The sequence below is a fragment of the Coptis chinensis genome, chromosome 6, assembly GCF_015680905.1.
Source record: "Coptis chinensis isolate HL-2020 chromosome 6, ASM1568090v1, whole genome shotgun sequence".
Classification (NCBI taxonomy): domain Eukaryota; kingdom Viridiplantae; phylum Streptophyta; class Magnoliopsida; order Ranunculales; family Ranunculaceae; genus Coptis; species Coptis chinensis.
The window spans coordinates 98,081,953-98,365,481 of record NC_141461.1 but is presented as its reverse complement, the minus strand read 5'-3'; the positions used below and the strand labels follow the sequence as shown (position 1 = coordinate 98,365,481).

At 37.1% G+C, this 283,529-nt stretch overlaps 16 protein-coding genes, 7 long non-coding RNA genes and 3 pseudogenes across 62 annotated transcripts; 14 read left to right on the top strand and 12 right to left on the bottom strand.

Moving 5' to 3' along the window:
• The first annotated feature begins 18,282 nt into the window (after positions 1–18,282).
• On the top strand, positions 18,283–19,047 carry LOC147495986 (uncharacterized). Its single transcript, XR_015199645.1, has 2 exons — positions 18,283–18,596; positions 18,708–19,047. It is a non-coding gene; the product is annotated as an uncharacterized LOC147495986 (long non-coding RNA).
• A 15,136-nt stretch (positions 19,048–34,183) lies between these two features.
• On the top strand, positions 34,184–35,892 carry NST1 (NAC (No Apical Meristem) domain transcriptional regulator superfamily protein). Its single transcript, XM_086564761.1, has 3 exons — positions 34,184–34,590; positions 34,699–34,970; positions 35,067–35,892. Exons 1-3 carry the CDS (start codon positions 34,419–34,421, stop codon positions 35,781–35,783), a joined length of 1,161 nt encoding a protein of 386 aa, XP_086420887.1. The 5' UTR covers positions 34,184–34,418; the 3' UTR covers positions 35,784–35,892.
• A 5,628-nt stretch (positions 35,893–41,520) lies between these two features.
• GIF2 (GRF1-interacting factor 2) lies at positions 41,521–48,955 on the bottom strand. The gene is made up of 4 exons (XM_086564762.1): positions 48,756–48,955; positions 47,110–47,186; positions 42,357–42,441; positions 41,521–42,273 (listed from the first exon to the last, which is right to left on the bottom strand). Exons 1-4 carry the CDS (start codon positions 48,822–48,824, stop codon positions 41,998–42,000), a joined length of 507 nt encoding a protein of 168 aa, XP_086420888.1. The 5' UTR covers positions 48,825–48,955; the 3' UTR covers positions 41,521–41,997.
• A 1,838-nt stretch (positions 48,956–50,793) lies between these two features.
• LOC147495983 (serine/arginine-rich splicing factor SR34A-like) lies at positions 50,794–57,718 on the top strand. Of its 3 annotated transcripts, none has more exons than XM_086564759.1 (14): positions 50,820–50,931; positions 51,544–52,062; positions 52,188–52,298; positions 53,037–53,102; positions 53,199–53,273; positions 53,384–53,531; positions 53,888–53,934; positions 54,019–54,076; positions 56,126–56,175; positions 56,268–56,324; positions 56,727–56,830; positions 56,922–56,975; positions 57,059–57,101; positions 57,350–57,718. In XM_086564759.1, exons 3-14 carry the CDS (start codon positions 52,212–52,214, stop codon positions 57,368–57,370), a joined length of 810 nt encoding a protein of 269 aa, XP_086420885.1. In that variant the 5' UTR covers positions 50,820–50,931; positions 51,544–52,062; positions 52,188–52,211; the 3' UTR covers positions 57,371–57,718. The 3 variants fall into 3 exon arrangements, with proteins under 3 accessions (XP_086420884.1, XP_086420885.1, XP_086420886.1); XM_086564760.1 differs by having other exon boundaries at positions 50,909–50,931; positions 51,992–52,062; XM_086564758.1 differs by lacking the exon at positions 51,544–52,062 and having other exon boundaries at positions 50,794–50,931.
• A 21,477-nt stretch (positions 57,719–79,195) lies between these two features.
• On the bottom strand, positions 79,196–110,132 carry LOC147495979 (protein phosphatase 2C 57-like). Of its 4 annotated transcripts, none has more exons than XM_086564756.1 (6): positions 106,559–106,609; positions 105,953–106,139; positions 105,245–105,373; positions 80,168–80,270; positions 79,953–80,051; positions 79,196–79,864 (listed from the first exon to the last, which is right to left on the bottom strand). In XM_086564756.1, exons 2-5 carry the CDS (start codon positions 106,003–106,005, stop codon positions 80,010–80,012), a joined length of 327 nt encoding a protein of 108 aa, XP_086420882.1. In that variant the 5' UTR covers positions 106,006–106,139; positions 106,559–106,609; the 3' UTR covers positions 79,196–79,864; positions 79,953–80,009. The 4 variants fall into 4 exon arrangements, with proteins under 4 accessions (XP_086420882.1, XP_086420883.1, XP_086420881.1 ...); XM_086564757.1 differs by having other exon boundaries at positions 79,196–79,738; XM_086564754.1 differs by lacking the exon at positions 79,196–79,864 and adding an exon at positions 106,968–110,132 and having other exon boundaries at positions 80,020–80,051; positions 106,559–106,717.
• On the top strand, positions 86,580–88,376 carry LOC147495982 (replication protein A 70 kDa DNA-binding subunit D-like). Its single transcript, XM_086565302.1, has 7 exons — positions 86,580–86,854; positions 86,950–87,115; positions 87,199–87,472; positions 87,556–87,640; positions 87,726–87,847; positions 87,928–87,989; positions 88,311–88,376. Exons 2-7 carry the CDS (start codon positions 86,963–86,965, stop codon positions 88,374–88,376), a joined length of 762 nt encoding a protein of 253 aa, XP_086421428.1. The 5' UTR covers positions 86,580–86,854; positions 86,950–86,962.
• On the top strand, positions 89,346–90,225 carry LOC147495981 (uncharacterized). Its single transcript, XR_015200241.1, has 3 exons — positions 89,346–89,428; positions 89,511–89,600; positions 89,703–90,225. It is a non-coding gene; the product is annotated as an uncharacterized LOC147495981 (long non-coding RNA).
• On the top strand, positions 90,503–91,072 carry LOC147495980 (uncharacterized). The gene is made up of 3 exons (XR_015200329.1): positions 90,503–90,562; positions 90,772–90,883; positions 90,956–91,072. It is a non-coding gene; the product is annotated as an uncharacterized LOC147495980 (long non-coding RNA).
• Positions 110,133–113,354: 3,222 nt separating the features above from the next.
• Positions 113,355–117,024, bottom strand: LOC147495978 (uncharacterized). The gene is made up of 5 exons (XM_086564752.1): positions 116,992–117,024; positions 116,142–116,202; positions 115,940–116,075; positions 115,394–115,725; positions 113,355–114,612 (listed from the first exon to the last, which is right to left on the bottom strand). The coding sequence occupies exons 1-5, from the start codon at positions 117,007–117,009 to the stop codon at positions 114,362–114,364; spliced, it is 798 nt and encodes a 265-aa protein (XP_086420878.1). The 5' UTR covers positions 117,010–117,024; the 3' UTR covers positions 113,355–114,361.
• Positions 117,025–117,456: 432 nt separating this feature from the next.
• Positions 117,457–120,017, top strand: LOC147495977 (uncharacterized). The gene is given in 4 exon segments (XM_086568503.1): positions 117,457–118,188; positions 118,190–118,241; positions 118,273–118,515; positions 119,374–120,017. Coding segments are annotated over 4 exon segments (1,671 nt in total).
• Positions 120,018–132,856: 12,839 nt separating this feature from the next.
• LOC147495976 (uncharacterized) lies at positions 132,857–143,894 on the top strand. The gene is made up of 9 exons (XM_086564753.1): positions 132,857–132,867; positions 132,980–133,051; positions 133,175–133,249; positions 133,545–133,642; positions 134,432–134,567; positions 134,888–135,004; positions 135,124–135,237; positions 135,328–136,138; positions 142,776–143,894. Exons 6-8 carry the CDS (start codon positions 134,959–134,961, stop codon positions 135,762–135,764), a joined length of 597 nt encoding a protein of 198 aa, XP_086420879.1. The 5' UTR covers positions 132,857–132,867; positions 132,980–133,051; positions 133,175–133,249; positions 133,545–133,642; positions 134,432–134,567; positions 134,888–134,958; the 3' UTR covers positions 135,765–136,138; positions 142,776–143,894.
• Positions 143,781–149,632, bottom strand: LOC147495975 (disease resistance protein At4g27190-like). The gene is made up of 6 exons (XM_086564750.1): positions 147,333–149,632; positions 146,920–147,079; positions 146,299–146,488; positions 145,317–145,425; positions 144,482–144,562; positions 143,781–144,389 (listed from the first exon to the last, which is right to left on the bottom strand). The coding sequence occupies exon 1, from the start codon at positions 149,566–149,568 to the stop codon at positions 147,523–147,525; it is 2,046 nt and encodes a 681-aa protein (XP_086420876.1). The 5' UTR covers positions 149,569–149,632; the 3' UTR covers positions 143,781–144,389; positions 144,482–144,562; positions 145,317–145,425; positions 146,299–146,488; positions 146,920–147,079; positions 147,333–147,522.
• LOC147495970 (disease resistance protein At4g27190-like) lies at positions 145,376–202,019 on the bottom strand. 9 transcript variants are annotated; one of them, XM_086564746.1, is made up of 6 exons: positions 172,329–172,569; positions 169,084–172,212; positions 168,785–168,854; positions 167,088–167,175; positions 166,947–167,006; positions 145,376–145,438 (listed from the first exon to the last, which is right to left on the bottom strand). In XM_086564746.1, exon 2 carries the CDS (start codon positions 172,208–172,210, stop codon positions 169,181–169,183), a length of 3,030 nt encoding a protein of 1,009 aa, XP_086420872.1. In that variant the 5' UTR covers positions 172,211–172,212; positions 172,329–172,569; the 3' UTR covers positions 145,376–145,438; positions 166,947–167,006; positions 167,088–167,175; positions 168,785–168,854; positions 169,084–169,180. The 9 variants fall into 9 exon arrangements, 8 of the variants coding, with proteins under 8 accessions (XP_086420872.1, XP_086420873.1, XP_086420875.1 ...); XM_086564747.1 differs by lacking the exon at positions 145,376–145,438 and adding an exon at positions 164,778–164,857; XM_086564749.1 differs by lacking the exon at positions 145,376–145,438 and adding an exon at positions 166,184–166,231.
• Positions 159,533–163,572, top strand: LOC147495974 (pyridoxine/pyridoxamine 5'-phosphate oxidase 2-like). Its single transcript, XM_086568502.1, has 5 exons — positions 159,533–161,105; positions 161,199–161,248; positions 161,326–161,416; positions 163,025–163,096; positions 163,537–163,572. The coding sequence occupies exons 1-5, from the start codon at positions 161,016–161,018 to the stop codon at positions 163,570–163,572; spliced, it is 339 nt and encodes a 112-aa protein (XP_086424628.1). The 5' UTR covers positions 159,533–161,015.
• Positions 177,896–182,562, bottom strand: LOC147495973 (ubiquitin C-terminal hydrolase 12-like; annotated as a pseudogene). The gene is made up of 13 exons (XR_015199578.1): positions 182,431–182,562; positions 182,144–182,267; positions 181,881–182,050; positions 181,075–181,330; positions 180,747–180,965; positions 180,553–180,662; positions 180,328–180,443; positions 179,798–179,896; positions 179,327–179,436; positions 178,682–178,756; positions 178,275–178,353; positions 178,018–178,161; positions 177,896–177,925 (listed from the first exon to the last, which is right to left on the bottom strand). The product of XR_015199578.1 is annotated as a ubiquitin C-terminal hydrolase 12-like (transcript).
• On the top strand, positions 182,814–188,958 carry LOC147495972 (uncharacterized). Of its 10 annotated transcripts, XR_015197898.1 has the most exons (8): positions 182,814–183,101; positions 183,743–183,838; positions 183,935–184,011; positions 184,095–184,214; positions 184,340–184,541; positions 185,016–185,257; positions 185,527–186,147; positions 186,238–186,611. It is a non-coding gene; the product is annotated as an uncharacterized LOC147495972 (long non-coding RNA). The 10 variants fall into 10 exon arrangements; XR_015197897.1 differs by having other exon boundaries at positions 183,935–184,214; positions 186,238–186,612; XR_015197899.1 differs by having other exon boundaries at positions 183,935–184,541; positions 185,527–185,617; positions 186,064–186,147; positions 186,238–186,612.
• On the bottom strand, positions 192,707–194,813 carry LOC147495971 (uncharacterized). The gene is made up of 2 exons (XM_086564751.1): positions 194,456–194,813; positions 192,707–194,284 (listed from the first exon to the last, which is right to left on the bottom strand). Exons 1-2 carry the CDS (start codon positions 194,628–194,630, stop codon positions 192,894–192,896), a joined length of 1,566 nt encoding a protein of 521 aa, XP_086420877.1. The 5' UTR covers positions 194,631–194,813; the 3' UTR covers positions 192,707–192,893.
• Positions 202,020–202,946: 927 nt separating the features above from the next.
• On the bottom strand, positions 202,947–204,107 carry LOC147495969 (uncharacterized). Its single transcript, XR_015197890.1, has 2 exons — positions 203,817–204,107; positions 202,947–203,198 (listed from the first exon to the last, which is right to left on the bottom strand). It is a non-coding gene; the product is annotated as an uncharacterized LOC147495969 (long non-coding RNA).
• A 4,316-nt stretch (positions 204,108–208,423) lies between these two features.
• LOC147495968 (granule-bound starch synthase 1, chloroplastic/amyloplastic-like) lies at positions 208,424–210,441 on the top strand. Its single transcript, XM_086564740.1, has 3 exons — positions 208,424–209,504; positions 209,596–209,724; positions 209,848–210,441. Exons 1-3 carry the CDS (start codon positions 209,484–209,486, stop codon positions 209,962–209,964), a joined length of 267 nt encoding a protein of 88 aa, XP_086420866.1. The 5' UTR covers positions 208,424–209,483; the 3' UTR covers positions 209,965–210,441.
• A 5,254-nt stretch (positions 210,442–215,695) lies between these two features.
• Positions 215,696–221,551, top strand: LOC147495967 (uncharacterized). Of its 14 annotated transcripts, none has more exons than XR_015197884.1 (10): positions 215,696–215,888; positions 215,987–216,102; positions 216,189–216,269; positions 216,351–216,437; positions 216,534–216,673; positions 217,983–218,200; positions 219,483–219,541; positions 220,144–220,203; positions 220,871–220,930; positions 221,110–221,551. It is a non-coding gene; the product is annotated as an uncharacterized LOC147495967 (long non-coding RNA). The 14 variants fall into 14 exon arrangements; XR_015197880.1 differs by lacking the exon at positions 219,483–219,541 and adding an exon at positions 217,799–217,848 and having other exon boundaries at positions 215,763–215,888; XR_015197877.1 differs by lacking the exon at positions 219,483–219,541 and adding an exon at positions 217,799–217,848 and having other exon boundaries at positions 215,763–215,888; positions 216,530–216,673.
• Positions 221,552–223,749: 2,198 nt separating this feature from the next.
• On the bottom strand, positions 223,750–233,934 carry LOC147495966 (WPP domain-interacting tail-anchored protein 1-like; annotated as a pseudogene).
• A 4,602-nt stretch (positions 233,935–238,536) lies between these two features.
• On the bottom strand, positions 238,537–240,491 carry LOC147495965 (FT-interacting protein 3-like; annotated as a pseudogene). Its single transcript, XR_015197874.1, has 2 exons — positions 240,178–240,491; positions 238,537–239,839 (listed from the first exon to the last, which is right to left on the bottom strand). The product of XR_015197874.1 is annotated as an FT-interacting protein 3-like (transcript).
• Positions 240,492–242,744: 2,253 nt separating this feature from the next.
• Positions 242,745–246,197, top strand: AR401 (S-adenosyl-L-methionine-dependent methyltransferases superfamily protein). The gene is made up of 7 exons (XM_086564739.1): positions 242,745–243,020; positions 243,112–243,237; positions 243,329–243,535; positions 244,035–244,131; positions 245,357–245,460; positions 245,609–245,660; positions 245,780–246,197. The coding sequence occupies exons 1-7, from the start codon at positions 242,809–242,811 to the stop codon at positions 246,002–246,004; spliced, it is 1,023 nt and encodes a 340-aa protein (XP_086420865.1). The 5' UTR covers positions 242,745–242,808; the 3' UTR covers positions 246,005–246,197.
• An 88-nt stretch (positions 246,198–246,285) lies between these two features.
• Positions 246,286–248,488, bottom strand: GLIP6 (GDSL-motif lipase/hydrolase 6). Of its 2 annotated transcripts, XR_015197873.1 has the most exons (5): positions 248,008–248,488; positions 247,718–247,863; positions 247,115–247,577; positions 246,596–246,908; positions 246,286–246,505 (listed from the first exon to the last, which is right to left on the bottom strand). XR_015197873.1 is itself a non-coding variant. In XM_086564738.1 (4 exons), exons 1-4 carry the CDS (start codon positions 248,231–248,233, stop codon positions 246,673–246,675), a joined length of 1,071 nt encoding a protein of 356 aa, XP_086420864.1. In that variant the 5' UTR covers positions 248,234–248,488; the 3' UTR covers positions 246,286–246,672. The 2 variants fall into 2 exon arrangements, 1 of the variants encoding a protein (XP_086420864.1); XM_086564738.1 differs by having other exon boundaries at positions 246,286–246,908.
• Positions 248,489–249,293: 805 nt separating this feature from the next.
• On the top strand, positions 249,294–252,308 carry LOC147495962 (uncharacterized). The gene is made up of 3 exons (XM_086564737.1): positions 249,294–250,075; positions 251,212–251,424; positions 251,976–252,308. Exons 1-3 carry the CDS (start codon positions 249,368–249,370, stop codon positions 251,997–251,999), a joined length of 945 nt encoding a protein of 314 aa, XP_086420863.1. The 5' UTR covers positions 249,294–249,367; the 3' UTR covers positions 252,000–252,308.
• On the bottom strand, positions 252,062–256,046 carry LOC147495961 (uncharacterized). 2 transcript variants are annotated; one of them, XR_015197872.1, is made up of 4 exons: positions 254,868–256,046; positions 254,587–254,782; positions 252,782–254,270; positions 252,062–252,721 (listed from the first exon to the last, which is right to left on the bottom strand). It is a non-coding gene; the product is annotated as an uncharacterized LOC147495961 (long non-coding RNA). The 2 variants fall into 2 exon arrangements; XR_015197871.1 differs by having other exon boundaries at positions 252,062–254,270; positions 254,868–255,628.
• Positions 256,047–283,529: the final 27,483 nt, after the last annotated feature.

Sequence of the window (283,529 nt, the reverse complement as noted above, 5' to 3'; positions counted from 1 at the left end):
TCCTATGATGATACGTTGTTTTTAGGTAAGTGACATTTCAATACATGATTATTTTTTGATATATACTTTGAGATTTGTATCATATGATATATACTATCAAATGGCATGGATTGAGTCTAGTGACTCCATTGAAAAAAAAAACTCACTTGTGTTTAGAGATTGATCATCTGAGTTTTAGCAAGTTGGATTTTAAAGATTAGTTGTTGTTGTTGTTGTTATTGTTGTTTTTTTTAACAATTCCTAAACAAAAGTACCAAGGGCATCATCATATCTGAGGGCTCTCACTTTGCATAATCTTCCTTATCAACATTTTCTTCACCTTCTAAACACCTCTTAACCTTTCTTCATCCTAACATTTTTTTTTCTACTTTATGGCTCTTTCAATTAAAACTTATTTGGTTTTCAACCCTCTCATTCAACTTATATTACGGTTTGTCTCACTTTTTATCTATTTATCCTAGGTTTTATCACTTTGAAAATTTTACTTTGGGGCAAAATTGCAAGTCTCAGTGTTCGTGGCGTATTTGCCCTGACAATATATTGTTAGTCTATACCTTTCTTCATAATTTATTATAAAAAATGTTTGAAGATGCGAGAAACATTTATGATAGAAATGCAAAAGAAAAATCCGCCATTGTTAGTTTATGAATAGACCAACAATCATGTGTGACCATTTATTTCAAGAAGTTTTTTTAAAGGGTATTGTGGGCATTAAATTCAATTGTTGTTTTATCTACACTCATGCGATTAATGCATATCTCCCTAATTGGTAATTGGGTGCTTTAAACTTCTTTGTGCAACTGTGCATTCACATGAAAGGTGACAATTGAAGTATCACCATCATTTTTTTTTTATCAATTGACCATCACTATTAAATACAGCCACAAATTTCACATTTTCACTACCAAGAGTACTCCATTACCAATACTAACGAGATACTACAAGTTAATACAGTTGCATTGTACATGTTCTCGTCTAATACTCTAATTATCCATTTTTAGTCTTTGACATGACCATAAATATGTTTAGTACGAGTTTCACCATTTTTTTATTTTTTATTTTGCTTTTCTTCTTCCTCTTTAGTTTAACCATCTCTGGTGCCTGTTTGCCGAGCACATTAGCTGGAATTGCTGACACTGTACAAAGATGGACTACTTCATTTCATTAAATCCTCTTCGACTCTTTTTTCTCCTTCCCAAACACCTCTCATTCTTCCTCAACCATTTCTTCTTCATTTCTACAACAATATGGCTCTATCAATTAAAACATTTTTTACTTTCAACCCTCTTTTCCAGATTCTGTTATGATTCATCTCCCTCATCATTCACCTTTCGATCTATCACTTGGAAAATATAGCTTTGTGGGGCAAAGTCATGAGTTTAACTGTGAGTGGTCTATTTGCACTCACCTCTCATATATTTTGGGTTCTATTGGGAACAATGGTACCAATGGATCGAAAATGTAGGCATTCTTGTTTTGATAGGGTTTGAAGCACGGGTTTTTGCTTTTGATGAATAGAAGCATAAGAGACTTTTAAAAGTTTTAGGCTTGGTTAGGATAGATATAGATTTGTTTATAGTCTTAATGACTTTATGCAAAGCTATTTGGGTCATTGTGAAACTCATGCTAAGGTTTCAAGAACTGGATAGGTGACTCCTCAAACATACACTCTTGAGCAAATTTTAGGAGACCAACCTCTTCCAAAGTTTGTTTTAGAGAATTCACCACCACCAGCACAAGGTAACAACTTCATTTTTTACTTATTTATATTTGATCTCTGTTGAATACTTGGATACTACAAATTTGATAGTAGGGATTTCCAAATTCGTTTCATGATTCCAATTCTAGTTACTTTATTCTTATTGTAGTTATGGCTCTTGAAGTCGTAGCACTTGAAAATCGTTTTGAAAAGTACGTGAGGAAATCGAAACGACTATTCTCATCTTAGTCATTGTTTCAATGGCCTTCCAAGCCTCCCACTCCCTTCTCTTAAAAAACCAAGGTCTTGGTTTATCTGTACAACCCTCAGAATTTTGCTTGAGAAGAGCACAAACTTTAATCTTATATGGCATTTAGACCTTCCAATAAGCACTTTAACAATCTATTTTTGATCGAATAATTTGGAAACTTGAACACTATAGATATGATAAGAGGGATTGTAGGGATTTCCAAATTTGTTTCATGATTCCAATTCTATTTACTTTATGCTTATTGTAGTTATAGTTCAAAAACCTACAAAGGCGTTGGCATTATTGCATTTGTACTTCATGTCATGTGTATCAAGGTAGAAATAATTCCTATGATGGTTGTTTTTAGGTAAGTGACATTTCAATACATGATTATTTTTTGATAATACTTTGAGATTTGTATCATATGATATATACTATCAAATGGTATGGATTGAGTCTAGTGACTCCATTGAAAAAAAAAATCTCACTTTTGTTTAGGGATTGATCATTTGGTTCTAGCAAGTTGGATTTTAAAGATTTGTTTGTTTGTTTGTTTATTTGTTTTTTTTTAGTTAACAATCCCTAAACAAAAGTGCCAAGGGCATCGTTTTTTTTTTGCTAGGTAAGTTTAATTGTATTAAAGAAAACAAAGTACAAAAGGTGTGTGTTTAGAAAGGCAACATGCTGCACTCTCTAAGGTCAATCTCAATCTAGCAGCTATTACTTCCATTTATTATCGTGGAGTAAAGTACATTTCACTAAACTCTGTAGAATGTTTGGAAATGTCCTTCCCATTTGTGAATCCAGTCTGGTTTGCCTTCAAAAATAGTTTTTTCATTGAGTATGCATGTTTAAGTTGTTGGATGATGATTGTTGCTGATGAGAATCTTACATGTATGAATGTATGATGCTTGCATGTTCAAGTTTGAGGTTGAAAGTTGTTAGAGGGTTTGATTTTTCCTGTTTGGTTAGTTTTGATTAATGATTTCCATTTTCTGGTTATCAGTTTTTATAAAGAATGTATATCCGAAGGTTATCGGTTTAATAAGAGAGCTAACTTGATCCACCACCACAACAGGTTAAGAAGCTAGTTGCTGAGATCGACTCTTTTGTATGGGGCACTTAGAGCATTGTGTGGTTCATCTTCTAGAGAATGGTGTTGATCCAACTGGTGGAGATCAGTCATCTTAAGTCATCTTTTTTCAAGTTTTTTTTTTTTTTTTTTTTTTTTTCTATAGTACATAATTATAGAACTTCGATGCCTAGTTTTGTTGATTGCAAAATTTGTTATGGCTGAAACTAGTTAATGTCATTTTGGATTGTAAAACTTTAATGTCTTGTTTTTATGATTTAAAAACTTATTTTGGCTGCTGACTATTTAGCCAAGATGGCTAGTGTTAATATCTGATAATTAAGCATTTAAAAGTGTAGTTTAAACCTCTTAATAGTACTCTACTTAAGTCAATTATGTTTATAATAAATAAGAGCTAGTACTGTTTACGTGTTTTTGTACATTTCAGGACTTGAAGTTGATTAGGTGACTAAAAGCATCACTTTTGCATGGAAAATGAGTCAAGATGATTGCCAAGTAAGTTATACATTTAAAGCCCAAGAATCATTGAGAAAAGCCTTTTTCAAGCCTAGTCAAAGTCAATCCGAGTAGAAAATGACAAAAAAGTCAACAGAACTTCAACAGACCGTATCTTTGAACTTGAGCTTCAGAATTGGGTCTACTTTATGTCAAAACGACCGGCTCGGAATTAGCTTTCCAATGGACCCAGTCTTGCCCCAATCAGAGCTGTAAAAATAGACGAAAAAGGCACAAAAGTAATTTCCAATAGCTGTGGCCTCTTTAGATTTAACCTAATAGACTTTGGACTCACATTAGAGGCCCAAAGTCCTCCTTTTTGGCCCATGCACGAAAATGTAATCGTAACTCTCTCCTATATAAAGAGGGTTAAGGCTAAATATCGGTTTAATAAAAGAGCTAACTTGATCCACCACCACGACAGGTTAAGAAGATAGTTGCTGAGATTGACTCTTTTGTATCGGGCACTTAGAGCATTGTGTGGTTCATCTTCTAGAAAATGGTGTTGATCCTACTGGTGGAGAACGTGCTTAAGTCATCTCAAGTCAAGTTTTAGGATCGTTTAGTTTTTTTGTTTTTTCTAAAGTACGGAATTATAGAATTTCAATGTCTGTTTTTGTTGATTGCAAAATTTGTAAGGGCTGAAACTAGTTAATATCATTTTGGATTGTAAAACGTTAATTTATTGTTTTTATGATTTAAAAACTTATTTTGGCTGCTGACTCCTCAGCCAAGATGGCTAGTGTTAATATCAATCTTAACAGAATTATCAAACTTGTGGTGATCTATTAGGAATCTACAATGTATGTTGCTATAACCCAAGATAAAACACTAGTCCACATCAAACAAGTTGAAAACTGATTGGAATGGGCTGAAGTCCTCTTCTTCAGAAAGAGCGAAAATGCTAATGGGCATAATTCTAAAGTCTTTAGGATATTAGGCCTTATTAATTTGATCAGTAAAGTTTTCAACAGCTAATATATAGTAGTAACTAGTGAGAGTGAAAAGTGTAAGTTACATACTTGCATCTATTCTAATCGCTAGATACCACATATTCTGTTACACTATAGTACATTACTCGATCATTTATACATGTAGCTATCTCAAATGTATGTCATTATTTCTACATGTATCTATCTCAAATGTATATGTCATTATTTCTACATGTATCTAAATATATAGTACATTTATTGCAGGCGAGCGCCTGCCTGCACTTTAGGATTGCCTGAACTCATTGTGGACCGGACTCTATAACAATAACAGAGAAGTGAGTTGGAATTTGTTTGCTCACATTTCTGGCTGGACAAGAGTGATCATCCATAATCTCTCCGGCCATATCACCAACCAACATTATCCGATACCCAAGACATCCAATTTTCTTCACAATATAGTGAAGTTTTTGGAAGATTGAGTATGCATGTTTAAGTTGTTGGATGATGATTGTTGCTGATGAGAATCTTACATGTATGAATGTATGCTTACATGTTCAAGTTTGAGGTTGAAAGCAGTTAGAGGGTTTGATTTTTCTTGTTTGGTTAGTTTTGATTATTGATTTTCATTTTCTGGTTATCAGTTTTTATAAATAATGTATATCTGAAGGTTATCAGTTTAATATGAGAGCTAACTTGATCCACCACCACGACAGGTTAAGAAGCTGGTTGCTGAGATCGACTCCTAACCTGTTTCTGCCTTAAGACCACATCATTCCTATAAGTTAGCTATGCTATTATACCAGTATCGCCTTGTAGACATTGCAATAGAATAAAATTTCATCCATAAAATATTTCAGGGTTTCTAAGAAACCATCATTAAATATGTCAAAATTTTCAATACTTCTTATAAAACAAAGAATTGGATGAAGAGATATGTGTTGGAATCTTCATGTGTATTTCAAATACTTGTGTGTTGTTTAGTTCCACATTGATGAACCACCACTAGCAAGTGAGGTATTTGAGGTGAACCTCTAGCATAAGGGCGTGCCCTTAGGGTACAAAGGCTTTTGTGTTAGGAGGGAGGACTCACCCAAAGCCACACACGCGCGCGCCCGCCCGCCCCGCACCGAACCGAGCCGAGTCGAGTCGTCGTGGGCTTGGGCTTGGGCTGTTAGTCTAGTGGGTAGTGGATTATCAATAGCCTAAACTTTTTCTTTTTGAACAAGTTTCGGCTGGAGTTCCACTTACAGTTGGATTCTGTATCAGCTTGAGAGTTCTACTTTAACTTGGTTTTGTGAAACCGAATTAGAGAGGTGTCCTTCTCCATCTATGATTCGATCATACCTCTATATAAACACAGCTGTGTTCATTAGAGGGGATTAATCACAGAACAGAGAGAGAGAGAGGACGCAGAGAGATAGAACTCGTGTTGCTGCTGCTGCTTCTATATCGACTAAGACAGAAGTCGTGCAAGCTGCTGCTACTACAGAAACAGAACTTGTGCATACTATCCCTTCATCTCACCATACACCTAATCGAGAAACGGATAAGTCTTTCATTGCTTTTATTTATTCTTTCTTCCCGTCCGCCCGCAGAGAGTTATATTCTTTGTTCTAGAGGGTAGTCCGCTTCTAGTGCAAAGTCGATCTGCTGTTAACCATTGAATCCTGTGAGGAAGACGCCATCGTTGCCTTTCTACACCATTGGAAGGGCGAAATCTTTCCTTAAGGACAGCTAAATCCGCGCTTGGTTATTAATTGCTATTACGTCCTTGTCTTCTATTGTTTTCTTTTATCTGCATACATCAATATGCAATATTGGTGCATTTTTTACTACAATTCCACGAACGATCACGTTAAACTTACATAGTTACATATCATGTCCTCGATCTTGTGTTAGTTTCTTTGTAATGAACTGTTCCGTTGACAAGGCTATATTTGAGTCAGTTCATTTGATAATCTGTGCGGCTAGTTGTTGTTCCTGTTAATGCTTTAATCTAAAGCGCTTGCACAGTTGCACCACATAATTTAACGATAAGAAATTAGAAGTAAAAATTAAATTAAAGCGCTTAGTCACCTTCCAATCTAAATTCGCATCCTCACAGTTCATAATTTGTTACTAGTTACGCCAAATTAACAAAATTATAAATAATAAATTAATTAAAGTAGGCGTTGGCTTTAATCTATAAACAAACACTTCCAACATGATCAATAAGATCCGTAGTTTTTGCAGGAAAAACCAACCCTTTCATTTTCTTCTTCCTATTCTATGCAATTGTATAGGGTTGCACGTTATAATTCGAAAATTTAGACTTCCTTGGAAAGCAAGAGTTTGAATTTTTACAAACCGTGGTTTAACTAAATGGATAAGAGTTTTGAATGTACTGGCAAGTTGGAGTTTGTTTTCATTAGGAATTCTAGTTTAATAATGAATAGAAAGTTTGTTTTCAGGTTTAAGTTGAATTGGTATATAATTTTCTAGTATTGTACCATCGGTTGATCTGTACACCTTATAAACAGAGTTGGGGTTGAATTGGTATATAGTCTTGTATGTAGAGTTGTAGACTTATTACGTGGGATAGATGACTGCTACACCTTATAAATTTATATGTTAATTCAAGTTAAGTTCTCTCTACAGATAGATACTATGGATATAACAAACTCATGCCTTCAGGGGATTCCCATGCTCTGGACTCAGGTATCTAAAATTTTTTCTCAAAACAAAATAAGTGGAAAACCCCTTCCTTGTGACATAATTGCTGACATTTTTGCAAGACTGCCCGCGGAGCTTGTATACCATTGTGTTCATGCCTGTAAACCACTTCGTCCCTTCATGACAAATCCATATTTCATTGACATGCAAATCCATCAGGCTAGGCCGAGTTTTGTTTTCCAATATTTTCCTCCTCCTAGAGCTCCTAAATCTAAAGTCATTGTCACTTTTACTGAAAGCATTAGTAAGAAGATTGTAACTAGAAGCGTTAAGGTTGATTTTTGCTCTGTGTGGCCCCAGAGATATTGCTTTCCTATCCTATATGGTTCCTGCAATGGCATAATTCTCATAAAAAACTATAGTTTTCATTCACCTTGTGATTCTCTTTTGTTTATGTGGAATCCCATTACTCAAGATCAAGTTACTGTGGCTACTCCATTAACAGGTCATATCTGTGCGTTTTTCTTTCACCCAAAGTCTAGGGAATATACAATACTTTTTTACTGCAAGAGTAGTGTGGAGTTCAAATTTTTTCTACTTAGCTTAACTACCAAATCGTCAAGACAAATCACTAGCTACTCTCATCCTCCGCTTTGTTCTGCGAATCCTATAATCCTATATGGAGCATTACACTGGATAGTTGACGAATACCCTTACGAGTATAGGCATGGGCGCTTTCCGGGTTGTTCAAATGTCGTTCTGGTGTTCAATATGGAGAGGGAGTTGTTTTTTACTATGTCACACCCTGGAGGTCGATGTCGGGGACAAGGAGAACACTATCGTACTACCTATCTTATGGAAATGGGAGGGGACTTGTGTTGTTATCAAGCTTCGTCCCTTGAGGAATTGGTAATATGGATCATAAAAGACTATGAAAAGAAGGTTTGGGTAAAAATGCATGTGTTCGTCAAGGGTCCATCAAAGAATCCTTGCGATAAACGCAGAGGTTTGGTGACAGTCATACACAGGTACGGTGATGAATTATTAATATGTCTTCGTAAGGAAAAACTGTTCCTTTACAATCTAAGGGAGGGTACTTTTAAAAGAGTTGGAAAGAAGTATATGGCTTTTCGAGTCTGCGCAGTCCCTCACGTCAGTACCCTAGCATCCTTGAATGCAGATGGTTTAATAACTCTGCAAAATCAATCATTGTAAAAGCTGACGGGAAGTTATCTCAGTTGGTTCAATTGTTGATTTGTAATAAGTAGTAACAAATCAACAATCCGAAAAAATTACAATTCTCACAATATATAAGCTTTTAAATTCGAGTGTTGTTTTGCAAACTCCCCTTTCTTAAATTGGGTTTTGGTTTGCTAGATTAAGAAGTAGTATTTCAACATTAGAACTACTTCAACATTAGATTTTTACCAAATAAAAAGTTAATAGAAAGAAAGATGAAGCTTTCCATGGGCATTCTAGAAGAGATGTAGTCATGTAGGCATTCAGTTATTTTGGTTTTTTTATTTAATTTGTTATGATATTGTCAATTATGGGCCCACGAAACAATTTTAACTTCTAGTGAAGCTCTTTTAGAGATATGATATTTTCCTAGCTAACGGCTATTAGACTAGATCTCTCCTTGGCACGGAGCGATCAATCTCTCCTCATCACAACTCAATATCAAATGGTATGGATTGAGTCTAGTGACTCCATTGAAAAAAAAAAAAAAAAAAAAAAAAAAAAAAAATCTCACTTGTGTTTAGAGATTTATCATTTGAGTTCTAGCGAGTTGGATTTTAAAGATTAGTTGTTGTTGTTGTTGTTTTTTATTTTTTAACAATCCCTAAACAAAAGTGCCAAGGGCATCATCACATTTGAGGGCTCTCACTTCGCATAATCTTCCTTACCAATATTTTCTTCACCTTCTAAACACCTCTTAACCTGTTTTCACAATAACATCCCCCTACTTTATGGCTTTTCCAATTAAAATTTATTTGGTTTTCAACCCTCTCATTCAACTTATGTTACAGTTTGTCTCACTTTTTATTTATTTATCTTGGGTTTTATCACTTTGAAAAATTTACACCTTGGGGCAAAATTGCAAGTCTCAATATTTGTGGCGTATTTGCCCTGACAATATATTGTTAGTCTCTACCTTTCTTCATAATTTATCATAAAAAATGTTTGAAGATGCGAGAAACATTTATGATAGAAATGACAATATATTGTTAGTCTCTACCTTTCTTTATAATTTATTATAAAAAATGTTTGAAGATGCGAGAAACATTTATGATAGAAATGTAGAATAAAAATCCACCATTGTTAGTTTATGAATAGACCAACAATCATGTGTGACCATTTATTTCAAAAAGTTTTTTAAAGGGTATTGTGGGCATTAAATTTAATTGTTGTTTTATCTACACTCATGTGATTAGTTGTTAGTTGGACATTTATGAGAAAATAAATAGAAAAGTCGTGGATGGACTCCTTAAACTCTTAGTCTTTGGGCCATCAAAGAAGCGTTGTTTTCTTATTCTCAACCAACCGCTTCGAAGCTTTTAAGAATTTCCAATTATTCGATCAAAAAGAGATCGTTAAAGTACTTTTTGAAATGTCTAAATGCCATGAGATAAAACTGTATGCTCTTCTTAAGCAAATTTCTGGGGGTTGTTGTACAAATAAACCAAGACCTTGGTTTTTTAAGAGAAGGGAGTGGGAGGCTTAGAAGTCCATTGGAACAATGAGTAAGGAAGAAGCAGAATTAGAGCTGAAGGATTCAATGAAGTGGCTTATTATGGTTAAAGAAAAACTAGAGCTTTATGGTTTGTTTCGATAAGCAATGGAGGGTGTTAATCCTAATGAACATCCATTTTATAAGACAAAAAAATGGAAAGCTTGGGAAAAATTCAGGAATTCAACTCAACCTCAGGGAAAAAATCAGTTTATAGCAACTGTAAAAGATTGTTGGGTGAAGGAGAGGGAGATGAAGATGAAGTTGTAGTTGGAGACGGACAAGGAGAAGGAGGAGACCATGGAGAAGGGGAAGTAGAAGGAGAAGAAGGACGACATGTGGGCGATGATAATGTTTAGACCATGTGGTAAGTTTTGTTGATGCTCTTACATCTTTGTCTGTTTTTTTTTTTTTTTTTTGTTCTTTCTTTTTGTATGTGTTCATTGCAGTGTTCAATTTTCATTACATTAACAATTCATCACTGTAAATATGTATGACTCTCACCATATATTAGGTTCATTGGTAAATTTTGAGTTCATTGCAGTGTTCAAAGAAGCACTTTAACAATATCTTTTTGATCGAATAATTTGGAAACTTGAATACTATAGATATGATAAGAGGGATTGTAGGAATTTCCAAATTTGTTACATGATTCCAATTCTATTTACTTTATGCTTATTGTAGTTATAGTTCAAAAATCTACAAAGGCGTTGGCATCATTGCATTTGTCGTACTTCATGTCATGTGTGTCAAGGTAGAAATAATTCCTATGATGATACGTTGTTTTTAGGTAAGTGACATTTCAATACATGATTATTTTTGATATATACTTTGAGATTTGTATCATATGATATATACTATCAAATGGCATGGATTGAGTCTAGTGACTCCATTGAAAAAAAAAAAAAAAAACTTGTGTTTAGAGATTGATCATTTGAGTTTTAGCAAGTTGGATTTTAAAGATTAGTTGTTGTTGTTGTTGTTATTGTTGTTTTTTTAACAATTCCTAAACAAAAGTACCAAGGGCATCATCATATCTGAGGGCTCTCACTTTGCATAATCTTCCTTATCAACATTTTCTTCACCTTCTAAACACCTCTTAACCTTTCTTCATCCTAACATTTTTTTTTCTACTTTATGGCTTTTTCAATTAAAACTTATTTGGTTTTCAACCCTCTCATTCAACTTATATTACGGTTTGTCTCACTTTTTATCTATTTATCCTAGGTTTTATCACTTTGAAAAAATTTTTACTTTGGGGCAAAATTGCAAGTCTCGGTGTTAAGTAAGCGTATTTGCCCCGACAATATATTGTTAGTCTATACCTTTCTTCATAATTTATTATAAAAATGTTTGAAGATCGAGAAACATTTATGATAGAAATGCAAAAGAAAAATCCGCCATTGTTAGTTTATGAATAGACCAACAATCATGTGTGACCATTTATTTCAAGAAGTTTTTTTAAAGGGTATTGTGGGCATTAAATTCAATTGTTGTTTTTATCTACACTCATGCGATTAATGCATATCTCCCCTAATTGGTAATTGGGTGCTTTAAACTTCTTTGTGCAACTGTGCATTCACATGAAAGGTGACAATTGAAGTATCACCATCATTTTTTTTTTATCAATTGACCATCACTATTAAATACAGCCACAAATTTCACATTTTCACTACCAAGAGTACTCCATTACCAATACTAACGAGATACTACAAGTTAATACAGTTGCATTGTACATGTTCTCGTCTAATACTCTAATTATCCACTTTTTAGTCTTTGACATGACCATAAATATGTTTAGTACGAGTTTCACCATTTTTTTATTTTTTATTTTGCTTTTCTTCTTCCTCTTTAGTTTAACCATCTCTGTGCCTTTTGCCGAAAGCACATTAGGCTGGAATTGCGACATTCGTACAAAGATAGACTACTTCATTTCATTAAATCCTCTTCACTCTTTTTTTCTCCTTCCCAAACACCTCTCATTCTTCCTCAACCATTTCTTCTTCATTTCTACAACAATATGGCTCTATCAATTAAAACATTTTTTTTACTTTCAACCCTCTTTTCCAGATTCTTTATGATTCATCTCCCCATCATTCACCTTTCGATCTATCACTTGGAAAATATAGCTTTGTGGGGCAAAATCATGAGTTTAACTGTGAGTGGTCTATTTGCACTCACCTCTCATATATTTTGGGTTCTATTGGGAACAATGGTACCAATGGATCGAAAATGTAGGCATTCTTGTTTTGATAGGGTTTGAAGCACGGGTTTTTGCTTTTGATGAATAGAAGCATAAGAGACTTTTAAAAGTTTTAGGCTTGGTTAGGATATATATAGATTTGTTTATAGTCTTAATGACTTTATGCAAAGCTATTTGGGTCATTAATGAAACTCATGCTAAGGTTTCAAGAACTGGATAGGTGACTCCTCAAACATACACTCTTGAGCAAATTTTAGGAGACCAACCTCTTCCAAAGTTTGTTTTAGAGAATTCACCACCACCAAAGACAAGGTAACAACTTCATTTTTTTACTTATTTATATTTGATCTCTGTTGAATACTTGGATACTACAAATTTGATAGTAGGGATTTCCAAATTAGTTTCATGATTCCAATTCTAGTTACTTTATTCTTATTGTAGTTATGGCTCTTGAAGTCGTAGCACTTGAAAATCGTTTTGAAAAGTAATTGAGGAAATCGAACGACTATTCTCATCTTAGTCATTGTTTCAATGGCCTTCCAAGCCTCCCACTCCCTTCTCTTAAAAAACCAAGGTCTTGGTTTATCCTATAACCCTCAATTTTGCTTGAGAAGAGCACAAACTTTAATCTTATATGGCATTTAGACCTTCCAATAAGCACTTTAACAATCTATTTTTGATCGAATAATTTGGAAACTTGAACACTATAGATATGATAAGAGGGATTGTAGGGATTTCCAAATTTGTTTCATGATTCCAATTCTATTTACTTTATGCTTATTGTAGTTATAGTTCAAAACCTACAAAGCGTTGGCATTATTGCATTTTGTACTTCATGTCATGTGTATCAAGGTAGAAATAATTCCTATGATGATATCGTTGTTTTAGGTAAGTGACATTTCAATACATGATTATTTTTGATAATACTTTGAGATTTGTATCATATGATATATACTATCAAATGGTATGGATTGAGTCTAGTGACTCCATTGAAAAAAAAAATCTCACTTTTGTTTAGGGATTGATCATTTGGTTCTAGCAAGTTGGATTTTAAAGATTTGTTTGTTTGTTTGTTTATTTGTTTTTTTTTTAGTTAACAATCCCTAAACAAAAGTGCCAAGGGCATCGTTTTTTTTTTGCTAGGTAAGTTTAATTGTATTAAAGAAAACAAAGTACAAAAGGTGTGTGTTTAGAAAGGCAACATGCTGCACTCTCTAAGGTCAATCTCAATCTAGCATCTATTACTTCCATTTATTATCATGGAGTAAAGTACATTTCACTAAACTCTGTAGAATGTTTGGAAATGTCCTTCCCATTTGTGAATCCAGTCTGGTTTGCCTTCCAAAATAGTTTTTTCATTGAGTATGCATGTTTAAGTTGTTGGATGATGATTGTTGCTGATGAGAATCTTACATGTATGAATGTATGATGCTTGCATGTTCAAGTTTGAGGTTGAAAGTTGTTAGAGGGTTTGATTTTTCCTGTTTGGTTAGTTTTGATTAATGATTTCCATTTTCTGGTTATCAGTTTTTATAAAGAATGTATATCCGAAGGTTATCGGCTTAATAAGAGAGCTAACTTGATCCACCACCACAACAGGTTAAGAAGCTAGTTGCTGAGATCGACTCTTTTGTATGGGGCACTTAGAGCATTGTGTGGTTCATCTTCTAGAGAATGGTGTTGATCCAACTGGTGGAGAATGTGCTTAAGTCATCTCAAGTCAAGTTTTAGGCTTTTTTTTTTTTTTTTGCCCGGTTTTGTTGATTGCAAAATTTGTTATGGCTGAAACTAGTTAATGTCATTTTGGATTGTAAAACTTTAATGTCTTGTTTTTATGATTTAAAAACTTATTTTGGCTGCTGACTATTTAGCCAAGATGGCTAGTGTTAATATCTGATAATTAAGCATTTAAAAGTGTAATTTAAACCTCTTAATAGTACTCTACTTAAGTCAATTATGTTTATAATAAATAAGAGCTAGTACTGTTTACGTGTTTTTGTACATTTCAGGACTTGAAGTTGATTAGGTGACTAAAAGCATCACTTTTGCATGGAAAATGAGTCAAGATGATTGCCAAGTAAGTTATACATTTAAAGCCCAAGAATCATGGAGAAAAGCCTTTTTCAAGCCCAGTCAAAGTCAATCCGAGTAGAAAATGACAAAAAAGTCAACAGAACTTCAACCGACCGTATCTTTGGACTTGAGCTTGACCGGGTCTACTTTATGTCAAAACGACCGCTCGGAATTAGCTTTCCAATGGACCCAGTCTTGCCCCAATCAGAGTTGTAAAAATAGACGAAAAAGGCACAGAAGTAATTTCCAATAGCTGTGGCCTCTTTAGATTTAACCTAATAGACTTTGGACTCACATTAGAGGCCTAAAGTCCTCCTTTTTGGCCCATGCACGAAAATGTAATCGTAACTCTCTCCTATATAAAAGAGGGTTAAGGCTAAATATCGGTTTAATAAAAGAGCTAACTTGATCCACCACCACGACAGGTTAAGAAGATAGTTGCTGAGATTGACTCTTTTGTATCGGGCACTTAGAGCATTGTGTGGTTCATCTTCTAGAAAATGGTGTTGATCCTACTGGTGGAGAACGTGCTTAAGTCATCTCAAGTCAAGTTTTAGGATCGTTTAGTTTTTTTGTTTTTTCTAAAGTACGGAATTATAGAATTTCAATGTCTGTTTTTGTTGATTGCAAAATTTGTAAGGGCTGAAACTAGTTAATATCATTTTGGATTGTAAAACGTTAATTTCTTGTTTTTATGATTTAAAAACTTATTTTGGCTGCTGACTCCTCAGCCAAGATGGCTAGTGTTAATATCAATCTTAACAGAATTATCAAACTTGTGGTGATCTATTAGGAATCTACAATGTATGTTGCTATAACCCAAGATAAAACACTAGTCCACATCAAACAAGTTGAAAACTGATTGGAATGGGCTGAAGTCCTCTTCTTCAGAAAGAGCGAAAATGCTAATGGGCATAATTCTAAAGTCTTTAGGATATTAGGCCTTATTAATTTGATCAGTAAAGTTTTCAACAGCTAATATATAGTAGTAACTAGTGAGAGTGAAAAGTGTAAGTTACATACTTGCATCTATTCTAATCGCTAGATACCACATATTCTGTTACACTATAGTACATTACTCGATCATTTATACATGTAGCTATCTCAAATGTATGTCATTATTTCTACATGTATCTAAATATATAGTACATTTATTGCAGGCGAGCGCCTGCCTGCACTTTAGGATTGCCTGAACTCATTGTGGACCGGACTCTATAACAATAACAGAGAAGTGAGTTGGAATTTGTTTGCTCACATTTCTGGCTGGACAAGAGTGATCATCCATAATCTCTCCGGCCATATCACCAACCAACATTATCCGGATACGCCGCACATCCAATTTTCTTCACAATATAGTGAAGTTTTTGGAAGATTGAGTATGCATTGTAAAGGTGTGTTGTGATATTCCCTTACAAACAATCTCTGGGGGACTGATATGGATGGATGGGTGAGACCGAGTTCGGCTTTGAGAGCGAACTGCCTACGTATCTTACTCTGGATTCTTGGGGTCAGAGTAGAATCAGGTCTGGCGTAGTTCATAGGAGTGGTATTTATAGAGATTGAAAGTGTATCCTCACCCTCCACGTGTAAAGGATGTCACCAACGTGGGGTGTGGATCATGGGAGCACGTGAGAAATATCTACATAGGTCTGCTGTGATGATGAGGAGTGGCAGTCTGGGCAAGTAGCTTGCGGCCGTGACTGGTGACTGATCAGGATTAGTGCAAGTACACCTTCACTCATGATTGCTTATGGATAGGGGTCCGTGTCACTTTGCACGGTGTAGTTCGCGTGATGTTGCGATCTGTCTTGTGGCGCGATGTTGGCTCATGGATGCGACCTGATACTATAGGTCGGTGCATTAGTTCCACCATGTTAAGCGTCTTTGGATAAAGAATATCACTCCCCTACGACCCCTCCGGTGGGGTTGTGATAACGACCTGGCCGAGAAAAACGCCACGCAGCGTACTATGTGATAGTTGGGAATCGCCACGATCGCCAGTAGAAACGACTAGTGTTAACCGCGTGAGCTAGTTGGTGCGATCGTGTGACGTGTCGCGGCGACGTGGATGAGGATCCGATCGATTCTGAGAAGAAAACGTCTTTGCCCGTTTTTCGGGATGTGAAAAAGACGGGGCGGTTGGTTGGAAGAGCTGTTTTCGGGCTTGCCCGAAAGCGCTTCGTTTTGTTGATCTGAGAACCGTGTCCGCGAAAGTGGCAGTTCGTTAATTTTTCTCCCTTCGTTCACCGGTCCGATCTGGATTTTCTGGGTAAACCCAGCAGATTGGTAGGTTAGAACTGATTATCTGAAACTAGTCGTGTAGCTTCATGGTAAACGTATGCTTAATGGTATCTTTTGCTTGACTGCTTGTAGCTATCACTCTGTTTACTGGACTTGTTTCTGAGATGTGCTCTCGTAAAGCGTTATGTTTGTGTAGTATTGCTCGGGAGAGCGATCTGGGAGATGTAAGTGTCCAATTAGTTTAGACTTAGGGGGTTCATGACCCTACAAACTTCTGAGGGCGTGTTGCTCGTTGAGAGCGTTCTCGCGGAGTTGATCCTAGGGGTATAGGTCCTCAACTTAGCGAGACTTGGAGAGGCTATGAGCCTGTAAGCTCCTGAGAGCGTTCTACTCGCTTGAAAGCGTGTGTAGCCCCTGAGGGCGCGTCGCCACTTTCGCCGGGGCGCTTTTGCTCGAGAACGTATGTAGCCCCCGAGGTCTTTGCCGCCACTGGAGCGCTTTGCTCGCTTGAGAGCGTATGTAGCCCCTGAGGGCTTTGCTTTCGCCAGGGGGAGCTTTGCTTCTCGCTGGAGAGCGTATGTAGCCCCCGAGGCGTCCGCCGGCCGGGAGGGCGCTTTGCTTTCCTGGAGAGCGTATGTAGCCCCCGAGGCGTCTTTGCTCGCTGGGAGCGCTTTGCTCGCGGAGAGCGTATGTAGCCCCCGGGGCTTTGCCGCCGGGAGCTTTGCTTCGGAGAGCGTATGTAGCCCCCGAGGTCTTTGCGCCAGCCGGAGAGCGTTCTCGAGTTGATCCTAGGAGTATAGGTCCTCAACTAGCGAGACTCGGAGAGGCTATGAGCCTGTAAGCTCCCCGAGCGTTACGTGCTTGAGCACGCTTTGAACTCCCCGAGTGTTTTGTTCGTAGAGAAACGAAATGCGGTGGTTTCCTCATCTTTCAACTCATGTAAAAGGTGAAGCGACCTCCGGGTGGTCTCGTGTGATTGTTTCTCGAATCGAGGGATGGAGATCTTGGCAACAGAGTTGGTGCGACCTCTGGGGTCTTGACAACAGGAGAGAAGTGATGACGCTACGTAGCGTTTGAGCTTGAATGAGCGTTATAGTCAGCTGGGTGTTGTGACCCAAGTGAGTCCGTGGGCATCCTGCTTTGGAGATCGTCGTCAATAGCTAGCCTTGAATTCGCGTGACTATAGTTAGCCCCAATTTTGGAGCTTCATTAACCTGTAAAAATAAAAATAAAAATGCGGGCTAGCACCAAAGAGTTAGTACGAACTAACAGTAGTAATTTTGGAGATGCCTGGATCATAATAACTGAATTGAGCCTATTGAGATGATAATGACTAGCCCCAGTTCGAAATGGTCGGCTAGCCCCCTCGCGGTGCATTGGAGCTTGATTGACCTGCACTAGATCGAATTTTCTTGTTGGAGCAGGGTAATGTGCCCGTTCATTATGCCTAGGTGACCGACTAAACTCTGGACTTGAGCTTCGAGGCTTTCCATGCTTCGTGGGCTTGAGAACCGTTGGTTTTTGAGTTTTTGAGTTGTGTGAAAGTGGTTTCTCAAATAATCGGTGACCACGGACGGGCCAATGTAAAGGTGTGTTGTGATATTCCTTACAAACGGTCTGGGGGGGATATGGATGGATGGGTGAGACCGAAGTTCGCTTTGAGAGCTTAATCGCCTACGATCTTACTCGGATTCTTGGGGTCGAGTAGAATCCCGAGGTCCAATGTAGTTCATAGGAGTGGTATTTATAGAGATTGAAAGTGTATCCTCACCCTCCACGTGTAAAGGATGTCACCAACGTGGGGTGTGGATCATGGGAGCACGGAGAAATATCTACATAGGTCCGGCGCGATGATGAGGAGTGGCGCCGGGCAAGTAGCTTGCAGCCCGTGACCCGATGGTCGACAATCGGGATTAGTGCAAGTACACCTTCAGTCATGATTGCTTATGGATAGGGGGTCTGTGTCACTGCCTGGTGTAGTTCGCGTGATGTTGCGATCTGTCTTGTGGCGCGATGTTGGCTCATGGATGCGACCTGATACCATAGGTCGGTGCATTAGTTCCACCATGCTAAGCGCGTGCTGGATAGAGAATATCACTCCCCTACATGCATGTTTAAGTTGTTGGATGATGATTGTTGCTGATGAGAATCTTACATGTATGAATGTATGCTTGCATGTTCAAGTTTGAGGTTGAAAGCAGTTAGAGGGTTTGATTTTTCTTGTTTGGTTAGTTTTGATTATTGATTTTCATTTTCTGGTTATCAGTTTTTATAAATAATGTATATCTGAAGGTTATCAGTTTAATATGAGAGCTAACTTGATCCACCACCACGACAGGTTAAGAAGCTGGTTGCTGAGATCGACTCCTAACCTGTTTCTGCCTTAAGACCACATCATTCCTATAAGTTAGCTATGCTATTATACCAGTATCGCCTTGTAGACATTGCAATAGAATAAAATTTCATCCATAAAATATTTCAGGGTTTCTAAGAAACCATCATTAAATATGTCAAAATTTTCAATACTTCTTATAAAACAAAGAATTGGATGAAGAGATATGCAATATTGGTGCATATTTTACTACAATTCCACGAACGATCACGTTAAACTTACATAGTTACATATCATGTCCTCGATCTTGTGTTAGTTTCTTTGTAATGAACTGTTCCGTTGACAAGGCTATATTTGAGTCAGTTCATTTGATAATCTGTGTGGCTAGTTGTTGTTCCTGTTAATGCTTTAATCTAAAGCGCTTGCACCACATAATTTAACGATAAGAAATTAGAAGTAAAAATTAAATTAAAGCGCTTAGTCACCTTCCAATCTAAATTCGCATCCTCACAGTTCATAATTTGTTACTAGTTACGCCAAATTAACAAAATAATAAATAATAAATTAATTAAAGTAGGCGTTGGCTTTAATCTATAAACAAACACTTCCAACATGATCAATAAGATCCGTAGTTTTTGCAGGAAAAACCAACCCTTTCATTTTCTTCTTCCTATTCTATGCAATTGTATAGGGTTGCACGCTATAATTCGAAAATTTAGACTTCCTTGGAAAGCAAGAGTTTGAATTTTTACAAACTGTGGTTTAACTAAATGGATAAGAGTTTTGAATGTACTGGCAACTTGGAGTTTGTTTTCATTAGGAATTCTAGTTTAATAATGAATAGAAATTTTAGCAACTTAAAGTTTGTTTTCAGGTTTAAGTTGAATTGGTATATAATTTTCTAGTATTGTACCGTCGGTTGATCTGTACACCTTATAAACAGAGTTGTGGTTGAATTGGTATATAGTCTTGTATGTAGAGTTGTAGACTTATTACGTGGGATAGATGACTGCTACACCTTATAAATTTATATGTTAATTCAAGTTAAGTTCTCTCTACAGATAGATACTATGGATATAACAAACTCATGCCTTCCGGGGATTCCCATGCTCTGGACTCAGGTATCTAAATTTTTTTTTCTCAAAAGAAAATAAGTGGAAAACCCTTCCGTGTGACATAATTGCTGACATTTTTGCAAGACTGCCCGCGGAGCTCGTATACCATTGTGTTCATGCCTGTAAACCACTTCGTCCCTTCGTGACAAATCCATATTTCATTGACATGCAAATCCATGCTAGGCCGAGTTTTGTTTTCCAATATTTTCCTCATCCTATAGCTCCTAAATCTGAAGTCATTGTCACTTTTACTGAATGCATTAGTAAGAAGATTGTAACTAGAAGCGTTAAGGTTGATTTTTTGCACTGCGTGGCCCCAGAGATATTGCTTTCCTATCCTATATGGTTCCTGCAATGGGATAATTCTCATAAAAAACTATAGTTATCATTCACCTTGTGATTCACTTTTGTTTATGTGGAATCCTATTACTCAAGATCAAGTTACTGTGGCTACTCCATTAACAAGTCATATCTGTGCGTTTTTCTTTCACCCAAAGTCTAGGGAATATACAATACTTTTTTACTGCAAGGGTAGTGTGGGGTTCAAATTTTTTCTACTTAGCTTGGCTACCAAATCGTCAAGACAAATCACTAGCTACTCTCATCCTCCGCTTTGTTCTGCGAATCCTATAATCCTATATGGAGCATTACACTGGATAGTTGACGAATACCCTTACGAGTGTATGCATGGGCGCTTTCCGAGTTGTTCAAACATCGTTCTGGTGTTCAATATGGAGAGGGAGTTGTTTTTTACTATGTCACACCCTGGAGGTCGTTGTGGTTCGGGACAAGGAGGACACTATCGTACTACCCATCTTATGGAAATGGGAGGGGACTTGTGTTGTTATCAAGCTTCGTCCCTTGAGGAATTGGTAATATGGATCATAAAAGACTATGAAAGGAAGGTTTGGGTAAAAATGAATGTCTTCGTCAACGGTCCATCAAATAATCCTTGCGATGAAGGCAGAGGTTTGGTGACAGTCATACACAGGTACGGTGATGAAATATTAATATGTCATCATTTGGGAAAATTGTTCCTTTACAATCTAAGGGAGGGTACTTTTAAAAGAGTTGGAAAGAAGTATATGCCTTTTCTAGTCTGCGCAGTCCCTCACGTCAGTACCCTGGCATCCTTGAATGCAGATGGTTTAATAACTCTGCGAAATCAATTATTGTAAAAGCTTACGGGAACTTATCTCAGTTGGTTCAATTTTTTATGGCCTCTGTCTTATGCATTATTAGTGTATTGACAATTATTTGATTATTGTTTTATTCTGTTCTTTCATTGAAAATGAACTGGTCATAGGAATGATTAATTGTATGCCATTGTTTCCTACTCCCTCCTTGTTAGAAGAATTTAAAATGCAACTAACTCAGATGTATGCAGATGTATCAGGGTTTCTAAGAAGCCATCATTAAATATCTCAAAATTTTTGACACTTCTTACAAAACAAAGAACTATTTTAAATGAAGAGCTGTACAATATTGGTTCATTTTTTCTAAAATTCCACTAACGATTATGTTAAACTTATAAATCATGTGCTCATCTTCGTTAGTTTCCTTGTAATGAACTGTTCCGTTGACAAGGTTATATTTGTTCGTCAGTTCATGTGATAATCTGTGTGGCTAATTGTGGTTGTTCCTGTTAGTGCTTCAACCTATAGGAATAGTCTAGCTATATTTTCCTTCTTTTTGTTACTAGCTAGTTATGTCGAAGAGTCTTGCGCGTTATAACTCAAACGTTTAGACTTCCTGTGAAGGCAGGATCGAGTTCGAATATCTAATTGGATGGATAAAAGTTTCAAATATAGCAACTTAGAGTTTGTTTTCATCAGGAATTCCTAGCTAATTTAATGAATATTAGGTAATCAGAGTACGGGTTGAATTGGTATGTAGTTTTCTAGTATTGTACCATCGGTTGATCTCTGCACCTTACAGATTCAAATTAATTTCTCTTTACAGAAAGATACCATGCATTCAGATTCATGCTTTCAGGGGATTCCCTCGCTCTGGGCTCTGGTATCTAAAATTTTTGCTAGAAACAAGACGACTGGTAAACCTCTTCCATGTGACATAATTGCCGAAATGTTTACAAGACTCCCCGCTGAGCTTGTATAGCATTGTGTTCATGCGTGTAAGCCACTTCGTGCTTTCGTGATAAATCCATATTTCATTGACATGCACATCCAACGAGCTATGCAGAGTATTGCTTTCCAATATTTTCCTACTCCTAGAACTATTCTCAATTTTACTGATAGCATGACTAAAAAGATTGTGACAACAAGCGTTAAGTTTGATTTTTGCTCTGCGTGGCCCAAGAGTTATTGCTTTCCTATCCTATATGGTTCCTACAATGGGATACTTCTGATGAAGAAAAATAATTATGATTCACTTTTGTTTATGTGGAATCCTATTACTCAAGATCAAGTTACTGTGGCTACAGATAATCCAAATTACCGTATCTGTGCTTTTTTTCTTTCACCCAATGTCTAGGGAGTATACAGTTTTTTTTTAGTGTAAGGGAAATTTGTGCTTCGAATTTGTACTCCTTAGCTTGGCTACCAGATCGGTGAGACGAATTAGGAGCTCTTATGCTCGGCTTTGTTCTGCAGCTCCTATAATCTTATATGGAGCACTGCACTGGGTACTTGATGACGACGCTTACAGGAGTCTGAATGGCCTAGACATTTAGCGTAGTTCAAATAATATCCTTTTGGTGCTCAATATGGAGACGGAGATATTTTCCACTATGTCACCCCCTTTGGCCCCACCCTGTATCAGACGAATATACCATATAGCTCTCATGGAAATGGAAGGGAAGTTGTGTTGTGTATATGCTTTGTCACTTGAGGAACTAAGAATATGGATCCTAAAAGACAACGACAACCAGGTTTGGGTCGAAAGGCATGTGGTCGTGAAAGCTCCAACAAAGAATCTCTTACGCGGATATGTGCTGAGAGGAATTGTTAATGTGTCCGAATTTTACAAAACTATTCCTGTATACAATATAAGGAAGGGTACTTTTAAAAGAGTTGGGAAGAAGTCTCCCGTTTGTCTTGTCTTTGCAGTCCCTCACGTCAACAGCGTGGCCTCCTTGAATGTGGAAGGTTTATTAACTTAAAGTCTCTGACCAAACGATCATTGTAAAAGGTTATGGCAGCTTACTTATTTAACTTGGTTCAATTTTTAGATGGCATGTGTCTTTATAATGCACTTCAGATGTCTTTAGATGGCCTCTGTCTTCATAAACAACCTATTTAGAATGCAAAAGAATGCTCAGGAGATCAATGACATCCTTCAAAATTTTAAGCATTTCAGCTCCTTAATTCTTGACATGTGGGAAGCATGGCAGCTAGCATTACTTGTTTGGTCAGTCTATGGAAGAGTAGGAACAAAATTTTGTATGATGGCAAAGCCTCGGATTTTGAAGGCATATACTACCATATCAGAAGTGCAGCAGCTCGAGCTCATGAAAAAGCAAAGGGTCACATGAATGCAGGATTTAAACACTCTGCACTCTCTGAGATTAGTTCATAAGATTAGGCGCCCCACAAATACTTGAGTGCTTTTGGCTGGCTCCTCCAGTGGGCATGCTGAAGGTCCATACTGATGGATGTTCGCTTGGTAATCTTGGTTGGTCTGTATGGGGAAATAAATTTAGAAACTCTGACGGGGTGGTGATGGGAGCTGCTGCAGGTGGACTGGGCATTACTACAAACTTCATGGCAGAATCTCACGCAATCATTGAAGAAGTTAAGAAGGCGCTGGAACTGGGGTGGACAAGTATCTGGGTGGAAACCGACTCCTCTTCAGTTGTACTTGCATTCCAATCTGACAGAGTACACTGGAAGCTCAACGCAGCATGACAAGACTTCAAGGATCAAGCTGAGTGGATCAACATCACATCCACTTGGAGAGAGACCTGTTGGAGTTATCCCTCACATGAGGAGAGAAAACAGAGCCGAGAGAAACGGGTGAATTCGGCGTTGAAATGTCGAGCGCCAGCCGAGGATGAAGCGACTTCAGCTGGGGTTCCAGAATAGAATAGAGGCGACCAGCTTCTCGGTAGATACTTCAGCGCCAAAGAGGGCGGCGCTTCGGCGCCAGTCTAATTTTCGTGGGCTTTGCTACAAGATTCCCTAAATTTGGTTTTGGAGATAAAACCAAAATCAAGGTTTTGGAAAAACATAACCTAACAAGTCGGAAGGATTGGAATCCGGACTAAAACAAAGAGAGAACCTTTACTGAGATACAACCCCTCCAGAAAGAGATAAGAGTGATCTAGTAAGGTGAGAGACCGAAAGAGAGATTGTAATCTTCCTTCCCACTTTATTAAGAACCGGCTCTTGTGGAAGTAGGCATCATTGGCCTAACCACGGTAAAATCTTTGTGTTGTGGTTTGCTTTTACCGCTTTACATTATTATCATTGTTAATAGTTGTTTAGCGAAGTTGGGCATGTTAGTATAGGTTGTAGTTGATATTTAGATTTTGTCCCGAGTTGAATTGTGTTCAAATACAAGTTATCCGTAGTGGGGAATCGATTGGTATTGATATAATCCCCAACAAGTGGTATCAGAGCCTTGGTTAGAATAGCCTAGGGTGTTATCCGAATCTTGGTCAGAAGGTGTTTGACGAAATTCCTGAGAGAAGATTTGAGGTTAAATAACTTGTAGAGATGGACCATTCCGTGAACACTCGTATGATGAGTCTGAATAGGAAGAACTACACCATCTGGAAAGCCAAGATGGAAGACTTGCTATACTGCAAGGACTTGGCACTTCCCATTGAGAATGAGGGAGTAAAACCAGAAAAGACTGATGAGGCTGAGTGGAAAAAGCTTGACAGAAAAGCGATTGGATACATTCGACAGTGGATTGACGATAGTGTCTTTCACCATGTGGCCCAAGACTACAACCGATCCTATGGAAGAAACTTCGAAGACCTTTATGAGAGGAAGTCGGGTGGAAACAAAGTGCTAGTCGTTAAAAGTTTGCGATTACGAAGTACCAAGAAGGTTCTTCAATGTCTGAGCATCTTAATGAAGTACAGAATATCATCAATCAAATGCATTTGATGAAGATCAATTTGGGAGACGAAGTTGAGGCTTTGTTTCTATTAGGCTCTCTACCCGAAAAGTTGGGAGACATTAGCGCTTTCTACATGGAGCAGCCAAAGGATGGAATTGTTACCATGGAGATGGCTACCACGCCTTTGTTGAATGAGGAGACTAGAAGGAGTGCAAGAAGCAGCTCTTCTCACTTCGAGATCCTTTTCACGAGAAACGGGGAGAGGTCAAAACAGAAAACCATCTCGCTCTAGAGGTGATGATGTATAAATCTAGGGGTGAAGCTAGAACTCCTAAAGGCGGATAGGCAATGTTACTATTGTGCCAAAAAGGCCACTTCAGATATGAGTCGCGAATTAATCAAGAGGGATGAGAAGAATAACCGTGTACATGAAGACATGGTGCAGGAGGAACGGAAACACAAAGCAGAGATACTACCGCACTAGTCGACGACCTAGTGGGAATTGTGTCGATTGTGGTGTGTCTTTGCCGCCTTAGTACCTCATGTCGATACGAGTGGGTGATAGATCTACAGAGCATCCTATCACGCCACACCGCCTGAGGGATTCTTCACTACCTACAAACGTGGTGAATATGGTGAAGTAAGGATGGGTAACAAATGGAGTCTCAAGATTATAGGCATTGGAGATGTTCATGTAGAAACCAATGTTGGCTACACCTTGACACTCGAGGATGTAAAGACATGTCCCCTCGACATACGGTTAAGCCTTAATTTCCGGAAAATTAGATGACGATTGCTTTGTAAACTTCGTTTGGTAACGGGGTATGGAACCGAAAGCGAGAGGTTCCATTGTAGCGGCCGAGGAAAGAAAACTTGCTCTCTTTACAAAACACGAGGCTAGTTTGTGTAAAGCGTTTAATCTTCTGCGCGTAAAGAAGAAGCTTCATCCGAATCGTGGCACAAGAGGATCGTGGTCACATGGGCATAAAAGGGATGGAAGTTCTTGCTAAGCAAAAGGCCATGCCAGACATTAAAGGTACACATTTAAATACATGTACTCATTGTTTGGTAGGAAAGCAACACAGGGTGTCTTTCCAAAGATTCCCGTCTCACAGAAAGGACACTGTCCTTGAGCTAGTGCACACAGACTTATGTGGTCCTATGAGAGTGAAGTCCCACCAGGGAGCTTCGTACTTCTTGACATTCATTGATGATGCGTCAAGAAAGATATGGGCCTATAGTCTGAAGACCAAGGATGAAGTACTTGGCGTGTTTGAGAAATTCCACAGCATGGTGGAAAGAGAGACTGGGAAGTTGTTGAAATGTATTCGCTCAGATAATGGGGGTGAGTACATTGGGCCATTTGAAGAGTATTGTCAGAGTCATGGGATTCGTCATGAGCAGACCGTTCCCAAGACACCGCAACAGAATGGAATAGCAGAGAGAATGAACCGTACCATTGTAGAGAGGATGAGATGCATGCTATCTCACTCTAAGCTACCTAGAAGCTACTGGGTAGAAGCAATGCGTACATCCGTGCATGTGATCAACATGTCGCCGCAAAGCCTCTTAATAGTGATTATCCGCAGAGAGTATGGTCGGCGAGATGTTGATTATGGATACTGAGGTATTTGGGTGCGGGGCATTTGTGCATATTCCGAAGGATGAGAGATCCAAGCTTGATGACAAAGCCAAGCGGTGCATTTTTCCAGGGTTATGGAGATGAAAAGTTTGGTTACAAACTCTATGATCCGATTAACAAGAAGGTAATCCAAGTCGAGATGTTGTTTTCTTAGAAGACCAAACCATAGCAGACTTTGAGGAGGGTGAGAAGCCAGAGCTTTCACCAATGATCTTGTTGATTCGAACCGTAAGTTCCCTCTCGTGGAACGTCGCGTAAGGCATTGAGAATGCGAGAACTATGAGTTTGAAGCTCATGATGAGAATCCTATTGCTCATGATGGGATAGAACCTATTGGTATAGAAGATGCAGATGAGATGCATGAACCACCACCGAGCAAGCGAAGTGCATACTCCCGAGGCACCCGGTAGATGGGGCAAGGAGGTCCGACAGAGGGAGACTAGCTTCAACCAGGTATCCACCACATAATGCACGCGCTGCTACTATCGGATGGTGGAGAACATATGTACTATCAAGAGGCACTTGAAGGTACGCATAAAGAAAAGTGGTTGAAGGCCATGCATGACGAGATGGATTCTTTGCATAAGAATCACACTTATGAAGTTAGTTGAGAAACCCACAGGAGAAAAGTTCTCAAGAATAAGTGGATATACAAAGTCAAGTATGAGGAGAACAATCCTCACCCAAGGCACAAAGCTCGCCTTTGTTGTGAAGGGATTCGGTCAAAGGAAAGGGATTGATTTTGATGAGATCTTCTCTCTCTGAGTGAAAATGACTTCTATCCGGGTGGTATTGGGTATGACCGCAAAGTATGAACCTAGAGGTTGAAAGCACTAGATGTTAAGACGACTTTTCTTCATGGAGACCTTGAAGAAGATGTCTACATGGACCAACGGAGGGTTTTGAGGTCAAAGGCAAAGGAGCACACCTAGTATGCAAGCCGATAAAAAGAGCTTGTATGGGTTGAAGCAAGCACCGAGACAAAGATGGTACATAAAGTTTGATTCCTTTATGGCTGAAAGCAAGGATACAAGAAGTCCGCTTCCGATCATTGTGTGTTTGTTCGAGATTTCGGATGGGGATTTCATTGTGCTATTGCCAGTATGTGGATGATATGTTGATAGTTGGCCCAAACATCAACAAGATATCCAAGCTGAAGAAAGACTTGAGTAAGTCCTTTGAGATGAAGGATTTGGGTCAAGCAAAGCAGATACTTGGGATCGCGGATCACTCGTGACGAAAAGAGTGGGAAGTTGTGGCTTTCAAGAAAGCTACATTGAAAGGTGTTGAAGAGATTCAACATGGATCAAAAGCCGGGCCACCGGTTGTCCGCTTGGTGGCGGTTCCCGCATGACCAAAGAGATGTGTCCCTAAGGGGTGAGCATGAGCGGAGTCGGATGGAAAAGATTCCTTATGCATCCGCATGGGGCGGTTGATGTATGTCATGGTGTGTACTAGACCGGATATTGCTTTTCGCCCGTTGGGGTTGTAAAAGCAGATTTACACAAATCCGGGTAAGAACATTGGGAAGGTGTTAAGTAGATATTGAGATATCTCAAAGGCACTTCCAAATCATGTTTGTGCTTTGGTGGAAGTAAGCCCTTACTTGAAGGCTACATCGATCACGGACATGGCGGTGATGTTGACTCGATGAAGTCTACCTCCGGTTATCCGTTACTTTTGCGGGGAGCGGTTTCTTGGCAATCTAAGTTGCAAAAGTGTGTTGCCCTCTCCACTTCTGAAGCCAGGTATATTGCAGCCACCGAGTGTTGCAAAGAGTTGCTATGGATGAAGAGGTTCTTCGACGAACTAGAGCTAAAAAGAGAAACAGTTTGTAGTTCTATGTGATGCGGTCGGGCGCCATCCACTTGAGCAAGAATCCGAAGTTTTCATTCTAGATCCAAACGCACATACACGTCGCGTTATCATTGGATTAGAGAAGTACTTTCGAGGACAAGCATTTGTGTATCGAGAAGATCCATACCGACAAGAACGGGTCGGATATGATGACCAAAGTCTTACCGAAGGTAAGTTTGATGTTTGTTCTTTATTGCCGAATGGCGACACTCCTCCTGTTGATTTGGCAATTGCATGGAGGTATCCCCCCTCACTGTTCGGGAGGGGGAGATTGTTGGAGTTATCCCTCACATGAGGAGAGAAAACAGAGCTGGAGAGAAACGGGCGAATTCGGCGTTGGAAATGTCGAAGGCGCCGCCGGATGAAGGGCGACTCGCCGGGGTTCCATAGAGGGGCGACCCGCCAGATCTCGATACATTGAAGCCTTCAGCGCTGGAAGCGCCTTCAGCGCTCGGAGTCTAATTTTCGTGGGCTTTGCTACAGTACCCGCGAAATTTGGTTTTTGGAGATAAAAACCAAAATCAAGGTTTTGGAAAACCTAACCTAACAAGTCAGAAGGATTGGAATCCGACTAAAACAAAAGAGAGAACCTTTTACAGATACAACCCTCAGAAAGAGATAAGAGTGATCTAGTAAAGGAGAGACCGAAAGGAGAGATTGTAATCTTCCTTCCCACTTTATTAAGAACCGGCTCTTGTGGAAGTAGGCATCATTGGCGAACCACGGTAAATCTTTGTGTTGTGGTTTGCTTTTACCTTTTTTACATTATTATCCATTTTGTTAATAGTTGTTTTAGCGAGTTGGGCATGTTAGTATAGGTTGTAGTTGATATTTAGATTTTGTCCGGAGTTGAATTGTGTTCAAATACAAATTATCTGTGTAGTGGGGGAATCGATTGGTATTGATATAATCCCCAACAAGACCAACTTTGGAGCGGATTGTCTCTCCAAGTTTGGTGCGACACTCTCAAAGGACACTAAAATATGGTGGAACGTGAAACCCGATTTCTTGAATCCAAACGCCACATACTTTAGATTTGTGACATAGAGGAGGATTGCTGGTACTGGCTGGAATAGCATTGTTGCTATTAACCGGCTAGTTTTTTTCTTCCAAGACATTGTAATCAAATCTTTGTAACCTTTTCATTCTATTTATTAATCAATTTTAGCGAAAAAAAAAACAAGATAGCCTATATATGTCTTTGCACTAGTGTATTGGAAATGAACTGATTATTTTTTTATTCTGTTCATTCATTGAAAATGAACTATTTATAGGAATGATTAATTAATTGTATGTCATTGTTTCCTATGTCCCTCCTTGTTAGATGAATTTAAAAATGCAACTAACTCAGATGTATGCAGCTCGATTTTTATCAATACTTTTTCTGCGTTTTGGATGAAACCAGATGTAACATTTTATCTTTTTGTTTATTGCTTGCAATTACCCTTTAGCAAAAGAAAAAAAGGTCGATTCAAGGCCGGGAAGGAAGGCCTGACCGCCTGGGTAATAAGTATGATAGAAGATACTGACATGTGACATGTTACTAGTGTTACGAACTTAGAATGCAAATGTGTTTTAGTTTGAGTGACCACAGACCACAAACAAGGTTTTTGTCATTCATGAATGGTGTACTAGATCGTAGATAACAGATGGGGAACCTCATGGACTTACATGGAAATTAAAAGGGATTCAACTTTCAACTTGTATTGTTATCGTGAGGACCAATTAGCGTTAATTCCGGTTACCTATGCTGCCATAGTGCCATAAGACCTATAAGTTAGCAATGGTTTTTTGTTTTTTTGATAAGTTAAACTTTATTGATGATGCCACAAGAGGCATATTACAAATTGAGTGAGGTGGGGGATGGGGGGTGTATTTGGAATTGGATTTGGCAGCCCCCAAAAAAAAGAAATATTACAAGTTTATCATATTACAAGTTTGCCATCAAAGTCCAGGCCAACAACTAATCCAACCGGTCTCGCCATAATGAAACCCTCAGGTCATTTGAGTGTACACTCAACCGGTTCGCCATGTCGTTTGAGTATATACTCAAACAATTTATCCATGTCGTTTGAGTGTATGCTCAAACGATCTCGCCTTGTAGTTTGAAATGTACACTCAAACGACCTCACAATGTAGTTTGACAATGTAGTTTGAGCGTACACTCAAACGATCTCGCTATGTAGTTTGAAATGTATACTCAAACGATCTCACCATGTAGTTTGAGCGTACACTCAAACGACCTCACCATGTAGTTTGAGTGTACACTCAAGTGGTATGCGTATGTCGTTTGAGACAAAACTCTTGGTTTTTAGCTAAACGATATGGCGGGGTCGTTTGGGCAGTCTCCAGTACAACATGGCGGGGTTGTTTGGGGACTCTCTTCGGCGACATGGTTGAGTCGTTTGGACTTAAAAAAATTCGGTTTGTTTATCACGATGTTCATTTTAAAAATCAACTTTTAGTTAATCAACCCAAACTCGAACTCAAACTCAAAAACGACTTTATCAAGCTTGGCCAAACTCGAACTCAAGTTTAATCGACCCAATTTTCCACCCAAACTCTAAAAAAACATCAAGTTTGAAATCATCAAGTTTAATCAACCCAATCTTCCTGCCCAATCAAGTTTAATCAACTCAATCTTCCACCCAATCAAATTTAATCAACTTAATCAAGTTTAATCAACCCAACCAAGTTTGAGTATACTCAAACAGAACACGACACGAATTGGGTGAAGTCGCTAACTTCAATTCCCATTGTTAATTCACAACTCAACACTCAAAATATGAACTCGACAGAAAACTCGAAGTTTTTTTTTTTTTTTTTTTTTTTTAAGTCTCACGAGAGAGATAATACCGGCTGAAAGGGTTTGAAAAAAATGGTGGTAGCCGCTATGCGTTGAGAGGGGGGGGGGTATTGGGCTATTGTTCTTAGACTTAGTTGTCGGGTTTGGACCGGAGGCTGCCCAATGTAATTTGATGAGTGCCCAATTAAATCACCATTGGGTGACATAATATGACAACAACATACAAGTCATTAGGTAGCTCTATAAAGTGAATCCCAGTGCACCATTAAGTCTTCAAACTATACTCCCGGTTTGTGATCGCTCCGCCAACCCAATACCATGCCAAAACCTTTACATTAGTGCACATGCAATTCCTCCTAAACTTTTCTGCCTTAAGACCACATCATCCCTATAAGTTAGCAATGTTATTATATCAGTATCGCCTTGTAGAGATTGCAATAGAATAAAATTTCATCCATAATCTCAGATTGGTGCATTTTTTTTATAGAATTCATCCATAAAATGTTTCAGGGTTTCTAAGAAACCATCATTAAATATGTCAAAATTTTCGATACTTCTTATCAAACAAAGAATAGGATGAAGAGATATACAATATTGGTGCGTTTTTTTTCTAGAATTCCACAAACGATAATGTTAAACTCAAGGCCCAAAATTTCGATATTGGTTAATATATCGGTGTACCCAAAAACCGGGATATATCGGATATCTCGGTTTTTTTGGTGACCAGTCCAAAGTTTCTAAAATATCAGATATCTCACCGATATATCTCGGATATCTCTGGATATCGATATATCTCGATATTTCGGAAATTTCAATATTAAGTTATTAACAATTGGTCAAAAAGTCAACCGATATATATCGATTATCTCGAATATCGATTATATCGGCGATATAAACTTTCATATCGGAAATTCGATATATCTCGGAAAAAAGGGGTTCAATATTCGTGGATATATGTCGGAAATATCGATATCGGTGTACCAATTTACCGAGATATATCGGCGAGATATCGGATATCTCGGCGATATTTTGGGCCATGGTTAAACTTATATATCATGTCCTTGATCTTGTGTTAGTTTCTTTGTAATGAACTGTTCCGTTGACAAGGTTATATTTGTTCGTCAGTTCATGTGATAATCTGTGTGGCTAATTGTTGTTGTTCCTGTTAATGCTTCAATCTACAGGAACAGTCTTATGTTTTTCAAATTAATAGCGCTTGCACGTTGCACCACATAATTTAACGAAAAAAAATTAAAATAAAGCGCTTTGTCACCTTCCAATCTAAATTGGCATCCTCAGTTCTACATTTAACAAAAGTATATATATATCATTATAAAACAAGCATCGTCCATAATTTGTTATGTTTATGAATGGATTTTACAGGACAAAGAAAATTGCAGTCATTGCCTGAGTGGTAACTGGGTCATTAGTCATAAACAAAAGAAACAAAGGGGCATCTGAGAAATGAAACTATGCAATGTACATATTACTACTCATGATATTTCTGTTATTATGAAAATCAACATTGAGTGAGAAGTTGTAAGTGGAGCCTACACATGAAAATATTTTCACACCCATTATGTTTTTCTTGTCCATTGTCCAACAGAAGCTTGAAAGCGCAATGTCTCCGACCCCATCATATTTCTCACTCTCTCTCCTCATATATGGGCATCTTTGTCGTTGCGGTGGTTGCACAAGTTAAACGAGATGATGGATGGATTTGAATAGAAAGAAAAAGAAAGTGAGCAGAGAGATTCTTGAGGGATAGCGGTGGTTTGAGATGTGCTTTTCCACGAGATTTTAAGGTCCAAGGTCGTAGTTGAGATGGGGGCGTGTCCCCTGCAATACTACTTGGACCTCATGTGAGTCCCACTGTCTTTTTATTATTTTCAATCTATCAGCCAATGTGTGATATTTTTAGTTAAGATATTAATCCGTCTATGTCGAGCCGTATGGTTCTCAAACCACATTCCTCGTGTATCTTCAATAATCACTTGATTAGTTTGTGTGAACGTGAAATTTTCATTCACAAGGTATTGGGTTCCATCCATACCTTGATACGTCCAAGGCGTAGACAAGATTGTACAATATACATTTTAGGTCGGTAAAACCAGGTGCTGGGTTCCACGCCCCATCCTAAAATTAGAGTATATGATCTAGCTACTAAGCATGATATGAATTATCATTTTGGTAATAATTTTGGTGGTTGAAAAAGTAATATTTGTCCAAATATTGAAACTAATTATAGTTGGGAAATCTGCATTTTATTTTATTTTTTGTTAAATATTCAAAACATATCAAGTAGATTCTCAAATCTCAACACAATGGGCAATATATTGCAGCATTTTGTTAAGGGTTAACTAGTATTACCCCCCACTAGATGAGCCAATTAGGATTTCCTTCCTGGAAAATTAGGGTCTCCTCTCTAAATATATGGTAAATTTGGTTTGACTGTTAACTTTCAAGTCAAACAATTGAAAATTACACAAATGTCCTCATTGTTTTCAAAAAGAAAATATTCAATTTTAATTAGGTAGGGCATTTATGTCATTTTCAGTTGTTTGACTTGAAAGTTAACGGTCAAACCAAATTGACCGTATATTCATCTAGTAGGGGGTAACACTAGTTCACCCTTTTGTTAATTACTAGGCTCAAATAGTCAAGTGGCCTTTAAAATTTCATTTCAAGTAGACAAGAGCTAGTACAGTATATGATCTACTAAGCATGATACAAGATGTGGTTGAAACAACAATATTTGTCTAAATATTAACACTAATCTTGGCTGGAAAATCTGTGTATTAAGCTTGTTGTGTAGAATTGCGTCAATTGACAGAACATATCATGCAGATTCTCATGGCGATATATCGCAGCATTTTGTACTATGCTACTAGTTGTATTAATGGTTGGTGGCCATTCTCAAACAACCCCACTCAAAAGTACATCAAACCCTTTTCATGTATTTTTGGACCCGTTTTATGACTCTCTCCTTCCTAACGCACACATCTCTCAACACTTCATGACCTCTCTCATATGTGTGTATATATATATATAAACCCAACATACCACATTCTGTAAGTCATATAAATCTTCACACATCTTCCTTTACTACCGTCTCTTTTTATTTTAAAACTTCTTATCCTGTTCAACATTACATCTGAACCATTATAGCAGTTGATTTTTAAGTACTATAGTTTTATTTAGCACCTTCTGTGGTTTCATTTAGCAAAAAAAAAAAAATACTGATCACGGGCTAGCTGTTGGTGCTCGCCATGAGTATGTCAGTGAACGGTCAGTCCCAAGTTCCACCAGGGTTTCGATTTCATCCCACTGAAGAGGAGCTACTGCATTATTACTTAAAGAAGAAGGTTGGTTATGAAAAGATAGACTTGGATGTTATTCGCGACGTTGATCTTAATAAGCTTGAACCATGGGATATCCAAGGTAGCTAGTGATGATACATGCCTATTGTTACTGTCTAGCTCCCTTTCCGTATATAACAAACTGGTTTAAATATGTAAATAATGCTAATGTTGAATTGGGATTTTGCAGAGAGGTGTAAAATTGGATCTACCCCTCAAAACGATTGGTACTTCTTTAGTCACAAAGACAAGAAATATCCAACTGGAACTCGGACTAATCGCGCAACTGCAGCTGGATTTTGGAAGGCCACAGGCCGTGATAAGATCATTTATAGCAACTTCAAAAGAATTGGGATGAGGAAGACATTAGTATTTTACAAGGGTAGAGCTCCACACGGTCAGAAATCCGACTGGATCATGCATGAATATAGACTCGACGAAACTAGTGCCACTGATACCATTGTAAGACATCTCATAATATGTTTGTCATTGTTATTGTCTAATTATCTCTTCTTTTTTGTCATTCCATTGTCTTACCAATGCTGTTGTATAATTTAGGCCACGAATTCGATGGGAGAGATTGTACAAGAAGACGGGTGGGTGGTGTGTCGCGTGTTCAAGAAGAAGAACCATCACAAGTCTTTAGATAGTCCGAGCAACTCATCTATCACAACCATTACGAAGAGTCAAATGCTTGATTCCCGTAATGATGGAGCCCTAGACCAGATCATTCAGTACATGGGAAGGACTTGCAAGAAGGAATCGGATAGCATCAGCAACGACATGAGGGGTTTAAGGCATTTCGACTCGGTGACTAGTGGAGACAGATTCATGCAACTTCCTGCTTTAGAGAGTCCACCACTCCTTGATCATGCATGTAGTAGCCAAGCATGCTACCACCCCATTGAAGCTCAAATGATGAGAAATTCCGAAACCTCACTTACCAACCAAGGCGGCTCTATTAGCAATCTGAACCCTGTTTATCACACTGGGCAAGGACTTAGTGATTGGGCCACACTAGACCAGCTTGTGGCTTCTCACCTCAATGGCCAAACAGATACATCTAAGCAACTTTCCTGCTTCAGTGACCCCAGTCTCATGTTCAGCACCAGCACCCATGACAATGATTTGCAGTTACCACAAATAAGATCAGCTAACAGACTGTATCAGCATAGCACTCAAAACTTCAACAGTGAAATTGATCTATGGAACTTCAACCAATCATCGTCTTCGTCGTCAGACCCACTGTGCCACATGTCGAATTCCTCTGTATAACAGAACAACTTTACAGATGATATCATAGTAGTTCCCCAAGTCAGATTATTGTTACAACTAATGTGCCAAGTAAATATGTATTTTAGAATAAAAGGGGGGATTTCTAAGATGGGATGGAATTGTCAAACATCATCTTTATTTAATCACTATGTCTTCCATTTAACAATCACTGTCAACAGTGTCAAGGGAATATAGCAAGTCACAGTGCTGGCATGATGTCATAGTACCATTGGTAACATACTATTAAATGTAATCACAAATCAGTAGTTCTACTAACTTCAATGGCTTAATTAGCAAGATAATGAGATGAAGCTCTGTAATAATGGACTTATGGCCTTAATTAAATGATTTAACCAAGATTGACAAATATTAACTCTTAAATAATGTTTGTTTACATCAGTTCTAGTGCAAAATGATGGTTCCTTAATTAGAACAATTATTTTTGTCCTAGTTGGGATATGGAGCAACAATATGGTTCCAAGGTTGACAATAGAAGTACAGGACATAAAATATTAGATGACTGCACTGGATTGAGTGAGCCATGTCTAGCTCTTTTCTACGTGTCTCTACCATGCCAGCTACCGCAATATCACACTCACACATACTAAAAGTACGTATAAAACCAAAAGGGACAAGAAGACATTCATGTTGATTATGTGCAGAATTAAAGAAGTCAATAAAAGGTGTCTGTGTGACTATCATTCCATGCGAGTATGCGACTATGGGAGTATGGGTGGATCGAGATATAGACATATAAACTAACTTGTATACGTAAAATTAATATCTTATAGCTTCGTAAATTGATTAGTAAATATTTTGACTTTGTCAGTTTTTTTTTTTCTAATTTCCAGGCTATATCAGTAGTCTGTGATATATATGTGTGCGCTAGTGTAACTGTGTAATTGTATTGCAGACTCAACTTAAATGAACAGGTTGTCGTCTGATTGTTTAAAGGACATGGGCTCATGACTCCTCTGAACTCTTTGTGACCCAATTTTGAGCTTCGACTCTCAGATTTCTGGTTCTTTCTTAGGTTTACAGATATTATTCTAATAATTAGCTAGGTTCATTTTGAGTTAATCTCAATTCAACTAATATTCTACATGATCAGCCATTTGGTCTAGGTTGTATACATACCCTTTCATTATGACTTATCTTTCCCTCAAGTCTAGGGAAAAAAACCCTTGTCATCTCTTTTTGCCCCTTGGATTAAATTTACTCGATTTCAATCTTCTAACAACAAATAAACTGCATTCAGTTGATTGGAAAGGTACAATGTATAATACACTTTAGCATTGCGCAACCCAGCACAAGGGCGCCGTGTTGATTGTTTTCATTTGTTATTTTTTTCCCTCTCTCTTTTCCTTGGTGATCATTCTCCATGCCCATGTATGGTAAGGTATGTAGCTTCACTGGCATCAGCTTGTGTTACACTATAGGTGAAAGACCCAGACATCACATCTTTTGGCATAATTTGGTATTTTGATCTTTAGTGCATGATTTGAACGTCATAAGATCGATGAGAGTACATAGTATAACCCGACCACCAAATTCACGTGCTAAATTCATAATAATCTATGCATTGCTTCCCTTTAGTGGGATGGACCGCTTTGCCTCAAGGCTCCATCTATCCCCCACAAAGGTGGTTGAGTAGGTGAATTGTAGACATCTTGATACAGTTGAATTTGATTAGGGAATGATATGCTAGAAGATTTATTTTCCTAATTGGAGAAATGATAACAGAAGATTCACCTCATACAGGATTTCGAATTGCAATTTCTAAGCGTCGGATACTCGTTTTCGGGCTCAAGGTCTAACTCAAATTTCTGTTCTCTACACGACAATGAATTTTTGGATTGTCACATTATCACAACTAAAGTCCTTAAGTCCTTATTCTGAGACTCTTTCTAGTCTGTTACGTTCTATGGTCACATATCACCACCACACTTCCTAGTGGAGACTTCTTCAGTTTGTTGTAATACAGTGACATTACACCTAAATGCAAGTGGGTTTGAATCATATTTGTATTTAGTAGTTAGTTTTCAGGTTTTCACAATATGGATCGGACATTATACACCATACTGCTATGTTGCAATCAAAATTATGAACCACATCATTGCATTATTAATTTTGAGGGGCTAAAGGACAAATTATAATTCATATTTTTTTATTTTTTATTTTTTGAAATATTTAGAGGGTTAAAGCAAGCTCACACCGGATACATTGAAGGACCCGAAGGCTTACATTGCCTGAAGGGAACCTAACCCGAAGGCTCTCACTGATGCGCCACTTTGAATAGACCCAACCGCCTCCACTTTATTACGAAGACTTGTTTTCGCTCATCGGCCCACCTATTGCAGCCATAGCTAGTAAATTCGTGGACGGTTCACTCATCGGCCCATCTATCGTAGCCATAGCTAGTAAATTCGTGGACGGCAAAAGTTCGATACAGCAATTATTCGCCTAAGATTTGAAATTTTCAACAATAATACTTTTAAATATTCGGTCCAATAAAACGCTAATGGTAAAAATACGATATACGTGTTTTAAACGGGTATAATACGAATGCATTTCTTTAAAATTCAGCTATATATTTTACATTTAAAACTTTGATATATAAGTATATAACATTTTTTATTTTTATTTTTACAAATTTATTCATGAAAAAATAATACAAATGTCAAATTTTTTGTTCTACTTGCTATTACTAACACATTTATTTTTGGTTCCAACTAAGGCCGACCTGTTTTTTTGAATTTCAAAGATCCGGACATTATAATTCGGCAATTATAAGTCCGGCCCAACCAATTCGCGAATTAAACCGTATTATTCAAAAATTTGTTAACTTATTCGTTTTATTCGCCAAACCTTATAATTCACAAATAATTCGGCGAATTACTAGCTATGATCGTAGCAATACTATGTCTCTAGCCCAAAAGCCCATCACATAATTACACAAGAAAGAAATCCCAACCAACATTTAGTTGGATTTGAACTTACAACTTTTTCCATGAGAAGAGCGGTACACGACCAATTGAGCTAGAAGCTATTGTGTATTATAATTCAGATTTGAAATACGCTTTCATAAATTTTGCTTTCGATTGGAGAATCTGTTGATGAGGTCTTATTCAGAGTTGAGCACCTTAATACCAACATTTCCAAAATGAGTTGGTAGCATCTCCTGTGCCCCGGTTCCTGGTTTTGGCATTTTGCCATAATCCTGATAATAACGATATGTGGAATTAGTAGCTAGTGCGTGCCAAATAATTGAGGCCGCCTTATATGTGTAGGATAGGGCAAAATGTACACGGGCTGCCACTTGATTCCAAAACATGCATACAATTTCTTGAATTTTTAGGGTTAATTAGTATTATCTCCCACTAGATGAGTCAATTAGAATTTCCCTCCACTAGATGAGAAATTAGGGTCTTCTCCTCCCAAATATACGGTCAATTTAGTTTAACTTTTAAGTCAAATGGCTGAAAATGAAACACTTCCACCTAATTAAAATTGAATATTTTTTTTTTTGAAAATAATGAAGGTATTTGTATAATTTTCAGTTGTTTGACTTGAAATTTAACGGTCAATCCAACTTGACCGTGTGTTTAGGGGGAAAGACTCTAATTGGCCATCGAGCGGGAGGAAATCCCAATTGGCTCATCTAGTGGGAGTAATACTGGTTAACCTGAATTTTTATATATACATGACTCATATGCGAGCGTATTATTAGGGATTCTGGTTTCATTCCATTTCTAAACAAGTTCTTGAGAATAATTAGCCTTCCCTACACCGTACCTTGCTTTTATCCTGTCCCTGTAAAGCTTTCCCATGGTGACTAGAAAGTTCCATTAAAGAGGAAAAAGGCAAAGACCTTTTAACTAATAGAAACGAAGTCTCCTCGACACATGTTGAGAGATTTTCACTCTTTACACAAAAAGATTCCCATCAACTTTAGTTATCGTTTGTCCTAGTTATACAATTTGCAAAGTTAGTAATGATATATATGATACAGGCCTTCTTCTTAAACAGACGTGGTGTCTTGGACAGCCTATTTAGTGTCTTGAACATCTTATATAGTGTCCCGTTTAAGAGAATTCCTGTGATATGATATGATCTTTTGATGGAATCACCGTGGAAATTCTGATAAAAATTTAATGTCCCTTAACTGTGCTTTTAAGTGTATGCAAGTGTGTGCGTGTAGGGTGAATTGAAGGGTGCTTACCTCCTACAAACTCATGGTGTTTCCATGTGGTTAGGAATTTAGTAAGATGGAGGCATGGAACGCATAAGTTTTCTTAGAAACTGTTCATCATTTCTAACATGATAAAATAAGAAAGTACAGTAGGAAGTTTTCTAGAACCTTTAAATCAAATTACATTTGCATTGGAATGTGATCATCTAACTGTTTTGCACATAAAACACGTGAAAAGAGGTCTAGAGAACAGAGGGGAAATGTTAAAACTAATAGAAAATTCTATCAGTAGATTGGTGACTCCAAAATTGACTAAAAGTTTAAGCGTACTTTGATCAGTTTGATGTGCTTTTGTGGATTCTCCCACAATACCACATCAGAAATCCTGCTAAGAACCTCCCTACTGTACAAACCTCCACAGTCTCGCGCAGACAGCTTTTCAGATGTGTCTAGATGGGTAATCAGTACGGTGGGGAAATGCTCAGGCGTGTTTTCTATGTTTTGAGGCACACTTGGTAGTGTGGCTCGGAGCGAGTAGCGCACTTCAAAGTACTGCTCCATTGAAAAGGTACTTCACCTAACAAGTTTAGTTTTCAAAGTGCGGTAACTAATTACCTAGCTAGTTGCCTTTGTTATCATTATGCAGTGGAAATTATTAAGAGTTCACCAACAATGATATTCTTCTAATTTATAACCATAGCATCTCAACTTCTCAACTCAACTAACAGAATACATATTTTTTCTCGTGGACCCTGTCGGCAAACCTCATATCTCTAAATGGGCTCCACATCCTGTAGTTCATTAGTTTAGCTTTGATAAGTCTCGAGTCTGAATTTGAGTGTGTTACCAAGGTAATAAAGCTTTTTCTTGTGGTTAATCAGTTGATGCATGGGACCATTTATCTTTTTTCTTTCTTTTTTTTTTTTTTCCTGAAGCTTCTCCAAGTCCTACTATATTCAATATATTAAGTGCAATTCACAATAAAGATGGTTGCAACAGCGAAAAGGTTAAGGTCATAATTTGAAAAGTGAAAAGAAAAATGTTGAAAATACACGATTTTCATCCTTCATCCATCATCCAACGAGCAATCAAGATCATATTACTTTCTCTTGCGTCATTTTTCATGTGTGCGTGTGAATATATAATCTTTTTGTTGATCTTTCTCTACCATCTTTCTTCACTTTTTTCCGAATCCTTTTCATATCTTGCCGAATGGACACGAACTGCGACATTTCAACTAGAGCAGACTGACTTTGAACGCTGAGCTTTCTTAGTTATACACTGATTCTGAAGCCTAAAGCTCGGACTAAGCAGACATACTAATAAGGGGGAGATATTTTACATTACAGGCCCATACATAATATTAAAAAATATCGAAGGCCAGACGTCTATAAAACAAGGAGCAGAGTCGGACCGTTGCCCCTTGAGTGGGTATCTCAAGCGTGTGGTATGTTGATTGCCAAGAATTACTTTTCAGCTAAAACATACAACTTTTTCAGACATCCTCATTTCCAGGAGATAGTAACAACTGCTTGCAAAGTCGAATTTACAAAAGAAGTATTCGGCCATTAAAAAATGGGGGGGGGACGACGACGACGTAAGTTCAGACAAGACCACACAATAAGGATTGCAAATTTATTACAACCCTGTACAATCGGGAATCACTCGTTCTATCAACCACAACAAAAGTTCATGAACCATCCAGGTTCCTTAACGCGTCAACTAGTATTACAAGGGTAAACAAGAAACTATGCTCACTAACCAAAGAAATGCCTAACATATACCTACATTGTCAAATACCCACTCACTTGGCATTTTCTGATCCTTTAGTGTATGGTAGTTCCCCATTTGCACTATTATGCCCAGTTGCTGCACTTCCCTGGACATTACCACTCCCCGCTTCCACTCCATCTTGCTTACCTTCCCGTACATCCACTGGACTACTTGAAGCACCACCACCGCCACTAGGACTAATAGCAGAAGCAGGCCCAACACCACTGCGTGAAAAATCAGTTAAGCCAGTTAGCACCCCAGTCGATGATGGGCCACCACTGCTGCCCCCTCAAGATTACCCTCAGTCTGGATTCCTTGCAACCCATTGTTTACTCCAGGTCGAATGCCCATGTGACCTTGAAGAGCCTGTTGGTGTTGGTGTAATTGCTGCCGTTGATGTTCTTGGAGTTGCTGAGGGTTAAATTGCATGGGGGTCTTGGGTTGATAACCACTGGGTTGCTGCAAAGCTGCCTGAGGATGTTGCATATAATGCCCTCCCTGTTGCATTGCTGGATGTGGTGGCATCTGCAAATGTTGATAGGGATGAGCAAGCAATCGTGAAATTCATGGATACTTGTATTTTGAATCCAGTCAAGTTTCTAATCGACCTGAGAAGGAACTGCTGGTGCTTGGGGTTGGGCATCAGCAATTGCAGCAAGATACATCAAATTCTTCTGAAGCTGAGCTTGGTACCTGAATCATTCAAAGCAGCATGATTGAAATAACGTGAATGTGCTAGTAGCATAAACATGTGGGTATATTGGATATGTTACATGTAAACATTGAAACTAAGCATTTATGTATCTAAAACGGATTATCAAACTGGACTAAATGTGCTTCTTGAAATAGCAAAGGTGCATGTATACCCACAAGAGAGAAGAAATATAGAGCCTTTCATACATGGTAAGTAGGTATAACATACCACTTGAACTGATAAATTTTGAAATAATTACTTTAGTTGTTTTGAGTATTAGAAACGGTGTGGGTCTATAAAACTTACTTTCTAATAAATCACACCCAAAAGACTCACTGAGAACTAAGAAGGCATTAAACAATAGTTCTATACCATTGATATCTAAAAGATAACTACATTCTCTTTAGGTGCACCAGTCGAAGATGAGCAGTACTCCTACTAAAAACCCTCTTAAATATTATGGAGAGGCCCAAGAAACATTTATACTATACTACAAGGCTTCACATATCGCATGTGGAGCCATAACAAACACCTCAACATGCCCCCTCATGTGTGGCATTCCTTTGAGCCTAACTCCTGGACAACACAACTTGGGTGACGTTGAGTCAATGGCCCTTTGGGACCAAGTGCGAAACACAGTAGCTTACTCTGATACAAACTTGAAATTTAGATAAAGAATTATGTCAGTTCATAATTGGATGTTTACATTCAGAAAGCTAATGCTTAAATAGACATATTGAATTACATCAAGATGGAAGATGTGGTAGAAGATTATCGCACATCATAGATATAATAATCATACCATATTAAAGTAGATCAAGAAATATTCTCTTACCATAATAATCTAAATCTACACTATTCCAATCCAATTAACAAACATCTCAACCAACTCCCTTCCCCTTCCCCCCCCCCCTCTCTGGCGTCCAAACCAGTCCCCATCTCTTCATTACGACAATTTCTCTCAAGTTCTGATGTTTGTAGCATACTATGTCAATGACTGCATATGACAACCATAACGTGTGATACATGCCCACAACAATAGAGTTACACATGACACCTACATATTTGAAAAGGAACTCCCTCCATAGACGGGAAGTACATCTAACACTCACTTACACGAGGACAAGCATCTAATACCAATTACTGAATACAGGTGTCCCACGCCTTTAGCCATTAATTAATAATGAAAAGGAAAACAAGACCAAGGAGAGATGGGGGAGGGATTAATCTACAACAGTCTACTGCGATAATAAGATACAATAATATCTCTACTACATAAAGAGAACACCCCTTTCATTCGTCTCTTTAATTAGTTAAGAGGCTATTAACTATAGTTTTTCGTTTTATAGTAAGGGTATTTCTGTAATGCAGTTTACGTTTTACCTAAGTTGGATACGTGTGTTCATATCCGACAGGGGGTCAAGACGCAGTTGGGTCCTTTTCCAAAGTTAACCACCCTAGAGAGGCCCTTTCTGAACTTTGTGAGTCTAGCTCAACCGACCCATCATATGATCTGAAGAAACAAGAAACACCAAAAAGTTTGAATTCACAAAGAGGTGCTGCGGCCACCTGTATTTCTCAATATCCACTTTGAGGATGATTGGCATGATTCTCTCAGGTTCGCCTACCACGGTCTGGAAAAGAAAGCAGGAGTTGACATGGGCAGATCAACCTTCGCCCGCAATTTAGCTACGATAGAACCAACAAGCGGATCAGAGGTGAACTATCCACCTTTTGGAGTTGGTAGCCAAAGTTTACTCCATGACAACATCTGCATTCCATTAGGTTCCGTTCCGCAAGCAGATATACAATTGGCTTCTGCCAACGAAGGACGTTGTTAAGCTAGACCACGTGAAGCACCATACATGCAAGGAAGCGTTAGCAACCGATCAATACAAAGTGTCTGACACGGCAAAATATAACAAAATGAGGTAGATCACATACAATATGTGTCTCTGTCGTGTCCAATACGAACACGTGGATACATATACGACACGGATTAATTTATATGGTGTATCCATGTAACATAAAGTTTTACTAATCTAACATTCTAATTCAGTTTTAATGATCTAATTGTTCTCCCATTTATTGGACTCTTCAATAGACTTGCGATCTCTTTCTCTTTTCTCCTTCATATAATTTGTAATATCTCTCTTTCTCTCCATAAATCCTCCATGCTCTCTTCCATCTCTCAATATGGGTCAACAATCTCTCATAAAGAAAATACTATTTCGTCTCTCAACCCTTACACAGTTACACGCACGTTTTCCCCTCTCTTATTCATTGTATTTTCCACATGTCATCAGATTTTGATAAAACAAAATCCTTTCAACTTTAACCCCATCTTCACCTTAGCAAACTACTGGCGTGCTCTCTAAGGATAGTCACTTGTATTTCAAGGTTTGTGATTCAATATTTGTAATTCATGCTGTCTAAATTGATTGCATTCCATACTTTAACAAGTCACTGGCACACACAGTTTTCTTGTTAGTTGCAGTCGCGACAAGTTGACACAACCTCCCTTTAAATGCTATACAAATTTCTCATTTAAATCCATTCCAACCTATATTTTTTATATCCAAATCCCCAAGCTTCATAATTTGTGTGTTCCTTTCCACAACTGATACACTTCAAATTTCGATCCTTGGTTTGTAGTAATTTGCAAAATTCTAATAATTGTAGAGATCACTCCATAAGGTTAAGAGATTGAAGGACTACAAACGGCTGATGAAATCGCCTGATTTCATTTGTTTTTTTTTTAATACTTCCATATAATTGGATCTAGAAATCCTAAAACAATATGTACTAAAGGACCAGGTATCACACCTACTTGACTCATTGTGAGTTGTTCATTATATTGATAAAGACTTGGAGTTTATATGCCTGAATAATTGTAATTTTGTCATGTTAATTAAAGTTAATGCTTCCTTAATCATTGCATCTACTTTCCTGCAACTATTTGTTGATCCATATGCGCCTCCTGCCTTATTTCTGACCTTAGGAACTGCATATGAAACTGATAGGAATGTTTCACTTGAGTTGATTTATGTTATGTGATATAAGGAAACTCAGTGTCATTGTTATTTAGATGTAATAGTGAATATGGAGTCTAGACAACTATTCCTGACCCGAGAACGGATACACAACTATAAGACAACTGTTCCTGATCCAAGAACAAATACAAAATCATGCCAGAAGTTTCCTAAAAAAATTCAAACATTAGTAGTATTGACGCACTCCCTAATACACTGATCTGACTATTATCAATTTGAAAGTGTTCTTTTATCAATTTCACATTTTATTCCAATTGTGTGCAACTACGCATAGTGACACCACATCAGTAAAGCCAAAATTTATCAACCTTCATTTGAACCTACCATCCTCACAACACAACCCACCCACCCATCCCCCACCCCTCTTTTCTACTTTACTCAGTAATTATCTCTTATTCCTTCGCCATCATTATTTTTATCACGATATAAATCATAACCTCCTCTTTCATCTTCTTAATCTTATATTCATGGATCACACAAACAACGTATTCTTAGTTGAACATATAATTGAACTTTTCAACCATCTTTTTTTTAATGTTAAGTTGATTCTACCTAGATGGAAATTCAAGATCTGTATTATGTACTACGATAAGTTACAGTAACATTGTACACAATCTTGGTCAATGGTCATGGTAAGTCAAATGACAGTGATTCCTAAAAGCTTCATAGTTTCTTAATGCAGGTTCGGAATGTAAGCTGGAAGTCAATTAACAAAAGCTAACTGAGTTTTAAGTTCCATGAACAAATGTCTACCTATCAAGCTAATGAAGAAGACAACACTTTGATTTGAGTTAAACTCATGCTTTTCCATACTATGCCATTGTAATGACAAATAAGCATTCTTGGAGAATTTAGTATTATCCCGAACGAAGTGAGTTTTGGGCCAGGGACGCTTAAACTCACTTGTCCGTCGGTTCGCTTCTTCTTCACAAACACACTTTTTTTTTTCTGAACACTAAAACACTCCCTCTCTCTCCAAACACCACCACCACAAAATCTGTTTTTATCACTCCTTTTCTTCGTTTGGCTCCCACCGTTTTACGGTATACTAGTATAGCTCTCTTTAGTTTACTGTTTACCTTAGTACTTACAGTGTGTTACGGTTGTTTCCGGTCTATTGTTTGTATTTATTTCCTTACCCTGTGATGAACATTTTCAATAAAATATTATACCAATGCATTGTTAATATGGAAATCCTTCTAAATGATTGGGTTAATTTTTGTCCATCACAATCACTTTTGATCGCTAACAGACTGAATATGGCCATAAATTATACGGTTTGTACCAACTATAATGCGCAATGTATTCACGTATAAGGTAGCCATTCTAAATGACTGGGTTAATTGTATTTTATTTTGACATCAGGATCCCTTCATAAATCATTCATCAGGATTCTTTCACTTACAATAGGACTATAGCTATAAATGAACACTCTGTACTTTAAATATATATACTCTTGTGCTTCAGACTATCTGTGGTGCAATGTAACAGCGTAAGGCACGAGTGACGCCATGCCCATTATATAGTGTACATAAAAAGGTGAACAACTAGATACAACAAAAGCTTCGGATGTACTGATACAACTAATGCTAATAAATATACTATCTCACTTACTGAGCACATTCAGCCAATTTTCCAAGGTTCTGATTATCCAATATGGCCAGAATTAGCGTCTTGTTTTCATCCAGATACTGCACATAACAATGAATAAAACGTAGTTAGGCATACAAAACTCCACCAGACAACATAAATAGTTCGTGTTCAGTGCTCCGAACATATGATGGTGCATGCCTCAATTACAGAACTGAAGTTACAATTAAAAATGCAGAAATCAGTATTTTGGGTGCACACTAATCAATGTGGAAAAAATGATACATGGCAAATTAGCACACCACTACAGTCCCTAAGGGGAATTGATACTACTATGCAATGATGCACAAAACAAAGTGATGTAACATGTGTTCCCATGACAAAAAACTCTATTTTGGGCTTAAAAAGAGTTGGGGGAGCTAATAGGACGAGCTCCACCGCAGTTTTGCAATGTTCTACACCTGCTTGGAACTTTCCTAAGACTCACAGTAAACCTACACAAGGAAGCAAATCCTGTCGTTAAAGAATTTTCGTATACGACCCCTAGAGGAGAGCCAGCAAAGGCCAAATGAACAACTAGGAGAGGATTATCTTCTCCAAGCTGCTAAAAAAGTGTCTATTCAAAAGTTCGACTAGGGAAGAAGGGATCCAGCAGATCGTCTCAAGACAATATTGGTAGTGAATTGCTTGGCAAAATCCCTCACAACTGTTGGTGTCACCTTTAGGAAACAAAGAATAGTATCCTTTACAGAATCTGGGTTATAAATGTACCCTACTAACTGAGAACCCATCTTCCGAATTTGAAGTGTTTCAAAAGCAGTATGGATAACTTGAGTGGGACAAGGAGTGTAACCAGAATAAGGAGCTACCCAAGGAAGATAGTCAGCACAAGACAATGCTATGTAAGCAACTTCTCAAACCCAAGGAGGATGAAGCACTTTCTAACTGTGGGAAATGAAACACACTTTCGAAAATAAGAAACAGACTCCCCAACAAACAAAAAATCTTGGACTATAAGAGATATCTGACAGTGTTGAGCAAATTTTGGGTATCATAAGCAAAAATCCTTAGATTATAACTCTTCCAAATTGCATCAACTTGTGGATCAACTTACAAGAGATGCTAGTGTTTCATAATACATGAATACTGTTGTCTCAAGCAAATGGATGTAAACTAATAACATACAGTACTACAAAAGAGGTATAAAATAAGTCTCGACTCCTACCCATCTTCAACTTCAATGTTCTAAACATGACATAGGCAAAAACAAACTTTCCACAGCTTCAAGTCCAATCCAATCCACATTTTCTAGACCACATTCGATTATTCCCCTCTCGACAAAATGCCCCAAGCTCATATTCCCTACTTTCTGAATCCAATTTAATAAAGTTTCATTCTTTTTCCATTTACCACAAATCCCAACATTTCAATCACTAATTCCAAACCATAATTACTATAATAACAACAACAGTAACCAAAATTTCATACATTTCAAGAAATTTATCAACAAAAATGAATCACCCAAATGCTATAAATACATTAATTGAATAAAAACACGTGATCAAATTATTCATAACAAACATAAACAACTAATTTCATAATTAAAGAAAACAAAACAGAAAATTTAAAAAAAAAAAAAAAAAAAAAAAAGGGAGGGGGAAAGAAATAACCTTTTGAATTTGTTCAGTTGTGATATTAGTGGGAGAGAATTGTTGTTGAATGGGCAGAGATTGCTGCATCTTCTTTTTCTTCTTCTTCTTTTTTTTTTTTTTCAAATTTGAGGAAATGTTTCAAAACCCTAAATACACTTTTTTCTTCTTCTTTGTTTTTTTTTTGTTTTTTGTTTTTTTTTCTCTGGTCCCGTTGTATTTGATTTTTTTTTATGTGGTCCCGTTGTTTGGAAATTATGGCTGTTGAAACTCTGACGTGGCAGCTATAGACAGGTTTAACAGAAAGTTAGTTACAGTTTTCCATATGTAAGAAAATAAGAATGATCTTGTGCTTTTTCTTTTCTTAAGTTCTCTCATTTACATGCATAAGTTATTTTTCAAAAAGAGAAAAAAGTTATATTTCGATGAGAAAATAAATGAAAAAGTTTTATCCTTAGATTTGTGTACTTTTAGTACTTACATTTCGACTATTTAGTGTATATATATATATATCTTGCTAAGTGAGTCCTAGTTCACTTATCAAGGCAGATATAATAGTTTTAATTATATTATTAGTAGTATTATTATTATAGTTTTTTAATTTGTTTTAGATTATTTAGTAATGTCTATATTTTGGTTTCTAAATAGAATTAGGTATGTGGTTTATTATATAAATGCGTGTAGGCCTTTATTCATTTTTAGCTAATTATTATTTAATATTATTTCTAACAGAGTTGTTATATACTCTAGTTGAAAGTTAAAACCGGTTTTAGGTGTTCCTTTCATTAAAATCAATTGATAGACGTTTATCTATTGTTGAAATTTCCGCCAACAAAATACATCAAATTCCTTTTGAAATAGTGAAGTACTTAAAAGCTCTTTTTATTTTCATAAATTAATTAATATGCAACACATAAGCACTGGCTTATTACCTTAGAGATTTTACGAAGGTGTTATTGGATGTTCAATATCAGTAGAGGCAGTACTAACTTCCCAATTGTAACCCTTTGTCACCGAATCAGTTGTGTCTATTTAATTTGTGAAATGAAGTGATGAAATACCTTTTCTAATTACATGAAACACATCTTACAACAAAGAATGTATGGATTGTATGTACAGTTATTGTATATACACATTTTGGTTATGCTAATATATGTCGATCTGACAATGTTACGGACTAATTCCCACTACACCAAGATAACATACTACATTTTTACGTCGTTTTGAAATCAATTATAACACTAGTTCCCTAAATGATCGAAGCTAAATTGCTTGATCATTCAAACCACTTCATATTTGCTACCCAAAAAACAACAGGGAAAAAAACATATCTTATTTATTTGTGCATTTTTGTTAATTACATAATTATAATTTAAAATACTAATCTTCTAATGTTTTTCATTGTGAGACATACTATTAACTATTGTTTTGTAATTTGGTTTATTTAGCTTTGACTTCTCCACATTTATCACCTCCACCTTCAATTTTCTTCACCTTCAAGGTACACCAAAACATAACCTAAAATTATAGCTAGTCTAAATTTGCAATGAATAATCATCCAATCCATGGCCCAAAATATCGCCGAGATATCCGATATCTCGCTGATATATCTCGGTAAATTGGTACACCGATATCGATATTTCCGACATATATCCACCGAATATTGAATCCCTTTTTTCCGAGATATATCGGAATTTCTGATATGAAACTTTATATCGCCGATATAATCGATATTTCCGATATAATCGATATATATCGGTTGACTTTTTGACCATTTTTAAATATAAATCCGATATTTCCAATATATTTCCGATATTATATGTCCGATATATCCGATATTTTAAATAGTTTAGACTGGTCACCAAAAAAACCGATATATCCGATATATATCGGTTTTTGAGTACACCGATATATTAACCGATATCGATATTTTGGGCCTTGATCCAATCCATAATGAAAACCACGTCAATTTTATTTGGACAATACAAAACAAAGCTATGTATAAAATTATAGCTAGTCTGTTTCATTTGGACAATACATAACAAAGCCCAAATCTGAAGGTCCGTCCACAATAGAAAAGAAAGCCCAAGGCCCAAGCCCATTTGCAAACCCTAAAAACTTCAATTTATCTTCTCTTCGCTTCAGATCGAAAGCAGGCAGAAGCGGAAACAAAGCGTTCAAATTGATCTAATTTAAGGTTTGGTTATTCATATATCATACTTGATTTCACAATTCATATATATTTAATATTAAATTTGTTTTATTTGGGGTTTTCTTACTGAGCTATGATTTCGGGCTATTTTAGATTTGGGCTTTTGTGAAAAAAATTTAATAATAACAATTTGGTACATTAATTTGATGAGTTAGTGTTGTGTAAACAAGTTGATTCATGGTTACCAACATTAAAGATGTAATTTTTATTGATTTTGATTACTTTAATTATATAGGGCTGAGGGCATGTTTGTATAATTGGTAATCCTTGTTATTGGTTTGGTGTAAAGTGTTTGCAGAGAAGATTTTGATAAACAAGTGAATTATTAGGCTTTGATTTGATTTGTGCCATCTTTGAATGTTGAATTTGGTAGTGGGATTGGCTACCATGATTTATCGAACCCTTAAAAGATAATTTTAGCCCCACAAAACTTCTTCTTAGCTGCAGATGAGGAAGTGATAATTATATAGTTATCTTGCTATATAGTGCATAGTATATCCAAGTCTGTTAGCTTCACTGAAGTGATAAAAGGTAAGTTCTTATTGTTTTTGGCAAACATTATAACGTCTCTTAACAAAGACAATCTGTTTATGATAGATGAAAGGAGCTTGGGACAGTAGGAGCTTTGGAATCATACATAGGATTTTAGAAAGGGAGTGGGGGAAATCAGGGTGGACTTGTCATTTAAATAAATGGAGTTTTTTGCAAGGAGTTTTGATACACCTGTGCAAAAAAATCTATGCAAGGTTGTGGAGATAAAAAAATCAGAGGGGGAATGAGGAGAGGATATTATATTTCATATTAGTTATAGCCATGGAGCATAATGGAGCGTAAGGAATTTGGAGCTTGTGAGTTGCTCTCTTGGTGTGGCTCATTAATAGCTATGGAGCATATGGTCTTTGAAGCTTATGGAGTCTTACCTCTTTGAGAATTGCTCTCTTGTTGATACATTAATAGCTATGGAGCATATTGGAACATATGGTCTTTGGAGCTTATGGAGTCTCACCTCTTTGAGAATTGCTCTCTTGGTTTGATTCATTAATAGCTATGGAGCATAATGGAGCATATGGTCTTTGGAGCTTATGGAGAACCTCCAGTCCGAGGATTTATCTCTTGGTTTGCTTCATAGTTTTGGGCTTTTCTTTGATTGTATTCCTGTCCACAGCACAATGAAATAGATAACACTTTAGGCTGGGATATATACTTTAAATAAAAAATTGATTGCTATTTATTTTGTGCAGTGAAGGAATACTCTTGCATAAAATATGTCTGGACGTTTTTCTCGCACAATATATGTTGGAAACCTGCCCTTGGACATACGGGAACGGGAGATTGAAGATATTTTTTACAAGGTTAGAATAACCTGTATCTTTTTTCCCTCAATTTATCTAATATATAATTCTTTGCATTTACTGCCCTTGTGGGTTTCACTACATTGAAAGACATAATAATCCAGTTTCTTTATTTAGTTAAGGTCGCCTATGATCATTTTTCAAAAATGATATATCTTGCAATGAGCAGGCATTTTGTAGTTTGTCACCCTAATGATATCTTTGAGTAAACCCTATTGCTGTCTCTGTTGTTTTAGTAGAATGGTGGAACTTACAATGATAACGGTGCTGACAATTCATAAATTATTGTTCTACACAAGATACAACAATTGTAGTTGTCTGTTATCCTAATTACATAAAAAAAGGTTAGATGGAGTTCTGTACAAGAAGAAGACGTCTGCGTGATGCAAACACAATACAAGTATAGAACATTGTAAACTACCTAAACAAGTACAGCTGTAGCTGTATTTATTTTGACTACAGCTATCACAGTAATTTATTTCCAGCAATAACTTCTTGATTCTTTTTCTGTTGTGCTCTCTATACCGTCCGTAATCTCCGTGAGTCACTTAACCAGATCTACATATTGCATGAGAACATTAAAGATTAACTTTTTGATTGGTCTGTGGAAACTACTGTTACGTGATAAAGAATGAGACTATGTTGAAGGGGGTTTAGTTGTAAATTGTGATTCTTTCATTTGGTATCCTTTTGGGTTGTTGCCTCTTTTGTGATCACCTTTATTTCCTTGTGCTCCAGTATGGACATATTGTGGATATTGAGCTGAAGACTCCACCTCGCCCTCCTGGTTTTTGTTTTGTGGAGGTATTTTGATTTACTTTGTGTATGTATAGTTACGTACGTCACTCATTTATGCTGCCCTTCTATTATGTTCTGGCTTATGTTCCAATTGGTATGCAGTTTGAGGATGCTCGGGATGCTCAAGATGCGATCAGGGGACGTGACGGCTACAAGTTTGATAAATATCGTTTAAGGGTGAGTGTCAGAGTCTGATTTTTTTTTTGGTGGTAAATTATTATTATTATTATTATTATTAATATTATTTATTTATTTATCAATTTTGTGCTTACTGTTCTTTGTTTTAGGTTGAGCTTGCCCATGGTGGAAGATCCCAATTATCTTCAAGTGACCGACGTGGCGGTTATGGTGGTGGTGGTGGCGGCGGTGGTGGTGGTGGCGGAGGAGGAGGAGGTCGAAGTGGCGGCGGCGGCTCACGCCATTCTGAATTTAGAGGTGTGTTTGTAGATTCTATTGTTCTGTTTTTTATATCCGGAATGGTCTGTTTGAAATCCGATCTTACTACAAGGATTTAATATATATTTTGCTGTCCTAAATTCCTAATTCAACATTGAGAAGACTTTCCCAAGCAAATTGAAGAGCTTAATCTGGATAACTTGCTCTTAAACCTCTATTTTTAAGAGCTAAACTTCTTGCTAAAAATTTGAGGAGTTCAACACTAGCGGATTTAAGGTGCATGACTGGGTAGGACCATAAGATACATATGGAAAAATGGAAGTTGAAGGATGTTGTTACATCTCATACAAGTTCGCCTCAGACACAAGTTAATAATTGTCACTTTTATTGTGTAGTTGTTGTTCGAGGACTGCCTTCTTCCGCTTCCTGGCAGGATTTGAAGGTGAGTGGGTTTCTTTGTCTGCTTCATTTGATGTTTTTATTTTCTTGGTCGGACATAATGATGGTGATGGTCAATAATAATCAGGATTATATGCGAAAGGCTGGTGATGTTACTTATGCCCAAGTTTACCGGAAGGGTGATGGTAAGCTTTACACTGAATCATTTATTTATTTTGTGTTATTGGTTCTTTGATTTGGATTTTGTCATTGGCGTCAAGGAGCTGTTATGTGAGCATCTCAGGCGCCAAGTAAGCTGTATGCACTTGAATGTCCCTTGATCATATGCTCCTTGCCCAATTGTTATGCTTGAACTAGCATATTATAATATTATTGTGAATAGCAGAAAATTAGAGACTCGTTTGAAGCTGTCAAGCTGATAAAGATTGAATATGATGAGCTTAGTTTATGCTTTCCAGGGGATGATGATCGAGTCATATAATGTAAGGTTGAGATGTTGAGTCAATTGTATCTATCTTGCTGGAGTTTGATTGATTTGCGAGTATTTTTAAGGGGGAGTTTGAATCGCCATAATTTATTTCAGAAAGTATTTACTAAAAAATTGCTTTTATAAAAAATAAACTCGTTTGGTTCCTATTAATTTGAAAAAAAAAATGAAGGAAAAAAAACCAAATAGTAGTTTTTTTTAAGAACAAAAAAACAGATTTCTTTAACAAAAAAGGAAAAAGGAAAGAAAGAAAACAACAGATATATCTTGCTCATAAGTGGAAAAGAACCGCACACTTAAGGCAAACTGACGGACCCGATATTTCTTTAGTCCCTCCTCAGTTAGGTCGGGGTTTCAAGTCCCTTAATCTGGTTTTTTAACTTTTGTTATTTAAAAAAAGCTAGGTTACATGGACATTGCATATTCCGAAAAAAATGTGTGTCGACACGGATACAGCATCCGTGTCGACATGGCTTAAAACGTCGAGATACGACAATAGATGGGGAGAGAGTCTCGACAATAGATGGGGAGAGAGAGAGAGCAGGAGAGGAGATGGGAGAGAAAGAGCAAGAGATGGTTGTCTAATAACGTACCTGATGGTTACCGAGCAGCAGATGGGAGAGAGAGACCAGGAGAGAGAGGGAGAGAGCAGCCGCCAATCGCAGGAGAAGGAGATGGGGAAAGAGAAACAAGCACGATTGATTTTTTCTAAGCCCTAGTTGGCTTTTTTACTTGGGCTTGTAACTTAAATTGTTTGACTTAAGTCTTTCTTATATTATGGACAGACCTTTTAAAACCAAATTGAGCCTAAAAAACAGTCCAGTTTCTAACATTGTGTATTCCTGAACTTTGTAAGCTCATTTTGTATTTCTATATCACTTTAATCAATTTAATATTTTTAATATTTGTTTTGTATGTAAGACTTCTCTCCCCAATTTATTCTTGTTTTTCTGAAAAAAAAAACTTCTAATTTATAATTATTAAAAAAATAATTAATTATTTGCCGTGTCCCCGTGTCAATCTCTTAGAGCTCGCCGTATCCGTGTCAGACACTGACACGCGTGCCCGAGTCAATGTAACCTAGAAAAAGAGGGATAAAAGGAGAGAAAAAAGACAAACTAGTACCATAGGATTTTTCTATGTTTTTTCCTTCTCTGTTTTCTTTGTAGCTTGTACTATAGGATATCCCATCCTTTTTCTTTTCGATATATATGCACACACTATATTTTACCGATCAAAAAGAAAAGAAAAGAAGACAAACTAGTCTAATGAAAATGATAACTTGATATCCTTAAGGAAATCTGACGGGGTGGTGGTACATTTGATCAACTCAGTTAGGATGCAAGTTCGCACTGTTTTTTCATAGTGTTTGTTGTAAATAGAGAAAAGAAGACAAATATAATAGTCTTTGAATAGTGATATTCAAACATCTTTAGTTGAAAATTACACACCCCAAGTCTTTTAACAGTGTTCATTTTACAATATTTCTTACTGCGCATGTTTTGAGTCTGTCCCTCATTCCACTCATGCATGTACCAGACGTAAAAGTAAATGTTATAAAAGGCTAGCTCCGGTGCTATTGAGGTGTTTGCCTCGAGGCGTAGGCAGGAATTATGTGGTAGATTTTGGATTTGAGAACTTCGTGTGTGGTAGCATTCTGTTTAGTACTTGTCGAAGTTTATTTTCATTGTTAAGTTCTTTGACTTCTTTCTATATCTCAGTCTGAAAATTCTTTTTGGTGTTACAGGAGCTATTGGTCATGTAGACTATACTAATTATGAGGACATGAAATATGCTGTAAGTTGTTTTTTGATTGTCACTATTGCATTAGGGTTGTAGTTTCTCTCTTGTATTGCAGTTTGTGGCCTAATGTGTGTTTTGCTTCTCAGATTCGGAAACTCGATGACACAGAATTCAAGAATCCTTTTTCAAAGGGTTATATCAGGGTAATGTTTTGTTATGATATATACTTATTTGATTGGTTTTCTATATAGATTTATTTATTAATTATCACTGTTACATGGGCACCCCATATTTTAAAATTTATTCGTGTCGGATACGTATCCACGTGTCCAGTTGGACATACCAGACGTCCAGACACATTGTATGTGTTATACCTCAGTTTTTTATATTCCGCCGTGTCAGACACTTTGTATCCCTGTTGGATACTGACTTGCGTATCTGGTCAATGTAACTCAGATAGTGCATAAGTAACTAGTCTGCAACTTATGATCAAAAGCAGTAATTTGCTGTAGTCTCTCTCAAAAACAAAAAAATTATAACACAGGGTGGAGGTGGATTTGCTGTAGTCTCAAAAAAAAACTCCGTTTGTACTTTGAGCTGCGCAGGTGGAGGCCTTTGCAGACGGTTCAAGAAGCCCAGGTCGAAGTAGGAGCCACGGCAGTCGCAGCCGCAGCCGCAGTCGTAGCAAAAGTGTAGGAAGGAAAAGAAGGTATCATCTTGTATGTTGGGACTAGGATTTAGTTAGATAACTGTTGTTGAACCTCACTATTAACATTTTATGAGCTTTTTGCTTCATGCAGCAAGTCATTGGAACGATCTGTCTCTAGATCTGTTTCTCCTGCCAAATCGACAAGGTCTGTTTCTTTATTCAAAAATAATTTCCACTAATTTCCACAAATAATTTTTACCTGGTTTTGATGTCATACTCATTCCTCAGATCAAGGTCAAGGTCACGATCAAGATCTGCTTCACCTCAGCAGGTAAGTTAATGGTTTGCACATCTTCAATAGCAGTTTTTTGTATCTTGTAACAAGAATATCAAGCTTTTATTGTTTTGCTCTCCATGTGGTTGTGAATTTGCTCCTAGTTTGTATACCTTGTAAGTTGTAGCAAGTATATATATATATCCTTGTTATTTTTGTTCTCCTTGAGGTTAAGGATTTATTTTGAATTTTGTTCTTTAATCTGCCTGTTCATATATTGATGCTTCATATTATTACCTTTTCAGGCACGTTCTGGTAGCGGCTGATACCTAAACATCTGAAGTGCAACAGAGGGCTGCCAAACATTAGGGTTATGCTTTCTTTTTATAGATCTGACATAGAGGATGTGATGTTCCTTTTGCATTTGCTATGTTTTCAAGCTTAAGCTCAGCAAGACTCACTTTTCATGAAAGTTGGTTTCTAGACGTTCAGGGTTTAAGCATGGTGTATACTTTTTAGTATGAATTCAAACGTCAAAGTCACTTTATAGTTACCTTCATTTAGTCGTTGTGTTGGTGTTTCTTTTATAAACAACAAGACAATGTTTGTTGTGCTTTGTATGACAGTGAAAAAGTTTATGGTAGTCTCGCAAATACAATTGCTTTGTTTGCTTATGTATGCATCTGTAGACCATTAAAAATGGCTCAAGGATATATCTGATGAAGGCCATTTTTATCCCATGAGGGCCTCTATAGTGTACATAGTTACCATGGTTTGGAAGTTAAAAGATTGGGATTACGTTTTCTTAGGGGGGTGGTAGATGATAATGATTTGTAATGGCAAGCCTGACTCGTACTTTTTTGCATGTGAATACTTGATTGTACGGGAGTACATCAGGCCCTATAGTTCTGGCGTTCAGCATGATAACAAAATACCTCTCAACCATTAGAAAGCACAGGGACTACGTAGTTCAAAAGTTCGCACTGATTTTTGAGGAAAATAAAAGCATAAGGAATACTAAGGCATACTCTGAAATGAATTAATTTCTTTAGTGGTTGCTAGAGTTATTGCAAAAGAGAGAAGCACCCTAGAAACAAAAAAAGCTGTTTTTTTTTTCTTTTCATAGAGGCAGGTCTATACAATTCGATGATCAGACACTGATTTGATTATTCTTGGTAAGAGTTGAAGCATGCTTAACTAGTGTGTTTGGCCACCTAATTGTCTTATCCTATGTACAAAGGGAAGGGATCGGTTTACTCCCCCAAGTCTTTCTAGGAAGTCAAAGCTTCTCTAGCATTTCATCTCGGAAAGTTTCCCAGTCACTCTCAACTCTAGGGCTACAAATCTCATCGTCTTGCAAGGGAAAATGGCACAAAAATAATAACAAACAGGAAAACGAAATGCGAAAAAACAGCTGGGAAATTAGAGAGATGTAGGTTTCCAGTTTCCTAAAAGCTAGAGATATAACATTGGATATAAAGTACTAAACCCGTCGTTAGGTTGAGGAACATTGGATTATTGTCAGTATGTTGCAAGTCACATGTAGAATTGATTATTAGAGAGATGTATATTGCAATAGTTCCTCAGCAATAGTGCAAAAATTGATTATTGTCAGTATGTTGCAAATCACATGTAGAATAACAATTTAATGCCCTACTTAATTTTATGCCCAACTTAATTTTAATAGAATCCAACAACGAATAGTATAGTGCTAAGTAGGGTTGTACCACAGAGACTAAGTACAACACTGTTTCTAGGTTATGGACAACTTATATCTAGGTTCCAAAATTAGGCAGGCTAAGGTGTTGATCGCATCATGAGGAATGCCACGACTGCTGGCCATTCCGGATGGTACCTGGATGGAAATATTTCTGGCCCAAATTGTGTCTCGCAAACATGGACTACACTCCCACAAACCTGGTCTGCCAGCAGTCCAGCAGGATAACATTAAACGGAGAAGCCAATTATGTTATTGGAACGCCTACCAGTACCTACTCTCCCATGGGAGAGCAACTTCATGGACTTTGTATAAGACCTATCTCAAGTTGGCAACACTGCCACCATTTTTATTGTGGTCGATAGAAATATAGAATAAATCCAATCTTCATTCCAAGTCCTAACAGCCCAATGCTTTCTGAGTGGAGAAAAGTGTACAATTTTTCTTCAAGGACATCGTTGTGTACTGGTGAGTGCTATATAGAAAGAATACTGAAACTAATCGCCCTAGACTACTTGGGACGCGGCTCAACTTATCAAACATCCATCCCCAGAGTGACGAACACACTGAAATATTCAACTTCATGTTGGAGGAATACCTCAGCACACATTATAAACACCAATAGAAGAGTTGTGTGGAGCATCTTTGCACCGCACAAAAAAATTCAACTCACACTTCATTGCAAAACACTGCAGAAAGTGGAGATTGCCAAAGCAGATTCACGGGAAGCAACGCAGGCGGACAGTCGAACCTTTCAATGTCAGTGACTTCATGGCGGTTCCCTACTTCCCTAACTCTTTCATTTTCTAACAGCCAAATTGTTATTTTGAAGATAATCGGCAATTAGTCCCAGCTTATAAGTTCCCAACGAACGAACAAGGGACATAACCACACAGGGTTCAATCATTTACATCTGCTCAACTTTTCAATAAACACCATTCCCAGAGTGACGGACACACTGAAAGATTCAACTCCATGTTGTAGAAATACCAAGGACACATTACGAACACCAAGAAGAAGAGTTAGATGGAATTTCTATACATTGTCAAAAAAACATTCAACTTCACAGTTCACACACACTGGTAGTTTGTTGCAGCTCATCACTGGACAGCAACCAGTTACTCGGATAATGTTCACTGCTCCTCAATATTATATTACATGCTTTTGTGTGCATTGACTGCACACTCAGATATGCTAACTTATCTGAGTGTTATTGGTAGTATACTCAAGCGCCGCAGGAGTGCAGGACACACCATATTCCCTTGCTCGACCTGGCAACTGTGCTAGATGTGCTAATAGTCGTTGGTCCACTTTGGTTATCATGAATTTTAGGCTTCTAACTAGTTGTTGTTGTTGTTGTTGTTGTTTTTTTTTCTGAATTGGCGAAATTGTATTAAAGTAAATTATAGGATTACAAAGGTGTGTTGTTAGAGTGGTACATGCACCTCTCTATCTCATTCAAATCTGAAATATGCAGCTACAGGAGACTCCCACTTTGATAACCAAAGTGGTTTACCTACAAAAATTTCCGGTTTCTGATGTTGTAGGGTGGTTGCAAATTTTGCCGCTTAGTTGGCAGCAAAATGCCGCTTAGTCGGCAGCAAAATTAACTTCTCGTCAAGTGCTACACATGAAACAATATTGTAACTTCTGTAGGCATGTTTCCCATCTGCTCTTCAATGACCATGGCACTTGCTTGGATCCAAAAGCATTAACTGCGGCTACTGAATCGGATTCTACCCTTATTTTATCCTAGCTATTCTTCAAAGCCTCTTCAACACTTTCTAGTATTGCCAGTACTTCAGCCACATAATTTGTTTCAATTCCAATATTTCGGCATAAGAAAGTTCAATTTCTCCTAATTACGTCCATGAATGAGTCATGAGAGGTCCAGGCATTGATGAACCTAAAAGGGAAGTTGCAAGGTCTCAGAACCATTGCAACTGATCCTAGGAGGGGGGGCCTGATCAGACCCAGTTCTACTAGCCACTATATATCTCCAGCCTTCAAATTTATTGTACCAAGCTTGATTATCAAGTTTAGAGGAAATTCTTCCATGTCCATGCCTATTATTACACCATGTAAACTTCATTCCCACATATTCACTTGCAGTAATTACAAGCATTGTACCAGTCCGCAAAATCTTGCATGCTGTCCTCCTAGGTACAAGAACGCCTCTTTTTTCATCATATTGAAGTACTGCATTAAAATCTCCAATCACTACCCAGGGAGATATAGGATTAAGAGCTTCCAATTCATTCAAAAGTCATCTTCTATATGCCATTAGGGAGCTTGCATACACTGACATCCAGTAACAACACAATCTTCTACGAACACTGAAATCTGCTGGGCGGATGCTTGAACCATGCTAACTACCAACCCCTTCCTCCACAACACCTATAGATTACCAATTCTCTCAGTTGTATCATTGTGCAGAAAATGGTAATCAAAGTAGGTGAGACCTAGGGTAAGAGTGGAATCGATCAACCCTAGTTTTTATTAGTGGTTCTGCTACACACAAAATATATGGCTGGAAAGATGCTAAAACATCCTTTACTCTAGCTACACACAAAATATATGGCTGGAAAGATGCTAAACATCCTTTACTCTAGCTAAATTATTAACTTTACTTATTCCTATAAGTCTCTAACATTCCAAAAAACTATCTTCATTTAGATTTGGAGAGGGAGGAGCCAATGTCAGCTAAAGATCTGGTTTTCTTACCAGTGTTCTTTTTGTTTCTTTTGGCAGGTGGTGTTTCAACTGGTCTTTGAGGCATAACTTCAGCTCTCCCTGTATTCACTGTATGAGCTTCCTTTAGAATGAATTTCAGATTGAGTCTCGGCCACCACCTCTTCATTGTTATCTTCTTCATGTAGACCATCAAAAGCATTCCTAACTGGTGTTAGCCTACTGAAGTATTATTACCAGCTATTTCGTTCACCACAGTATGGTCTAGAACTGTATCAGCTTCAAACCCTGTAGGATCACCAAGCAGTTCATCATAATTAACCACTAAGTCTTCATTTAAATGCTCAGGTGACTCACTATGATCATCAATTGCTGCTTCTAACTCCGAGTAGCCATCAACTTGGTCATTACCCTCACAATTCTCCTCTGCATCCCCTGATTGTTCTTGACAAGCTCCAGTAATTAGTTCTTCAACAACTATTGCAGTAATATTAACCACATTAACTGCTTGTTCAGCCGACATTTGTTTTTGTAAAAGCTCGTGGTTGTGTGCTTCAGATGCAGCATTAGTTTCCACATTCACAACCTCCGCTTGTACTTCTACTGAGTCCACATTGTCTATCACCACTACCGTTGTGTTATCCACCATTCTAGGGGTAGTCCACCACTACAGTCACGTTGTTCATCCCTAAGGGAGTAGTGTCCACTACCACTTCTTTGCTCTTGGAAGGATTCTCCTCTTCTTTTGTCATCCCTTCTAGGCTGGTCTCCATTTTGTCAGTGACGTAAACTTGTTTTTCCTTGGATTTCTGAAGGTCTTCCTTGAGAAACCGACAATCAGTCAATGTGCCCCACACTCTTGCAGTGATTACAGAACTTCGGCAATTTACCTAGCTTTATATCTTGCCAGAATGTGCAGTCGGCCTTCAGCCTTCAGCCTCCACCCAAATCTAATCTGAGACTAACTTGGCTAAGTTGATGTCACACAACACGCTTGAATTGCATAGTATACCATATCTCTTATAGGCCTACCAACTGCTCTACCCATCGCCATGAGTGTGCGGACCTCCCAAAACTCCAAACTCAATCCTGGAAATCTAAACCAAACAAGGGCATTAGATTGGGAGACCTTTTCAGTAGAATAGTTATGCTTCCACTTAAAAAAGTCTGAGTACCTCACTGTTAGTATACTCAAGCGCCACAGGACACGCCATGTTCCCTTGCTCGACCTGGCAACTGTAACTAGATGTCCAAATAGTCGTTGGTCCGCTTTGGTTATCATGTATTTTAGGTGTCTGACTAGATCTTGTGTAATACCAATTAAAAAGACCTCCAATATCTCGCTCCGGTCTGGAGTCATCATCTACTTCATGAGTTTTACAATCATATCTACACTCTTGTTGTGTTGTCTTACAAAATCGACTTATGGGAGAAATGTATGATATGAGAATATATGATTATTCTAGAATGGTCTAGATTAGGACATTCTAGAATAGTGGAGATCATAATCATAAATTGGCTATCTATTCTAGTTTCCTTATTAGGTTTATTGGCTATCTATTTAAAAGAGGAAAGGTCGCAAGATTCCTAGTGTTGAAATTAGGAAGGGTTAAGTAGTATTACACAGTTGGTACTACAAACTACAAACCATTCATCGATGTTATGTGTCATGGTAGAAATAATAATTCCTATGCTCGTACGTTGTTTGGTAAGTGACATTTCAATACATCATTATTTTCTATATATAGTTTGAGTTTGTATCGTATGGTATGAATTGAGTGTAGAACAAAGAGGTGGCAAAGGATGTCTCAAAATGGAAGATTACTAAAGAATATATGTAGATAATCCGGTAAAATGATAAGAGATGAGTTGGATTAACCTAACAAGGAATATAATAATTTAAGATCATGTCTTTCCAGTTAACCAAATATTCTCTCATCATCTTTATTTATTTTAGGCGCAATGAAATAAATAAAATCTCACCATTCCATTTTACATATAGATTTTGATAATTTGGGTCCAAGCAAGTTAGACTTTAGAGATTTGTTTCCACTTTTGATTTTCTGGTGACAATTTAAGGGTTTTGGTGACAATTTGAGTTTTGCGAAAATTTCAAATTTGATTTTCTGTCAATTTAGCTGACTTTAAAATGCATGGACACTATTTTTATCCGGTTTCGCAAGACAGGTCTGGTACATACTTGCACAATCATTTGTACTCACAATCATTGGAAGAGTTTGATGACGGTCACTAGTCTATTTTTTCTAGTGTCCAATTCATAGTTAGCGATTCGGCAAATTATTCACGAATAATGAATGATTCGTTTAATTCGGAAAACGTTTAAAAATGTTGTATTTTTTAATGATACGGAATAATTTGTTAATTTGGTAGGAAATTATTAATTCTTGAGTTATTCGCTAATTATTTGTATTTTCACTAAAAGTCTACCGAATATGCTGTCAAATTTTCTCTTATTTTTTATTTTTTATTTATTTTTAGCTTCGTATTATACTCAAATTAGTTACGAACCGAACTTTTACCATAGAAATTGACAAGAACTTTTACCGACAGACTAGAGCAGTTAAAATACTTCGAATTATACTCGATGTGTTATTTATGTTTATCGACAGACTAGAGTAGTTAGCAGTTCACGTATTGCAGGAGGAAATTGACAAGAGGCAACAAAGTAACTTTTGGGAGTTTTGAGTCTACATCTTTGCTGACAAATGCATGCCTAATAGATTACCATTATGCCTCAGGTATTTCGGCCTAGTAGAGACTAGAGAGGCATTACATTTAATTGTTGGATGCGAAATGTGTTGTTGTCTGTGTCAGAATTCTGAAACTGAACTGGTTTATCAACTTCGACAAATCTTACGTTCTCAATAAGCTAAAACTTCAACCTAGCCAACCTATTCCAAGGCCAATGAAGACTATAGTACAAATACTGTACATAGAGAGACCACACAGATTAAACGATGTTTTTTTAAATAGCTCTCTCTTGGCAGAATCTTCCCCATCACCAATTTCTTCACTACGTCTCAACCTTTCTTCTACTTCTAGGGATTTTTGTTTTAGTGGGCTGTGATATAAATGGATATAGGGGGCTGTATGTGGGGGCGGTTGCACCCCTGAGATTAGAAAAGCTCCACTACCACATAACTAAGTCTTGAAAAATCTTCAAACTATAACAACTCGCACCCCCCAATTATTTTAGCAAACTTCTACTACCGCACCCCCAAAATTTTCACAACTATAGTGAGAATATAATCAAAAAAAAAAAAAAAATAGTATGAAAAAAAAGACTAATAAAAACATTCCAATAAACCAACGTTTTTTTTAGTTCGATCTCTTTTTGCCCTTATCAAATTATCATTTATCATTTGTTTTGAGTCCAAAACCATTAAAGAGAGACAAATGTGTCTTTGAATGTTTAATGAGTTAATGAGACTAAAACAAATAGTCAAAAACCCAAAACCCAACCGATCATTTTGTATAATTCTAATCACCCATAACAAACCCGTAAGCTCTCCCTCCTTTTTTTCATTCTCAATACTTAAACAAGGGTTAGACCTCAACCAAAAAAATAAAAACAAAAAAAATAAAAATAAAAAAAAAAATCAGAAAGGAGCATAGCTTGTTGCACGCTTGTCCTAATTATTTGTAAAACTCGTTATTATTATCAATAAAATTTTCACTTTAAAAAAAAATGTAATTTTTTACTTTTAATGTTAATCTTTTATAGTTTTCTCCACATGATAGTATGATTATATAGACTGCTTATAACATTATAGGAAGTTAACAATTTGTTGAATTGTTGTAGACTTGTGGACTATATTATATAGATATAAATATTAATCTTTTATAGTTTTCTCCCACATAATAGTAGGGTTATATAGACTGCTTATAACATTATAGGAAATTAACAATTTGTTGAATTGTTGTAGACTTGTGGACTAGATTATGTAGATATATATAGACATAGTGTATACTTAAGTGCTTAATTAATCTTTATTGTTTAAACCTTCTTGGGGAAAAAAAAATTATTATATACTTTTGTTTTTGGGGATGGGGATGGGGTGTGCATAATCTCGCACCCTGACTTAGAATCCTCCCGTGGGTCTTTGCTTTGGACACGTCTAACCAAGGTTTTATCTTTAGTTAGAATTATTTTGGGAATATTGGTCAAAGCAAGTTTGATTGCAGCAAAACTGTGAGGCGGTTTAGAGAATTGTCAAGTCGCCTGCGTAGACGTACTTTTAGGAGACGGGGCTCTCCCTAATTTCATTTTGGCAGCACCACGAACATCATCAGTTAATTGCCCCAAGTCCCCCAAGCAACTCTAGAGGAGTTTCAACTAAATGTGAGGAAAGCCAAAAGATGTTATAACCAAAGTTTGAAATCATGACTTAAAACTACTGCAAACCTTTTTATGGCTGTTATATAACGGATAGTTATTATGGTTTTACTGTTGCAGAAGTTTAAGGTTTTAGGTCCATCAATGAATGCCAACTTTGGTTATAACATCTTTAGTTTATGAATCTAAGCAAAATTTCAACATGTATGAAACGTAAAAGAAGCAGCTAACCGAGTTGCACTGACTTGGCAAGCAATCAACCAGCAAACAAGTTAAACTTGTTAGTCAACTACCGAACAAGAATCATAGTATGTGCCAAACTCCTTAAATCTCGAGTTCCTCATTTTGAGAGCTCCTTGAAGTAGAGTTTATGAAGAACTAAAACACCCACACCTAAAACTAACTTCTGTTCTGTGGTTGGACTTGACACCACAACCAACCATGCATGTTGACAAGAAAAGGAGATTAATCATGTCACAAACTAGATTGTACTGATTAATAAATATAGGCTATATGATTAGGTGTACACATCTTATTTGCGTTTCATAATCCAGGACACGACACCAGAAAATGAACTTTAGAGCACTAGTCAGAATTTAATATATCAGGAAGAAACTAAGGCGATATAGTAATAGGTGTTGGAATCTCTTGTGTATTTCTAAATACTAATGTGTGTGTGCAAAGTGGAGGAGATGAACAAATGGTGTTCTCTCCACTTTAGTGCATAGTAGATAGTTCCACATTGGTTATCCACCACATCGGTAGGGTTCGGGCTTGGGCTTGGGCTTACTGTTGTGGGTAGTGGTTTGACCAATAGCCTAAACTTGTTTTGCCTTTTTCTTGAGCAGCAAGTTTCAGTGTTCTATTAGGAGTTGGTCTCTTTTTCTCCTAACCTATATAAATAGGACTGTGAGTCCATAGAGAGAATAGACTTGATCAGAAACTCAACTCAGAGAAACAGAAACTCAAACCAATTCTTTTCTTCTTCTCTTCTTTTGTCGGCCGCCCGAGAGAGAGTTATATTGCCGCTCTAGAGGTAGTCCGTTCTAGTGCAAAGTCAGTCACTTTAACCAACCATTGAATCCTCGCGGAGGAAGACGCCACTTGCCTTTCTCGCACCATTGGAAGGGGCTTAAATCTTTCCTTAAGAACTGACCTAATCCGCCTTTTGGTTATTCCCGCCATCACTGGCCGTCCTTGTTTCTTTATTGCTCTGCGTTCATTCGTTCTACTTTTAGTTGTTTTGTTCATACAACTATTCTAACAATCTTAAGGAAAGAATTTTTGTAGTAGAACAAAGGAGAGTGCTTTTAATAATGACAATCAAAAGATAAGTCTTTTACTTTGAGTTATTGTTTGTATTATTGGGTTATGATTTTAGAAATTTTCTAATAATTTCGTTTTTGGTAGTGTAGAGAAAATTTCTGTTTCACGGTCCGCGGTCGAGGCCAGCGCCAGCAGTGAAGCGCGACTTCACTCACTACTCCGGTGATTTATTTAAAAAGCCAAGCAGCGCCCTTTCCCAGAGTAGAAGCCATACCAGCGCTTTTTTTATGGCCTCGCTTCAAGAACCGCGATTTTTGGTTTTTGGTATAAAAACAAAATCGTTTTTGAAAACCTAACTTTTCCAAAACCAAGAAAGAGAGTGATTACAAGAGAACAATTCTTTGTGAGTTGAGTGTTCATTCTTTGTGAGTGAATTGAGAGAGACTTGTAATCGCCATACTCCGGACATCTAGTAAAGCTTGGAACTCGCAGATGTGGAAGTAGGCAAATTGCCAACCACCTATATATCTCGCCTTGTGGTTTGTTCTTCTTTTACATTGATTGTTTTATTTCATATACTTGTTATTTGATATTGAGAAGTGTTGGGATATTGCTTGGAGGGTGTTGAGTCTTGTCTATTGAGAAAGATCAATCTTTGTGTAGGATTGATCCGCTTTGGTGTGGGTAACGTTGTTTCCGCAGTTTAATTATTCACAACAATTGGTATCGAGCGTAGGTATACGGACCTAGGATTTTGAGTTTAGTACTAAAAATTTGTGTAGACAAGGTGTTCGATTAAATTCCGAGGTGAAACTGTTTCTTTTGGGTTATTGTGTGTAACTTGAAAGATGGCTCCCAAGATGTCAAACGCAAGGTTTGAAGTAGAGAAGTTTAATGGGAAGAATAACTTTGGGATTTGGCAAGTCCAAGTAAAGGACATCCTCATCCAACAAGGTTTGCACAAGGCTTTGAAGGGGATTAAATCTAAGGCGCGAAAGTATGAGTAATGATGATTGGGAAGAGTTCGATCTTCAGGGCTTGTTCATCAATCCGGTTATGTCTTGCTAATGAGGTCATGTATAGTGTGATGGGAGAAAATACCGCTTGCGGTATTTGGCTCAAACTAGAGTCTATGTATATGACCAAGAGCATGATCGAACAAGATGTACCTTAAGAAGCGTCTTTATCGGTACATGATGGTCGATGGTTCAACGATGCAAGAGCACGCGAGTGAGTTCCGTCGACGCCTAGCGGATTATTTGAATGTTGGTATGAAGATGGATGATGAGGATCAAGCGGCATGTTTAATATTCTCCTTGCCGAAAAGCTATGAGCATCTAATGACTACATTCATGAACGAGAAGTCGCCGATCTTGACGAAGTTCGAGTGCTCTTCTTTCTTATGAGTTAATGAAGAAGACACGGTAGAGAATAACATTGATGCAAGTCGGGGGCTAGTGGCAAGAGGAAATTCGATGCGAACGTAATTATTCAAGTAATGATAATTCTAGGTCCAAGTCAAAGAAGCCTTTAAAACATGTACGCTCTACAATTGCAATGAAAAGGACATTACGCAAGTAATTGTCCCCACCCGAAGAAAGAGAACAAGAGAGATGGTCAGAAGAAAGGTAAGGCAAAATTTGAAGCAAATTATGCTTCAGGCTCTGAAGAGGATGAGTTCAGTCTTTGTGTGTCCACACAAGACTATATGACCGAGAGGTGGATTCTTGATTCCGGATGTTCCTATCATATGTGCCCGAATAGAAAGTGGTTTACTTCTTATGAGAGCATTGATGGTGGTTCTGTTTTAATGGGTAATGACGTTGCTTGTAAGACGGTAGGAATTGGAACTATACGGGTCAAGATGTATGATGGTGTAGTGAGGACTCTAACCGATGTGAGACATGTTCCTGAGCTAAAGAAAAGTCTTATTTCTCTTGGTACCTTGATTCCAAAGGCCACAAGTTTGTGGGCGAAGGTGGAGTCCTAAATATTGTTAATGGCTCTTTAATTGTTATGAAGGGGTCAAAAATATGGAACCTTGTATACTCGATTGGTAGTACGGTGATAAAGCGATGTAGCAGATGGGTGCATGTAGTAATGATTCGAGTGCACTAAGATGTGGCATACGCATATCGTTTAGGGCATATGAGTGAAAAGGGTTTGTCCGAAGTGCAAGTTTGAGGTTCTTGAAAAACTTGAAGAAGCCAAGTATGGGGTTCCCGCGGAGCATTAAGGCCTATGGGAAGCAAAGGCGAGTCAAGTTCAAGTCAAGCAAGCACCCGACAACAGGTATCCTTGATTATGTGCATACGGATGTTTGGGGACCCTCCGTGGTGGCTTCCAAGGAGGTAACCGCTATTATGTCTCATTCATTGATGATCATACTTTCGCTATGTGTGGGTGTATATGATGAAATCGAAAAGATGAAGTGTTTGAGACATTTAAGAAGTGGAAGGCAAGGGTTGAGAATCGCACGATAGGAAGGTAAAGACATTACGGTCCGACAATGGTAATCGAAGTATACCCTATGGACCTTTCCAAGAGTTCTTTCGGCGCTAACGTGGAATTGCCGCATTAATCGATACCGAGCACGCCACGCCAGAATGGAATGGCGAGAGGATGAATAGAACTTTGCTTGAAAGAGCAAGATGTTTATTGTCTAATGCCGCCTAGGCAAAGAGTATTGGGCGATGCGGTGTCCATGGCGTGTTACCCGCATTAATAGGTCACCAATACCAGCTATAGATTGCGGGACACCTTATGAGGTGTGGTCGTAACCCACCTGATTATAGTATCTTCTTGAAAGTGTTTGGATCGACACTTACTACCATGTGAGGGACAACAAGCTAGATCCTAGAGCTAAGAAGGCCATATTCTTAGGCTTCGCGAAATGGGGTAAAGGGATACAGATTGTGGTGTCTAGAAGCCCACAAGTTCCCCGGTCGCCAGAGATGTTACTTTTGATGAGACTTCCGTTTATCTTTGAGAAGTTCCGTAGGTCAAGGCGAAATGGTGAAGTCCATGGGTTCAAGCTACTAAGCTTGAGTTGTCCGATGCAAGCAGATGACCGGTTAGATCATGATGAGGTACCAAATCATGGAACCACACAAAGAAACAGGAAGAAGAGCAAGAGCATCCGCGAACTTGTAGTGGTGACCCTCAGCCACGAGAGACAAGTTAAAGAAGTGCACAAGTATGGGCACGAAGCCGTGAAACACTATGGTCGTGGATTTAGTGGCATATGCACCGAATATCGAAGATGATGAGCGGATATAGCTTCAAGGAAGCCGTTAGAGATGCTCATTACGTAGATTGGTTGGTAGCTATGCAAAGGGAGATGGAATCTCTTGATAAAAATCACACATGGGACCTAGTTTTATTGCCAAAGGGCAAAAGGACTATCGGCGAAGAAATGGGTGTTCGAAAGAAAGAGGTCCTTCCCCGAGTCCGACAAAGATCGGGTACAAGGCAAGAGTGGTAGCAAAGGGTTTTTCACAGAAGGAAGGAGTTGACTACAATGAGGTATTTTCCCGGTGGTCAAACATACGCCCATTCGTGTGTTATTAAAGTTTAGTTGCTCACTTTAACCGGGAGTTAGAGCAACTTGATGTGAAAACCGCTTTCTTGCATGGGGACTTGGAAGAAGAGATCTATATGAGACAACTGAAGGGTTTGTCGTTCTTTGAAAGAAGATTATGTATGCAAATTGAATCGGTCACCATGCGGGTTAAAGCAATCGCCCGTGCAATGGTACAAGCGCTTTGACACATTCATGATGCAACATGAGTACACCCGGGCGTAAGTATGACCGGACCGGTCTACTTTAGAAGGCTTCGTGGTAATGACTTCATCTATCTCCCCGCTTTATGTGGATGACATGCTTATTGCTTCCAAAAGCATGGTGGAGATAGACAAGTTGAAATCTCAACTTAGCTCTGAAGTTTGAGATGAAAGACTTAGGTGGAGCCAAGAAGATAATCGGGCATGGAGATTGACAGAGATAGGAAGAAGCGGACGGATAGTTGTATCTCGGAAGAAATACATTCGAAAGTAATTTCTCGATTTGGTATGGAGAATGCAAAGTCGGTTTCTACTCCTTTAGTTGGGCATTTTAGGCTTTTCAGCTAAGTTCTCTCCTAGTTCGATTGGAGGAACAAAAGCATATGGCTAATGTTCCTTATGCAAGTGCCGCGGGTAGTTTGATGTATGCTATGGTGTGCACACCCGGACATTTCCGCAGCGCGCTTAGTGTTGTGGCGGTATATGGCAAATCCGGAAGCGCGGATTGGGAGGCGATGAAATGGGTACTAAGGTACTTGAAGGGTACTTTGGATGTGGGATTAGCTTATGGTGGAGGCACTTGTTATGTCGGTGGGTTTGTGGATTCTCGATTATGCAGGTGATCTAGATAGACGACGATCGACTACATCGGTTATGTGTTTATGATGCATGGTGCACCGGTTAGTTGGAGGTCTATGCTACAGCTACAGATTTGCTCTATCTACTACCGGGCGAGTATATGGCAAAGGCGAGAAAGGAAAGAGGCACTATGGCTTCGAGGTCTTCTAGATGATTTGGGTATTGAAAGCGTAACGTTGTGTTCGGTATTGTGATAGTCGAGTGCTATTCATTTGGCGAAGAACCAAGTTCATCATGGTCGGACCAAGCATATTGATGTCCGATATCACTTTATACCGGATGTCGCTGAGGATGGTGATGTAGCACTTGAGAAAAGTAGACACCCATGACAACCCCCGCCGATATCCGATGAAAGTTGTCACCGGAGTTAAGTTCCAACACCGTTTGGACTTGCTTCAAATCCTACATGTTTGAAAGAGCCCCGTGGGCATAGCCGCCGGGCGGTTATTTCGCGAGTCTTCCTTTGCCGGAGGTGTTTCTACCGGATGTGATCTTGTGGATGTGTTCGGCTTGGTTTTATGTTTTAAAACCTCACCGAGGTGGTGGAGAATGTAGAGAAAATTTCGTTTCTCACGGTCCGAAAGCCGCCAGCCACTACTCCATGATTTAAGCGCCCGCGGCTCAAAGAAGGCGCCCGCGCCATGGCTTTTAATACATACCCAGCCAGAGTAAGAACCGCCCGTCTTTTTTTTTTGCGGGCCTCGCTACAGTAACCGCGATTTTTGGTTTTTTGGTATAAAAACAAAATCAGTTTTTTGGAAAACCTAACTTTTCCAAAACCAAGAAAGAGAGTGATTACAAGAGAACAATTCTTTGTGAGTTGAGTGTTCATTCTTTGTGAGTGAATTGAGAGAGACTTGTAATCGCCATACTCGGACATCTAGTAAAGCTTGGAACTCGCAGTGTGGAAGTAGGCAAATTGCCGAACCACGATATATCTCGTCTTGTGGTTTGTTCTTCTTTTACATTGATTGTTTTATTTCATATACTTGTTATTTGATATTGAGAAGTGTTGGGATATTGCTTGGAGGGTGTTGAAGTCTTGTCTATTGAGAAAGATCAATCTTTATGTAGGATTGATCCGTTTGGTGTGGGTAACGTTGTTTCCGCAGTTAATTATTCACAACAGGTAGGAAACCAATTAAAGATTGAATATTTATTGATCTTTTGTGGTTTATCAAACCCTATATGGTTGTAGACCTTTCTCCTATGTTTGTAGGAGTCAAATATGAGATTTCTATCAAGAAAAACGTCAAAGTTCGTCTTTTTTGACAGCCAAGTCCACTCGTTACGAAACTGCTATAACTTTCAGCTCAGAGCTCGGTTTTGCAATCCGCTTTTTGTGTTGGATAGCTGATTCAAAGAGCTTTCCAGTGGTATAAGGCTTGATACTCAATTCTTCATGAGCTGGTTCAGAATTACAGTTCTTTTGAACTGTTTTTTTCTAGAAGAAGGAAAATATGGTAATCCGATTTTTCAATTGGTTAGGTATCGTATTCTTTCACTCTTTGCAATTCTTTTGGTTTGATTATATGGTGATATTCTTGCCTTGAGTTGCATGCTAGTTTTTCTTAGGAGGGAAATCCCTAAGTTTAAACTTCTTTAATAACCTAGTCAACAAATTATACATGTTTATCACTAAGATATTAATTGGTTTGATTAGAAGTAGTTTGATATTATTTTTCTTTGTACATATGTAGATGTATGTAGATGGTCTAAGAGAGACCTTAAGATATTTAATATCAATCACATTCAAATCTTAGATAGTAATTATAATGTATTCAATGTATAATTGTTTACCTCTATTGAGTATATGTGTTGTTAGACGATGGTTAAAATTAAACTATTGTGAAAATACATGTTAGATGAAGTAACTTGTAGCTTATATCCAATATAGCATATGTTAAAGTTGTATAGCATGCTAGTTTTGGATATTAATCATCGTGGATTTGCTTTGAACTTGATGATAGTTTATTGGTAAATTTTTCTAGTTGAAGACATTAATGGGTTGAGCCATTAGATGTTGTGGTAGTACTTGAGGTCTTGTTGATAGGGTATTCTATCTTACTTGAGCTCATGTAAAAAGAGGAGGTGGAGTCCTCAGTTGTTTTGCATATTCAGTGGTTAGATTTGCTTAAATATCGTATATTTTTTGTTGTGAGGGGTACAGTTAAAGTTTACTTTTCCTGAACCTATGATATGATATTTACCATGTTTGGCATGAATGCATTATTTAACATTGACATGAAGTTTAACCATGTCATATATTATTAAGTAATGAGCATCGTTGTCTACGAGAGGAAACAATATGGGAAACAATCAATATCCTCTTAAACCTAATTTAGTCAAGGAGATGTAAGGTAATGGTTTGTCTTCTTAGACAATATCCTCCAGTGACTATTTTAGACAATGAGATGTAACGCTTGTGGATTGTCTTATTAGGCATTATCCTCCTATGACTATGAATAAATAGCCAAGGTGATGTACAAGTGCGTGGATTGTCTCTCTATGTAAGTTGGAATGTTGAATGATGAAAAAAAGAATGATAATGATATTATCTTGGGTAAAACCTTTTTCATCTAATTCTTCTATTCTTTAAAATTCATTTGAATCACTTGTGGATTTCCTTTTATATAGATAGCATGAACATAATATGACTATGTTTTATATGATCCATAATCATAGACTTGAGTAAAGTATATTCTTGTCATACGAGTGCATATTATTGTTGTTATTTCTTTTAGTGTTTGTAGCGGTATAATGTGTTTTGCATGTAAGTTTGATTAGGTTGAGTAACCATTGAACTGTGGGGGGTGGTGACCCATATGCATGACACTGTTTTACCATAGTTCATCTCACGAGATAATTGGAAAGACACTGAACTACAAAGTATGGAAAGGTCTTGGGCCTATCCAAAAATGCTTCAAAATGTGGGGGGTGTCTTGCCAAGGATATTGTGAATGAATCTAAAAGAAGTCTTTTTGAGACCTAGAATTATCTAGTAGATGTTCATTGGTGAAACTCATAATAGTGATGTTTGTTTTCAGTTGTCATGAGTGATAACAATTTTGTAGATACCACACTATTATTGAATGTCTTATATGCTAATTTTATTTGAGGTTGTGCTTTCTGAGAAATTGGCATAGAGTTGTTGAATGTTCATAATGAACTACATAAGATAATCTCATTATTTCTGCACAAGAAATTTGGAAGACTATCAATGAGTATTTCCACCATTCACGGTGATGATGTTTATATGTTTCTTGAGGAAGAGTCATTAAACTTTAAGGAAGTTGTCTGTCTATGAGAAGTGTCCTTTTTGAAGGATACAACTCCTCTAAACTGGACTCTTGATTTATTGGGGGATCTATATGTTGAATTGGATCTTCAAGAGAAAACTAAAACGTGATAGTTGTATTGCAAAATACAATGCTAATAATAATAGTCAAGGGGTTTCAATCAGAGACAAAATTTATACTATTTTGAAACCTTGATCATATAACTAGAATTTCTTCTACAGAATTCTAAAGACTCTAGTTGAGTAGTTGTCTTGGAACTACAATACCAAGTAGTACCGTGATGAATCAAGGTATACAATTTAGTTAAATCTTTGTATGAGTTGATTCAAGCGCCTATAAATGGCATGAGCAATTCAACAACATATTAGTGTCATATGGATGTCAAAGTACCGTTGTTGATAAAAAATGTGTACTTTCTTTAGAGTAAAGCAAGACATATGTGTTAATCTCTCTTTGTTTAGATGATTTAATATCATGAGTGCTAGCATTGAGAATGTGTATGAGACAGAGAAATTCCTATTTGAAACACATCATAAACCGCCATTGAAAATGATAGTTTATTATGTTGTTAAACTCATTTCTGTAACTGCTATATTCAGTTGTCAAGATGTTGACGTTTGAATATGGTTGAAGTCCACAGCGTACCTTAAACCAGACCGGCCGGATGGTATAAGGGAATTTCGGGCACTACAAAATTGAATGACTGGTGAATATAGGAATTAAAACTCATGTTAGTCTCATTATATTGTTATAGCACTTAGTAGAAATATTTTTCATTGAAAAGTATGGGTATTATGATAGTAAGCATGTGTTAACACATTTTGTCGCAAATATCTATCTTATGAAAAATAATCTCCTTGTGTTTTTTCATACTAAATATGTCAATATCATTGGTAGCCAATTGTACTTTATGGATAATGTATGTGAGACATGACATTGCCTACATTAATGGCATCTTGGAAATGATAACCCATTGTGTCCTTATAAGGAACTTTGATGTATATTGTCAGATTATCCAAGTACTATAGAAGAGCCATTGATTATGGACTGATATTTAGTAGATTTCCATCATTGTTAGAAGGGTAATATGTTATAAACTGGATCCAGTAATGTTTATGTGTTTACCTTTGGTGAAAATTGAGTGTCTTGGATATCATCCAAGCTAATCGCCTTAGAAAAGGCATGTGATGATGCTGAGTGGGTTAGCAACCTCTTGGCAAATCTTCCCATTGGCTCTAAACTGCCTCCTGATGTGTATATGCTTTGCAACTGTCTCATTGCAATAGCTAAGACATGTTATCTTATGTGCAATGGGAAAAGAATACATGTAAGTTGAGATATAACTTAATCAAGCAAATAGAGATTATGTTAGGTTGGACTTAGTTTGGCCACATGTCTAACTGCACCACTTCTTTGGAGGCAAGTGGTTATACGTCGAGGGGGATGGGACTTTTGCTTTAGATAGAGGGCGACATTGACGGCAACCCCACCTATGTGATTGGAGATCCCATGAATTAGGTTCAAAGGGAAAAACAAGTCACCTCGTCGCTCTGGTATGCTATTGTCTTTCTTTGAGACGTCCCACCCTATGACTAGATAGTATTTTTTGTATACTTTGTATAACTTGAATTGCAATGAGAAAGGATGAGTTATTTTACTCTTATTGGAATTCATAGTCCATTTTTTTTATAATGAGATAGTGTATTTTAACCGCAATGTACACTTGATGGATATCCACCTATGTGAATGTAGAACTGGTCGGTTCTTATGAGTATTCGTGGCAAGTACTCTAGAGCATTCATGGAACACAAAAACAAGAAGGGCCAAAAAAGCCAACCATGAAACGGGCATATAATGAAAGAGCAATGTGGGTGCATGTCCTCTATTTTACTACAAGGGAATGTTGGTTCAAAGATTTTTTAATCCGCCACTTTCACGTATTATAAGACATGTTACCCTATGACTGGTTCAAGCCCGTAAAGCACCAGTATCTTATGCATTGTTTTTTCGATTCTCTCTGGCATTTCGTTAACCCATTTCTTTTGTAATATCCTATTCCAAAATAGTAGGGGACTATTAGTATTTTGAAATAGTGGGGGATTGTTGGAATCTCTTGTGTATTTCTAAATACTAGTGTGTGTGTGCAAAGTGGAGGAGATGAACAAATAATGTTCTCTCCACTTTAGTGCATAGTAGATAGTCCCACATTGGTTATCCACCACATCGGGTAGGGTTCGGGCTTGGGCTTGGGCTTACTGTTGTGGGTAGTGGTTTGACCAATAGCCTAAACTTGTTTTGCCTTTTTCTTGAGCAGCAAGTTTCAGTGTTCTATTAGGAGTTGGTCTCTTTTTCTCCTAACCTATATAAATAGGACTGTGAGTCCATAGAGAGAATAGACTTGATCAGAAACTCAACTCAGAGAAACAGAAACTCAAACCAGTTCTTTTCTTCTTCTCTTCTTCTTGTCGGGCCGCTGAGAGAGTTATATTGTTTATTACAGAGGGTAGTCCGTTCTAGTGCAAAGTCAAGCTCGCTGTTAACCATTGAATCCTGTGAGGAAGACGCCATTGTTGCCTTTACTCGCACCATTGGAAGGGCTTAAATCTTTCCTTAAGGACAGCCTAATCCGCGCCTTGGTTATTCCCAGTTACTGCTGTCCTTGTTTCTTTATTGCTACTGTTCCTTTTATTCTACTTTAGTTGTTGTGTTCATACAACTATTCTAACAATAGGGACCCTGGGTGGGTTATATATTGTTAATAACTTGTCTATAACTCCTTCACAGAAGCTTGCTGTAAAGAACACTTCTCCATTCTTTACCGAGTATGGGAAAACATCTATGAGCTAATTTTGGTCATGGTAACTCCGGTTTCATGAAATCTGCTCTGAGTGGTTCGCTAGCTAGACCATATGGCGAAACTGCATTTCAGATTCCCTTCACACAACCAGATACGCAGTGCGTTCAAGGGTTGCACAGGGTTATAAGCATACCAGGCTATATTTTAGCTATTATGTGTTACCGAGTTATCATTGGATTTTACGTGTTAACATTGTTTTTAGTTCACTTTCTGAGTTCAAAGAATTGTGGATATTATAAAAACAACAAAGGGATTAAAGGAATCAGGTAGTGAAGCTTCAGAATATACTTCCTGGCCCAGCTTCTTCCTGTAGCACGCCTGCTGGAACCATGTTATGTGTTGTGGGGTAGCATTGTCTACAACTATTACAGAAGGAACTTGTAGGTTTTCTACTTCGCCTGGTATATACACCATTAAAGAGTCATGAGGTACTTATGACTCACTGGTCAAGCCTTGAGGGTTGGCCCCAAAGGTCTCGGGACTGCTGATTACCACCTCCACCCGGGAGAAGAGGGGTTCCTGTTGATCGTTTATCATCTCGCTTACTTGAACATTGTTATGCGTTTTAGGGTAGCCTTGTCTAGAACTATCACAGAAGGAACTTGTAAGTTTTCTACTTCCCCTGATACCATTAAAGAGTTGTAAATTATTTTAACGATAAGGCAATTCACTGGTCAAGCCTATAGCTTGAGGGTTGGCCCTGAAGGTCGCGGGACTGACTTCCACCTCCACCAGGGTGAAGGAGGGGGAGGGCCTAGGTGCTAACAGAAATGAAGTTGTAAATACCAAATAAAGGAAAATGAAACAGCAATAGCTCTAGATGTTGGGCTCTCTGCCAATGAGTTTTGTTGGTCAATTATGCAGTCAATATAATTGGTAGAGACTAGAGAGTCATGGTGGGTTATGTATGTATAATCTGTTTGGCACCTATATTGCTACTCTGAACTCTCAGTAATTTCACATTATAGTTTGTTGTAATGGTAGTTATTTGAGATGCCATTTCTGTCATCGGAATACTTGGGATTAATTCTGTTCAAGGGTAGTCCAACGTCGTTAAAAACTATTGCAGAAGGCACAGGTCTAAGATTTCAGAATAAAGCAAGAAAGTTCGTTGGTTGAGTGAATATAACAAACAAGATGAATAGGAACCATTTCTGTACCTTGAAAATCAGCAATGATTCCTCATTGTTGATAAATTAGAGAGAGATTGATTGGAGATAATATTTACTTGATTAATTTCTAAGAAGATTACAAAAGTTTATATAGAGATTTACAAGTTTCTAAAATAGGAACTAAAACTAAAATAGTGCGGTGGAAATCTAAATAATACGCGAGGCGCGGGGTGCGCTCTGGTTGAGCTTAGGGTGTGCTATATCTACTGGACTCTTGTCAAGCACGAGGCGCAGGGTGTGCTCTAATCATGTTTTGAATAGGCGCATGGCGCGCTCAGCACTATGACATGAAGAATAACTTCTAATAATTGTCATGGAGAATATTTTTTTTCAGAAAAAGAGATTGCGGATAAGAAAGTTCGCTACTGGGTCGACTGAAATTGCACCTCTATTCTGACATAATAGATATGGCTTAGTGATGCTACATGATAAAATAGCTAAAATTGGTTGTGAAAGGAGGCCTTAACTAAGTACTCACTCAAGGTTCATGTAACATCTCAAATATGAACTTGCGTGAGAACTGGAAACAGAAAATACAGGATAATGAATTACATGTGGTCAATAAGATTGTGTTAAGAGCAGTGCAACAGGGAAATACACTGTCCAGGTCAGAGATTACAAGGCTTTTGTGGCATAGCAAGTTTGTTCTATGGGGACTGCAGCTTGTTGACATCAGTTTGTTATAACAAACTCTAGTTGTATCTTGTCCAATAACTCCACAGAAAACACAAACAATCTACTGTTTAACTGTCAATTCTTCAAGGTTTCGGTAGAGATTCTGCAACAGATGGATTTCACCTTCTATTTAGTAGAGAATGGTAGGAAGCGAATGAGAAACTTAATGGAAGTTGGCCGCGGTCAGTGCTCAAAACGTTGTTCATATGCATTGCTTCTCATGCCAGCGCAGCAGTGCCTGTGGAAGTGTGGATACACATCGACCACAAGAACAACAATTGAGTTGTAGTGACCTCGGTTTAATTACTCAGTAAAATATTGTAAATCCTGTCCTCTATTACTTCTCCATTTCAGAAAAGGATGCCTTAATTCGTTGTAAAAAGAATTATAAATAAGGTGACCATAACAAGCGAGTGAAATTCTATAAATGCAATTGAGAAATGAGGACATACCCCAAATCGGCTATGATGATGCTAACATTATCTTGTGACCGTTGATCCTGCAGAATTTTATGAAGTTGTAGTGAAACCGTTGCCAGAACGGGAGAGAACCTACATTATGGAGCCAATTAAGCATGAAGGAATTTATTGAAGGTACTTTTTAAACTTCATCAGTTTTTAAGGAAGTCATATATGTCTATTAAGTATTGAGAAAGCAAGATTTGTACCACACTTGAGTCACCAACATGAGAAACAATTAGCATATCATTTCTAAGAAATATAGCTGTTGCTGTAGAACCAGATTCAGTTTGCTTCCCTGTCTCTTCAAGCCTTAGCAAAAAAGAGAGACCAAATAACAATAAATTTAACACAATAACATATATTTTGCAAATAAGTGTGCGTACCCTGGTGTGATTAAGGTCGTGCTTGGGGAAAAATAATGGCAATGCTCGAAATTGGTCTTTTAAAAAACATTGGCAACTATCTTATCTTATCTTATATATAAAGCGGATACCAGATTTCCCAATTAGTTCCCGTATTCCCGGTTTTACACCAAGGTTTTTATTGGAAAGGGTACCGGAAAGTTAGACAGCCACTTATTTTTTGTTCTTCATTGAAAGGGTACATTTGTAATTAGCTGTCACCCGAAAAATAACCAAAACAGACGCACCGCTTCGACCAGTTTACCAAAATTAGAAAAACTAAACTATTCGGTCATCTTCTCTAAACCAATCTCTTTCTCAACTCTCTATCTCTGCGCCTTTACATTTTTTTTCATAATCGATTGATGCATCAAAGAGGGGATTCTTTGAGATAAATCTAGACTGCCACTTTCTTTTTGCTCTATCTTAGAAGGGCAAATTAGTAATTGAAATTATTTCCAGACTAAAAAAAGCTCATCCCCAAACAACACACCGATTCTTTTAGATTCAATGAATCTGTTATAATTCACACATCTTCATCTCACACCTAATTTCTCTACATTTACCCAAAACGCATGCCCTCTCTAATCTTCAGCAGACAATTCAATCTCGTTTCTCTCATATAAGTATTTTACTGCTCTAAATTTTTTTCTTCTCGGTTTTTTGCTTCTTTTCCTCTTTTTAAGTTTTTAAGCTAATCGCTACTCCCCTCGCATGTTACGCATCGAAAAATTCATTGAAGTGTTCAAGAGATCATACTCGAAGGTACATTTACAATTAACTTGGTTGAAACAATTTCTTGAGGGATTGTTTAAATTTGAATTATGCTACTGTTTATCCTAGACTTGCGACCAGCTACTTCATGTTTTCATGTTCTAATTTAGTTATAGATTTTGTGGGTAGTCCTATGTTTCCAATGCTTTGATTACTATATTATTCTATTTAGAAATTACTATCAAGAATGACTGAATGAGTGCTACGTTTCTGGATTGGATATTTGTTTTGGTTGTTTTGGTTAGATCTTTGTTTCTGGAATAGTACTTTGAATTTTAGATCCATATTCAATGACTGTACTAAGCATTTGGGATTCATATTTTTGTTTCTCTTTTTATACACTGTGATGGCTTGATCAAATATTTAATTATATCATGTCGCAGTACATGGTAGTTGTAACTAATAATGTTTCCATTCACTTCTTTCTTTCTGTTTCATATTAGATTTCCATTACTTATTGTGATTTTTAGATATCGTATTTCAATTATTGAGTATTGCCAGAATATTTAAATTATCACTTATACAATAACTGGTCCTGTCTTCATATAGTGATTTCAGTTACTCATGATATACATTGATTCATATATGACTTCTTTATGTTTAAATTTTCTAATATCACTTTTCGCCCTTAATATTTCCATGATCATTGGAATTGCTACAAAACATTTTTAACTCCACCAATGCAAACTGCTGTTTTTTACGTTGATGGTCCCAAGTCTAGATAAAGGAGGAGGGAAAAGAGTTACACTATGCAGCTGTGTACTATAGAAATTTACATGCCCCTGCCCCACCACAGCTCCAAATTGTCAAGACTCAAGACATCAATTCATAAAATGTGGTTTCGAACAAATAGGTTATGGTTGATTAGTTATTATATAGTTAAATCACATGTCAAGCTATACCAAATCTTTGGTTCATCGAGATACATAAAGATTACTATATCTTTTCAAAATTGCACCAATCTTATTGTTGGTCTTTATGTACCTAGCTTCCTGATTCATAGTTATTCTCACATTTTAGCGGCAAGAATGTCAGTTGGGTGGGACAATGGTGCATAAGTTTCAGAAAAATTACCGTCTGATGGATGACCTGCTTTTAGATTATGAGCACGTGATACAGGTAACCAATGTAACAATTCTTTACAGTGGACATTCTAAGTGTAGCAACTAAAGCTACAATGATACATAAGCCAAATCATCATGACAATACAGTACAATACAAGAACTTAAGTTTCCAAGTCACAATGCAGTTCCAGTGCGCATTACACAATAGCTTCAGTGCTATGATTATTTCGTTTTAGTTATGTTTGTTTCATTGCAGTTCTATAAATTTTATATTCATATGAAATGCCTTCATTCACTTGGATAAACAGATTAAAGAATGAATATACACATTACCATCAGACTTAAAAGGGTTCATCCTTTAAAGTCACATTGCCAACTGATGTCTATAAATCTGCAGGTAGAATATGAACTTCTAACCAGCAATGCAGGATCTAACTATCAGGGAGGGACCAAGGAGGGACTCCTATAATGTGATAGTTCTAGTGTTCTGACAAGTTGACACATAGGATGAACAAAATCAGATTTTGGAGTTGATTGCCTCTCAAAATATAGAACAACTCTCACTATAGGAGCAAAGGTGGAATAGCAAGGAATCTGCAGAGTTGTGTACCCCCATTCTCCAGTGATTTGTATATGGCTGCAAGTAAATACTTACACCGAGTAGATTTGGTGGTGGTGAACCCTGTGTTGGTGGTGGGTCCATTACTTCAACCAATCACCAACGCTAGCATCGTTCACATACTCAAGTACCTCACTGGGTCTGCTAAAACCTACGCCAACTCGGTACAGACTTGCATTCACGTTAGAGACGTGGATTTAGCTCACATACTCGATTACGAGACTCCTACTTCTGGAAGGTATCTATGTGCCAAGAGCGTCATCGCGACCGCGGTGATGTTGTGGAGATCTTGGCCAAATTCTTCCCTGAATACCCCATCCCTACCAAGTAAGTATAGTATATTAATACGTAACTATTTATGTATTTGTGCGTAATTAATTACCATTAAGCTATCTAGCCAATCAAATCGAGAACACCATACCCACTATTGAGTGGGGGCCAAAATATGAGTAGATAGTGTCATAGTGGCCCAAGTTCCACTAAGGCAGTAAGACTGAATCTGCAACTTTCTACACATGCCTGATTGTGCTAATGGACAGGCTTAGGTGCTCAACAAATTACAAACCGGCCATAAGATTACCTACTTAAGCGAAAAAGACAATTGAGGGCTGTAGTAATTTATTTGTGTTAACAATTTTTTCCTTATGATATTAGAATTTTATGGACACGTAGCAAATCCATACTTAGTATCATGCATAGCATACTGAATTTTCCTTTTATCCACGTGTCGATTGATGTGGGTTGGTGGTGTTGGAACTATATATTCAGTTTCTTACGCATCGAAAGAGGGACTATTGAAGAAGTCTATAGATTCCTTTTTTCTTAAGAAAAATGCTAATCAGCTACCTTAATTATATATTAGTCATCAGTGTTGCCCCTAATTAATTATCCTGAACAACACGTTTATATCTGTTTTTGAACATTTATATAGCCATTGTCTATTTTAGTTAGGGTCATCTTTTGATGCTTATTAAACATGGTTATATCGTGATTCTCCCCGTGACAAGCTGACCAAATTTCGGATACCCCAATCTTTAAGACAGTTCTGGTTTATGGCCTGCGGCTTCATATTGTCAAAAATTTATTATCAGATTACTTGACACTGGCCTTTATCCAGGGAGCAGTTTTTTCGATGACAGGGCAATGATACCAGTGCCCTTAGGCCATAGACATATCCATAAACAAATACATCAGTGTCATGAAGTCCTTGCCCATTGTGTTAATCTCATCAAGCCGGGAAGGCGGTCGGTTTGCCGCATACGACTTTGCCCTAATGTTCCAACATGCAATTATCTTCTTATTGCATTCCTTACGCACACACCGGTTCCCTGATTCGTTTGAAATGCTTCAGAGTATCCTGTTTTTTGTGTGCGCAACCTTATTTAAAGACTTACAAGTTGCTCCTCATGACAACCAGCGCCACGCTGCTCATGCATTTCGGTGTCCATGCCGGTTGCGGACTATAAGTTGAGCGTGAAAAGATCATGCAAGCAACTTCATGGATCTAAGGGTGAGTATGACACATCAAATATCTTCCGCGGGAAAATTATATATGCTCCCTTCATAATTAATGTATACTCCCATGCCAGTAAGATAGTACTCAACAAAGAACCCTTGCAACTCCAAATGTTATCCGTCACACACCGATAGAATCTTCATTACTTTCGATGAGAACTCTCAATAGATTTGGAAACCGTTTTAATCTTAAATGTTGCCTTGGTCAAATAAGAAATATCCTTTAAATGTCTCACCCCCTACTTCTGCCTCTAATTAGACTCTCCCCCTACATACTCTCCATTATCTCTGCAACCACAACGGATGAGGTAAGATTCCTATTTCCTAATTTCACTTTTACTTTCAGTTTGATTTAAATCTTAAATAGTTTATTGTACGTTGCTTTTCTCTATTTTTTTTTTATGCGTTATTTGCAATATGTGCCAAAAAATTTGCAGTGTTATTGATTTTAGTTAGATAGGTTGTCCATTACTTTCAAGGATGATAACTAATAAATACATCCTCCTTTCAACAAATAGAGTCTGAGATGAGGAGACTAAAAATGGAACTAAAGCAAACCATGGACATGTACAGCTCAGCCTGCAAAAAAACAGTCTCAGCTAGACACAAGGTAAGATCTCTTCATTTTGAACACCTGATCATATGTTGTTTATCTACAAAAGTTTCTAACTGAGGACCTGCTTATAACCCAAGTACCAAATTTAAGGTAAGCTTGCATGGACCTTTCTTGATTTCCTTCAAAACCAAGTTAAGAAAAATGGTATCTGTGATGTTTGATATCAGGCTGTAGAGTTTCACCGATGGAAAATTAATGAAGCTCGCAAGTCTGAGGATGCAAAGCTAGCTGAATAGGCAGCACTTGCAATTGCCAAGATGCAAAGGCGAGGGCCTTGCAGACGATGAAAGTCTTTGCAGCATCAAAAAGGATATCCGAACTGGAGACAAAGAGGCAGAAGGGTGTCGAGATGAAGGCTCTGACTGAAGCAGCAGCGAAAACCAAAGTCTTGACTGCTTTGCCAAACAGTAACATACGACATAGAAGAGATCAAGATTGGTACTGATAACTTCTCAGATTCTCTGAAGATTGGTGAAGCTGGATATGGGACAGTTTATAGAGCTGAGCTTGATCCCACACCATTGCCATTAAGGTCTGAAGATCGGCTGCAGCACAAGGGATGAAACAATTCCAACAAGAGGTAACATATTTAGTGCTAGCGGTGGTGGTAGCATCAGTAAATAACTATGCATTTATGTCTTTACCACGAAAATTTTGTATTCATGATTAAAAACATGACTCTTGCGGTGGAAGTGTTAAGGCTGCATTAGACATCCAAACATGGCTCTTTTTGCTCGGTAGCCTCTCTTGAGTCTTGATGCTTAGTCTACGAGTACATGGACAATGGTAGCTTAGAAGAAAGGCTCTTTAGGAAGGGAGGGACACCTACGATTCCATGGTGGACTCGATTCAAGATAGCAGCCGAGAATGCAACTGGACTTCTATTCATTAACCAAACAAAACCCGAGCCCCCGTGCACGGGACCTTAAACCAGGCAATATTCTCCTAGATCACAACCATGTGACCAAGATCATTGACGTTGGGCTGGCACGTTTGTTCCCACCCTCAGTGGACAACACGATTACTCAATATCACATGACATCAGCAGCGGTGACATTTTTCTACATAGACCCAGGAGTACCAAAAACAGGCATACTAGGAACCAACTCTGATATATATACTTTCTAGACAAGGCTATATTGTTGTCGTCATTGTTGATCTATGATACTGGAACTTCGTTCTGACATACATAACAATCTAGCCTTTGTTCCTTCACTTGAATTCATACAGATATAACTATAATAAAATCATTTACACAGGGTGGTAATTTAGAGCTGACACTCATTTTCTTCATAGAACTGCAAGCTTCCATCCCAAATTTTTCTTTCTATTGCAGTCTCCTTTTGAATGTCTTGACGTTATTTTTTTTCAAGTTCCTTTTTATAAAAAAGCGATCGCCGCTAACATTGCTTTTTAAAGCTCAACGAGGGTTTGCGACAAAAAATATATCATAAATCTTTTTGCAAAAAAACATTACTGCTATTTAACATTGTTAATTTTGAATTACACGTTTTTTTCCCACATTAATTACACGTTTTTGAATTACTACACGTCTTACAAATATTTTCCCGCATTAATTTTTTTTCTTCCGTTTTTTTCTTGCAATAAAAAAATGGCTCAACCGCCAAGTTCCTCATTTATAAACAGTTACACAACCACTTCCCTTAAAGCCAAGAATCTAGGTCTCAGTTGAATCTATTTTAAAAGCGATACATCCTACACACCGTTTAGAATACAGATTCAGTTACTTCATGCACTGACATTCCTAACTACCCTGTAACAGGTATGATAGTTCTATAAATACTCAAAAAACTACATTTTCAAATCCCTCTCTTCTTCTATACGTTTCCATTCTCTTATACGTCATCACCAAGAACAACAAGTACCCAAATCACTCCAAAAAGGTTGGTTTCTAAATCTCCTAACTTTTAAGTTACAACTTTTAAATTTGGCATGTTGTCGCTTTATTTTTCCTTGCAACTAATTCATTGCACTTTAGGTACACGTTACAAATGGGTACAGAGGAATATGTTCCATTGTATAAATTAACTGACAAAACTCATCGGTGTAAAATTAAAGTTCGTGTCTCGAGAAGATGGACATTAGGCAGTAAAGACTCCCAAGAGAAGAAGAAAAGATTTGATGTTGTCCTGATTGATGAACAGGTAATTCGTATAAGTCATTTATGTTCCGTTACATTGAATTCTCCCCATTATGACATTGCCTAATTGCTTTTAATTATTTTCAGGGAAATCAAATTCAAGCAATTGTTCCTAAGAACCATTCGAACACATTCTTAAATGTTCTTCACGAAGGACATGTATATCACATTGAAAACTTCAGTGTTCAAACTAGAACAGATTCATTCCGCCCCGTTCAGCACGAATATCTTATACTTATCAGATGGGATACTATTGTTAGGGGATCTTCTGAAGCACACCCTGAAATTCCAAAATATAATTTTGACTTCGTTGAGTTTAACAAAATTAGGCTGCTCCCAAAAGAAAATCAAAATCTGCAAGGTAAGCTGCCGTGATATAAAAGCAGTCTTTCAATTCTAAAAACATCGTTAGAAATGACTATTTCATCAATTTGTTTTTTTCAGATGTGTATGGTACGCTTGAAGGTGTTTCACAATTGATGTTTAGAAAAGGCCTCATGTTGAAAGAGATCTTCTTGAAGAATAGCAGGTTTGCTTTTCCATATGCTCATTTAGAATTTAAAAAATGCATAACCAACTCTATACATTAACACAATAATATATTATCTATGCAGTGGAACTGAACTGAAAATAAATCTCTGGGAAAATGCAATACAATTGATGGATAATGTTATTACGTATGCAACGAGTGTACCGGTGTTGGTTGTCACTTCGCTAACTGTTGGAAGCTATTATGGTGATTATATTAGATTTTTAATCTATATAGCAATTTTTCTTTTACATAACCTTTTTACTCTTAAATTTTTTTTTTTTCAGATCAATACTTCCTTAATTCAACAAAGCGCCAACCAGTTCTATGTCAACTTGGAAATTCGAATGTTAGAATTACGAAACAATTGATCTAATAAAACGAAAACTTATTTAAAATAAAATATGCACTTTTATTAACTAGCCATTGATCAAGTATAACTATATTTTATATTTTTACAGCTCCACTTTCAAAGAAAGAAATATTTCATTGCTACAAGCTTCACCATCAGTTGAGCGTAATATGAAGGACAGATCTTTAAGAAACAGGAAAACGCTTTTTAGAAATTCTTCAAATGTTAAATCACGAGTCCTGTTTGTAAGTTTACTCTACATTTGCCTATCGACCATATTTAATTTTACTTTGCTCAAAATACTTATATTCCATACAGGGACAAGTCTTCACATGCAAAGCAATTATTAAAGATATTGTTCCGCGATTATGCACCGTTCTATAAGTCTTGCACCAAAATCGGCTGCGGAAAAAGTTATAGCCAAAGGTGATCACTATTGGTGCAATAATTGCAACAATGCTATTCCATCTCCGGATGCTAGGTGTGTATTCATATTCTTTTTTTTTTTTAAAGATATTCATTTAATACTTCTCTCGACTTTATGATTTTGATCTAATAAAAATGTATGCTAGGTATCAACTGAAAGCTCGCATTCAAGATGACACAGAAAGTACCCTAATAACTATATTTGGCGATGAAGCAGAAGAGCTACTAAAACATCCAGCTTCTGATTTGGCTAGGCTTATCGAATCGGTAAAACCATTACAACGCATTCTTCTGAAAATTTTCGCATTCGATCTATATGATTTACAAAATACACCATTGTAACTGAATAATTGTCATTTATTGGAGTAGGCCGATGGTATCCAAACTGTTAAGGCCATAATGGATGAAATTATTGGAACTTCGATAGTGTTTGAGATAAAAATCAACCAATACAACATCCAGAGTCAAGGCAAGTATGGCTTTACAGCTAATAAGGTTTTTCAGATGGATTACAATCTTGATTCACGCCAAATACAAGAAGAAATTGAACAGGTAAATAGATATACAAACTTATTCTTTATGATTGTGTTTTTTATCTATTAGATACATACTTCATTGTTTCAACCTTTGGGCGATTCAATTTTATTACACTAGCTACCAATAATATGCCTATTTATCATTGGCTTATATTTATTGGCTTACCTCTTAATATACACTCGGTGACAGAGTCATCACAGATTTTAAATGATTCCTTCCAAGCCCAACTACGACAACATGCAAATTGAACAACTCAACTCTTATGAAGGAAAAGGTATTCATTTACTTTTACCCTACTGCAAATTACTTAGTATCTATACAAAAAAAAAATTGCATATTCCTTTATTCCTCCCTTTATTCTTAATATGCTCTTTTGTCTAGCAAATGATTCTTTTGGCCAGTTCAATGACATTCCTCAGCCCTCAAATAAGAAAAAAAGACCTAATAAAACTTTCAAAAGAAAAGCTTATATGGTATGTGTTTAAATTTTAAATGTTTCCCTTTTTAATAAATAGTTAGACATTCACTTATCCTCTGTATGCTTATTTGTCAAAGGAATTTTCGACTGAAGATTCGAATGAAACATCCCAGACTTCAGTCATTAGACCTCCATCTAAAAGAGTTCGTAGGATAAAAGAAAGCAAGGTATTTAAACATTACTTATTTTCAAACAAATTGACCTTTACCACAATTCTACATGACTCTTCTGACTCATTTCAATCACATATACTTTTTCTTTGTTTGTAGGATTGAAGCTCAAATGTGTCAAAGTAGATAATGCGATGGAGATATTTTATATTTAATTGTTGTTATTATTAGTTGTTTTCTCAAAAAAAAACCTTAATGTGCTATCTTCTGTAACTTTATTGCTTTTAGACATGAAGTCCATCTCTATCATACGTATCAGAACTAACTATAATATTCTGCATAACTTTATTGCATTTATTGTGCTATTTCTTAGATTCCCTCTATATAATTTCCGTTTTACAGTACATTCGTATATATAATCACTTTGGTATTACAAAAGGAAAAGGGAGACTTACTGTAAAGGTTTATAGATTTAAGGGATCAAGATCTAAGGTACTTAAGGGTCATATGCTCCAATTTCTAATAGTCTAGCAGGGAGATAACTGCTTCCACTACAAGAAAAGGTTGTCAAAGCTATTAAGGTGGCATTCTTCCTGAAAATAACTGCAACCATTACGGAGTTCATAGCAAATGTTACTTGCATTTCATGCTACTCTATCTGAGCATATTAGAAACGGATGTTGTTGGCGGTGAATTCGATGTTGTGTTGAATAAAAAGGCAAACATTTGGATCTTTGTTAGGTTTTGTTTCTGTCTCCAAAATCACCGTTACTATTTTTGTATTTATCTTTTATGTCTTTTTATGATTATCGTTTCATAGTTTCATTTGATTAAGCAATTATTAAAAGGAAAAATAAAAAGGTGCATTTGTCATGCATAAAGCTAGCGTGTTACGGCTTCTCATACTCTAATGTCTTTGTTTGTTTGTAGCAGGGCTGAGTGCCAACGTTAAACAATTGTTTTACATTAGTAGTTCTGGGATCTGCAAGCAAGCGAATGAGGCACCTCATGTTGAAGGGGTATGCTTTATGCTTACGCTTTCTGTTTTGTCGAATTCCCATGTGTTTCATACTGGATATTTTCAGAATGTAACAACCCAAAAAACAAACTTAATATGTTGGTCCTACAGATAGCCGATAACTGTTGTCTCATGTTAGAAACAAGTGACATACTTGGGTAGTCGACATCATATTGATTCACAACTTCTTCGATATGTTTCCTTATTCAGATTTAATAATCAGAAATTGTCCAAGACCTAAAATCGTCATCAAGGAAACAAGAAGTAATACTCCTTCACTACCGAAGCACTCCGAAGGGTTACAGGGAAGCATCTGTTAAGGGTAAGCTTCGTCTTTTAAACTCCTAGGGTTTTCTATTCTTAATTGACCTTCTTCTTTTCTTCTCGAATATAGGTCGGCTCCTTTCGTTAACACCCTGTAGAAGTCCTGTGCTAATAAGCAAAAATATTTTTACAACACCCCACTAATAAAACGGATAGAGTAGTTGGAGGGAATACAAGTGTTACATTCATGCCTTCATATTGTGTTGAGTGTTGGGTGTTATTCTTTATCTTGTACTTGGTGCTTCCTTCACTTTCTTCTTTGTATGTGTTGTCTGCTGCTGCTTCTTCTTTATGTGTGTTGTTCTTTGCTGCTGCTGCTCGCGTGGTAGGTGCTGTTTTCTGCCTGCTACTATTGTTGTTCTTTTGCTGACTCCAAGTGCTTGTTTTTTTTGATTCTTTGGTACTAGGAATGTGGTGAGTGTTAAGTTCAGATCGTGTGTAGACTGGTGCGTCATCTTTGTAGTATTGTTGGTGGCAGATTGGTTCAGTAGTGTTGTCGACTTATTTTGTCTTTGCTTTAGTGGTTTAAGATTGGAACATGTTAACAGGTTATAGGACGAGAATGATGGAGATGGCTTCGAGCATGTCGTTATTAATATTGTTCTCAACTTATTATTGTTTTATTACTTATGGTTATTAGATATTTTGTTGCTGGAATTTAATTTGTAAAGCAACAATGATGTTACTAATGGCTACTAGATTTTCTCTGCCATGTCATAGTGATGCCATAGGATTTACATAAATAGTTGTTGTATAAGGTAAGGTAAGGTCGGTGATCCCCGATGTCAAAAATCTCGATTATGTATAAGGTAAGGTAAGTGTCCTACCTAAATAAGTTGCAATACCATAGAACTACCAGTTGACCATCAACTCAAGGTGAATTGACCCATAAATAATGCCATCTTAAACATTCAAAACGAGAAATTGTTTTAGGCGATAAATGTTTCACTCATACTGAGGCAATTACAAAATGCAACACAAACCAGTTAAATATGCCAACATATTCCTATGCCAACATTATTGTTTATAATGATTTTAACTAAAGTTTCCATTCCATGCTTCACAATTCAATCGAAACTCCGCCGACACATAACCTAATCACCCAATTGCAAAGTCTTCATACTAAAGTTCATCATCCATAGCAATCCATGATTCCGCCATTGTTGGGCAATATTTCAATAATTAGTTATTTACCATGCGCAGCCCAGAACAATATATAAAAATGGGACAACCCAATCCATCATGAAGCAAAAATATTCTTTGGATGGCATTTGCAGCTTGGTGCCAAGGAAAAAGATTCATAAATTGGGATCATATAACCAACATTTCATTTCATTATGTTAATCAAGTGGAATCGAAACACGGCAAAATTTTGAATGTGTAGCTTGGTGATGCTAATAACATTTTTAGAATAGGGACCAATAAACAATGTAACAATTGATCAGATTAATGTGCGACTAATAGAATGATGACACATATGTAATTCAGCAATGCACCTAGCATCCATAATTTCTTTCTTTTGACACCTCCATACAAATGTATTGATAAAATTCAACCCTCCATCATTTGAATAATTCAATCTCCATACACATGAAATGGATCCACATTATATTAAAAACTTTTAAATTGTAATTTTGCCACATAGCCATCTAACCGAAAACTATTATTTACACATTCAATTCAGTCCACATATTATATCCAACTTAAATGTGAACGTTCCTAAATAAGACAAACAAAAATGGCTTTTTTTTTAGCTATCAACCCTCCAAACTACCTACTTATTTAAAACGATCAAAATAATTAACTACAAAAAAAAAAAAAAAAAAAATGGATTCGCTAGATCATTCTGAATACAATCAAAAGAAAAAGGTTACTTTTCTTGCATTTTTTGTTAGATATTTTATTCTTCAGTTTAGAATATAAATTATATTGCACAACATGATGTAGTATTCTTATATCTTACAGGTAGTACACACATATAAATCCAACAATGTTGCTCCATCAATTATAAATACTCCACAAAAGAATTACACAACTAGCAGCACAAAGGTAAACTTCATCAACATAATACGTATTTTTTAGGCAAATTTGTTTGTGCCATATACAATACTAATTACATACTAACTAAATTACAGGCCGTTAAATACCTCTTCAAATATATTTATTCGCAGCATCGCAAAGCAGCAAAAATGGAATCAAACAAAGACTAAAACTAGCGTACTCATTCGTTTTTTTTTTCTTATTGAAGTACTTTGAATATAAACAATTTTACATAATCCATTCAGACAAATGTAATATGTAACATTTTACATTATGCATTATTCTTTCCTTTGATTTTTCTACCCCAATTTTCATTCCTAGCACGTGCAACGCACGTGCCCGTTTACTAGTGAAGGCGCCATGATTAAGAGAACCGCTGCTGCTCAAAATGATACAAGTGAATAATATGGTACAACTTCTACTGTGATATTCATTGGTGAAGTTATGAAAAACTCGGAGCATTGTATTTACGAAGGTGAGTTGGTTTTAATTCGATGCCCTTTACCGCTTATTAGTTGGTTCCATAATGCTATGTTAATTGTATTGATGAGTTAGGTTACAATGACTTGGGTTTTCATGCTTAGTTAATTGGTTTCTCCACGAGCCATCTAAAAAAGTCGAATACCTTTTTGTTCATCATGTGTTCGTGTTGATAAATCTGACTACTTATATTGGACTTTTGTAGGGAATCCATGAACTGCAAGAGCTGCAAAAACATGGTATCGATACCTTCATGTAATAATTACTATGGTTATGGCATTATGCACTCATATAAGTTTTGCATTATGGAAAAGCATTTGGCTGGAAAGTTTTTGAGGTACTTTGTTAATACTTGAATTAGCTCGCATTGATTCAGGATTGGATGTTTCTTTCATTTTGCCTATGTCTTACATATTTTAATTTATGTTATTTTTAGGATTCAAGATTCATGGAGGGTCAATGCATAGATAGTCGAAGGAGATGAGGACAAACTTTACTATCAATTTTGATTGATTTTGATAAAATGTTTATTTTCTTTTGGTGCATCAAATTTCAGAATTTGTATACTCATTATGTATGACTTTTTGGTTGTGATTTGTAGTAATAAAAAGGAGTACTTGATCTCGGAGGTACTTATGAGGTTTTCTGTTTATTGATAACTTTTGTAGAATTCTCGAAAGAAAAAATAGAGGCATTTTATGCAGGTGAAGGTGGTAAATGGGCGGCAGAGTGAACATTTTTTTTTTTAAATACAACATTGTTTCATTGAGTCACTCATGTAGCCAAAAAAGCGTGAGTAATGGGTGCAAAAACTGTTTCTAATAGTTTAAAGAACGTACGTGTTTGGGTAAGAATTCACCCAGACACACTATTGAATCTGCAAGGGGAGATGTTGTATAAAGAATGAGACTGTGCCTTAATGGCTGCCTACGTATCCAGAATATGTATCCAGAATCAAGTCTCTAAAAACCTAGTTCTTTGTTAAGTGAAGAGTCCTATTTATAGAAATAGAAAATAAGAGTCCTGATAGCACAAGGACTCTTACTAGATAGGACTGGTTAACTGAACATGTGACCGGCTCAGGTGACTGACTGGGTCGTCCCGATGTCTACTTCACACGTGAGCCGTCCAAGTGGCTAACTAGAACTGTGAGCCGTCCAGGTGGCTAAGTGGACATGTGAGCCGTCCAAGTGGCTAACTAGAACTGTGAGCCGTCTAGGTGGCTAAGTGGACATGTGAGCCGTCCAAGTGGCTAACTAGAACTGTGAGCCGTCTAGGTGGCTAAGTGGACATGTGAGCCGTCCAAGTGGCTAAGTGGACATGTGAGCCGTCCGGTGTAAGGAAGGATCGAGTCACTTAGACTTAATATAAAGACTAAGTCCCTAATGAGTTAGTTAGCGGGGTATGAATGTGGAGGTACGTACATTGCCCCCTCTTTGCCATATGGAATTGATTGGATGTGGCAAAGAAAAAAAAATGGGGAAAAAAAATAAATAAATAAAATAAAAATAAAAAATAAAAATGCGTCTCTTACGTTGATGATATTGTTTGAGAGATTGATATGAATAAGCCAATTAACTTGGATATTCCAGCGATCATGTATTGAAAAAGTCTAAAGGCGTCATTTAAGCGTATATCGAATTGAGCGTAATGCGAAAATGGAATCTTATCACTGATTTGTTTAAATCAGTAAATAAAATACGTAATGCTCATATAACTTTTATAATTGACTAAAAGCATAAACATTGAAATGTTAACCTTTGTTTATGGCGTTAATTGTATATCTTTTGGTTATAGACCAAATTTCATGGCTTGAATGTATACTGATCATTTCTTGCAATTACCGATTCCATGATATGAATGTGTAAAGTTTGGTATTGTAATCTCAAACTTCATAACTTTGAATGCCGCGAGTTTGGTATCGCGAACACAAACTTCATGACTTTGAATGCACGAGTTTGGTATTGCAAAACGCCAAACTCCATGTCTTGGGATGCACAAAGTTTGGTATCATAAGCGCCAAACTCCATGACTTTGAATGCCGCGAGTTTGGTATTGCAAACGCCAAACTCCATGACTTTGAATGCCGCGAGTTTGGTATTGCAAGCGCAAACTCCATGACTTTGAATGCCGCGAGTTTGGTATCATGCAAACTCAAACTCCATGACTTTGAATGCCGCGAGTTTGGTATCGCGAACACAAACTTCATGACTTTGAATGCCACGAGTTTGGTATTGCAAAGCGCCAAACTCCATGTCTTGGGATGCCTGAGTTTGGTATCGCAAACGCCAAACTCCATGACTTTGAATGCACGAGAGTTTGGTATTGCAAGCGCCAAACTCCATGACTTTGAATGCCGCGAGTTTGGTATCGCAAAACTCAAACTCCATGACTTTGAATGCCGCGAGTTTGGTATCGCGAACACAAACTTCATGACTTTGAATGCCGCGAGTTTGGTATTGCAAACGCAAAACTCCATGTCTTGGGATGCCGCGAGTTTGGTATCATAAAACGCAAACTCCATGACTTTGAATGCCGCGAGTTTGGTATTGCAAAGCGCAAACTCGATAATAAAAAAAATAGTAATAATATATACCCGAAGTGTAAGCGGTAATTGAAATAAATGCTAACAAATGAACTTTTATTAATCATTGATATGTTGAGCAAACATGAAAAGATGTATGCGATGACATTTTCCAATGAACCATGAAAACTAGAAGATCGAAACAATTAATTTATTGATATGGTAAGTACCAAACAAAACCTAACGATAAAACGCCTAAGATGGAGTGCATTCCATGGTTTTGGGAAAGGTGTTTTCGAAATGGTGCGAAGGAAATATGATCCTTCGAGGGGGATGATCAACCACAAACGGTCCTTCCCAATTTTCACATAGCTTCCTCATGTCGATGATTTTAGGTTTTACGCATAACACCCAATCTCCTTCTGGAAAACTTTTAGGCAAAGTTTCTTGTCATCTTGTCTTTTCATTGAAGCACGGTAGTGGAGTAGGCGAGCTATACTTTCTTCAGCGAATTTCATCTAAATTAGCTTTAGAGTGAGCCACCATTTAGTCATTACAACCCGGCTTTAATTGCGCGTGGTCGAAGTCGTTTTCAAAGAAATATTTGATGGTAAGACTGCATCCGCACCATAAGCCAAGTTAAATGGGGACAAACCGGTTGGCGTTTTGGGGGTGGTTCAGTATGCCCAAAGCACGGTGGTAGTTCTCTTGTCCATTTCCCCTTAGCTTGTTCTAGGCGGCGTTTAAGGATAGCTAGGATAGACTTGTTTGTTGCTTCGGCTTGTCCGTTAGCTTGAGGATGATATGGAGCGAAAAAATTATCTTTGGATATGGAGATTGGCACGAAATTGTGTATTTCGGTTTGCATCGAACTGCTTGCCATTATCGGATATTAACTTCAGCCGGGGATGCCAAAGCGACAAACTATATCTTTCCACAAAAGCTTGACATCGAAGCTTGAATATGCACTAAAAGGTTGTACTTCCGCCCATTTAGTAAAGTAATCTGTAGCAACCAGCAAGAAACGCACATTTCCTGGAGCTCTAGGGAAAGGGCCGATGATGTCTAAACCCCACTTTGCAAATGGCCATGGAGAAAAAATTGGATGCAATTCTGTGGCAGGTAGGATGCCTATGTTGTAGTGCTTCTGACAAGGAACGCATGTCTGAGAAATATGTTTGGCATCTAGCTGCATATGAGGCCACCAATATCCCTGTGTCATTGCTTTATGAGCTAAATTTCGACCAGCGGCGTGATTGCCACAAATGCCTGCATGAATTTCTTGCAACACAAGTAGACCTTCGGTTTTGGTGAGGCATCGAGCATGGGGAGACAAGGGATGTCCTTTTACGTACAATTGTAGAACACCCATTTGACGAAGATACTATTACAAATCTCAAAGCGTCTCTCGCTTGACCGTTTCAGAAGAGTTTGGGGTTTGAAGGGATGATGCCGTTGCTTTCGAAAGGTAATTAATGGGGTTAAGCCGATCTTGAGTTGGTGCTTCTAACATAGGTAGATTAAAGGCGTGTGGCTCCTCTGTTGATTTGTCGACATTCTCCGTCACCTTGAACAATTTACGTGTCACCTTCGATTACACATTCCTCCATCGGCAAAGGAGTCAATGTTTAATTTGTTAGGCAACAAAACGTCATCATTGTCATACTTTCTTTTTCGTGTTCACAACATGAATACTTGAAGGTGATGGCTCAAGAAGCAGATGAAAAAAAAGCCGCGTTAATGTATATGTCGATTGAGCTGCTCAACCAAAGTCAATACTTGGGTCTTCTTTGGAAGTCAATCTTGCCGTTTCTTGGTCCATCAATAGCGGCTACTGCGCGAGAGATATGCTAAAAGCGTCTGCATGTCTTATGTCGTTTCGAGGTCTTTGAATGATTGAAATGTCATCAAATTGGCGAGCAAGCCTATGGATTAAGTCTAGATATGCTGCCATCTTATCATCCGTGCTTCAAAAGAGCCTTCAAATTGACTTGCTACTAATCGAGTTTGTAAAACCTCGATGCTTTTCGAGCGTTAAATTCTAAAGTGGTAATGCATGGCATAAAGGACTGCTTCATATTCTGCTACATTGTTAGATGCTTTGAAATCCGAAACGAATCGACCGCTCAATTCTTGAATCGTCGGGGATTAATAAAAACACACCCAAGCACGGATCCAAACTTGTTATGTGAATCGTGCGTGTAGACTATCCGGGCGTCGCCCGAAGAGGGGGTAATAGATGTGGATGATACCTGCTTTTTGATTGTTGCCTCATCAACGGATGGGCTTTTCGTCTTGATTATTTTCGGGGGACCATATCATCGATTGGAAAATCCGACATCAAAGATGCAAGAACATGACCTTTTTCGAAGTCTTGAGTCGAAAGTAATGCTATATGCACTCAAGTAACTTTCCCATTCAGCCAATCTACTTTCGACTCTTGTGCGTTATGGAGCACTTTGCGAATAGGGTTTTTCGTGTATACCTTGACCAATCGTCCTTGAAAGTGCGGCTTAAAGCGTCTTGCGAGTGAACCAAAGCGAGCAATTTTCTCAATTTTTGAATATCTAGTTTCGCCCGTTAGAGTTTTGCTAATGAAAAAAAATTGGGCGCCCATCTTCGCCATCAACAAATAAAACGGCACTTACCGCCGGTTAATGCGTGGCAGCTAAGTAAATTCCTACAGGTTCCCCTGTAGCTGGACTAGCTAAAATGGGAGGTGAAACCAGATATTTTTTAATTGGCTGAAAGGCATTTTCACACTCGTCATTCCATACTGCTGAGTCTTTTAACGTCTGAAAGAAAGGGCGACATTTATCAGAATGTTTGGAGATGAAACGATTTATTGTTGCCAGGCGCCCCGTGAGTTGTTGTATCTCCTTCTTTTTGTTTGGTGATGGCATATCGAGGATTGCTCTGATTTGTTCAGGGTTTGCTTCAATGCCTCTGCGGTCATCAAGTAACCCAAAGAGCTTCCACGAGATCAAGCCAAAAAGAGCATTTTGAAGGATTGAGCATATTAAACTTTTCCACTCTTGTGAATACTTCTTGTAAATCTACCCGGATGATCACTCGCGATTTTGGATTTAACAACCATGTATCGTCAATGTATGCTTCCATAATCTTGCCTAGCATGTCTCCAAATATAGTATTGATCATTTCTTTGGTAAAGAATGGCGCCCGACATTCTTGAACCGAAAGGCATGACTTGATAGCAAAAATACCTTGATCGGTTATGAATGATGTTAATTCACGATCTTTACGGACAATGGGATCGATAGTATCCCCAAGAAGCGTCCATAAATGATAAAGCGTGTAAATCCGGATGTGGCATCAACAAGTTCTTGATATCCGGAAGAAGGGAATGGATGTATAGGGCATGCTTTGTTAAGATTGGTGAAGTCGATGCATACTCTTATCTTGCCATTCTTCTTGACGCCTTGCTACCACGTTGGACAACCATCTAGGGTATGAACCGGGCTTAATAAAATTGACAGAGAGTAAACGATCAATCTCTTCTTTAACCTTTAGCTTTCTATCGGGGAGCCATACGTGCCTGCTTTTGTCGTCTGGGCTTAACACTTGTATCAATGTCAAGCTTGTGACAGCAACATTTGGGTGTATACGGCATTTGCTCAAAGACCAAGCAAAAATGCTCTTGTTCTTTTCCGAGTAGAGTAACCATATCCCTTTGTTCATTTTCTCGATAGCTCGGCTGATATGAAGGTTGTTTCTTTGCTAGATTCTCCAATTTGAACTTCTAAGAGGCGGTCTATATAGTCGGTGGTCCTTCACTTGATGATATGGTGGAACAGTTTATTTGTGGTGCGGATTGTTGCTTGAATGACTTCTTGTGAATTGCTTAAAATTGTGTTTCCATGCATATCGATTGACGGTAATCATCTAATATTCTTTTCGTGACAACGGCTAGAAGCCATCCCGATCTCCTCGTATTTTGCAAATTTTGTCTAGAGATGGAAATTTCACCGCTTGGTGGAGGGTAAAGACAAATGGCACCCATACACATTGGAGCCAATCCCTACCTAAAATTGCATTGTAGGAAGATTTGCGATTCATTAAAAGAAAATCAATGTTGACCGCCTTATCCATGAGTTTGACCGGTAAAGAAACTCTTCGACCGGAGTTGCTCTTGTTCCATCAAAACCGATTATTGGGTTGTTATCCGTGACAATCAAATTTTCTGAAAGTTTCATGTCATTATAACAACCCCGCAAAAATTACACTAGCGAGAACTTCCGATGTCTATCATGACCGCTGTACTTTACGCCATAGACCAATGTAAGCTGCGTGATAACGACGCATCATAATGAGGGTGATGGATGCCAATTAGGTCTCTGTCGATGAAAACATAGTGGGCTTGGTTCGATGGTTTCTATCGCGAGTTCCTTCAATAAAATCGAAGCTATTTATGTGATATAACTCACGTAAAATCCCAACTTTTCTCTTTGCTCACATTTTGTTTTGTCGCGTGACCGTCATTGATTCTCGGTGTGACCAAATTTTGATGGCGTTGTAACTTGAGATTGACAAATTCTATTAAGCACTTTTAGTGCTTAAGAATTCCTCTAGCTGTCCCTTCTCTACTAGCTTTTGTATCTTTCCTCGTAAGGATCTGCATTGTTCGTTGCGGTGACCAAAGTCATTGTGGAAAAGACACCATAGATTTTTATCACGCGTAGACTTTGTACCTTCGGGTAAAGGCATTGGAGGGAAAAGCAGATTGCCTTTTAATCTTCGCATAGATTGAGGCATATTTGGCATTCAGTGGAGTGAGCTTCATCTCTTCTCGAAAATTGTTTGTCTTTTTAAGATCATGCTTCGGTTGTTGAGTTTCCATTGTGCTTTGTTTCTGCTTGCTTTTGATATCTGTAGATTCTTTTGCTCTAAAATCTTTGTCCCTTGGCGTTAGTGGCTTTGCGCATCTATTTCAACATTGATGATGAACTGGGCGTTCTTGTGAACAAGTCAGATTTAGATGCAGGGAGGATCTCTTACCAGATGAGTTATATATTCCGTTAGTATCAAAGCGGAGAGCTTCTTTGAATCGTGAATGATCATCATAAATTTGGCACATCCGTGACCCCTGCTTGGATTTGGCGAAATCGGACAACGAATTTTGCAAGTGTTTCATCTTTTTGTTGTTTTGTGTTTAGCAAGATATTGACATCTTTAGGCCGAGTCCAATTATGTTGAAATCGATCCGTGAACTGATCTGCTAACTCCTGGAAAGATTCGATAGATCTAGCTGGAATTTCCGATAGCCATCGCAAAGCTTCCCCTTTTAGGGTTGCCGGAAAAAGTTTGCATAAGAGAGCGTCATCCTTACGCCAAAGAACTAGCCTGCTTTTGAACTCCATAACATGGTTGTTTGGATCACCTTCTGCTTCATCGTACTTAGGCAACTCTGGCTGTTTGAAACCTTCCTGATGTTCTGCATTTTGTATACGCCAGGAAAAACGTCCAACGATGTCTTCATTTACGGCTAAGTCTTTCCAATGTTTTTCCTTTAGATCAGTATTATTCATTGCCTTTTTAACGATGTCTTTAATCTGCTGTTCAGTATATGTTATTCCTTCATTTGTTTGGCGACGGACGATTTGTGGTTGAACTTCTCGACCTTATGTCATATCGCTGCCCCGATTGTTGCCCATATCACGGAAACCTTGGGTGCTCACGGACTTGCGAGACCCTATGATGGAAGTTTGAAGTGTCTCCGTGTCTTGGAAAGTAATCTATATGATGAGTGTTATCTCTATGTCGGTCTTCCGGTTGTCTTACCTTGCCGATTCCTTTCGTTCAAGTCAAGTCGGTAGGTCGTGATTTAGATCTTGCACGAGGTCCGCGACTTGATTGCCCCAAGTGAGTTCTAATGTTGGATGGTATCATCCGATCGACCCGCCATAATGTCTTTGCTATCACGGCTTACGAGGTTTGTATTACCTCGGTAGTATGGTGGTGGCTTGTTGGTGTGAATCGGACTCACTTGGGGAGATCTGACGACTAGTATGTGACTGTGATGTTGTCTATCACGCTGCTATTACGACCATTGACATCGGGGAGTCCTCAATCGCCTTAATAAATTGGTTGAAATATGTAGGGCCTGGATTGATTTGGGCCGATTTTCGGGGGCATCATCGATGGTTCGAATCTTTAAGCTATTGCTTTGCAAAGCGGTAGAATACACTGCGGTTTTCTCCAGATCTTGGGATTCTTGATGGAATAGATGAAGCAGTATCATTGTTGTCTATCTGTACTTGCTTCCCTTCATTTATTTGCTTCTGCAAGGCTGCATTATGCTCCTTTTCCCTTCTAAGTTTGTTACGCAGAGCATCCAGAGTCATTTTTTCATCACCTGTGTCCTTATCATTTGGATATGCAACCATATTTGCATTTGCATCTGGATCTGTATCTGGATCTGCATCTAGCGAATTAGTATCATTAGGAGGAGAAGATACTGGAGCCTGTGACCTTGGAAATTTAGATCTGCGCTGTCTTGGTACTGGAAGCAACAAAGGTGGAGCCTGTTGGTTTGATGCAACTTGATCGACCAAACTTCAAAGATTTGGTTGATTGTTTCCCTCGATGGTTGTGCTCTTGCACCTTATTAAGCTAGAGATCTTGTTATAGTAGCCATTAACAAAGATTGAGAGATCGTGGAAGAGAGAACGTTAACAAGAACCGCGAGGCGCGCCAATTATGTTTGGGTAAGAATTCACCGCACACACTATTGAATCTGCAAGGGGAGATGTTGTATAAAGAATGAGATCAGGCCTTAATGGCTGCCTCATTATCGAGAATATGTATCCGAGAATCAAGTCTCTAAAACCTAGTTCTTTGTTAAGTGAAGAGTCCTATTTATAGAAATAGAAAATAAGAGTCCCGATAGCACAAGGACTCTTACTAGATAGGGCCCGGTTAACTCGAACATGTGGTAGCTCGGTGGTATTTGGGGCGTCCGATGTCTACTTCACCGCGTGAGCCGTCCAAGTGGCTAACTAGAACTGTGAGCCGTCCAGGTGGCTAAGTGGACATGTGAGCCGTCCAAGTGGCTAACTAGAACTGTGAGCCGTCTAGGTGGCTAAGTGGACATGTGAGCCGTCCAAGTGGCTAACTAGAACTGTGAGCCGTCTAGGTGGCTAAGTGGACATGTGAGCCGTCCAAGTGGCTAAGTGGACATGTGAGCCGTCCAGGTAGCCAAGGATCGGTCACTTAGACTTAATATAAAGACTAAGTCCCTAATGAGTTCGTTAGCCAGGGTATGAATGTGGAGGTACGTACAGTACGCTTTAAATTAGTTAGAAACCTGTTACTATTGTTGGAAATAATTAACGCTTTTGATGCTGAAAAACCGTTAGTAATTTATTTCAGTGACGGTAAATAACCACTACTATAAATAATTTGTAACGGTAAAAAACTGTAACGAAATAAATCAACAAATTAATAACGCCTAATTCTTTACGCATAAAAACCGTTACAAATATTTTTAGTAAAGTTTCTCCACCGTTAAGGATATCCTGTTTAGGTGTAGTGCATGTTGGTTTTAGGTTATGTTAATTTTAATACAATGATACAAAGAGATTTAAAAAACATCTTAATGAGATTTTTTTTATATATATAATTGTTTTCTTTTGTATTATTATTTACTTATGTCCACAGTTCTTTGAATTATATATAGGCTAAGCGAATTGGTTTAAAGATAGATTTATCTGGCTGTCCTTCATTCATTATATCTTTAGGAAGACTGGTAAAAAAAAAAAAAAAAAAATCAGATATGGGTATTGCTCATGTGCTCTACCAGGTTTAAAGGCTTACGTAAGAAAATGCATGCATGTTTTAATCATATTCTTATCACATTACGGTGTTAAGTGTTTGTGTCAATGAGTCTACAGGAAACACATTTTCCTTAAGTTGTACTTGGTAGGTGGTATGAATTAGATTTTGATTAGTACTTCAGCAGTATCACACATTTTCCTTTTTCTTATCAAGATTCCACAAAAGTTCACGTGGTCTTTTCGATTGTATTGTTTTTGTGCACTAGTCCCAAGTAGAGTAGGATGTCTCTGCTAGAGCATTTTAGTAAGCTCCCTAAGTCCATGATCTCTAAAGTGGATCATTCCTCATTAATAAATCAATGGAGCACTCATCGTAGGAATCACCGTACGTTGAATTTTGATTGTTTTTTTGGTGTTATGGGCAATCTATTAGCATTTTGGCAGATTTTCTATAACAAGTTAATTATTTTGGCATCTCTGATATGTTTGTAGTATAAAAGCTCCTACATGTAAGGCACTACATCTTTGTGCCTAGGAGGATTATATTGAGCCGAAGAGCTTTGGTGGAAATGAAGTCGACAAAATAGTTAAATTAGGCATAGCATCTCAGTTGCAATTGCTCATGTGTTTTGCAAGCATGGACTAATAGATATATATCCTCTTAGTTATTCAAGAAAGCTAGCTGAATGGATGAAGCCTCGATGACATGGGAGGTGGAGATGGATCAGAAAATTACAACATTTGTTAACATGTTAACAGATCTACACAACAATAACCGTCGCTCATATCCATAGTAGCTTAATTGTTTGCAACTTAGGAGTGATGTAGAGGCTATGAAGAAAATGTTTATGAGTTGTAGCAAGTGAGGGTATGCTAGAAATGTATATAAAACTTTGATAGAGCTCATGTCAAAGCCAAAAACTATTGCTACAGAGCTGCTGAGGAAAATGCTTCTTGGAGGAGTCAAGCCATTTGGTATGACATACATTCTCATGAAACTAGCATAGTGGTTTTGGACTTTACCTTTGTTTTAGAGTTCACAAAATCGTATTACCTGCTCGCGACTGCTCGTGATAGAGAAAACGTCGGACAAGACATCAAAATTGGAAATTATTTATCTGTAATTTGTTGTACTTGCCGTGTATCATATATTTCTTTATTTATCTGTAATTTGTTGTACTTGCCGTGTATCATATATTTCTTTATTTATCTTAATTTTTTTCGTTTCTTTTCCAAACATGTTACTTGATGGTGTTCTTAGAAAGTTCTTTACCAGATTTAGCATATAGCAAAGCTTTGTACCGTGAATATTTTTGCAAGTAAAAGTGTAGAACAACTAAAAACAAAGTAGAAAATGAATAGTGGGATCTTTTAGGAAATTAATAGTACAATTCATTTTTTTATCAAAGGATAAAAACCAAAAACAAAATTCATATTTATGCGTTCCAACCTTGATCAAAAGGTTTTGCATATCACGTGCATCGCACGTGCCCGTTTGCTAGTAGAGAACTAATGCTCATACCACTTCAATAACTTCGTATCGGCATTTATAAAAGCCTCCTCCAATGCCTTCTTTACTACACTTGAATCTTTGCTACTTAGCAACATCCCATCTTGTAATGTTGCAACACATTCTTTATACAGCTCCTCCCTAAGGCATATATAGAATCAGAAGATGCAAATAAAATCCAAATCAATTGAAAAAACAAAGCAACCAAATTCAAAATTCCAATCAATTGAAACCAAAACAAAACTAGAATTTCTGAATCTCCACGAAAAATCAACACAAATTCGAATTTATCTGTGGATAAATTGAACAACAAATTATTTAAAAATATTTAAAAACGCCATACTAGTGAGGAACATAAGATGCATTAGTTGTATAATATAGATGTCCTTCCTACCGGTTTCTTGTATTGATCTTACTGTCTAATAAAATGAATCGCTTATTACTTAAATGGCGAACTTCATGTTTTTCTTTTTCCCCTTTTTGGTAAGTGAACAACAAAAACTATGTATCTGAGGACTTGCTCTTGATCAAACCACAAAAATATATCTAATCTATCTCCAACTAAGATGTAAATGACTCAGAGTTATATCACCATAAAAAAAAAGTAAAGATAAAAATAAAAAGCAATTTCAGTTGCAACTACAATATTTGGAAGTAACAAAAAAACTACGAAAGAAAGAAAGAAGAAGCCAATACAAACATGAGGGTATTTGAGCATACCAATACTGACGTCCATCTTCATCAAGTTTAATCCTTTTGATTCTGATGTTCATTTCCGCACGCTCAACGCTTTCACTTCTATCTCAGAATCCTGCTCCAAAAACAACTTGTCGGAGGAGAGGAAACACTCCGTATAGCAAGTAGAGGAGCTGCTGAAGTTTGTCATTTGGATTGGGTTCCTCGCAGACTGTACACAAATATTATGTTGGTATTCTACAAAAAAAAATACAAGAAAGTAAAAATAACAGATCGAAACAAAAAGCAAATGCCCATACCACATTATATTCCATCACGAAACCAGAATTTTCAAATAAACTCATTATATAGTTGTACACAAAATTATTATTTAGCAATAAAATTCAGAAAAAGTGAGAATCTTTATAAACACTTTTGGTGTGGAAATTCCCATTTGAAACTCTTGATCTTCTAGGTCCTAACAAATTACATTTAGAGAGTTACAACCTGAAAGAGTAACGATCGAGAAACACAATTGTTATCAATTCATCAAAACAACACATCAATTAATTCACGAAAATTTCAACTACTGTATATTAAAAATAGATTTCTAGTTAATAGATATCATTAATTATTTACAGTTCTAAATACCAGTTCTTGGTGCAAGGATAGCGATAGCGTTTTGTGCAATTGGAACAAAAGCGACAACACCGGGTGTTGTCGGTTTCTGTGACATTGTTGACACATTAGACTCCCATCGTTGAGTTTTACCCTTACCAAAAGAAGTTCCAATACTATTTGTGACAATCCCTGCAAAAAACCAAAACAAACAAATTCAATATTTCAATCAATTGAAACCAAAACAAGACTAGAATTTCTGATTCTCCACTAAATCAATTTGAATTTATCGGTTGATAAATTAAACAACAACATCAGCATGACCTATTATCTATCAAATTATTTGAAAATCTTTAAAAACGGCAACAAATCAAACAAAATCCTAAAAAGAAAAAAAGTTTCTGATGAAAAGCTTGAAACTACGGATGAACATGACACATACCTTTAAAGAAAACCTTTAAAGAGATGTTCAGGACGTGGGTAATCCCACTCGAGTGAATCCCACCACTCTATGCTTCCATAAATTTGTTTGAGAGAAGGTGGGGATGACTGATGTTCTCGGTTGAACAGAGGGAGCCTTTTCAATTCAGGACAATCCTCTACTTGAACTGTTTGAAGAGAGTCACAAACCATCACGCCCTTCCAAATGCTCTTCAGTTTCGGTAGATTCATGAAGAACAATGCCTTCAACCTTGGGAGTGCGACAGTATAATCAATTTCACATGGTTCTTCTTCTTCTACAATTAGTTCCTCCATTCAATCCCCCCCACATCACTTCCGGTATTGAAAGTGTTGTAATAACCTAGTTGAAAACAGTCATCGGTTTGCGGTCTCAATTAAAACTTCCCGCCAAGAGTTCTTTGTACATGAATAGTGACTCCAATTGCTCTTCGGTTTTGGCAAATATCCCAATCCCAGATTATGTAACCTAGGGAGTACTGGAATGGCACCACTCTCATCTCCATCCGCTACCACTAGCTCCTCCAATTGTGAGCAATTCACAACTCTGATCTCTTCAAGGTTAAGAAGCTGTTGAAGCAACCTAGACGAGAATAAAACTTTGATATTATCACAATCCCAGATCTCTAACCTCTTCAAACAAGGAAAAGCTCCGTGTTGTAGGAATTCCATTGAATTGCAGAAACGAATGCTAATTTCTCTTAGGTCTGTTTGATCATTTAAGGGCAACTCTGATAATCTTGCGAAATGTTGAATGTGTAGAGATTGAATGCTTTTCGGAAGTCGGAGGGCATTGCAAGGAATACCCTTTGAGTTGGACAAACATAGACTTCTCTCGTGTTGACGTCCGGGATAGAAGTCGCTTTCCATGCCAATAGAATACTTTTTTAACTTTTCAAAGTTTGTAAATTCACCATAATAATAGGAAATAAAGTCCGACAGCTCGTGAAATAGGATTGTAAGATTCTCCAAGTGTGTCAAGCTTGAGAGTTCCTGCACTAAATCTCCCCCTCTTTCTCGCGCATACACATATTCCAGTTTTATTCCCAGCAATTTTAACTCTTCAAGTAAAGAAAACTTGGATATCAATCCTGAAGGGATCATTTCTTTCAATTTACTATTGAAACTAAGATCAAGGCATCTGAGGTTGACCAACATTTCCATCCCATGAGGCAGTTCTTCTATGGCCGAACTTGTGAGCTTCAACACTCTCAGTGACTTAAGCTTGTATAGAGAAGGCACTCTAAGTAATTTCTGACAATTAATTAAGAGTAAACCACAAAGATTCATCAAATCAGAAAGTGAATCTGGTAATGACTCAATACAAGTCCCAGATAAATCGAGAACCGTTAGACTATTCATGTGCATAAAAAAATCAGGCCCAACGTGTTTCAGTGCAGCATAATAATCCTTCTGACAAAGGATCAATGTCAAGAGTTTATGGCATTTGGGAATAATCGAAATATCTTTTATACTATTATCCATAAACGAAACCCTCTCAAGATCTTCCGACCAATCATCTTCATGCAGTATTTCTGTTGATGAAAGCCCAGTTCTGACCATGAATTTAGGTTTTGATTTTGTGATGTAAAGAGCCATATCCCTGATCAAATCATGCATTTTAACAAGGTCCCTATCAACTTCAGAAGGAAGACGACCTTCTAAAGAAACTTCTTCTAGCATGCAACAATGCTTTAGTGTATTCAGTATAACACGGCCACGACTCATTTCATCTTCTTTGCTCGATCCCTTGACTAACCCTTCCATAACCCAATACTCAATCAACTTACTAGTGACGATTATATAATCTTCAGGATACAATGCACAATATAAGAAACACTTCTGGTGGTTTTCCTTGCTCAATCGATCGTAACTGAATTTTAGACGCTGAATGACTTTCTCCTCCATGTCCATGTTCAAACTTGTAGATTCTCGCAGATCTGATAATGCAACTTGCCACTCATCAACATCACCAACATCTTTGCTTCTCATAGCTCGCCCAATTGTGACGATTGCAAGCGGCAAACCACAACACTCCGCAACAACTTCTTTTGCAATCTCTTCCACGTCGGGAACAAGCTCCTCACCGACATTTACGACATTTACCAAGAACAGTTTCCATGCTTCGTCCTTAGAGAGCGGTTCAACTTTGACATCTTTCTGGCACAACATCCCTCTGCACACTTCCCTTGACCTAGTAGTCAATACTATCTTGCACCCATTGTCTTTTGTGGGTTCAGGAACTCCAAGTTCCTGTAAATCAAATGGCTCCCATATGTCGTCTAGGATAAGCACAAACTTTCCCTTTCTACGCAATGCACTTAGCAATATTGACGACCGTCCAACTTCATCTTGTCTAGCAAAAGTTTCCAAAGTTTTCTGATCCAAATTATTGACTACTCCCGCAATTTGCTCTTGAAGTTTTCGAGCATTAACATCTTTGGATACTGTGACCCACAAAACACTTTCAAAGCGGCGTTGTTGTTGCAAGCGTAGTCGATCATTAATGTTCTTCATTGAAGTGGTTTTGCCGGCGCCACCCATCCCATAGACACCAATTTTCTGAAATTGATCACCTATTAACCAATCCCAAACCATCTCAAAGTTCTTCTCAGCAGTTTTACCAATCAGTCTTGTTGTTGGGATCTCCTTACCCGTCTGGAGACGAAATCGCTAACTCCTCTTACGTGAACTTACCCATATTTAAGAGAGAAGCCATCTCCTCATTCAACTCCAGCATTTGTTTTCCCAATTTTAAGCTCTTGAACAACCATTAGGTAACACTCCATTTGGGCAACTTTTTAATACCACATCCACCTTGGGCATAACACAATGGGATTTATTCAACCAGTTTTCTCTGGTTTTTTAGTGTGTCTTTCCTTCCCCTGCGCAATCAACGGTTTTGCATTGACATCGCTTACTTTGGCAAACAATTCTTGTTTTCTGTCTCCCAACAACTGAACTTCTTCTTTCGGACTTGTAAGAGCTAACTCCTCTTCTCGTGAATTGACCATCAATTAAAGATTAGTCATCTGTCAATCAAGCGCACCATTTGTTTTCCCAATTTAAGCTCTTGAACAACAATTAGGCAACACTCCACATAGGCAACGCTTTGGTACTTCGGCTTTGGTTTGCACCACATCCACCTCGGATTTCATCATCGAGCTTTATTCAACCAAGTTTCCACCCGCTTCGGCAATCAAGTTTGCATTGACATCTTCTACTCGGGCAATCAATTACGTTCTTTTGTCTTTCAACGTCACGAAATTCTTCTTTTCGAACTTTTCATATCCTTATACTTTTCTTCCAAAGATGTGTTCATCTTGTTACATGCACAACTCAATAAAGTTCCAATAGCTGCTCTGACACACTCCATTCCCCGCATTACATCGCATTAATTAGTTGTTAAAGAGTGACCAAATAATACTGAATAAATCATAGGAAAAGCGAGAACTAGTAAATGATAAACAAAATATCGTTTTTCAACTCTCATGCCAATTTGCATATAGCAAGTATACCCAAGAACCACATAAACTATGGAGCTGGTTTTGACAAAGATTACATTATAAGGCGATGACCATCCATGGATGTTAATTATATATGAAGTGAAGAAGAGCACTAGTACTTGGATCTATAATAAGGTAGAAGAGAATTTATATAGTATATGTAGAGCTGATGACTTTATAGTTGGTAGGATGAACTGATGTTATAGGACTGGATGGAATAATAAGGCGATCGATCGGGGAACAAACACCAATGAAAGCTTATACAAGCACGCTCTTAGGCTCCACTCACTCTTGTTGAACAATGAAATTGAGGAAAGCACCCTCTTGGATCTCTCGTATTACAAAATGAATTGAAGAAGCCAACTCTGTTTCTTGGACGAAAGTGTGAAGAAAGTCACTATGATTTTCTTGATAGTGTGAAGAAAGTCACCATGCTAAGCTTGCACACACTATGATTTTCGTCCCAAGTCAAAAAAAGTATCTGGATTTACCGATAGAAGTGGGAAGGAATCTATTGTTATCCACGAGGAGCATAAAGTTGGGTGTGCGATGGAGATGCTAACGGGGTAGAAATTTTAACATGGTAACTTTCAGAATTATTGAAGATTTTATGAATTGAGGTTTGAGGGTGAACAATTGCTTTTATGGCATATTTTAAGCTCAAGGCCAGAAATGGAGGTTACTCATTGAAATGTGTATAATTACTGTTGTGAATAATTAACTGCGGAAACAACGTTACCCACACCAAACGGATCAATCCTACACAAAGATTGATCTTTCTCAATAGACAAGACTTCAACACCCTCCAAGCAATATCCCAACACTTCTCAATATCAAATAACAAGCATATGAAATAAAACAATCAATGTAAAAGAAGAACAAACCACAAGACGAGATATATATCGTGGTTCGAAGCAATTTGCCTACATCCACACTTCTTGAGTTCCAAGCTTTAATAGATGTCCGAGTAACAGATTACAAGTCTCTCTCAATTCACTCACAAAGAATGAACACTCAACTCACAAAGAATTGTTCTCTTGTAATCGCTCTCTTTCTTGGTTTTGGAAAAAGTTAGGTTTTCCAAAAAACTGATTTTGTTTTAGAGGGAGCCTTTCAGTTTCAACTACTGCTCCAGCAACTTCCATACTTGTCATTACAACAGATTGGTTGTTAATTAAAGTGACGAGACATGATAGAGTTACTCCATGGGATATATGTAAAATACATAACATCAAGTAAATAGAGAATCTAATGAGTTAAAGAATCTCACTTGCTTGAGCAGTTGGTTGTTCTCTGAACCTCTAATAACAAGACCCAAAGGAAAATGTTCAAGTACGAATTGGATATCTGCAAATTTAAAATCATGTAAAGGTGGAAAATTAGTAGATAAAAACACAAATCAGTTTTAAGAGATAGTCATCATTGGACTTTATCAGTAGAATTGGTTAGCTCAAATTTCAAATAAGTGATGGATCAAGAGTTCAAGTTTGCAAAACATGGTTATGTTGTGAACATTTAACAATGAATGACGATTAAAAAAAAAGTAATAAAGGTGGAGAATTAGTAGATAAACATACAAATGGAACGTAGGATAATATTTTTTACAGATTAAAAAAGGAGTAATAATCAAGTGTATAAGGAAGAAAAAATTTGTATTGAACTGACCTTATAATATAATAATTGATCGAGTGATGTTAAGCTGAGTACTAGTCCATGATCGACCAAGCTAAGCAGACCACCACAAAGAAGTTATGGAAAACTCTCTCCGCTGTTTGTATATGACAATGGTGATAAGAAAGAGAGAATGTGGCCATGTGGGAGCCACAAATATCATATTTTACAGTGTATTATTACTCGGTCTCTTCTCTTTCCTTCATGTCTTCTTCCTTTGTGCATGGTGGTGGGTCATCATTTGAATGTTATGCTTGGTACTTTGCTAAGATCGTAAGATGCTTCCTGGACTGTTGTTGACTTGCTTCCTACTAACTTCAATTGAATTTTTGATCATCTGATTTTCTGTTTTTGCCGACATAAAAAATGCAAATTTCATTACAAATGTGATCAGTGTGAATTCTTTATGAATGGTGTAAATATTGTACAAAGTCTGGTCCGGAATTAACATCGGTTTAAATGTAAACTAAGTAGTAAAAAGAAAAATGAATGAATACATAACTGGCTAGTTAAAATCAAAATTTTGAAGCTTGAATAGGTAACCGACTAATCTCTACAGTATTCATGAATACACACACGTGCAGGTGCTTCGAGGTTCCTACCGATAAAAACCGCTAGTGTTCTGAATTGAACCAATTTATACACTCTTTGATTCCTTTTGCCTCACAACTTTGCCCAGAAAATCGAATTTTTTGTGCTTCCGTTGTTCTGTTAGCCATTAGGTATCAAGCGCATAGGTATAACCGTATAAGAGAGAACAAATTGAAAAGGCAACATCACTCGTACCCTTGTTCTAATACAGAGTTTATCACCAGATTGATAATCTTCTACTACTAGGCTCTCTGTAAGGGCGCAGGCACCTTTCAAAAGCGTCTAGATCCCTAGGCTTATATTGAACACTGAATTTTGTGTATATAATTTGCATGCTATTAACATACATGCTCCACTTTTTGAAACTTTTTGCTAACGTATCAGTGGTTCTTAATCCTTTCACCAACAAAATGATTTAACAATAAGCATAAAGAATAAAGAACAAGGTGTAATGAAGAGTTTGAGAAACATACTTGATGATGATGAACAACCGTTTGTGGTCTCACAAGAATATGAGAAAGAGATGTATAAACTAATCGTTGAGTTTATTTTTGGCGTATCATCTCAACGACAATAAGTTTTGAGGCACGTGTATTTACAAGTTATGAATGTGATACTCATATATATACACAGATTGCTGACAACTGTTGAAACTTATAAAGAAAGAAAATATGTCACCCATATTCCTAGTGAAACAATAGAAATAGTTGCAAAAGCTTGGCTTAGTTCCCATACAAAATTTTGTTGCTGAGGTGCCAAATTCTCCCAGTCTGTCCTCCTATATGCACCAGTATTTGCAGATTTAAGGAAGCAAAAGAGCATATCAAACACAATGACAGAAAGGATAATAAAAGTGCTGGACAAACAAATAAAACATAGCATATATGTATCTCATGTTGATTCCAAATCTTATAGGTCAAATTTGATATGATATGTCAAGAAGGACACATGCCTTACTATTAAAGCAGCAGAAAACAGAATTAACCTATGGCTTCTAAGGAAACAGCATTATTTTGCCCAACTTAAGTTCAAGTTCAAGGTTAAAGTAGCATGCCACCTACTTCTCGACAGTGATTGGTTTGTACATGCACTGTCACTAAAAATGATGCCTAATTGTACATTTTACTACATATAGAAGGCGTTACCATATCATAAGTTGCAACAGACTCCTTTAGTCTCTTACAACCCTTCCTCATTTACTGGAGGGGACTTGTTGCATGAGTAGCTAATACTGTCATGACGATTGTACTTTCTGCTGCGCAACCAATTAAGATCCTTGAAGGGTTTTAGAGTATGTGCCAACATCACTCCAGGGGCTGGACTTCCAACTTTGAACAAAGTTACGCTTATCCCAGAAGATCTACCTGTCACTGCATACTTCCTCAATCCTCATCTGGTAGTCATCGAGAAAATTTGGGATTTGGCGATTTGCCCTCTAATCCCATATGCAACTCTTGAATCCGACCGTAGAAGAAAGTTTCTTTCCATGAAATTGTGCAGGTAGAGAAAAGTGAGAATAGTTGAACTCACATATAAAGAAGCTCCAATCGGATTCAGTCCCAGCTGCCGTCGTCCAAAAAGAAGTCATAAAAGATATGAGCCAACATCCCTAATAGTGAACCTTCTTTTTGTACTTGGTTCTGAGCATAGACAATCTCCTTTGTAGAAGCAATTTCTCCTCCTTCTTTCCCATCTTTTCCAAGTAGAACACAATTTTTTTCAGCATAGTCACCACCTCTTCGCTCTCGTAACCCAACTCTTTCTCTTGAATGCTCAAAACCCTCTTCAGCAAGGCCAGTACGTCAGCATCATCATTCCCTATTCTTGCTTGAATGGAAATCAAACAGTCGAGAGCTTCCGCTGCACAATCAACACATCATTCACAATTTCACATTAGTAAACAAAAAGGTGGAGGGGAGGGGGTACTTAATGGCCAAGGATACCCATCAGCATTGGTCAAGAAACTGATTTAAGCACCATTATAAGTTTATAACCATAGCTTGCATTCAATCTCAACACTAGATAATATTGTTGTCAGGTTCTGCTATACAGTGTATAATACACCTCATATTGAGCACTTGCACTATTGGTAGTCTCAACTACTTGGACTCTTTTCTGAAAGGTCTTCGTAACTGTGTGTCATTCAAATGTTTTCCTCTGAAACCCATGACGTCCATGTGTTAGAGAACACTTAAATTTGTACACAGGCTTTCATGTTTTAACTTCAGGAAGTTCAAATTGACAAGTGAAATCATTGACATTTGGGCCATGGTACAGATATCATACCCGCTCCCAGCAAGAAAAATACAAAAAACAGAGTCACACACCGACCCAAACAAAAAAAGGAGTGGCATTACCGCATTAGCTAAGAGCGTATACACTAAAATTCCCAAAAATGTTAGAAAATAGATTCAAACTGTAAAGGTAAACTAAAATCAGCTAGTCATTAGCCTAAGAGTAACTCAAACAAATCTTGTGTATACTCTTTTACGTTTCATCTCGCGTACATATAAAATGGTTAGAATGACTTTACAGATTAAAATCCTCTGTGAAGGAACAAGAATAATAAACTAACTAACTACTTAACTTGTGTCATGGTTAAGACTAAGTTCTGTCATGGACTAAGTTGGAAAGCCCTTACCATATATCAGAGATTTATTCCCGACTGCCCTTTCATGGATGCGCACAGCCTCCAAGGCAAATTGCTCCGCCTCTACGTCCCGTTTCAAATGGTAAAGTGTGACGGCAAGGCTTAACATTGGGACAGTGATTGATGGATCCTCAGATCCCATAGCCGTCTCCATGATCCGGAAACCTTCCCTTTGTAACCGTTCAGCCTCCACAAAATTCTTTGAGCGTGAATATGAGGTAGCAAGGTTTAACAGGTGGGTCACTGAACTGGGGTGCTCGTTTCCATTATACTTCTCAGTTGTTAGCAAACACTCCTTCAACAGCTCTCGGCCCTCGTGTTCTCTAAGACAGTTGAGGATACAACAATTTGGTTAGACACATCTCAGACATTCCTTTTTTCCTTTCATAACGGGCGATTCCCTTGTCCCTAACAAAGTGTTTTTGTTGTTGAGGAAGCAATGAGACAATAGGAAAATGGAAAATATAATGGATTTTAACGTCAAAGTACAAATACTCTTTACAAAAAGCCCATGGCATATCGGAAGCGAGTCATTACCTTCCTGCAATGTGATATAAATCTGCCAACTCTATCCTAATCTTCTCCATGACTTCATCATCCATAGCTATGTATTTTGAATCCTTTATAACTTGAAGGCCCTTCCTATATACTGCAACAGCTTCATCCAAGCTACCTGAAAGACAAGAATACGATAACCAAAACTGTTACGTAACTATAACTAACACTATTCAGTTAATACCTGATACGAGCTTCACATGACACACATGGTGCAGAAAGTGAAGGATATCACCCTTTGTTAACTAGTGACAGGTCACATCAAAACAAAACCTAAACTCAGATGGATCCACTTTATCATTCGTTGGTGTTTGAAGCACCAAATATTATATACAATCCAGTAGAAAGGGAACATTCCACTCATTGAAAAGTAACTTTATAACAACATAGAGTCCAAGGTTTAACCTATGACACATTATTTTACAGAAGATTTTCAGCATCAAACGTTTTTTGTGGGATTCCTCACTTCTCGGAAAACGTACATTTTTGTGAATACGCTCTTTACCGACTTGTATGTTGTATTATGTTGTATTAACTTTTTATTCGGACCAAACACTATACTAAAACGTCTCTATTTCCAAGGGATAGGGTATGCTAACCCCCTGCACCAGACACAGCCTTCGGAAGTCAGAACATGCTTAATCCCAAAGGTTGGCCACTTTTGCTATTTGAAATATATTTTGGCCACCATAGCACAACTGGTAGATTTGCCAATGGGGCTGTCTTAACATCAGAAAACACCGAAATATGGTACAATAGCTGTTTTAAGTATAAATCAGTTTCAGCCTAACTGAATATGATACATATATATGAATTGGTGTCCGACACGGGTACAAAACGTCCGACACGGCATCTTGAAAGAGCTTGGATACTGGGACATGTTTTTATAATTTTCAGTGGTCAGACCACCTGGTCCCAACTCCTTTTGATATTCATTTTAATATGTGATTTATTTTGTTCAGAAATGCTGGCAACAAGCTCAATGGAAATAACAAGTACAACTAAAGGTTTATGAATAGCAGTACAATGCTTACCTTTTGCACACTTAGCATTAGCAAGGGAACACATAGCTATTCCAACTCTTCCATCATGGTCTCCATATAACTTTGCATGTCCTTAAAATTCTAGAATGCAAAACACACATAGGTATATCAGAATATGTGTTGAAGTATTCACACACGGCTATGTGTGACTTGAGTCACAAGTGTTTCCTTCCTTGTGACTCAAGTATTTCTTTTCTTAGCTGATTTGGTTGTTCCTTTTATTGTATCCCTTGGGTAGCAAGTACTTTCCCTTATTGTAATCCTTGGTGAAGAAGTCACTCGCAGAAGGAGAAAGTTTCTATTTTGTATATTGTAAAGTTCATTATAAATACTGAGAGAAATTTAGTCTTCCAATATATTGGAGAGACACCAAAACTTCTTATTTAACATGGTATCAAGAGCTAAGTAACGATCCTTTCTCTTTTCTGTTTTTTAAGTCCTCTCTAGCTAGCTATCATGACTAAGCCCGACAATCACAAAACTCCACCATCTGATTTGTCCTCTAACAACTCTCTCAATGATCAAGGATTAACCAATGATCCTTTCTTTGTTCATCACTCTGATAGCCCCTCCGCTATTCTCGTTTCTCCATCTCTCTCGGGTGACAATTATGGAACTTGGGTTCGAATAACGATGGCTCTTCGTGCTAAAAACAAGTTGGGTTTTGTGGATGGTACAATCTCAAAACCTGAATCTCAAACTGATCTGCATAAGTGGGAGCGTTGTAATGATTTGGTTAGTTCTTGGATCTTAAACTCGGTATCTAGCGACATTCGCAGCAGTATCTTGTATGCTAACACGGCTGCAGAAGTTTGGGCTGATTTGAAGGAGCGGTTCTCACAATCTAATGCTCCGAAGATCTATCAATTGAAGCAATCTATTGCATCACTAAAACAAGATGAGTCGTCTGTGTCCGCTTATTTTACAAAACTCAAATCTCTTTGGGATGAACTCAATTCATTATGTGTTATTCATCCGTGTTCTTGCGGTAATGGGAAAGCTAACATGGAACGAACTCAACAAGATCAAGCAATGGAATTTCTCCAAGGTCTCCACGATCGTTTTTCGGCTATTCGAAGTCAGATTTTGTTAATGGAGCCTTTTCCCAATGCCACAAAAATCTATTCTTTGGTACGTCAAGAGGAGAAACACAAAGAGATTCACTCTATGTTGTCTCCTACACACGAAGGCTGCAGCACTCAACACCACAAAATCCGGTTCATATGAATGTCCTCGGCCCGGCCTAATGTTTTGGCAACAACCAAAGTGGAGGATATCGAAAACCGCGACAACGCCCGCACTGTGAATTTTGTGGTAAGGATGGGCACTGGAAATCTACTTGTTACAAGTTACATGGGTTTCCTCCAAAGTCAGGGGACTCCGTTGGATCTGCTTCAACATCAAAACTTGAAGATAAGCCTGTTGTGAATCCTCCAGTTATCACTCAGGAACAATACAATAAGTTGCTTGCAATGCTTTCGTCAGGTAGCAATAATTCTAATGCTCACCTAGCAGGTATAGCTCTTACTGTTCCTCCTAGTTCTATTTGGATTATAGATACTGGTGCAACAAACCATATGTGTCATTCTTTGTCTCTGTTTTCTTCATATAAATCTTGTTCCATGCCCTCTTATGTCCAATTACGGATGGAACTAATTCTTTAGTTACACATATTGGTACCATTATTCTCGCACCTACTATTAAGCTTGAAAATGTTTTCTACATTCCATCTTTCAAGTTCAACCTCATGTCGATTAGTCAAATTTGAAATCTCTTAATTGTCAACTGATTTTTTACATGATCGGTGTGTTTTCCAGGGACCTGTTAACGAAGAAGAGGATTGACGGGGTAGCAATCATGAAGGGTTATATTATTTTCAGTCTTAAAAGGCTTTAGCGCTATCAAGCCACCTAGTATCGATCTTTGGCATTGGCGTTTAGGGCATTTGTCTTATCGTTCTTTAGAAATTTTAAGCCAAGATGTTCCGTTTATTTTGTGTTCAAATAAAAGTGTTTGTCAAGTTTGTCCGCAAGCTAAGCAACACCGTTTACCTTTTCCTTCTAGTAATATCACTACTAGTGAACCTTTTCAATTAATACATTGTGATATTTGGGGTCCTTTTCTTATCCTTCATTAAATGGGTCTCGTTATTTCTTGACTATCGTAGATGATTATAGTCGATGTACCTGGATCTACCTGATGCATGTTAAATCTGAAACAAAAAGATTATTACAGTCCTTCTTTGCCATGGTTAGAACACAATATAAAACTCACATTCATACACTGTATTCAGGGAATGGTCCTCAACTATTCTCACAAATCCAAAAGATACGTTCTGATAATGGTACAGAGTTTCTTTCTAATGACATGCAGTCTTTCTTCTCAGATCATGGTGTTATCCACCAAAGAAGTTGTGTGGCCACACCACAACAAAATGGTGTAGTAGAAGCAAAAGCATCGTCCACCTCCTTGAGGTTGCTCGTGCTTTACGTTTTCAGGCTCATTTGCCTTTAAAATTTTGGGGTGAATGTGTGCTCACCGCAGTATACCTCATAAATAAAATGCCCTCACCTCTTTTGTCTGGTAAAAGTCCACATGAGGTCTTGTTTAATACTAAGCCTTGTTACTCACATTTACGAGTGTTTGGTAGTCTTTGTTACGCTCACAATAATAACATCAAACACAAATTTGATCAAAGAGCTCAACCTGGAATTTTTGTTGGTTATCCCCATGGTCAAAAGGGATATCGTATTTTTGATATTACTAGTAGCTCTATTTATGTCTCACGAGATGTTATTTTCCATGAAGGAATTTTTCCTTTTCGTGATCTAAATAAATCCGATTCTTCACCACCTTGTGTTATTCCTCTTCCCTTGAATGATAATGATGTTCTTGACATTTCGAATCACTCTCATAATCCGGTTGAAGTTGAGATCGATACTAGCAGGGAAGAAACTGTTGTTAATGTCGACAACTTGGAACTCCCTGATGTGGCACCTGCTATTGTTCCCCGATGATCAAGGAAGGCATATGCCACCACGTGATCGCCGTCCCTCTGTAAAACTTGCGATTATGTATGTAACAATGCCACTCATGATAGCTCATCCACTCCTTCCAATTCTAAGTCAACGGTACTCCTATCCTATGAATCATTTTCTCTCAATTCTAATTTTTCAATTCGCATAGAGCATTTCTTTCCAATGTTTGTTCTAGAGAAGAGCCTAAGTCTTTCAATCAAGCCGTTAAGTGTCCACAATGGCGCGGCGGCAATGCAAAAAGAAATAGAGGCCCTTGAACAAAACAATACTTGGAGTATCACATTTCTTCCTTCCAACAAGAAGGCAATCGGATGTAAATGGGTATTCAAAATCAAGTATCATTCTCGATGGGGACGATGGAAGCGATATAAGGCCAGGTTAGTGGCCAAAGGTTATAATCAAGTGGAAGGGTTGGACTATCATGACACATTTGCACCTGTTGCAAAACTTGTTACTTTTCGTACTTTGTTGTCTGTTGCTGCGGTTAAGAATTGGCCATTACATCAATTGGATGTCAATAACGCCTTTTGCTGGGGGTGATCTTGATGAAGAGGTTTACATGACTTTGCCACCGGGTTTTGCACGACAAGGGGAGAATAAAGTTTGTAGGCTAAATAAGTCTTTATATGGCTTAAAGCAAGCTTCACGTCAATGGTTTGCAAAGTTCTCTTCAGCACTTATTCAGGCTGGATTCATTCAATCAAGGTCAGACTACTCCTTATTCACTAACATCAAAGGTACCTCCTCAACCTTTGTGTTAGTTTATGTTGACGATATTGTTATAACTGGGAATGATGATCCAAGTAATCCACGCATTTAAGAAATTTCTTGAAGCCAAATTCTTCATTAAAGATCTTGGACGTCTTAAGTACTTTCTTGGTATCGAAATCGCGCGCTCTCGTAAAGGATTATTTTTATCTCAAAGAAAATATCTTCTGGATATTCTCAAAGATGCTGGTTTGAGTGGTGGTCGTATTTCAGTTTTTCCTATGGAACAAAATATACGGTTATCTCTCGATGATGGCACCTTGCTTCCCTCGATCCGACTTCTTATCGTCGACTTTATTGGGCTTACTTATCTATCCTGGCCGCACACTAGGCCGGATATCACTTATTCTGTTAGCATTCTCGGTCAATTCATGACATCTCCAAGAAGTAGTCACATGGAGGCAAAGACTTCGAAGTTCTTCGCTATCTTAAAGGTTCAATCAATAAAGGAATTTTTTGTCATCAACAAACTCTCTTCACTTGCATGGTTTTTGTGATTCAGATTAGGCGGGATGCCCAATTACTCGGCCGATCTACCTCGGGGATATTGTATTCTTCTTGGCTCTAGTCCTATCTCTTGGAAGACAAAGAAGCAAAACAAGATCTCGTTCTTCACCGGTTTGAATATCGTATATGGCAACTTTAACTTGTGAGCTTCAATGGTTGTATTATCTACTTTCAGATCTTGGAATTCATCATTCATCACCGATCGGTATGTACTACGATAATCAAGCAGCCTATACATATAGCTGAAAATCCAGTCTTCCATGAGCACAAAGCACATTGAAATTGACTGCCACTTTGTTCGTGAAAAGATTCAAAAAGGACTTGTCGCACCTCATTATCTGCCTTCTTCAAATCAAATTGCAGATTGTTTCACCAAACCGTTAGGAGCAGATTCATTTCATCGTCTGATCGGCAAGCTGGGTGTTATTGACATACACACTCAGCTTGAGGGGGAGTGTTGAAGTATTCACACACGGCTATGTGTGACTTGAGTCACAAGTGTTTCCTTCCTTGTGACTCAAGTATTTCTTTTCTTAGCTGATTTGGTTGTTCCTTTTATTGTATCCCTTGGGTAGCAAGTACTTTCCCTTATTGTAATCCTTGGTGAAGAAGTCACTCGCAGAAGGAGAAAGTTTCTATTTTGTATATTGTAAAGTTCATTATAAATACAGAGAAATTTAGTCTTCCAATATATTGGAGAGACACCAAAACTTCTTATTTAACAATATGTGATATGACAAAAACATATTCCAACTGTGCATCATCGAAATAATGTATTTTCAAGAAGATGCACATGACAAAAACAAACCAGATAGACTATATTTTCTTTGACACATTTTCATGAACAACTCTCGAATATATGAATATGGAATTACCTTTCCAAACACAACAACACATCACACAGCCACAGACACAAAAGGAGGAAAAGTGTCGACAATCTCATGCAACAACACATCGATGGATGTTTCAGAGAAGAAAGGAATTAACAGTTTTCTATGAAACACCCCACACATTTCCATCAGTGTAGTGGGAAAAAAATATGACCACTAATTAGGTGGTGTTTTTCCTCATAAAGAGAGTACTATAAAACTTGTTCTTTACTTATTGATTATTTCCATTCTCCTCATCTTTGTTGTGGCTCCTAATTCCAATTTTTATTAGCGAGTGGTTTTGTGTCTCCTTATCTACCTCTACCTCCAAGAATTCTAGTGTCCACCTGCTCATAGAGCACTATAGGGTCATTCAACTAAGATGCCACATGCAAAGTAATTAGTCTAGCTTGCATTTTCCACTTTCATCAGTAACCAGAACAAGTTGAAAACAGTTTATATGCATAGTTGTGAACTCCCGAATCGTATCGCAAATCGTTTTTAATTTTCAGTGAATCGAGAATCGAATCGAGTCGCGAATCGTAAGATTCACAAATTAATAAATCGTTTTATAAATATGTATATTTTCTTTTATATTTTATATTATTATTATTATTAAGTATCCAATTACAAAAAATTTAAGGTCCAAGGATGGAGAATATTTAAATGAGCCATTTGCAACTGTCGGATTGAGAATTTAAGTTAGGGTCCAAGTGAAAGAAAAGCCCAAATAAGTTTACTTACTAAAACTGGCCCAGTTTTTAAAGACCACCAATTTCTTTAAAGTAGTCACGTGTCTTTCTAACTAGACCTAACTAGATTTTGGACCCGGGCATACGCTCGGGATCTATTAAATATTTTGTGTGCTTAAAAGGCTTTACAAAATGTCACATACAAATTTTCGAATCAGAATATATTTTTATTGAAAATAAACAAAAATACATTAATGAGCAGAGATTATGGTGCATAAGTACTTGGGAACTAAAGGATCAAATTGAGATAGCCTCTTCACTTTGTAGTTTAGGATATTAATCCATAATTTTCAAATATAATTATCTCAAACTTGATCTAGCTTGTATAATAGTTTTCTTAGATTTATGGTAATTTAGTGGCAAATTTTCGAATCAGAATAGATTTTTATTAAAAATAAACCGAAATACGTTAATGAGCAACGATTATGGTGTATAAGTACTTGGAAACTAAGGGATTGAATTGAGATAGCCTCTTCACTTTGTGGTTTAGGATATTAATCCGTAATTTTCAAATAGAATTATCTTAAACTCGATTTAACTTGTATAATAGTTTTATTGGATTTATGGTGAGTTAGCGACAAATTTTCGAATCAGGATATATTTTTATTGAAAATAAGCCGAAATACGTAAATGAGCAGCGATTATGGTGTATAAGTACTTGGAAACTAAGGGATCAAATTGAGATAGACTCTTCACTTTGTGGTTTAGGATATTAATCCGTAATTTTCATATGAAATTATCTTAAACTCGATCTAGCTTGTATAATAGTTTTATTAGATTTATGGTGATTTAGCGGTAAATCATCACCGCTCGGCTTACGTACTAATGTGTACAAATCTCTAAAACATATTGATTGTTTCCATATCCTCAAAGAATACACTACTCCCACTTGAAAAAATTTATCACATGAACGTGTCCTACAAACGGGTGTCGTTATATTAAATTATTCTAAAAAAATATTAGCAACTATGCATAGCTATGAGATATGAAATTATATTAATTACTCATTTAAATTTCTTGCACCACTTTCTATAAAAATGAAGCATCAAACCTTGATAAAATTCATCGACTTCTTTTTATTGTTAGGTTTAACAATAGAAGTTTGATTGAAGTTTTGTGAGAATATCCATTGTGGCGAAGATAATATTGAAGCTACTTGAATAGCAAGACATTCTCAATCACAATAAAAGAATTAAGATAAACACTACTTAAAATGCAAAATTATATTTGTCGAGATATTTATTTCTCCTACATATAATATAAATATGTTATAGGGTTATTAGTTCAATGTATTTGCATCAAGTTTTTTATTTTTCATTAATTATTCTTTGAGGTTAGTTTAATGTAATACGTTGCATCCAGTTTTCAATTTTTCATTAATTATTCTTTAAGGTTAATTCAATGCAATTGCATCAAGTTTCCGATTTCCCGTTAATTATTATTTGAGGTTAGTTCAGTGCAATTGCATCCATTTTATGATTTTCCGTTAGTTATTCATTAAAGTTAATTCAGTACAGTTGTATCCAGTTTTCAATGTTTCGTTAATTAGTATTTGAGATTAGTTCATTGCATTTGCATCCATGTTCCAATCTCCCGCTAATTACTCTTTAAGGTTAGTTCAATACATCCACGCATCCAGTTTACGATTTCCCGTCAATTTTTTTCTAGGTTAGTTCGATAGTTTACAATTTCTATACGGTTTGCATACATGTAATGAACTTGATGCTTTTATAAACTCACTTTCATTTTGGGTTCCTAATTACTCGTATTTATGCTTTGAGGTCAGTGCGATGCAATTACATCCGACTTCCGATTTCCAGTTAACTATTTTTTGAGGTTATTTCAATGCATTTGCATCCAATTTCTGATTTCCCATTAGTTAATCTATGATTTTAATTTAATGCAGTTGCACCCAGTTTTTGGTTTTCCGTTAATTATTTTTTGAGGTTAGTTCAATGCAATTTCATCAAATTTCCGATTTTATGTTAATTGTTCTTTGAGGTTAGTTCAATGCATTTGCATCAAGTTTTCGATTTCCCGTTAATTATTTTTTGAGATTAGTTCAATGCAGTTACATCAAATTTATAATTTCCCGTTAATTATTCATTTAGATTAGTTCAATGCAGTTTCATCTATTTTTCAATGTTTCGTTAATTAGTCTTTGAGATTAATTAGTTCATTGGATTTGGGTCCATTTTCCGATTTCCCATTAATAACTCTTTAAGGTTAGTTTAATACATCTGCATCTAGTTTCTGATTATTTATACTTTAAGGTTAGTTTGATGCAATTATATTTGGTTTATGATTTTCCGCTAATTATTCTTTGAGATTATTTCAATGCATTTGCATTTAGTTTCCGATTTCCCATAAATTATTCTATGAGGTTAGTTCAATGTAATTGCATTCGGTTTTTGATTTTATGTTAATTATTTTTTGAGTTTAGTTCAATGCATTTGCGTCCAGTTTCCGATTTCCCATTAATTATTATCTGAGGTTTGTTTGGTGTATTTGTATACCGTTTCCGATTTCCCGTTAGTTATCTGACGTTAGTTTAATACAATTGCATTCAGTTTCCGATTTTTAGTTAATTACTTTTTTAGTTTAGTTTATTGCATTTGCATAAAGTTTTCGATTTTCCGTTAATTACTCTTTGAGCTCAGTTATGTATTTGAATCTAAATTCTGATTTCCTTTTAATTATCCAATGTGGTGTGTAATACCAACTTCTACTGATCTATATGTAGTGTCCTTACAATTAAACATGACATAAAAAGTAAATTATACTTGATTTACTATGTGAGATCATCGAAGATTATCCAGTTCCCGATTTCCCATTAATTATTCTTTAAATTATGCATGACTCACTATGTGGAATCTTCAAAGATTATCTACGAACGGGTGTTGTTATATTAATTTTTCTGAAAAAATATTTGCAAATATGCATAACTATTATATATTAATATTATATTGATCACTCAACCAAATTTCTTATAACGTGAAAATCTCACTCTCCATTAAAAAAAAACACACTTTTGATAAACCTTTCAACTTCATTTTGTTGTTTATAATTAATAAAATAAGTTTGATTGAAGTTTTGTGAGATTGCCTAATAAGGTGAAATTCATATATATTGAAGCTACTTGAATAGCAAGGAGTTCTCAATCATACAGAAATAGATAAGATAAACACCATTTTAAATGCAAAACTATATTTATTGAAACATTCCCACAACATATAACCCAACTATGTTTTGAGGTTAGTTCAATGCATTTGCATCCAGTTTATTTTTTGAGATTAGTTCAGTGCAGTTGCATCCAGTTTCCGATTTCCCATTAATTATTTTTTAACATTAGTTCCACACATTTGTATCATGTTTCCAATTTATAATTAATTTTTCTTTAAGGTTAGTTCAATGCAGTTGCATCCAGTTTATGATTTTTCCGTTAATTTAATCTTTGAGGGTTAGCTCAATGTATTTGCATCCAGTTTCCGATTTTTCGACAATTATTTTTTTATGTTAGTTTGATATATTTGCATCCAAGTTTTGATTTTCCTTTAATTATTATTTGAGGTTAGTTTAATGCAGTTGTATCCATATTCCAATTTTATATTAATTACTTTTTAAGATTAGTTTAATACTTGTATTTGCATCAAATTTCCAATTTTCCGTTAAATATTATTTGAGGTTAGTTCGATGTATTTACATCCAGTTTTCGGTTCCCCATTAATTGTTTTTTGATGTTAGTTTCATTCAGTATTATATATTTTTTTAAATATTTTTCATTATTGCTTTGTCGTTGTTTTTTGTTTTTTTTTTATTTTTTTTTCAATTTATATTATATATTTTGTGATGTTATTTTTTGTATAACTGTTTTTAACTATGTTTTGAGGCTGTGTTAAGGATATATTCGAAATAAGTCGTTGCTTTATCATAGACACTAAAATTGTATGATTTGTAATAGGGAATTAGTTTCTACAAATCACATATTTTTTAGCAATTTTTTTATTTGATTAAATATATAAGAATTGGAGCACTAAAAGTGTTTGATTCGTAATAGGAAATTATCTTTTACAAATCACCTATTTTTTAGCAATTTTTTTTTATTTTATCAATTATATAAAAATTTGAAATACACTCAAACTCTCCAAATATAAGAATTAGAAATATACTCAAACTCTCCAAACTCCAAAGAGGTTTTATGTATGTGGGATTGTACACTATTAGAAAAGATTATCTTTCATATTATAGTGCCACATAGGAAAGAGCAAAAAACTAACTCTCATATTAGAGTGCCACATAGGAGAGAGAAAATCCTCCATTATATTAGAGGTCTCTGTTTTAGTATATAGATAGTAGATATCTTCGTCAAAACAAAAGGCGCTGCAACTCCTCTCTTTCTCTCTCTCTCTCTCTCTCTCGATTCAGACAAGAAAAAAAGAAAAAGGTACAAGAAGAAAAAGATCTGAAATCTGAAGAAGAAAAGATTTTTTCACTGAATCGTTGGTCGTTGAATCGTGCGATTTTTACGATTTTGTCGGTTCGAATCGCGATTTTAGAGCGATTCAACCATCATCCGATTCATACCTGCGATTCCAAACTATTGTACTTCAACTCGACTTGAATCATACGATTCGACTCGCGCGATTTTGACAACACTGGTCATATGTAATTAAGTCATGTAAACGGTTTAAAAATGTTTCTAAAAGGTGGCTTACAATCCTAGGAATGTTGCTTTAGATCTTCATTACCTACCCACTATTACACGAAATGCAGTTTGTCCTATGTACCAAGATGTAGAGGCGTTTATGAAGAACCTGAATTGAAAATGGAGTACTTGATTCTAATCTGCTGCATATTGATATGAGATAGATATCGACCGTTAAGAGGATCTGCTCGGATGGAGAGTAAGGAGAAAAGAAAGCTTCGGACAAAAAAATTTGAAACCTCGACCGACATAGTCGTCCATTTTTATCTTGACTCATTCATCGATTTCAACTCCTTCCATGGTGATTTTCTCTCCTAAACTCTTTGTTTTGAAACGATCTTCCAACTAGTGGAATTTATCTCCAATCAATCTACAATAGTTAGAATCAGGCTCTGCATTAGATTCTCCCGAAAAGAAACCAATATCCCCTTATGGTTTGCCATTGTATGAAAAGATTATAAGGATCTACACTAGACCTTTTTGGGCAACTTGGATATGAAGACACGGATTTCAAGAAATGACCTTGTCGACTCGAAATCCTTTTCTTCTCTTATGGCGATGATACACATGATTTGTTTTTCAATCGACTCGAAAGCGAAAAGACCTTTAACTCTGGATGGCCAAGTACTCTAATGGACCATCGGTTAAATCTTTGGTCAATCTTTACTTACTTTTTATTACGAGGTTTCCTAATTGCTTTGCAATTCCTTCAAATATAACTAGGTGTAGAGGGTCAACTACATTACTTAAGTTGGAATATATCAATTAATGTATTATGCAAGAATCGGGTATTTGTTTTTAGTTCACACAATTGAAGGCTAAAACTTATTGGAAATCACCTGATGGGATTCAAAGCTAAATTGATATATTTTAATAATTTATTGTTGTCCGCTAACCAAAACAACCGGTGCTTTGTTGACAGTTACTAAATTTAAATGAAGTTACCGGCTATCACACACACAAACCACACAGGGAAAGAAATGTGTAAAATCTGAATGCACACAATGCATGGAGGAAGTGTTCTTTGCAATCCAGGAAGTTTAGACAACTGAAACACATGGTAGAGGTTATGTGAAGGGTCTGTAAACAGTTTATATCAGTTCCTAAGATCCAAAAAATAATGATACATGGATCTTTAAGCTTTCATCCATAAATCTACTCCAACGACTCTAATACTGAACCGCTAGAAGAAAGGAAATCATCATTTCTTTAAAGTAGTATCAAGTTAGGAAATTAGAATTTGGTAGCGTAGCTCAAAGCGTCCTAAGAACATCAGTACGCTTCCTCTTTACCAAACAAAATCAGAAACACACAACTTTTCTATTCTCATCTATAGATGAGAATAGTCTCTTCGATTTTCTCACATACTTTTTAAAACGATTGTCACATGCTACATCTTCAGGAGCCACAACTACAATAAGAATAAACTGCCTACGTGGAGGTGATAAGAGGGGGGGAGGTGGCATGTAGTCCTCAAAAAAATTGTATTCCATGAAAATAAAAAGGCCTATGAGCAAGTCCAATAAGGAATGTTGTAATCTACAATGGTGGTACTTGGTACACACCATAATGCATCACCTGAAAAGTGTTACATTTATTGTTGTGCGAAAAGGCTATTACTACAATATTGTATTAGTATATATATATATATATATATATATATATATATATATATATATATATATATATATATATATATATATAAGAGAATGCACTGACTAGTGGTATTTTTTCACTAACTCCCGCATTCTTCTTCTTCCACCATTTGTTAAAAGAATAAATACACTTTTAGACTCTTCTCATGAAGTTCGGTAGTTTTATTAATATTAGTAGAGTAAAAAGGGTACATAAACAAAGGAGTTTGAGTCGGGTTTGATGTTTGATTTATTTTTTATTAGCATACATGTTTTAAATGATATCAGTAACTCTTTGATATTGGGGGCAAAAAAACACAAAAAAAAACAACAAACAAACAAACAAACAAACAGACAAACAAACAAATTGTTGTTTGATGTTTGGTGCACAAAAAAAATGTTTTTTTTTTGCTTGGTAATTTTATCACGAGTGATCCTTCAACCGTATTTGCCATTCCATAAATCTGGGTTATTTCAACTGAATAGAGACCAAAGATTCTTAACACCAAACTCTCCCAAATTTTTTTATTTGTGCAACATGGGTTCTTTGCAATTGTATATTTTGTTTTTCGCAAAATTGTTCTATGTAATTGCAATTAATGTGACATGGGGTTTTGACAGTGTGAGAGTTGTCTGTTTGATTTTTTGCAAAATGGGTTTTGTTTGTTATGAGGTTTATCCTTGGTTTGTTACAACATGTTCAAGCAAATTTTTGTATCCCAGGCTTTCCATGAAACGCATTTTTGTTTGGTTTAGTTTTCGCCATGATGTATTTTACTTATTTTGAGGTAATGTGGGGAACAGTAGTGTGTGTAGGATTTTTAATAACATGGATTTTGCAGCTTGTTATTTATTTTTTTTTTATTTTTTTTATAGTTTGTTATTTGATGGGTTGTCTATGAGTTAAACTATTAATAACAGTGATTTTGTGGTCGGTTAGTTAATCTTTTGCAATTTTTTTTGTAACACCAAGAATGGGCATCTGATATGGTTACGATTCTCTTTGCGCACCAGATAAAAAGCGGTATTGTGTGCGCTATTGATTTGCAAATCATGTACACTAAAAACTAAAATATACTTAAGAGTGTATGTTGCAGGAGTGCACCTCTCCAGTTCTTGAAACCTTAGAATGAGTTTCACAATAACCCAAGTAGCTTTGAATAAAGTCATAAATACTATAAACAAGCCTAAACATATCCTAAAAAACTTTTGAAATTCGCTCATCCTTCTTTTCATCTAAAGTAAAAACCCATATTTCACAACTTATCAAAACAAGAATCCTTGCATTTTCAATCCATTGGTACCACTCTCGCCAATTAAAGACAAAATATATAAGAGAGACCAGTGCAAATACACTACTCATTGATAAACTCAATATTTTACCCCATAAAGCTACCTTTTCTAAATGATAGATGGCAAGGTGAATAATGAGTGAGATAAACCATAATAGAATTTGAAAAAAGGGGTTAAAAGCAAAAAACGTTTGAAGTGATAGAAGCATGGTGTTCTGAAAACGAATAAGAAAGGGTTGAGGAAGAATGAGAGTCGTTTGTGAATGACAAAAAATAGTTGAGGATTTAATATAATGTAGTCTCTCTTTGTACATTGGACAAAAGTCTTCGTCCTTAGTTCCATGTGATTGGACAGAGATACACCGGTTAAGACTTAAACCAAAGAGGAAGAAGAATAGCTGAAACAAAAAAATATGATAAAAGCGTACTAAATATATCTTAATGGTCAAAGACTAAACCACGTGTCAGTGTCCCTCTGATATGATATGGGTACGATTCTCTTTGCGAACCGGATAAAAAACGGTATTGTGTGCGGTACTGATTCGCAAATCACGTACACTAAAGACTAAACCATATTTACCTAAATCAGGACATCGTCCAGTTGTCCACCCTCACTTGTTCATACATGAAGAGCGGATCGGATATAGCCTGGTATAGAAGTTGTTTCGAACAAATAATACAACTTTTTTCCTTTTGTCCATAAATAAATGCTCGGGATTTGAAATTTTGTCACGATTTAGAAGTTTTATATGTACGAAAACTTTAAGTTTTAGGGAAATGTACAATGAAAAATTATAGTGATAATTACCTAAAACATGAGCATCATGTTGTTTTTTCAACACATACTTGTTTTATAGTATTTTCATTCCAACTATAAAAACTCTTTTTGACTGATTATTGATTTGGTGATTGTTGTACTTCAAATCTCTAGTGAAATCTCCTATTTTGTTTTTGGTTTTAAGAAAACGTATAGTTTTATTTGATTGATTAATCGCAATGTGAGAAAATGTCATGATCACATGCCGCATTACACACAATCGGACTTAACGGATGGGTTTCTTACTTCAAACTATGCGGTCAAAATTTGTAACCACACAAGAGATATATACTAATATATATATTCACACACTTCAATTATGATCTCTAAAGCAAGCATTTGGAGTCTTCAATTAAAAAAAAATATTTCAATTTAACTTTACTAATATATTCACACACTTCAATTCTAATATATAAAGTAAGCATTTGGAGTCTTCAATTAAAACTAAAAAAAACTTACACATATGCATAATGGTGTGTGCTGTATGCATGTGTGGTATATACATATATAATAGTGTTTGTATGCGTGCTATACACATGTATAATAATGTTTGCATATGTATTATACACATATATAATGGTGTGTGGGGCATGTTGGTATACACATGTAGTACAGTAGTAGTGCATAGTAGTGATAGTAGCGTTTGCATATCTCTACACTATATGATATCCGGGTCTTTAGGAGTCCCACTTCTCAACCGAACAGTGTATTTTCAATCTTTCTATTTTAAGATTTTAGAACCACCTCCCTTAATTATTTTAAATTTCTAATCAGTTATTTTCTTTTTAAACAATTTGCAAAAAACTCTCCCACTTTACTAAAATTAGAATTAGTTTTATATTATTTAAAATAATTTAAAAAACCTCATTCACATTACTGAAATTATATTCAATCCCTCATAATATTTTTATATTATTTTTTAGATTAAAACTAAAATTCAAAAAATCATACTATCGGAGACATAGGTTAGAGCGACAAAAATCGACGAGTTTAAAGCTTTGAAAAAATACCGATGCGTAGCACGGTTCACATACTTGTATATATATATATTAGAGAAAGTCATAATTGATATTAATAAAAAATTACTTGGGCTAAATCTATGTTTCCCGCCAGAAGTAAAATTATTTTTTCAGATAAAATTCAATTAATAATTTCTTAAACTTTCCCTACACGAAAACTGACGACGATGGAAGAATTGAAGAAATGGACAGTGACATACACGAAACACTTAAAACAAAAGAGGAAACTTTATCAAGACGGTGTTTTACAACTTCACTGTTCGAACGGCACTCACAAAGTATGTCTAATTGTTTTGTTTCTCGATATTTTTTATTTGAGACTGGAATAAAATTTTGGAATTTGTTGTTTGCAGTTTTATCTCTACGATGAGAATGGGATGGTGATAGATAGTAGGTTCTTGAAGAAGGGTGAAGCAGTTGAATGTGGTAAAACATTGAATTTCAGTGGTGCATAATATTAAAAGTGGTTAGTCTCTCTCTCTCTCTCTCTCTCATTCATTTGTTTCATGATCATGCATTGTTTTGTAGCTTGGTTACTTGATGCAATTGGTTTCTTTTTTCTGATTTCTTAAACTTAGAGAGCGTAAATGGCCTGGTAAACAGTGTAGCACCAGGGAATCATCCAAGTGTGGCACACAATGTTAAAAGTGGTTACTCTCTCTCTCTCTCATTCATTATTTGTATAATTTTTCTTATTATTCTATTTTTTTTATTTACTTGCTATTATATTTCTCTGTTACTTTGGGTTGTTTACCGATTCATATATTCACCAGAGAGCGAACATAATGGTCTGGGAAACAATGCAGCACCAGAAAATCGTCCAAGTCTGACTAATAATGTTAGAACAGTTAGTCTTATTCTTAGACACGCCAAGAAACCTTCTTGGTAATATGAGTCTGTAGTTTGTCAGTTAAGTGTGGGCGAGTGATTGTCTTTTAATCTTTTAATCTTGGTAATATGACGTCCTGGTAAGAATTCTAAATTTAGATCATCTTATATATTGGGATTTAACTGAACACAAACAGCTTTGTTCTGTGCTTTTCTAATGAAATGTAGAAACACAACTTTGATGCATTTGTTTATTGCATGGTTATAGTTCTTGCCTTCTTGGTCTTTATTTCGATATCTCACAAATGAATGTAGAGTGGCATGCTTTATACACCACACAAAAAACTCAAAAAACGAAAAAGTATCATGATGGTTTCCTACGACTTTCAGTTGGCGTTTCCCAAAGGAAGCAGGTTAGTTCAGATTACTTACGCATTTATTGCATCTGTGTATATTTGCTGTTTCTGTTGGGCGTTGATACCAAATGTCTTTATAAAGTGATGAAACAATTCCTGGAGCACTAGCTATTCAATTCCGTTCAATCATTCTGTATTCAGAATTGTTTCAGGTAATACTGCATGTCGGCTGTATCTTGGGTAGGCCCCACTAACCAGTGGACAGGGATGCGTTCCCTAGTTTTGATCTACGATTTTAATCTTGGATTGAGCTTCAAAGTTTTTGATTTTGTTCAGTTTAAAAATTTAAACCTGATTGAAAACATGGACGGCTCAGGCCAAGGTGTTCTGCTACTTGTACAAATATATGCAGACCACAAGAATAGATTGAAAAAGTTATAATAACTCACTTTCTCTTCTATTCTACCCCCTCCCGTGCCTCTTTTCATCAGCAGTGATTTGCTATCTGAAACTCTCACTATTATAGTTGATGGACTTTCTGTAATAATGATATCGATTATAATCAAGAGTTGAGTTTCATTATAGAGTTCAGTAGTTAACTCTTGGGACATGTGTTAAAGTCGCAATATGGACCAAGTTCTAGTCTTCCATAACTTATTCACCAGAATCTTACAGAAAACAAATTAAGGCTATACTACCAGATTGTACTGGCGGAGATCATGATAATTGTTGTTTGAGGTTCTGTTGATGTATCTGGTGGAGTGTTGGATCAAATTTTTGTTGAACTGTTAAGATGAAGTACCTACAGCTACATTCCCCCTTCTTTCTGATCACCTATTTTATCAGGTCACTTTGTTAAGTAAAGATGGAACTGTTTTGAGCAGTAAGTACCTGAGTTTTTTAGAAGATGTCAGAACTGGGAGTAAGCTTGAGCTAACAGGTCATCTGGTCGAGATTGGAGAGGCAATACTTTTGGAAGGAGGTATCAACTTCTTTGTGATATCAGGCTTTTGGACTCATACGTTTTACAATATTTGCTAGCTAGCTAGTTGCAGGTGCTGACTAGCAAAGTCGGTAAAACCTTTGGGTGATGATACCAGAGGTCTGCGGCCAGCATCAAAGAGTTACTGATCTCATTTAAAACAGGCTTGCCAATAAAAAAAATATATATTTGCCAGTCTATAAATCTGATTGAGGCATGCAAAATGACTTTATGCATGTTGGAAGTATAGAATTGATATTTGTATTCCCCTTTACTTTTGTTGGCTGGCAATTCATAACTCCTTTGTTTTGATATTGAAGGAGACATCCAAAATGCCAACTCTTTAGGCACATCATTGGCTTCATGTCCTACCATCTCTACTGTTGATAGGATGAAGTTTAACTCTAGTGACAGAAGAAACAAGACCAAGTCATATGGTTTGTCCAATGCCTCACAATGCTTTTATCACTTGCAGCTGCTCTCAACTCTTAAGCTATGATTACCTTTTTTACTGGTTTTACTTTTGACATTAAATGCATGTGTCATGGACGCACAGGACCTCCAAATAATACATCTTCAGGGAAAGATTTGGGTTTATATCCTAAAAGCTCTAATGTAGATAAGGACAAGTTCAGCCAAAGTGGTACTAGAGCAGATCCAATACGTGATGGTTTGTCTGCTTCCACAATTTTTCAAGCATTATATAGCGAGATAAGTTTGCGTGTGATATTGGTGTAATAGCAAGTTCCTGTTTTTGCAGCCCACCAAATCTTATTCACTCTTAAAAGGCCAATGAAGGAGGGTATGCCCCCGGCAAAAGAGGCTATTGTGCAGCAGATCGGTTCTTCCCAAGATTCAGATTTAGGTGAGTTTGGTAATCAGGATTTACTTGGCCAAGATGCGTTCGAGCCGAATTTAATGAGGAGAAGCGTAATACACATCCCTGATGGTAATCCAGAAAATTATAACGTAGGCAGTAACGCCCAAGTGGTTACTGAGATTTCACAATCAGAATGTTTTGAAAAGCTTCCTGCTTCAGGTCCCCATAATGGAGGTGTTGATTTACCATTACCAAGTTTGGTTGGATCGGACTCTTGCCTTGAAGATCCTGAAAGAAAGAACTGCAAGGAACTTAAGAGCAAAGGAAAAGAACAAGTGAACAAGAATGAGTTCCCTAGTTTTGATCTAGGATTTTAACCATGCATTGAACATACTTTTATGACCCAGGTCAACTTTTGTGTGATAATACATTACATGAAAAATATGTATATTACTTGTGCTATAACAAGTTAGAAGTGATACGTTGATACGAATATAAAATTTCCTTTTAGAATCTATGTTTTCTGATATTAGCGAAACATAACACAGTTGATGTTAAGATTACTGCAGCTTCTCTTGTGGTCGTTTTGAACAACTTATGCATGACTTGCAAACTCTAATTAGCTACAGGGATAAGTTGAAGGTTTTGTTCTCTGATCCAAAGACAGCACTAGTGTCAACTATCTTAATCTCAGTCTTAGACTCTTCCATGAAGTGGGGTGGACAGAAGAAATTCAGTGACAGACTAACAGGTATGTCTTACTTTTTGTGGAAGTTTGACTTTTGCTACTTTCATTTCTTAGGCACAAAATAGCCCTGAAATTCCCTCTGTCACAAGTTACTGAATAAAGTAGTGATGGAATCACATATACATTTACTCTTCCAGTACAATGAAGACATGAGACAGAGACATTTTCCCGAAGTTTCTTTGATTAGATCCATGCAACATTTAACATTTCCTTTGTCGATTCTTGATTTCTGTATGAACTTGGGTATTTTCATGACTTCCTAAATTTCACTGAAAAGTCCTAGTGCAACATCCTAGCTGGGACAATCGGACTCGGGAGACTTTCCTAACTCTTAACTAGATACACCCCAGTTCCACAGTTGAACTGGACTGCAACCACTATACCGCCGTCAAAACCATTACCACCAGGTCACGGCGATTACTTCACTGTAGAAAGTCTTCAACATGACTATATATTAGGGGTGTCTCTTTTTGCCGAATTTCCGATTTTTCCGAAATCCGACCCGAAATTGGTCTGGCTTTGGGTGTAGTTTTCATGGGCCGATTTTCCGATTTTCCGATTTCCGAAAATTCCGAAAAAAAATTGGATCGGATTTGGATATAATTCTAAAATCCGATCCGATCCGAAAAATTCAAATTTCCGATATTATTGCCAATTTATTCCAAAATATATACTTCTCTCACTGTCCACTTGATTAGATCTCGACCGTTCATTCATTTTCTAGTTTTTTACTTCCAAAAACATAACCTAGCCGCTACTTCCCCACTTGAATTGGACCACTCTACTGTCATTACACCGTCTGCCATAACAACAATGATATGAAAAAAAATGTCATTGAGTCATACAATGACTTCCAGACCAATCCAAAAGCCAAATTCCAATAGATAGAATATTATGTAAAGCTAGAGTCCAAGACCAGAATCCATTATTCATGCAGACACTTCACGCTTCAATTTCCACACACGAAAAAAAATTAAAATATTACAAATACCCAGACCTCAATAGAATGCAATGCTTGCTATTGGTGGCTGCAGGTTCTTTTTCTCGTTTTTTCTTAGATCATTTGTTTGAATGAAAATGAGTTTTCTCAGTAAACAAGTGCGTATTGTTGTTGGTACATTGCTGTTGTGGACATGGTTTTCTCTCCCTACAATGAACATTGGTGTATGATATTCCAAAAATAATTGAAAGTAAAGAGATTTTTGAAAATTTACCAAGTATTCCGAAATTTCCGAGTTATTCCGAAATTTCCGAAAGTTCCGAAATTGGAAATATATTTTGAATCGGAAAAAAAATTGGATCGGATTTGGCTAGCATATTAGGTTCCGAAAAAAATTTGGAAAAATTCCGAAGGAGGCTAATCTGATCCGATCCGATCCGAAGTCACCCCTACTATATATGTTAAGTCGTCATCGAGTCCCCATCTTTGCTCAAATCCACTACTCTCCGTCGAACATCCCATATCTATGATTGCACAAAAACTCTTTCTAAAATGGAGTAAAACTAAGAAACCCTTTGTTTAGTACTTTAGTCTGCCATTAAAATGAGGAGAGATCAAGAAAAACTAGGATTTTGTGAGAGAAATAGGGGATTTTGGAGGGGAAATTAGATTTTTTTCTGTGCTCAATGTCCCTCCACTTTTTTTTTTTTTCCTTCCCTTTTTATTTCTCTTGTTTATTATAAAATTTTGTATCTAGTCTGCATTGTTAAATGTCATTTGTCCATCAGTCTATAATTGGTCTCATCATTTTTTTTTATTCATTTTGTACACTCATATCATCATATGTGGGATTTGAGATTGCCCACTTACACTAGGGAATTTATGCACCTATGCTGTGTTTCTTATTAAGTTCTGCGATGCACTCTTTGTCACTGAATTAAGTTCGATAAAAGTTGGCCTTCCATGCTCGGTGATCTCTGCATGTCGGGCGCACTTGCATAGTTTCATGCAGTTGATGCACACTGAGCTATTACTGTATTACAGTTAAAAATGTTCTGTAGGAAGTTACAATTGATTTGTGGTGACTGTTGGGAGATTTCACTAGAAGGTCACACCTCAATCTAGCTACTTTCTATCCCAAATGATTTCAACTTGGAGCTCACACCAAGGAAATCACCCACCCAAGACTTTGGTAGTTATCACAACAACCTCAACAAAGCAAAACCACTACAATATCATCACAATCCATAGCAACAATAATAATGGAAGTAACAATGCAAAGAGACCGCAGATTTTAGGTGGTTCGGTAAATGTTACCTACATCCACACACAAAAGAGCGAGTTTCCTTTATAACAAAGATTGGAGAGTTTACAAGAGATCAAGAATCAATAAGAAGAGGCCTCACTCAAACCCTAGCTCAACAGAGCTCCCACAATACCCTAGAAATGAATCTCTCAAAGTTGTACTTCAAAACCCTAATCTATTTCCTTTATATAGGTGTACATAGACAAAGGGGAAGAAAAATGGGCTTGGGCGCAATGCGAGCTTGGCCTTAGGCGTATGGAATAGGTGAGCCTTGGCCTCTTCAATAGAGCTTGGCGCGAGTCCGCCCTTAGGTGGCCTGGCGCGCCTTCTTCAACGATCATGAGGCTGCGCCTATAGATATATGGCCAGCGCCTCTTCATCAGAACCAGGGTGAGTGTGGTATACGGACAACCGGAGCAAAGCTCGACGGTTCCAACAACCCAACAATCTCCCACTTGGAACCTTCGAGATTCTTCATGCACATCACATCTCAATTGTAACCACTCAATCCAAATCCGATATACTAAAGAAACACTCGGCTCATTCATCATGGTCTTCAAGCAAGAAGACCCACCGAAGTTGAACACTTCAACTTCGTCTTCACAACACCCCTACCATGACATAAACATGTCTCCGTGATACTCCATGAATAATACAATATCCATTTCACCGCTTCCCAATGATGTTTGCCAAGGTTAGCCATAAACCTCCAAGCAACTCCCACTGCATGGGATATATCCGGGTGCGTGCAAACCATGTACCACTGCCTAGGGTTTGTGGGAACCATGCAAGCTCTTTCTCGGCTTGCACACCATATTCTCTCTATCCTTCCGTAGGAAACCAACAGATTGTCGTGTAAAATCTCCTCAACATGGTCACAATGGAGGTGAGCAGTTTTTCACATTTAAGCGCTTAAGATTTAAACCTTCCGCTACAACAATACTAAACACCGACCGAAAAAGTATTTGGGGAGAATATCATTACCAAATATTTCTTGGAACCATCATGTTCCTTCTTGACTCGATACACCCATTTGCAGATCGTAGAGTCTTGTCCTTGGGTACTTTGGCCAACTCCCAAGTGACACTAAAAACGAGGGACTCCGTCTCATCATGCATAACAAGCTCCCACTTGCTAGCATCACCAACCTCCAATGCCGCATCATAGCAATGAGGTTCACCATCATCAGTAAATAAATAGGTGGAGGGAGGATACTTCATGCTCGGTACAGTTTGCCTGGATAACCTCCTTAGTGCACGAGGTGGAGATGGACTTGGTGGCGTAGTCTCTTCACCCGAGTCACTACTATCATCATCTGACTGTGGAACTTCCACAACACCACGACTCATATAAGAGCCTTCCAACTCAACATACTCAGTGTCACTATCTGTAACCGGCTCCACGGGCTGTGCTTCTTTTCTGTCCTTGTACAAAACCATCTCACTGAACAAGGCATTTCTACTTCGAATAATTTTCCGGTTTTGGTCATCCCAAAAACGATAACCAAGATCATCATCGCCATATCCAATGAAGGTACACTTGACATCAAGCTTACTCCTAGCTTGGTCACTAGTGTGCACATAGGACTCACACCCAAACACTCTCAAATGGGAAAGGTTCACATCCTTCCCACTCCACACTTCCTCTGGAATTCTGAAATCCAAAGGTACTGACGGTCCTCGGTTGATCAGGTAAGCTGCTGTGCTAACACTCTCTGCCCAGAATTGCTCAGGCAAGTCTGCTAGTGTACGCATACACCTAGCCCTATATGTCAGTGTTCTAATCATCCGCTTTGCGACCCCATTCTCCTGGGTGTCCCTCGCAAAGTCTTTTCCATCTTGATGCCACTTGTTAGCACAATACTTCTCAAAACCTGAATCAACATACTCTCCATAATTATCAGATCTCAGCTTCTTCACCTTGAAGCATGTCTCATTCTCAACCATGGCCTTCCACGCCTTGAACACTTCCAATACCTAGGACTTGTGTCTCAAGAAATAGACCCACACCTTCCTAGTATGGTCATCAATGAAAGTCACAAAATATAACTTTCCGCCAAGTGAAGAGACATTAGCTGGCCCCCAGACATCTGTATGAATCAACTCAAGCTTCCTAGCTTTCAGAGTTCGACCCATCTCCTGAAAACTCACCCTTCTCTTTTTCAAACATGCAATTCTCACGTAGTCAAAGTCCGTCGACTCTAACGGGAGTTTACCAGTGGAGTGAAGGACTTGCATTCCTTTCTCACTCATGTGACCAAGTCTGCGGTGCCAAACATTTGGATCCTCTTTGCCATTTGCCACGGCATTCGACCCACACCCGTGTGCGGTCATGTAGAGAGTACCATCCTTGTCGCCTTTAGCGACTATTAGAGAACCCTTAGAGATTTTCCAAGTATCCTTCGTGAAGATTGTAACAAATCCTTCACTAGCCAATTGACCCACTGAAATCAGATTCTTCCTCAAATCCGGAACGTGTCGAACATCCCTAATAACCATGTCCTATCTTTCAACATAACACGGACATCACCTTTGCCAACAATGGCACAAGATTGGTCATCACCAAGAAAGACCTTTCCAAGGTCACCTTTGGTGTAGTTCACAAAGAACTCTCGATTTGAGGTCACATGGAATGATGCGCCGGAATCTAAAACCCAAGACTCCTTATTGTTCTCCATCGAACATATCAAAGCATCATCTTCCACTTCAACTACATTAGCTTCTTGATTCTTCTTGTAGTTGTCATTCCTTGGTGTTTGGCATCGGTTACTATAGTGGCCAGGCAAACCACAATTGTAACATATAATGATACTATCATCTCTAGGCTCATCACTAGGGGCATGAGAGTTCATTCTCCCCCTTCTATTTCTCGGTCTACCACGACCCTTGTGCATGTGCATCCCTTCGCTCTCGGTACTCAAAGCCGAACCCGATGTCGAGGCCCCATCCGAACTCCTTCGAATTTCCTCCGCTAGTATCATACTAACCACATCGTCAAATTTCAACTTATTCATTCCCGCTGAGCCACTAATAGCCGCAACCGTAGCCTTCCAACTTGGAGGCATTTGTCCTATTATCGCCAACGCTCTCACTTCATCACTAAATGTAATCTCAACCGACTCCAATTGGTCTTTCGTTTGGTTGAATTCATTTAAGTGGTCCTTGAAGGAATCATTCTCCGACATTCTCATGGAGAAGAGCTTGGTAATCAAATAGACTTTGTTCGCGGCCGAAGGTTGCTCATACATGCACGTTAGTGCCTTCATGAGAGACGCCGCCGTCTTCTCATTTTTGATATTGAAGGCCACTGACTTCGAGAGACTCAAGCGGATTGTGGCCAAGGCCTTTCTATCTTGCAAATCCCATTTATCTTGTGGAATCTCCTCAGGCTTCTCACTTATCAATGTTTCCATCAAATCCTTCTGATAGAGAACATCCTCAATTTGCATCTTCCAATAGCCGAAGTTTGTTCCACAAACTTCTATCTTCTTAGCTTTCCTTTTCGGTCGTCATGACTCCCCTCGAACCAAAACAACGGTGGAGAACTTCTCAGAGGAATTTCTTCAAACACCTAGCTCTCTCTGTGCTAAAGGTGGAAACTTTCCTCACAACACCTTGTTCCACTGATTCAAAACCGTGCTCTGATACCACTTGTTGGGAGATTTCACTAGAAGGTCACACCTCAATCTAGCTACTTTCTATCCCAAATGATTTCAACTTGGAGCTCACACCAAGGAAATCACCCACCCAAGACTTTGGTAGTTATCACAACAACCTCAACAAAGCAAAACCACTACAATATCATCACAATCCATAGCAACAATAATAATGGAAGTAACAATGCAAAGAGACACAGAGATTTAGGTGGTTCGGTAAATGTTACCTACATCCACACACAAGAGCCGAGTTTCCTTTATAACAAAGATTGGAGAGTTTACAAGAGATCAAGAATCAATAAGAAGAGGCCTCACTCAAACCCTAGCTCAACAGAGCTCCCACAATACCCTAGAAATGAATCTCTCAAAGTTGTACTTCAAAACCCTAATCTATTTCCTTTATATAGGTGTACATAGACAAAGGGAAGAAAAATGGGCTTGGGCGCAATTGAGGCTTGAGCTTGGCGGCGCTTATAGGTGAGCGGCCCTCTTCAATAGAGCTTGGCGCGAGTCCGCCCTTCTTAGGTGGCCTTGGCCTTCTTCAACGATCATGAGCGAAGGCTTATAGATGAGATGGCGAGCCGCCTCTTCATCAGAACCAGGGTGAGTGTGGTATACGGACAACCGGAGCAAAGCTCGACGGTTCCAACAACCCAACAGTGACCTGTATACAATTGACTTGTCGATTTTGTATATTCTTGAACAAAATTTTCATCGCATTTCAATAATTTAATCACAGGATTAACATTCAACAGCAAAGACTAGAGCAGTTGCAACTTGAGTCTATGAATACATCAAAATCGAACTTGATAATGGGGTGATATGATATGAAGTGCTTTCATCAGGGCACAATGCTCAATACAAAGGGTTGAATGACGTACCAATTTTTCGGGTTAATCTCCAAAGATCTTAGTTGCTGCAGCTGGACATCGTAAACATGGTGCCCATTTCCAACCTTCAAGATAATCAAGATTCTTCCATTTTCAAGAGTTGCAGAGTTGCTACAACATAAATTTCTTAGTGGAAAAATACCTGCAGGCAATACCAGTAGAATTAATGAATGTGATTCCAGTTGACAGAGTATATAAACCTTGACTCCTTTTCGTACGAGGCAGTTGGAGGCTTGGAGCAGCTGACCAGTGACAGGATTACAAACACACATTTTCCTCCATTTGGCAGAGGGTCCTAGTAGTACTAAACCATTACAACTACTAATCACAAACTTTATGGTGTTATGATCAATACATAAATCCTTCACAGTAACCTCTTCATTCTTAATTTGTTTAATCTTAGGATCATAGATTCTGGGGCCAATATATTTTGGAAATGCGATCAAACTAAGATTAGATTGACAACAGTGAAAATGAGTGTTAATGAAAGATGAGCTGCTAATTAACTTGTACGGTTGTACTACAGTTTGCATTCATACCTCAAAGGCTCAAACTGATTAAGTTCACGCCCATGAAGACTTGTAAATATGTTAAAGAAGAAATCTTCCCTGGCACAACCAAATCACTTTTCTTCCCACTTCTCTGGCACAACCAAATCACTTTTCTTCTAGTTGAAGATGTTCAAATCTTCGAGATTATTCTGATTTTCCATCATCAATTCCTCTTCTATTTAGTTTTGTAGGTTTGTGGGAGGCATTGTAGTTTTGGATTTGATACAACAAGCGAAAGTGGAAGGAAACTTGATTGGAAGAACATCAATTAATCTAGCCAGTTCCAAAATTTACAATCTAATCTCTACAAAAGCTAAAATCTATTATCTCCAAAAGAAAACAATCAAACTCAACTACCACGGAAAAAAGAGGGTGCTAATTGTAAGGCCCTTAGCGTTTACATAAATAAATATAAGAGGATTGCTAATTCTAATTGGAATTCGAAAAGGAAACAACCAGGGAAGAGCACACTGCCACCTTGGCCCTCGTTCAAGCATTAGGGGACAAACACCCTTATCCTTGCTGAAATAGTGAAATCCCCAACTACACCCTCAACCTCGACAAGGAGATCTGAATCTGCTTCAGCCATAGTTGGGAACTCCGTCTTATACTCTCATCCAATGATTTTCCATTACTCAAAACTTGCACCTTAAACTTTTCATGGATTGCATGCCCCACACCAGGTTCGTTTACTAACAAGTCTTACACTTTTCTGCTTCTTGTTCCACGGATTCAAGCTGTTGCAGTCCGACGCTATCAACTTTGATGTCCTCCAATCCTCCAGAGTCTTTGTGAGACAAGGCTCTTCATTTCTACAACCGTGCACATACCCACCACCACCTTTAATTGTCTAAGATGATAATAACCGTGCAGCCATTTGATGCATATTTGTCCTTCCATCGCCTTTTGAATCTCGTCCAGTAAATGTCTATAGCAAGACAGCAATGAGAATATATAACAAACAGATATAAGGTAAGTGTACAATTCGAGTGAGAGCAGATGACCTTATCCACGATTGTTTCGACAACATCCTCAGTGAGGGCCAGATCAGACTCAATCAAAAGAGCCAACACCATCTCCTTTAACTGAAACATACAACAAAAGTTACATACAAACTGGTTTAAGAATCAGATTCTTACACATTGAAATGTTGTATGCCTTGTATAATTTGGTCTGAACGTCTGATGTCTTCTTATATTCAGTCATGTGGTATGCCCTTTGTGACTCATTATGAATGACCCTTTGTTGCACATACAAAATTGAAAAGTATTGGTCGAAGACTTCTCATCATTTCATTATAAGTTGAGACATTTGTTCAATCACGAACTTTTCTAAGCATATAAATTTGGTCTTGAACACCGAAATGAAATGCTTAAAATTTTCAATTGATTATTTACCAATCAGTCAGAATTATAATCTTGTATGGCTCCCCAAAAGTCGATTGGGATCAAAACTGTGTTAAACATAGTCGATAACATGATATGATATTTACTAGATTTTAAGATCACATATTCCCATCTCTAAATCCATATCTGATATCTCTAGTTCAATATTCTGCATGATAACATGTGTCTTGTGTACTATAACATGCTTCTTGATAAGTCAAGCACATACATACGGAATAAATGGAGAGAACCTGAATGATATATATACTAAATCACCTCCTCACGTTCAATATAGTCGAAATGCAACTGCACAAAGAATTTACCAAAGTGTGATCAGCAAATTAAAGGATACAGTGGAAAGGTGGACAGTTTTTGAGTAACTCGATTACCGAGAATCTAGTACATTAATATGAGATCATGAATACAAGTGTAAGTAATGAGAATCAATTCTTACATGCAACTTTCATCTCCAGTGGAGCGTTGGGATGAAAGATGCCCAATGACCTAATAAATTCCCCGGATTCAATAACACCATTGCGCTTCACATCAAACAAATCCAAAACCTGTAATTTAAAACTTAAAACAACGCATGATATACAAAAAGGGGATCGAAAGTTAAAGACCTGATTCACGGTGTACATGGAAAATATAGCTCAAACACTTGTTCATTGAACTGCTCGGGTATAATAAATTTTCATAATTACAAAATGTGAGAAAGGAATTATTTACCCTATGGTTTGTGAATCAGTGGTGGAATCTCACCTGAAGTAGTTCACTTCTTGTCAGTGGTAATCTATCTCTAAGAGTTAAAAGGGAACTAGCAAAGCCCATCAAGTAAACATGGCAAAGAAGTAAACATGGCAAAGAACTTCACCATTAGTAAACCTATAGCCATTGATTCATTAGTTGAACAACAAATTATTTAAAAATCTTTAAAAACACCATACTAGTGAGGAACATAAGATGCATTAGTTGTATAATGAGTACTAGAATATATAGATGTCCTTCCTACCCGGTTTCTTGTATTGATCTTCTGTCTAATAAAATGAATCTGCTTATTCTTAAATGGCGAACTTCATGTTTTCTTTTCCCCTTTTGGTAAGTGAACAACAAGAACACATGTATACGAGGACTTGCTCTTGATCAAACCACAAAAATATATCTAATCTATCTCCAACTAAGATGTAAATGACTCAGAGTTATATCACCATAAAAAAAAAGTTGTATGGTCACATGCAAAGAAGGGAACAAGTAAAAAGACATGATACCCCCCCCACACACACACACAACCACAAACAAGTCGAAAAAAACAAAAAGTAAAGATAAAAATAAAAAGCAATTTCAGTTGCAACTACAATATTTGGAAGTAACAAAAAAACTACGAAAGAAAGAAAGAAAGAAGAAGCCAATACAAACATGAGGGTATTTGAGCATACCAATACTGACGTTCATCAAGTTTAATCCTTCTGATTCGACGTTCATTTCTGCACGCTCAACCCTGTGATTTGGCTTTCACTTCTATCTCAGAATCCTGCTCCAAAACAACTTGTCGGAGGAGAGGAAACACTCCGTGTAGCAAGTAGAGGAGCTGCTGAAGTTTGTCATTTGGATTGGGTTCCTCGCAGACTGTACACAAATATTATGTTGGTATTCTACAAAAAAAAAAATACAAGAAAGTAAAAAGTAACAGATCGAAACAAAAAAGCAAATGCCCATACCACCTGTTATATTCCATACAGAAACCAGAATTTTCAAATAAACTCATTATATAGTTGTACACAAAATTATATTTAGCAATAAAATTCAGAAAAAGTGACAATCTTTATATACACTTTTGAACTGTGGAAATTCCCATTTCGAAACTCTTGATCTTCTAGATCGTAACAAATTACATTTAGGGAGTTACAACTGAAACTGAAAAGAGTAACGATCGAGAACACAATTGTTATCAATTCATCAAAACAACACATCACGCAATTATGAAAATTTCAACTACTGTATATTAAAAATAGATTTCTAGTTAATAGATATCATTAATTATTTACAGTTCTAAATACCAGTTCTTGGTGCAAGGATGGCAGTAACGTTTTGTGCAATTGGAACAAAAGAGGACAGCACCGGGTGTTGTCGGTTACGCTGACATTGTTGACACATTAGACTCCCATCGCTGAGTTTTACCCTTACCAAAAGAAGTTCCAATACTATTTGTGACAATCCCTGCAAAAAACCAAAACAAACAAATTCAATATTTCAATCAATTGAAACCAAAACAAGACTAGAATTTCTGATTCTCCACTAAATCAATTTGAATTTATCGGTTGATAAATTAAACAACAACATCAGCATGACCTATTATCTATCAAATTATTTGAAAATCTTTAAAAACGGCAACAAATCAAACAAAATCCTAAAAAGAACAAAAGTTTCTGATGAAAAGCTTGAAACTACGGATGAACATGATGACACACACCTTGATCGAAAGTGTTTTCAGTGTAGAAGCAGAAAGGAAAACCGATTGAAGCCAAAAAGCGAAGATTTTCGAGAAAAAACGTTTGAATCCTTGGAAAGAATACAAGCCTTTACTTACTGAACATCTTCTTTTTCAACTTCTTCTTTGTCATCATCACGATCATCATCATCATTATCACCACCATTCTTTGTCAGATCCCTTGAAAGAGATGTTCAGGACGTGGGTAATCTCCCCACTCGAGTGAATCCCACCACTCTCTGCTTCCATAAATTTCTTTGAGAGAAGGTGGGGCTGACTGGTGTTCTCGGTTGAACAGAGGGAGCTTTTTCAATTCAGGACAATTGCGTACTCTAACTGCTTGAAGAGAGTCACAAACCATCACGCCCTTCCAAATGCTCTTCAGTTTCGGTAGATTCGTGAATAACAATGTCTTCAACCTTGGGAGTGCGACAGTATAATCAATTTCACATGCTTCTTCTTCTTCTTCTACAATTAGTTCCTCCAATTCCTCACAATTCCCCACTCTGATCTCTTCCAGGTATTGAAAGTGTTGTAATAACCTAGTTGAAATAAACAGGCGGTCCAGTTTGACATAGACAATTAAAACTTCCTGCCAAGAGTTGCTGTACATGAATAGCTGACTCCAAGTGCTCTTCAGTTTTGGTAATCCTATTAATATCAGCTTATGTAACCTCGGGAGTACTGGAATGGCACCACTCTCATCTCCATCCGCTACCACTAGCTCCTCCAATTGTAAGCAATTCAGAACTTCGATCACTTCAAGGTTAAGAAGCTGTTGAAGCAGCCTAGACGACAATAAAACTTTGATATTATCACAATCCTTGATCTCTAACCTCTTCAAACAAGGAAAAGCTCCGTGTGCTGGGAAGGGCAACTCTGATAACCTTGAGATTTCATCGAAATGTTTAACTCTAAGAGATTGAATGTTTTTCGGAAGTCGGAGGGCATTGCAAGGAATACCCTTTGAGTTGGACAAACATAGACTTCTCTCGCGCTGACCTTCGTAATAATATGTTTCTCTTTCCATATCAATATAATACTTTTTTAACTTTTCAAAGTTTGTAAATTCAGCATAGGAAATAAAGTCCGACAGCTCGTGAAATATGATTTCAAGATTCTCCAAGTGTGTCAAGCTTGAGAGTTCCTGCACGAAATCTCCCCCTCTTTCTCGCGCATACACATATTCCGCTGCTATTCCCATCAATTTTAACTCTTCAAGTAAAGAAAACTTGGATATCAATCCTGAAGGGATCATTTCTTTCAATTTACAATTCGAACAAGTGAGATCAAGGCATCTGAGGTTGACCAACATTTCCATCCCATGAGGCAGTTCTTCTATGGCCGAATGTGTGACCTTCAACACTCTCAGTAACTCAAGCTTGGATAGAGAAGGCACTCTAACTAATTCCCCACAATAACATAAGAGTAAACCACGAAGATTCACCAAATCAGAAAGTGAATCTGGTAATGACTCAATACTAGTCCTAGATAAATTGAGAACCGTCAGACTATTCATGTACCTAAAAAAACCAGGTGCAACGTGTTTCAGTCTAACTGAATTCGCAAAGATCAATGTCGAGAGTTTGGGGCATTTAGGAGTAATTGAAATATCTTCTATACCACTTCCCATAAACGAAACCCTCTCAAGATCTTCGGACCAATCATTTTCATGCGGTATTTCTGTTGATAAATGCCCAGTTTTGACCATGAATTTAGGTTTTGATTTTGTGATGTAAAGAGCCATGTCCCTAATCAAATCATGCATTTTAACAAGGTCCCTAACAACTTGAAAACGAGAACGAGAACGACCTTCTAAAGAAACTTCATCTAGCATGCAACAACCCTTTAGTTTATTCAGTATAACACGGCCACGACGCATTTCATCTTCTTTGCTCGATCCCTTGACTAACCCTTCCATAACCCAATACTCAATCAACTCACTAGTGTCGATTTCATCATCTTCAGGATACAATGCACAATATAAGAAACACTTCTGGTGGTTTTCCCTCAATTGATCGTAACTGAATTTCAGACGCTGAATGACTTTCTCCTCCATGTCCATGTTCAAACTTGTAGATTCTCGCAGATCTGATAATGCAACTCGCCACTCATCAACATCACCAACATCTTTGCTTCTCATAGCTCGCCCAATTGTGATGATTGCAAGCGGCAAACTACAACACTCCGCAACAACTTCTTTTGCAATCTCTTCCATGTCGGGAACAAGCTCCTCACCGACATTTACCAAGAACAGCTCCCATGCTTCGCCCTTAGAAAGCAGTTCAACTTTGACATCTTTTCGCACAACATCCCTCTCAAGACACTTCCAATGATCTAGTAGTTAATACTATCTTGCACCCATTGTCTTTTGAAGGTTCGGGAACTCCTAGCATCTCAGAGATCAAATGCCTCCCATATGTCGCCCAAGAAAAGTACAAATTTTCCCTTTCTTTGCAATGCACTCAACAAAGGATGACGATCTACTAGCTTCATCTTGTCTAGCGAGAAAAGATCCAAATCGACTACTTTCGCAATCTGTTGTTGAAGTTTTTGAGCATCAACATCTCCGGATACAAGAACCCACAAAACATTTTCAAAACGCGTCACGTTCTTGCACGAAATGGTTACTAATTGTCGTCATAATGGTGGTTTTTCCCACGCCACCCATGCCGTAGACACCAATTTTCTCAAACTCATCACCTACTATATATTCCCAAACCATCTTTAAGTTCTTATCAGCAGTACTACCAATCAGTCTTGTAGTCGGCATCTCCATTCCCAAAAATGTCAAAGACTCTTCTGAGAATCGACTAGCCTCATCTAATAGACCAACCATCTCTTCAGTGAACTCCAAAATTTGTTTTAGCAATTTCAGTCGTGAACAACAACTAGGCGAACAACAATTCGGCAAAACTTCACTTAGGCATCTCCTTCCCACATTGGCTTCCTTGTCCACATCATCTGCCTTATTTATAACATTGTTGGCATTAGTCAACCAATTTTGTGCTTCACTTGTGCGCTTCTTTCCTTGTTCTACCTCTGCAATTCGCAATGTTTCTTCCACCTCCTTTACTCTGGCAATCAGATCTCCTTTTTTGTTTCTCAATGTCTGAATTTCTTCACTTAGACTTTTGACACCCAACTGATTAAGCGCACATGTCAGTACACTTCCAATTGCTGCTCCAGCAACTTCCATACCTGTCATTACAACACATTGGTTGTTAATTAAAGTGATGAGACATGATAGAGCTATTCTAGTAGGATATATGTAAAATACATAACATTAAGTAAATAGAGAATATGTATAATCTCACTTGTTTGTTTGGGCAGTTGGTTGTTCTCTGAACCTCTAATAACAAGAACCAAAGGAAAACGTTCAAGTACGAACTGGATATCTGCACATTTAAAATCATGTAAAGGTGGAGAATTAGTAGCTAAAATCATGTAAAAGTTATCTCAGTATAGACCTATATGTATGAGTAACTTTCTGATCAAGCTCTTCTCCAAAATTATGCAACAAAGGCTCAATACTATCATCGATGACCTGGTTTCGAAAGAACAAAGTGGATTTATCGGGCGCGCATCCTCTCAAGCTAGTATTGGTTTTGCATCGGAAATGATAAATGAACTGGATAAGAAGAGATATGGTGGGAGTATAGCTATCAAGGTGGACATAACTCAGGCTCATGACACTTTGAGTTGGGATTTCTTGTTCGAGGTTTTGAAAAGATTTGGTTTTTTAGAAAAATGGAATAGGCTAATTCTAGCTCTCCTTGGCACAGCTAGGTTGTCTATTTTGTTGAATGGAGGTCCTATTGGGTTCATAGCTCCAAAAAGAGGTTTAAGGTAGGGGGTTCATAGCAGAGGACTCTTTGAGCAGAGGTCTCAACACATTAAGGGCGATAGGCTTATCCAAACCTCTTACAGTGGTTAAAGGGACTGCTAGCCCTACTCACGTTTTGTATGCAGATGATGTCATTATTTTTAGCAAAGGGGATGCTAGAAGTGTGACCAACATAGTTGAACTTTTGGAGAGATATCAAGCTTCTTCGGGTCAGATGATGAACAAGAATATGAGTATGATGTTTGTTGGGGGTATGAATATGAAAATAAGGCATCACTTGCAACAGATTTTGAATATTCAAGTGGGAGCTTTACCCGAGAAATATCTTCGGGTGCCGTTGATCAAAGGTAAGGTTACTAGAGTTGTGTTAACTCCCCTGCTAGACAAGATTAAAAAGAGGATTACGGGTTGGAGAGGAAAATTATTATCCTTTCAAGGGAGGAGTGTTCTCATAAAGTCAGTCCTGTCTAGTATTTCGGTGTACAACATGGAAGTCTACAAGTGGCCTGTAAGCATTATAAAAGAAGCCGAAAAACTGTTAAGGAATTTTCTCTGGATGGGCAATCCAGCTACAAAAAGACTAGTGACAACCTCGTGGGAAAAAGATGTTGCACCTCTACTGAATGCTCGCAACTTACCCAATGTGTCAAAGATTGAATCCTTTAACGATTCACACTTCAAGCGATGGAGAGAAAGGGTCTTCACAGTCCTAGATGTACTCAACTATGCAAAGTATCTCACTGATATAGCACCCATGGAGGGTTCTAATGATTTCAAAAGAAATCACTCTGCTTGGCTCAATGGGAATAAGGTATGTCGTCATGCTATTTTGAGTACCTTATCCAATGAAATTTTTGATATTTATTGTTCAAATAAGAATGCACATTATATATGGGAGAGTTTGAACAAAAAATACATAATAGAGGATGCTGGTACTCAGAAAAATGATGTTGGGACTTTTCTAAAGTTCCAGATGAGAGAAGATAGAGATGTAACGTCTCAAATCTATGATTTTCATGTGCTAATTAATGATTAGAAAACTGAGGGTATTAATTTACCCGAAACCTTTGTTGCTGGATGTTTGATTGAGAAACTCTCCGAGTCTTGGAAACACTATAAAAATAGTATGAAGCATAAGCACAAACAGATGACTCTTGAGGATGTGATCATTCACATTCACATAGAGGAAAAGAACAAGACTCGGGATGAGGTGTTGTCTAAGGAATTCAATTCCAAAGCCAATATCGTTGAAGGTAATCCCAAATTAATCTAACAAAACCTCTAAAAAGCGTAAGACAACAAAAATAAGAATTTTAAGGTCAAAGACACTTCTTTTAAAAGGAGTGGTACTGGCAATGGAAATTGTTATGTTTGTGGTAAACCTGGACATAGGGATTTTCAGTGCAAGCACAAGAAAGACACTGATGATCCTCCCAATGCTAATTTAGTTGAGGGAGATGATATAATTGTTGTTGTAGTGTCACAAGTGTTCATGGCCACTGGGAAGAAGAAGTGGGTACTAAATTCTGGTGCCACCTGCCACGTGTGTGGTGATGTTGAAGCCTTCTCAGACTACATACTAGTAAAAGATGAAAAGGTCTATATGGGTGACTCAAGGTCTGTTCCTGTTGAGGGAACACGCAAGATTCTTCTGAAGTTAACTTTAGGGAAAACCCTTTCACTTAGTAATGTTCTTCATGTTCCTGAGATTCATCAGAATCTGATTTCTGTGTCCTTACTGGGAAAAGCTGACGTCAAGGTGACTTTTGAAAGTGACAAGTTCATTCTGACAAAGAATGAGGGTTTTGTTAGAAAATGTTATTGTAATAACAGTGGTCTTTTCATGTTGAATGTAGTTGACAACATTATTATTAATAAGAATGAATCTGCTTCTGCTTACTTGCTTGACTTTTTTAATATATGGCATGGTAGACTAAGAAATGTGAATGTTCAGTATATGAAAAGGATGAAAGCATGTGGTTTATTGTCCGATATTTTTATTTTTCTAATGATAAATGTGAGATATGTCTTTGAGACTAAAGCCACAAAGAAACCTTTGTAGAACTGTTTCTAGAGATAAAACTAGATTACTAACTCTTATTCATAATGGATTTGGGTGAATTCGTAAGTACCATATCTAGAGGGGGGAAGTTTTATTATATTACATTCATAGATGACTTCTCTAGGTACACCATGATATATTTACTTAGAAACAAGCATGAGGCAGGTGAGATGTTTCTCAAGTACAAAGCTGAAGTTGAAAACCAAATTTTAATCAGAAGATTAAAAAGACTTGGGCCGATAGGGGTGGAGAATATGAGTCTAACCCCTTCCGGGACTTTTTGTGACAAGAATGACATTATTCATGAGACTACTCCACCATACTCTCCCCGAAGTCTAATGGAGTAGCCGAATGGAAAAACATAACACTAAAAGAGATGATGAATGATATGCTTGTAAGTTCTTGAGCTTCCTTAACTTGTGGAGGGAAGCAATCCCATTTGCTTGCCATATACAGAATAGGATACCCAACAAGAAAACAGGGAATAAGACATCATATGAATTATGGAAAGGTCATGTACCTAACCTGAAATACTTCAAAATGTGGGGGTGTCTTACAAAGGTTCTAGTGAACGAACCTAAAAAGAGAAAATTAGGACCTAGAACTGTTGATTGTATGTTTATTGGTTATGCTCATAATAGTGTTGTATATAGTGATATAGATTTGTAGTAGTAAAATCTGATAATAACCTTGTCGATGCTAACACTATTATAGAGAGTAAAAATGCTGATTTCTTTGAGAATATGTTTCCTTTGAAAATTGGCATTGAGTGGTTGGTTGCTCCTAGTGAACAACAATCAACAGATCCTGAAATTTCTGAACAAGAAATTCAGAAGAGTAAAAAAGATAGAAAATCCACCAATTTTGGTGATGACTTTTACACGTTCACTACAAAAAAAAAAGGCTTCTTGTCGCGAGTCTTTTGTATAATGATCCTGTGATGATGATCTTGTGACGTATAATGAGGCAATTAGTTCTAGAGATGCACCTTTCTAGAAAGATTCTATAAACTCAGAACTAGATTCGATTATATCTAATCACACATGGGAGATAGTTGATTTACCTCCTGGGGCGAAACATATACGTTACAAGTGGATCTTCAAAAAGAAACTGAAGCTAGATGGTTCCATTGATAAATATAAGGCCAGACTAGTAGTCAAAGGGTTCTCTCAGAAAAAAGGCATTGACTATTTTGATACTTATGATCCTGTAACTAGGATTTCTTCTATAAGAGTTCTAATGGCTCTAGCTGCTATTCATAATTTATTTATTCATCAAATGGATATAAAAACTGCATTTTTGAATGGTGATCTTGATGAAGAAATATATATGATGCAGCCTGAGGGTACTATCGTACTAGGGAATGAGCAAAAGGTATGCAAATTAGTTAAGTCTTTATATGAGTTGAAACAAGCGCCAAAACAATGGCATGAAAAGTTTGACAGTGTCATAATGTCCAATGGATATCAAATAAATGATGCTGATAAATGTATTTACTTTAAATCTTTTGATGTTAATACATATGTGATTATCTGTCTATATGTGGATGACATGTTAATCATGAGTCCTAGCCTTGATGTTGTGAGAAACACCAAGATGTTCTTATCCTCCTAATTTGAAATGAAGGATTTGGGAGAAGCTGATATGATTCTTGGAATCAAAATCATCAGAAACTGTGATGGCTATACATTTTCACAAGTGCATTATGTTGAGAAGTTTTTGAAGAAGTTTAACCATTATGATAGTAAGCCTGTGTCGACATCTTATGAGGCAAGTAGTGAACTTCAGAAAAATTATCAACATAGTGTTCTTCAGTCTAAATATGCCCAAATTATCGGTAGTCTCATGTACTTAATGAATTGCACTAGACCTGACATTGCTTATGCAGTTAAGCGTTACAGATATACACTCATTGTCCTAACAAGGAACATTGGAGTGCGTTAGAGAGACTAGCTAGCCAAGTACTTAAGAGGAATAATGAATTACGATATACGAGTTTAGACAAACTCCACCTGTGATAGAGGGTTATTGTGATGCAAATTGGATATCCGATTCTCATGATATCAAGTCCACTTGTGGTTATATTTTCACCCTTGGTGGAGGTGCAATCGCTTGGAAATCTTCTAAGCAAACCTTGATAGTTCGTTCAACCATGGAGTCCGAAAGCATATTGCTTTAGATAAAACAAGTGCCGAGGGCTTTGAAGTGGCTTAGAAACCTCTTGGCGATCTTCCTATTGGTACAAAACCGCCTCCAAATTGTACCTATGCATGCATTGTGATCACAAAGCCGCAATAGCAAAAGCAAAGAGCAAATTATATAATGGGAAAAGCAGGCATATCCGTCTGAGACTACAGTCTATAAAACAGCTGCTGGAATCTGGAGTTGTGGCTCTAGATTATGTGAGGTCATAGTTAAATTTGGCCGATCCTCTGACAAAACCGCTTCACAAGAGGCAAGTGGTTGAAACGTCGAGGGGGATGGGACTTTTGCCTAAGATAGAGGGCTTATTAATCGACGACAACCCCACCTATGTGATTGGAGATCCCATGAAGTAGGTTCAAAGGGAAAAACAAGTCACCAAGTCGCTCTTGTATGCTATCGTCCTTTTTTTAGATGTCCCACCCTATGACGAGATAGTATTTTTTGTATACTTTGTATAATTTGAATTGCAATGAGTAAGGATGAGTTATTTTACTCTTATTGGAATCTATAGTCCATTTTATAATGAGATAGTGTATTTTATCTGCAATGTACACTTGATGGATATCCACCTACGTGAATGTAGAACTGGGTTGGTTCTTATGAGTATTCGGGCAAATATTCTAGAGCATTCATGGAACACAGGCAGCGCAAGGGCCAAAAAGCGCAACACCGCAGAACATGCATATAATGAAGGAGCAGTGTGGGTGCATGTGATCTATTTTACTATAAGGGAATGTTGGTTCAAAGATTTTTTAATCCACCACTTTCATGTATTATAAGACATGTTACCCTATGACTGGTTCAAGCCCGTAAAGCACAAGTATCTTATGCATTATTTTTTCGATTCTCTCTGGCATTTCATTAACCCATTTCTTTTGTAATATCATATTCCAAAATAGTGGGGGATTATTAATATTTTGAAATAGTGGAGGATTGTTGGATTCTCTTAAGTATTTCTAAATACTAGTGTGTGTGTGCAAAGTGGAGGAGATGAACAAAGTGTGTTCTCTCCACTTTAGTGCATCATAGATAGTCCCACATTGGTTATCCACCACTAGCAAGTGAAGTATAAGAGATATTCCTCTTCCATAAGGGCGTGCCCTTAGGGTACAAATGCTTTTGTGTTAGGAGGGAGGACTCACCCAAAGCCACACACGCGCGCGCCCACCCGCACCGAGTTGGGTTCGGGCTTGGGCTTTGGCTTTGGCTTTGGCTTACTATTGTGGGTAGTGGATTAACCAAAAACCTAAACTTGTTTTTGCTTTTGCTTCAACAACAAGTTTCGGTGTTCATGTATGAGTTGGTCTCTTTCTTACTTATCTGTTTAGGAGACCGACCATGTCCTAGTGCGAGTTGGTTTCTATGACTGGCCTTACCTCTATAAACCATAAAGAAACTCACTTCAACATAACCAAACCCAGAACTCATGACCTGCCCTTTTCTTATTTTCTTCTTCCTGTAGCCGCCAGAGAGAGTTATATTGTTGTTCTAGAGAGTAGTTTGTTCTAGTGCAAAGTCAAGCTACTGTACACCATTGAATCCTGTGAGGAAGACGCCACTGCTGACTTTCTGCACCATTGGAAGGGGAGAAATCTTTCCTTAAGGACAGTCTAATACGCGCCTTGGTGGTTCCCTGTTACTGCTGTCCTTGTCTCTTTATTGTTTTCTTTATTCGCATCCAACAAATGGTATCCACCCGAGGGTGACATCATAAAAGTTAATGGGGCTTCTTGTGGTAATCCTGGCCCTTCAGGCTATAGTGCGTGCTTTAGAAATTATGAATGTGTGTTCCTAGTGTTTCTTTGCAGGAATATTGATGCCCACTAGACTAATAGCCCAAGCCCACGGCCGCCGACTTCGGCTTCGGTTGGGTCTGCTGGCGCTGCAAGCGTGGTTTTTTTGGGTGAGTCCTCCCTCCTAGCACAAAAGCCTTTGTACCCTAAGGGCACGCCCTTATGCTAGAGGTTCACCTCAAATACCTCACTTGCTAGTGGTGGTTCATCAATGTGGGACTAAACAACACACAAGTATTTGAAATACACATGAAGATTCCAACAAAGGTCTGGGTGGAGTCAGACTCGACATCTGCGGTTAATGCTTTTGGAACTTCAAGTGTACCTTGGTGTATGAAGCAGAGATGCATAGAACTCTTAGACTACTGCAAATTGACTCCAGTTTGGAGAGAAGCCAATTTCACAGCAGATCAATTGGCAAAGTACTCGGTCAGTTTGCAAGACAATGATCAAGTTATTTTTATTGTAAAACCCTCATGGATAACCAAATGGGAAGTTCCAGAGCATGTTTATTATAGGTTTTGTTAAGTTCTTATAGTGCTACTTTGCGCGTAGACTGTAAGTAACTCCTCGTGTACGCTCCCCCCATCCCCAACCACCTTTCATTAATACAAATTTTTGCTTACTGAGAAAAAAAAAAATCATTGGACTTTATCAGTAGAATTGGTTAGCTCAGATTTCAAATAAGTGATGGATCAAGAGTTTAAGTTTGCAAAACATGGTTATGTTGTTAACCTTTAACATATGAATGACGATTAAAAAACAAGAGTAATAATCAAGTGTATAATAGCAACTAACAAGGAAGAAGAAAATTTGTAATAAACTGACCTTATATATAATATAATTGATCGAGTGATGTTAAGTTGAGTACTAGTTCAAGATCGACCAAGCTAAGCAGACCACCACAAAGAAGTTATGGAAAACTCTCTCTGCTGTTTGTGATGAAATGAAAAAAACCAATAACTGTGTTTCTTCCTACAGTCAATAATGAGCCAACTCTGTTTCTTCACACTAGAGAAAAGAGAGTAGTTTGCTTAGCTTGCACGCAGCATGATGTTCTTCCAAGTCAAAAAAGGTTTACTACCAAAGCTTTGTCCCATATTCCCTTACCACTAACTAAAGCTAAACACACTTCCCTTTCAGCTACTTCTTTATCAGGAGAATATAAGCTACCCCAAAGGTTGATTAGTTTTTCGGTTTCTTCCATTTTGCAAAATATTTGACTTAGCTGTGATTGTTATTTGCATTTTGTTAGTTAAAATAGTTAAGAGAACTTTGTTTTCTGATCATGTTGAACGATTTATTTCCAGGGGATGCCAAGTCTTGTGGAAGGGAGTGTAATTAATAGCGAGGGTAGGATTCAAGGTGGGATAGCGATAGCTAGAACCAATTTATACACTCTTTGATTCCTTTTGCCTCACAACTTTGCACAGAAAATCGTTTTTTGTGCTTCCAACTAAATCAGTCGAGTTCATACATATTTCTATTTTCTAGCTAGCCTTTCCAACTAAACAACACGACTTTTGTCTATAAGATGGATCAATCACGGGCCATTGTTGTTTGCATCTCCTCTATGACTCACTTGACCATAACCTTTCACAGTTGGAGCACCTAGAATGTCTTGGGAGGAATAACTTGGTGACAGCACTGATCCAAAAATTTCTGCTTTTATGTAGTAGGAGAGGGAATATTGTTCTGGAGTCTGGACTACAAACTACACCAGAAAAGTTTAAAGAACACTATTGTTGTTTCAGTTTTAACTAACGGGAAGTGAGGAAGATAAGCAGCAGCAGTTCAATTACATTTTAAAGTGCCAAACATTCAGATTTTGCTTCTTATGGCCATGATTACTAGCTTCGGACTTCAACAACTGGATGTATAATATGCACAAATTGTTGAATACATCAAATGTTGAGTTAAAAGTCCTTCCTACTGAGAGAAGTAACGAGTATTTTCTGGGTGTTTTTTTCAAGAAGAATTTAGAAAATAGCTACTCAAAATCTAATCCAATCTAAAAAAAAAAGATAGAGATAAGGTGAGTTGCATATTAGGACTATTGAAATTTGAGGATATAATCTATATCAGTTTGAGATCTAGAAAATGCATATTATGTATAAAAATGAATGTAAAAAGGCTCACGTTCATACATTACTTTCAATGCATTTGTAAAGATTGAAATTTAAGAATATGTAGTTAGTACAATAATATAAATACTGATCCTAATCACGAAAGAATGAAATAAGATCCAGTAGAAACGCATTTTACACTCGTGGCGGATACCATTACAGTGTTGGCATAATCCAAATAGGGGGTGGAAAGATCGTCTTGCACCCTATGGCAGCGTAATGTGGTTCATACTCAATGCTCCCGTATTCTATGTTGAAGACACCAATGTCACATGGTGCATCCGGATCTGTAGCATATCCTGCAAGGTAATCGTCTGTAAAGTAAATAGAATTCGGCTTACATCCAGGGAAGTCTGCAGCCAACAGAGAAATGGATGAATTTTCACCTAAGAACAACATTCGCCCACATAGGCTCTTCATCTCAGTCCACTTCGCTGCATCTGGGTCGAGCTTGAAGACTATAAAACCTGTTGTGTCGTAAGTCGGCCCTTCATCCTCCGTTGTCCTGATGACTTGCAGAAAATCTCCGTTCGACTCCACGAGATACCTCTTTCTGAGGTCTAGTACACTCGTTGGTGGCGGCTTTGCAAGTTTCCACACAGTGGGATGAGGACCATCACGTCACAACAAAAAACATCTCCATAGTAGTTCACACAATAAAATTTGTCTTTCTTATATATAACATCTTCGAACAAGTCGTAGTTTGTTACAGAAGACCATTCTTTGTTACCAGGCTTGAAGAATGCCAATTTGCAAAGTCCGCCATGAATTGCCATAACTACATAATTGGAGTCGCAAGCCGGATTCGCAGACAGAAGCACCTTTTTAAGGTAATAGTCATTGGAAATTGCATCACCCGGAGCAAGTTCAAATGTCGTTAAAGGAGGAAGCTCAATCACATTATCAACAGACAAGAATGGATTTATTAGATGAACGGCTGACATGTTGTGAACAGTTACCAGCCATCCCTCGCTGGAACTACTGCAGCACTTGTCTATAAAGGGTGACGGGAAGTTGTGTATTTTTTTGTCACGGATGCTGTAGAAACAACGGTTAGGAATCATGAGCATCGGGAGTTGGCAAGGCGAGTGGCAGCGATGCCAATGTTTGTTGTGAGTATACACACATTGCCACGAACGACAAACTGCACCAAACCGGATATAATCCTCGACGTTCACCAATCTATCTGTAATGACAAGTAGAACATGGTCTGGAAGGTCCAACCAGTCCACCTCTCTTTTCTTCTCTTTGAAATCATAAGAAAAATCAACTACATAACTTTTTGTGATTTGGAGCAGGAAATTATAATAAAGGATCAGTAACTTCATCATGATGTGTAGATATTCAAACCAATTAAATGCCATTGTTCTTCTACTAAGTACCTTCAAAATCAATGCAATTATACAGTCCTTGGACTTTCCATAACCTTGTTCTTTTTTTCAGTTTCCATATCACGCCATGACCTCTATATGATTTTCTAAATTGGTGACTTCTAAATTCATCTCATATCTTATTTAAGTAGCAATTAATTTTGCAAATGATAGGATGGGAAAAAAATAGGCCAGTACAAAAAATACATAGATATATATACTAATATACGTATAGAATGAAAATTGAGAACATTAAAATAAAATGGCAGCGTCAGCAGCACCATGGAAGCAGCTTATTATGAATGCATTGGAATTGAACTCAAATCTCAAACATTCTTCTTATGTCCAATTTGTTAGTTAGTTATTTCAGTTACATTCTCATTTCCCATTACTTTATAAACGTGTGATTCTTTTTACTTCACTTTCGTTTCTTGATTATTTTCAGGCAACCATTGGTTCGTATGGCAGACCTGCAAACCGAACTGTTGTCTTCAGGTTCTCTCTCTATTCTATCTTTCTTCCACAAAGTTTGATACTTTATTAGTTGTTAAATGATGGGGTTGTGTTTTCAGGGGGTTTCATGATGACTCTAATAAGATACAAATCAATACTGATTCCAGAAACTGCAAGGTTGAGGAATTAAAGCAGTGCCCAATTGCAGAGGTAATTGGTTTCTGAGGCATATACACTTGTTCAAGTATTAATCTATGTTTATTTTCTTACTTGCCCAGTGTTTTTGCAATATGATTGTTTATGTTTTTGCAATAACGTGATGAGATAAAAATTATGTGAATAGGAGAGATGTGTGTATTAATGAAAGTGGGAGAAAATTAGGAGTGTTTTCATATTACTGAGAATATTAGCAGTGTGCTATGGAAGGAGCTTATTGATGCACTGTACAGAGAGGAAGACTAATCTGTATAGAGGGTAGGAGACACAGAGGTAACTTGTCAAAAATGTGGGATGAACTTGTTAGAAATAACCTTTAGAAGTTAAATATAGCACCCTGTTCATATGGATTGAGGCAAGGATGATTGATTCACTACAATGACTAATCTGCAACATTTTTGTTTTTGGATTTCTCTTTGATGGAAATTTGTTTCTCCTTTTAGCTAGTATAGCCACTCTGAAGGCCTTGAAACTGAAAGATTCGTTATGCTGCAATCTATGTTCATTGTCACAATTGTACTTCTCCAGTGAGGTATCTGTAGATTGCTTACATCCTGAAAATGTCTCGTCCAATAGCTAGCTAGAACTATACATTTTTATTTTTTTATTTTATTTTATTTTTTTGTGTTTGGAACAACATGACCAGTTTTTGGTTTTTGTAAAGCCAGAGTAAAACAATTACAAGTTAGACTTCTTCTCATAAACATAAAGTAACATTGACTATTTAACCGTAAGTCCCTAATGGTTAAATATCATGCACGTTAGTTCAGTTACTGAATCATTTAAATTTGGAATAATCAAATGATCGTTGGGAAGAAAGAAATACGAGGAAACTGTTTTGTATGTACTGAGGAGATTAGCAAAAGGGGAGTGGCTTTTGAGGGGAGCATGTGGGTTTTGTGGTGAAGTCTGACAACTTCGAATTTAAGTTGAATGGTTGCGGGTAATAGTGGAATGTATTGCAAAAGATCTTGATTCAGAGATTTTGTTCAGAATAGAAATTCCTTGGCTAACGAGAAATTCAAGGTGGCCATAGAGAAAGTGTTTGAGCCTTTGAGGTGCTGGGAGGCTTGGGGATTTCAAGATATAGTCACCACATCCACTTTATCCAATGCTAAAATTTTCTAAGGGGGTTTACCTGTCTCCTTTTATTTCTTAATACCGTACGTTGATCCATTGCAATACCGTACGTTGATCCATTGCAATACCGTACGTTGATCCATTGCCTTGCTGTATAAATTAGATAAACTGATGATGGGGCCTCATCCATTACCAGGTAGAAACATAGAAATGAGAAGAAATTACAAACCTATAGGTGAATAAAACAATATTGGGAGCTACTATGCAAGGAGTAAACTCATGGAGTCGATACATTCAAAATCAAAGGCAGTTTAAAGTATAAATCATTTCAACGACCCGTGAGAAGCAGAAAAGGTGGTGATGTTGTATACAAACGCTTGCTTTGGATGGACAAGCACCGCTACTGCATAGTGGCTGGTTGACATCCCGAATCCTATATTCCTTTATTTTTGTTGTCATTGTCATGGCTTGATTTATAAGGTGTGTTATATACGTTTCACATTGCAATCTTGTTGTTTGCAGATATGTTGGTACTTTACCGACTCTTGGGAGCAGTTCAGGATCAAGGGATCAGTTGGCCCAGTAAAGCTTCAGGTAAGAATCGCTAAACTATGCTTATCTTGCTTCTGCTCTGAAGCATCTTCCTTTTTTATATTTCGTCCAATATGTTAGCAGTGGCTAGGATTTATCGGGTTAAAATAATAACTGAGGCTTTGACATCTGTCTTCCATTTTTTACATGTCACCAGTAGCTTACTAACATCAGCAACAAGCTACTTTAGTTTGGATGGTTTCTGCTAGCTTTCACATATAGTTTGTGCTACCATCTAAATTCTAAACATCACTAGAGCAATAGGAAACATCTCCACAGCTATAAGACTTTTGCCATACACTAAAGATGAGTCACCTTTTAAGACAGAAAAATAGTCCCCTATAATAAGCAACTACTAAACTATATTTCTTTAAGTGCTTGAGAAGCATCATCAAAATCTTAGTCAATAACTAATTCTGGCTGGCATCTGCAGTGATCAACAGATAGAACCCAACCTCTATACAGCAAAATCTCGTTGAAGATGTTCAAATCTTCAAGATTATTCTGATTTTCCATCATCAATTCCTCTTCTATTTAGTTTTGTCGGTTTGTGGGAGGCATTGTAGTTTTGGATTTGATACAACAAGCGAAAGTGGAATGAAACTTTTTTTTTTTTTTTTTATCAGCAAGCGAGGATGTTAACGGGGTCCCCTCAAAAATGTGTGGGCAAGCCTGTTTTTAAAGAGATCAGTAACTCAATTGTGTGTAGCGGGGTTCGAACCCCAGACCTCTGGTATCATCACCAAGATACTTACATAAATGTGTGGGCAAACCTGTTTTTAAAGAGATCAGTAACTCAATTGTGTGTAGCGGGGTTCGAACCCCAGACTTCTGGTATCATCACCCAAAGGTTTTTACCAACTAAACTAGAAGGTACTTACAGAGTGGAATGAAACTTGAATGGAAGAACATCAATAACTCTAGCCAGTTCCAAAATTTACAATCTAATCTCTACAAAAGCTAAAATTTATTATCTCCAAAAGAAAACAATCAAACTCAACTACCACGGAAAAAAGAGGGTGCTAATTGTAAGGCCCTTAGCGTTTACATAAATAAATATAAGAGGATTGCTAATTCTAATTGGAATTCGAAAAGGAAACAACCAGGGAAGAGCACACTGCCACCTTGGCCCTCGTTCAAGCATTAGGGGGGCAAACACCCTTATCCTTGCTGAAATAGTGAAATCCCCAACTACACCCTCAACCTCGACAAGGAGATCTGAATCTGCTTCAGCCATAGTTGGGAACTCCGTCTTATACTCTCATCCAATGATTTTCCATTACTCAAAACTTGCACCTTAAACTTTTCATGGATTGCATGCCCCACACCAGGTTCGTTTACCAACAAGTCTTACACTTTTCTGCTTCTTGTTCCACGGATCCAAGCTGTTGCAGTCAACTTTGATGTCCTCCTCCAATCCTCCAGAGTCTTTGTGAGACAAGGCTGTTCATTTCTACAACCGCGCGCAATCCCAGCACCAATGCAGAAATGGTGTTTTTTTGTCCTACCATATACCACCACCTTTAATTGTCTGAGATGATAATAACCGTGCAGCCATTTGATGCATATTTGTCCTTCCATCGCCTTTTGAATCTGCGTCAGTAAATGTCTGTAGCAAGACAGCAATGAGAATATATAACAAACAGATATAAGGTAAGTGTACAATTCCAGAGAGCAGATGACCTTATCCACAATTGTTTCGACAACATCCTCAGTGAGGGCCAGATCAGACTCGATCAAAAGAGCCAACACCATCTCCTTTAACTGAAACATACAACAAAAGTTATATACAAACTGGTTTAAGAATCAGATTCTTACACCTTGAAATGTTGTATGCCTTGTATAATTTGGTCTGAACGTCTGATGTCTTCTTATATTCAGTCATGTGGTATGCCCTTTGGGACTCATTATGAATGACCCTTTGTTGCACATACCATAGTACAAAATATCCCGATATTTGTCGATATCTATCCAGATTTCAGAGAAAGATATATAAATATCCCGATATGTTCAGAGATATATACGATTGTAAATATCGGTAATATTTCAACGATATTTTCGATATTTGTTATATTTGGGGATATTTTGCGATATTTGGCGATATTTTGTATATATAACAATTTTATTTAATATTTATCATTATATTTCAAATAAATATAAATAATGTATCATGATATATTAAGAAATATCCACAATATCCATGATATTTGTCGATATTTTGAATATATCAACGATATTTGCATGTGAAACAATGTCAAATATCCCCAAAGAGAGAGATATATCCACAATACATATCCATAAATCAGAGATCGATAAATACCCATATCCTGATATTTTGTACTATGGCACATACAAAATTGAAAAGTATTGGTCGAAGACTTCTCATCATTTCATTATAAGTTGAGACATTTGTTCAATCACGGATTTTTCTAAGCATATAAATTTGGTCTTGAACACCCGAAATGAAATGCTTAAAATTTTCAATTGATTATTTACCAATCACCTCTCTGTAACTCATTTCTGGTTCTATTCTAATAAAATCTCTACTTGTATTCATAAAAAAAAATGTATGGCTCCCCAAAGTCAGTGTGATCAAAACTGTGTTAAACATAGTCGATAAAATGATATGATATTTACTAGATTTTAAGATCACACATTCCTATCTCTAAATTCACATCTCTAGTTCAATATTCTGCATGATAACATGTGTCTTGTGTACTATAACATGCTTCTTGATAAGTCAAGCACATACATACGGAATAAATGGAGAGAACCTGAATGATATATACTAAATATTGGAGGACTAAAAAGGAAGAATCTCCAAAAAATCGCCTCCTCACGTTCAATTAAGCTAGTCTGCCTTAGATCATATGGTTGAAATGCAACTACACAAAGAATTTACCAAAGTGTGATAAGCAAATTAAAGGATACAGTGGAAAGGTGGGCAGGTTTTTCGGTAACTGATTACCAGTAGAATCTAGTACGTTAATATGAGATCATGAATATAAGTGTAAGTAATGGGAATCAATTCTTACATGCAACTTTCTCCTCCAAAACATTGGGATGAAGTCAAATTCCCGGATTCAATAACACACCATTGCGCTTCACATCAAACAAATAAAAACCTGTAATTTTAAACTTAAAACACCGACAGACATGCAAAAGGGATCAAAAGTTAAAGACCTGATTCACGGCATATGGAAAATATAGGTCAAACACTTGCTCATTGAACCGCTTGTGTAGAATAAATTTTCATAATTACAAAATGTGAGAATGGAGTTATTTCCCCTATGCATGTCTCTCTCGAACATCCACAGTTTCTTATACATCTACTACCCATTCAACATAATCCTTACAACATTATTTCTGCTGAGGAAATATATTCCTTACAACATAGATTCCAGTCTTTCCAGTTTTAGCAAACCTCCGAAAAGACTATTAGAATAATTAGATATGTATGGTTTTCACCATTTATAAAAATAGAGATATGCTTAAGGAGTTATGTCTCATACTTGTTAAGTTTACAAAAAACGGACAACCAAGCGATTGGACACAAGGCTTCACCATTAGTGATGTTTGACTTGTTTTTAGGGGATTTTCAATTGGTTAAAATGTTTAAATATACGCTATATTTTTGGAACTTTATCGAGCTTTTAGTGAGAGGTCTTAATCATTGTAAACCATGCAGGATTAAGGTCTAGCGACCGATCATAAAAATATTTACAATCACCAGATCATCATACACAATTTAATCCAAGACAAGTCAGCCATATAGCCAGAAGTGAATTGAGGCATAGCTCCTAGCACTCATATTTTGCAGTTAACAAGAAGATTAGAGAAGTTAGCAACAGACCCTATCTGCAAAGAGATTCTGCTTGTTGCTGTTTCTGAATAAGGCCAGCTGAAATTCTTCCTGATCACGACAATGGGACAAGTGATGAGCAATCAATCCTGGACTAATCTGGGAAACTCATAAAAAGCTAAAAGAACGGACCTTGCGAATAAACCCATCATCGATTATTGAGCTGCTCAGTTTCTTAAAAAGTTCATACAGTGCAGAGCCTCTACTTCACTGATGGTAACTGCCACAGCAAAAAAATGAAAATAAAATAAATAAATAAATAAAAAATAAAGGCCCAGGTTCTACATGTCAATCCCACAAGTTCATAGCTCAATATAGTATAACCTGCGCAACTTACGTGCTGTAGTGAAACATGTCTATTAAAATATGTGCTAAAGTCAATCCAACAAGACATGTCAGGTGAGCGACGTGAGGCTCAAAAAATTTAGATATGGAACAACAATACAGACATATAGTTCATCACTTGATACTTCCAAATGTATAAAGCTTATGCATCAAAGTCACATTCAAGCGGTTGCTTGAAATCAGAGAACCCAATGTCGTAATTTAATTTTAATATGACCATATAGTACAAGGACGTAAGGAGGAAAGGAAAGTGTTTCATCACCTAAGTTGTCAGGGGCGGAGACGCAAGGTGTTCAATTTCTCAACTAACACATTGGGAGCCATGGGAACGCCTTTGACAGGGACCAACTATTTTCATTAAAAATTGCCTCCTTCGCCATCAGGGTGCCGCCTTTGACAACAGAGTTCATGATTGAAATTTTGAAATGAGATACACATACAAATAACTAAAATATACTCACAAGGGGATTCGAACTGTAGGCTCCTCGTAACCAGGCGATCGTTTAACTTTCTTTGAGTAATAGCAGCCCATAAAACAAGCACAAGTCAAAGACCAAATTTTATGACAAGTAGGCAACTTCTATCCTACTGGCAGTTTTGAAATTTTCTACCAGTCAAACCCATTAAATTAGAGTCAGTGCTTGAGCCAAGAGCAACAATACTCAAAGATTCTTGAATTGGGCTTCAGTTTGAAATGTCAAAGGGGAAAATATGTCGGTGACCTATATTCAATCATGCCAACATAAATAGAGAACCTAAAGCCTCGATGCTTGAGAAGACGTTATATAACAGTTCGGAGGAACACCAATACCAAGTATGTACAGGACAACCATCATGGTACAGGAAGACGATTTGGGCGCTTTGGTTTGCCAACATCAAGGCAGGACATGTACGCAGAATGAGACGGTTCAAATTTCCAACGAAGGACTAAATAGCCAGACAGTGGTCTCAAGAGTTTCCTCTTAACCATCTTCCCTTTTAACTATATGCATTTTTTAATGCTAATTTCAGCAGACTAAGGATAAATGTCGAAGCAAAAGTTCTTGAAAGTCTATGCATACAATGTACTGATAGAAGTGGTTAGTAAGAAAATGAATGAGCCAACATTCTTTGCAGTACCAGTCCTACACTCCTACAGTTAGTTACATACTTAGGATGCTCCACAAAACGCTTAGATCAAACAGGATATGCATTGTGTATGACAAAAGACTTACAAATATAGTACCATAAACTTGTGTAGTTTGAAGAAATGTGTCTAAAACTCGTTTCATAGATCAATAGGTAATATAGATATATACTCAACCTAAACAATACAAATTAAATCAAATCCTCATTCAGATACATATTCTTGTTCATACATTAAGTTGTTGCATTCTCTGCGTCCAGTTTGACTGTTCAACAAATCACATTGCGGACACACACATAGACACCATTGATTGACACTAACAAATAATTGAGAATATAGAAGTCGTTCTGAGTTTTACCATCACCAAAAGAAGTTCCAATACTATCGGTGAGGATTCCCACAATCGAAAACTCTAGAAATCAGTTCAACTGTAAAAACAAAACAACCAAATTCAAAATTCCAATCAATTGAAACCAAAACAAGACTAGAATTTCTGAATCTCCATGAAAAATCAACACAAATTCGAATTTATCTGTGGATAAATTGAACAACAAATTATTTAAAAATCTTTAAAAAACGGCAACAAATCAAAGAAAATCCTAAAAGAAAAAAAGTTTCGATGAAAAGCTTGAAACTACGGATGAACATGACACATACCTTGATCGAAGGAGTTTTCAGTCTGCAGAAGCCGATTATCGAAGCGAAAGGAAAACCGATTGAAGCCAAAAACGAAGATTTTCGAGAAAAGATCATTTCAATCCCCACGTTTCAATACGAAAAGATGTTCAGGGCGTGGGTAATCCCACTCGAGTGAATCCCACCACTTTTTGGTTCCTCGGATTTCTTTGAGAGAAGGTGGGGCTGACTGATGTTCTCGGTTGAACAGGGGGAGCCTTTTCAATTCAGGACAATTGCGTACATAAATTGTTTGAAGAGAGTCACAAACCATCACGCCCTTCCAAATGCTCTTCAGTTTCGGTAGACGGAGGAATTTCAATTCCTTCAACCTTGGGAGTGCGACAGTATAATAAATTTCACATGCTTCTTCTTCTACAATTAGTTCCTCCAATTCCGCACAATGCCACACCTTGATCTCTTCCAAGTATTGAAAGTGTTGTAATAACCTAGTTGAAAACAGGCGGTCCAGTTTGACAGTCTCAATTCTAACAGACTGCCAAGAGTTGCTGTACATGAATAGCTGACTGCAATTGCTCTTCAGTTTTGGTAAACTTTTTAATTCCAAATTATGTAACCTCGGGAGTACTGGAATGGCACCACTCTCATCTCCATCCGCTACCACTAGCTCCTCCAATTGCTCACAATTCACAACTCTGATCTCTTCAAGGTTAAGAAGCTGTTGAAGCAACCTAGACGAGAATAAAACTTTGATATTAGGACAACGCATGATCTCTAACCTCTTCAAACAATGAAAAGCTCCGTGTGCGATACCCATGTTCTCGACCCGTTGTAGGAAGGGCAACTCTGATAATCTTGCGAAATCTCTAACTTGAAGAGATTGAATGCTTTTCGGAAGTCGGAGGGCATTGCAAGGAATACCCTTTTTGTTGGACAAACATACACTTCTCTCGTCCTGACTTTCCAAATAAAATACTTTTCTTTCCATATCAATATAATACTTTTTTAACTTTTCAAAATTTGTAAATTCACCATAGGAAATAAAGTCCGACAGCTCGTGAAATTCGATTCTAAGATTCTCCAAGTGTGTCAAGCTTGAGTATTCCTGCACGAAATCTCCCACTCTTTCTCGCGCATACACATATTTCGGTTTTATTCCAAACAATTGTAACTCTTCAAGTAAGGAAAACTTGGATATCAATCCTGAAGGGATCATTTCTTTCAATTTACGATTGCAACCGAGATCAAGGTATCTGAGGTTGACCAACATTTCCATCCCATGAGGTAGTTCTTCTATGGCCGAATATGTGAGCTTCAACACTCTCAGTGACTCAAGCTTGGATAGAGAAGGCACTCTAACTAATTTCCGACATTGAATTAAGAGTAAACCACGAAGATTCACCAAATCAGAAAGTGAATCTGGTAATGACTCAATAAGAGTCCCAGATAAATTGAGAACCGTCAGACTATTCATGTGCCTAAAAAAACCAGGTGCAACGTGTTTCAGTCCAGATGAATACTTCTGAGCAAAGATCAACGTCAAGAGCTTTGGGCATTTCGGAATAATTGGAATATTTTCTATTTCACTTCCCATAAACGAAACCCTCTCAAGATCTTCCGACCAATCATCTTCATGCGGTATTTCTGTTGATGAAAGCCCAATTCTGACCATGAATTTAGGTTTTGATTTCGTGATGTAAAGAGCCATATCCCTAATCAAATCATGCATTTTAACAAGGTCCCTATCAACTTCAAAATGAAGACGACCTTCTAAAGAAACTTCTTCTAGCATGCAACAACCCTTTAGTTTATTCAGTATAACACGGCCACGACGCATTCCATCTTCTTTGCTCGATCCCTTGACTAACCCTTCCATAACCCAATACTCAATCAACTCACTAGTGTCGATTTTATAATCTTCAGGATACAATGCACAATATAAGAAACACTTCTGGTGGTTTTCCCTCAATTGATCGTAACTGAATTTTAGACGCTGAATGACTTTCTCCTCCATGGCCATGTTCAAACTTGTAGATTCTCGCAAATCTGATAATGCAACTCGCCACTCATCAACATCACCAACATCTTTGCTTCTCATAGCTCGCCCAATTGTGATGATTGCAAGCGGCAAACCACAACACTCCGCAACAACTTCTTTTGCAATCTCTTCCACGTCGGGAACAAGCTCTTCACCGACATTTACCAATAACAGTTCCCATGCTTCGTCCTTAGAAAGCGGTTCAACTTTGACATCTTTATGGCACAACATCCCTCTGCACACTTCCAATGATCTAGTAGTTAATACTATCTTGCACCCATTGTCTTTTGAAGGTTCGGGAACTCCTAGCTCATGTAGATCAAATGTCTCCCATATGTCATCCAAGAAAAGTACAAATTTTCCCTTTCTTTGCAATGCACTGAATAGTGATGGCGATTTACTAGCTTCATCTTGTCTAGCAGAAAGATCCAAATCGACTACGTTCGCAATCTGCTGTTGAAGTTTTTGAGCATCAACATCTCTGGATACAGTAACCCACAAAACATTTTCAAAACGTCTACGTTCTTGCACGAGCTGCTTACTAATTGTCTTCATAATGGTGGTTTTTCCCACACCACCCATGCCGTAGACACCAATTTTCTCAAACTCATCACCTACTATATATTCCCAAACCATCTTGAAGTTCTTATCAACAGTACTACCAATCAGTCTTGTAGTCGGCATCTCCATTCCCAAAAACGTCAAAGACTCTTCTGAGAATCGACTAGCCTCATCTAATAGACCAACCATCTCTTCAGTGAACTCCAAAATTTGTTTTAGCAATTTCAGTCGTGAACAACAACTAGGCGAACAACAATTAAGTAAAACTCCACTTAGGCATCTCCTTCCCACGTTGGCTTCCTTGTCCACATCATCCGCCTTATTTATAACATTGTTGGCATTAGTCAACCAATTCTGTGCTTCACTTGTGCGCTTCTTTCCTTGTTCTACCTCTGCAATTCGCAATGTTTCTTCCACCTCCTTTACTCTGGCAATCAGATCTCCTTTTTTGTTTCTCAATGTCTGAATTTCTTCACTCAGACTTTTGACACCCAACTGATTAAGCGCACAAGTCAGTACACTTCCAACAGCTGCTCCAACAACTTCCATACCTATCATTACAACACATTGGTTGTTAATTAAAGTGATGAGACATGATAGAGCTATTCCAGTAGGATATATGTAAAATACATAACATTAAGTAAATAGAGAATATGTATAATCTCACTTGTTTGTTTGGGCAGTTGGTTATTCTCTGAACCTCTAATAACAAGAACCAAAGGAAAACGTTCAAGTACGAACTGGATATCTGCACATTTAAAATCATGTAAAGGTGGAGAATTAGCAGCTAAAAATACAAATCAGTTTTAAGAGATAGTCATCATTGGACTTTATCAGTAGAATTGGTTAGCTCAGATTTCAAATAAGTGATGGATCAAGAGTTTAAGTTTGCAGAACATGGTTATGTTGTTAACCTTTAACAATGAATGACGATTAAAAAACAAGAGTAATAATCAAGTGTATAATAGCAACTAACCAGGAAGAAGAAAATTTGTAATAAACTGACCTTATATATAATATAATTGATCGAGTGATGTTAAACTCAGTACTAGTCCAAGATCGACCAAGCTAAGCAGACCACCACAAAGAAGTTATGGAAAACTCTCTCCGCTGTTTGTATATGACAATGGTGATAAGAAAGAGAGAATGTGGGAGCCACAAATATCATATTTTACAGTGTATTATTACTAGGTCTCTTCTCTTTCCTTCATGTCTTCTTCCTTTGTGCATGGTGGTGGGTCATCATTTGAATGTTATGCTTGGTACTTTGCTAAGATCGTAAGATGCTTCCTGGACTGTTGTTGACTTGCTTCCTACGTAACTTCATTTGAATTTTTGATCATCCGATTTTCTGTTTTTGCCCACATAAAAAATGCAAATTTCATTACAATGATCAGTGTGAATTCTTTATGAATGGTGTAAATATTGTACAAAGTCTGGACCCTAGTGTTCTTTATACACTCTTTGATTCCTTTTGCCTCACAACTTTGCCCAGAAAATCGAGTTTTTTGTGCCTCTGTTGTTCTGTTAGCCATTAGGTATCAAGCGCATAGGTATAACCGTATAAGAGAGAACAAATTGAAAAGGCAACATCACTCGCACCCTTGTTCTAATACCGAGTTTATCACCACAGAAAAGGATTGATAATCTTCTACTACTAGGCTCTCTGTAAGGGCGCAGGCACCTTTCAAAAGCGTCTAGATCCCTAGGCTTATATTGAACACTGAATTTTGTGTATATAATTTGCATGTTATTAACATACATGCTCCACTTTTTGAAACTTTTTGCTAACGTATCAGTGGTTTTTAATCCTTTCATCAACAAAATGATTTAACAATTAGCATAAAGAACAAGGTGTAATGAAGAGTTTGAGAAACATAGTTGATGAACAACCGTTTGTGGTCTCACAAGAATATGAGAAAGAGATGTATAACTAATCGTTGAGTTTATTTTTGGCATATCATCTCAACGACAATAAGTTTTGAGGCACGTCTATTTACAAGTTATGAATGTGATAGTCATATATATACACAGATTGCTGACAACTGTTGAAACTTATAAAGAAAGAAAATATGTCACCCATATTCCTAGTGAAACAATAGAAATAGTTGCAAAAGCTTGGCTTAGTTCCCATACAAAATTTTGTTGCTGAGGTGCCAAATTCTCCAGTCTGTCCTCCTATATGCACCAGTATTTGCAGATTTAAAGAAGCAAAAGAGCATATCAAACACAATGACATAAAGGATAATAAAAGTGCCGGACAAACAAATAAAACATAGCATATATGTATCTCATGTTGATTCCAAATCTTATAGGTCAAATTTGATATGATATGTCAAGAAGGACACATGCCTTACTATTAAAGCAGCAGAAAACAGAATTAACCTATGGCTTGTAAGGAAACAGCATTATTTTGCCCAACTTAAGTTCAAGTTCAAGGTTAAAGTAGCATGCCACCTACTTGTCGACAGTGATTGGTTTGTGAATCAGTGGTGGAATCTCACCTGAAGTAGCCCCTTCTTGTCAGTCGTAATCTATCTCTAAGAGAAACATTCACAACCTCTGCTTGTACTTCTACTGAGTCCACATTGTCTATCACCACTACCGTTGTGTTATCCACCATTCTAGGGTAGTCCACCACTACAGTAACGTTGTTCATCCCTAAGGGAGTAGTGTCCACAACCACTTCTTTGCTCTTGGAAGGATTCTCCTCTTCTTTCGTCATCCCTTCTAGGCTGGTCTCCATTTTGTCAGTGACCGTAAACTAGCTTTTCCTTGGATTTCTGAAGGTCTTCCTTGAGAAACCGACAATCAGTCAATGTGCCCCACACTCTTGCAGTGATTACAGAACTTCGGCAATTTACCTAGCTTTATATCTTGCCAGAATATGCAGTCATGGCCTTCAGCCTTCACCCAAATCTAATCTGGGACTAACTTGGCTAAGTTGATGATATGTCGCACAACACGCTTGAATTGCATAGTACACAATATCTCTTGAGGCAGTGGTTACGTCAAGATGAATATCTCGCCATGAGTGTGCGGACCTCCCAAAACTCCAAACTCAATCCTGGAAATCTAAACCAAACAAGGGCATTAGATTGGGAGACCTTTTCAGTAGAAAAGTTATGCTTCCACTTAAAAAGTCTGCGTACCTCATTGTTAGTATACTCAAGCGCCACAGGACACGCCATGGTCCCTTGCTCGACCTGGCAACTGTAACTAGATGTCCTAATAGTCGTTGGTCCGCTTTGGTTATCATGTATTTTAGGTGTCTGACTAGATCTTGTGTAATACCAATTTAAAAGACCTCCAATATCTCGCTCCGGCATGTGCTGGGCTGGAGTCATCATCTACTTCTTGAGTTTTACAATCATATCTACAACTCTTGGATGGAACCAGCTAAGTTTTCGACTTTTCGGGGTGCAAAAGTTATGAAAAAATGTTTGGGGTGCAAACCCTTGTAGTTATTTACATTCTTCGAAAAATCATAACAAACAACTAGTATACTAGTGGAACTTATACACACATATACAGACTTTTCAATCTGAGAAAAAGATAATGGCGAACTCATAACAAACATTTTCGCAGTGTCTCGACCATTCATTTGATTAACCACTGACAAATCGAACTCTGCAAATCTACTCCAACCATAAGGTAGATTAGCTGAATCTGCACCATCTAGGTACACTGACAAAAATTTTACGTTGTTCCCCTTGGGGAAAATCAGCAGCCGCCTACCCAAAAACAACGATCAATAATCAGTGATAGTTTATACCAAAGGTACTCAACAACAAACAAATATTAATAAGAGGATATTAACTGCAACAAATATCAAAAGAAGAAATTTAGAGAATTTAGTAGCATGATACCATTTATAACCACCAGCTGTAAAAACATAAAACATCGGAGAAATGCTTAACAGTGTTCAAAGTAGAGAAGCTTTTTATAATCCATGTGAATTTCGACGAAGTTTCTGATAATTGATCTGTCAAAACAAAATCAATAAATTGACAGAAAATGTCTAAATAAACTCGTTAAATTGATCAATTTTGTAAATTGAATTATTGAGGCTACCTTCCATAGAACACTACAACTTTAAACAACTGCGCAATTTATAGAGTTTATGAGACAACAGTGTCGTGTGGGTACATGCAAACATGCATGCCGTGGATATTTGGATATGGGTCCATTTAGGTAGTATCTAATTATCTTCTTTCTACAGTTTTCGTGTGGAAATACATTACTGAAGTATATGAGTCGAGCACTTGTTTGAAGGAGCAACAAACAACTAGAACCAATTTCTGTGAAACGAAGCCATTTCCGGCAAAACATCGTCCAATAGAACTTTGCAAGTGGCAATACTATCGTAGAAAGAAGATAAATACCGTAGCAGTAGTCTTTTAAACTTCATCTGGGAAAATGTTAACAATCACGAATGTATTTTGAGGACATGACAAACAATTACACAAGGCCATAAAAGCAATAGAGCACCTTTCACTGACACTCAAACAGCATAGATCTTTACAACCTGCTTTATCTTGGCACGGCAAACTGGGAACCCCCACTTTTTACCTTGGATCTCATTCAAGCATGACATGCAACCAGACAAATGACCACAAGGGATGCAAGCCCCCTCTATTGTAGCATCCAAACATATCACACATGTTGAAGGTATGCTCTGCTGAGTTTCACTGTTACTAGGCACATCCCATCCATTGTACCCAACTTGGGCTGGCTTGTACGACCACCTGCTGCTACTACTCTCTAGAGGAGATGCAGGTCCTCTCGTAGGGCCCTGATTGTTGGGAGTGGAGCTATTTTCTGACGAGTTGATACAATACTTGAGCTATAAAAGTCTTACCATATCTGAATCTAAGCATTAAAATGAAGGGAAGTTACAGATTGTGTCTCTTCCTCAGGCGTCAACTGCCGATGTGGACGATATGTAAGATTTTGGCGTTTTGTCCACAGCCAAAACCTCTGAAACTTTACTGGTATACCAAATTCCTTTGCCACGTTTCCCTACAAACCACTAGAAAATTAGTTACTCAGTCTAATATTATTATTCTTTTTCTTTTGTTTCAATATATTGTTATTACAAGTAAATCTCTAATTAAAACCTAAAAGAAATAGATCCACAAAAGAAAAATCAGTGATTATATGGAGTGAACGGAACATCATCCTAAGTGTATCGGTTCCCCCTCTCTAACTTGTGTTGTTCCAAAAAAAAAAAAAAAAAAAAGAGCTTCCCAGTGTACCTAGTCTGGTGGATGCTTCGTGAATACCCACCAAACTACTCTATGTTACAAAAACTCTACTGTTCTTCATGTGTACTATTGCTGGACACAGTGATTCCCCTGCACTCCACATATCTCTAACAGTAAGTTGATTTAGTCCCAGTTTAATTACCCTTGTGGGGACATGCACATGCATATCAGGTTCTTAAGAAGGTTATGGACTCAAAGTTGCACGCTGTAAGAGTGGTTGAATGTGGCAATTGGCCATTGAAAAACTAAACTGGTAGAAAATGTACGTTTTAACTAGGGAAATGTATGGTTTTATCAACACTGCACTATAATTGTTGTGAGCAACGATCAGACTTGATACTCACAATCTTGAAGAAGGGGATGACAAGGTCTTCTATGTAACTGGTAATCACACGGTTAATAATCTACACTCACAAAAGGAGAAACTCTTCCTTCTCACAAACACACAGTTTAATAAACCAACCAACAATTTGGCGAATGCCTGGCTACAAGTTTATTTTTAGTCTTTAGTGGCCTGAAAAGCAAGGAAAACTTCAACTTCTTTTTAGAATCAAAACTTCTACTTGCAGTAAAGTCCTCCCTAGATTGCATCTCTAAAAAATAAAAATAAAAACAAAATAAAAAAAACTTACTACAAACTGTGAAATAGTTAAGCACTATAGATTAAAAATGTCAAACTCTCGAAAACAGGCGAGTACTTTGAAATTACTGAAAGGTGTCTGGTTCGCATATGGAAACAATGGACTTTATCATGATCCACGAGATCAAAATAAATATCTCTTCCAACCTGTTCGACAAAGTCCTCATTCCGTGCAACAATAAAGTATCACCTAGTAAATTGTCAAAATATAACAAGTAATTCATTTCATATACACAATTCTTTTTCTACAAACTACAATTACTCCTGAAACCAAGGCAAATCTAAACCTTTATAATAGTATGCATCTGAGCCTCCTTTTTCTTGTGTTCATTCTCTTAGTTCTTTCTTCAACCTTAACTGTAAGATGGCAATGCATGTGCTCAGTTCAGCCTTCTAAAAGAAAATATAAATTTGAGATTTCAGTCAATGGTATGCAATATGAATCTTACCCGCACGGGTTTAACAATGTCTTGTACATCTGCATTACAGATTACTTTTTCTATGTCACTTTTGCGTATATAGACAAGCATGTAAGCATTCGAATATTTTGTAAGTTTAAATGGAGTGCTGTTGAACCCATTCGTCTGAGGTAGCTGTTGGACATAAAAAGAACGTATTTATCTAGGGAAGAATACAAAAAGTAATCGATGACCACAAGCATTAACAGTAGAAACCAATTAAAAAATATCGAATTTATTAGAAATACCTCCTCCTCCCCACCATATTGTTCCTCTAATGCTCTTATAATATCTTCTTTTGTTACCAATTCATCATCAAATTTTAACCTATAGCAGTGAATTCTCACTTAAGAGATCGTGAAAATACAAAAAAGAAACTGTACACATGCACTGGTATGTGATTGCATAAAAAGACAAGAAATCTATAAGATCAAAATAAAATGCAACAACATTTAAAAGTGAAGGAAAAATTTATTTAAACATGAACATAAATACACAACACAGAGAAGCAAAATGAGAATAATATTACTTATTATACCAAAAACATGAACATTCTAAGCCGCTGCCTATTTCATATAAGTAGTTGTACATCACCTCAAAGCTGGAAAGAATCTGCAAAGATGATTGAATAAAGTATCAGAAATATGCTACATACCACTGGTGAGAGAGATTTGGCCTGATAAAAGCATAATAGCGTCCACCATGCTCCCCTCCGTTGTGAACCAAAACACTGCACCAACAAGAAGAAGAAAATGCATAAAGAAAAATTGTGCACTCTACACGGAAGCGATATTAAGATATAGTTCGAGTCCCAACAGGAGAATCACCGCATATCTGTATCATTTAATATTACGAAAGCCATCTTAAAGGAATAAGTACATTCTAAGCTTCACCGTTTCACATTCAAAGCCTCTAATATGTAAAGCTAATATAACGATAGTTTTTTATCTGTAAAATTGAATATCATGTAAGAAGCACCAAGACAGTACCACACTCGTTTCGTGGATCTATCACAAGGACGAGCTCTTCCTGATCCAGGGATAATGATGCAGCATCCTACTGCTCATGTGGTAGCCATATGACATGGACGTCAAACACCTACACTGGGCATCCCACCAATATATTTTATGCCAAGTGCTTTATTATTGTTTTGCCCTTCATGTACAAACTATTGCTGTTGTGATGATTTATTAGTGATGTTGCTCGAAGAGATGACATAACTTATAATAAACATAATAGTTAAGGAAATGATGACAACGAGCACAGACAATTTAGTAAACGATCACATATGTAACGTTACCTGTGCAGCGTATAAAAATTGCGGACTCTCCTATCACAATCTGGCGATAAATACTTGCCGTTCTCTTTGTCAAGGTCAAGTTCTAAAGGGAACTCATATCAATCATTTATCTGCAACATGAAAACCGGTCCGAGAACTCAATCATCATCATTTCAGATCGAATGCATTTGCACACATAGCAATCTTGGATATTTAGTTTCGCGCTCAATACACAAAGCAATACAGTTTGTCTGTGATATGGAACCACGCACAGGAGTTTGTGATATGGAATTACACACAGGAGTTATGACTTCATATCGTGATAAAATTAAGAAAAACACTGGAATGCAAATTGAGGCTGCAAACTCATTCTATGAACTAAAATATGCATGCATATATATAAGCACATGCACGCCGGAAGGCAAAAGATCAACTTGTCAAAGTTCGGTATCAATTAACAACAGCCATCAATTTGATGAATCAAATACTGACCTTTACCACAGTATTCTGAGCATAATCATATTCAAATCGTTTTAGCTGAAGTTGAAGGACAGGTGGGAAATCAAGGAAAAGGATACCCTTCATAGCATCCTGAAATGACCATATAACATATCATTGCAACGTCCCATTACTCTGGAAAAGAAAATTGTGTTGGCTATGACTTTAAGTGGTTAAGTAGAAGTGAAGTATCAAGAGGTGCTTATCAGTATCCTGTAATCCCCCTGAAAGTACAGAATAGCAAAAGGTCGCATTTGCTTCGCATAAACTTTAACACCCTAATAATCACTCAAGATAATTATTGGGACCAATCAAAGCTATTCTAGAATTTGGTTAACTTTGAAGTGGTGCGACGTCACAGGATACAGCTGGGACACGGCGTATTCAGTTAATCGTCTTGATACATGATGTACACGGCACAGCATATATATGCTCCATGTAGAGGGTAAGATAGCAGCCAACATATCCATACTTCACATAATAAGTAAATTCCAAGAGTATTATAATTTCATGTGGCAGCGAACCTGTAGACCATTTCTTCCAGTACGATACTTATTATCACCTTCAAGACATTCAACTTTGATATACTTGTCGAAAGAAGCATACACATCCTGACAATCTTTAACATCTAGCTGAAGGTCTGTCACACACACACAAATATATATGGATATATTTCAGAATTATGTAACAACTAGAAAATACCATGCATTCTTAACTCAGAAAAGATCATCTTTAGCATAAATATATACCATAAAATGACTCCTTCCTCTGCGATTTGTTATTCACGTTAAAGCATTCGATAGAAGTCATGTGATGCCCCCTCAAACAATTGTTGTATGGTACCCTCTACAATAGTTCCCTGCATCAATAAAGGAATGCAAGAATAAAAAATCTTCACAACCCCGCCCAAAGGACAAAGCACACACACACGTCAAAGAAGTACCTTCATTTTGTCTTCAATCTTTTCACAAAGAACCCTATTGAGTTCTTGCACGTCGTGCTGCATGGAAGAATCATATATTTCACGTCCAAAAGATTGGATCAGCTCTTTAGTTGCAACACTCTCATCGCTGTACTGGAGCTTAAAGAACAAGTTCTGCAAAGCTAGAATAATGCTTCTTGATTGCATATCTTTCTCTTTCATTGGCATACGGTAAACAGCCTGTACTCAAGTTAATAAGAACATTAGCAACAAAATTTCTTGAAACAAATAGGAAAAACTAAAAAAGGAGAGGAAGAGAGGCGCAATAAAAAAAGGTACCGGCACCAACCTTCCTGAAGTAAGGTATATGATCAGAGTCTGAAGTAAAGAGTTTATGTAAGAGGTTGCTCCTTGGTTCTTTAGTCCAACATAACCTGTTTTCATCTTCGAATCGTAGTCCACAACCATACCATCGGCAACCTCTGCCTCGATAATTAATGTACCATTCACGAGAAACCCTTCTTTAGGGTCATGAAGTTTACAGAGAGGAATGAATGATGTGAATCCCCAATTACTCTCTCGTCTATTAAACTTATGTTGCGCATCTGCAAGAAGACTAAGGACTCCATTTACTAAGTATAATTAACCATATACATGCATATATAAGCTTAGACTATTTACGTAACATCATGGTCAGCCCCACTCTACTAAGAATGGTCTAATGTTAGGGATGGGTTGTTATAGTTCCTCTCAGTTGCCATATATTTTCTTTATTGGTGTCTCAAATTCATTTACATCCACATCACGGGCTTCATCAATGAAATTTCGGACTACTTTTACCTCTGTTTCCGAAAACTATAGTAAGATGCATAGAATTATCTGTTTCCCAAAAACCAATGAAATCCATTTAACAGAGTACCTTCTGGTATAGAATGTGATCTGTTATCAATTTGACACAAACAATAATCTCCAAACTTCCCAAACTCTTTGAGATTGTGTAAACAGCATTAAAAGCAGAAGCACCATTGGATAAACATCACTGTTATTAGTGTAATCCCGCTAATTCTCTAACTAATGACAAAAGAAGTACAAAATATATATATTTAACACAGAGTTTTCTCTGACAAAGAATTGTAGAACTAATAGAGTTCAAACCTTTTCGCAGAGTGGATTGTTGGTACATTTGATTAACGACTGAAAGACTGAACTCAGCATATCTACTCCAAATATGAGGCAAGTACTCTGGACTTGCAACAACTAGGTACACTGACAAATGATCTCCATTGCACACTCCATTGCACCCCTTAGGATAAATCAGCACCTGCCTACCCACGCAAATGATAAAAATAAGTGAGTACAACACATTTTTTGCAGTTTCATTTTAAAAAAAATCAATAAAGTGAGAGTAATCAATATACCATTTACAACCGGAAGTTTCAAACACATCGGAATAATGCTTCCTGGTGTACACCTTTGAGAAGTTTTTTATAGTCCAAGTAAATGTCTTCGTTGGATATCTCCATGCTGGACGCTTTGCTCGAGCTATTAATAAAAACCAACAAATAATGCTTCTGTTTTTCTACAAACTATACACACTTGCACACACAAACAGACAGACACTAAAACATTCACATATAACAAGAGATTCAATGCTACTCACATTTCACATTACTATCTACGTCGAAAAAGAAAAAGTAATGGTTACCTTCCATAGGTTGAAGAGTAGCTAAAACTCTAGCTAGTGAATGAACAAGTGTTAATGGAACTTGAGTTGTATATAAAATATATCACGTAAATATATACACACTGAAAAAACAGGTTACACCCAAGCTTCTTCTTGGGAAAGTTTTTAAAAAAAAGTCTTCTGTTGACTTTCACATATTGGGTTAGTGGTTGACTTTTATAATTTAAAGATTTAGAGAAGTATAATCTTATCTTATCTTATCTTATATATAAAGTGGATACCAGATTTTCCAATTAGTTCCCGTATTCCCATTTTTACACCAAAGTTTTTAATGGGAAGGGTACCGAAAAGTTAGACAGCTACTTATTTTTTGTTCTTCATTGAAAGGGTACATTTGTAATTAGCTGTCACCCAAAAAAAAACCCAAACAGACGCACCGCTTCGAGCAGTTTACCAAAATTAGAAAAACTAAAATGTTCGGTCATCTTCTCTAAACCAATCTCATTCTCAACTCTCTATCTTTGCGCCTTTACATTTTTTTCATAATCAATTGATGCATCAAAGAGGCGATTCTTTGAGATAAATCCGTTTCATGAAGAACTGCAATACCAAAACTCGTTTCGAAGTTCGTTAATCTGCAACGAAATTTCTGATTACTTTCTTATCTCTGAACAAATTTGTTGGATTTACTGGTATGTTTTAATAAGTTCTTTTTTAATAAGTACTTTCTGTAATTTCTTGCAAGTAGACATTAGTATTTTTTATATATAATGCCGAAACTTGCTTTTTCAATTAGTTCCTGTATTGAGACACCATTTTGGCGTTTCACTCTCCTTCTTGACCAATACCCCACTCTCCCATTTCCAAATTAACTTTAAATCGAAATTCCTTATTTCGAGTTTTCACATTCTACTTTCTTCCCACCAAAATTCGCCGAAATTTTCTTGATCGCTGGTAATGGTTTGCAAATAATTATTATTTTCTTCAGATACAATGTACGGTTTTCTTTCTGATATTGTCTTCAATTAATCATATTTTCGAATTCAAATTAATCTTACCTATTGTCTGCAACTTTGGTATCTTTATTTTTTTTCTTCAATAGTTCGAACAATTATTTTGTGGGAATGTTCGAATACTATTTGTGTATCAATCACCAAGACCTGCCTGATAATGCTGGAGTATGAACTTTGTTTTTTGACCTATAAGGTTTTTAATTTCAGTTCAAGATTGTAATTAATGTATATGGGGATGACTGTTTTCGAACCCATGTTTTGCCTTTGTTCACAACATTGTCATTCTATTCCTGACACTGACACTGATGTTAAATTTGCAGGGAACTGCATGAAGGGCAAACTAAACAATCTAATGATTCAACTTAGAAAGAAGTGCAGCCATCCAGATCTATTGGAGTCAGCTTTTGATGGGTCATGTATGCACTTTGCAACCTTCTGTTTTGTTTTAGTTAGACATTCAGCTGGTAACATTGTCTTCCTTCTTTTGTCTACATACCTTTGTCCACCTATAGAATAGTTAGTTGAACAATGTGGAAAATTCCGCTTGCTGGACAGACTACTAACAAAACCTTTTGCCAGAAAGCACAAAGTAAGTTAAAAATCTCAGGTCAACTTTTTATACTTAGCTTTAGAGTTGTCAAGTCTTTCTTTTGAAGTTGTTTTCTATATCAGGTCATGATATTCTCTCAGCTGACCAAGATTTTGGATTTAATTGAGTACTATTTTGGTGAGAAAGGCCTAGAGGTCTGTAGAATTGACGGTAGTGTGAAGCTGGATGAAATAAAAAGACAAGTATGTGTTGCTAATTAAATTACTCTCTTAGCGGTAAATTAGTTTATGAGGGTATAATAATGCAAATTATGGTTAAGCTGTGTTACTGGTAAAAGATTATGACATTGTGCACCCTACTGTATCAGTAAGTCTCGACAGTTGTTTCAAAATCCATGTAAAGTCTGCAGTGGCTTGAAAGTGATTTGTGCAAGTTACATGTTGGGTTCCTAACTTCCTACCAGTCAATTATTTTTGGAGCTTCTAATAGTCAGAAATTATATTCCCTCAGATGCAAATCAGTTGACTTTTGTGCTTCAGAACATAATTGGTGGTTATCTTGGTTGTGCGGTGAGATTTTTTACTTTAAGCTTCTCAATACAGTTTATATTTTTAACTGGTTACACAAGTTTTTTGTTGTTTAATTATTGTTTGGCATATAAAAAGGAATTATGGTTTTAGCTCGCCATGCCATTCATTTTTTTAGTTTGTATCATCCGCGCAATCGAAGCGTTCATTAATGGCATTGGAAATAACCAAATGGAAAGCAAAGGTGCAAAGATGCAAAGATGCAAAGCTTTTCTTTGAATTGAGTTCTCATCTACTCATAAATCTATTGGAGTCATGGAAGCATTCAAGAAACGCATGCATGCTACAATGAGTGTGCTTCGTTTATGATTGAAAAGGTCTTCGCAGGCACTGGGGCAGTAGTACTTGCCACACATAACCTTGAGTCTGGTCAAATTCAAAGACCTTCATGGATTTTGTATCCTTTTGTATTTCGTTAGATTTTTGTGTATGCTGATATATATATGGATTATGTAGGGAAAGTTGCAGCAGCCAACGCGCAAGGTTTGGGTATAGGAATGGGGAACCCGAAGCTCCAATTTGCTCAGCTTAAGGGACTGGTAGATGAGTTATTGTTTGGTTTGAGAAATGTTAGGTTCCAAGTGAGCAAGTACTTCCCTTATGGCTCAGTAGAGATGGTAATGCCCATACTTTCTTTGAAGGGCTGAAGAAAACAGAGGACTGTTATCTGCCTCAACCTTGGACAAGTAGCTCATGAGGTATGTTCTATGTAGGCAATACCGTGATATGCGTCAGTTTACATGTATAGATGTACTATGTTTTAGAAATTTCAAATAAATAAAAAAGTATAATATGTCGAAAAGTTATCTGACCCCACCATGTTTGCTACATAAAATTTCAGTTAAAAACATTATGTCCGCTCTAATATTTTTTATAATGAATCTAGACATAGTAGTAAACACAATGATGTCATTTGTGCATTTGATTCCTAACTGAACTAATTTGAGGTGATTTATATGGTTTGCAGGAAGGAATTATTGAGAAGACTCAAAGTTGCAGTTTAGTGAGGTGATCTCGACACGATCATGGGTCTGGACCTCAGGTTGCCAATGCAGCAGGTTAGCGGTCAGCCATGGCCAGATCTTTTTTATTTATCTTTCTGTTCATAGGACTTTAGGTTGTATGTAGATATGCGAAGATATTCCTTAATTCAGAACTAAATACTTAAGCCTCATAGTGCACCTTGGGAGCATTAAGTTTCTTTGCTTTTTTAAGGTCCGAACTCCTAACCTGTTTATTATTTTCATGTTGTTAAGGACAATTCAAAAAAAAAAAAAAAATTCTGAAAAAATGCCCTTTTTGTATTGTTAAAAAAGCTTATTTGTAGTAAGAGGCGGCAATTGTGAGATTTGTTTGCTGAACTGTTCCTCGGTAATTTCATTCAATCTTAGCTCCGTAATCTTCAATTTTGATGTATGTTGCATCTACACATTTGTTAACCTCTAGCTAAAGAATAAACAAATAGTGTTCAGGACTGTTTTGAGGCCTTTTGTTAGTGTTTCAGTACAAGGTTTTCTCTACCCGGTTGTTAAGCACTGGGATTCTGGATGTGAGATCAGCAGCACAAGATTTAGGCGCTCATACTAAGGTATTCTTCGCCATCTATCTTATGGTCAAGTATTCAATTGCCTTCGAAATGTCTAAGTCAACAATGCCTGATCACTCACGTAACTATCAGGCAGAGTGAGCAGTGGACTTGAGGCAAGTAAGTCATTTATAATCTAAAGTAGGATTGCAGAGCTGGTCCTCACAGAATAAACTCTGTTACAAGTGTTGCCAAAGAAGATACGCGTTATGTTGATCTAGAAGACATACGTTGCTTCTGTTCCAGTTTGGACATTTTGCATGTGACTTCTAAGTTGTGAGAAAATCAATGTAAATATATGAAGTGTGATCAACAGGTATGTGTTGTTTCTTGTCTGTAACAATTAAGTTGTCATGTATTATGTATCACTGTGAAGGAAACAATGAATCAATAAATAACTTAATCGATATATGATGGATGGAATTCTTGGAAAAAGAGTTATTTGGAAACAAAAGGTCCGTGTATTTTCAAGTCAGATTTTTTTCATCCCCCAAGTTGTCAAATGATGAAGGAAAATAGTAAAGGTGATCAAAATAAAACTAAAAAAGCACATATAAACACAATGATTATGTAATATATCAGGCACATGAGCTGCAAGATCGATTCGTTTTCTTCATCAGGCACATGAGCTGCAAGATTTTCTTCGTTTTCGAATTTATTGATTTGGAACCACAACCAACGGATTTGATCAAGATGAACAGCACTGAGGCAGCTCATAATGAAAGAGATACTGTTGAAATGTTCTGAAGTTAAAATAATGAGTTTGTTGCACAGATATTCAGGTACTTTTGGAGAATAAATAATGATGTAGCTGAGGTTTGCGCGACTCTACATGGTCTTAAGAATCTAAATAATGATGCAGGATTAAAGGGCTGTTATGGGCAGGGTTAAAGCGATGGTGGAATCTTATATAACTTTTTGCTAAATAAGTATATATTGACTGGTTAAAAACTTGGTGGATGATTGTTTCAAGTTACGTACAAAACATTATATCTTTTTGCATAGATATCAAGAATCTAACTTAGCTGCGGATCACCTTGACCAATTGACTATCTAGGTATCTACAGTTAGAATCCTGTGGTACCTTATGAACCTTTTAAGGATTGGGGGGAGACCTATCCCCAGTTTTGTGAAGATATTAGTTTGATTGTAGATATCTATTCAACACTTCTCTACCTAGCGGCCTGGAAATGTACCTCCTTACCACATAATGCAGTGTTTTTCAGATTTATATACTTTATTCCCAACCAATTTTGAAATCTGTTATATGGGACTAACATATATGCACGAGATAAAGGACAACTTCTTGAGAAAAACCTGTGTGTATGCGTGTGTTTATCTACAGTTACAACTAAGTACTAACATAATGAGTTTTTCAGATTTATATACTTTATTCCCAACCAATTTTGAAATCTGTTATATGGGACTAACATATATGCACGAGATAAAGGACAACTTCTTGAGAAAAACCTGTGTGTATGCGTGTGTTTATCTACAGTTACAACTAAGTACTAACATAATGAAAAAGGGACTATATGTTCATCAAATTCTCTAATGCTGAGGATCTGAAGTTCTGAACAGAGTGTGGACTGGTGGCTCTCACAATTTCGACAATCTACTGCTTAGGCTGATGCAATGGAGTCCTGATTTTAATCCAGAGCTTAGGTTGGCATAGGTTTTTGTAAGAGGTGCTTACTGGCTCTTTCATTCGTAGGGAGTTAGACTGCACAATATCACGCTATTCTTAGGTTTTTATTTTTTATTTGAAGGCACTGATACTAAGAAATTTAGAAAATACTTTAATGGGACTTTTTAATAAATGTTTTCTATTGTATTTATTATTTACTTATGCCACAATTCTTTGAATTATGTTTGGTCTATGCAAATTGCTTTAGATATGGATTTATTTGGCAGCCCTTCACTCTTTATATTATTAGGGGGATTAGGAGAAAACCAGATATATAGATATTGTTTATGTGGTATGTCCTAGTTTAAAGGCTTGTGTAAGGAAATGCATGCATGCACATTTCGGTGTTAAGTGTTTCGGTCGATGAGTCTCCAGGAATCACATTTTCCTTCAATGGTTTTTGGTAGGAGGTATAAATTAGATTTTGATTAGAATTTTAGCAATGTCACACAATTTCCTTATCAACATTCCACATAAACTCACATGGTCTTTGCCACTAGACTCTAAGTGACAAGCCTGTAACATTCAAGCCTTCAGCCTTCAACCGTGATTAAAAAAAAAAGGTGTCGACATTGTTATAGAAGCTCCCTACGCTCATCATCTTAGAAGTAGGTCATGCCTCATTCATAAATCTGTGTATCACTCATCCATGTTGTAGGATTCATCGTACATTGAATTTTGATTGCTTTTTGGTGTTATGGATAATCGATTAGCATTTTGGCATCTTTTCTATGACAAATAAATAATTATTGTATATGATTGTAGTACAAAAGCTTCTACATGTCAGGCACTAAAGCTTTGTGTCTAGGAGAGGATTATATCTCGCGGAAGAGCGTTGGTGGAAATGAAGTCAACAAAACTGTTAAATTAGGCAAAGCATCTCAATTGAGATTGCTTTGTGTCTTGCAAGCATGGACATATTGATCCGAGGTATTCAAGGAATGGGACTAGAATGTCTGCAAACCGAATGCGACAACTCATCGTCATTTCACATGAAGGGGGATGAATGAATGAAGCCTTGATGACGTGCGAGGTGGGGATGAATCAGAAAATTACAACCATTGTTACTAGATCTACACAATGTCTATGATTTACTAGAGTCGAATGCAACTCCATATGCAGTTGATTTCATAACCGATATACATATACGACATATTACTATAAAAAAGACCAATATCTCTGTGTTAGGAATATTAATTCTTTGTGCGTTGAAAGATAAGGATCATTACCACTCTATTAACATTTTTGTGTTCAATTTCAGGTTATTTATTACATTGATATCAAAAGCAAGTCCCTAAATGTCAAGCACTATCTTGCTTTCTCAGTCTTTAGCGTCATATAATTGAGGAAGAGAAGTGCCGGTATCATAGAGTTGTATGCTAGGGTCAAAGTGCTTCATCATATAATAGGTAACCGTTGTACTTTAATTTCCATATTATATTTTACTTTCATTTATATAAAATTGTAACATGTATATTACTTTCGAGATATATGCGTTGATCATCAATGAAAGATCGATGAAACATCTAACAATCAAGGGTATCTACAACAAGAATTTAGAGTTTTCACTTTTTATATAGGATCACATTACTTACTGTGGGTGATAGTTCTTGATATGTTAAAGGAATGTGAATCATTTTTTTTAATAATATATACAAATCATTACAAACTTTAGCATATTTTTTGGCTCTCTGTCATTATAGTCTTTTTGTAAGAACTCCGGTCGGAACTTGCTTAAGCCTACTTGATATGAATATAAATGCAAATCTTTGTTACTATCTTCTAAAGCAATATGTTATTGGATTATGCTCAAAATTTTCTTGAGCATACGCAATTTCAATGCAACTGGCTAGATGAGTTAGCATAAAACATTCTGCCAATATTATTCCACAATAGTTTCGTGAATTTTATCATAGTGGCTAACCTCCCATATCATTCTTTGGTTCCCTTTTCCCCAATTAAATTTTACTATCCTCCTAACACGTACGTGCAACACACGTGCTTATTTACTAGTATATATAATGCAAAAATTGATTATTGCCAGTATGTTGCAAATAACATGTAGAATAACAATTTAATGCCATACTTAATTTTAATAGAATCCAACAACGAATAGTATAGTGTTAAGTAGGGTTGTACCACAAAGACTAAGTACAACACTAGCTGTTTCTAGGCTATGGACAACTTATATCTATGTTCCAAAATTAGGCAGGCTAAGGTGTTGATCGCATCATGAGGAGTGCCACGACTGCTGGCCATTCCGGATGGTACCTGGATGGAAATATTTCTGGCCCAAATTGTGTCTCGCAAACATGGACTACACTCCCACAAACCTGGTCTGCCAGCAGCCCAGCAGGATAACATTAAACGAAGAAGCCAATTAGGTTATTGGAACGCCTACCAGTACCTACTCTCCCATGGGAGAGCAACTTCATGGACTTTGTATGAGACCTATCTCAAGTTGGCAACACTGCCACCATGTTTATTGTGGTCGATAGAATAAATCCAATCTTCAGTCCAAGTCCTAACAGCCCAATGCTTTATGAGTGGAGAAAAGTGTACAATTTTTCTTCAAGGACATCGTTGTGTACTGGTGAGTGCTATATAGAAAGAATACTGAAAGTAATCAACATTCCAGGAAGATACAGACAGAACACCCTAGACTACTTGGGACGCGGCTCAACTTATCGAACATCCATCCCCAGAGTGACGAACACACTGAAATATTCAACTCCATGTTGGAGGAATACCTCAGCACACATTATAAACACCAATAGAAGAGTTGTGTGGAGCATCTTTGCACCGCACAAAAAAATTCAACTCACACTCCATTGCAAAACACTGCAGAAAGTGGAGATTGCCAAAGCAGATTAACGGGAAGCAACACAGGCGGACAGTCGAACCTTTCAATGTCAGTGACTTCATGGCGGTTCCCTACTTTCCTAACTCTTTCATTTTATAACAGCCAAATTGTTATTTTGAAGATAATCGGCAATTAGTCCCAGCTTATAAGTTCCCAACGAACGAACAAGGGACATAACCACACAAGGTTCAATCATTTACATCTGCTCAACTTTTCAATAAACACCATTCCCAGAGTGACGGACACACTGAAAGATTCAACTCCATGTTGTAGAAATACCAAGGACACATTACGAACACCAAGAAGAAGAGTTGGGTGGAATTTCTATACATCGTCAAAATTAAAAAACATTCAACTTCACAGTTCACAATCACTGGTAGTTTGTTGCAGCTCATAACTGGACAGCAACCAGTTACTCAGATAATGTTCACTGCTCCTCAATATTATATTACATGCTTTTGTGTGCATTGACTGCACACTCAGATATGCTAACTTATCAGTTATTGGTAGTATACTCAAGCGCCGCAGGAGTGCAGGACACACCATATTCCCTTGCTCGACCTGGCAACTGTGCTAGATGTCCTAATAGTCGTTGGTCCACTTTGGTTATCATGAATTTTAGGCTTCTAACTAGTTGTTGTTGTTTTTTTTTTTCTGAATTAGCGAAATTGTATTAAAGTAAATTATAGGATTACAAAGGTGTGTTGTTAGAGTGGTACATGCACCTCTCTATCTCATTCAAATCTGAAATATGCAGCTACAGGAGACTCCCACTTTGATAACCAAAGTGGTTTACCTACAAAAATTTCCGGATTCTGATGTTGTAGGGTGGTTGCAAATTTTGCCGCTTAGTTGGCAGCAAAATGCCGCTTAGTCGGCAGCAAAATTAACTTCTCGTCAAGTGCTACACGTGAAACAATATTGTAACTTCTGTAGGCATGTTTCCCATCTGCTCTTCAATGACCATGGCACTTGAATTGCTTGGATCCAAAAGCATTAACTGCGGCTACTGAATCGGATTCTACCCTTATTTTATCCCAGCTATTCTTCAAAGCTTCTTCAACACTTTCTAGTATTGCCAGTACTTTAGCCACATAATTTGTTTCAATTCCAATATTTCGGCATAAGAAAGTCCAATTTCTCCTAATTACGTCCATGAATGAGTCATGAGAGGTCCAGGCATTGATGAACCTAAAAGGGAAGTTGCAAGGTCTCAGAACCATTGCAACTGATCCTAGGAGGGGGGCGTGATCAGACCCAGTTCTACTAGCGACTATATATCTCCAGCCTTCAAATTTATTGTAGCAAGCTTGATTATCAAGTTTAGAGGAAATTCTTCCATGTCCATGCCTATTATTACACCATGTAAACTTCATTCCCACATATTCACTTTGCAGTAATTACAAGCATTGTACCAGTCCGCAAAATCTTGCATCGCTGTCCTCCTAGGTACAAGAACGCCTCTTTTTCCATCATATTGAAGTACTGCATTAAAATCTCCAATCACTACCCAGGGAGATATAGGATTAAGAGCTTCCAATACATTCAAAAGTCATCTTCTATATGCCATTAGGGAGCTTGCATACACTGGCATCCAGTAACAACACAATCTTCTATGAACACTGAAATCTGCTGGGCGGATGCTTGAACCATGCTAACTACCAACCCCTTCCTCCACATCACCTATAGATTACCAATTCTCTCAGTTGTATCATTGTGCAGAAAATGGTAATCAAAGTAGGTGAGACCTAGGGTAAGAGTGGAATCGATCAACCCTAGTTTTTATTAGTGGTTCTGCTACACACAAAATATATGGCTGGAAAGATGCTAAAACATCCTTTACTCTAGCTACACACAAAATATATGGCTGGAAAGATGCTAAACATCCTTTACTCTAGCTAAATTATTAACTTTACTTATTCCTATAAGTCTCTAACATTCCAAAAAACTATCTTCATTTAGATTTGGAGAGGGAGGAGCCAATTTCAGCTAAAGATCTGGTTTTCTTTTCTTTTTTTTTTTCTTTTTTTTGCAGGCAAAATGTGAATATATTATATATAATAATAAGGTTACAAACTAGGGGTTAAGCACCACCCGGGCTGGATTAAGTTCCCACTTTGAAACCAAAAAATAAATTCCATGAAGGTGATAAAGCCTTAATTCTAATGTCCAAACCATGTGTATTTCCAATAAAAGTAATCATTTATATCTTGCTGGAATTTTTCTTGCCCTAGGTGGAAGAGGAGTCAGATCCACATCTTTCCCCTTTGTCTTGCTTCCTTTCTCCTTTTGAAACTGCCGTGGTTCATCACCATCCTGTGAGTTATCCTCGTCATCAACATGCTCTTGCGACTTCCATGCAGGCTTATACTTTTTCATTTCTATCTTCTGCCATGGTTCTTTACCATCCTCGGCATTGTCATCATCATCTGCGAGGTCAGCCCAATTAACCAATCTTAGCAGTGAATTTGCCTCATTCAATAATTTGAGCCTGTTTCCATCTCCAGTAGTGAAAGAACATTGATCTGCATATCTTGTAGATGAAGAAGAATAGGAGTCTACTCTACTATTTGGGCTCTCTACTGCAGTGCATTTATCTATATCAGGAGGGGATGCTAAGTTAGGAGCTCTGTTGAGAGTTGGAGACCCTTGAATCTCAACATCTGACCTTATCTGATTCGTCTCATATCCCCCCTTGTCAACATAATCTGACAAATCTTTATCAGTAGTAACAAGATTTTCAGCCAAGTTAGCAGTTGCCTCGTTGCTGCGCTCACTGGTAGGGACTAGAGTTTCAACTGGTGCATTGAGGGCATCCGCGTATTCTGGTTCAGAGCCACTACTGACTTCATCCTTAGATCCACTACCCTCATTATCAGTTCCATATTCTACATCTTCCAGTGCACCATCAACAAAGTTTTCAGTTCCGTCTTGACACAGAGATTTTCCTGCTGAAACTTGAGCAACTTGCTCATTCTCTACAGCCAGGTTGCCTGCAACATTAATCACTTCAACCACCTCAACTTCAGTGCTTTCTGCAGCCTTCTCAACCATCGGTGAGGATGATTTAGTTGTTGAAATGTTAGACTCATCTGCATAAACATCAGCGAGGTCTGCAAGTACGCCAAATTTGTTTGAGACATCTTTAACTTGAGGTACTTTAGAGACCCATGTTTCCTTCCCCTTCTCATTCGCATTAGCAGTTTTCTTCCGACGTCTTTTCTTACCCATGGTACCGACATCTGCTTGATGAGATATGGGTGCAATATCCTCAGCCACAACCTTCATTTTGTCTTGCTGTTTCAGGACTCCTTTCAACTTTTTGCAATCAGTGACTAGGTGCCCAACACACTTACAGTGATTGCACATATTAGGTAGCTGACCGACTTCTACAGTTTGCCAGAATTCTGTAGTTTTAGTATTCACATAGATTTGATCAGGAATATTACAAGATAGATCCACATCTACCAGTACTTTTGCGAAGTAGCCGAAGTCTCTATTAAGTGTCTTTTGGTCGATTTGCATAGGATGCCCCACACCTCGAGCAATTGACATGAGAGCTTCGGGGTCCCAATATTCTTGACTCAGACCTGGGAATCTAACCCAAATGAGGGCATGAGATTGGCGTTGTACATCTGGGTTGAAGTCAGGGCTCCAAGCGCTAAGTCTCAAGGGAGAATCCCCAGAGATCCAGGAGCCCTTAGCCTAGATTCTATTCAAATCATCGGCATTAGAAAATCGAATGAAGAGATAACCCTTACCTATAGGTGTGATGAGCCAGTCTCCTGAAGGATTCCATTTCTCCTTTGCCATCTGCCTCACCTTGTCAATTGGTACTTTTATCAGATCAATCCTTCCAATGAGACAGAACTTGCAATACTGCAAACCGCGTTCGTAAGCGGCTTGAGGGATTTGAATAGCTGGATACTCCCCCATCTTCTCAGGCTGGGGAAGGTTTTGGAATTCGAATTGCGGTGGTCGAACTTGCCTTGCTGCATCTGCATATGAAAAAGGCTGTCTTTTTTCACTTGCATCAGCAACATTTTCGCATGCGATAGTTTCTTGATTGTGTGCTCTCTGTCTTCTCAACAGCAGGTGGGAGCTCAAACTCTGATAGATCCATAGTTCAATATGAAAGAGGAGTTGTCCGCATTGCTTGTTTTACTAGTTCGAATCCCTAGTTTCAGCACTATTACGACCGAAGGACCATTTATTTTTCTCTTTTCATCAAAGATCTGGTTTTCTTACCAGTGTTCTTTTTGTTTCTTTTGGCAGGTGGCGTTTCAACTGGTCTTTGAGGCATAACTTCAGCTCTCCCTGTATTCACTGTATGAGCTTCCTTTAGAATGACTTTCAGATTGAGTCTCGGCCACCACCTCTTCATTGTCATCTTCTTCATGTAGACCATCAATAGCATTCCTAACTGGTGTTAGCACTACTGAAGTATTATTACCAGCTATTTCGTTCACCACAGTATGGTCTAGAACGGTATCAGCTTCAAACCCTGTAGGATCACCAAGCAGTTCATCATAATTAACCACTAAGTCCTCCTTTAAATGCTCAGGTGACTCACTATGATTATCAATTGCTGCTTCTAACTCCGAGTAGCCATCAACTTGGTCATTACCCTCACAATTCTCCTCTGCATCCCCTGATTGTTCTTGACAAGCAGCTCCAGTAATTAGTTCTTCAACAACTACTACAGTAATATTAACCACATTAACTGCTTGTTCAGCCGACATTTGTTTTTGTAAAAGCTCATGGTTGTGTGCTTCAGATGCAGCATTAGTTTCCACATTCACAACCTCCGCTTGTACTTCTACTGAGTCCACATTGTCTATCACCACTACCGTTGTGTTATCCACCATTCTAGGGGTAGTCCACCACTACAGTCACGTTGTTCATCCCTAAGGGAGTAGTGTCCACTACCACTTCTTTGCTCTTGGAAGGATTCTCCTCTTCTTTTGTCATCCCTTCTAGGCTGGTCTCCATTTTGTCAGTGACGTAAACTAGTTTTTCCTTGGATTTCTGAAGGTGTTCCTTGAGAAACCGACAATCAGTCAATGTGCCCCACACTCTTGCAGTGATTACAGAACTTCGGCAATTTACCTAGCTTTATTTATTGCTAGAATGTGCAGTCATGGCCTTCAGCCTTCAGCCTCCACCCAAATCTAATCTGGGACTAACTTGGCTAAGTTGATGTCGCACAACACGCTTGAATTGCATAATACACCATATCTCTTGAGGCAGTGGTTGTGTCAAGATGAATAGGCCTACCAACTGCTCTACCCATCGCCATGAGTGTGCGGACCTCCCAAAACTCCAAACTCAATCCTGGAAATCTAAACCAAACAAGGGCATTAGGTTGGGAGACCTTTTCAGTAGAAAAGTTATGCTTCCACTTAAAAAGTCTGAGTACCTCATTGTTAGTATACTCAAGCGCCACAGGACACGCCATGTTCCCTTGCTCGACCTGGCAACTGTAACTAGATGTCCTAATAGTCAGTTGGTCCGCTTTGGTTATCATGTATTTTAGGTGTCTGACTAGATCTTGTGTAATACCAATTTAAAAGACCTCCAATATCTCGCTCCGGTATGTGCTGGGCTGGAGTCATCATCTACTTCATGAGTTTTACAGTCATATCTACACTCTTGTCGTGCTGTCTTACAAAATCGACTTATTGGAGAAATGTATGATATGAGAATATATGATTATTCTAGAATGGTCTAGATTAGGACATTCTAGAATAGTGGAGATCATAATCATAAATTGGCTATCTATTCTAGTTTCCTTATTAGGTTTATTGGCTATCTATTTAAAAACCCAGCCATTTAAGGGATTGATGTAATCATCCTATTTACAATAATAAAAATCCTATTATCATTTTCTTTAAGTATTAGTGTATTACATGCAAGGATAGCGGGAAAAAAAAAGTGTATTACATACATAGGTTCCAACTCAAAAATGTTACCAAGTATCATTGAATCGGATCATTTCTATTTTGATCAAGAATGTGTTGCACTGTTGCTTTAGTTGAATATATTGTTCATTCCGCCAAGGTTTTCAAGGTACAGGGATTCCTCTTTTTGCAATTCAAAAATCGTATATCTACTTAATCAATTGTCAGAGTATTGCAATTTTTGTGCAGACAATGACGTAGTAGTGGAACCGTATTCAGAGGAAAAAAAACACAAAGCAGGACATAAAAGTGGAAAGGTCGGCAAGAAGGTTTTAAGAGATTCCTTCTTTCCTTGCTTCAGTCGGAACAAAACCGACACTTGCTTTGGTTTTACTCACTGATGACTATAATTGGTCAAAAACTTTTCCTCAATCTCCCTAAAACATGATATTGATCCCTCTTGCAATGAACAGAACCACTTCAACGTCTTCCCCTTCAGACTTGAAGAGAAGGACTTGCATAATAATGAATCTAGATAGGCTATTCCTTTGTAAATCGAAAATTGGTGTCGATATCCAAATAGATGATCCATCGACGTCCCATCGTATTGAGTATACTTAGGAATCTTGAACTTAGGTGGAATGGGCATCATCTCAACACTTTGATGTATCGGATTTCTGCTGACATCATCTGCCAATCTTCTTATCGATGCTGAAGTTTTCTCGAGAAACTGGTTACCCAACTGCTTCTGCATCATTTCTTGTATCATCTCTTTGGTAATGGGCTGTGGTATCGAAATTATAGGTATCGGCGATACTTCTCCCATTCTTTCGTTTCTTGCCGATGCCTTTTCTGTATAATGATTGTTTCTTGCCGATGCCTTTTCTGTATAATGACTAACCGACTTTGAACTACAAGCCTCATTCTCTTCCATATGAAGATCTTTTACAACCTGACTCGGACTTCCGTTCTTCATCTCTTGATTCTCTTTAAGTAATATAGCATTCTGTTTTTCTATTTCCCTCAACCTCTTCAAGACTTCTTGAAGTGAAACTTCTACTTCAATGTTTTCCTCCTGGTATTGCCTACTTACCAAAGCTCTTGTATTCCTTGTTTGCTTATCATTATCCACTCCCCTGCTGTTGGCTCTCTTCTTTGGAGCCAATGAGCCATTATGATTCAATTCTCACTTCACTACTAACTCTTTTGTCACTCTTCTTTCACCCAGTACTCAGAACTTACCTTCCCCAACCTTAGGGATGGTGACCTCTGCCTGAATAGCTAAAGTATCATTCATAGGAAATCTTTACCAATTTCACAACTTCAGTATTTTGGTTCGAATCAAAGTTCGATACGAATCAAGAAAAGCTTACCATCAGAAAAAGAAACCTATGTCTCGACAATTAACGTGTCATTCAAAAGAAACCCTTTCCCAGGGTCCCTTGGCTCCCCGAGACACAAATGACTTGCATCCCCAATCATATTTTTGTGCATTAAATTTGTGTTCTGAGACTGCAAGAAGAGTAAGGATCGGATTCAACTTATTACAAATAAATATGCATAAAGTTGTATGGTCACATGCAAAGAAGGGAACAAGTAAAAAGACATGATCCCCCCCACCCCACACAACCACAAACAAATCGAAAAAAACAAAAAGTACAGATAAAAATAAAAAGCAATTTCAGTTGCAACTATGGATGAACATTACACATACCCTGATCGAAAGGGTTTTCAGTGTAGAAGCCGATTATCTAAGCAAAAAGGAAAACCGATTGAAGCCAAAAAGCGAAGATTTTCGAGAAAAAGATCATTTCAAATAAATACTTCATGAAAGAGATGTTCAGGACGTGGGTAATCCCACTCGAGTGAATCCCACCACTCACTGCTTCCTTCGATATATTTGAGAGAAGGTGGGGCTGACTGATGTTCTCCGTTGAACAGAGGGAGCCTTTTCAATTCAGGACAGTGGTATACTTTAACTGTTTGAAGAGAGTCACAAACCATCACGCCTTTCCAAATGCTCTTCAGTTTCGGTAGATTGGCAAAATACCATTCCTTCAACCTTGTGAGTGCGAGAGTATAATCAATTTCACATGGTTCTTCTTTTTCTACAATTAGTTCCTCCAATTCCACACAATCCCCCACGCTGATCACTTCCAGGTATTGAAAGTGTTGTAATAACCTAGTTGAAAACAGGCGGTCCAGTTTGACAGTCTCAATTAAAACTTCCTGCCAAGAGTTGCTGTACATGAATAGCTGACTCCAATTGCTCGTCAGTTTTGGCAAATATCCCAATCCCAGATTATGTAACCTCGGGAGTACTGGAATGGCACCACTCTCATCTCCATCCGCTACCACTAGCTCCTCCAATTGTGAGCAATTCCACACGTTGATCTCTTCAAGGTTAAGAAGTCATTGAAGCAACCTAGACGAGAATAAAACTTTGATATTATCACAATGATAGATCTCTAACCTCTTCAAACAAGGAAAAGCTCCGTGTGCGATACCCATGTTCTCGACCCGTTGTAGGAAGGGCAACTCTGATAATCTTGCGAAATGTTGAACTTGAAGAAATTGAATGTTTTTCGGAAGTCGGACGGCATTGCAAGGAATACCCTTTGAGTTGGACAAACATAGAATTCTCTCGTGACTATCGAAATTATATGTTTCTCTTTCCATTTGAATAAAATACTTTTTTAACTTTTCAAAGTTTGTAAATTCACCATAGGAAATAAAGTCCGACAGCTCGTGAAATTGGATTGTAAGATTCTCCAAGTGTGTCAAGCTTGAGAGTTCCTGCACGAAATCTCCCCCTCTTTCTCGTGCATACATCGCTTCTATTCTCACCAATTGTAACTCTTGAAGTAAAGAAAACTTGGATATCAATCCTGAAGGGATCATTTCTTTCAATTTACGATTGAAACTGAGATCAAGGCATCTGAGGTGGACCAACATTTCCATCCCATGAGGCAGTTCTTCTATGGCGAATATGTGAGCTTCAACACTCTCGGACTGAAGCTTGGATAGAGAAGACACTCTAACTAATTTCTCACAATTAATTAAGAGTAAACCACGAAGATTCACCAAATCAGAAAGTGAATCTGGTAATGACTCAATACGAGTCATAGATAAATCGAGAACCGTCAGACTATTCATGTGCATAAAAACCAAAGCAACTCGCTTTGTTTTGATCCGAGAATATAATACTTCTGAGCAAGGATCAATGTCAAGAGTTTTGGGCATTTAGGAGTAATTGAAATATCTTCTATACCACTTTCCATAAACGAAACCCTTTCAAGATCTTCCGACCAATCATCTTCATGCGGTATTTCGGTTGATGAAAGCCCAGTTCTGACCATGAATTTAGGTTTTGATTTTGTGATGTAAAGAGCCATATCCCTAATCAAATCATGCATTATAACAAGGTCCCTATCATCTTTATAACTACGACCTTCAGAAGAAACTTCTTCTAGCATGCAACACCGCTTTAGTATATTCAGTATAACACGGCCACGACGCATTTCATCTTCTTTGCTAGATCCCTTGACTAACCCTTCCATAACCCAATACTCAATCAACTCACGAGTGTTGATTTCATCATCTTCAGGATACAATGCACAATATAAGAAACACTTTTGGTGGCTTTCCTTTAGTTGATCATAACTGAATTTCAGACGCTGAATGACTTTCAACTCCATGACCATGTTCAAACCTGTAGATTCTCGTAGATCTGATAATGCAACTCGCCACTCATCAACATCTTTTCTTCTCAGAGATCGACCAATTGTGTTGATTGCAAGGGGCAAACCACAACATTCTGCAACAATTGCTTTTGCAATCTCTTTCACTTCCAGAACAAGCTCCTCACCAACATTTGCCAAGAACAGTTCCCATGCTTCGTCCTCATAAAGCTGATCAACTTTCACATCTTTCTGGCACAACATTCCTTCGCACACTTCCTTTGACCTGGTAGTCAATACTATCTTGCACCCATTGTCTTTTGTAGGTTCGGGAACTCCAAGATCTTGTAAATCAAATGCCTCCCACATGTCATCTAGGATAAGCACAAATTTTCCCTTTCTACGCAATGCACTTAGCAACATTGACGACCGTATAGCTTCATCTTGTTCAGCAGAAAGATCCAATGCGACTCTCTTTGCAATCTGATTTTGAAGTTTTTGAACATCAACATCTTTGGATACAGTGACCCACAAAACATTTTCAAAACGAATACATTGTTGCACGAGCTGGTTACTGATTGTCTTCATAATGGTAGTTTTTCCCACGCCACCCATGCCGTAGACACCAATTTTCTCAAACTCATCACCTACTATACATTCACAAACCATCTTGAGGATCTTATGAGCAGTACTACCAATCAGTCGTAAAATTGGCAGTCGGCATCTCCATTCCCCAAAGCGTTAAAGACTCTTAGAAAATGATTAGCCTTACTTAAGAGATCATCCATCACTTCAACGCATTTCAAAATTTTTTTTTGCAACTTCAGTCGTGAACAACAATTAGGCGTACAAAAAAATCCAGTTGGGCATATTTTTGCAACGTTGGCTTCTCTGTCCACGTCATCTGCCATATATATAATAGTGTCGGCATTATCCCACCAATTTTGTGCGTCCTGTGTGCGCATCTTTCCATGTCTCTTTGCGATTTGCAGAATTTCTTTCACCTTGTTTACTCTGTAAATCAGTTCTCCTTTTTTGTTTCTCAGTGTCTGAGTTTGTTCACTCAGACTTTTAACACCCAACGACTGAGTAAACGCACGAGTCAGTACGCTTTGAACATCTGCTCCAACTACTGCTGTAGGAAATTCCATACCTGTCATTACAACACGTTGGTTGTTAATTAAAGTGATGAGATATGATAGAGCTACTCCAGTAAGATATATGTAAAATACATAACATTAAGTAAATAGAAAATATGTATAATCTCACTTGCTTGGGCAGTTGGTTGTTCTCTAAACCTCTAATAACAAGAACCAAAGGAAAACGTTCAAGTACGAATTGGATATCTGCACATTTAAAATCATGTAAAGTTGGAGAATTAACAACTAAAAATACAAATCAGTTTTAAGAGATAGTCATCATTGGACTTTATCAGTAGAATTGGTTAGCTCAGATTTCAAATAAGTGATGGATCAAGAGTTTAAGTTTGCAGAACATGGTTATGTTCTTTAACAATAAATGAAGATTAAAAAACAAGAGTAATAATCAAGTGTATAATAGCAACTAACAAGGAAGAAAAAAATTGTAATGAACTGACCTTGTAATATAATAATTGATCGAGTGATGTTAAGCTGAGTACTAGTCCAAGATCGACCAAGCTAAGCAGACCACCACAAAGAAGTTATGGAAAACTCTCTCCTCTATTTGTATATGACAATGGTGATAAAAAAGAGAGAATGTGGGAGCCACAAATATCATATTTTACAGTGTATTATTACTAGGTCTCTTCTCTTTCCTTCATGTCTTCTTCCTTTGTGCATGGTGGTGGGTCATCATTTGAATGTTATGCTTGGTACTTTGGTAAGATCGTAAGATGCTTCCTGGACTGTTGTTGACTTGCTTCCTACGTAACTTCATTTGAATTTTTTATCATCCGATTTTCTGTTTTTGCCGACATAAAAAATGCAAATTTCATTACAAATGTGATCAGTGTGAATGGTGTAAATATTGTACAAAGTCTGGTCCGGAATTAACATCGGTTTAAATGTAAACTAAGTAATAAAAAAATAAATGAATGAATACATAACTTGCTAGTTAAAATCAAAATTTTGAAGCTTGAATAGGTAACCGACTAATCTCTACAGTATTCATGAATACACACACGTGCAGGTGCTTCGAGGTTCCTACCGATAAAAACCGCTAGTGTTCTGAATTGAACCAATTTATACACTCTTTGATTCCTTTTGCCTCACAACTTTGCCCAGAAAACCGAGTTTTTTGTGCTTCCGTTGTTCTGTTAGCCATTAGGTATAACCGTATAAGAGAGAACAAATTGAAAAGGCAACATCACTCGTACCCTTGTTCTAATACAGAGTTTATCACCAGATTGATAATCTTCTACTACTAGGCTCTCTGTAAGGGCAGGCACCTTTCAAAATCGTTTAGATCCCTAGGCTTATATTGAACACTGAATTTTGTGTATATAATTTGCATGTTATTAACATACATGCTCCACTTTTTGAAACTTTTAGCTAACGTATCAGTGGTTCTTAATCCTTTCATCAGCAAAATGATTTAACAATTAGCATAAAGAACAAGGTGTAATGAAGAGTTTGAGAAACATAGTTGATGAACAACCGTTTGTGGTCTCACAAGAATATGAGAAAGAGATGTATAACTAATCGTTGAGTTTATTTTTGGCGTATCATCTTCAACGACAATAAGTTTTGAGGCACATGTATTTACAAGTTATGAATGTGATACTCATATATATACACAGATTGCTGACAACTGTTGAAACTTATAAAGAAAGAAAATATGTCACCCATATTTCTAGTGAAACAATAGAAATAGTTGCAAAAGCTTGGCTTAGTTCCCATACAAAATTTTGTTGCTGAGGTGCCAAATTCTCCCAGTCTGTCCTCCTATATGCACCAGTATTTGCAGATTTAAGGAAGCAAAAGAGCATATCAAACACAATGACAGAAAGGATAATAAAAGTGCTCGACAAACAAATAAAACATAGCATATATGTATCTCATGTTGATTCCAAATCTTATAGGTCAAATTTGATATGATATGTCAAGAAGGACACACGCCTTACTATTAAAGCAGCAGAAAACAGAATTAACCTATGGCTTGTAAGGAAACAGCATTATTTTGCCCAACTTAAGTTCAAGTTCAAGGTTAAAGTAGCATGCCACCTACTTGTCGACAGTGATTGGTTTGTGAATCAGTGGTGGAATCTCAGCTGAAGTAGCCCACTTCTTGTCAGTCGTAATCTATCTCTAAGAGTTAAAAAGGAACTAGCAAAGCCCCTCAAGTAAACATGGCAAAGAACTTCACCATTAGTAAACCTATAGCCATTGATACCGATTACAACAAATACGGGTATCCTTTACTTTCTTTACTGGCTCCAGCCTAGCATTGCATTAGACTCCTTTAGTATCTTACAACAGACTCCTTTAGTCTCTTACAACCCTTCCTCATTTACTGGAGGGGACTTGTTGCATGAGTAGCTAATACTGTCATGAAGATTGTACCTTTCTGCTGCGCAACCAAGATCCTTGAAGGGTTTTAGAGTATGTGCCAACATCACTCCAGGGGCTGGACTTCCAACTTTGAACAAAGTTACGCTTATCCCAGAAGATCTACCTGTCACTGCATACTTCCTCAATCCTCATCTGGTAGTCATCGAGAAAATTTGGGATTTGGCGATTTGCCCTCTAGTCCCATATGCAACTCTTGAATCCGACCGTAGAAGAAAGTTTCTTTCCATGAAATTGTGCAGGTAGAGAAAAGTGAGAATAGTTGAACTCACATATAAAGAAGCTCCAATCAGTTCAGTCCCAGCTGCCGTCGTCCAAAAGAAGTCATAAAAAGATATGAGCCAACATCCCCAATAGTGAACCTTCTTTTTGTACTTGGTTCTGAGCATAGACAATCTCCTTTGTAGAAGCAATTTCTCCTCCTTCTTTCCCATCTTTTCCAAGTAGAACACAATTTTTTTCAGCCAAGTCACCACCTCTTAAACTTGTAACCCAACTCTTTCTCTTGAATGCTCAAAACCCTCTTCAGCAAGGCCAGTGCGTCAGCATCATCATTCCCTATTCTTGCTTGAATGGAAATCAAACAGTCGAGCTTCCGCTGCACAATCAACACATCATTCACAATTTCACATTAGTAAACAAAAAGGCGGAGGGGAGGGGGTACTTAATGGCCAAGGATACCCAATCAGCATTGGTCAAGAAACTGATTTAAGCACCATTATAAGTTTATAACCATAGCTTGCATTCAATCTCAACACTAGATAATATTGTTGTCAGGTTCTGCTATACAGTGTATAATACACCTCATATTGAGCACTTGCGCTATTGGTAGTCTCAACTACTTGGACTCTTTATCTGAAAGGTCTTCGTTACTGTGTGTCATTCAAATGTTTTCCTCTGAAACCCATGACATCCATGTGTTAGAGAACACTTAAATTTGTACACAGACTTTCATGTTTTAACTTCGGGAAGTTCAAATTGACAAGTGAAATCATTGACATTTGGGCCATGGTACAGATATCATACCCGCCCCGAGCAAGAAAAATACAAAAAACAGAGAGTCACACACCGACCCAAACATAAAAAGGAGTGGCATTACCGCATTAGCTAAGAGCACTAAAACTCCCAAAAATGTTAGAAAATAGATTCAAACTGTAAAGGTAAACTAAAATCAGCTAGTCATTAGCCTAAAAGTAACTCAAACAAATCTTGTGTATACTCTTTTACGTTTCATCTCGCGTACATATAAAATGGTTAGAATGACTTTACAGATTAAAATCCTCTGTGAAGGAACAAGAATAATAAACTAACTAACTACTTAACTTGTGTCATGGTTAAGACTAAGTTCTGTCATGGACTAAGTTGGAAAGCGCTTACCATATATCAGAGATTTATTCCCGAATGCCCTTTCATGGATGCGCACGGCCTCCAAGGCAAATTGCTCCGCCTCTACGTCCTGTTTTAAATGGTAAAGTGTGACGGCAAGGCTTAACATTGGGACAGTGATTGATGGATCCTCAGATCCCATAGCCGTCTCCATGATCCGGAGACCTTCCCTATGTAAGTGTTCAGCCTCCACAAAATTCTTTGAGCGTGAATATGAGGTAGCAAGGTTTAACAGGTGGGTCACTGAACTGGGGTGCTCGTTTCCATTATACTTCTCAGTTGTTAGCAAACACTCCTTCAACAGCTCTCGGCCCTCGTGTTCTCTAAGACAGTTGAGGATACAACAATTTGGTTAGACACATCTCAGACATTCCTTTTTTCCTTTCATAACGGGCGATTCACTTGTCCCTAACAAAGTGTTTTTGTTGTTGAGGAAGCAATGAGATAATAGGAAAATGGAAAATATAATGGATTTTAACTTCAAAGTACAAATACTCTTTACAAAAAGCCCATGGCATATCGGAAGCAAGTCACTACCTTCCTGCAATGTGATATAAATCTGCCAACTCTATCCTAATCTTCTCCATGACTTCATCATCCATAGCTATGCATTTTGAATCCTTTATAACTTGAAGGCCTTTCCTATATAATTCAACAGCTTCATCCAAGCTACCTGAAAGACAAGAATACGATAACCAAAACTGTTACGTAACTATAACTAACACAACTCAGTTAATACCTGATACGAGCTTCACATGACACACATGGTGCAGAAAGTGAAGGATATCACCCTTTGTTAACTAGTGACAGGTCACATCAAAACAAAACCTAAACTCAGATGGATCCACTTTATCATTCGGCAGTGTTTGAAGCACCAAATATTATATACAATCCAGTAGAAAGGGAACATTCCACTCATTGAAAAGTAACTTTATAACAACATAGAGTCCAAGGTTTAACCTACGACACATTATTTTACAGAAGATTTTCAGCATCAAACGTTTTTTGTGGGATTCCTCACTTCTCGGAAAACGTACATTTTTGTGAATACGCTCTTTACCGACTTGTATGTTGTACTAGCCATTTGGCCCGGCCTATGGCCGGACTTGCTACATAAATAGCTAATGACTCGAAAGCTTAAAGTCCACTTGAATAAATAATATATATATATATATATATATATAATCACTCAAAAAGTTTAGCTAACATACCCTCATCACCAAAACATATAAGAACTTTGGACGTTAAATGTGTCAAAATATAGGTAGAGAGGAACACCTTGTCAGTTGCATTCAATGACTTGTATCATAAATACCCCAGAGAGTTTTTTCCACTATACATTTAGTGGAGGGGCAAAGTTCAAAATAGCATCATCAACCACACTCAAAAACATTGCTAGCAAGTCTAGCTACTGCTTGATTCGTTACCCCCTAACCCATGATGAATCATGTAACTGCTAGCTTCTTACTTGTATATTTTACCATATTAAGACAATACCAAGGTGCATGTCATCAGTCATCAACTATGTCACGCCCCAAATTTTATAATGGCTGATTACCAAAGACACATGGAATTTACAGTCATTATGAAACTCGGGACGTGATCGGACCAACTAAGCAAAACTCAAACTAAACAAAGACAGAATAATCTTACAAAAATTTCGGCATAATCTCTTCTGTATTTTCAACATTTCATAAACTTAAATCCTGTCATAACTTGAAAATCATAACAATATAGATATCTCATTGTTTAATACTCGCACTTAGAAAGAGTAAAAAACATTAGGGGAAGATTTGACCTTAATATTTGAAATTAAATGATGAAAAATGGTGATAGTGGTTGAAGTTTATCAATATGAAGCCTACTGAGCATAGATTATGTCAAACTAAAAAGCAATCATCTAGCATAGATTGAATCTAAACGATGAAGATTGAACCAAAACAGAAATGAGGCTCCATGACAAAAAAAAAAAGTTTAGTGCTAGAGGAGGCCTTATGATGGCAGAGCCAAAGAGGTTGGGGGCTAAAGAAATGAGAGTATGTCCATTAGAAGTATAAGTGGACCAAATCGTCGTGATAGATTTTGGAAGGACCTATGCAATATTGGGCCTAGGAAGTGAAGGTGTCCGATGATCGGTAAAGCTGGTGGACTCGGTGGACTCCGGATGCTATTGTAATGGTTTGCTCTTGTTTTAAAGATATATCTAACCAAGACAAAGGAAATGAGGAACACTAAGAGGCAGTAAGCTGTGTTAGTGAAGTCAGCCATGTTTGATTTAACATACGTGGAAAAGTTGTGTTGAAATACATATAGATGATCGACGGCATATGTAATTCATCGTTTGAGATATGTAATTCCGTTGTTTGAAAGATATGGAATAAATAATTCAACTTAAATTAATAAATAAAACACTTGCATTCCTACAATAAAATCACTCAAATTCAACAAAACATGAATAAAATGTCCATTAACAAATAAAAATCATTCATAAAATAGTTTAAACCCCAAAATGAATAAAAAAAAAAACAATATAAATTCAAGAAAAAATAAAATCGTGTTGGTTGGGTACTTACAAACATGTCAAAACCTCTCCCTCTATGGATGAGGTACACTATCGATGGTTTCTTCACATGGAAACCCAAGGCCCCTCTTTCATGTCTTCAAAACTTCATAAACACTTCTCTTGGCCCCTCTAAGCTCAGTTTCAAGTACGCTTCTCTTGGCCTGCTTTCGCCAAGGACTGTTGATAACTTAAGGCAATATATTTTGATATATTCAATAGAACAGTGACAGACTAAGAAGTGCATCCCCCAAACTTGAAATAATTTATATATGTAGCCCAAGTATCCAGAATAAGAGGCAAGAATGTGAAGAAACAATACATGCACATGCAGAACATACATATACAAAGAAATTATAATCCGAAAAATGCTTAGGCAGAACAAATACAAACCAATGCATTTATCATCTACTCCAAAAATACAAAAACACAAACAAATTGTATTTTAAAATGAAAGACACTTAGTATTACAAAAAGCATGACCCTTGGAGTCTATAAACAAAAGCTTAAAAAGAGCAATAAAGAACATCACCAAAATGAGAAAATAATAGAACCCAATATTTTTCATGCTCATTAGTAAACATCCATAGAAACCAAAGACAGTGGGCTTTAGCAAAACCTTAAGAAGGTGCTGCAGAAGAAATCATCCCAGTCTTCCTAGCATAAGCGAAAATCCCACCAGCATCAATAATAGACCCTGCATCTCCGATGGGCTTCAACTTATATTCCTTTCCCTCTGCTCCATCTGCGAGAATCTTTGTCCTTTGTCTGGCCCTGGATAACTCTGACTATAGCTAGAGGCAGCTCCTTGCCGGCTTGTAGCCTCCAGCAGCAGGACCAAAGTTCCTACTATCGCCTCTGAGATCCCTATTCTCTGGAGGTATATTATCTCCTTTTCCCGCCTGTGGGAAGTCCTCTGATACGAAGGCATTGATTCTCTCCGCTCTTCCTGATAAGTCTCTCTTCCTCCAGTCCGTTGTCCGACTGGAACTGGACCATAGTTCTGCTGAGGTATGTAGCTTTGTGGTACGGAGTTCGATTGTACCCCAGTGCCCCTTCCATCTCCTGGTCCAGCTGGAGTTGAATTGAAGTTTTGTTGCAGTGGATAATTCTGTTGTGCCACATAGTTCCTTCCATCTCCTGGTGCGGCTGGACTTGGAGCAAACTTTTGCTGTGGTGGACAGTTTTGTTGTACCCACAGTTCCTTCCTACTCTTGGTTTGGCTGGACCTGGATCTGGACCAAAGTTTTCCCTTGAACCGTAGTTCTGTTGTGGTGCATAGTTCTGTCATCTCCTTGGGCAGAACCCTGGTGATCATACGACTGGTTTCTTGGTTGATTTGGTGGGCGGCCATTACTACGCTTCCTATCACCATATCTATCAGACCTATACTGTACTGGCGGAGGCCTGTGAGTAATTATCCTGTTCTCATATTTGTCTCCTGACAATCACAGATAATTCTTTAATGTCAAAAGAACAACCTGAGATTTTGTATCAGGCCTCATGCATTCTTTTTATTTTTGCCACCCTCTCTTCTCATAGATCGTAAAACAGTAAACTGCATGACGTTTCTCAATAATGGAATATTGAAGAAAATTGTTTTCTATATTGTGGAAAATGAGCTTAAATATAATTGGTACTCTGGTGCAGCCATGTCTTGTTGCGTCAACTGGTGGACTTGTTGACACTGTGATAGAAGATCTACTGGATTCCAGATGGGCGGCTTCAATGTCAAAGTAAGTAGATTGTTTTTTAGCTTGAGCGTTACAAATCCATCTACTTGTTATTTATGCTATCAACCTAACTTCTGTTTTTCCCCTTAAAAAGTGTGAAGCAGTAGATCCAGAGGATGTGACTGCCATTACCACTACTGTCCAAAGGGTCCTTGCAGTTTACGGTACTCCTGCAATGACTAAGATGATCCAAAATTGCATGGCTCAAGACTTTTCATGGAAGGTTGGTGAATAGATATGTTTGCAATTCTCCTGTACATACTTGAAACTCAAGAAAAAACCATGTATCACATTTTCCCTTTTCTTATTCTTGCACGGGATACTAATAGATATTATTTTGGCTCAGGGACCTGCCAAGGTGTGGGAGGAGACACTGTTGAGTTTGGAGGTTTCTGGCAGCGAACCAGGTATTGAGGGCGAGGAAATTGCTCCTCTTGCCATGGAAAATGTTGCAACTCCTTGATGCTGAAGGAAATTTTAGTGAAGCTAGTTCTATATAAATGTGGTTGCCTTGTACATGATTTTGTTCAACTATCAAAGAGTCTTCTGTGTAATGTGGTGAACTGGTGAAGGGCAAGGCTTGTGGTGGCATACAACAAAACACATGATTGTTGTATTGCCAATCCATAAGCTTAATTAGTAAATAGTGGGGAAAAAAAAAGAATTACCAGTCTGGTACCTGTAATTAACTGTACACAGTACACAGTACCAAAATTATCAACAAATGTTAATATGTACCAACCACCATCATAAACCATATAAATATCAAAATCACACATAATCAATTGTCAAGGTAATGTGAAACTTACGAAAACATAAACCAAGACTTAATATTTAAAATGTCTCATTAACTTTGAGCAATGTGAAACTTAGATATTGTAGGAAGAGTTTGAAACAAAATTTTTTACACTTACCCAACTGAAGTCAATAATTTATATACTGATAATCTGTAATCCATTCATCACCAAGTAAAGTATAAGCAAACATAGGCTAAAAACCTATCATACTTGAGCAACATGGTTGATATCTTCTTTAGTCTATTAATCTATTTTTCTAATCAAATACGCAAATTAGGCAAAACTGTTTACATTTTGCATACAATATAACATCAGCCAGTATGGTGTAGGAGGTTTCTTGCCTCTAAACTATACCTGCACCGCCAAATAACGCATTTGCCCAATGTTCAGGCTTACCATGCACCGTACACTCGTAAGTTTCAGGAGAAATGCCTGATGCTTTCGAGGCTCCTTTCAAACTCCTCCTCTCTGGGTGCATAAGCAGCAGAATAAAAATCCCCAACTAACATACGTTTCACCTCTTGAGAAAACTGTGTCGGTAGATCTCTCCTGAAGCTCTCTGAAAGGTACCTCAGACAATAAGCATGGAAACCATTTTCAAATACCTGAGATATTGATTCTCTCAAGCCCTTGTCGACATCTGCCACAAATGTTATGGGTTGAGAAGTTGAAACTACAGTTTTCAGTTACATTAAAAACCAATGCCAGTTATCGACAGTCTCCGAATCTACAACAGCAAAGGCAACTGGAAAACACCATCGTCCCCATCGACTGCTATCGCAGCTAATAAAGTCGCCTGATATTTAGACTTTAGAGATACGCTATCAAGGAAAAGGAGGGGATGACAACCTAGCTCGAAGCCGTGCAAGGAGTCATGGAATGAAATAAAAAGACGATGAAAGGTTGAGTCATCTTTAGTGGTGAAGTCAGCAAAACTACCCGGATTAGTCTCCAATATCTTCTCACATAAAAAGGGCACTGACTCAATGATCAACTTTCCTGTTCCTGTCGTTGTTGTTGGACATATTCTTGAACCAATCAATAAATCAGAATTCGTTCAAGTCAGTCCCCCGTAAAACCCATAGCCAGATAATTGATGGGTTACTTTTGTTTTTTTATTTTTGTGTTCACTGCGAATCCCAACAACAATCGAGTTTCTCAAGGCAGTTCCTAACTCGGCAAGGAAGATTGAGCCAATAGTCAAAAAAGTATTTAGTAGAAAGATTTTGGTTCATTTTCCAATACAGGTGAATTGGAAGAGAGAATGGAGATAAGATTTAAGAATGGAGATAAGATTTAAGGAAGAGGTTTTTATCTACTTATCCATTTTGGGTTTTTATATATTTTGAAATTTCTGAACAATTGAAATCACCAAAAGCATTATAATTCGTTTTTTAGGTAAAATCGATGTGTCACCGAGAGAAAAAAAGAGCTGACGTGGGTCAATTGGGAAGATTCTCAACTACTCAGTATTAATGGTCTTTGATTATGTTGTATTAACTTTTTATTCGGACCAAACACTATACTAAAATGTCTCTATTTCCAAGGGATAGGGTATGCTAACCCCCTGCACCAGACACAGCCTTCGGAAGTCGGAACATGCTTAATCCCAAAGGTTGGCCACTTTTGCTATTTGAAATATATTTTGGCCACCATAGCACAACTAATAGGTTTGCCAATGGGGCTGTCTTAACATCAGAAAACACCGAAATATGTTACAATAGGTTTGCCAATGGGGCTGTCTTAACATCAAAAGACAATTCTCAGTTTATTTTAAAAAAAGGGCCTGCAGTTCTGACATACAAAATGTGCCACAGGCAATGGTGACAATAATCCAAATCATTCGAAAAAAATCATAGCAATGAATTCTCAAAATAAAATTAATAAAAAAAAAATGCCTCTAGGCAATAAGAGAGAAAAGAGAGGCAATAAGATTAATCTATTGGAAAAGTACCAATAAGGACCACCAAGCAAAATGTCTGACCATTTATAAATAACCATTTACCGAAGAAACAAGGGACATTTACTGAAATAAAGTTCTAAACAACAAATTGAATTTAAATTTGTAGATTGCTTTTTATTTCCTTTGGTGATTTCAATAACACTGTTAAATCTAACTCTCAAATTCAACTTTCACTTTCTGTTTTACAATTTAATCCATCTTAGATAATTATTTTCTATAAAAGAGACTTTGCATCTTATGCACTATAACACCATTATAACCGTCATAGCTATTTAATCACCTTGTCCTTTGTAACAACTATTACCAAACATTTTACGTAATTTCCAATCTCTTACCATTGACTCGTCAATTTCTGAGGAAGCTAATGAAACAACTCCAGCAAGTGCTTCAAGTGCTAGTCCTGTAAGAGTTATTGCATTGCCACAAAGATTACTTTCAAGAATTTCATTCACTCACAGATATACACATACATTGGCATGCCTCTGTCTGACATGAATAGAGAACTGAGAAAACTTTAACCACTTACTACCATTCCCCACCTATGCTACAACCTCCCGCCCATTTAATGTGTTACTGGCTCATCTTTTATAAGGTAACCGAGAGAGAGAGAGAACAAAACAGCCCTGTCAAATTTATAACCCTTCAAAAGAGATAAGTTTTAGAATGTGCAGATTCTTTTCAGGGCAGAACGATCGGAAACGAGCTAGGTTCGGGTATATTGGATGTATGAGATGAGGGGAACTATCAAAGAGATTATGGCGTTGAGTCTAGGGTTCAGTGTCCCTATCGCGGATGAAGTTATTCTATCAAACCCCCTATTTGCTCACATTCCAGAACGAACCTATACCAAACATGTATATGCACAAGAAAAGAGATAGAAAGGTGTAAGAAAACTCAAGGCCGCGAGTGCAACCGTGCTCACAAGATTCAGGGCAAAAAAATTAGATTGTATGCTATATATTTCAGGATGAGAATCAGTGCTAGATTCAGCACCACTATAACTATAACGCCATCTTCCATCACTTTGACTGAGTTTTATAAATGGAGTTTTGAAGTGGATTCCTTAATAACAGCTTGAAGTTTTGAAGCAATGCCCTCGAGAAGAGCAGCATTAACTAATTGACAATTCAAAGGCTGGTTAACTCAATAAGTGGGCAAGTCCCTCCATCTGTTTCTATGCCGAGAACCTGAAATGTTCTTAACGCCTCATACGTTTCCTCTAAACTGGTGAATAAGAAAAACAAAATTAGAAAATGCAATCGATCTTGTAATTAAAATAACTAAAATTAATAATTAAAAACCTTTCAAGGAAAGATCCGGGGTTGTTGAAAAGTTGTAAATGGATTTGATTTGTAATAGGATGAAGAGTTGATGAAGAAGCATTACAAGAAATGATGGATCCGATTATCATTAATGAAATCAACGTCCTCATTTTCATCCTTGTCATAAAATAAATAATCAGGGAGTAACTCACAAAACTACCAGAGACCAGGTAGATGAAAGTTCAAGTATATACCATTAACGCCAAATAAAAATGTCAAGTATACTCCTAACGCCAAATAATTAACAGCCTGGCCAGACGAAACGACCTAGTGTATTTAGTACGAACAATCATTGTTCATACCCCCAATTACAAACATTAGTTATGAACAATGAGTGTTCATTCATATTGGAGCTATGAACAATGATCTAATAGGTATGAACATTGATCCAATTATGAACATGGATTGTTCATACCTATTTGGGAGTATGAAAAATCATTGTTCATACATCAAAAGTGTTCATACATCAAACATGAACAATCATTGTTCATGACTATTTTTAAATTTTTTTCAATTGGTAGGTATGAACATTGATTGTTCGTAGTCTTTGGGTATAAACATTGATTGGGTATAAACATTCGATGTTCATAGTAAACATTCAATGTTCATAGTGAACATTGATTGTCCGTAGTCATTTGGGTATGAACATTCGATGTTCATAGTCCTTGGATATGAACATTGATTGGGTATGAACATTCAATGTTCATAGTCCTTGGTCCTTTGGGTATGAACATTCAATGTTCATAGTCCTTGAGTATGAACATTCGATATTCATAGTCCTTGGTCCTTTGGGTATGAACATTCAATGTTCATAGTCTTTGGGTATGAACATTCATCAATATATTGTATAAGGTACATTCACCTATTTAGATATGAACAATCATTGTTCATACACCAGCAGAAGGTATGAACACTCATTGTTCATACACCAGTAGAAAGTATGAACACTCATTGTTCATAGTAAAATGATAAAAAGGGTAAAATCATAAAATATTTATTTAAAATCCGGGCCATTTGTCCTTGAGGGTTATTTTCACATAATGATATAACTGGCATTTAAAAAAATGTAAAAAGACAGGACCAACTTATTTTGTCCTTGAGGGTTACTAATTTTGAAATAGTGGGTTCGTGAGTTACTTTTCTCTAAAATTTGTCCTTGTGAGTTACTCACAAAAAACCGCGTCCTCTAGACTTCATTTTCCCCAAAATTGGGCCTTGGGACCAATTTCTTGATAAATAATTCCAGACGAGACGAGGCCTTTTTTTGTTTTTTGTTTTCAAGAGTGTGAGTCATTTCAGTCAATGCCGATATATGTCGCGGTATATCTAGCTAACCGGCATTGAAATATAAGTCAAACGAGATGAAAAGTCTGAACTAATAATCAAGTGAGCGTATGGTAACGTTCTTGAGTTGGCTTTTTTTTTTTTTTAAAGCGAAAATGTGTCTTGGTTGCACAATGCATGCATGTCCCCCTAATAGTTTCTCTCTCACTCTCTGTCTCCCTCCTTCATCTTTCTCCACCTCTCATCTCCTGCTCTTCTCTTCATCTCCCTCCTTCATCTTCCTCCTCTCATCTCCTGATTTTCTCTTCATCTCCCTCCTTCATCTTCCTCATCCTCTCATCTCCTACCTTTGCTATGCTCACTTCCCCACTGCTATGCAGTAATTCTAGTAGATACTGATTTATTAGTTTTAATAAAGGGGAGGATACGCCCACTCCCAATCTCGCCCACTCCAAGCCACTCCAAATCGTGCCCACTCATAATCGCGAGTTCATCTCCAAATTTAAAGGACGAAATTAAAACCACTACTACAAAAATGCAAATAGATAGCATTTAATCAATAGCATATATAAAAACGCTTATATCGTTTTTTAGAGATAGCGTTTTCTAGTTTAGTGCTATCAAGTTTTTTTTTACCGGAAACCTTACAATTGCGTTTATATGAATATTGCTATTGATTGCGTTTTATCTAACTGCTATTGCCACCAGGTCACTGTTGACTTCGACACCCAATTCTTAAAGCCCGCTCAAACGAAAATCCCAATTTTAACTTTTAAGTGGGCGCTTTATTTTTTTCTATTTTCCCTCTTTCCAAACAAAACCCTTATTGAACAAAACAGCCGCCACGTCTGATTTTCTCTTAAATCCAAATCCTCTTTCCACCATCACCGATCACCCCACCACCACGTCCAAAACCACCACCACCTCCAATCACCCCACCACCGCGTTTTACCATCACTGCCCCATCAAAATTCCTTCCTTCCTCTCATCTCAAAGCAAAACAAAAACTTCTATCATATCGGTACTCATCTTCTCCATCTTAAAAAACCCAATCTTCAATTGTTGCAGTTTCATCTCTATTTTTAGCAAAAACAAATATTTCTTTCAATTTTTTTTCAGGGTTCATTGAAGTGCGGACGCCTAAAATGTTTTCAGGAATTCTGGTCAACTGTGTGATAACCCATTTGAATCTAGTCAACTCTACTAATATTTTCAATCTCCGCTTTAAGCATTTTGTGAGCCTAGCCTTCTTCATTACTTTATTGACTTGTATATAGTTTTATCTTGGTTTTTTTTTTTACTGAGCACCCATTTTACCCAGGGTTGGAAATCAATGGAAGACCTTTGAAGCGACCTCTGTTCGATTTTGGAAAGCTTTCACTTAATGGTTCATCCGGAAAAGGTAATGAAGAAGCATTTGTGTTTTTTTTCATAATGGGCAAGAGTTATGAAATGTGTTTTTTTCTCTTTTTTGGTTTTAAAGGAATTGAAGAACAAAAAAGTTTTTGTCCAGCATTTAGAGACAATGAGCAGCTTAGATGCCACCGTTGATATACTGCAATCTTTTGTGGTCAGTAACAAGTTCTTTTCTAGTAAAGGATTTTTCAAATTTTCATTTCTGCGGACTCTGGTCAACTGGGTTATTAACAACTGTGCTTCAAGATAGGATTGAAAAGCGCCCGTCAGTAATTGGAGCACAAGATTAGGCTTTCAGGGAACAATTTTGATTTTAAAAATTGAGTCTTGGATTTCATTTGAAGACGAGAATACAGGAAATTTATGGGGGGTCTATTGCTTTCAATCTAGGTAATTTACAACGATCCAACTCTCAATTGTGTCTTTTCATTCAATTATTGTTTGTATGTGTGTTTTGGGTAATCACCATAATTTACTACAGGCTTTTAGTAAACAACAAGTTAATTAGGTAAGGACACATTTACATTAGTTCCTCCAGCTACTACATCTTTGACTTGCTCACTGGGATCGTATGTGGCTAGGGAATTGATAAATGTACCTTGTTTATTGATTTACACGTTGACCTCTAGTTATTTAAAGAAGCAACTAAAGATGATCACGGACTACCATTAGTTGTCATAGCTACTCAATAATCTGCATCTATATGATTTACTAAGCAACTTTTTGGCAACATGTTGCATGCATTTCTCGCTCGACTTCCATTAGTCACACATTATGCTTTGTATATTGTAGTTTATTTGTACTGATGTAGTTTAAATTCAGCCTGAAATGTTGGTTAGGTACTTTTTTAATGCTCTTTTTTACTTTTTTTCTCATGACCAGAACATGTACATACATCTTCATATGATCCATCACTGGAAATGCATAAGATGGTAAAATTATAAATATTAGTGGGTTGAATCAATGAGCGAGTTGATTTAGACAAGTTGGGGTAAGGAGGACCACTACCGATATTAATATAAAAAGAAATTTACATGGGAGAAAACACTTTTCGTGAATCTTTGCCTCAAGGTATTGTCTAGCTAAGACATCATCAAAAGAGGAATAAAAATATAGAAAAAGAGGTTAAGGCTCTTGATCTATCAATATTTAGTTTTCATAATCTCATGTACTATGGTTTCATTAGTATCTTTCATATGCATGGTCCTAGGGGTTTTACTTTACTAGTTCATAATGCTATTGGAGACCCAACAAATCCAATGATCGTATCTTTTAGTTTGAAACCCTTTGCTTACATGACTACCATATTGGTATCTTTTGCTAGTTATATATATTTTTTCTTTTGAATTCTCCGTGTTTTTAGTTCATATAAATATGTGTTGTGATATTTTTGGCACTTGGGTTGTTTGTTCATATAAGTTTTGTTTGGCACTTAATATTCTAAAATTTAGTCTAGAAGTTGAGGTTATTATGTCTTGATGTTTTCGGCCACATTATGCGTCGTTGTCATTTCAGTATTTTGACAAGGAACTAAGGACACTTTAAACCAAATGTCGAAAGCGGAGGTAAATTTTTTTGTTGATCGTGTTTGTATATACACTTATTTCTCATTTAATAGAATATTTGTTGGTATGTTGATTGTGTTTGTATATACACTTGTTTCTCATTTAACAAAATATTTGTTGGTATGTGGACAAAGTTCAAAGTAAGCTAAAAAAAGGAAAAGGAAGGAAAAAACATCTATCCAAGCTGCTCTTACAAAGTCCACAAATGTTGGGATAAACATTTCAAATAGAAATTCATGTGACAAGGAAGATTCATCAAAAGATGATGGCGCTGGTAGCCTACCACACTCAACCTCTCAAGCTGAGTTAGAAAAAATTGTGCATATCAGAGAAGCCTAATTCTAAGAAGAAGGTAAGCACACATGCCCTTTTCTGAAACACATATTAGTGCACACTCACACAGAAGGGTGCATGATTCACTGAGGCCCTTCGCCAACATTCTGGTGAGCAGGCAATGATTCCACCTCCCTCCTCCTGAAGGAGCAATCCTCTTCATGATATGCATGATTCACTCTTTTTTCAATTAATTATCTTTTCCTGGGGAGGGACACTATATATAGTTGAAGTCGATGTAAAGGTGGGAGGAGGAGGGATTTGATCTGCGAATCAATACCAATGGAACCGAGCCGCAGAGAGTTCTAATAACGACTTGTTTGTTCGAAGTTTGCACTTCTTCTCCAAGGCTGATTGTAAAACGGTTAATCTTCATCTTGAAAGGCTTTATCAATGCCGACTCGAGTTAGACCCTAATCCATTCTAATCTTCACGGCTCTCCGGTTTGATGAAACACGATACATAATCAAAAGAAAATATCGATTATCCTTCGCCACCTCGAATCTTTTTAGGCCTTCACGAATTAACAATTCAAGAGCATCGCGAATTTTTCAAAATGCATATTTGGCCTTCCACAAACATTCCTTCAATCTCCTACTTTGTTGTCTCCCGCAGAGTCCAAAATTGACAACTTAGACCGCAGATCATATAACCAATATCCAAACTTATTTGTTGAAAAGGTCCGCGGGTTATCAAAGAGTTGAAACGACTAAGAAGATGAGAAAAAAAAAAAAAGAAAGAAGTGTTTTACCTTTTCCCAACGGTGGTATATGGAGGTTCTATGAGGCTGCAAAAGCTGCGGGAATCACCATATTGGGGATCTTTAGGCGGTGAGAACTGCAAGAAAAAGACCAGCGAACAGAGGGATTGTCGATCTTCGAAGTCGCTTTTAGTTACTTCACGTTCTCTAGCCATGAATTGCAGTCGCCATATTTTTTAGTACTGGTGGTGTTGTTGTTGGTTTTAATTGAATTTGTAGAAGGACGGCGAAAGTTAGAGAGGGTTGTTAATACGATTGGCATGGAAAAATGGTTGGCTTCCCAAAGTCCTAGCCTTTTTAGCAGGAGGGCTCTTTACCCGTGATTTCAACGGGTTCATCCCGCTATGGTCACTATCCCACAATTTGAGTTTAGAAGAGGCCATGGCAGCTTCTTGAACTGAGGTAAGGTTGATCTAATTTTGTTTTCCCGAATCCATTTCGCAGAGTAGGAAGAATGCCATATGGTATTGGTGGGGATGGGCCTTGGGCCAATGGCGGCACTTCAAAAAGGTTTCTCACTTATGTATTTTTATTTTGGTAGGGTCAAGACATAGGGATCCATCGGGGGATACAAACTAATCCTCCAAATACTCTTCCACGGTATATTCCTATTTTTGCAGATATATCCTATGTCTTGGTGGTTCATTTAATATAGTTTGAGATCATTGCATAATGCATGCTCCCGGTAATTGATTTGTAATTTAGTGTAAATTAATGTATTTGAAGTGATATTTGTGTTAGGGTAGTTTAGATTGCATTGTTAGACCATTGTTTCATCACGGGGGTAAAAGCTTATTTTGTGTGTAGAAGAAAGGGCTGAATTTACTATCTAGGTTCTCAAGATCGAGATTGCTTTTATGCTTTGATAAATTCTCCAACTCTAGTTCACTTAAACCCTTCGACCAGGACACCCTAGTTTGCTTAAATACACACACGGCTTTTGATAATCAGCTTGATGCTTTTAAGGCATCGAAAAATGCTTAAACTTCCTAACTCTTTCCCCGGTTTTGGAAATGGTCAGTGTGTTGCAAAGGGACACCTTGTGTGGCCGGTTTGTGCACACTAACGGCGCTAGAGATTGAACACTTAACAAGATTGGTAGGAGAATATATATACAAGTCGGTTGTGTATGAGTTTGATCAAACTCATTTGTGCACTTCAATTCAAAAGGTTGCTGCTCACTTATGATTTTTTTTTTGTAGGATCAAGGCATAGGGAATCATCAGGGAATACATAGTAATTATCCAACTACTCTTCCACAGGTAAATATATCCCTATTTGCGAGATATATCTATGTTGTACTTGACACTATCAAAGGGTTGTTTTGCATGTGCATAATATTGTTTTTATTGTGTTATGATTACCAAAGTTCTTCATTTTAGCAAAAGAGTAAATAAGAATTGTTTAGGAAAGAAAACCAGTTCTCTGTTTGAACATAAACTTATTCCTCCTCGAGGTTGGCAATCAAACAAGTACCCACGATTGTGAGCCGGGCTAAGTTTCAATTCTTCTCTACATGGTATCTCGTGACATTTTTTTGAATACACTACAATCAAGTTAACTCCTCTCTCCTATATTTTCTGAATAACAAATATGCATGCTACAACCTCATCATCGAATAAAAGAACCAAACATGTTCACCTGCCGTTCTATACAGTAGGCCTAGAATGGCATCCCATCTGCTCCATAAACTTTGAGGCAACCCATTGATCTGCTTGCTTCTGCTCGGCTTCAACATCCCTTCTGAGACTTGTTAACCGTTCTCTATACTCTATGTCAATCCTCTCCAGTGTCACCTCAGTTCTTCCCTAAGGGCCCTAACCTTAGCTTCAGTTTAACTCTCTGCAACATATGATTATCTCCACCCAGTGAGAACACGAAACATGAGAGGACATAGGGAATAATTATACTTTCTTTTTGTTTGGGTAGGGTCGAGGCATAGGGAGTAATGATCAAGGCATACAAACTACTCCAACTACTCTTCCATAGGTAAAATATTTCTTTTTGCAAGGGGTTGTTATATTTGATGTTAACTTATGGTTTGTCTATTGTATATAAACTTTAAGTTATATTAGTGTGCCATGGTGCAATGTATAATGTGTGCCTAAGAGTCTAAGACTATTCTTCACGTACTAAGTTTCTTTCTTGTTTTGTTTTTGGAAATGTAGGCACCTAGACGACAATGCAAGTTGTTGAAGTGGGCGGCTCCATATGAATTAGTTGCTAAAGGACGGTAGGAGACTGATGGTCCTATAAAACCAGTATATGGTGTACATCTTGGAGATGATGCCTCGAAAGTTTGGGTAGAGAAAGTTGTGAACTCATAACCATGTCTTTAGAGAGAAATTTCTGAATTGCAAACAATGGGAGATGTTAAAGGGACCGCAATTATTGCATGGCTCACAAAACACGTAATATTTATTAATCACCACGCGAAGTAGGTCAACAATAGCATGTTTATTTTTTTTTTATTGAAAGAAACTTTTGTGAAAACTTGAATTCTATTTTTTGTTTTTTTGTCGTTGTACAATTTTTTTTGAGGAAGTTTGTCTTTGTACAATGGAATACTATATTTTGGTTATTAATGAATGAAGTTATTGTTGATTATCATGCGTATCATGGCCATTGTTAATTTGTGGATTTTAAAATATATTTGCACATGTGGTTATTAGATTTATAGCACCGACCGGAAAAGAACGTTATTGAAATAGATAGCGTTTTCTGAAAACGCTATTTAAATAGATAAGCATTGAAAAACGCTTATCGAAATAGATAGCACTTATGTACTAAACGCTATAGAAATAAGAATAGCACTAAAATAAAACGCAATTAAATTGATGGCATTTTCCAAAGAACGCTATAAATAGTTTAATAGCGCTAAGAAAAAAATGTAATTAAATTAATAGCATTTCCTAGAAAGCGCTATCAAATCAATTGCGTTTTTTGGGACAACGCTATCAATAAAAGCATAACATCGTGTTTGATAGCGTTTTGTAAGTGCTATTAAGTAAAATTCATAGCGTTTTTTGGACGCTATCTATGGACTTTTCTGTAGTAGTGAATACACAAGTACTACATACACATGAAAAAAAAATGTTATTAAGCAAGATAAAATCACACAATTCATAGATTTTGGCTCAATCTGGTGGTTGAAGCAAATAAAAACATGCAATATAACCTTGTACTAATCAACCTAAGGTGCCAAAAGTGTAGCGTGGGAATGGATTTAGGCGTATGAATGGGGAAATTCCTACTTTCCTTACATGTGCCGCCCCGACCACCTAGATACTTGGTAGAATAAAATGAAATAGCTAAGTGTAGCATTGATATCGAAATTCCTAGATCATAATATTCAATTACCCTAACTTTGCAAAAAGACACACACACACAATCAACAAATTGAAAGCTAGTAATCTTTTTACGTTGAGTGTTTATCTATTTGTCACTCAAATCACGATCGACCAAGCGTTCACCTCCCATATATATCAATCAACAATAAGCAAACTTGCAAACTAATAGTAAAACAACAGGCATAAGAGCTTCTAAAATCAGTTTATGTAATGAGAACAGTCTCCATCTCTTACTCATTCAGTCAAACACCTTAAGCCACTAAAATACCAGCCCGTGGCGGTTACTTACTCTTACTTGTCAACTTATCATAATAATACACCTGAAAGGAAAAACTTTTCCAAAGAAGAGTGGGAAACTTTCACAAGAGACTCAACCGAAAAAGCATTGGAAGAGCTGGTCTCTTCTCCGACTTCAACAAATGGGTCAGTATGCGGAATCTTTGAAAGGATCACCCTAGCACCACCCGAAACCGGGTTCCGAAAAAACTCAAGGTGGCTCCCATGGTTTTAAGCGTTAGGTCTCTTTTTGAAACGCTTAAAAAATGCTTCAATTGATCTCCAACCTTTCCACCGGATACCTATCCCCGATCTTTGATGTCATATTTAAGGTGAGTTCAAATTACACGAGAATCGCGTGCAAAATTTTCAATTTCTTTGTGTAATTTGAGTTCATTGGTTGGGCTGTAGTGTACATGTACACACTCGATGGATATCTAAAGCCGTTTTCAACCCAAGTGGCCAGAAACTCAAGTGATATCTAGCCTCATCGAACAAATACTGAGTTTCCTTTTACACTAAAATCCCCAAATTTTGCAAAAGAAAAATGCAATTTCTTTTTTTTGTGAACCTATCAACAAACTACCAATGATATAAAGCAAAAACAATTACTTTACAGCCAAAATTGAATTTAAATAGAGCAAAAAACAATACGATAGCGAAATTTGGGAGAGTCATAGGAATCGCTTTACTAGTGACGATGAGAGACCGATAGAAGTTGAAGAAAAAAGAGAGACCGAGAGAAGTTTAGAGAGTCTGAAGTTTAGAGACCGAGAGAAGACCGAGAGAAGTTTAGAGGCCAGAGAAGTTTAGAGAGTTTTGGAAGTTGAAAATACTAAGTTTGAGTAGCGAGGCGGTTTTGGCCCTACTTTCTAATATTAATTTTTCAAGGTGGGGTTTTGGCGGACCGACTTTGTCCCACGGTATGCTTATTTTTTGCAGACATTAGCCACCTTTTTGTTCACATCGTTAGGTATATGAACATCAAAATACAAATTAGGCGATATTGGTTTGTTTAGGTGGTATATGACATACTATATACCACTCCGCTTTTTCTGAGACTAGTGGCTTTGCTTGTACCGAAATTAGAAAAGTTTTTCTTACCGTGGCATATGCCTATTAGCCACTGTTATTAGAGAAACAGTGGTATATGCGCTTTGACCTACCGTGGCTAATGAGCATTTATGTAGTAGTGTGGAGACGTTCTGTTTCACGTGCCAATTGCATCACCATATCTGTAATTACTTTAGCCCTTTTATTGATTTCATTTGCAGTTATTGTATTTTCTTCATTAGCTTGATGTAAAGATGTTTCTAAGGATTCCATTCTATCCCTCGAGAAACTTACTTCTTCGTTCAATTCATAATTAGTTTAAGATAATGAAGCATACTTTGCTTCAAAATTTTTAGCTATAGTTTCAGCTCTTAAGACCTTCGACTTCAAATCATTAATTAGATTTTCCATGTCTGTGATTGCAGAATACAACATGTTCTGTTATGTTGTTTGATAAGAGCCCAAAACTGTAGTTTTAACCCCTTAACAATCATACTTTTGGACCAATTATGTGAGTAATAATTAAGAGTTAATACTGATTACGTGTTTTTATGCATTTCAGGCTTCAAAGTCTATTATGTGCAGAAATGTGCCACTTTAGCGAGATAAAGGAGCAAAAGTCGGTTGCTAAGGAGTTCTGTGAATAAAGGCCAAGATTCAAGGAGACAAAGCCTTTGTAAAGCCCGGTCAAAAACTGAAAAGTCAACACGGGCAGAAACAGTGCACAAGTCAGCAGAACTTCCGAAGGCCATATCTTTGGACTCAGACCTCGGAATTGGGAGTATCTTATGTCAAAACGACCGGCTCGTAAAGAGCTTTCCAATGGTTCAAGCCTTAGCCCAATCAGAGGAGCAGAAGTGGACGAAACATCTGTCGAAGCCAACTGCAGCTGAAGAGCCCATTTTGGACTAAAGAAATTGGGTTTTGGGCCCGATTTTCCGGCCCAAAACATGGCTCCAAGCCCATGCACGATTTTTGGATCTGAAAGTATAAAAACAAAAGCTTGACTCTTTGTTAAAGGTAGTTAGGTTAGGAAGCTAATGTTAATGGAGTTTAGGGTTAGAAAAAGATAGATCTAGATTAGTTAATTACTTAGTTTTCATTCTATTAATTAGTTTCATTATTTGTTTTAGATTAGTTATTTAAAATCATTGAATATCATTCATTAGATAAATAAAATAGTTGTTATTCATTCAATCATATCTTGTTCTTATTGTTCTATTAGATTTATAAAGTTAATTACTTATTCCATAATGACATGTTCTTATTATTGTTATTGTGTTGGGAATGATAGTATAGAAATTTCACATCAAATCATTACTCTCACCATTGTTCATTTTTGTTTGATTAGTTGAATTCAATTTAAGTCTAGACAGTTAAGAGTGGAACGAATCCTTACTCATTTTATTGCATGATTATGTTTTGAGAGTAAGAAGAATTGATTTAAATGTAAGAACGGTAATATTACGTATTAGTGTTGTTAACATTAATATTTAGGATTTTATTGTTTTTACATTTATCAAATGGCGCTGCTGCCATCTTAATCTCGTTCAAGACAAGAATTCAATTGCTTGAATCCAAGGGGCAATCCCCCATTCTCTACCCACCCACCCTTTTAATTTTTCATTCTTATTTCTTGAATTTTCTGAATCGCTTCAATTGTTTTTAGGCATAGGGGCTGCGGATTCACAGAGAAAAACACTGCGGTGAAGGTATTTCTAAATTTTTGAAAATTCTCAGACATAATATTTAATGTGTTGTTGATTTACTGGAATATTTTCAGATTTTTCAAAGTTGGTTTACCTTGTGAAAAAATCGATCTTTCTGATGCTGCATTTCAGTTTTCACACCGTATGTTCTTGAAAAACAGACGAGTAAGGTTACTTAGGGAGTTCTAAAAATTCTGTAATTTTTACAGGAGTATCCATCCTAAGTCAAGAGTTTGTAGTAACAATTTGACGAGTTTTTGATATGTTTTGACCTCCTAAATAGTAGAGTGTTTCCAATGTGTTTCTGCAGTGTTGCAAACACTTAATATCTGGAACACCAGCCGATAAGGAGAGGTTGTAGAACTCCAATTGCTCTAAAGTTTTTACAGGAACAAGTAGGATCTGTCAGGAGTCTCCAGTAAAAATTTGGAAATTTTTGGCTTTGTTTTGATGGGTTAACCATTCGGTTGTTTGTATTGTGTCCGAAAACTGTTTTGCAAACTTTGCAGGGTAGTAGAGGGACTTTCATAGCTTCGATTGATCTGAAATTTTACAGGCTACTTGATAGACGTCTTAGCAAATTACTGTAAAAATTTCAAATTTTTTGGAGTACGATAAAAGGCCTAAAACTCAAAAATTGACCTGAGCGCACCTGCGCCCAAAAGGAGCGCACCTGCCCTCAAAACACTGGACATCTAAAAACCCTGAGGCGCATCTGCGCCCAAAGCAAGCGCACCTGCGCTCAAAACACTGGACATCTGAAAACCCTGAGGCGCACCTGCGCTCAAAACACTGGAACTCGAATTTGCACCGGCGCACTTTCAAGGCCCAAGTGAAAGCGCTGCTGCCTTAGCCGATTCGCCCAGATTTCCAGCGAGGTTTGATTCAAATTTTCAATTTTCAAGTTTTTCAGTGTTCTAACTTGTTATATACACTGAACATGCGTGAATAAGACGCTATTTATAAGCGAAGCAAGGACGCAATTAGGTATTTCTTTCTTCCACACCTCGCATCTCCAGTTAGAGGCTTCTACTAGTATATCAGAATTGTTTGGAGTGTTGCATGTTTAGTTAAGTTCGACTTAGTCTTGCATGAGATTAAAAAGTCCGGTCGAAGAAAAACAACTAACGTAATTACACGGCAACGTCGACAAACACGTCTATCTAGTATACCACCCATTACACCTCTAGCTACTATTCCACACACACCACCTGATATCATGGCTAAAGAAAGAGAGACTCCTCTCTCTGACTTCTACAAAGCCTTGAGCGATAGCCCCAAATCTGCATCGTTCTAGCGGACTTCGATTAGGGGATTTCGAATCCCCAAATATTTTTAATTTGTTACCCGTTTTCATGGTTTAGACCATGAAAAACCTTATCGGCTACATCGTAGGATTGAACAAGTCCTAACAACATTCCACCATCCTACGGTTGGTGCGGAACAAATTAAACCGAGGGTATTCCCTTTCACCTTAGCCGATAAAGGCGATGTCTTGGTTAACGCCCAAACGCCAAACTCAGGACTCATGGGCTCAACTTGTTCAATTGTTCATGGAACGGTTTTACCCACCATCGAAGGCGGATGAAATGCTTCACAAGATTCATTTCTTCACCGGAATCCTCATGAATCCTTTTCGGAGGCACGGAATCGTTTCAGCGATCTTCTCATTGAATGCCCAAGATCATAATCTTGCGAAAGACACGCTTGTTCGTGCTTTCTTCAAGGGCTTTCACATTATCATAAGGAGGTTCTAGATATCATAAATGGGGGTAGTTATCTTAGTAAAGGAGCCTTGGAGGCTTATAAATTCTTAGAAGATCAATCTAAGAAGAACAACAATTGGGGAGGTAACGATTCCTCCCGCTCCTCTCCTTCTTCTCTTGAGGTTAAACATGATCCCGAGCTTAAAACTCTTATCGATGCCCTCACTAAAAAGGTAGATGCCATCTCTCGTTCAACAACAACCCACTCCAGGTCATGAACATTAACTCTACTTTCGTTGTAATGTGCATTTGTAGTCTTGAGCATTCCGACTTCTATTGTCCTCTTTGTCTATGCACAACCACCACCACAACCACCACACTTCAACCAGGTTAACTTCGACATCAAGGACAAGGGAACTTAGGTGACCGGAATAGAGGTTTAGTACCCATAACCCGAACTATCAACATCAAGACATGAGCGGCTTTCAACAAGCTTTAATTCCAATACAACCATCTACGGACAAAGTAGTAGTGACCTTGTTGGAGAAACAAAATCAATTTATGCAACAAAACTCCAACTTAATGAAAGATCGGCATGATCAAAACTCTAATATGATGAAACAAACGATACAAATGATGCGATCTTTTGTGCCAAAAGGTTATTGACATGTCTTCTAACCAAAAATAATAACCAAACCGGCGTGTTTCCAAGTCAAGCGATTACCTAATCCTAAGTCAACAAACACCGCCTTTGAAATAAACAATATTTCTTTGTAATGGTAATATAAACCAAAGGGGACCCTACAAGTGATCACTACCGCCGTTTCGCCTCGAGTAGTTGATAACCAAGTGACTATGCCTAAAGATTACCCGCAAAAACTAAAAATGATACCATACCAAATACTATAATAGAAACCGAAGACCCTACAACCCGTAGAAGTACCGGTTAAACCACAACCAAAAGGGAAAACATTACAAGACCCAATAATAGAAAGTGAAGACCCTACACCTGTAGGGTTCCAATATGGACACCTAGATGGAAAACGGCTAGAGATAAAGCAAAGACTAATAATACTTTTATCCCTTCCGCTCCGAAAGGGCGAGAAAGCACAATATCCCCAAAGACTAGTTGTGTTTAAAAAGGATGACAATTTTGATGAGATTAGGGAAGTGTTTAAAAATTTGACTATAAACCTACCTTTTCTAGAAGCTATAAAAGTCTACTGGACATGCTAAGTTTCTAAAAAGAGTTGTGCACCAAGAAGAGGAAAACCAACATACCCCACGAAACATTCTTAACTCGAACAATATCCTCTTTATCCGAACATAGCGGAATTGTTAAGTACAAGGACCACAATCGCCCCATCAGACAATGCACCTTAGGTGATACCTTCATAACAACTCCGCTTTATTAGACACGGGGCGAAAGTGTTAACTTACTCCCTTTTATTTATATAAACAACTAGGTCTAACAAAACTTCAACCAACCAAAATGACTTTGCGGTTAGCCCGATCGTTCTATTAAGTATCCCAAGGGTGTAGTTGAAAATATTCTCGTTAAAGTTCAGGATTTTTACTATCCAACCGACTTTGTTATTCTTGACACAGAAGTTGCTCATGATTCCATTCCCATCATCTTAGGGTGTCCTTTCTTGGCAACGGCCAATGCCCAAATCAATTGTCGGGATGGCTCAATGACTATTTCTTTTGGAAATCTTTTTGTAAAAGTTAACATGTTTAGACAAAAACAGAGACAACTAGGTTTGCCTGTAGAAGGGGAAGTGAAGTCCATTGAGAGTTTTGTACCTCACATTAGTGCGGCTGACACTTTAGTCCCCACACTAGTAGATACCCCTCTTATGGAAAAAGACAAGGATCACAATTTCTACTCCCTAGGCGTAGATAACATCAAGGAGGATTTCCTTCCGACTCTTTTGCAACCCTTCTTTGCCTTTCTTGCCTGAAGTTCTCTCCTATTGACATCCATTCATCTCTTGGCGCCATGACGGAAGAAGAATTTTTAAGCCCTCATCCGGTGATTCTTCTTACCCACATATTGAGGAATGTCTTGCATATCTCAAGGCCTCTCGATGATATAGAACTAAGAACACTAGTTGAACACCATTCACCCACCTCACATCCTCATGTCACTCATTCACATTCCATCACGCAATGTTCCTCCCCTACCTTTTCAAAGAACCATTGAGTTTGTACTTGACCTTGGTGTTTCTCCTATGCTTCATAACTATCTAAAACCAACTGGTGAAGAAGTAACACCCAAGGACAAGCCACCTGACACCTTTTCATTTTTTCCATTTTTTCCTTCTCAAAATTATCCACATCCCACGTATATTCCACAACCATCAATTTTCTCACGCTTCATTTACTTGGCATCCCCCTTTAGGAGGACAAAGAAGAAACCTGTATGCTTTCGATTAGGTTTTAGATCTATAATGGCTTTGCTCTCATTCCACTAAGCTATGTCATAGGAAATCTTGGTGCTTAATTCTGTTTGATGGTGCATTCCGTGTTAACTATTTACGGAAAGATCCACAATTGTTTAGATTATTGATATATGGGAAACTGCATGTTAATACATATATATCACTTTAAGTCTAGGGAATCGACTTTAAAAAGACCCAAGTTTTTCATACAATACCAACTTTACGGATTATAGGCCAAACAAAATTTTCAAACTTAAAAAGAGTTTTCCAATTTTGTGTGGGGGTGGCGTATTTTGGTATTCATTTCAAATCTTGTTGCCACTCTAAGCCTGTCATGTTTACTCCAGTAGAGTTTGTGTTAGTTAGTACGTACTAGTTTAATTGTGCTTCATATTATCATATCATCTTTACAATATTTCTGTTATAGGTACTGCCAATTTTTGCCACGTTTCTATGGTAAATTCTTTACTTATCTCTTTACACTTTGAGGACAAAACGTTCGATTGTTTGGGAGTGGGATAGAAACATTTGCAAAAATTAGACACTTTTAGGATGTAAATTACGCACTTTTATTTATAAAATGTTAAAAATTATAAAAATTAGTTAGTTACATAATTTAATTGTGTTATTGAATTGTTGCATGAACCCCCTTCTCCCAAATTGCTTGGGGGTGGTATAGAAACACGATGTAAATGTTAAGCACATATTAGGTTGTATATTACGTATTATTTGTCTTAAAAATAATAAAAATAAAAATAAAAATAAAAATAAAAAGTTTATGCTATACACTTAGGAATATTGGTATTGTTTCTTTCTCTATGCTCTTAATAATCTAGAAGTCTCACGTAGCTTTTGCATTAGAATAGTTTTTAGAAACTTAGGTTAATATGTAGGTAATAATCTTTGCATCTATCTATAAATATATTACATGAGTATCTATGATTGTTTGGCAGTAAGTTTCTGAAATCTAGGCTAGAGTACTTAATCTACAAATCCTGTGAGAATATAGCCTAAAACCTTATATGGGTGAAACATTTGAGAAATGACACAAGGGAGAAGTATATTCCGAATAGAGAAATCACACGTCCACTTGCTTGACCACTATACCATGTCCTAAGAGAGAATTTAGGCCCTTGTTGGATCGATATAGCTAGAAATTCTGACCTAAATATATTTTCCGCTAGTTGCCCCACTGAGCCTTTCATTAGCTCTTCCATAAACCACAATTCCTTTACCCTGTTACAAAACAAAAAAAAATATAAAAAAAAAAAAATCAACCTACCCATTTTTGAATAAGTCCGGTAATAGGATGAGTGAAGAAAGAGAAGAGAAAACACAGTAAACAGAAATTAGTTAGTTGCTTCAGAAAAGAAAAAGAAAAGAAGTTTACATCCAAAGAAAAGAAAAGAAAAAGAAAAATAGAAATAAAATAAAAACTAAAAAAATAGAATAAAAGGAATCGAAAAGCCAAAAGAAAAAGGTTAAGGATGGAAACAAAGTGTAGAAGCAAAAGAACAAGGTTTTCTCTAGTTACGTAATATGAAGACCCTATTATCTCAGACTTGTCTTTGAATATCCGTTTCCTTCATTCTTAAACCATCTCCTAATCCCCGCAACACCTAATAAAGACCTCTAGCTCAATTAGGAATAGGTTAGTGGGATAGTAAGTGGCAGATGTGTTTGATCAACTTCGGCTTCCTTTTGTGTCATTAAGATTGCAAGGTAAAGTATGCCCACCGCTTTAATTTGAGTAGCAAAACTTGAGTGGAAAAATCGAGTGATTTTTGTCTTGACTTTTATGTGAGAACCTACTTAAGGACGCTTATTCCAAAGTTTGAGAAACGGACTATTCTTGCATTTCATAGCATTACTCATTGTATATATGTTTATTCATAGATGATTGATTATTATGCATATATTAGCTTAGGTTTCGACATGATTATTATGTATTCATTGCTAGTGAGATGTATAGATAATTGAGACATAAATAAGGAAACAATAGTTTTATTTCTTAGTCGTTGTAGTATAGATGAAGTTTGTGAGTACCTTCATTTGGAAAACTCTCACGAGGCTATAACTTCGTCCACTAGGAATTCCTAGTGGTTTAATGCCTTGTTGCATGTGGTCAATGCAATCGCTTTTCAAATAAACGAGAGTAGATAAAACTCCATTTTGGTCACTTATTCTAATTTCTCATATTTGCTTGAGGACAAGCAAAATACTGTTTGGGGTGGTTTGATAAGAGCCCAAAACTGTAGTTTTAACCCCTTAACAATCATACTTTTTAGACCAATTATGTGAGTAATAATTAAGAGTTAATACTGATTACGTGTTTTTATGCATTTCAGGCTTCAAAGTCTATTATGTGCAGAAATGTGCCACTTTAGCGAGATAAAGGAGCAGAGGTCGGTTGCTAAGGAGTTCTGTGAATAAAGGTCAAGATTCAAGGAGACAGAGCCTTTGTAAAGCCCGGTCAAAAACTGAAAAGTCAACACGGGCAGAAACAGTGCACAAGTCAGCAGAACTTCCGAAGGCCCTATCTTTGGACTCAGACCTTGGAATTGGGAGTATCTTATGTCAAAACGACCGGCTCATAAAGAGCTTTCCAATGGTCTAAGCCTTGTCCCAATCAGAGGAGCAGAAGTGGATGAAACATCTGTCGAAGCCAACTGCAGCTGAAGAGCCCATTTTGGACTAAAGAAATTGGGTTTTGGGCCCGATTTTCCGGCCCAAAACATGGCTCCAAGCCCATGCACGATTTTTGGATCTGAATGTATAAAAACAAAAGCTTGACTCTTTGTTAAAGGCAGTTAGGTTAGGAAGCTAATGTTAATGGAGTTTAGGGTTAGAAAAAGATAGATCTAGATTAGTTAATTACTTAGTTTTCATTCCATTAATTAGTTTCATTCTTTATTTTAGACTAGTTATTTAAATCATTGAATATCATTCATTAGATAAATAAAATAGTTGTTATTCATTCAATCATATCTTGTTCTTATTGTTCTATTAGATTTATAAAGTTAATTACTTATTCCATAATGACATGTTCTTATTATTGTTCTTGTGTTGGGAATAGTAGTATAGAAATTTCACATCAAATCATTACTCTCACCAATGTTTCTTTTGGTTTGATTAGTTGAATTCAATTTAAGTCTAGACAGTTAAGAGTGGAACGAATCCTTACTCATTTTATTGCATGATTATGTTTTGAGAGTAAGAAGAATTGATTTAAACGTAAGAACGGTAATATTACGTATTAGTGTTGTTAACATTAATATTTAGGATTTTATTATTTTTACATTTATCATTGTTCCCGACTTGCTTCCACAGACACCTTTGCATGCTGTAAATGCATATCAGATTCCCTCAATTGCTTCTCAAGTAAGTTGACCTTCTCGATTACATTTTCACTACCTTTAAGCAAAGCCAGCTCTTCATTAAGTACCAAGTTACCTTCTTCTAACAAAGAACATTTGGCTTCCGTAGTCTCTGCCTTAGTCTCTGCTTCCAATAAATGCACTTCAAGATCCTCGATCACGACTTTCATTTCACTTAATTCAGGACTTACAAGGTTGGCCTCTAAAGTTTCTATCCGTGTCTCAACTGATTTGTCAAGGCTTGCACTACTGATTCCAAGCTTATACCTCATCTCTTCTTCTCGTTGAATTGAACTATTTAGACTGAACTAATTGATCTGAAGATGGCCTATTATTTCTTTTGAGATTCCCATCAGAATTTCAACAGCATTTTCGGCTTCAAACAACCTCCATAGAACATCCTCTACTTCTTCATCCATACAAAACATTTCTTGTTCTGCAGAGTGTAGCTTTAAGTTCGACTCTTCTTCACTGTTTCTTGAATCAGATAGCTTCTTTTCCAAATCTAGCTCTCTCGCAAGAGATTTCTCTAGCATTCTCAGTATATGCTTTTGTTGTTCGGTCGTTTGCATTTTTATCTTTGCATTCTTATTGGAGAACTGATCAATTTCTGAAACATCTGCATCCTTGCTATTATTTCCTGTCATCATTATGCATTAATAAAGTAAATAAGAAACTAAAAACTTCTTTATTAATCGCAAGTATTAGTACTAAGTAATGATCATCAAATGAATGTAACGACTGACCATTTTCTTGCCCACCAAAAGTGAGTAAGGTCTTCTGGAATCATTCTGAAAACCTTGGCCTAGTCCATCCTATTCCTAGACCAAAATTTAAATCCGCCTTTATAAGTAGGTAGCCTAGTTATCTAGAAACCAACTCGCCTAGTCCTGTTCAAGTATCCCCTATAGTCCTTGATTGGGAAGACCTGGGTGGATGTAACATGTATGAATGTATATGCTTATGAGGACATGGTAAGAGGAAACAATAGAAAAACATCGTATGGTTTGCCAATCAATATTCACCACCATTAGACTCTACTATTACAAGTAAATTTTCACATACATTGCATTTCCTCAATTATAAATTCACAAATGAAATCCTAAGTCATAATTCATTCACAAACTTTCCTAAACCCCAACAGCAAAAGAAATTTGGTGTCTCAATAAAATAATAATAATAAAAAAATGTACCTGTTGACTATTGTCACGTTTTATAGAAACGGGGTATTGAAATATTCGGTGGGGGAAGGAAGAGGTGTTATATTATATAACGTATAGCCACCTGGTTTTGTGATTGCTCTAAAGATTCTTTAGAATCGTGCAACTTTCGTTCCATTTCACTGATACAAATATGAACTGCTTGTGGGTTTGTCGGATACCAAGAATCAAAAGTAAAAAATAATAAACCCAAATATCAACAAAATTCTATTGTTTCAAAAGGAGATGGGAAGATGAACCCACGTGGGAAGATGATGAGAGAGAGACAATACTATAAGAAGAAGATAAGAAGAAGAGAGAGACTACCTGGTTTGCTTGGATTTAATTTTGGTATAAATGGTAATAATTTGGCAATTAATATGAAGACTAAGTCGCTTAATAATTGAATAGTAGCGTGTAGTTGATTTAACTTGAATTTACACATAAGTCTTTAAGGTACTATGTAATCTTAAGGGTATATATGGTAGTAAATTTTGAAATGACGAAATAGTCCTTCTTAAAAGCATTGAATAATTTGTTAGAATATTTTATCAAGGGTATTTAGTGGTAAAAAAAAGGCTTGTCCAATTTAAATATCCATGTTAATTATGGTATACTCTACTAATTGAGATATACTAAAGTAGGGACCTCTAAAAGAGATTTTCTTTCTCTTATAGGTGGTACTATAATATAAGAGATAACATTTTCTAATCACTAATACTAAAACGAGTCACTTATTTGACCAACTCTTTGGACCTACTGATGTGTCAAAAGTATTAATTATTAATTTACATAGAGATGTGTGTCCGTGTGTATTGCAATGCAAACCAACGTTATCCAAATAGTGAGTCGAAATAGTAGGTTAGGTGTAGCATGCACAATTACTCTTTTCTAATAGCCTATAATGCCACATGGAATCGCTTTTGAGAGTTTGAGTGTATCTCTATTTCAAGAGGGAAAGTCGATATTTAAGAATCTACTTACCATCATATAAGTAGAACCTCTTTTGAGAGTTCAAGTGTATTTCCACTTCAAGAGGGAAAATTGATATTTAAAGAATCTACTTACCATCGTATAGCTAAAGCCGATTTATTAGGTTTGTAGCCGATTTATTGGAGACGAACGTACTAATTATATTCAAACCATTTTTCCTATCAATGCAAGTCACAAAAATGAGCATAATGGTTTTGAAAGTGTTATTTTTGTAAATTCTATTTCAACTTGAAAACAATATTAAAATTTTATGGCATGCAACTAATGATGGAAACAACATTAAAGTTTTTGAAGTGCAGTTACGCATGATGATAAAGAATATGAAAGAATAAAGGGTTTTTTTTTTTGATATGGCTTTTTTACAAAAACATTGATGGAACATTCAAGTTTTAAGAGGAAAAAGTATGTAAAAGATCCCGGGCGAAGATCCAAAATCTAGTATCAACTATATCCATTCCACGGTATCTCATGCAAATATCCTTCGTAAATCTATATATATCACAATATTGGGGATATTAGACATATATCGCCCACTATATTATTGTGAGCATAGTACAAAATATTACAATATCTCTATCGAAAATTCAAGAAATTATATGATAATATCCATAATATAGGTTGGATAAATTAAACTATTTCAAGTATAATTATCATCGATATCTCCTCAAATATCATGATATAATTACTAAATAGTGATATTTACATAACATTTTATTTAATGTATTTGCATCTAAGTTTTGATTTCCCGTTAATTATTTTTTGAGGTTAGTTTAATGCAGTTGTATTAATATTCTGATTGTCCATTAATTAATTTTTAAAATTAATTTATTAGTTTAATGCTTGCATGTGCATCCAATTTCCGATTTCCTGTTAAATATAATTTGAGGTTAGTTCGATGCATTTGCATCTAGTTTTCTGTTTCCCGTTAATTGTTTTTTGATGTTAGTTTCCTGTTAAATATATATTTGAAAATATTTGTTATTATTGATTTTTCTTTTCAATTACTATTATATATTTTGTGATGTTATTTTTTGTATAGTTTAATTTTCCACATGTAATTTGTTTTGGTTTGGTTTGATATATAATTTATTTAAGCCCAACGTCTATTTTAACTAAATCAATAGTTATATAATTTATTTAAGCCAACGTCCGTTTTAACTGAATCTCGTTATTCCGCTAAAATTGGAAATTATAAAATTCATAAATTTAATTAGAATATGTCGTAATTATTGTGGCCTGTGGTTTTTGAAATCCTTAACTATGACTAAATTTTACATCTCAAATTGATTCAACTTTATTTGTTATGCCCATATATATAGTGCATACAATACAATTTTATTTGTTTTTGGTGTACACTATTACTTATTTAATGATTAGTTTACTTTTTTTTTTTCCTCTTTTCCCAGTCACATGTGTGGTTAACAAATACATAAAGTAAATGTTCAAGCAACTCAATTCATTTTTTCCTTTGTTCTTTCATAGTTTTATTATCATTTTATAGAAAGAAACTTTGTTATGTTAAACTTCGTCTGAGATTAGTGTAGAAACTATTCTTTGTGGCGTAAGGATTTTAGGAAAATCGTTTTTGGTTGAAAATATTGTTTTTTATAATTTAGTTTTTTTTTTCCCGTAATTAACTATATTGTTTAGGAAAAGTTGGACACTCTGTGAAACTCTTGTGTTAGGAAAAGTTGGACATTCTGTGAAACTCTAGATGAGATTGTTTATTTATTTATATCATACTTTTTCATAATTAGTAATAGAGTTTAGAAAAAACTGGAGTCTCTGGAGTGCTCCAAAAAATAGATTGGTGAGAGTATAACTATAATATATATCTAAAGATTTGGATTTTTTTTTCGTAATTAGTATTAGAGTTTAGAAAAAGTTGGAGACACTGTGAAGCCTTGAAAAATAGAGCCAAGAGGGTATAGCTATAATATACTAGCCATTTTGCCCAGCCGATGGCGGGGATTGTTTATTTAATACTAGGGTATCCCCGTGCTTACGGCTAGCGAGTCCTTGACGCGCTTGCGGCACTACCCTGACAACTAATCGCGCCTTCATCGCAAGGCACACACGCATCTTAGGCGCAAAATATTTGGCACAAGACCAGCGAAACAACTCAATTTATAAGTCCAGACACAAGGCCATCCCAATTACCCATTATCTATAAACCCAAATCAATTGGAGGCTAACGGTTTATGGAAATTTGCCCAACAATTTATAAGCAAATACCACAATTGTTGACTTTTGGACAGATCCCATGGTATTGATTACACTTAACAAAATTATACAAACTCTCTAAACACTTGGATCTGCCATGCATGTCACAACTTACTAAAAGACAATGACAACCACTGGATGGAGGCCCTGCGGGCCCCACACCATTGCTTTTTATTATATAGATTGAAAAAACTTGTTTATTTTTTTTTTTTTTTCGATAGGAGGCTATATTTATATTATTCATAAGAATCGAACTTACAAAACAACACACGGCCAAAGAAAATTACAAGGAAAGATAGCAAATACATTGCATACATAACCAAACTAAAACCGGCAATTTCTCCAAAAGCCTTCCCCTCATCGAATCTTGAATCCACGATCGCCATCGTCACTGTTTCCACCAAACTTCAAACGCGTTAACTCGAATCGATCAAGAATCAACCCAACCCTTTTCCTTCGAGCACGGACCGGAAGGTCGAAACAATGACCCGAAGGTCCATAACAAGAACCCGAAGGTCCAAATAATCAGATTAGTATTTCCCAAAAGAAACACCCCACCATGTGCGTTGTTGAAGCGCGGCGGCCTGATCAAGAAATCCACTAAGGCATCAATACACCATAGCATTGGATGGGGAAGTAGGAAGGATTGGATCCTGCATAAACAAAATATAGAGGAAAAGCGAGACAAACCCAAGCGAATCAAACCGAGATCTAAGATCACAAAAGGGGAAATCATACAACAAGGAGTAGGCTTGAAGCCACCAGCCAAAACACCAACACTAAAAGACCAAGATCTATTATATCTACTACAAAAGTGATGGAGTTGCAAAAGAAGAAGAGGATTCCGGAGAATTCCCTCTCCATAACTCCAATCATGCCAAAAACACATAGATCTTGGATCAGAATGAGCGAAACTAAGAAGAGAAAAAGGAGAAAAGAGAGGTTTTTCTTCTTTTCTTCTTCTTCATAGGCTCGATCTTAGATCTGGACGAGATTGGGGGCAATTTGGGCAATGGGGGAGAAACAAAGGAGGTTTGGGTTGTATAAACCAAATGGGTAGATCCGGAAATGGAGGGGGGGGATTGGATGGAGAGGGTGGAAAGAAGCTGCTTTTCCCCGCAGGAGAGGGTTTCTCTACTCCCTCACTGTTGAGAGAGATCGAGAGGGTTTCTCTGTATATTAACTCCCTCACTGTTGAGAGAGATCGAGAGGCAAAAGTCTCAAGGTGTTGATCGAGGGTTACTAAAAAAAAAAAAAAAAAAAAAAAAAAACTTGTTTATTATAACAAACTTAGAAAGGGATAATAATAAAACTATTGACAAAGATGTATAGACATTTAAAATGGACAATTATACTCCACGGAACATTCAAACAATATTGAGTACCTAACTAAAAACAAATAAACTAAAAGTTAGGCAAATACATTGTGGAAATCCTACTATTTGGTTCTAAAGACGGCTAGTAAAAAACTGATCTCTTCATCCAATTCATTTGGATGTACTTTATCCGCATGAGACAGGTGAGTGTCCATGTGAGGAGGGTGCCTTGGCCTCCAACGGTAATACCATACCCCAATCAAGAAAAGGTACAGAAAAATCGTTGGTAATATCAGTTCTGGATACATCACAAGTATCAAGAACAACACATGAATTAGAACTGACGTTAGAGGGTTCTTCCAATTGCATATCTGATCGAACCATTTGAAAACATCAATTATACCGCTCAGGACTCCCATAATCCTGAAAAAATTGGCTTTGCTCCTCCTCATGCTCCACATATGAGAATTCACATCTAACATATATTCAACAACCTCTTTCCTCAACGGTGGTTCAGCCCGGCTTAGCCTCATTGAGACAATTTGAGTGGCCTGATGCCTCAAGCTATCAAGCTGGGTTACAGATAAAGGATGAACAACGGGTGAGAATATATATGCAACATGTTAATCAAAGAAGAGCAGGTGAAGTGCACAGCCAACTGAATTTCACCCCAGAAGAATGTAACACCAGAAGAGGATATGAGTGAGTATAAACTCGATCCGTTTCAAGCGTAGAAAGCCGAATTCTCACCTTTCCAATCCTTGAATCCTTTGAGGCCCCAATTTTATCGGCTCCACGTAGATGACAATTATCAAACACCCCAATGGTAATGACAGTACATGGATCATAAACCTCCCAAGTGTATTGCTCATTCCATTTCGGTGCGAAGCTATCTATGATTGTCCTTGTCCGGACCCATTTCTGCCCATATTTGGCAACATCATAGGCATCTGTGGTCCCATGTCCATTTTTCGTCTTCATCGGCATCAACCCTTGAGCACTCAAAAATTCCAATTCCAAAACCCACCAATGCTTGACTTCCACAACGTACTGCTTTGCAGTTGGCCTTAGATCACTGCTGTAGTGTGTTGATTCATCAAGAACGTGATAGCCACCATCCAAACATATTCTCAAATGTATCCTACTGGCAAATTTAGTATATATATTTTTTCTCCCCATCTATAATCACATGCTTCTCTAGGTTAAACCACCTGCTAATCACGGCCTTGTGATCCAGTCTTCTATGCAAATTCTTCAAAGGAGATATCCCAAGGGTACATTGTTATCTTTGTCTGTTGTTTATAATCTTTTTTTTTATATAGTGTGACAGGTACATTAGGACTCACGCTTTATGAAGATCAACATTTTCTCCATAGTATTTATCTTCATAATTCAATTATTGGGAAGTTTCATCTAATTCCCATGTTTTGAGTGATTGATTTAATACCAATAACAGACAAATCAAGAATTTTCAGTTGAGATAAAAAGTACATAAACTAAAATATGACCTACATGTGACTTTTCTTGTGAACCCAAGAATAAAGATCAATATACCAGTACTACCAGTAATGAGTAATGTAACTATGGTACCTTTTTGGCAGGTTCGGTGTAAGAACATATATGACCATGGGGTCAAAAGATTTACGCATAAAATTGTTGTCAAGGTCAGAATCACTTCTTTGCTCGAGGAATGCCTCAAACTTGGACTGGATTTCTATTTTCTGAGAGGAAGTGAGCGCTGCTGAACAGTAAACGACAAAAAGAATTGTGGACGAAGCTAGAGAGCACTTGAAACTCATGGCTACTGCTTAACAATTTTCTAATGCTTGTTCCATTTCTGCAAAAGCTCCTCCAGAGCAAAGCTTCATCGTAGGTGGATCAAGTCTCAACTGGCTAGCCATGTAAAGTGTCTGACATGCAAAATATAAAAATATTAAGGTATATCCCGTACAATATGTCTCCATACACGGACATGTGAATACCTATCCGACACGGGTTATTTTAAAAATATAGCGTGTCCATGTAACATAGCTAGGTAAATACAAATATTGTCCATACGACACTAAATTACAATGTTATTATCTCTCAATGAAGAAAGAATTCGGGAATTTCCAGCAAAACATCTCATGTATGTTAGAAGAAAGAAGAAACAACAGTAATATGATTGGAGAAAGTAGAAGTTGAGACTCACTGTAAAAAGAGGGCAGTCAAACGTCAGTGTTTCATACTCTCCACCTTCCCCACATACATTGAGGAATTAACCACCTAAAGATTGTATAACTTAGAATTCCCACCCACGGGCATACAGTATAAGTCACCCATTTATTAGTGTTTTCACCTAGAATTCTCTAATATAAGTTATTTTGATCCTTATTAAGTAGCTTCCTGAGATGGATACTAAAGAATCAAGAAACACATAAGCTAAGGGGATTAACATATATCATCACTGAGTTGCACTAAGCAACCAAAATTGTAGGTTGTAGTTAACTTATTCACACCTGACTTGTTGAAAAGTCTGGACTCTAAAAAAATGTAAGAAAATAATGATTCAACAGTAATTGCTAGTGGATGCCAAAATGAATAGTAAGAGAAACTTACTACGATGATGCCGAGCATCACGCGCTTTAAGGTACGTTTGCTCCGCTGTAACAGATTTCAATGCCTCTCAGAGCTCACCAATCTTCACATTTATAGGGTTCAAATGTTCTGTAACATAAACCATACAGAAAGGTAAACAGAGATTAATTATTTAACAAAAATAAAAAGAAAAAGAAAAGGTGATTGCGGCTAAAATTGGGTAGTAGGAGGTCCTTCGATTGAAGAGGTTTCAAGTGATATACCCAGAAGCAATTCTTTTTAAGGACATATAATGAGGTTAACCTTTTTGCTACTTTATAATTTTGATTGAATAGGTTTTTAAAACCTCAAACAATCTCCTTCCTATATACAGGTTTCACATCACATTCAATAAGAACCAATAATGCTCAGCTCGAAGCACTAAAAGGCTTTGGTCACGAATCAATAGAAATTGTAATCGTGGAAAAAAAAAAGGGAACATACTAAATCAAACATTAAAACGTCCTAATTAGTGATGATTCACTTAACAAACTGAAAAATGAAACTCATAACACATTTGTATACACGATTGACAAAATCCAAATTGACTTACCTATGTAAAAAACTTTGATCATGGAGACCTAGAACCAAATCAGATGCGCTAACCTCGCTAATTGTAGACGCAATAGTTCTACCATCTCGATCACCTTCTCTAACAACAATCTCCACCTTAGCCTATATATACCACGTGATCACCAAATGGTAAGAGCAGAAAAATTATCAAACCATGTAGCATATAAATATGTTATGATGAAGGGGCGGGGTACTTACATCAGGGACTTCGTTACAGAGATCTTTAAAAGAGAGAGCTAATTGAAAACCCTTCAATCTAAGTGAACTTTGTTTGTTATTGTTTCTTGATCTTGTTGATGGGAATACATGAAGAAGTATGATTAAATCATCGAAACGAAGTAAGTTGTGAAGTGCCCATTGTAGAGCAGTTCTAGTTGAGAGTTTCTTTGTGGAGAAGAAAGGGTTTTGGTGAATGAAGAGTTTTGGAGTTTTTTGTTTTCGTTTGAACTTTTTGAAGTCGAAGGTTTTTTTTTGTTTTTTTTTTTTTTTGAATCAATTTTGCTGTTTTATTATTCGTAGATATACCACGAATCAATTTTTAAAATTGCGTGTAATTGTTTTCTCATAATTTTATGGATCTCGAAAACATATAACCAATCTCGAACAAATCCAACGGCTAGTATAATTTTTAATAAAGACTGATTTGTAAATAATCAAAATACTGTTATGAATTTTAATTAACTTTGAGTACTTACTTAAAAATTGTGCTGACTTAGCCTCATGAAGTCGCATATGAGCATTTACGCCCAACGTGCAATAATGATTTTAGATATCTAAGGACAATTGATTCTCAATAATAACGAGAAAACCATTATAATATCCAGTATCTTCATTTGGATTCCATGCAACAATTACAGATCTATTCAACCATCTATGGGCCATGTATACTATGGGCCCTGGTGAATATTCGGGCTTTGAGCCCAATGTACACTTTATTAAGATCGAACAAACTCAAAATCAGACCTAAACTACTAAAACAAAACACACAAAAAAAAAAAAAAAAAAAAAAAAAAAATTATTATTATTATTCGTATGGCTGGAATAAGATGGCCGCCAGAAGATACAGAGATACATCAAACGAGAGTAGCGAGCACAGCTGATTTAATTTCAGATGACGATAGATCCGTTGCTGCGGATTCATGGTCTATAAAGAGTGATTACGGTAGTACTTTAGATGATGACCAACGACACGTGGATGCTTCTGATGCTCTTTCTTCTGGTGTCCGTGCCGCATCAGATTACAGGTAATAATTTATGTTTTTTATTTTATTTTTGTAATGATTAAGTTTAAGGATAATAATGTGGAGATTCTAATATATAAATTGTTGGAATCAGTTCTGATAAAGAAGCACCCGACGTTGATGTGGAACCTTCAATGTTGGGTTTACAAAGTTACTGGGATGCCACATATGCAGATGAGCTAGCAAACTTTCATGAACATGGTCATACCGGTGAAGTTTGGTGAGTTGTCGTATGGCCTTCTAAGATGCCATTGCAATTTTGGTATCTAATTTGAACATAGCTAATAAATACCATTTTTTGTTTTCACTAGGTTTGGAGCTGATGTTATGGAGACTGTTGCAACTTGGACCAAACAATTGTGCAGCAACATTTCTCGAGGTCGTATGGACAATCTTGACGGTGATGTCGGCTGTGAATCCGAGTCAGTTGAACAGATTGCCAGTGATATGTCTATGTGGAGTGTACTTGATATTGGAACTGGCAATGGTCTACTTCTTCAAGGACTTGCAAAGCAAGGGTATGGGTTGCATCCAGTATCATCATTGTGTCTCAATGTTCAGGTGTTTTAACAACTGTTTTGTTCGCAGACACATATAGACAGCACCATTTTTGCTATGATGTCACTGTCTCATCAAATGTTTGGACTGAATTTTAATTATCACAACTTCAACGACGAGTTACTAAGATCAGCTTCTAATTGTTGGGAATGAAAATTTGTTCCTTTCTCCTGTATATTGAAGAGTAAACATAAATAGTAATTGACGAATTGTTAAACACACTGAGAAGAATTCGTATTTATTTTTGATAGACAAAACGAGAATTTCTTTGGTATGGATGATGCTAAAGAAAATTGGAAATTGAAGTTTTTTTTGCAAGTTATGCCTCCATAATTGTTCTTGTTTTGCCCATAAAAAGAAAAGAAAGAATAGAATAGAATAAATTCAGACTCTAAATCATTAAATTTGGTTTATTCCTTTAGGAAACCAGACTTTGCTAATCTGTGCGTTGGTTTCCAGGTTCACTGATTTGACTGGAGTTGATTACAGTGAAGGGGCAATCAACCTTGCTCGAAACCTTGCTGAACGTGATGGGTTCAACAGTATTAACTTTTTGGTATGTCAATTGTTGAGTTATTTCTTATTACTGTCTTAGTCATTTTTTTATTTTTTATTTTTTCATTTAGTGACTAGGATTTTAACATCAACGGAGCTTTCATGGATATTGCCATACTAGTAATAAAGAGGCTTTTGTTTCCTTTGACACTGGACTTATTGACAAACATGATATGCTCTCTAGTTCCCTGAAATTTTTTAAACTGTAAGATTGAAGAAGAACACAGGTTCCATTATTTCATTCTAGAATGCATTTTATCCAGAAATTAGGTAATCATGTGTTTGTTGTATGGAGTGATGTTCCAATCATGTAAATCTATAGACCCTACAGCTGGAAATTCAACATGTAGAATTTTACTGTGGTGTTTCATTTCCCATGACCTTAACAGAAATGTCGTTGATTGACCATCACGACAGCCTGCAGCAGCCAAATTGTACTACTTACATTCTTTAAAACCGGTGGTAACAACACCACAACTTAAACGCTGCTCAACATCACCCCTGCATCCACCAGCCATCACTATCAGTTATACATGATACATCACTGTACCATCTCAAAAACCACAAAGCCAATCAAAATCTGCGGGATTGCTCCCCCCCCCCAAATTACAGCGTGCCTACTAGCTACAACCACTGCTCAATTGCCTTCACCATTTTTTTTCTGCACTGCTCCTCACCATCTCCACTGCTTCTACAGTAACTCAGTAAGTACCACCACTACGATCACCACCAAAATCTCTGTTAGCTTCATGACACTAGCACCATGAGCATATGTCCACCACCATTTATACCACCTCCGCTCCCAATATCCACACTCGCAACCGAAACGTAAAAAGCACTGCCGTATCCACTGCGTCACTAGCTTTATTGACATTAATCCGACGTTATGTCATCCCTATAACTAGCAGAACCACCACATTGCTATTTGTATTTGTATTTTATTTTTAGCAAGTATACATCTTTTGTCGTATACATCTAGGACAATTTGTATGTTGTCCTTGTTAGAATTAAATTACTGGGAAAAAAAGAAAGGAGAAAGACATGCATTACATTTTATGAAGTATAAATTATACTGGAATGCTTGTTTTGAAAAAAATAAAATAAAATAAAAATTGATGAAACAAATGGAGTCATATGTGAACATACTTTTAAACAAGAAGGTTTTGCATTAGTTACAACCTTTGCTTGATTCTAAAGTCATCGATGGTTTCACCATTGGTTTATAGGTCGACGATGTCCTGGAGACGAAATTGGAGAGGCAGTTCCGACTTGTTATGGATAAGGGGACTTTGGATGCAATTGGGTTACATCCTGATGGTCCTATGAAAAGGTAACACCTGCCACCTTCTTGCTTGTGTGTCAACAAAGATTTCAGATATCTTTGTATACCAAGTGCTATGTTTGATCTTTGGTACAACCCTTGATGATTCTAAATGCAAACTCAAACCTTCTTTTTCTCTCATGATGTGTATTCCCAGGATCATGTACTGGGAATCAGTTTCAAAGTTGGTTGCTCCTGGTGGCGTATTGGTTAGCATCTCATGCTCAATCTAGTTATCAACAATGATCTGTTACTGAACAATATCATTATCGCGATGTTTTGCTGCCGACATAGTTAGATCTTTTAATCTGTTTTCTCTATGTTGCAGATTATCACTTCATGCAACCACACGAAAGATGAATTGGTGCAAGAAGTGGACAATTATAACCAAAGACGGTTTAGTGCCTTAGATGCCGAAATATCTAACGACCAAGAAGCATTCAAAGATTCTTCTCCATTCCACTATGTTAGTCATGTTCGGTCGTATCCAACGTTCATGTTTGGAGGATCAGAAGGATCACGTGTGGCCACTGTCGCATTCCTCCGTAGCTGAATTCGTTACTTCTTTTTTCCGGAGGACAACTGAAACTGATATGAGGGTTTTCTGTATTTGCTGATTGTGGACTTTGAACAAATGTATGGTCGTTTATGATAAGCGCTTGTAATTGGTACATGATTTAACTATGCCGTTAACATGATCTTCATCAACAGGGTTTAAGTTCAATCATCATATATGGTTTTTGGTTTTTGGTTGTGGACAACGATATGCAATTGAGAAAGCAATATGCAATTGAACGATGTTTGTAGATCGTTTACTTTTGGAAGATTATACAGGGACTGAAGTAGAGACACAGAGGAGACTAAATGGGTCGAGGTTGTGTTGGACGGGTTGCCTAATTCCTGACAGCGTGGCGAATTGAGAACTCAAACTACAGTAAACATCAAAGCAACTTTGTTTCCTAACGGGCATTTGTACGTTTGTGTAATTGAAGGAGGTTTTTTTTAGTATCAACTGTTTTCTTTTTGTTCTTCTTTCTGTTCTTCGTATCCTCATCTGCACATGCAGATGCAGTTACATCATAAAAATAAATATAATTTTATTCCTATATACAGAAAATATGAAAATACATTGGTTCCTACATACCGGTTGTGTAGGTGCACAACTCAAGTTCCTAGAGGCATTACGCTTGGAGATTCAGTGGTTCACTTTGCCGAGTGAATTCATGATCTAGGGGTGATGTTGGCAAATTGCTTTAAATTGTAGGGCCTAATTCTTGATCTCTTACCAGCCCATAAAGCCTTTGATATAAGCTTGTAAGAATGCTCAGAGGGATGGAAGTAATCCCAGAACAAGAACTCATTTGGGTTCTCACACATTTTAAACTCCCCTGTTCCACATTGTACAAATCCTCCAAGGGTTCCAGCACCACAGCAAGCACTAGTTGTATTGGAGAAGCCTAAGGGAGACGAGAGCAGAGTTATCTTTCATGAAAACAAACATGTTGATTAAAAATAGCTTACATGATGAAAAAACAAGACATTCATGTAATCAACAGCAGCTGTTTTCTTCCATAATTTTGTATTACGAATAAGAACATTGTAATGTGCAAAGAATGATAGAGATAGTTTTTTTTTTGGTAATTAGAATGATAGAGATAGTTACCATATCGCTTAGGATCCGAATTGAATAATTGAACAATGTTGTATATTGCTCCATAAACTCCAACAGTACCAGGGTACTTGATAGGCATATCCTTTACCAAGTTTTCTAAACCAACGTTGTAGCTTTTCACCATTTTATTCATTTTCCCATAGCATCGAGGTATAGGTGCTTCAGCCAAGTTCACTCGTGCAGGAACACAACCAACTGGGCCCAGTGAGAAAATAGCAATTCTACGTGCACCAAGCCTGTAAATTTCTTCGATAAAGGTTTGAACTTCTGCCAACATGGCTTGAACAAATGCTTCTGGATCCAGTTTTGGGTCAAAATAAAGGAAGAAGTTGAAAATGTCATTAGAGCCTGACTCGAAAAGGAATAATGAATGTTGGACTAGACTCGCATTGGTTTTGTTTAGCTTTATTGAGTCTTTGAACAGTTGCAGCTGGTCCTGGATGGACATCACTCCCTGTGTGAAACAAACATTTACATGTGAGAAATAAAATAGGGTAACTCGTATTGAACCTTCGAACAAAGATTTAGCATTCCAAAATTTCAAATACCCAATTATCAAACACAAAATAAGTACAAGTAAACCAACTTTCTTACCAAGTCCTTATTTGTTAAATTCAGGACTCCACTCCCAGCACTAGCAAAGTTTACACCATTCGATGGATAATCCTTGCGAGTCCCATTGACAATTTCCATCTCAGCCTCCAGAGTTGGTTTTTGTAGATCAATGCTGAGGTATTGTGCTGCATTCAATAGCAATTTCATAATCAGAAAGTTAACATATATAGTCTTGTTTAATCTGATATGAATCTGTTTTTCATCTGAACAGGCCTTGTTGGAGTCCAGAAAATTTTAACGTACTAACTTTCAAATGAAACAAATCTTACATATGAAGTCTACTACTGTTCTCCCATTAGTGAATCTTCCTGTAGGATGGTGGAAAAAACTCTGTCCATAAGGTGGAAAATCAGCCTGGACGGTGGAATTCTTGATGAAATGATTATTTCCAGCATCCAATATAGAATCGCCAAAGGCAAATATGGCTGGAACATTGTGCGAATTAGCTGCTGAGACAAAGGTGAGAAGCATGAAAGTGAGAAAGAACTTCTCCATTTGAGCTCCTTTGCATTGTCTTTCACATCGAGGAATGCCACTTTAAGTGAAGTATATGAGAAGCAATGACAAAATTAAAACTGAATGCACGAGTAAATTGCACTAGTAGGTAGACAGTCCAATTTTTTTTCAGGGGAGCCTTTTCCTATTTTTGAGTTGTATTGCATGCATAGTGACATCTACCACTACCCCACCGCCGTTGTTAATCTCCTTTTCCTAAAGAAAGCATGGTGTTTTTCCTGTTGGATTGTGTACTACAATTTACAACACACGCCACACAACATGTGTGCTTTTAGAATATCGTATCCAGCATTTTTTTTTTTTACAAAAGAAATTTAGTAATATATGTTCCTTGTGCATCTCAAATCTCAATAAATGGTTTCTATAATCTTCATTGTCATGTTTCAATGAAGCTTTGTATAATTCTTCATTCCATACCACAAATGTAGAGTGGACCGTGGGTTACACACATACGACAAAAAGAAAGTCGACCAACTGAAAGATCTCTTCGTTGTGTAGTCACTTGTAGAACATGACTCCCCATTTATGTTAACGAAATATTTTGACATGCCGACAAACGATGTGATTAAATGAGCGGAGCAAACGTTCTTGGGGGAGGGAGGGAGTATGTGGCCAAAATGTCATTTGGTTGGTTTTGTCTATTTTTCTCTTCGTCCCCTTTCCCTCTCCACGCTTTTCTTATTCTCTATTCACGCCCCTACTGCTATGCAGTATACTAATAAGATTTTAATGTCATTGTATTTCAAAATGCCAGTCTAAAAGGTAGGTCAACAAATTCAAACTCAGCCATCGAAATCCTACGATAATACTGGCATTTCACACAATGGGATTTTGCACCACGAAATTGGCACATTTTTTTTTTGGGCACTATGGCACTCGACCCAAAAAGAAACTCATCATATTGAAATCCAGGATAAAACACAATCCTAGATTCTCATCCTATCCCCTTGAACCACATGTCACAGAAAAGCCAGATTCCTAGATTAGATGATGATGATTGTGACCTCTCTTTCCCCACCTAAAAAGTCCTACTTTTCTTCACTCTTTTTTTAACTTCATCAGCTCACAAAAACAGTCACAGACAGAAAAGAGCTGATAGAAAAAAAAAAAATAATGTGTTCTAGATACAGTCTTAGAAAACGCACCAAGAGAAGAAACACTGAACCCATTCTTAACTCATATAAACCAGCTCGGAAAACCAGAAAACACAAGTACATCAGTCTTCTTCAACAACAACAAGAACATTCCACTAACAACAGCAAGAGCAAGAGCAAGAGCAAGAACAAGAACAAGAACAGAAGAAAAAGGACAGCAACAGTTGAATCAACTCACCAAGAAAAGCAACAGTTGAACTTGTTTCCATTACACCCAGAAGAAAAAGAAGATCATAACAACAGCAACGTTGCACATTTCTTCCTTACTGACTTAGCTACTGAAACTTTGAGTAGTTTAATATGGAGTACTAGTGGTAAAGAAGATGAAGAAGAAGAAGAGGAAGAAGAAGAAGAAAACTCGTCGTGTGAGCCTTCTATAGCGTATGCATCGAAGAGTTGGCTGGAGAGATCAGCATTGAGAGGTGGGAAGAATGTGGAGAGGGATTTGAGTGAAGAGAAATGGGTGTGTTTTGAGGAAGTTACTAGTTGTGTACCGGAAATTAAATTGGAAAAAGGTGGAGGAGGATTGTCCTTGAAACTTGATTATGATGAGATTATGAATGCTTGGTCTGATAAGGGTCCACTTTATTTAGATCATGTTGATGGAGAACTTGGTTCTCATATTGTTCCTGATGTGCTTCATGATCTGCTGCAACATACCCCTAATGTAAGTAATTATACTAGAGTTTATCGTTCAATTTAGAATTTGACTAGATAACATTGTTTTGATTTGAACAGTAATTTTACGTCATTTTAAAGTCTTGCATCATAATCTATAAGATCCTGTGCCACCCCAGTCATATACCCAAATGGTTTTGACTTTTGAGTAAGGTACATACTCAAAATATAAGAGCTTTAGATATTTGTTGGCTTAATGTTTGCCATATGGTCTAATGTAGTGTGGAAATACTGACAATGCTGGAATTTTAGCCATTGAAATTTAGATCAAAACGACATCTTATACTATGGTCCCAAGTCCTCATAACTTCATAAGGCAGTTGTGAGTTTCTGACTTGTGTGTGTGGTCAGAACTCTGGTGCAATGAACTGTGGTCTCAGTGATGCATCCCGTGATTGTGGTTTGAAATTGAGGTTGCACTGCATTTAATATATAGCTCGTATTAGCAATGTGAACAAATTATTCTTGGAGTTAGTTTCATGCTTAACCCCCTTTGCTCTACCCCTGCTTCTCACCATTGGCATATGTGCCCACTCCCTCTATGATTACTGACTATACCAGCTGTCTTTGCAATTTTTGGATTTTTTCTTTTTGGCTTTTTGACTGAATATCTCTATGTGGATTGTTGCTCCCAGTCCCAGCCAAAGCTAGGTACCTTTTTCCACAAAAAAGTCATAGCACTATCATCCTTAATGGACTCGTATTTAGTAGAAGAAAATTTTGTGACACTGTTTTGTAATTTAGAGTTTTAGACTTCTGGTACGAAACATACTAGAGATTTTGACACAGGTGTTATAGTCTGGCGAATTTTCTCAGGTTCTAGTAATATCTCGGGAAAATTTTAGTTTTCAGCCCTTTGAAATTTTAGACTATTCCAAATTTTGAATAGTGCTCTGATCATCACAAAGTATCACAGATGAAACTTTGTTGTACACCAGATTCTGGATTTGTTTAATTTCTCTTATTTTTTGTACAAATATTTAAGTAACAATTTGAAGTTATTCTAAGTTGCCAATAACGGCCTTTCTCTGTGAAACTAGAGTCATTTTTCGTTAGAGGTATTTTATCAAGATTGTATAAGCATGTATTGTGCCCTAATAGGTTGTATTATTTTAATGTGTTTAGCAAGTGTCGATGGACGCTGGAATGGTACCACTATTAAGAGTTCATGATGATGGAAGCAGTGTCATAGATGGCATTGAAATGGATGCTTGGAAGCTCAGGACCAGAGAAGCTAGACTGTTGAGATATAAGGAGAAGAGGCAAAGCAGGCTATTTTCCAAACGAATCAGATATGAAGTTCGGAAGCTTAATGCTGAGAAGCGCCCTAGGATGAAGGTTTGTGCTTGACTTATACTTAATTATGTAGCTCATATTCAAGGTGATGCCATGACTAGGTAGCCATGACTTAAACAGGAAATGCTGAGGACTAGCCCGTCTTTGAGGCTTTTTTTATGCGCGGCAAATTATTTAATAATGCCACAAAGGAAACTGTGAGTGATTGCGTGTAATGCAATCTTAGTTTTACTACACAAACCACCAACTAAATTTCGTCAGAACTCTCCAAGGACTTGCACTATTTTTCCTGTTATAATGACATAAAAGTGGTAACATTTTAGGAACAGAGATCACCTAAGCTACAGATGGAGGGTTTTAAACCCTCATGAAGCAATATGTCCTCCACATATCCTAAAATTGATTAGACTGTTCATTCTCTAATACAAAATCTAACGATCTGTTATGGGCTTATATATATAATAGTACAATACATTGTTGGTATGTGAAGATGATATAGTCTTGTTCACTTAAATATTGTGGAGACATATTCATTGTCTTTTATCGTTAAACTTCATTTTAGTCACTTAATATATGTACTGAACTTTTTACAGGGAAGATTTGTGAAGAGAAGTTGAAGCTGATCTGCATATTGTGTTTGAAATAAGAACCATCTAGAGGAATGTACTAAAGGTTCCTATTTTGGTTATTTTTACTGTGTTATCAAGGCAGAAACCTCAAGCTTAGATGAAATTAAGATAGAAATAGATCATGTAAAAAATGTTGAAGGTACTCGGTTCTTACTTCTTAGTATCTATGAGTGAGAATTTGCTAACATGTCAGTATTTGGTCTGTAAACCTACTTTTATGTTTGTGGAAGCAAAATTTCCATATCAGATGTTCATAGTACAAAATTGGCGCTGCAGAATAACATCAAAATTTCCTGATTGAGCTTTGAGTAGCTTAGGCGTGGATGCATTAAATTTGGGCCCTGTAGATCTCCTCCTTCCAGTTTGCAAATTAGGGGTTGTGGTTGCATCCTTTTTCTTCTTTCATGGCTGTCTCGTGCATTGCATTAAATGTGTTTCCGCTCTTCTTTAGTAGTTTGGTTGCTTTCTTCATCTTCTTCTTCCACATTTGCTGTTGTTGGTGACATACACTATCACAAGGCTGGATACATTCTTACTCATCGACTTTTTTTACTAGTTTGATTGCGGGAAAAGGGGTCTCCAACTCAATGTAACTCGCATCTCATTCTCTGAAATCCGCCCTGACAACTGCAACGTCTATCTTCTTCTTAATTCCTCGCTCCCAAACTCATAATACCTGGCTTTGGCTCCTGCCATATTCATTCCAAAACCTGCAAAAACGATTAAACATTGGAGAAGCTCCACAAAAGTGCAAACAACTTAACATTTACCTTCTCCAATGCTGATGACATCTCGGATGAAGAATATGTTTTGTATTTTGAGAATTGTCTCTACGATCATCTTACAGTCTCCATGAATGTTCATTCAGAAATGTACAATCTCGATAGCGATGGTCGTCAACTCTACTTATCAGCAAAGAAAATTGTTCTATACCACCATTACTTTCCTGAGCATTTTGCGCATTCCTTCAGTCCCACATCAGTGGTTATTAGTCCCTGGGCGAATTTTGGCCATGAAAAACTTTAACTCTTAAGTACCCTCATGTAGTATTTGGCAAAGCTGAAGGGAATTGATTTATTGAACAGTTGTACTCCACATGGGAGTAAAAATGTAGCAATCCTACGTCGTTGATGAAATGGTTTGGTCTCTACCGGACTGATAGTATACATTTGGTTATTGCTTCTATTGTTTTTGTGCATGAATTAATTCAGCATTGTGATGCGTCTTGCTAACTTTTATGTGAGGACAATGGCAAAGTTTTAGTCTACTCCTGAAATCTTGACAGGCCATGATCCATATCACTCTTATGGTTTTCTTATTGTGCAGTTGGGTAGGACGCTTCCATGGCAATACCACAGATACCCTTCTGCCTCAATATCGCGTTCCATTCTGATGTATCCACTTTCACCCCATTCAGCCCCCCAAGAGTTTTTCACCAACCAGTATTTTCTACCGCCACTAAGTACTAGATTGTCCCACACTGATCCAAGTTTCCAGACAGATCATATATTCATATGTCATGTTAACTTTTCTTCATGTTCATCCACTGATAGTTTTTTTATTTTCTATTTTTTTCCATAAATAAATTTTATTGATTATCGGGGAAAAACCCATACAAAAGTGGAAGGGACAAGTGCACAGCTAGCCTTTTTCCTCTCCTTCTGAAAACATACTTGTTTTATTTTTTTCTATTTTATTTTTTATTTTTTTTCCCGGACTTATCACTGAAATGTATCTATTAGGTGTAGTGGTAACAATGATCGTCTTCACATCCTTTACTAAAGATCCCACGCGTGAATTAGTGAAAACATATAGGGCAAAAAAAAAAACTTTGGTTAGATATCCCAAAATTATCAGAGGAAGAACATATAGTAGGACAGGTTATGCTGTAATCATCAGAGAAAATTCACGTATAAGCTGTTAACGAGCTTCTATTCAGTCGATGTAAGGGGAAACATTAGTCAGCACTCAGGAGGTGATGGAGGTTGAACTCCATTCATGCGAAGTAATTGCTGGTGTTGCAGCAATAACATTTGAGCATATGAGGAGCACCTTTCTCATAGAGAGATAGTATACGCATAAATTAGTTCAATTGCTTGGCAATAAAGTATAACTCCAATTTGTGATCTGTAGGCTTACCCAAGCTGAGCAGTTTTATCCATTGAGCTCGATGATTGGCATAAGAGCATATCCCAATTCAGCAACATAGTACAAACCTACATGTTTGATTTCCTTTCCCATCTTTCCTTCATGTCGAGCCTAATCAAGAAAAGAGAAGAAAAATGTTAGGGTTTATGACCAGTGTCCGAAGGACCTCATTTGAAGGCAGATTATGATAAACTTCTTCAGCTGGAAAACAAGAAGCCATCACAACTTAAATGGATGCATACATTTTTCTGTGTGATTTATTTCCATGTATGTCTAGCATATGTATAAACCAAGCATACCATCAATGAATTTATATACAAATGCACATTATGATGAAAATGCCTAGGATGTTCTTCCAATAAGTGGCACAGGAACTGACACCAGGAAATTTCTATATAGAGGCTTTGAGAAAGCAAAGAAATGATACCCCCAGTGCACCTTCTGCCGCTTCTTCATTCCTAGCGATGCTGCAGAGTTTTCATGTTGCAGGGCGGAAATGTCCATGGAATTTTCCCTTGTGGTGGAAGGTATGGAATCCTCAAGTTCAACATTCAAATGTTCATCTTTGTTCTTGTTGGCACTATTATAATTTTTATGCCCCTTTGCAGCCCTGCTTGCATTCCCTGCAGACATTTCCATTAATTTATATGAGATATATTCCAGTAACCGTAAACCACAGTGCTGGCAAAGTAAAGCACATTGTAGAACCTTTTGAGTTCTTATGGATCGTTGACCTTGCCTTAATCGGCAACCGTCTCTTGTGCAGCTCCTATCATTTGCAAAGTCAAAGGGTATGAATCTCTATATATGAAAGAAGAACAGAGCCAGAGATCAAAGATAAAAAGCTTGTGTAGTAAACCAACAGCTGAATATTGAGAATCTCATGTCAAAAGTTAACTTTTGTGTGAAGTGTGACTACACTTAATGCAAACTTCTCTCTCCAGTATATTCTCAACATTTGATGTTTGAAGCAAAGCAAAGCAAAGCAACACTAATCTGAATCTGAAGAAGGAAAGAGACGTCCTAAGAAAACCAAATACAAACCCATATCCTCCCGATGCTTCCTCAGAAATTATGTGATCATAAAGAACATAAGCACATCACAGTCAACTTCTTAAAGCATTTTCTTGCACCACAAAAAGGCTCTCAATATTGAAAATGGCTGTTAAACATCCTTCATTATCCCTATAAATCAAGTATTATTCCTTCCCAAATCCCAACTATAGCTTGCTATACAAATAGAAGAATTATTTTCCTACATGGAACTATCTTTAGAAAGAGCATAGTGTGAATACTTTGAACACACAACAGAAATCTTATTTTATTTTAACATACCAGATAAAAAGAAGAAACAACACATTGTAACTGTAAAATGACAACTCATGAAGGAGGAAATGATAATCTAAACCCCTACTCTATTTCTACGTATTAATAAGAACAACGGGAGTCTCGACTTTCAAAATTGTCCTTGAGGAAGCACGAAATGCAAAGCTTGAAGGGGCTGTAGAAAGCCCAAAGGCAGAAGCTAGAAGTTTGAGCTCTTAGAAAAGCATGACATATTGACATGTACATGTGAGACTAATTAAAGCTTGATAAAAGGAGGCAGTGGTGTTGTTGTTGGTGGTTAAAGGAAAATTATTTTTCGAGTCTAATAACAATATACCATCACAGGATTGTACATAAATGGGTAATTTGGAAATAATAATAAAAACGGCCATAAACAATCAAAACTAGATAACTTAAATTAAAATATATTAGTACATTGAACTTTTCAAGCAGCAGCTGTTTTCTCAATTGCTGCTTCTCTTCTTTCCTCTCCGTCCATTTTCTCAAATGCAAAAAAACAATCAGTTGATAAACAAGCCTGAAATAATATATCAAAATACCGATAAGTATTTCAATATATCCATTTAGCCAAAAGATATCAGAGCTATTCCCGCCAAAATGAGATGGCTTAACTCAGAACCTAAGGCCTCTATAAACATAACAGGCCAGAGTCAGGGGCGGCTCAAGATAATCGGAGCCCCAAAGTTCGCGGAATCTTCTATGATTAATATATACTAATAAAAATTGTTACATTTTTTTATTTTTTTTTCACAACATTTTATTGATTTGTTTACGTTATTTCATATGATCCTAACTTTTTCTTTTTGTCTTTCTTGAATAGTCTTCACACAAACTTGAAACTTCAATTGATTTATTTAACAACAAATTGCAAATAGAGAGAGAATGTAGAATAATTATACACCAAATAAAACAAATATAGAAAGAAAGAGAGATTATAGAGAAAAACCATAAAAGGCAAAAATATGATATAAGTAAGATTGAATTGTTGGCGTTATATATATTTGATTATTTGTTATAGGGTGATGAAGAACTTTAATAAGTTATGGAAGTGTGCTACTTTTTGTTGGAGAAGGCGAGGGAACCGAAAGAGTTTAAGTGTTTAACACTACTTTAACAAATAAAAATTGTTACATCTTTTTTAATTTTTTTCTCACAACATCTTATTGATTTGTATACATTATTTCATATGATCCCAACTTTTTCTTTTTTCTTTTTTGAATAGTCTTCGCACAAAGTTGAAACTTTAATATATTTATTTAACAAAGAATTGCAAATAGAGAGAGAGAATGTAGAATAATTTTACACCAAATAAAACAAATATAGAAATAAAAAGAGATTATAAGGAAAAATCATAGAAGACAAAAAAATGATATAGGTAAGATTGAATTGTTGGTGTTATACTTAATTATTTGTTATGGGGTGATGAATAACTTTAATTAGTTATGGAGGTGTGCTATTTTCTGTTGGAGAAGGCGAGGGAACCAAAGTAGTTTAAGTGTTTAACACTACTTCAACAAATAAAAAATTTTACATCTTTTTTATTTTTTTTCTCACAACATATTATTGATTTGTTTACGTTATTTCATATGATCCAAACTTTATCTTTTTTCTTTCTTGAATAGTCTTCGCACAAATTTGAAACTTCAATAGATTTATTTAACAAAGAATTGCAAATAGAGAGAGAATGCAGAATAATTTTACACCAAATAAAACAAATATAGAAAGAAAAAGAGATTATAGGGAAAAATCATAAAAGACAAAAAAATGATATAGGTAAGATTGAATTGTTGGTATTATACTTAATTATTTGTTATGGGGTGATGAAGAACTTTAATTAGTTATAGAGGTGTGCTATTTTCTGTTGGAGAAGGCGAGAGAACCAAAGTAGTTTAAGTGTTTAACACTACTTTAACAAATAAAAATTGTTACATCTTTTTTATTTTTTTTCTCACAACATATTATTAATTTGTTTATGTTATTTCATATGATCCAAACTTTATCTTTTTTCTTTCTTGAATAGTTTTCGCACAAATTTGAAACTTCAATAGATTTATTTAACAAAGAATTGCGAATATAGAGAGAGAGAATGCAAAATAATTCTACACCAAATAAAACAAATATTGAGAGAGAGAGAGAGAGAGAGAGAGAGAGAGAGAGAGAGAGAGAGAGAGAGAGAGAGAGAAAAAAAGAGAGAGAATATAGGGGGCAAAAAATTGAATTGTTGATTGAATTATATATATATACTTGATTATTTGTCATGGGGTGATGAAGAACTTTAATTAGTTATGGAGGTGTGCTATTTTTGTTAGAGAAGGCGAGAGAAGTGAATGAGTTTAAGTGTTTAACACTACTTTAACGTGATTTTATGGTTTCCAATTTGCCAATATAAAAACGTTTATCCAACCGTTCAAAATAAATGAAAAACAATAGTGGGTTTTGGTTTTAATTTTATTTATTTATTTCCACACTAATAAATCAATAGTGGGCAATGGCTGGATTATATTATAGGGGGGGGGGGGCCTTGGGCTACGGGGCCCTAAGCGGAGGCCTACTTTGCTATATGGTTGAGCCGGCCCTGGCCAGAGTCTCTAAGCCTCACAAGTTTGCGAAGAAAGTAGAAGAAGAAAATCATCCAAGAAGAAGAAGAAGTCATTCATTATGTTTCCAGTTGGATTTCGGTTTCTTCCTACCGAGGAAGAGCTTATAAACTACCTACAAGATACATGTGAAGGAAACACAAAAAAATTTCATCTTAAAAATTTTAAACTATAGATTTCAACTTCCTCCAATATTTCAATTTCCTCAATAAAACTGTTGGACACATGAATCAAAACCAAAACCTGTTCCGGCATGTCTGTTGTATACGAAAAGAAGTCTCCATCTCTAACTAATATATACTAAAAATGTACTCATTCATCTTGTATGAGCTTGTGTGATTAGTGTTAGTCATCCAATGTTTGTTGATGAACCCCACTAATGGATAACCCTCCACGTGGCAAAATCCCAACCCCACTAAATTAATTTGTTACAAATAGACGGGTTTAAAATCTCAAACCAAGCCCAACAAAACCTGTTTACCCATAGGACATAATTGAGGATTAATTTAGCTTCTAGTTTGGGTCGACAAATAATTATGGCTTAAGGACAAATCGGATTGACTATTGCTGAAAGACGATATTACCCTCATTTAAGTTTTTCTCACTTAAATTAAAATGTTGTGGTCAGTGGTTGTGACAATATTACTCCCATTTAAATTTTTATCAGTTAAATTAAAATGTTGTGGTTAGTGGTTGTGGGAAAACTCCCACGTGACTTTTCAATTCTGCTTTTGACCACTTTAACACACTCACATTTCATATTATGACTAACATGAGAAATTTAATTTATTTCATGTTGTATACATGCATAGTAGTGTTTGCATGTTTGTTGGACAAATGTATACTGGTGTGTGTACGTATGGTAGTAGTGTCTATATATTTGTTGTACACATGCATAATGGTGTGTGCATGTATAATATACACATGCATAGTAGTATTTGCATGTGTGTTATACACATGCATAATGGTGTGTGCATATTAGTATACACATACAATGCATATCATATACATGCATAATGGTGTTTGCATGTATATCGGAGAAGGTCATAATTTGTATTAATAAAAAATAACTTGCTAACATCAGCCCGAAAATGTTATTATAGTGAAATTATTAATGATTGATGCTGAATTGCTGATGTTAGCCCGTTTTTGTCCTAAAATCGTAATTAATGTTCATCCAGGGCTAAAATCGAAATTACCGAAATTCTTAGTCAATTTATGGGTTTGGGTCTAAATTTATAATATTGATACCATTAGAGCATCTTTAAGAGAAACACTTTCCTAGCATCAAACACCAAATTTCCAACAATTTGGTGTTTTTTCATCTTCAGAAGAGTCACATGTAGCATCAAACACCAAATTTCCAACAATTTGGTGTTTTTTCATCTTCAGAAGAGTCACATGTTGATGAAAACACCAAACCAAACACCAAATCGGCCAAAATTTGGTTCCAGTTTTGGTGCTGTATCAAATCTCTCACGCAGTTTTGGCAAAACCACACGGTTTTTCCAACACCACAAGGACTTGGGCTACTAAGTGGGATTCTATGGCGCGGTTTTGCCAACACCGCCTGGGTTTGGGCTTCTATAGACGCGGTTTTGCCAACACCGCGTGCATTTTTTCTAAAAATTAGGAATTGTGCAATTGAAGAAATTAGGAATTGTGCAATTGTATCTAAAATGATAAAAATGATTATGATTATGTATCCAAAATGATCCAAAACCTATGATTATGATTATGTATACAAAACGATAAAAATGATCCAAATCTATGATTATGATCCAATATCCAAAATGATCCAAAACCTATCATATTACATAAAATTTATTTAGCTCTCTTTTTATGCCCCTTACCACTCGATGCCTCTCCTCTCTCTATTTGGATGTTCCGAAGCTGCTCCTCTAAGTTCCTAACCTGAGAACCAAGATCTTCTCGGTTTGCACGAAGGTTAACTACCTCAGCCTGAAGTTCCTCATATCCCTGATGTTGTTGCGTATACACCTGCTGAATATCCTCATACGTTTTTCGAGTCTCGTTATACGCACGTTGGGATTGTTGATATGTTTGAGAATATGCCTCCTCAATTTCTTGGCTATAATGATACACGATAGTCCTCATCCCATCAAACATACAAATCTGGTTCTCATATTTTTCCCGAATCTCAGCCTGAAAATTCAAGAAAATACATTGTGAGTACATATTATATATATAATGAATAAGAAAAATAAAACAACTAAACTCACCGTGGTATACTGATCAATCTGCGGCTCTAACTCATGGCAGCGAGCACGAGGCACCTCAGGAATGGAAATGTAAGTAGCCTCCCCATCTTGGTGAAGTCTAGTGGTGTGAACACTAACTCCGCACAAGGAAAATGAAATGTATGAGTTGTACCACACCATCTTTCTACTAAAGCTATGACCACTGCCCAATCAGCCTTCTTATAATCAACATCAACCAAAAGATCCAAAGGTGTACACAAAATACTATCTCTAATATGTACAAACTCATCCAAACTCTTAATAACCTTCCACCACTCTATAACGTACACCAAGTAAAGCCGATCTAACTCGGTAGTCAATAACATGCTGATACTATGAAAAAAAAATAATGCGTATAAGATAAATAATTAATTGTTTCAACTCAACTAATTAATGCATAATATTCAAAATATTTAATCAAAACTAATTAATTATCTGAGTATTAGTCACTACACTCGACACGTGTTTTGTATCACGTGTAGAAGACACAACTTGCATATAAAGTGTTTCATCGGGATTAAATTGTCAATCGAAGTCGTTCATCTGATACTCAAGTACATACGGATGTCTATCAGTCGGCACGACATCCTCTGTAATGCCCGTATTTAAAATACGTATTTAGTTATTAATTTATTAATTTATTTAAAATTATTTTGGATTGGATTTCGGATATGTGCCCCGGTTTTACGGGCCGAAGTCATATTAGGCTTGGGTTTCAAACCCAAGTATATATTTGTATTGTTCTGGAGAATATGGTTCTTAGATAATAAAATAATAAAAAAATGGAGGCAGAGGTAGAAGTTGGATTCTTTAGAAGTTGGAAATACGATCCTGACTTTGGAGAATTCGAATTTATTAATTAAGATGAGTAGTTAGTTTTTCTATTTCACCGGTATACAGTAACAGTTTTACTGTTCATTCTTCTTCGTCATGTCTCGTTATTTATTAAACTGGTTAATTATTAGTATATTGTTTTGGTTATTATTGAACTGTTGCGGCTTAGGCTGTTGAAGCTCTGTTCAAGCTTTGAATAGGCGCTAATGGCATCGCCCAGAAAAAAGGGGAACGAAATCCTATTAATTTGTTTGAACTCTTTAGTTGTGATGTTGGTTATTGGTTGGTTATTGGTTGTGGAGGGTTGATTGGGGGCTGGACAGTGGTGCGGATGAAGCGTCGACATGCGTTAATGGCGGCCAGAGAAATCGTCAGTTTGGGCTTTGAACTGTTTTGTTTGAAACTAGACAATGGGTTTTAAGTTGTGATGTTGGTGGGATGATGTTTGGTGGTTGAGGTTTGACTAAGGGGATGAGGGCTGTCGAATGAGAGTTGTTGGGAGCTTGGAGAAGCCATTAATGGCGGGGACCAGAAATCGCCCAATTTTAATTAAATTTTGTTGTTTGGGTTTTGGTTGTGTATTGGAAAGGGATTGTTGGTGATGGGGTAGTGTAGGGGGTGTGTGTGGGCTGTTAATGGTGCTACTGAAGCTCCGGAGGTGCGTTAATGGCGGTCGGGGGTTGAGTTTGAAGGTAAGGGGAATCGGGTTATGATGGTATGGGAAGATAGGGTTTTTCGATATGAGTCAAACCGCTGGAATGGAAGAAGGAGGAGGATGGTGGCTGGTGGTGGCCGGAATTCGCAGTGGAGGGTGCTGTGAGGAAGAAGCCAGCTGAAGAAGACGACCTGGTTCTATTCTGAGGTGGGCTTGGGCCTTAGTTTGTTTCTTTGGGCTGGGTTATAACCTTTTGGGCCTTAGAGTGTTTTGTTTGGGCTCATTTAGTTTAAATTGTTTTGGGCCGGACCACATTAGTTATTTTGGGCCAGTTTTATTTGTTTTGTTTGGGCCAGTTTAGTTTAAAGTTTCTGGGCCGGTTTCAGTTCAAATTTTTGGGCCGAACCCATTTGTGTTTTGGGCCAGTTCAGTTTAAGTTTTTGGGACAGTTTCATATCTTTTCTTTGGGCCGAACCAAGTAAAGTTTGGACCAGTTTAAGTTTCATTTTTAGTTGGCTTGGGCCGAAACCTATTAGCTTTCTTTGGACCAGTTTCAAGTTTATTTTGGGGCGGTCCATATAACTTAAAATAGATATATTTGGGTCTTTAAATGTTTAGACTTTTGGGGTCGGGTTCTAAGGTTTGGGTTTGGGGCATTTAGTTGGTCCGAACCATTTCCTTACGTGAGCCCATGAGCCATCGACTTGCACTTTAAATGAACCACCACGGTGACCACTGAACATGTTTAAACATGGAACGCAGCAGGTTTGACTTTGACAATGACGTGTTGACCGTTGATTGTTGACCGTTGACTGTTAACCGTTGACTGTGGAATGTTCACTTTTTCCAGATTTTCACATATTTAAGAATATGGACAAATGTAGTAATAAAATATTGTCGAAAATTGTATAACTTTGTTTGTCATTATCTAATTCAGATTTGACGTGAGTAGTGTGTAAATAATATATAATTGGCACATGAAATAATAAGTTTCGAGATTTGATATAGAGATATTTGGATATCGTGCAATGAATAGTATTGGCACGTGATAATGTGGATTGTATTATAACGAGAAATGTTGAGCTTCAGTACAATTAAGTATACTGGCATGAGATAGAATAAGAATTATTCTGATATATAAATGTATGACACCTAAATAAATTACGTAACGAAAATCCTAGAACCTAGCTACCACAACTCATATGATTTGGCCTTTGTGATGGGCGTATGTGATATGATTGGCCCTTCTGGCATTTAAGTGAATCTGAATGGCCCTTCTGGCGTAGCCGAATAGTGGCTTGATTATTCCGTTCGCAAAAATTAGAACAAGATGCGCGATATTTTATGCCGTATAATGGCAGTACTTACGTAATGGCTTTCATGTGAGGGTTACCTAGTGTGCGGCATCCCACTCAGGGTAGTTACACACGGAGTAGTTCATTATGTAAGGGGAGGCATGTGGATGTACATGTTCGGCGTTGGAAAGCGATTGTGGTAGCCAAGGAAACTAGGTAAGACATAGATACGACGTGATTTTAGGGACACGTAAAGAAAGCCTTAATTAATATAATTATGGTAATGTGTTGGTTAATGATGTATCTTTAGATAGATGATTGTATATGATTTTGCATAAGGGTGGGTCAAACTAATTACTTGTGCGCAGGACGACCCACTCAGAATTGAGCATGAAATCGCGGTAAGTATAGAATATGCTTGGTCGGGTTATTAGTTTAGTTAGAACCTAAAACGCTCCTGGAGGAACTAAATGCCTTTGTATTATTGTCTGAAAGCTAAAGCCTCGAATGGAGGAACTACCGCCTTTAATTATGGTGGTACTTAAGGATGTTGTAGTAGTTGTTGGAAGTTAAGGTGCCTCGGTGGAGGAACTAACTGCCTTATGGATTGTGTATATATATGTATAAGTATATGTTGTAGTTTAGAGCTACTCACACCAGCATTTTTATAATGTTGACCCGATTTGCATGTTTGCTTATCGGGTGTGTTCATTAAATGAACATAGTTGATAAGTCTTAACAGGTTTAGTGTTGAAGAAGGGTTGGTTCTTTTCTTGTGGTTTTGCGTTAGCGTTACATTTCAGGATATGTTTTGTTTTCCCTTGAGGTGATATAGATTTTCAGTTGAGACAAAGTTATTTGTATTTTCATTTGAAATTTTTATTGGTTTTTAATTATCCGCGTATTTAAACTGATTATGGGTTTTTGGGAGTGGAGAGTGCATCACACCTCGAAAATCGAAGAGTCGGGAACAAATATTGTTTTTCCGAATTCTGTCGAAATTCGGGGTGTGACATCCTCAGCTTCTTCTCCCCCACCGTCTTGTACTTCCTCCGGTTCTTGTACCTCTCCCCCATCGCCAATATCGTTTGTGTACTGCCAATACACATCGTCATTATCGTCATCATCCTCGAAAGGTTCAAAATGATCTATATAAAATTTCAAGAGTTTAGGTAAGTATTTGTTTTTTTTTGTTTTGGAGAGGGTTTATAATTGAGAGAAAAGTTGATAGTGATTGAACCGCACGGTTTTGGTCATGTATATATAGAAATAGCACGTGGTGTTGAGAACACCGCGCGGTTTTCGCAAAACTGCGTGGGCTTGGGCTAGTCAGATGGGCTTTAGTGGCGCGGTTTTTCCAAAACCGCGTGGGCTATATGACGTGGTTTATCCAAAATCGCGTCATTTGATGTCGAAAATTTGATGTTGATCCTAAAGATGGTTGGTGTATTTTTGGTTTGGTGTTTGGTTTGGTTCAAAATTTTGGTGTTTTTTTGGTTGCTCTCCTAAATATGCTTTATTATCTCAACCCAAGCCCAACGAAATATGTTCGTGCTCAGCTTCTCCGGCAAATTAAAAATGAGCCCAGCCCAAATATTGAAGCCATCTATTCCCGCCAAAATCGAACCCAAGGGTTTTGCACAAAAGAAATGTTATGAAATCGCTTAACTAAAACGCTAATTGTGCCGACCAACACCCAAGTCTATAAATAAAACCTAAGCCCCGCACAAGTCTCTATAAATAAAACCTAAGCCTTTTGCAAAGAAAGAAGAATAAATGTTTAGATTAGGATATCGATTTCTTCCGACAGAGGAAGAGCTGATTAAATATCTAGAAGAAGCCTATGAAGGAGGAGGTCTACACGGGATCATGAAGAATGTGATAGTTACAAGAGACCCATATGGGAGCGAGGAGCCTGCAGAGATTTTAATGGGAGTTCGGCGACTGAGCTCTTCTTTTTTACTGTCCTCAAGAAGAAGTCTGATCATGGTGGTGGAACAAACATAGATAGAACAGTCGGTGCTAAAGGAAAGTGGAAGATGCAGGGACGTGGGAGGACAAAAGGAGGAGTCAGAGACGCGGCGATCTACGACCCTCAAGATAAGTCTCTAATCATCGGCTATATGAAAACTCTGAATTTTTATGGTAATGATGAATCAAAGAAGGATATAAGTTGGATAATGCACGAGTACACTTTGAGTGTTTATCCTCCTGGTCAACAAGTATGGGCTCTTTGTAAGATCATCAAAAAGATCAATAACAAGGCATGTTCAAGTTCATCGAAATAATCTCATCGAGAAAGAATAATAATGGAAAGAGGGTTCAGGTGGATTATAACCCGCTTCCTTACATGCCAAACCCTAAACCTCCCGAACATCTTACCAAGGTTCTCCTATCGCCTTCGGTTTATCGGTAATCATATTCATGATTCAAGTTCAAGGTTGCTTTCTTTCGTTCGTATGCGTTACCACTACCGGATGTGAGCGTGCCTACTACCGATGTTGATATGTTTTCCAATCCGCACCATCGGTTATTCCCTTCTCGGGAAGAAGAGCCCAAATCTCCGTCGATAATAACAATGACAACGACTTTGGTTTAGGCGTTCGACACAATTGAATCGAACTGAACCGCAAGAAGAAGAGGAGGATGTTGACATAGCGAATTATGTGAATTATTTGAATTAGAATCAGCCAGACATTCTTAGTGAAGAGCCAAAGTCTCATCCTCATGAGGATAATCAAATGGATCATCATGATATTCCAAACCAAACTAATTGGGTCCCTTATAATGAGAAAGACATGGAACGGACTTACGCAGATCTTGACAACTCTAAGTTCTTAGAGGAACTAGAATCTATTGTGGGTACCGGGTAAGTATGATGAGTTGCAAGTAGATGATCCGCTTTGTAAATCATTCATGGGGAGATGGATGTCGATCTCGCAATGCCACCTTGAAGCGTCTAAATAATTCAAAGAATCGCACTTCAATAATGTGGTGCACTACCGATGGTGTGCCAAATAGCACGCTACGGCATGTGAAAAAGCTTATGCCCGGTCATCTACATAGAAGAGAGGAAGAAGCTAGAAGAAAGAATGAAGAAAGGACATACAAAAAGAAGAGTATAATCTATAGTCAATTGGTGGTGCACTCTTCGGTGGGTCGTGTGCCGAAGTAGCAAGCGATGGACATGTGAAGAAGCTTACATCATTATCCGTTGAATGAGGGAAGCGGAAAAGAAAGAAAAAAAGATAATATGTCCTAATTGTATCTCCGAGGGCAATCCATGTATTATCAACCTTGAACTTAATGAAATGATTCTCGCTCCCTGTGGATGTAGGCACAATGCCGAACCACGTAAATCTTGTGTTGTCTTGATTTTTGTTTTTGCTTCTTTTTCAATTTCCTTATTAGCATAGCAGCTTCTCTAGCTATTCGTACATGCAGTCAGCGATATGCATATTTACAGCATTACTGTATTCTTTTTCTTTCAATTTGTCCTTTCAAAGATATCAAAGCTAACTTTTTCAGAATTATCCTTTCAATTTGTACAATTACGGTGTTCTCATCAATCGTTAGGTTACAGTGGATCTTCTTGGAGCTTTTCTGCTTACCTTATCTATCTATATCTATTTGGTTTTAACTTTTCCTAGGAGCATCTGCTGTAGATGACCACTGAACATCACGCCGGAATGGCGTCAAAAGGTGGAAAATATTCATTTCCTGATAAAGGCTTATGACAAGTTTCTTTTGTTTCAAATTTGATGTTATCTTTCTACAAGTTATGCCTTTCTTATAGTTGATACTCTGACTATAATGCAGTTCACTTAGAGCTTTTACATAGGTTTTAAGACAACCACCTTTTATATGACTATGTGTCCTAAAAACTTGTTTTCCCTGGGCATAAATTGTCATATATTTCATTGCATGAATGACATGTGTGTGTGTGTTTATGTTTTTCTTTGGAGGCTATGAGCTCAATCACTTGCTACCTACCGGTTTCTTCTTTTACAGAAGTTGAAAGTATCCTCATTGTTCTCTTCGTGTCAGGCAACATAGAAATTAGAAATGGGTATGGCGTACCAAATGGAACCGCTAGTTATGGTGCCTCAAGGTCCTCTATTAATATACCTAGTAATTTCCATGACTTTCTGAGTATTTCAGGTCTTCACGAAATTCCTTCTAGATTGAAGCAACAGACCCTTCAACTGGCTCTGTATTCTATTATAATCAAAATACTAGCAAAAGGCAATGAGAGAGTCCTTTGGAGACTGCTACTGATTCTCATTCTCCACCAACGTTACATATACCACCAGGTTGGCAGGTATGATTGAGTGAATTAGATTTCCACCCCCAGCAACTTTGCAAATTAAAATTATAATTCCACCTCCAGTTCTTTCATTATTAGACTTCCACCACTACTTTCACAACAAGATGCATTCCGTCTGTTTGCTGCATGTGCAAGTACACATCTACGGATCTACCCCTCACCAGGTTAAATGACCAATAAGCCCTTTGAGTCCCCTAAGACCAAAACCCATCCAATTGCCATGTGGCGTCATCACAATTAATCCAACGAACCTAAATTTTTTGCCTAAATGACATCGACTACCCCTGGCCACCTAAAATACCCAAAATAATCTCACTCATGTTTTCTCAATTATCGCCACGTGTCATCATCCTAACTAAATCCATCAACGGTGGAGAACATTTCATGCACAACACGTCTCATTAGAGCACATTTTCAGTGGCACATGTTACTCTTCTTAGCTAAGCTAAAGAAAAAAATCGTTGAAAAATGTAGTTATCTTTTTCATTGTGAACTCCAACACAACACGATGTGTGGCTCCATCTTGACAAACCCAACTTTATCTAGTTTACTAGACAAATCCATCTGAACAAGAACTCAATAACTGAAAGCAAGTACACTGAAGCAAGTAAGTAGGTGGTAGCTGGTTTACTTACACGTGATCGAACAAAAAGTTCAAGGTAAGTTGCTTAAATTTCACACCTTTAATCAATTTTAACATGTTTTAAGGTGGTTTAAAGCGTGTCAAGTGAGAAATGTAAAACTTTTAGTCCAATGCTTAACTTTCATGATAATGTTATTGTTAAAAACCTATGTTTGAGTGCATTCCATTTAAGTTTTTGTCATTGTAACATAAGTTATTGTTTGTATAGTTGAAAACAACGTGTATAATGGTGGAATGTTTTGTTTTATAAATATGTTTGATTCATGCTTGTATTGTAAGTTGGATATTTTGTTTGTTTGGTTGGTATAATAATCAGATGGAAAGGGATTGTTTGGCTAAAAGAAACTTAATCCTTCATTATCATGGGACATTTCAAGAGGCACCTGATGGTTCACTATATGCTCAAAATAATTATCGAGGTGGTGTTATGGAGAAAATGAGGAATGTGGACGGAGATAGGATAAATTTTATGGATTTAGAAGATGATATGAAGGAAAACTATTTGTTTGATATTAGTGTAGGATTTGAAATATTGTACACTTTGAATGGTGAGAAGGTGTATGTTAAGAATGACAATGATTTGATGCAAATGTGGGCTAACATGGAGGAAGATATAAGGCGGTGGAATCATGTATTTGTTGAACTTGAAGGGGAACTTATAGAGCTAGTTGAAACTATGGTTGCGCCAACTCCACAAGTTACAACTCCAAAGTGTAGGAAACCTATCAAGAATGTAAAGAAAAAGAGTACAAGGAGAAGAATTATCACTAAGAATAAGTCTATCATTAAAGATAATGATGATTTTTACTCAAAGAAGTGTCTTTGTACATTAGATGATTTTGATGAAAAGGATGACTGGAATGAGGATTTACCACCAATAGCACCTCTAAGTTCAGGTCCACAAGCTGATCTATTACCCCCACTACCACCTATCAATTTAGCTCCACAAGCTGATATATCACCTCCACCACCACATACAACCAATGCATCTACTCCACACATTTCAGGTCCATCCTTTTTTTAGATTCCACAACACCCATTTCACATGCACCAACACCTTTTTCACCTCCACCACCACCACCACCAAGACCCATAGATGAGATTGAGGATGATGAGGGGTATAGGAGTACACATTCTTCTGAGGATGAGGAGGACCATGTCATTGCAAACAAAGTAGACTTTGTTAACTTCATTGCAGGGACTGACAATATTATTGATATAGATGAGGGAAGTGAGCAGTCTGTAAACACACCATTAATTTGGGAGGTAGAAATGGAGTGGCCTAACATTGATGTTTTGAGAGATGATATAAAAGATTTTTGTATAGGAAATAGGTTTGCTGATGACTTAATCAAGAATGACCCGTTAAGAATTAGAGTGGTTTGTTTAGGAGAAGATAGAAAGAAGGTACAATGTCCATGTGTAGCTTATTTCGGGAGAGATAAAGATGGATTCACAATGAAGCTGAATACACTGAAGCCAATACATACTTGTCAGACTGATTGTGATATGTTGAACAGAATGGCCAATGCAAATTGGGTAGTCAGAAAAATTCAAGAGCAAATGAAGGTTAATTAATTGTAAGTGTGTGGAGTTTAATTATCTCATATTTGTCTTTTTACATTGTACTAATGTAGTAACTCTTCTATTGTTTTCTCCAAGGTTTATTTCAAAACCATGACTCCTGTTTTCATAAAAAAAAAAATCATGAGGGTTTTTCATGTCAATATAAGTTATTGGACAGCTTGGAATGCAAGATTAAAGTCTCTACCACAAATTTATGGTGATTATGAGGAAAGCTACAACATGATCCTAGTGCTATGTAACATGGTATACACTTCATAAATGTTTACACTTTGTGATTTCAACTGTCAAATTGATTGTACTGATTAATTGCATGTTTGTTGCTTGCTTGTAGATTCATGAGAGTAATGGTCTATCTACTATTGCAAAATACTCAAGAGATGTTGACACACTTCAGTTTGAAAGAGTGTGTATTTCATTTGATGCTTGTATTCAGGGTTTTTCAGTTGGTTGTAAGCCATTAGTGGGGTTGGATGGTTGTTTCCTTAAAGGGAAATATGGAGGTCAGGTGCTTAGCATGGTTGCTTTAGATGGAAATAATGGTTTATTTTCATTGGCTATATATATTTGTAGGTCTGAGTGTAAGTAGTCATGGAGTGAGTTTTTGAGTATCGTGGCTGAGAAGCTAGAACTACACCCTTGGCCTATTACCTTTATTTCTGATAGGCAAAAGGGTTTGATTCAAGCTGTTAAATGTCTATTTCCTAGAGCACAACATAGGTTCTATTTTAAACACATGTAAGAACTTCAAAAAGTTGTTCAAGGGTGAGTATATGGAACAACTGGCATGGGCTGCCTCAAAGGCATATAAAAAGGAAAACTTTGAGAGGTGGATGGAAGTGATAAAAAAAAAAGGAAAACTTTGAGAGGTGGATGGAAGTGATAAAAAAAGAAAACATTGAAGCACATAAGTGGTTGCAAAAGGAGGAATATGAAACATGGGCTAGGTCTCATTTTGCTGAAGAACTTAAAGTTGAACAAGTATGCAGTAATTTCTCAGAGTCTTTCAATAGTTGGATCTTGGAACTGAGAGACCTTCCAATTATCTATTTACTTGACAAATATCACATTTTGTTGATGAGTTTGAGGTGCAAGAGGAAACAGGCTTGTAAAGAATGGGATCAAAATGGATTGGTCCCTAGAGTGAATAAACATATAGTCAAGATGATTGAAGCATGTCGAAACTACACATTTAAATGTTCAGATGATCATCATATCTTTTTGTGGTGAAAAATTACCATGGTGATAGGTGGGCTGTCAATATTGTGGACCACACTTGTGAATGTAGGGTATGATAGATGACTGGGATTATGTGTATTCATGCTGTGAGAGTGCTCTTACCAAGAAGAGTTGAGTGGGTTGAGTACTGCAGCTCTTACTTTTGGGTCTCAGAGTACCAGCTAGCTTACACAAGTAATGTCAAACCCATGAAAGATGTCAAAGATTGGCCTAAACCTGTAAGTATTTATTTATATATGAGTTTTATATATTTGCCAAGTTTAATGTTCTTCAAACAAATTTGTAAAGTGTTCTATTTTCTTAGGATCCAACCAAACATTTGAAACCACCTCATTTGGTGAGGGGTATTGGAAGGCCTAGAAAGGAGAGAATGAAAGCTCCCTGAGGATGAAAATGAAAATGGGCATGTCCAAAAAAAGAGGAAAATAACTTGCAACAAATGTAAAGGAGAAGGGCATAATGCAAGGTCATGTAAGGGTCTTGCTGCATCAGAAGTATCAAGCAATGGAAGTAATGGAAGCAATGCAAAGAAAACATAACCAAGACTGAAACCTAAACCTTGGACAAGGTTTAGAACAGTTACAGGAGAGTCCACTGTCATGGACAGGGCAAAGTAAGTTCTGATTGTACTAGGTACTTCATTGTTACTAAAATGATACCAAATCTAAATTGACTCTTGTTTTTGTCTTATTTTGTAGAAAAATTGTGTGGAAGACTCAAAGTGGTATTAAAAAGGCAAATACAAGGCATTAAGAAATGGCAGTGATGCTCCTGCAAGTGACCCCATAGCAAAACCGCCAAGTAATGCACCAGTAAGAGTGGCACTACCAAGACATGAACACCCAAGGAAGAGCCAAAGCAATGGACCTACCTTTTTCAAAGCACCAGAGCACAGACATACTGCGGGTGACTTGATCATGAAGAAAGAAGAGGGGCAAAAATAATAGTGCAAGTGTTTTACATGCTGCTATGGGTGACTTGATCATAAAGCAAGGAGAGGGGAAAAAGAATAGTGCAAGTGTTTTACATGCTGATCATAAAGCTGTGAAGGCACCACGAGCATCTTGTGCTAGTGTTAGGGCTCTTTTCAAGGCACCAACAGTTGTGAGTAGGTCTAGAGCTACTATAGTTGAGAAGCCACCTGTCAAGCCAATGGAGAAGCTATCTGTGAAGCTTGTACAACCTAGACCAAAGTTTAAGGTGGTCAGGGTAGCTAATCCATGACCACAATTTAGACTTATTACTTTTGGAACAATGAACTTGGAACAATGCAGTCAATGTATAGTTGGATGAATGATACTTTTGTAAGTTAGTATGTTTGCATTTGTTTTGGTTATTTTGGACTCATTTTGGACAGAAACAAATCAGTTGGATTATTAGATGAGTACTCTTATTAGATTACAGACTGATGGATTATTAGATCATTACAGAATGATTGGATTATTAGGCTAGTTTATTATGTTAATGGCGTATCTTGGCTTTTAAAATTGTCAGTTATGGATTTATGGAATTAAGTTAGCATATTAAGAAAGAAAGTTGTGATATTGTGTTTGCATATATGGAAATAGAAATATTGAGAAAATTTTACATCTATTTTCTAGGCTGGTTAGTCAATGCCTCGTGAATAAACATTGTTCATCTCTGTTCTATAAAGGCATAACCACCCCCCATCCAAGCACAACTCACATCACCAATCACATCTCTCATCTCCTCACACAAAAAATGCAAACAAAACAAACAATGGCGAAAGCAGGAACAATGTCAAAATTTCAATTAGATATATAGCAAACAAATTGAACAATCTTTTGAGCAAATCAAGTCTTTGCTCAAAGACAAAAAAGATCAGAGGGTGTTCTTGGAGATGATAGAGAACGATGACAAGTTAAGTCTCAAAGTCTGTAAGCATTACAATTGCATGTGCTATTTACAGTTGGACTCTTATTTTGGTCTATGTGAAGATGAATTAGGATCATATCCTCCACCTGGCTTTGCTCCAAACCCAGGGTTTGCTCCTCCACCACCACCCAAGGATTTTGATTTGATATTTGCACCACCCAGCACAACCACAACCAACACCACCACCACAAACAACAGCACCACCATAACCACCACCACCAACAAAAGCACCTCCTCTTCTTCTTAGGCGATCACTAAGAGTAGGTGGTCCAAGACCATTACATGCAATCACCTGCACGTCAAGCTAAAGAAATTGTCTTGGCACTAGAAGCAGCTGGAGTTTGCATGAGCAAGAAGAAGTCCAGCAACAAGAAGAAGTAATCTCAAGTTTGTCCTGTTTCATGGTGTGTTATATGTTTGAAGTTCAATCATTCTATGTTCTATGCTTGAAGATCTATGTTTAGAGTCAAGTCAGGAGTTCAAGTTAGTGTCAAGTGTCCAATGTTAGTTCCAATGTTTTGCATGTTTCGTCCTATTATTTTCAATGTTTAGTGTTGTTATGTTAGTTTCAAGAGTACTCTAGTTTCAATGTTTAGAGTCAGTGCTAGTTTTCTCTGCAATACTGTTTTTTGTTCTGTTACTCTTCTCTGTTTTCAAACATGCACTTCATATTGCATACAGTTCAAACATATTCGAGCAGAACCACCTAAAATTGACTGATTGATAAAAACTGCACATTTACAACATAACTAAAACTTCATTACCAAACTTCATTAACAAACTAAAACTTCATTACCAAACTAAAATTTCACTTCAAACTTCAACATTTAAAACTAACTCTAAAACTAAAACTTGACAGGATTACAAGATTACAACGAAACATCCAAAACAAAACAACAGTACTGATAAAACAAAGACAAAGAGTACTCTAACAAACTAGAGTACTGAACAAACTATAACGAAACATACCAAACTGAGACTCCCAAACTGAAAACCAAACTCAACCAAATACAAACTTCACCCTTCCCTTTCCTTTTCACAATCACATTTGCCTCGAACCCATCACACAAATTATCCATTTCTATTTCAACTGAAACTCTCCACTTCCTCTTAGAACTCCCTACAGATGAGCGCCCCCCATCTACAGATAACAACTTACTAAGTTGTTGCTCGATTAACTCTTTCAGAGCATACTTCATCCATTGAAAGCTCCGGCACTTTTGGTTTGGGCAACTCAAAAACTTTTGACCAAATGAATGAGGTTGTTGTGAAGTTCTCACAACACGACCAATATCGCATCTCCTGCGAGGAGAGCCGTTCTAGGGACAATTCTGAATCCAATGATCAAGCTTTCTACATGAGAAGCAACCACGATCCTAAAATTAACAAAATTTAATTACTAATTCACCCACTCATCACAAAGAACTAATAAGTAACAAGATTTAGGTACAAAGTGGAAATACCTTCTCCAACATTGCTTTTGACGAGACTAATTCTCCACCACCTCCCATTTTTTATGTTTTTCTTCCAGGCTCTTTTTCTTCTTCCACTTCTTCTTCCTTTTTTCGCGAGGAGTTCACTGAGTGAACAATGGTCACGTTCACTTAAAGGTTAGAACCAAACGGTTATTTTTGCCACATGCCGACTGATCAAGTTAGTTAGGATGATGACACATGGCGATTGAGAAAACATGAGTGAGGTTATTTTGGGTATTTTAGGTGGCCAGGGGTAGTCGATGTCATTTAGGCAAAAAAATTAGGTTCGTTGGATTAAATGGGTTGTGATGACGCCACGTGGCAATTGAATGGGTTTTGGTATTGGAGGAGTCAAAGGGCTTATTAGTCATTTTACCTGGTGAGGGGTAGATGTGTACTTGCACATGCAGCAAACAGACTGAATGTAACTTGTTGTGAAAGTAGGGGTGGAAGTCTAATAATGAAAGAACTGGGGGTGGAATTCTAATTTGCAAAGTTGATGGGGGTGTAAAAAACTCGGTATGATTTTGAGTGTTCCTACGGTTTTTTTTCACTTTTTAAATTTCCCTATTTTAAAAAAATGGTGAATGTAGATAAAAGAATTTACGGGATGCTAGATTTTTCTCATTTCCCCCCTTGCAAGTTTATAAAAAACCATAATGCAAATTTTAGTTGAAAAGTTCTATATAAAGAGGACATAAATTTGATTGCAATCTGGGTGGAAAATGGGAAATGCTAAACTGGCTGAGAATCTGAAGGGACCAATAATTAAATATGTGCTAGTAGGTTAAAGTCATCTAGAACTAACAAGTTCAGTGTCTTTGGAGTGTCTCTAGGCCTTTAATGGTTTAGAATAAAATAGTTAATGCATGAACAAAAATTTCATATATCTCACAACATATCTAAGCATTTCATGTGGAAGGGCTTTGATATCAAAGACCATTAATACTCAACAGTCGAGAATGCTCCCAGTGAAACACGTCAGTCCCCTTTTTTCTCTGAGACTGACACGTCAATTTTTCTAATATTTTCGGGAAAAAAAAAATCAAATTCACGCCCACTTTTGTTAACTGTTCGCGTAACAATGTCAAATAAAAAAAAAAATCAAAACACCTTTCATCAAAACTCAAAACCCCACCCCGACCATTACCCGAAAAATAGACCTTTACCAGGAAAAAAAAAAAAAACTAGGTTCATAAACAATACATCAAAATGTTCGTTTTACTTGCTGTCGTTGGTGCTCCGAATAGATCGAACAATTGTTGCTCCACTACTCTCAGGTAATCTCTCATAATCGTTAATTGGGTTGTTATTCTTTTTGTTCAGATCAAAGAGACAGCTACCCGTCTTTAATCAAATCCTTATGATCAAGCAAGAAATAAAAAATGTTTCGTGTTCACTATATTTAGTATATATTTGGACTTTTATTTGATGTTAGAAAAGACTTTGGTTCTCAGGTTCCATCTTTATAAGCTAGCATAGTTGGCATGATTTTTCATTATATACAATTTAAAAGCTTTTAGTAGTTCTTTTTCAATGTAAATGCTTTTATGTGAAATGGGATTCTACTTCATGCCCAAAGTAAGTTTTATTTATCTATGAATGTTTATTTGGCCAATTTACAAGCGATTGATCATTGCATACAGTCTTAATGCTCGGTAAATTTGGAATTATTGTTCAGGGGTTAATATGGCTTCTACCTAACGCTTCTAAAAACGTAAATAAGACCAGAAGCATGTTTTTTGAACCTTTGGTAACTTTTACTTTTTGTTTGAGCTAAGAAACTATTCACTTGCATTTAGAATCTAATATTATGGAGTTGAAATGGAAGAGAAGAGTGGTTTGTTAGAAAGTGAGTTGAGTTGTGAAGTTATGGAGAATAAGAGTAGTAAGGATACAAGTGAAGTGAAAATTGATGTGAAGAGTGGTTTAGAAAGTGAGGTATGTGTTGAAGTTTTGGAGAGTAAGAGTAGTGAGGCTGAGTTTGAGTTTGAGGAGAAGAATGGTTCAGACATTGAGTTGAGGTCTGAAGTTTTGGAGGGTGGGGAAGTTGAAAGTGAGGAGAAGAGTGGTTTTGAAACTGAGGTGAATACTGAAGTATTGGAGAGTAAGAGTACTGAGGTTGATTTTGAGGAAAATAATGCTTTATGTTTCAGTGCATGTGATGATCGGGAGAAGGTTGGTGAGGATTCTGAGGAAAAGAGTGATGTAAGTGACGGGTCGTATGAATTTGTTAGTGGAATCGAGCCTGTTACTGATAGTATTACAAAGAATCCTTTATTAGAAGTGAGTATTTTGGGTTCTTTGGGTGAGGAGACAGATGTGGAAGTTGTGGAGTTTGATGATTCTAAGAAGGTTGAGAGTGACATATCTGTAGAACAGGACCTTGGAGTTTCACACGAAGATGTTGTTGTTGATATGGAGTCTGTGGAGGTGAAAATGGTGTTTTCGGAACCTGGAGGAACAGAACTTCATAATATTGATGATGATGAAAACATTGACGAGGAGAAAGTAGATAGTGAGGAGGAGAAAGTAGAGAGTGAGATGGAGATGGAATCGCTCAATCAATCCCGCAAATGACTAGATAAGCCCGATTCAAATTTGAACGAGAATGTTGATGGGGAGATAAAGTCTGGAGACCAAGACACATTAGATTCAGGAGTTGTGATGGGAAATAATGAGGACTCACAGTCTATGCCTATTGAAATTGTTAAAAGCAATAGATTAGAAACAACTGTAGTGGTATCAAGAAATGGAGAATCCGATGAGGATATCTCTGTGGAAGAACCTTTTAGATCGCTCCATAAGGAGCGAGGGCCTCGAATTGGAAATAGACTCCTCTCCTGTAGATAATACACAATTAGAACTAGAATCTACATATTCTATTTATCGAAGTAGTGATGATAATGGGGATTTGAGTGGAAGGTCAGATGTGACTGATGAAGAGGCTAAGGAAGATGGTGACCGTTCTTATGTTTTTGTCGGTGGAGGAATTCTCTTGATGGGGTTGTTTCGGATTTTTTGGGATTGTTTTTTTTTTTTTGTATTTTCAGTTATGTGATGGTAGATGATATTAATGATGTTCAGTACTTCTACTACTTCGTCAAGTCTGAGAACAAGCCAACTGAGAACCCTCTTCTTCTTTGCATCAAGCTAATAATGCCGGTAAAGCTTTTGCCAAGTAGCTTAATGTTGTGCATGGAACCTCATGTCCTTGGAGGGGAAATAGCTGTGAGGAAAGCTTAGTTCAGTTTCCTCCAACCCCACCTTCAGCACTAATTGGGGGGTTTAAAGATCGATGCGACGGATTGTTGCAATTTGTTTCCCTTTCATATTGTCTTGCCTCGCAATTGGTCGATCGACTTTCTAGGAGTTCACAAATTGATCGCTTCTAGCCCAAATGAAATTTTAGCTAGAGAAACAGGTTACATACAAGGAATAGAGTTCATCACTCAAGATAACACTTTCTGCATTTATTCTCATGTAAGATATGTAGAAATATTTATTCATGCTGGTGACTTGATAAACATATATTATTTGGCTACTCGAAGTAGAAGTTTCATCCTTTTCGTTTTACATTGGTTAATGTTTTTCATTGACAATCCAAAAGCTGATTAGCCTGTGTGGATGGGAGCCAAGATGGGTTCTTAACGTTCCAGACTATGAAGAACACTCTGCTCAATCAGCTAGAGACGAATGCTCCTTTGGTCCGAATACAAACTTACTCTGGCCTTCACATCATCCTGGACCTATCGACCTATCAAACATGCCCTTATCTCTGCTTCTCTTAAAAGAGACACTAGAAAGAAAAAATTAGTTTTTCCTGAGTCAAGATCTGAATCTAGGTCACCTATGTTGGATTGTAGCTTATGTGGCGCTACAATAAGAATCTAGGACTTCCTGACTGTTGATCTGAATCTTAGGATTGCTGGGAATTGGGCAGCCTTCAGGAAGTGAGGTTGGTGATCGCGCAACTTCATTTGAATCAAGGGGAACAAGTACGCATAAGTGGAACATTGAGGGTGGTGGGAGTACAGTTGACAGACCACAGTTGCAAATGCAGGAGGCTGATAATGTAGAATGAACTGTCATTGAAGGATGCATTCTCAAATTTTCTTATTCCTTCGATGGAAAAAGAAGTGCCTTCTGTGTTGACTGCTAGATCCAAAAAAATTCTGCTGATGGAATATGGGAAGCAGTTTTGGTCAAAGGTTTCTGTAGCACCATATAAGTGGAAGGGGAGTAATGACCTAACCCCGATGATGAAGCTACACCAAGAATCATGGCTTGTTGTTGGGGACGTGGAAAGCTTGCAACCACTTTTGTGATGTTGGATTCATCTGGAGAGGTGGTCGATGTATTAGAATCTAACTACATTAGTAGTCGATCACAAAATGTTAATGACGAGCAACTCAAAAAGATTGACCAGCAGCGTCTCATGAAATTTGTTACATACCATGGACCTCATGTTTTTGAAATCTGTCCGTCTATACCAAATGCTGGAATAATTTACTGTATGAGTTTGTCTTAATGTGTATGTATAAGATGTTGTTTACTTAAAGAGTGTTGGATGAATTCTAATCTTTCATTTATTGTCATTAGACTCATGTAGTTTGCACCATCTTCTTATGGTGAGCTCCAATTTACATCAATGCTTCAACTCACTACCAATCAATATCACAAACTCATACACTTGCTATTCCTTCAGCTAGCCAGCCTTAGTTGTCATCCGGAAGCCGAGTGCACCCGCTTGTCCCCGCTTATGCAGCAGAGATAGGCCAAGAACCATCGGTTGTTGTTTTTCGCATTCATGTAAGGGTCTTGCTATTAATTTCACCATACATTGTCAAGAACATCATGCAAATCATCAACGAAAAACCCATTCATGGAAAGAAGCCAACAAAGCTGCCGACCATCTTTCAAAGATTAATTTACACCTTTGCAATATTATCAAAGAAGATGCGGAAGGAAAGAAATACCCCATCCTAATATCCTATGTTCTACAGCAGCTGACTGGGAAAGAGCATTGAATGTCCTAACCGCGCACCTCTTCCAATTCCTTTATTTACAACCTAAATAACCATAATGCTAATAATGCTAATACTTCGGTTAACAATGACATTAACATATATGTTTTGATTCGGCCTTTGATAGATCAATTGGCACAGTAGCTGCAGGGGCGGTGTTGAGGGAGTGCGAGAGGTGCAACTGCACAAGGCTCCAATTTTTAGAGACCCCATATTTTGCTAGCATGTAATATGATGACACATGGAATAAAAAAAATTAATGACAAATAAAAAGTTTTCTATTATATAGGATCTATTTATGTTAATATTCCTGTTTTATCTTCACGAAACTAGGAATTTGATTTTGTTTCACACTCTTTATTCAGATAAGTAGATAACCCAATAAATTAGTACAAATGCTAAGATTAAATTGGAAACGATCAAATTTAGATAACCTTTTTTACTATCCAAAAAATACAAATTAAATGACGTTATCTTACTTGCATAGAAATTCAACTCGAATGTCCAAGGATAAACTTAAGAAGTCTTATACAATTAAAAGTCTAAAGCTAACTCAGTTCTTACACAATTACAAATCTTATACAATTAAAAGTCTAAAGCTAACACAACACTGACAGTCTTAGAAGTCCTAGAACTCTATTACTACTATAACTAACAGATATCTGAGTGTTGATAAATCTTCTCCTCATCAGTTCATACCAAACAAAATCTCTCAACAAAAGTTGTAAGCAAACTGTTTTTTCTGTCGCTCAAGATCCTCTTTAGTGTCACATATCTTACAGTAAACAAACTGTTTTATAGTTTGAGATTACACAGTTGCTAAGAAATCCCCAAAGGTTGCTGATATAGTCAAGTAAGTGCTGTCTAAGAAGACAATTTCTAAATCATTATCAGCTGCAGTGAATAAGATTGATATTCGTCTCGAGTTGAACCAACAGAGATGGTGGGTGATTCCTGTCCTTCAGAGATAAGCAACAACTATAAGAGGAGTTAAAGCTTTAGCGAAAGAGAGGAAGAGTTGTTCAGGTTTACCTTATGGATGACGAAAAAATATCTACCTCCAGAATTGCTCGGTTCAATAGTCGATGTATTCTTGCACTGAAAAACAATAATGGTACGAAGTTTTAATTTTTATTATACACACTTGATAAATATTCTAACAAAATAAAATATTGAAGGGTCTAACCTTATGGGAATATATTGTCTAACCTTAAGCGTCATAGAAGAATTATGATGTCTGCAAGTACAAACAACAGCCATAGAGAAGAAATGCTAAAAGAGCATAGAAGAAGACATCCACAGCTAATGGAATATCAAAGTCGCACTGGTATGTAACTTTCCAAATCAAAATATAATGTTTTTTATTCTCATTTGATTTTAAGATATTCTGTAGATGTAGGAAACTGATACTTATACTTTTCTTTATGCATTAATTACAGAGGAAGAAAATACAGAGACAAATTTTGTTATGGAGGAATTGATACACACACAGGAATTAAATGAGCAACAGATCAATCATTTAACCAATTGTACTGGTACGAACTAACTTATTTTATAATGAAAAAACAATTATAATCTCCTTTCTACAAGAAATGGCTTAACTTTACCCTTTTTTGGTATAATTCTCAAACAGTCAATGTTGAATCTACAAAGGAACAAACAGCTAAAATAGCTGGCCTTAATCGAAGTCGTTTGTTGGCTTTAAAGAAACGTAGTCGTTTGTTGGCATCCAAGGAACACAACTTGCGTTCAAATAAAGGTAAAATTGTAATATATAGTCGTTTGAAAATTAAAGTTTACGAAATTTGATAATTTTTATTACGCAGACCAAACAGGTACTTTGAATCTTACAGATGCTATGCATCGTATAATGACTTCAATATCTCAAATCACAAATATCAGTGAAAGTAATAAACGCTTTGCAAAAGCAAAGAAAAATTCATCGTGCTCTAAGCAAATATACTAACATTGATGGTACTCGTGTTTTTTTTCTTCAGTTCTAATATTTTATTCATAATGTTTGCCAAGTTCACTAATAATTTTTATATTTTAGGCGTTCATGACTTTAGACCACCAACTGAAGAGTGTATGTACTATGGAGCAATTCTTTGGGAAGAAGAAAGAAACAACATAGAAATATCATCTGTTCTAACGTTCTCTATATGTTGTGGAGAAGGAAAAGTTCAACTTCCACTATTTGAGGATGCCCCTGAGTTTCTTAATAAACTCTTGGACTTGAAAGGAGGAACAAGATCTACTAAATTTAGAAGATATATATATAGACATACAACTCCATGTTTCAATTTACTTCTACAGGAGGCAAGATAGATAAGACTATCAATAATGGAGGAGGTCCTTTCATTTTCAGAATAAGTGGGCAAAATCATCATAAAATTGGGTCTCTTCTTCCATTCGAAAATAAGCCTCCTCAATTTGTCCAGTTATATGTATACGATACTCAAAATGAACTGAAGAATAGGATGCAAATATTCAATGAAGAAGATAATGAAGTTGTCAATCCTGTAATTGTTGATGGATTGATCAAAATGTTTGATCAACACAGTAAAGTTGTACAGTCTTTTAGGATGGCTAGAGGCAGATTTAAAGAAGATGAAATGATTGATGTCCGCCTAAGACTTATTAATTCTCGGCAGAGTGATGGAAGACAATACAACCTGCCAACTGGCAATGAATTGAAGTTGCAGCTTTAATTGAAGGAGATGGATTTAATGTTAATGATTTTAGGGACATAATTGTTGAAACTAGAGGAGGTTTAGAGAGACACTACAACAGAAGGGTTCAGTTGCAGCGTACTCTTTTGCAGCGCTCAAAATTTGTTGGTAAAAGATATCTATTGTGACACATGTAGGCGTCCCTAATAGTTTTGTGTTCTGTCTGCATCAGCCTTAGTTAAACTTATTTATTGTCATGCCTTTTGCGTGACCAATAGGCGTGATTAATTATTTTGGTAAAATAATAAATAAAGTTTTTATCTCTTTACCTTCGTTGCTACGACAATGGCGTCGCTGATGGTCTTTTTATTGGGGAGGGATGTTATAATTCAACCAAATTTTCTCGCGAGCCTTTCTAATTATTGGATTCCAACCCTAAAAATTGGAAAACCCCTCCCGCCCTCTTATTTTCTTTACTGCCACCAACTCATATTCATACCAAAAAAAAAAATCTTCTTCCTCCTCTCCTCCGGCGCGGTCAAAAGAAATTTGAAGGTTTATTCACTCAGAGAGAGAGAGAGATTTGAAGGTGATGTTGCTCATTTTACCTTTCCAAGATGTTTTGGCACACGTCCTCCCTCACTGCCTCACCTGTAATCTTCTATTCTTTTACTCGTTTGTTTGGTTTATTCTAATTAATTGAATATATTTATTATTTGAATTGAATTCTTCATACACAAATTGTAATTAATAGTTGTAACCAACTATTGTTATCGTTTTTCTTGATTTTTCGCAAAATAGGCTTTCCATGTAATTACTATCTCTTTTTTACTTTGAATGAAATAGAAACCTATTTCTAGTTAGCTGGTGTTTATGTTACAATCTTGTAGACATAAATTAATGTTTCTTGATGTATTGACTGTTATGTAACAAGTTGAAGCTTTATTTTTTTATTCTTTGTTATCATATCCATTTTATAAGTGGAGGCAATTTTGGATAAGGAAGAATTCACTTTGGAAGAGCTTCTAGATGAGGACGAAGTTATTGAAGAATGCAAAGCTCTAAACAGTCGTCTTATCAACTTGTAATAATTTTCATGTTTCTCTTATGTCTTTTATGATATTTATATTTGTTAATTTGTTTTTTTAAATTGGTCCGAGACTAAAAGTTTTTCAAGGAAATGATTAAGGTTTAAATTGCAAACTATGAGAATATATTGGAGTACAAGTCTACAAAGGTCCCAAATTGGGGTTTATAGGTGTCTTTGAAAACTAGGTTGACCCCTTAATCACTTTCCGCCATGCCTCGAGAGGAAGGATATTTGGAGTTAATTGGTTTATTGAATATCATGATACATTGTTCGACTAGGAGTGAAGGAACTATTTATGAAATCCCTCGAATCGAGACACGAAAACCTATTAGTAAAGGAAAAAAAAATATTAATCCCTGTAAAAGTAGTTGAAATTTTTGATGAGTACAGAAAGTTGGTATGTCATATATGAATTTTCCAAATGAGAT

Coding starts and splice junctions, on each gene's coding strand:
- NST1 (XM_086564761.1), top strand. CDS start 34,419: ATGAGTATGTCAGTGAACGGTCAGTCCCAAGTTCCACCAGGGTTTCGA. Junction 34,591..34,698: donor TGAACCATGGGATATCCAAG/GTAGCTAGTGAT, acceptor GGGATTTTGCAG/AGAGGTGTAAAATTGGATCT. Junction 34,971..35,066: donor CTAGTGCCACTGATACCATT/GTAAGACATCTC, acceptor TGTATAATTTAG/GCCACGAATTCGATGGGAGA.
- GIF2 (XM_086564762.1), bottom strand. CDS start 48,824: ATGCAGCAATCTCTGCCCATTCAACAACAATTCTCTCCCACTAATATC. Junction 47,187..48,755: donor CAACTGAACAAATTCAAAAG/GTTATTTCTTTC, acceptor TGTTATGTGCAG/TATCTGGATGAAAACAAGAC. Junction 42,274..42,356: donor CACCAGCAGTTCCTTCTCAG/GTCGATTAGAAA, acceptor CAACATTTGCAG/ATGCCACCACATCCAGCAAT.
- LOC147495983 (XM_086564758.1), top strand. CDS start 52,212: ATGTCTGGACGTTTTTCTCGCACAATATATGTTGGAAACCTGCCCTTG. Junction 53,103..53,198: donor CTGGTTTTTGTTTTGTGGAG/GTATTTTGATTT, acceptor ATTGGTATGCAG/TTTGAGGATGCTCGGGATGC. Junction 53,532..53,887: donor ACGCCATTCTGAATTTAGAG/GTGTGTTTGTAG, acceptor TTTATTGTGTAG/TTGTTGTTCGAGGACTGCCT.
- LOC147495982 (XM_086565302.1), top strand. CDS start 86,963: ATGGGTACAGAGGAATATGTTCCATTGTATAAATTAACTGACAAAACT. Junction 87,473..87,555: donor AGAAAATCAAAATCTGCAAG/GTAAGCTGCCGT, acceptor TGTTTTTTTCAG/ATGTGTATGGTACGCTTGAA. Junction 87,848..87,927: donor AACTGTTGGAAGCTATTATG/GTGATTATATTA, acceptor TTTTTTTTTCAG/ATCAATACTTCCTTAATTCA.
- LOC147495979 (XM_086564754.1), bottom strand. CDS start 109,582: ATGGTTTGGGATTGGTTAATAGGTGATCAATTTCAGAAAATTGGTGTC.
- LOC147495978 (XM_086564752.1), bottom strand. Junction 116,076..116,141: donor TCATGTGAAGCTCGTATCAG/GTATTAACTGAA, acceptor CTTGTCTTTCAG/GTAGCTTGGATGAAGCTGTT. Junction 115,726..115,939: donor TTATATCACATTGCAGGAAG/GTAATGACTCGC, acceptor CAACTGTCTTAG/AGAACACGAGGGCCGAGAGC.
- LOC147495976 (XM_086564753.1), top strand. CDS start 134,959: ATGAAGTTTAACTCTAGTGACAGAAGAAACAAGACCAAGTCATATG. Junction 135,005..135,123: donor AAACAAGACCAAGTCATATG/GTTTGTCCAATG, acceptor ATGGACGCACAG/GACCTCCAAATAATACATCT. Junction 135,238..135,327: donor AGCAGATCCAATACGTGATG/GTTTGTCTGCTT, acceptor CTGTTTTTGCAG/CCCACCAAATCTTATTCACT.
- LOC147495975 (XM_086564750.1), bottom strand. CDS start 149,568: ATGGAAGAGATTGCAAAAGAAGTTGTTGCGGAGTGTTGTAGTTTGCCG.
- LOC147495974 (XM_086568502.1), top strand. CDS start 161,016: ATGGCAGCGTCAGCAGCACCATGGAAGCAGCTTATTATGAATGCATTG. Junction 161,249..161,325: donor AACCGAACTGTTGTCTTCAG/GTTCTCTCTCTA, acceptor TTGTGTTTTCAG/GGGGTTTCATGATGACTCTA. Junction 161,417..163,024: donor AGCAGTGCCCAATTGCAGAG/GTAATTGGTTTC, acceptor TGTTGTTTGCAG/ATATGTTGGTACTTTACCGA.
- LOC147495970 (XM_086564742.1), bottom strand. CDS start 172,210: ATGGAAGTTGTTGGAGCAGCTGTTGGAAGTGTACTGACTTGTGCGCTT.
- LOC147495971 (XM_086564751.1), bottom strand. CDS start 194,630: ATGGGGGAGTATCCAGCTATTCAAATCCCTCAAGCCGCTTACGAACGC. Junction 194,285..194,455: donor CTGGCTCATCACACCTATAG/GTAAGGGTTATC, acceptor TTAGATTCCCAG/GTCTGAGTCAAGAATATTGG.
- LOC147495968 (XM_086564740.1), top strand. CDS start 209,484: ATGGGCGGCTTCAATGTCAAA. Junction 209,505..209,595: donor TGGGCGGCTTCAATGTCAAA/GTAAGTAGATTG, acceptor CCCCTTAAAAAG/TGTGAAGCAGTAGATCCAGA. Junction 209,725..209,847: donor CTCAAGACTTTTCATGGAAG/GTTGGTGAATAG, acceptor ATTTTGGCTCAG/GGACCTGCCAAGGTGTGGGA.
- AR401 (XM_086564739.1), top strand. CDS start 242,809: ATGGCTGGAATAAGATGGCCGCCAGAAGATACAGAGATACATCAAACG. Junction 243,238..243,328: donor GGTCATACCGGTGAAGTTTG/GTGAGTTGTCGT, acceptor TGTTTTCACTAG/GTTTGGAGCTGATGTTATGG. Junction 243,536..244,034: donor CAAGGACTTGCAAAGCAAGG/GTATGGGTTGCA, acceptor GTTGGTTTCCAG/GTTCACTGATTTGACTGGAG.
- GLIP6 (XM_086564738.1), bottom strand. CDS start 248,233: ATGGAGAAGTTCTTTCTCACTTTCATGCTTCTCACCTTTGTCTCAGCA. Junction 247,864..248,007: donor AACAGTAGTAGACTTCATAT/GTAAGATTTGTT, acceptor TATTGAATGCAG/CACAATACCTCAGCATTGAT. Junction 246,909..247,114: donor TTCGGATCCTAAGCGATATG/GTAACTATCTCT, acceptor CGTCTCCCTTAG/GCTTCTCCAATACAACTAGT.
- LOC147495962 (XM_086564737.1), top strand. CDS start 249,368: ATGTGTTCTAGATACAGTCTTAGAAAACGCACCAAGAGAAGAAACACT. Junction 250,076..251,211: donor TGCTGCAACATACCCCTAAT/GTAAGTAATTAT, acceptor TAATGTGTTTAG/CAAGTGTCGATGGACGCTGG. Junction 251,425..251,975: donor AGAAGCGCCCTAGGATGAAG/GTTTGTGCTTGA, acceptor AACTTTTTACAG/GGAAGATTTGTGAAGAGAAG.